We start from the raw sequence: 237,981 nt of genomic DNA, 5'->3' as shown, positions 1-237,981 counted from the left end.
TCCCTTCCCATCCACCATTGCGCATGTTCAGCCACAGTTCAGTGTTGAACGTCGGGCCGTGAGCATTGTGAGCGGCTTTGCATTCGAACCCAATGGTGATTTTTCGCTGAAATAAGAAGATCGGCACAGAATTAATCTCAAGATTTAAAAGTCACAAGTATTTGTGTATAATCTGTCACTTCCATTAGCGGAAAAGTAAGTAACTTAATTCGAAGAATTATCGAAAAAAGCTGTCGGGCTGAAACAATTGGGATGCTTTGTGTTGGAAATGAGATATTATAAACGACACTGGCTCGTAAAATGGTCAATGTTGTACTGTGTGTGTTGCTTCTGGGATCTAATTTCTGGACACATTCGCTATTCAATTCCTGAAGAACTGCAACTGGGCGCCTTTGTTGGGAATATCGCAGACGATTTGGGTTTAGACCTGAAGGAGCTGAAAGCTCGCAGTTTTCGGATTGTGCCTGGTACCACGAAGCAGTATTTCGACATAAATTTGAACAATGGAAATTTATTTCTAAAGGAAAAAATTGACAGGGAACAGCTGTGTGGATCGAGCGCGACGTGTGTGCTATCGTTAGAAACAGTGATCGAAGAGCCTTTCAGGCTGTACGATGCTGAAGTGGAGATCCTGGATGTAAACGATAATGCACCTATTTTTCCACAAAGCCAGTTCCGCCTTGATATCTCCGAGATGGCCGCACCAGGAACGCGCTATGCCCTTCAGCGCGCCCGTGACCCAGACGTAGGAATCAATTCCCTTCAATCATACCAGCTAGTTGCAAACGAATACTTCGATTTAAAAGTTGAGAGCAGAAATGGGAATTCGGACATGCCGGTCTTAGTTTTGGAAAGGCCACTGGACAGAGAAAAGCTATCTACTCACAGGTTAGTGCTGATTGCCAAAGACGGCGGGGTCCCTGAGCGGTCTGGAACTGCTCAGATAATAATCACAGTACAGGATGCCAATGATAACGCGCCTGTGTTCCCCCAGTCAATTTATAGGGTCAGTCTGCTGGAAAATATACCCAAAGGAACATTGGTGATCAAAGTAAATGCCACTGATTTGGATTATGGTACCAATGGGGAGATTGTTTACTCTTTTAGTAGCCATGCCTCTGTTAGAGTCCGCGAGCTGTTTGACTTGGATTCAAAAACTGGTGAAATCAGAGTCAAGGGAAATTTAAACTATGAAGAGGACACTGCTTTTGAGATCAATGTACAAGCAATGGACAGGGGACCTCACGCAATTCCTGCTTATTGTGATGTGCTGGTTCAGATTGTGGATATCAATGATAATGCCCCTGAGGTGACTATTTCTACCCTGTTCAGTCCAGTTCCTGAAGGCTCGGTGCCCGGGACAGTTGTAGCTCTAATCAGTGCAACAGACAAAGATTCAGGAGAAAATAGGCGGGTAGAATGTCAAGTAATAGAAAACCTTCCTTTTCAACTGGACTCATCCTCCAAGAGATACTTAACATTGCGCACACAACAGGTGCTTGATCGTGAAAATACCTCGAGGTACGAAGTCACTGTACAGTGCAGTGATTCAGGGTCTCCTCCCCTCACATCCAAGAAAGTCATCCTGGTGGAGGTTTCGGATATAAATGATAACGCGCCCCGCTTTGCACAGCCTTTATATACAGCTTACGTGATGGAGAACAATGTTGTTGGAGCGTCTATCTTTTCACTGACTGCTTTTGATCCAGATTTAAACCAGAACTCTCGGCTAAACTATTCCATCAGTGCGATTCGGGTTCAAGGCGAGTCTGTGTTCAATTTCGTCTACATCCAATCAGAAAAGGGAGTCATATTTTCTCAAAGGTCTTTTGACTACGAGAAACTCAAACATTTCCAGATCCAAGTTCAGGTTACGGACTCTGGAGTCCCAGCACTCTCCAGCAACGCCTCAGTGGAGGTAATTATCCTTGATCAGAATGACAATGCTCCGGTGATCGTGCACCCATTACCCGAGTATGGATCTACAGTAACAGAGACAGTATCTCGATTCGCAGAACCTGGCTATCTAGTTGCCAAGGTGTCGGCCACTGATGCCGACTCTGGCCAGAATGCTCGCCTCTCTTACCAGATTCTCCAGACGACTGACCCTGGACTTTTTACCATTTCGCCGGATACAGGCGAAATCTGGACAATCCGTGGCATTATGAGCAAAGACGGCACAAAGCAAAGGTTGGTCATCGGTGCAAAAGACAATGGTTCACCGCCGCTTTCAGCTTCATTGACAATCATCTTATTACTGACAGACGGTGATACGGAAATGCTTTCCGACGCGAGTCTGTCTGAGGATCCTGGGTCCTTTGGTGACATCAGCCTTTTCGTAGTCATGTCGTTAGGAATAACCTCATCTATTTTTCTCGTGGTTTTAATTATTCTCGCCATTAAGGTTCATAAAAACAGAAACCGGTTTGGTGCCCATTATGGTTGCCTGGACACCTGTTGTTGCTTCGAAGCACGAAATTCGTTGAATGGAATTCAAAAAGCCAGCAGAAATCTTGAAATAGTTCCGAACTATGTCGAGGTGTTTGGGGGCGATCCACTTTCTCAAAGCTTCCGCTATGACACGTGTTCCATTTCAGGTACGGCCAAGAGAGATGCCATGTTCCCAAACATCTACAGGTCATCTACAGGCAAGAATAACGCCACGATTGTGAATGAAGAAGTTCTCCGGAATTTAAACTGCAAGAACTCTGTAAACAGTGAGGTGAGGTGCTTCTGAAAACTAAAACACTCTAAAGTTTGATTTGGATGTAAAGACATCCGCTGAAGTATTGGGGCACAACGTTCTGTCTTTTAGTTGATGGCAGAAAAATGGCAGATATGAGTAATGGTCACACATCCGAACGTATTTTGCAATTTCTGTTGATAATAGTTGCGCCTAAACAAATCACTATTCGTATTTTAAACTGAGAATTCGAGGTTAAGCTTCAAGGGCCATAGTGTAGAACAGCAAAAAAATAAAAAGTATAGGCGAAAATATGAGAAAAGTCAAATATTGGCTATATTGGCCAAGGTTGGGTCGAGTAGATTGGGACTCTACTCATTGGAGTTCAGAAGAATGAGAGGCGATCTTATTGAAACATATAAGATTGTGAAGGGGTTGGATCGGGTGGATGCGGGGAGGATGTTCCCGATGATGGGTGAAACTAGAACTAGGGGGCATAGTCTTAGAATAAGGGGCTGCTCTTTCAAAACTGAGATGAGGAGGAACCACTTCACTCAGAGGGTGGTAGGTCAATGGAATATGCTGCCCCAAAAAGCTGTAGAAGCTACATCATTACATAAATTTAAAACAGAAATAGACAGTTTCCTAGAAGTAAAGGGAATTAAGGGTTACGGGGAGCGGGCAGGAATTTGGACATGAGTCTAGGTTCGGATCGGTTATGGCCCTATGGGTAGCGGAGCGGGCCCAGGGGCCATGTAGCCTGATCCTGCTCCTATTTTGTGTGTCTAATTCTGTTAGATTCAGGAGATGGTTCTGTGATAGTAGATTGGCGGTTAGGATCAGATCAGCCATGATCTTATTGAATGGCGGAGCAGGCTCAAGGGGCCGATTGGCCTACTCCTGCTCCTATTTCTTATGTTCTTATGTTCTTATCGTAGTTTGCAATAGCAAAGACCTTGAAAGAATCAAGACATTTCTGATGATCTGCATGAGAATGAGTTCGAATCGGAGTGATGCAACTGATCTGAATTCGGGAAGAAGAAGAAGTGGCCGTTAGATGCTTGAATTTTAGGAGAAGCAAGAAAAATATCAAAGCACTATAATAAGCACAGCACTATGTATAAAGTTGATAGAAAAGGTGTGATGAACATAGGAGCAGGAGGAGGCACCTCGGCCTGTACCGCCATCCAATTGGAACATGTCTATTCTATATCTTAGCTCCATTTACCCACAGTGGTTCCGTAACTCTCATAAAAACAAAGAAACATAGAAGATAGGAGCAGGAGTAGGCCATTCAGCCCCTCGAGCCTGCTCCGCCATTCAATGAGATCATGGCTGATCATCCAAATTCAGTACCCTGTCCCTGCCTTCTCCCCATATCCTTTGATCTCTTTAGCCTTAAGAAATATATCCAACTCCTTCTTGAATATATTTAATGAACTGGCCTCCACCGCCCTCTGTGGCAGAGAATTCCACAGGTTCACCACTTTCTGGGTGAAGAAATTCCTCCTCATTTCTGTCCTAAATGGATTACCCCTTATCCTTAGACTATGACCCCTGGTCCTGGACTCCCCGGCCATCGGGAACATCCTTCCTGCATCTAGTCTGTTCAGGCCTGACATAATTTTATAGGTTTCGAAGAGATCCCCTCTCAATCTTCTAAACTCCAGTGAGTATAAGCCCAATCGACACAATCTCTCCTCATACATCATTCCTGCCATCCCAGGTATCAGCCTAGTGAATCTTCGCTGCATTCCTTCCATGGCAAGAACATCCTTCCTCAGATAAGGCGACCAAAACTGCACACAATACTCAAGGTGCGGCCTCACCAAGGCCCTGTACAACTGCAGCAAGACATCCTTGTTCCTGTACTCGAACCCTCTTGCTACGAAGGCCAATATACCATTAGTCTTCTTAACCGCCTGCTGCACTTGCATGCTTACCTTCAGCGACTGGTGCACAAGAACACCCAGGTCTCTTTGCACTTCCCCTTCTTCCAATCTATTGCCATTCAAATAATAATCTGCCTTCTTGGTTTTGCCACAAAAGTGGATAACCTCACATTTATCCAAATTAGAGTGCATTTGCCATGTTTTTGCCCAATCACGCAACCTGTCCAAATCTTACTGGAGTTTCACGACATCCTCCTCACAGCATACCCTCCCACCCAGCTTTGTGTCGTCTGCAAATTTGGAGATATTTCATCCAATTCCGTCGTCCAGATCATTAATATATATTGCGAACAGCTGGGGTCCTCGGACTGATCCTTGCGGTACCCCACTAGTCACTGCCTGCCACGTGGAAAACAACCCGTTTATTCCAACTCTTTGCTTTTTATCTGCCAACCAGTTCTCTATCCAAGTCAATACCTTGCCCCCAATGCCATGTGCCTTAATTTTGCATGCTAATCTCTTATGCGGGACCTTATCGAAAGACTTCTGAAAGTCCAAATACACCACATGCACTGGTTCTCCCTTATCTATTTTACAACTAACATCCTCAAAAAACTCCAGTAGATTAGTCAAGCACGATTTACCTTTTGTAAATCCATGTTGACTTTGTCCGATCCTGTCACTGCTTTCCAAGTGCTCTGCTATTACATCTTTTATAATGGACACTAGCATTTTCCCCACTACCGATGTCAGGCTTACTGGTCTATAATTCCCCGCTTTTTATCTACCATCTTTTTTGAATAGTGGGGTAACATTAGCTACCCTCCAATCCATGGATACTGTTCCAGAGTCTATCGAGTTCTGGAAGATGACCAGCAATGCATCTATTACCTCCAGGGCCATTTCCTTAAGTACCCTAGGATGTAGATTATCAGGCCCTGGGGATTTATCGGCCTTCAATCCCGTCAACTTCCCCAACACCATTTCCCTACAAATACTGATTTCTTTCAGTTCCTCCCTCTCATTAGTCCCTCTGTTCCCCAACATCTCTGGGAGGTTATTTGTGTCCTCCTTTGTGAAGACAGAACCAAAATATGTATTTAATTGTTAACCATTTCTTTGTTCCCCATTATAAATTCCCCTGATTCTGACTGTAAGGGACCTCCGCTTGACTTCACCAATCTTTTTCTCTTCACTTATCTATAAAAGCTTTTACAGTCAGTTTTTATGTTTCCTGCAAGCTTACTTTCATAATCTATTTTCCCCCTCTGAATTAATCCCTTTGTCCTCCTTTGCTGAATCCTAAACTGCTCTCTATTCATTTGAATAAACTACATCAATCTCAGTTTTGAAATTTTCAAAAGCTTTTTGGCGAGGGAGTTCCAGATTTCCTATAGTCTTTGTGTTCGGAAGTGCTTTCTGGCTTCACATAGAAACATAGAAGATAGGAGCAGGAGTAGGCCATTCGGCCCCTCGAGCCTGCTCCGCCATTCAATGAGATCATGGCTGATCATACAAATTCAGTACCCTGTCCCTGCTTTCTCCCCATATCCTTTGATCCCTTTAGCCTTAAGCAATATATCCAACTCCTTCTTGAATATATTTAATGGATTGGCCTCTACTGCCTTCTGTGGTAGAGAATTCCACAGGTTCACCACTCTCTGGGTGAAGAAATTCCTCCTCATCTCTGTCCTAAATGGCTTAACCCTTATCCTTAGATTGTGACCCCTGGTTCTGCACTCCCCGACCATCGGGAACATCTTTCCTGCATCACCCTTGAATAGCCTAACTCTAATTTTTCAAGTTATGCCCCTTGTTCTGGACTCTCCCACCAGAGTAAATTGTCTCCAGCTATCTACTCTATCAAACACTTGAACCATCTTAAACAATTCAATTAGATCACACCTTAATCTTCTATATTCAATTGAATACAAGACTAGTTTATGCAATTTGTCCTCATAACTTAACCCTTTTAGACCCAATATATTCTGGTCAATCTGCGCTGTACCCACGCCAGGGACAGAACTCAAGGCAGCACTGCAGATGTGGTCTAACCAGAGATCTGTACAGCTGTAATGTAACTTCGCCCCCTTTGTATTCCAGCCCTCTTCAGATAAAGGCCAACATTCCATTAGCCTTTAATTTAATGTTTGTAGCTGTACTAGCTTTTAATGATTCCTGTACTGGGACCCCTAAATTTTTATGCTCATCCACATTTCCTAAGTTCCAGCCGTTTAGAAAATACATTGATCTATTTTTCGTATGTCCACAGTAGATCGCCTCACAGTTTAACACATTGGAGTCCATCTGCCACAGTTTTGCCCACTCACTTAATCTATCAATATCCGTTGAAAATTTCTGCTCCCATTTACACTATTTACTGTGCCACATAATTTAGTGTCTCTAGAGGACTACGGAGAGAGGAAGCAAGGTTTGAGGCCAGTAGTGAGAGAAGGACAACAGGCTTTTTTGGGATGAATATTCTGTTGTCCCAGAGGTGCGTTTGTATTCATACACAATTACTTTTACGAATTCTTTAAATGGCTTATCTGCACCATAGGATCGTGCCCTTACATGAGCTGGCTCTGTTTTGTTATACTACTGTGGTAAACCACTGTCATACCTGTCTGTGTCTATATGTGTATTCCACTAGGTACAGGTCTGGACATGCCTCGGCTGACTCCTCCCACTATTCCAGGTATACAAGTGACTACCTCCCAGTCCCTTAGTATTCTGGACGGGTCGACCACTCGAGACAAGACCTTCATTCTTTAGTTAATAAAAGCCTGGTTGTTACTCGCTCAACCTCAGTCTTTTGAGTAATTGATGGCGCATCAACTACTACATCAAAAAAGCCGGTAGTAGTAGGGAAAAATAGTGATTAAGAGCATTACTGCCATAGAGCACAGGTAAGGATGGATTTGCAAATGTTCGTAAATTGCTGATTATATTGGTGTATTGTGCAGTACTGGTATCATGTTTGATGTTGGCAGAAGTAGTAACAAATATATTTACTAACGTTTGGTATTGAATTCTGAAAGAAATACAAATAATAGTATTTAATTTGAACTTTATAGGTGATTTTGTGTGAAGGGTGCAGGGGAGTTATCATTGGAGAATTGAATAATTTCCATTTCAAGCAATTTCCCCTGTGAAGCAGTCCTAGGTCAGACATAGCAGAGTTTAAACAAAGCTCCTCTTGTTTGTTTCATTAGGAGACTTATCTCAACTTCAAAACACTTCTTAGGCAGTACCTTCAAACCGAGGATGACTTGTTTTTACATAAAAAATGAGTTCTCAGGTGACTGGTGAGTCCAATGCAGGGCCTACAGTCTCTGTCACAGCTGGGGCAGACAGTGGTTGAAGGGGCGGGTGGGTGGGGTGCTTGGGTTGAATTGCACTCCTTGTGCTGTTTGCGCTTGGCTTCCGCTTGTTCCCGGTGAAGGAACTCGAGCTCTTCGGCCAGTGATTCCTAGGTCTCGGTGGGGAGGTTGCACTTTTTCAAGGAGGCTTTGAGAGTGCCCTTGAAGTGTTTCCTCTGTCCAACTGGGGCTCGCTTGCCGTGTCGGAGCTCCGAGTAGAGCGCTTGTTTTGGGAGTCTCGTATCAAAGTACTTGCCGATCACACCATTGTGCTATTTTACATTAACACACTAGCCTTGGTCCCTCTGAGTGAGGTTATCAAATGAGTGCCAAATTAGTGGCAGCATTGTGCAGTAGGTTATCTAGAAGAGACGAAAGACATTCATCCCAACAATAACGGTTGGAGTAGCATGTATATCCAAATAGGCAATGCGCTAATTCACAGTGTCATCTCTTGCCTAACATTGGTATCATCCGCAGCAGGCAGTGTTCCAACTGTTCAGTGTCACAGAACAACTATGATGCCAAGCATAATTTTAAAATGATTTTAGATGTAACCAGCTAAGCACCAACGTAAAGAATTGGGTTGACTGATAAGTGCAGAATGAATTAAGATGTGTATTTATAAAATGTATGCTTGTAGTGGGTGCTTTAAAGGTGACTCTTGGAAAATTTCTGTAAGGCTACTCTTGACAAACAGCTTAGTACAGGAATGGAAAGTTCTAAAATAATCAAATCAAAGAATGCTTGAAATTTTCAAAAACGAGAATAAATTTGGATAAAGTTTTGCAAAGATGCTCTAGCTTCAATATATGTTAAGTATAGTAACCGGTTTAATTAAAGACAAGAAAGAAAAAAATGAAAGACTTGTATTAACATAGCGCCTTTAACGACCTCAGGACGTCTCAAAAGTACTTTTGAAGTGTAGTCACTGTTGTAATGTAGCAAATGCGGCAGCCAATTAGTGCACAGCAAGCTCCCACAAACAGCAATGTGATAATGATCAAATAATCTGTTTTTTGTGATGCATATTGAGGGATAAGTATTGACCAGGACACTGGGGAGAACTCCCCTGCTCTTCTTTGAAATAATGCAATGGGATCTTTTACATCCACCTTAGAGGGCAGACGGAGCCTCGGTTTAACGTCTCATCTGAAAGACAGCACCTCTGACAGTGCAGCACTCCCTCAGTACTGCACTGGGAGTGTCAGCCTGGATCTTCTGTGCTCAAGTCTGTGGAACGGGACTTGAACCCACAACCTTCTGACTCACAGGCTGAAATGTGACTGGAGATCGTGACAACGACCTTTTGACATTACACAATACATTCTAAAGCTACATGGCGAGTTGCACAATGTTACATTAGTCTTTTTGGGTACGAATCTTATGTAATGGAGAAAATGACAGAAATAATCATTTGAGCATTTAAAACTATAGGTATTAAAACTATGTAGTTCCTCGAGGCAAAATTCGGACATGAACTTTATTGCAAGGAATATCAGAACGTTATAACGGGCAGGAAGTGTGCATACAACCCTTGTTGGCGTGCAACTGAGAAGCACTATGAGATTTATCAGAACAACACGGACAATCTGGCTCCCTATCCTCGGACATATCTTGGCACCACCCCTCACAAGAGAAGTAGCAATAATCAGAGAATACAATTGGGCCCTGGAAAACTAATATCTACCCATTAATGAAGATCTCCAGAAGTCTCGAGGTGCCACCTTAAGCCCAAGAACCCCCTCTGGGGATCGGCTGAAACTCACAAAACCTCAGAACTGTCACCGAAATACAAGTGGTGAATGATGTGAGAAACCAGGGGGTTAAACATCAGGAGCTGATCATTATCCCTGTGGATCAACATCCTGGTTGCACAATGCCACGTAAAATATGGATCACTTCGAACTGCATGATACATCATATGGACACTTTAGCCACCTGCTACATAATTAGAAGATGAAGGATAGTTTGATATATGACTGTGGAGAGACTATCCAAAACATGGGAGCGTCTTTTGAACCATTGCTCACTAAGATCCTTATTCGGAGGAATGTATTTGTACCACCAGAGGTCACAGAGAGCATGGAGACCTTGAACGCCGACATTCAATGTTGCTTTGCAAGCTGAAATACGAAAGACGGACTGAATGGTGGTTACCGTACTGAAGCATTTGGAAGGCTTTTTATTGGAAATTGAATAGTTTAAAATAAATGCTTTACTAAAATGACAACTGCTATGGCTCATGCTGCTTTCCTGCTACTTAGTTTATGAACAGAATTGCTATTCGATTCCTGAAGAGCTACAACTGGATGCATTCGTTTGAAATATTGTGGTCGATTTAGGTTTAGATGCGTTACAACTCTAGGCTCGCATTTTTCGGATTGTGTCTGGTCCGGAAAAACATTATTTGGACATAAATTTAAACAATGGAATTTTGTTTGTGATTAATTGCTTTTGGTGCAGAACATCAATGGCATATTGCGGGTGTGAGACTAACGCCCCCACCCCCGCCCCCGCCCCCGTCACTACTGAACTGATGTGAATATACTAGATGTAAATAACAATAATCGGAGATTCCCAAAGGGTCCGTTCAATATGGAAATCTAACATGTAGTTACAGCAGAGGCACGCCTCACCCTTGAGTGTGTGGAAGTTCCGGACATGGGAAACAACTCCCTATGTGCTTAGAAATTAAGGCAGTACTGGATGCCAATAACATGGTATCTATATTTACCCAGTCTGTTTACAACGCTACTGACTTGAATGATTGTGCCAATGGAATTATAGTGTACTTTTTTAACAGCTATCCTTCTGATAAAGTATGTGAGCTAGGAACATAGGAATGGGAGTAGACCATTCAACCCTTCGAGCTTGCTCTGCCATTGATAATCTGCAACTCAACTCCATTTAACCGTCTGAGCTCCATATCCCTTAATATTAACAATATATATTAATGATCTAGACGAGTGAACTAGATGTAAAATCTCCAAGTTTGCAGACGACACAAAGCTGGGTGGGTGTGTGTGCTGTGAGGAGGGTGCAGTGAAACTCCAGTATGATTTGGACAGGTTGGGTGATTGGGCAGATGCATGACAGATGCAGTATAATGTGGATAAATGCGAGGTTATCCATTTTGGTGGCAGAAACAGGAAGAGAGATTATTATCTAAATGGCAATAGATTGGGAAAAGGGGAAGTGCAACGAGACCTGAGTGTCATTGTACACCAGTCGCTGAAGGTAAGCATGCAGGTGCTGCAGGCGGTTAAGAAGGCAATTGGTATGTTGGCCTTCATAGCGAGTGCATTCGAGTACAGGAGCAAGGATGTCTTGCTGCAGTTTTACAGGGCCTTGGTGAGACCACACCTTGAGTATTGTGTGCAGTTTTGGCCGCCTTATCTGAGGAAGGATGTTCTTGCCATGGAGGGAGTGCTGCGAAGATTCACCAGACTGATTCCTGGGATGGCAGGAATGACGTGTGAAGGGAGATTGGGTCGATTAGGCATATATTCGATAGAGTATAAACGAATGAGAGGGGATCTCATTGAAACTTATAAAATTCTAACAGGACTAGACAGACTAGATGCAGGAAGGATGTTCCCGATGGCGGGGGAGTCTAGAAGGATAAGGGGTAAGCCATTTAGGACTGAGATGAGGAGGAATTTCTTCACCCAGAGAGTGGTGAACCTATGGAATTCCCTACCACAGAAGGCAGTTGAGGCCAATTCACTAAATATATTCAAGAAGGAGTTATATATATTGCTTAAGGCTAAAGGGATCAAAGGATATGGGGAGAAAGCAGGGACAGGGTACTGAATTTGGATGATCAGCCATGATCTCATTAAATGGCAGAACAGGTCGAGCGGCCGAATGCCCTACTCCTGCTCCTATCTTCATTGTTTCTGTTTCTATGTTTCTATGCATTTAAGTCCAGAATTTATTAGCACTTGCGTGGAAAGGTGCTTCTTGCTTTCCCTCCTGAATGGCCTAGCTCTCATTTTAAGGTTTTGTATATGTAAGCATTAGTTGTGTTGGCTGTTCTTATTATTATTTGATAAACGGAGATCGTCATGATAATAACATTTCAGAAAAGTTGTTACATCAGAAATATTGATATCGGATCTCTTAAGCTGGCATTAAAACGAAGTGCACTGGTGTTGCCAACAAGAAGATTAAATTGGATTTGATATATTTGAATTTAGATTTCAGCAGCCCATTTGAAGTTATAACAACTCCTCAGTTATGATACACTAAAAGAGCTGTATTTAAAGATTTTACGGTTATATTAACCTAATTATATAGGCTATCTGCTGATATTAAAGGCTATATTAGCAGAGAAATGTAATCCATAAAACTTCCAGCAAACACTGTTTAGTTACATTTTTGGTTGAACAACCAAAAATGTCAAATCGGCGCCGTGGTTTACCGAGACATTCCAGCTTTAAGAAATGCTCGAAAGCCTGATTGGATGTATGTGATTATGTTCCACCCACCAATCAGAAGCTGCAATGTGACTGGAGATCCTGACTACCCCCTTCCCTTCCCATCCACCATTGCGCACGCTCAGCCACAGTTTAGTGAACATCGGACCGTGAGCATTGTGAGCGGCTTTGCATTCGAACCTCTGGTGATTATTCGCAGAAATAAGGAGATCGGCACGAAAGCAATCTCCAGATTTGTAAACTCACAGGTATTTTCGGTAAACTGCTACTCTCACCAGGAAAAATTAGTAAATTAATTCGAAGGAATTATCGAACCAAGCCGTCGCGCTGAAACAATTGGGATGCTTTGTGCTGGAAATGAGATATTATAAACGACACTGGCTCTTAAAATGGTCATTGTACTGTCTATGCTGCTTCTGGGACCTAATTTCTGGACAGATTCGCTATTCGATTCCTGAAGAATTAGAACTGGGCGCCTTTGTTGGGAATATCGCAAACAATTTGGGTTTAGACGTGAAGGAGCTGAAAGCTCGCAGTTTTCGGATTGTGCCGGGTTCCACGAAGCAGTACTTCGACATAAATTTCAACAATGGTAATTTATTTGTAAAGGAAAAGATTGACAGAGAACAGCAGTGTGGTCCGAGCGAGCCGTGTGTGTTATCTTTAGAAACAGTGATCGAAAACCCTTTCAGTCTGTACGATGTTGAAGTGGAGATTCTGGATGTAAATGATAACGCTCCGACTTTTCCACAAAGCCAGATCCGCCTTGAAATCTCAGAGATGGCCGCATCGGGAACCCGTTATCCCCTTGACAGCGCTCACGACCCAGACGTAGGAACTAACTCCCTGCAATCATACCAGCTGGGTGCCAACGAATACTTTGCTTTAAATGTTGAGAGCCGAAATGGGAATTCGGACATGCCAGTGTTAGTTTTGGAAAGGCCACTGGATAGAGAAAAGACATCTAGTCACAGGTTAATGCTGATTGCCAAAGACGGCGGGGTCCCTGAGCGTTCCGGAACTGCACAAATATTAATCAGTGTACAAGATGTGAACGACAACACGCCTGTGTTCCCGCAGTCAGTTTATAGAGTCAGTCTGTTGGAAAATACACCCAAAGGAACATTGGTGATCAAGCTAAATGCCACTGATTTAGATGACGGTTCCAATGGAGAGATTGTTTACTCTTTCAGTCGCCATACCTCAGTTAGAGTCCGTGAGCTGTTTGGTTTGGAATCCAAAACTGGTAAAATCAGAGTCAAGGGAATTTTAAATTATGAAGAGAAACGTGTTTTTGAGATCAATATACAAGCAATGGACAAGGGATCTCACGCAATTCCAGCTTATTGTGATGTGCTGGTTCAGATTGTGGATATCAATGATAATGCCCCTGAGGTGACTGTCTCTACCCTGTTCAGTCCAGTTCCTGAAGACTCGGTGCCCGGGACAGTTGTAGCTCTAATCAGTGCAACCGACAAAGATTCAGGAGAAAATGGGCGGGTAGAATGTCAAGTCACAAATAATCTTCCTTTTCAACTGGATTCATCCTCCAAGAAATACTTAACATTGCGCACACAACAGGTACTTGATCGTGAAAATACCTCGAGGTACGAAGTCACCGTCCGCTGCAGTGATTCAGGGTCTCCTCCCCTCACATCCAAGAAAGTCATCCTGGTGGAGATTTCGGATATAAATGATAACGCGCCACGCTTTGCAAAGCCTTTATATACAGCTTACGTGATGGAGAACAATGTTATTGGAGCGTCTATCTTTTCACTGACTGCTTTTGATCCAGATTTAAACCAGAACTCTCGGCTGAACTATTCCATCAGGGCGACTCAGGTTCAGGGTGAGTCTGTTTTCAATTACGTCTACATCCAATCAGAAAAGGGAGTCATATTTTCTCAAAGGTCTTTTGACTACGAGAAACTCAAACATTTCCAGATCCAAGTTCAGGTTACGGACTCTGGAGTCCCAGCACTCTCCAGCAACGCCTCAGTGGAGGTAATTATCCTTGATCAGAATGACAATGCTCCGGTGATCGTGCATCCATTACTCGAGTATGGATCTACAGTAACAGAGACAGTATCTCGATTCGCAGAACCTGGCTATCTAGTTGCCAAGGTGTCGGGCACTGATGCCGACTCTGGCCAGAATGCTCGCCTCTCTTACCAGATTCTCCAGACGACTGACCCTGGACTTTTTACCATTTCGCCGGATACAGGCGAAATCTGGACAATCCGTGGCATTATGAGCAAAGACGGCACAAAGCAAAGGTTGGTCATCGGTGCAAAAGACAATGGTTCACCGCCGCTTTCAGCTTCAATGACAATCATCTTATCACTGACAGAAGGTGATACGGAAATGTTTTCCGACGTGAGCAGTCTGTCTGAGGATCCTGGGTCCTTTGGTGACATCAGCCTTTTCTTAGTCATATCGTTAGGGATAACCTCATCTATTTTTCTCGTGGTTTTAATTATTCTCGCTATTAAGGTTCATAAAAACAGAAACCGGTTTGGTGCACATAATGTTTACCTGGAGTCGTGTTGTTGCTTCGAATCACGAAATTCGCTGAATGGAATTCAAAAAGCCAGCAGAAATCTTGAAATAGTTCCGAACTATGTCGAGGTATTTGGGGGCGATCCACTTTCTCAAAGCTTCCGCTATGACACGTGTTCGACTTCAGGTACGGCCAAGAGAGACGCCATGTTTCCTAACATGTACAGGTCCTCTACAGGCAAGAATAACGCCACGATTGTGAATGAAGATGTTCTCCGGAATTTAAACTGCAAGAACGCTGTAAACAGTGAGGTGAGGTGCTTCTGAAAACTAAAACACTGAAGTTTGATTTGGATGTAAAGACATCGCTCAAGTATTGTAGCAAAAGTTTCCGCCTTTTTCTAGTTGATGTCCCAGTAATGGCAGATATGAGTAATCGTCCCAACTCTGAACTTATTTTGCTAATTATATTCAAAATAGTTACAACTAAACAAGGCATCTTCGAGTTTTAAATTGAGCAGTCTAGGCGAAGTGTCAAGCGTCATAGTGTGCAATAGCAACAATGTGAACAGTATAGTTGAAAAGATGAGATGAATCAAATATTGGCGAAAAGCCACCAGGATTGGGTTATCGAGGATTGCAGTAGCAAAGAGACTGAAAGCATCAAGATATTTCAAACTTTTGAAGTTCTGCACGATAATAAGTTAGAATTGATGCAATTGATCTAAATTCAGGAAGAAGAACGAGTGGTGGCTATATACTTGAAGTTTAGGAGAAGCAAGAAAATAGAGCAGTACGATTAGCACAATAATATGGACAAAATTGAAAGAAATGTTGTGAGGGTCATGGTAAGAGAAGGAGGCCATTCAGCACCTCGAACCTGTTCCACCATTCAATTAGAACTTGGCGGATCTGTATCTTAACTCCATCTACCCACCTCGTTCGCTAACCCTTAATACCCTTGCATAAGTAAAATATATCAATCTCAGTTTTGACATTTTCAATTGACCCCTCAGCCTCAACAGGTTTTCGGGGAGCAGAGTTCCAGATTTCCACTACCATTTGTGCGAAGTAGTATTGTCTGACATCATCCCTTAACGATCTAGTTCTAATTTTCAGCTTATGCCCCTTGTTCTCCCATCAAAGATAACAGTTTATCTCTATGTACCTTATCAATTCCTTTAATCATCTTAAGCACTTCAATTAGCTCATCCCTTAATATTCCATATTCAGCTGAACAAAAGGCTAGTCTATCCAACCTGTTCTCATAATTTAACCGTGTTAGCCCCGGTATCATTCTGGTAAATCTGTGCTGCATCCTCTCCAAGGCCAATATATCCTTCCTGCGGTGTGGCGCCCAGAACTGAATTGAGCACTCCAGATGAGGGGCGGGGGCGGGAGCGGGGTTGGTCCAACCAGAGCGCTCTACAGATGGAACATAACTTCTGATCCACAGTTCCTAGTTCGCACCATTTAAAAAAGATTCTGTTCTTTCTTCCTTCAGTCCCAAGTGGATAACCTCAAACTTGCCCATATTGATCTGGATCTCCCTGAGTTTGGTCCACTCATGTAATCTATCAATGTCCCTTTGCAACTTTCTGCTCGCATCTAAACGATTTATTGTGCCACCTAACTTAATGTCTATATATAGAGATATAAAAGAGAGACGAAGATCAGTTTGAAGCCAATATTGAGAGAATGATCACCTATCAGACACTGGCTTTTGGGGTTGACTATTGTTTTGTTCCTAAGAATAGTTTGTATTCAGTCACAAATAATTTTTCAAACTCTTTAAGTGACCTATCTGCATCATAGGAGTATGCCCTCACAGAAGCTAGCTGTATTTTGTTAAACTACTGCATGTAAAAATTCAGGATGTAAGAGAGAAAAATAGTGATTAAAAGTGTAACTGCAACAAACGCATATGTAATGATGGATTTGCAAGTAGTAGTTCCTTGCTGATTCTGCTCGATGAAGATATTCTAAAATAACACCTTTGAGTTTGATTTGGACGTACAGACATCCTCTGAAGTACTGGAGCATAATGTTCCATTTTTATCTAGTTTATGGCAGAGAAATGGCAGATATGATTAAAGTTGCACATCTGAACTTCCTTTTAATTTCTGCCCCAAATATGTATCCCTAAACAAGGCATCATTTGACTTTTGCATTGAGAAGTCCAGTTGTAGTCTCAAGCGTTATAGTGTGGCGGAGCCACCAAGAGACACTGAACAATCTATAATCATTCCTTTAACCACTCTGTAGTGCAGTTGTGGGCTGCACCTTTAAGCTGTGTGTAGGTTCTTGTATTTCCACGTGATGACGTCATGACGCCGATCACGTGACCTCCAGTTGGCGCGGAAACGTGATGACGTCATGACGTCGGTTTCCAGTATTTAAGGGCAGTCTGAGAAAGGCTGGGGACCTGGACAGACCTGCTGACCTCTGCTCTTGTAGTTATCATTTAAAGTATTTTGTTTATTAAAGTTTAATTATTTCGTTTCCTTGCGTTGAACTTCGTTATTCGGATAGGAACATCCGTTCCTACATTGGTGACCCCGAGCTCGTTGGACAACTTTCTTCGAGATATTCATAATGAACACGAACGCCGTTGCCCTTAAATTGCCGCAGTTCTGGGAACAGCAACCAGAAGCATGGTTTTTCCAAGCAGAAGCCCAGTTTGCTACCCGGGACATTACAGCGGATTCAACCCGTTATTATTACGTGGTTTCCGCTCTGGACAGTGCCACGGCTTCACGGGTCGTCAGCATCCTGGGGAATCCACCGGCAGATGGCAAGTATTCAGCTTTATAAGATCGTTTACTACAAGTGTATGGTCTAACTAAGTCAGAGCGTGCACGTAAGCTTATCGCAATGCCGCGTCTTGGGGACTCAAAACCATCAGAATTGATGAGCCAAATGCTCACGCTTTTGGGTTCAGAGCCCCAATGTTTTTTATTTCGAGAGCTTTTCCTCTGCCAGTTACCCGAGCCAGTTCAGGCAGTCTTGGCCAGTTCTACGATTACGGACTGTGCCGAGCTGGCTGCGGAGGCAGATAAGTCTTTTATGGTCATACAGCAGAGTTGCGCAGCTACGAGACGTCTTTCCCCTACACGAGCAAAGTCCAGCCCTCCTCCATCAGGCTTGTGTATGTACCACACCCGTTTTGGTGCCAAGGCTCGACGCTGCCGTCCACCCTGCAGTTGGGTTGAAAAAAAGTCTCCAGCAGACTCACAAACTTCGAAGAAGACAGGGGCTGACAAAAACACCCAGTTCACCATGGCAGTCGGTTCAGCAGGAAAACTCCTCTATATTACTGATTCCATAACAGGGCGACGATTCTTGTGTGATACTGGTTCTCAGTGCAGTATTTTGCCAGTCTCAAAGCTGGATCTACAATCCGGCGGTCACGGCCCTTCCCTTGAGGCAGCCAATGGTGCGGCCATTCGCACGTTTGGTAAACGGACAGTTAATTTAACTTTTGGAGGTCAACGTTTTGTATGGGAATTTATAACGGCTAAAGTATCACAGGCCATCCTGGGGGCTGATTTTTTTTGTGCCTATGGTTTTCTGGTCGACGTCCAACATTGTCAACTCATTAATGCATCTACCTTCCATGCGGTGCCTTGTCACCGCAGTACTGCTGTCTCCTGGTCGGTTGCCTGTGCGGTTCCATCGCAGGAAGGGTTTAGGCGCCTACTTGGTGAATTCCCGGGGCTCACCAGGCCTACATTCTCAGCAGTAGTTGCGAAGCACGGTGTGGTGCATTATATTACCACAACGGGATCGCCTGTTTACGCCCGGGCACGAAGATTGGAACCCGGAAAGCTTATCGCTGCAAAGGCAGGGTTTCGGATTATGGAGCGCCTTGGGATTGTCTGACACTCCGACAGTCCTTGGTCTTCCCCATTACACATTGTACCCAAACCAGGTGGCGGATGGAGGCCTTGTGGGGATTACAGACGCCTTAACGAAGCCACTATGCCGGATAGGTATCCAATACCGCATATACAGGATTTTTTGGCTCATTTGGCCGGCAAAACAATATTTTCTAAAGTAGATCTCGTCCGTGGATATCATCAAGTTCCTGTGTACCCTCAAGACATCCCCAAAACGGTGGTCATCACACCGTTTGGCCTTTTTGAGTTCCTTCACATGCCGTTTGGGTTGAAAAATGCAGCTCAGGCTTTTCAGCGACTTATGGACTCTGTGTTACGGGACCTTCCTTTCATTTTCATTTACTTGGATGATATTCTCATTGCTAGTAAAGATAAGGAAGAGCATATGGCTCATTTACGTACACTCTTTGCCCGTCTCAGCCAACATGGCCTCATTATAAATCTAGCCAAATGCCAGTTTGGGTTAACCAGCATTGACTTTCTAGGGCATAGGATCACCTCAGAAGGCGCCGTCCCACTGGCCACTAGGGTAGAGGCAGTTAAGGCATTCCCGTGGCCGCATATACTTAAATCTCTTCAGGAGTTCCTGGGGATGGTGAATTTTTATCACCGTTTTATCCCCAAGGCAGCCCAATTAATGCAGCCGCTGTACGAAGCACTTAAAGGGAAGTCGGGTAAAGATGTTATCATTTGGACACCACAGATGGACCAAGCATTCCTGGACACCAAGGCGGCATTGGCAGATGCAACTATGCTTGCACACCCACTCCCGGGCGCGACCATCGCCCTTACTACCGACGCCTCCGATTACGCCATCGGGGCAGTGCAGGAACAATGGGTTGCCGGGACTTGGCAGCCATTGGCCTTTTTTAGCCGCCAACTGCGTATAAATGAGCGAAAATATAGCACTTTTGCTAGGGAGTTGCTGGCCTTGTTTTTGGCCATCCGGCATTTTCGTTTTCTTCAAGAAGGGCGCCCGTTTACTGCATTTGTGGACCATAAACCGCTCACTTTTGCAATGGCCAAAACGGCGGAGCCGTGGTCAGCCCGGCAACAGCGCCACCTTACGTTTATATCAGAATTTACAATGGATTTGCGACATGTCTGGCAAAGATAATCTTGTGGCTGATTGCCTGTCACGTGCCCCAGTCCAGACAATTCACCTGGGAATCGATTACGTTGCGTTGGCAAAAGAACAGCTGGCGGATCCTGAAGTTCAGGCATATCGGACTATGCCTTCTAGCTTGCAGGTAGCCGATGTTATGTTCCAATCAGCAGGAACCACGCTTTTGTGTGACATATCCATGGGAGTGCCCCGGCCCATTGTGCCAGTCGAATGGCGTAAGGAGATTTTTCAGATTATACATGGCTTATCACACCCGGGGATGCGAGCTTCACAATGACTTATGTCCCGTAAGTTTGTTTGGAAGGGAATGCATTTAGACGTTCGGGACTGGACAAACAATTGCGTGGACTGTCAAAAATCAAAGCTTCATCATCACGTGAAGGCTCCAATGGCCATCTTTCCAGTGCCTGAACGCCGGTTCGACCAAGTACATGTGGACTTAGTGGGCCCCCTCCCCATTTTGCGGAGTTTTATGCATCTCCTGACAATAGTGGACCGTACTACCAGGTGGCCAGAGGCGATTCCCTTGGTTGCTACTACCACAGCGGACGTATCCAGGGCATTTATTTCGTCGTGGGTGGCCCGGTTTGGAGTGCCATCTGATATCTCCTCTGACCGTGGTCCACAATTTACGTCAGAGTTGTGGAATGCAGTTGCACAGGGCTTGGGTACCAAGCTGCATCATACCACCGCTTACCATCCGCAAGCAAATGGCTTATGTGAAAGATTTCATCAGTCTTTAAAGGCGTCCCTCCGTGCCAGCTTGTGTGGTTCCAAGTGGGTGGATAGACTCCCTTGGGTGATGCTAGGCCTCTGTACAGCCCCCAAAGATGACCTCCAGGCTTCATCGGCTGAGTTAGTCTACGGTCAAGCGCTTCGAGCACCAGGGGATTTTCTCCCTCCACATACAGAATCATGGTCGCCTGCTCAGCAGCTTCTTCAGCATCAAGAGGTGGCAAAGAATTTCCTGCCTATTCCAACTTCGCATCACAATCTACAGAAGCCTCATGTTCCGGCAGAACTTATGAGTTCCGATTATGTTTTTATTCGGCAGGATGCTCATAGAGATACACTCAGACCACCTTATGATGGACCGTTTCATGTTATTGCAGTGGGAGAGAAATATTTTACGGTCGAAATGGGAGGTAAATCGGATACCATCTCCATCGACCGACTTAAACCAGCCCATCTGGATCGGAGTGAACCGGTGGTTGTTACTCAGCCACCTCGCCGTGGACGACCACCATTGGCTACTAGACCAATTATGCAGCAGTCTACTATTAAATTGCCTGCTTCAGCTTCATCCTCGTCTACACCTTCTGCTACGGTTTCCTCCACCCCAGATGTACCGCTTCAGACACAGCCAAATTTTGGCTCATCTTCTAACGATCCAGCGTCTGAAGTTCGTAGTCGTTCGGGCAGAATAATTAAACCTCCTGCACGTTTGATGCTGTCTGTTAAAGAGAATTCTGGGGGGGCGCCTGTGGCGGAGCCACCAAGAGACACTGAACAATCTATAATCATTCCTTTAACCACTCTGTGGTGCAGTTGTGGACTGCACCTTTAAGCTGTGTGTAGGTTCTTGTATTTCCACGTGATGACGTCATGACGCCGATCACGTGACCCCCAGTTGGCGCGGAAAACGCGATGACGTCATGACGTCGGTTTCCAGTATTTAAGGGCAGTCTGAGAAAGGCTGGGGACCTGGACAGACCTGTTGACCTCTGCTCTTGCAGTTATCAGTTAAAGTATTTTGTTCATTAAAGTTTAATTATTTCGTTTCCTTGCATTGGACTTCGTTATTCGGATAGGAACATCCGTTCCTACAATAGGGAAAATTAGGTGAAAATATGAGCTAAGCTAAATATTGGCTAGAAGACGCTAAATTTAAGATTTAGCAGATTGCAATAAAAAGGCAACTGAAAGAGTCAAGGCATTCCACACTTTTGAAGTCCTGCGTGAGACTGAGGTAGAATAGCTGATGGTGCTATTGACCTATGTTCTGGGAGAAGAACGAGTGGGTAGATATATATATTTGAAATTTAGGAGGAGGAAGGAAAGTATCAGAGCGCTAAAATAAGCAGAGTGCAATGGATAAGTTTGGCAGAGGGTTGAAAAATTGAGAGGAAGAACGGTTTGCGGATAATAGCGAAAGAAGGATCAACTCTCCGACAATAGTGTTTTGGGTTAAGCATAGTGTTAACCCTAATAACGAGTTTGTAATCATTAATTACTTCTAAATCTTCAAGTGGCTTATCAGCAACATAAGAACGTGTCCTCAAATGAGCTAGCTACACTTTATTAAATGACTACGTGTAAAACGTTAGGAACTTGCCAGAGAGAAAACAGTGTAGCTGAATGCACAACTGTGCAAAGGAATATGTAAGGATGGATTAGCAATTAATAGTTCATTGCTGATTCTGCTCGGTGCATGGTGCAGTGCTAGTTACATGTAAGATGTTGGCAGAAATTGTAGCAAATATTTATCCTGCCGTTTCGTACTGAATTCTGAAAGAAATACAACTAACACTATTTAATTTGAAATTTATTGGTGATTCTACTTTTTCGGTGCACAGTGACGTTAGCACTGGAGAATTGATCAGTTTTCCATATTAAGCAATTTCCATTTTGAAGCAGTGCCATGTCAAATATAGCACAGATTACATGCACAGTGATGCTCATCATGTTTGTTTGCATAGGTGCCTCAAACTCATCTTCAAAGCACTGGTCCACAGCACTAGTGTGATATTCCACATTAACCCACTAGCCTTGGTACCTCTGAGTGAGGGTTTCAAATGAGTGCCAAATTAGAGGCAGCATTGTGCAGTGGCATTGCGCCCACTGGTAACTGTGCTTAGTCTGCCCACACTCATTTCACATCAAACTCTTACATCCGGAAGAAGGAACAAAATCATCGCAACAATAATGGTTGAATTAGCATCTATATCCTAAAAGGCAATATGCTAATTCACTCTGCCATCTATTCCCGAAAACTAGTATCAGCAGCTGCAGGCAGTGGTCCAACTGTTCACTGTCACAGAACCACCATCATACGAAGCATAATATTTAAATTATTTTGGGTGTAATCAGCGCTAACGAAAAGAATTGGCTTGACGGATAAGTGTAGAATGAATTAAGATGTCTATTTTTTAAATGTATATTTGCTGTCGGCTCTTTTGTGACGACTTTTGGAAAATTTACTGTAAGGCTATTCTTGCAGAAGAGCTTAGTACAAGAATGGGAAACTCCAAAGTAATATAGTAGAAGAATGCTTGAATTTTTGAATGCACAGCAATGGATTTGTGCAAAGGATTACACAGATGCTCCAGCTTTAATGTTTGCTGAGTATAGCAATTCGTTAAATCTACGAGTTCTTTTTTTCACTAAAGCGAAGCTGAAATGTGACTGGAGATCATGATAACGCGCTTTTGTCATTACGCACTTAGATATATTGCAAAACTAAATGGGGAGATGCGCAATACGGCATAGAGTTTTTTTCGTGTATGAATCTAATATCTTGGAGAAAATGACAGAAATAATCAGTTCAGCATTTAAAACGTGCAGGTATTTGAAACGCTGTAATGGGCAGGGAGTAAAGCTTGTTGTTATGCAACTGAGCAGCGCTATGAGATTTATTACACCAGCACCGACAGTTTGTCTCCATATCGTCGGACATTTCTTGCCACCACATCTCAGAAGTGAAGCAGCAATAATCAGAGTATATAACCCCGCTCGAGCAAACTCAGGTCTACCTATTAATGATCGCCAGAAGCGCTCAAGATGCCTCCTTCAGTCCTAGAATCACACCTGGCCAGCGACCGAAACTCTGAAATTTTCAGAACGCTCACCTAAATGCAAGAGGCGGGTGATGTGGGGAACCAGCAGGGGCACGACTTAGGAGCGGATCGTGAAGCATGTGGATCACCCACCTGGCTTCAGAATGCCACGTAACATATGGATCACTCCGACATGCATCAGAACGTCATTCCATCTGCTACATTATTATAAGATGAAGGATAGCTTGTTGCGCCACTGTGGAGAGGCTATTCAAAATATGGGAGCATCTTGTGAACCATGGCTCACTATGATCCATCCTCGGAGGAATACAGTCCTATCACCTCAGGCCATTGAGTAAATGACAACTGAACGTCCACATTTAATTTTGCTTTGCAATCAGAAATACGAAAGAAAGAAGACTGAATGGGGGCTACCGTACCTAAACATTTCGAACACGGTTATTGTAAATGAATAGTTTAAAACAAGTGCATCACTAAAATGACAACAGCTGTGGTTTATGCTACCTTGCTGCCACTTAGATTATGTGTAAGTTTGTTACTGGATTACTGAAAATACTGGGTGGCTTAGTTAGGAACATTTTTCCCTGTCATTTTACACGGTCAGCCAGTTGGAAGGTTCACCCAATGGATCTCTGATAATCACACTAAATGCTAATGACTTCAATGATGTTTCCAATGGATAGATAGCATACATTTTCAGGAACCACCATTCTGCAAGAATGTGTCAGCTGGGAGTTTAGGAACAAGAGTAGGCCATTCTGCCCACTCGAGCCTGCTGCACCATTCAATTAGATCATGGATAATCTGTACCTCAATTCAATTTACCCGCCTTAAATCCATATCCCTTGCGTTATCTAATACAAATCAATCGATATCATTTTTAAAAGCTCAAATTTTCCCAGTAGCCACAGCCTTTTGGTGGAGATAATTCAGGTTTGTACTAACATTATTTCTGGAAAAAGTGCTTCTTGATTTCCCTCCGAAAAGGCCCAGCTCTAATGTTATGATGCTGTACACTAGTTGTACCAGTAATTACCAGTGCCGTTCCACCTCATTATTAGTATTTGGTAAAATACCTTCACGAAAATAACGTTTCTAAAAAGTTTCGTTTCTTCAGAAATATTAATATCAGTTCCAATAAGTCAGCGTTAAAACTTCGATTACTGTGGTTAGTGGGGAACAGCTGTTTTGTGGACTGGAGGAAGGTACACAGTGGTGTTCCCCCGGGGTCGGTTCTAGGACCACTGCTTTTCTTGATATATATTAATGACTAGGATGTGGGTGTACAGGGCACAATTTCAACATTTGTAGATGAAACAAAACTAGGAAGTATAGTGAAAAATGATGAGGATAGTGATAGACTTCAAGATGACATAGAAAGGCTGGTGGAATGGTTGGACACGTGGCAGATGAAATTTAATGGGGAAAAGTGCGAAGCTGTAGGACCACTGTTTTTCTTGATATATATTAATGACTTCGATGTGGGTGTACAGGGCCCACTTTCAAAATTTGCAGATGACACAAAACTAGGAAGTATAGTGAAAAGCGATGAGGGTAGTGTAGGACTTCAAGAGGACATGGGCAGGCTAATGGAATAGGCAGACAAGTGGCAGATGAAACTTAATGCAGAAAAGTGTGAAGTTATACATTTTGGTAGAAAGAATGAGGAGAGGAAATATAAACTAAAGGGTGCAATCCTAAAGGTTGTGCCTGAACAGAGAGACCGAGGGGTATGTGTGCACAAATCGTCGAAGTTCGCAGGGCAGGTTCAGAAAGTAGTTAAAGAGGCTTACGGGATCCTGGGCTTCATGAATAGAGGGATAGATTACAAAAGCGTGGAAATTATGACAAACCTGTAAAAACACTGGTTTGGCCTGAACTGGAGTATCGTGTCCAATTCTGGGCAATGCACTTTAGGAAGGATGTGAAGGCCTTACAGAGAGTACAGAAATGATTTATCAGAATGGTTCCAGGGATGAGGGACTTCAGTTACGTGGATAGACTGGAGAAGCTGGGGTTTTTCTCCCTGGAGCAGAGAAGATTGAGAGGAGATTTGATAGAGGTGTTCAAAATCATGAGGGGTCTGGACAGAGTAGATAGAGAGAAACCGTTCCCATTGGTAGAAGGGTCGAGAACCAGAGGACACAGATTTAAGGTGATTGGCAGAAGAAACAAAGGCGACATGAGGAAAACCTTCTGCACTCAGCGAGTTGTTAGGATCTGGAATGCAATGCCTGAAAGGATGGTGGAGGCAGACTCAATCACGGCTTTCAAAAGGGTGTTGGATAAGTACCTGAAGGAAAATAATTGGCAGGGCTGTGGGGAAAGGGCAGAGGAGTGGGACTAGCTGAAGTGCACTTGTTGAGAGCCGGCACGGGCTCGACGGGGCGAATGGCCTTCTTCGGTGCTGTAACCATTCTGTAATTCTATTCTATGAAGTGGAGTGTAGCTGCCAACAGCAAGATTAAATTGGATTTGATGTATTTGAATTTACTGCCACATTTAAGGTTTTAACAACTCCTCAGCTATGATACACTAAAAGTGTATTTAAGGATTTTCTGCTAACCTAACCAAATTATATAGGCTATATACTAATGTTAAACGATGTATTAGCAGCGAAATGTAATTCACAAAACGTTTTATAAACACTTTAGTTGCATTTTTGATTGAACAACCATAAATGTGAAACCGACGCAGAGATTTTCTGAGACATTCCAGCTTTAAGAAATGCTCGAAAGCCTGATTGGATCTATGTGATTATGTTCCATCCACCAATCAGAAGCTGCAATGTGACTGGAGATCCTGCCTGCCCCCTTCCCTTCCCATCCACCATTGCGCACGTTCAGCCACAGTTCAGTGTTGAACATCGGGCCGTGAGCATTGTGAGCGGCTTTGCATTCAAACCCAATGGTGATTTTTCGCTGAAATAAGAAGATCGGCACAGAAGCAATCTCCAGATTTGTAAACCCACAGGTATTTTTACTAATCCGCTACTTTCACTCGGGGAAAAATAAGTAAATTAATTCGAAGGAATTATCGAAGCAAGCTGTCGGGCTGAAACAATTGGGATGCTTTGTGCTGGAAATGAGATATTATAAACGACACTGGCACTTAAAATGGTCACTGTTGTGCTGTGTATGCTCCTTCTGGGATCTAATTTCTGCACAGATTCGTTACTCAATTCCTGAAGAACTGCAACTGGGCGCCTTTGTTGGGAATATCGCAGACGATTTGGGTTTAGTCCTGAAGGAGCTCAAAGCTCGCAGTTTTCGGATTGTGCCTGGTCACACGAAGCAGTATTTCGACATAAATTTGAACAATGGTAATTTATTTGTAAAGGAAACTATTGACAGAGAACAGCTCTGTGGGCCGAGCGAGACGTGTGTGTTATCTTTAGAAACAGTGATCGAAAATCCTTTCAGTTTGTACGATGTTGAAGTGAATATTCTGGATATAAACGATAATGCTCCGACTTTTCCAAAAAGCCAGTTCCGCCTTGAAATCTCCGAGCTGGCCGCACCGGGAACGCGATATCCCCTTGAATGCGCTCAAGACCCAGACGTAGGAATCAACTCCCTGCAATCGTACGAGTTAGTTGCCAGCGAATACTTCGCTTTAAACATTGAAAAACGAAATGGGAATGAAGATGAGCCAGTGTTAGTTTTGGAAAGGCCACTGGATAGAGAAAAGACATCTAGTCACAGGTTAGTGCTGATTGCCAAAGACGGCGGGGTCCCTGAGCGTTCCGGAACTGCACAAATATTAATCAGTGTGCAAGATCTGAACGACAACACGCCTCTGTTTACCCAGTCAGTTTATAGGGTTAGTCTGTTGGAAAATACACCCAAAGGAACATTGGTGATCAAAGTAAATGCCACTGATTTGGATGATGGTTCCAATGGGGAGATAGTTTACTCTTTTAGTCGCCATTCCGCTATTAGAATCCGTGAGCTGTTTGGACTGGATTCCAAAACTGGTGAAATCAGAGTCAACGGAAATTTAAACTATGAAGACAACAGTGTTGTTGAGATCAATGTGCAAGCAATGGACAGGGGACCTCACGCAATTCCCGCTTATTGTCATGTATTGGTTGAGATTGTGGATATAAATGATAACGCCCCTGAGGTGACTGTCTCTACACTGTTCAGTCCAGTTCCTGAAGACTCGGTGCCCGGGACAGTTGTAGCTCTAATCATTGCAACAGACAAAGATTCAGCAGAAAATGGGCGGGTAGAATGTCAAGTAACAGATAATCTTCCTTTTCAACTGGATTCATCCTCCAAGAAATATTTAACATTGCGCACAAAACAGGTACTTGATCGTGAAAATACCTCGAGCTACGAAGTCACTGTACAGTGCAGTGATTCAGGGTCTCCTCCCCTCACATCCAACAAAGTCATCCTGGTGGAGGTTTCGGATATAAATGATAACGAGCCACGCTTTGCACAGCCTTTATATACAGCTTACGTGATGGAGAACAATGTTATTGGAGCGTCTATCTTTTCAGTGACTGCTTTTGATCCAGATTTAAACCAGAACTCTCGGCTGAACTATTCCATCAGGGCGACTCAGGTTCAGGGTGAGTCTGTTTTCAATTACGTCTACATCCAAACAGAAAAGGGAGTCATATTTTCTCAAAGATCTTTTGACTACGAGAGTCTCAAAAATTTTCAGATCCAAGTTCAGGTTACGGACTCTGGAGTCCCAGCACTCTCCAGCAACGCCTCAGTGGAGGTAATTATCCTTGATCAGAATGACAATGCTCCTGTGATCGTGCATCCATTACCCGAGTCTGGATCTACAGTAACAGAGACAGTATCTCGATTCGCAGAACCTGGCTATCTAGTTGCCAAGGTGTCGGCCACTGATGCCGACTCTGGCCAGAATGCTCGCCTCTCTTACCAGATTCTCCAGACGACTGACCCTGGACTTTTTACCATTTCGCCGGATACAGGCGAAATCTGGACAATCCGTGGCATTATGAGCAAAGATGGCACAAAGCAAAGGTTGGTCATCGGTGCAAAAGACAATGGTTCACCGCCGCTTTCAGCTTCATTGACAATCATCTTATCACTGACAGACGGTGATACGGAAATGCTTTCTGACGTGAGCAGTCTGTCTGAGGATCCTGGGTCCTTTGGTGACATCAGCCTTTTCTTAGTCATATCGTTGGGCATCACCTCATCTATTTTTCTCGTAATTTTAATTATCCTCGCAATTAAGGTTCATAAAAACAGAAACCGGTTTGGTGCCCATAATGGTTACCCGGACACGTGTTGTTGCTTTGAAGCACGAAATTCGTTGAATGGAATTCAAAAAGCCAGCAGAAATCTTGAAATAGTTCCGAACTATGTCGAAGTGTTTGGAGGCGATCCACTTTCACAAAGCTTCCGCTATGACACGTGTTCGACTTCAGGTACGGCCAAGAGAGACGCCATGTTTCCTAACATGTACAGGTCATCTACACGCAAAAAGAACGTCACGAGTGGGAATGAAGAAATTGTCCGGAATTTAAACTGCAAGAACACTGTAAACAGTGAGGTGAGACCCTTCTAAAAAAAACACTTTTGAGTTTGATTTGAATATACAGGCAACCGCTGAAGTATTGTAGCATTAGTTTCCATCTTTGTCTAATTGATGGCAGAGAAATGGCAGATATAATTAAAAGTTGCACATCTGAACTTATTTTGCTATATCTGTCCCTAATATTTTTCCCTAAAAATGACATCATTTGAGTTTCACATTGAGAAGTTCAGTTGTAGTGTCAAGGGTTATAGGGAAGAATAGGTTAAAATATGAGTTAAGTCAAATAGTGGCTAGAAGACGCCAACATTAGGGTTTAGCAGATTGCAATACGAAAGAGACTGAAAGAATCAAGACATGCCACACTTTTTAAGTCCTGCGTGAGAATAAGGTGGAATAGGAGATGGTGCACTTGGCCTAAATTCGGGGAGAAGAACGAGCAGGTAGATATATACTTGAAGTTTAGGGGAAGGACATAAATTTCAGCACACTAAAGTAAGCACAGTCGTGTGGGTTATGTTATTGATAAGTTGTGATGAACATAGAGAGAGTAAGCTAGATTTGAGGCCGGTAGAAAGAGAAGGATCACCTCTCATACAGCAGGCTTTTTGGGTTGAATATAGTGTTTTCCCGACGAATGTGTTCGTACTAATTTACAATTAATTATTTCTAAATCATTAAGTGGCTTATCTGCAACATAAGAACGTGCCCTCACATGAACTAGCTACCTTTCGCTACCTTACTACGTGTAAAATGTTCGGCACTTGTAAGACAATATTTTTTTGTAGGTGAAAGCACAACTGCAGCAAAAGCATATGTAAGGATGGATTTGCAAGTGTTATTCCATTGCTGATTCTACTCGGTGTATAGTGCAGTACTACATTCATATTTGCTGCTGTAACACATATTTCTCCTAATGATTTATACTGAATTCTGGAAGAAATACAAATATTACTATTTCATTTGAACTTTATTAGTGATTTTTTGTGCTGGGAGCAGAGTGATGTTAGCATTGGAGAATGGATCTGTTTTCCATTTCGAGCTACTTCCATTGAAAAGCACCCCCAGGTCAAATATAGCACAGTTTAAATGTCCAGTGATGCCCGCCTTCTTTCTTTGTATATATGCCTCAACATCATCTTCAAAGCATTTGAGTTTCACATTGAGAAGCTCAGTAGTAGTATCAAGGGTTATAGGGAAGAATTGTGACGTGTGACATTTCACATAAACACACTAGCCTTGGTCCCTCTGATTGAGCTTGTCAAATGAGTGCCACATTAGAGGCAGCATTGTGCAGTGGCATTACAATGCCCACTGGTAACTGTGCTTATTCTGCCCAAACTCATTTCACATGTAACTCTTACATCCGGACAGAAAATACATTCATCCGACAATTTCTGTTGGATTAGCATCTTTGTTCTAAAAGGCAATGTGTTAATCCATGGCCCCATCAATTCCCTAATATTGGTATCAGCAACAACAGGCAGAGTCCCAACCGTTCACTATCGCAGAACAACAATGAAACCAAGTGTAATATTAAAGTGCTTTTAGATGTATTCAGCAGAACACTGACTAAACGAATTGGGTTGGAATAACTGAATCATCAAATGACGGATAAATGTAGAACTCACTAAGACATACATTTCTAATAGGTCTGCAGTGCGTTGTTTCATAGTGAAGTTAAGAAAAGAAAAGGTTGCTTGAAAATGTAATTGCACCACGATAAATGTGGACAAAGTGTTGCAAAGACGCTCTAGCTTTAAGAGATACTGAGCATTGTCATTGGTTAAATCTGAGCGTTCTTCCTTTCATCAATGAGAAGCTGAAATGTGACTGGAGATTCTGACAGCCTGCTTTTGGCATTACGCACCAAATACACTGGAAAACTAAATGGAGAGCTGCATAACGTTACATTAGGTTTTGTGCATGAATCGAATTTCGCTTTGCGGAAAATGCTCGGAAAATTGTTTGGGCATTCAAAAGGTTTAGGTATTTTAAGCAACGTAACTCTGCTGAAAAGAATTCTGACATGACATTCAAAGAAAATGTTGAACGGTGTTTCCCACACTGAATCATTTGCGAGGTTATTGATGGAAGTGTAAATATTTTAAAATAAATGCAGTGCTAAATAGGCAACTGCTATGGTTTATGCTCCTTTGCTGGTACCTAGTTTGTGGACACATTCGCTACTAGATTACTGAAAACAACTGGGTGGCTTTGTTAGGAATGCTGGGGTCAATTTGGGTTTAGATGTAAGACAGCTCGCGGTTTCGGATTGTGTCTGGTTGGAGAAAACAAAATTTGAATGTAAATTTCATCAATGGGATGTTGCTTATGATGGGAAATATTTGGCTTTGTGAACAGAGTATCACTTGGATATTTTGCTAAAAGGGTGTGAATGAACAACCCCTCAGCCTCGACCAAATTAATGTGCAGGTTCTGGAAGTAAATGCCAATTCTCTGAGTTTTCCAAACACTTACCTGTTCCGTCTCAGAGAATGTTCCACCAAGGCCACGCTTCGCGCTTGCAAGCTCCCAAGTTCCGCACGTTGGAAGCAACTCCCTCCAAATCTGCTGGTGCCTTCTGAACGATTATTTCATTCTACGGTGAAACCCGGAGTGCCGATAGAAAGTTGCCTGTATTGATGCTAGAAAAGAGTCATTGGACAGTGAAAAACAATCAACCCACAAGTTAGCCCTTTCTGACAAAGATAGTAGATTCCCTAAAAGATCTGGAACTGTTTAGTTATCAATCCTACTGCAGGATGACAAGGCGCCTATCTTTCCCCAGTCACTTTATAAGATCATCCCGTTGGAAGGCTCACCCTAAGGATCTCTGGTAATCAAATTAAACGCTACTGACTTGGGCGCGTGTTCCAGTGGAGAGATAGTGTAATATTTCAGCAGTAATACATCTGATGGAGTTCGTGAGCCAAATCTGTACATGGCAAAGCAGGCGAAATCGGAATTAAAGATGATTTGGACGATGAAGAAAATAGTGGTTCTGTGATCAACGATAAGGGTTCTCAGTCTACACCGATGCACTGTGAAGTGCTCATGAATATTCACGAGGTGAATGGTAACGCATCTGACGTGACTTTGACTTCTTTACCCAGTTCAATTCGTGAAGACGTCCACCCTGGGACCCCGGTGTCTCTGGTCAATGCAGCAGAAAAGGATTCGGGAGAAAATGGACAAGTGAAATATAAAATCACAAACAATCTTCCTTTAAATTAGATTCTTCTTTAAAGACCTAGAATGGTTTGCTTGCCCAGCGCATGTTAGATCGCAATAATTTCATTAAGTATTCAGTTGTGACGATTTGGAAACCCCTCCTCGTACATCAATGTAAACAATCCTGGTGAAGAATTCGGACATAAATGACAACCCTCTACGTTTTGCACAGCCTTTATGAGTACCTTACGTGATAAAGAATAACCCTATCAGGACTTCTGCCTTCTCAGTGACAGCTTCTGATCCACATTTAAACCAGGATGCTCGACAATCCTGCCCGGTCTTGGAGATTCCAGACCAGGGGAGGTTAGTCTCCATACACGTCGATATTAATTCAGATAACTGAATCACATTTTCTCAGCGATCATTTGACTACGAGCAACTCAGAAACTTTGGGATCCATGCTCAAGCACCAGATTCTGGGATGCCACCTCTGTCAAGCAATGTTTCGGTGGATTATAATTATCCTTGAGCAGAACGATAATGTTCCAATGATCGTGCATCCATTACCTGAGTATGGGTCAACAGTAATAGCAACAATGGCCGCGATTTCGCCTTCGGAGGAGCGATCACGGCGGTGGAGTTCGTTGGCGGGTCCCGGACCCGCTCCCGGCTCCAGCCGTTCTGTGAAAAGGATTTCCCCTGATTGGGCTTGGAAAAGCCCGCCCGGCGAGGTTCCCGGTCAAATAAAAGGAAGCGGATCTGATGGCGTCACTTGATGACGCGTCATCAGCCGGTCTCCTTAAAGGGACCATGGCCATATTCACTTTGATAGTTGTTCTGTCAGTGTCCTGCAGCATTGAGGTGCTGCAAACACTGACACGCACTGCACAAAGGTGGACGGCTGCACCCAGGCTCTAGCTTGACTACCTCCATATGCTTATGGAGGGAGTCACAGCACGCAGGGAGAGTCTCTTTCCTTCCCAAGGGCAGAAGAGACCTCCCCAGGACATCAACACAGCCTGGTTGCACATTGCACAGGAGGGCAAAAGCAGGAGTACCTGACTGCAGTGGCACAAACCTTTCATTGTTCTCAGTAGATCACAAAACGTTTCTGCAAAACCACACTCAACCTCATCCTGCTGTGCCACTCGTCACATCCCCATAACTCTACCTTCCCTATCCTACTCCTTCACATCCTTACTCACACCAACTTACCTTGCACCTCCACCCATCCCTCTCTATCCATATTATCATATCCCCATCTCACTACCCCTCACAATCACCCTCATCCTAATCCAATCGTGCCAACTAACAACACACAAGGGTAGGCACTTGAGTGTCTTATGCAATGTTCATGTAACTTTTCTCCTTATGTGTTGGCAAACATTGAAATCTTCATTTTCAACACTTTGCCTCATTGGACAGATCTCTGCTCATCTTTGGAAATGTCTTTGTGCATTCCAGTGAATGTTGAGACAGAACGCCCCCCCCCCCCCCCCACAAATGTGAAGAATGTTAAAGGAATGGCTTGGACATTTTAGGATGCTTTATGGTGCTGGTGTGGGGTGGTGTCAACCTGATGCATCATGTGGCAGCCAGGGTGTGCAGTGTCAAGTGAAGTGAATCTGTCCATGGCGATGCCATCGCTGGCCTCCCGGGCAGCAATATGGTCGGTTGCTGATGGCCTGTGTCCTGTGCAGCATCAGTTGATTGTGAAGAAGGTTGATGTTGTTGTTGGTGATGTTGGTGTGCCTGGTGATGTTGCTGTTGGGGCTGATCGTGGAGGGATTTATAGGAGCATGGTGAGGTTTTTTCAGGGGCACCAATGTTGCTGGAATAGATGACAGCTGAAGTTGAGATGACAGAAGCGATCTGTCAATGGTGAGAGAGCTCGCTCCAAGGAGGTGAAAGTGGATAGAGAGTTTACTCCAACACTTCCAAACTGCACACAGCTCAAAAGTGTCTTCCAAGTTCTGAAGTCTCAAGTTCCTGACATTGGAAAGAGAACACCTGTGAAATGGGAGATTTCATACTACTTTTGCAGCTGCCACCTATTCACAGCAATGGGGAGACAGAGAACTCAACCTACTTAGTTCAGTTCAGTTCAGTTCAGCTTTATTTGCCATATGTAACCAGTACAAGTACAATGGAATGCTTATTCCCCGTAGGGACGCGTCAGCTATACATACAGCGCCGCATTCAGAGTCAATACAATGGCTTCCCGTGGCAGTGGGAGCACAATGTCCCTCAGCCGCTCTGTCCTCCTCTTCACCGCGTACTCCTCCTCACTGTTGCCGGCTCCACATGTGGTGGCCTGCTTCTCCCGCTCTGGCCACCATGCCCGGCTCCCCTCCTCCCAGCCGGATTGTGAGTTACCCGCCATGGAGCTGCCGGCCGACGTGCTGCAGCGTGTCGTCGAGTCTGCTGCTGCTGCTCGTTGCGCTGCGCTCCTCCGCCCGACTCGCCGAACACATTGTCGGGATGTGAATGCTCCAATCGCCGCGGCCTCCTCCTCACCGTTGCCGGCTCCATGCTCCACGGCCCAGGGCCTGCTTCTCCCTCTCACGGGTCGGCCTCTGGCCGCCATGCTCGGCTCCCGGCCGCCATGCTCGGCTCCCCTCCTCCCAGTCGGAATTCCTTCCCGCCGAGGAGCTGCCGGCCGATGTGCTCCAGCGGGTCGACGTGGCTGCTGCTGCTGCTCACCGCGCTGCGCTGCCTCTGCCCGACTCGCTGAGCACCTCGCTCCGGTTGCAGGAGCGAGCGGCGAGAGCTGGCCGCCCGAAGCAGGGAGAGTGCTCTCAGCACCGGACCATCACGGCCGCCATCTTGACTCGGTCACGTGATCTCCGAATGATGTGAACCTCATTAAAAAAGTGGTAAAATAGAAATAGGCTGGAGTAGTTAACAAGCATTTAGCTATCTTAAATGCCTCCCCACCGCTTGGTGCCGTGTCTGTTCTGAATTCGTAGACCTGACATTTTGGAAACTTATATTGAGCCGGGTTCGGAGCGGGTTCCCAACCCGTTGTCAATCGTTTCAATTTTGACAGCAGACCCACCTCCAAACCTGCACGCTGAGCACTGGTAAAATTCTGGCGAAGGGTCATCGACCTGAAACGTTAACTTTGTTTCTCTCTCCACAGATGCTGCCTGACCTGCTGAGTATTTCCAGCATTTTCTCATATTATAGCAAAATTCAGCCCAATGTCCCCATTCGCAGAACCAGGTTGCCATGTTCCCAAGGTGACAGCACATGATGAGGATTCTGGCTAAAATGTTCACTTTCTTACCACTTTCTCTGAGCTTTTTCACCTGACACAGATAAAAGGAGTATATTCAAGGCTGAGATAGATAGATTTTTGGACTCTAGGGAAATCAAGGGGTATGGAGATCAGGTTGGAAAGTGGAGTTGAGGTCGATGATTAGCCATGATCTCAATGAATGGCAGAGAAGGCTCGAGGGGCCATATGGCCTACCCCTGCTCTTAGTTCTTATGTTCTTATGTTCTTAAATCCATCGTGCATGTGCATCGGTCGTGTTGTAGCCAAAGTTTCCAATTAGCAAACTTAGCCATCATGGTAATAGATGCTTAACACAATGTGACCAGCTATGAAGACTATCGACTGTATCGTAACAGAAATCTTCTCTGAGTAAGCAATTATTTGTATGCAGGCATTCAAATGAAGATTACATTTTAATAGAAAGGAGTAAAATTACATTTATGAAGCTTGCTTTCAATTGATTGTTGTGCAGCTTTTTCTACACCTAAACAGGTCATGGTCGCACACCACTTGCCTGAATTCACATCCTACGTCTTCACCTCTGAGTCGTGCCACATATTTTACATTCATGCAAAACTAAAAGTACTTGGCATTAATGTAAGTTATGTGAGGTCGTGATCTTACCGATGATAAGAAAAGTTTAAAAACTTCCCTGTAATTTATGCAACTTCACTATGAATATGTTAACCATAGCGGAGAGAGAGGGAAGGGGAAGAGCGAGAGAGAGAGATAGAGAGATACTCCAGTCAACTCTTGCCCAATATTACAATTTCTGTAACAATGGAGGGGAGTTACTGGTACAGAGATAGACAATCATTGGGTGAGATTGAGACAACAGTTGGCACTATAACTCGAGTCAGCTGCCCCTCATGACAACCTACAAGTGCTGGCCTGCTATATAACTATTTTCGTGCAGCCAAATGTGAAAGGAGCCTTTCCTCTCAGAGAGCACATGGGATTGGGGGCAATGTATTGACTTGGATAGAGAACTGGTTGGCAGACAGAAAGCAAAGAGTTGGAATAAACGGGTCTTTTTCCGAGTGGCGGGCAGTGACTAGTGGGATACCACAGGGATCGGGCCTTGGACCCAGCTATTCACAATATATATTAATGATCTGGACGAGGGAACTAGATGTAATATCTCCAAGTTTGCAGACGAAACAAAGCTGGGTGGTCGTGTGTGCTGTGAGGAGGATGCCAAGAAACTCCAGTATGAATTGGACAGGTTGAGTGATTGGGCAAAAGCATGGCAGATGCAATAAAACGTGGATAAATGCGAGGTTATCCACTTTGGTGTCAAAAACAGGAAGGCAGATTATTATCTTAATGGCAATAGATTGGGAGAAGGGGAAGTGCAACGAGACCTGGGCATCCTTGTGCACCAGTCGCTGAAAGTAAGCATGCAGGTGCAGCAGGCAGTTAAGAAGGCAAATGGTATGTTGGCATTCATAGCGCGAGGGTTTGAGTACAGAAACAAGGATGTCGTTGTACAGGGCCTTGGTGAGACCACATCTTGAGTATTGTGTGCAGTTTTGGTCGCCTTATCTGAGGAAGGATGTTCTTGCCATGGAAGGAGTGCAACGAAGATTCACCAGGCTGATACCTGGGATGGCAGGAATGACGTATGAGGAGAGATTGGGTCAATTGCGCTTATACTCGCTGGAGTTTAGAAGAATGAGAGGGGATCTCATTGAAACTTATAAAATTCTAACAGGACTAGACAGACTAGATGCTGGAAGGATGTCCCCAGAACCAGGGGTCACAGTCTAAGGATAAGGGGTAAGCCATTTAGGAGAGATGAGGAGGAATTTCTTCACCCAGAAAGTGGTTAACCTGTGGAATTCTCTGCCAAAGAAGGCAGTAGAGGCCAATTCATTAAATATATTCAAGAAGGAGTTGGATATATTTCTTAAGGCTAAAGGGATCAAGGGATATGGGGAGAAAGCAGGGACAGGGTACTGAGTTTGGATGATCAGCCATGATCTCATTGAATGGCGGAGCAGGCTCGAGGGGCCGAATGGCCTACTCCTGCTCCTATCTTCTATGTTTCTATGAGAGGAAAAGACAATGTGTTAACCCTTTTCACTACTGAATCTCTACAATATTTTAATTTGTATTGGTAGACTTTGTCACATGGTTCGTTGTAAGAAAAATGCCAGCAGAATATAGTTAAAGTGAATTGCATTAATTCAGTATAGAGGAATAGCAAACTTGCCAAAATGTCCCACAAATAAAGCCTGCATTCAGACTTGCATTTTGCCAGCAGGTTCTGAATAACTGTCTCTTCACATGCCTATTATAAACTCGTTGTATAGAAGTAAATTTCCAGAAAGAACAATATATCGAAAATAGAGAAAGAAAGGCTTCCTTCTATTTTTAATTGCGCACCAATAAATGTAACAAGAAAATCACGACGCTTTAAGAAGACATTCTCGCTTTAAGAAATCAGGAGTATTCGGATTGGTTGAATATGAGTGTGCCTTTGTTCGCCAATCAGAAGCTGAGGTGTGACTGGTGATCTTGACTGCCCCTTTCCCATCCACCCCATCGCGTACGATCAGACACAGCGTAAAACTGGATAGCGAGTTGCGTTTTGTACATGCATCCATTGGTGGTTTTTAAAATATACGGAGATTTTTCTTATTTTTAGTAAGTAAAGGTATTTTGTGCAATTAAGCTCAACTACTTAAGAAATGATATCTAAACAACTTTATTCCAATGAATTGTTGAACAGTACCGCGTCGCGCTGAAACAATTGGAATGCTTTGTGCTGGTCATGAGATATAAAATATATTGTTTGATAAAATGGCAACTGTTGTAAGGTATTTTCACCTCGTGGGACATGGTTTCGGGACTGCTTCATTATTCGATTCCTGAAGAGCTGCAACCGGGCGCCTTTGTTGGCAATATCGCAGCCGATTTGGGTTTAGATGTGAAACAGCTCGCAGCTCGCAGCTCTCGGATTGTATCTGGCTCAAGGAAGCAGTATTTCGACGTACATTTAGACAATGGAATTACAATGTTTGTAAGGGAAGAAATTGACAGGGAAGAGTTCTGTGGGTCCAGCCTCGGTTGTACGGTATCTCTGGAGGCCGTGCTTGCCAACCCCCTGAACCTGTACCACGCCGAAGTGGAGATTTTGGATGTAAATGATAACGCACCCGGGTTCTCAAAGAGCCAGTTCCGCCTGGAAATCTCAGAGCTTTCCATACCGGGAGCGCGCTTCCTCCTCGAACGCGCGCATGATGCAGACGTCGGAACAAACGCCCTTCGAACCTCCGAGCTCATTGCCAACGATTATTTCGCTCTCGAAGTACAGACGAGCAGCGGAGATGAAAAGCTGCCATTCTTGGTGCTGCAAAGACCCTTGGACAGAGAAAAGGGATCGGTCCACAGGTGAGTGCTAATTGCCAAGGACGGAGGGGTTCCTGAACGGTCAGGCACTGCGCAAGTACTGATTATAATTGGAGATGCAAGTGACAACGAACCAGTTTTCGATTAGTCAGTTTATAGGGTCAGTCTGTTAGAAAATACACCTAAAGGTAACCTGGTAATTAAATTAAATGCTGCTGACTTGGATGATGGTTCAAATGGAGACATAGTATACTCTTTTAGCAGTCATACGTCTGCAGGAGTACCCGAGCTATTTGCCGTGGATTCCAAAACTGGTGAAATCAGAGTGAAGGGGCGTGTGGATTATGAAGAAAACAGCGCTTTTGAGATCAAGGTACAAGCAATGGATAAGGGTCCTTACCCCAAGCCCGTGTACTGCGATGTTCTGGTGGACATTATTGATGTCAATGATAACGCACCTAAATTGACTTTGACTTCCTTGTCCAGTCCAGTAAGTGAAGATGCTCCGCCGGGCACCGTAGTTGCTCTGATCAGCGCAGCAGACAAAGATTCAGGCGAAAATGGAAAGATGGAATGCCAAGTCGCAGATAACTTCTCTTTCGTCCTAGATTTATCTTTAAAGAACTATTATAGATTGTTTACCCACCATCCACTAGACCGCGAAAATATGCCCAAGTACGATGTTACCATCACATGCAGAGATGCGGGAATCCCTCCTCTAACATCCAACAAAACCATCCGGGTGCAGGTTTCAGACATAAATGACAACTCGCCGCAGTTTGCACAGCCTTTATATACAGCTTACGTGATGGAAAACAATATTATGAGGGCTTCTATCTTCCAACTAACTGCATTTGATCCGGATTTAAGGCAGAATTCTCGACTATCCTATTCTATCTTGGAGACTCGGCTTCAGGAGGAGCTAGTGTTTGATTACGTCGATATTAATGCAAACAGTGGCATCATATTTTCTCGGAGAACTTTTGACTATGAACAACTAAAGCATTTTCAGATCCGTGTTCAAGCACAGGACTCTGGAGTCCCCGCATTTACTGGTAACGCCTCAGTAAATGTAATTATCCTTGACCAGAATGACAATGCCCCAGTCATCCTGCATCCAATATCGGGGTTTGGGTCAACAGTATTGGAAACAGTGTCTCGTTTCGCCGAACCAGGGTGCTTAGTCGCCAAGGTATCGGCCACTGATGCTGACGCTGGTGAAAATGGACAACTTTCTTATCAGATTAGGCAAAGTACAGACCCTGGCCTCTTTACTATTTCATCCGACACTGGCGAAATCTGGACAATACGTCGTCTTGTGAACAAAGACTCCAAGAAGCAAAGGTTGCTTATTGTGGTAGCAGACAATGGGACGCCTTCCCTTTCAGCTACAATGACGATAATGTTCTCTGTAGAGGAGGCCAATTATGAGGTGCTTCCTGGTGCCAGTAACCTGTCCGAAGATCCTGGCTTTATTTCTGACATAAGCCATTACTTAGTTATATCTTTAGGGATAATCTCATCGATTTTTCTACTGGTTTTAATTATCCTCGCCTTCACGGTCCATAAAAACAGAACTGGATTTGCTGTCGATTCCTGTGCCATGGACACGTGTTGCTGCATCCAACCAAGGAATTCGTTAAATGGAATTCAAAAAGCCAGCCGAAGCATTCACATAGCTCCAAACTATGTTGAAGTATTTGGGGGCGATCCACTTTCCCAAAGTTACCGCTACGAGACTTGTTCAACTTTGCATTCCAACAAGAGAGACTTGATGTTTCCCAACACGTGCAATTCATCTACAGATAAGATTAAGGCCTGGAGAGAAATTATTGGGAATGAAGAGAATCCGCTGACATCAAGTTCTTCAAAGTATATTAACACTGAAAGTAGTGAAGTGAGGTGATTTTTAAAAAATTACTTTGTGATTTGAATCAACAGGTAAACTTTCCAAATGAGATTGTTTGTTTCTTTGTGGCGATGTGCAGTTGTAAGAGTTAATTGAACACAAATTGAGCTCAAATTACCTTCCACTTTGGTTACTGATCATTTTGCCCAGACCAGTCTCTATACAAAGTATTAATGTCTCTTAGAATGTGTTCGATATTCTCGTGCTATCAAATTATTGCAACTCTTCAAGTGTTTTATCCTCAGTGATAAGAAGTTGCACAAGATGATTGATGTAGCGTTCATTCTTAGAAGTAGTACTATGATTAAACTGTATAGGAAGAGTAAGGCAGGATATATTTCCATGCACCTACTAATTGCTGATTCTGCTCGAATTAACTGTCATACACAGAGCAGCGCCAGCTTCACAATTATCCTACAATAATCCATAAATGTCAGTTTCATAATATTGTATTTCTCTAGAAGTTACCAGCTAATAATTATTTTAATTTTTTATCCGTGTCTGTGGTCCTCAGGGCGATTTATGTTAGCTCTATTCACTCATTCATTTGAGGTAACAGTTATAATCAGGCATTCTCAACCGAGTCTCTGCACAGAGAGCAGCAGAGTAAAGAAAGATGCAGGTATATCATAGGCACCGGTTAGAGACTGCTACCTGCTTCTAGGGAGGTAGAGCCAACAGGTGTAAGCTTTTCTTCCAGCTCAGCGTTGTTCTGTCCACAGAAAAAAATAATCTCGGTGCATGTTTGCTATTATACATACAAATCTCCCACGGTGCCTGGTAAGACTTTTGTGCTGCCTTGGCGCAGTTTAATATAGTGGCTTCTGATACCGAAGCACTGTGAGACCATCTCCTCGAACAAAATCCAGGGTGATGGAAAAAAAATTAACAGAATTTTAGGACGTACCATCTGAGAAAGTGCTGATTAGCTTATACAAAGCACTGGTCTACCGCACTTTATTATTCTATATAGTTAGAAAGACTTAAAAGAAAGACTTCCATTTATATAGCGCCTTTCACGACCACCAGATGCCTCAAAGCGCTTAATAGCCAATGAAGTACTTTTGAAGTGGAGTCACTGTTGTAATGTGGGAAACGTGGCAGCCAATTTGCACACAGCAAGCTCCCACAAACAGCAGTGTGATAATGATCAGATAATCTGTTTTTGTTATGTTGGTTGAGGGATAAATATTGGCCAGGGCACCGGGGATAACTCCCCTGCTCTTCTTCCAAATAGTGCCATGGGATCTTTCATGTCCACCTGAGAGAGCAGACGGGGCCTCGGTTTAACGTCTCATCCTAAAGACAGCACCTCCGACAGTACAGCAGTCCCTCATGCACTGTACTGGAGTTGTGAAACAATCCCTTGCGGTGGGGAGGAGCAATCCATTCTGGCTGTCTGAGTTGCTAAATGTGATTTGACTACGGGTTCTAAAGATGCTTACATCGGGTAGAAGTAGCTTACCACAATCATATTGAGGTTCGTAATATCTTACAGCGAATAAAGAAACTGGATGCAGAAAGATACTCAATATTATCGCAAGCTGCAGGATAAAAGGACATAGATTCAAGTTTAGACTGGAAAAGGCGAATTGCAGTTAAGCTTTAATTTCTTCGTGCTGTGCAGAAAATAGGACTCAGAAGTACAGGATCTTGCTAATTTCAAAGCGGTGATGGATACATTTTTGACAGACTATTGAAGAGCATGTGAGGTAAAATAGGGCATGAAATCTGTGACCTGGGATGGGTGAGGGTGCGTTTTACTGGCTCCTGGTCTTGTGTTCCAATGTTCCTAAGGACATTGGGACATAAATGGGAAGGGGTAGTCATGTTCGGTTTATGATGTATCAGCCTTGCCCACTGAGAGCTTTAGGGAGTCGGGGTCAATTTTCTAAAAGCAAAATTTATGTGGATGCTGGAAATCAGAAATAAAAATAGAAAATGCTGGGAGCAGTCAGCAGGTCAGGAAGTGTTTATGGAGAGAGAAACAGAGTTAAAGTTTCAGGTCAATGACCGTTCATTAGTACTGCAGGATGTTCTTTTTAAAGCTTTTTAGTTTTAAATTAGTCACAAGATTCTGTCTCTGTTTTTGATTCCCCTGAGTCAGCATTGCTAACGATTGAGAAGGATGGCGCACGAGTTTGTATCATGTTGAACACTGTTCTGCCTGATGATCTTTTTCCACCCTTTTCATATGTAGGTATGTAACCTCGGAAGATCACAGTGCAGAATTGTCTGTGGGTTCACTAATACTGGGCTGAAAGTGCCCACATTTATCTCAGGTAGGCCTATCAACAACAACAACAACAAAACTTGTATTTATATAGCGCCTTTAACGTAGTAAAACGTCCCAAGGCACTGCACAGGAGTATTTTAAGACAAAAAAATTGACACCAATCCACAAGGATAAATTAGGGCAGGTGACCAAAAGCTTAGTCAAAGAGGTAAGTTTTAATGAGTGTCTTAAAGGAGGAAAGTGAGGTAGCAAGGCGGACAGGTTTAGGCAGGGAATTCCAGGGCTTAGGGCCTAGGCAACAGAAGGCACGGCCAGGGTTTTAATGAGACGCAGCTTCAGGCGTACATGTACAGCAAACATCGAGTAAAACTCTGAAGTCAGCTGGACGAATTACTGCAAACCACACTAAAACAAAAAGGCAACCTTCGCCATTAAACTTCATTTAGACTGCTGAAAAACTACTTTCCAGTATCAAGTCAAATTTCAAATGTAATTTTGAATCATTTTATTAACAATAATAGTGTCCTCATGGGCCCTAACGTCCAAGTCAACAAGTATGTAGAGGTCAATGAGTGGGAATCGACCCATATGTGCATTCAGAAATACACAGAACTCGGTTAATGTTGGACCAGAGCAACAAAGGAGGCAGCAATGCAATTATGATCTAAGTTTTCCCCTCCCATTGTATTCTAAAAGTATGGCATAATTCTGATAACTTTCGTATGACTGGTGCCTTACATCTAATCAGCATATGCTGGACTCATTTCCTTAGCCAGAAACCGAAAGACTGTGTGCTAACCCGTTGCACCCCCCAGTCTCCCTAGAATTTAAATTTTATTAATCATGTGTTGAGTCAAAAAATAAGTTATCATAAACAAAATTACAGTGAAATTATTGAATTTAATGAACGATTAAGCAGGCAATTGGGGGCGTGGCGCAACCCAGCACAGTCCCACAATAACACAATCATTGCAACGTGAATTTTATCGGTAGTTCTGGTCAGCAGACATTTAAGATCGGCTGTGAAACTGTAGTATAGATCAGGCTTTAGCAAAGACGGTAAAAACTGGCCAAACTACCAAATTAAACACGTCTTTTAATTTTTAATTGTACAACAATAAATGTTAACAAGCTGCGAGGGAATAAGAAGACATCGTCGCTTTAAGAAATGAGCTGTATTCTGATTGGTTGAATACCACGGTTCGTCTGCTGGCCAATCAGAAGCTTAACTATGATTGGCGATCCGGACTGCCCCCGTTCCCTTCCCATCCTCCATCACGTAACAGCAGACCAGTGTAAGACTGGGTGGCGAGCTGCAGCGCAATCTATCCCCGGCAATTTTAGACGAAATGAGACGATTTAAATGAAATAATCTCGGCGATTCTCAAAACAAGCACCGGTACTGTTGCACAAAACGTCTTTCGAGTTAAGAAACGATAGTTAAATAACTGTTACAGGAATTATGTACGGAGCCGTCTGGTGCTGAAACCATTGGAATGATTCAGTGTGGAAATGAGATATAAAATAATTTGGTTGCTAAAATGGAAACTATTGTTCTACATATTGTCTTCATGGGATCTAGTTTCTGGGCAGATTCGTTATTCGATTCCTGAAGAGCTGCAACTGGGGGCCTTTGTTGGGAATATCGCCGCCGATTTGGCTTTAGATGTAAAGCAGCTCTCGGCTCGCAGTTTGCGGATTGTGGCCGGTGCCAGCAAACAGTATTTGGACGTAAACTTAAACAATGGGATTCTCTTTGTGAGGGAAAAAATAGACAGAGAAGAGCTTTGTGGGCCGAGCCTCACTTGCGTGCTATCCTTGGAGGCTGTGATTCAAAACCCCCTCAATCTGTACCACGTTGAAGTGGAGATTCTCGATGTAAATGACAACGCTCCCAGATTTCCAAAGAGCCAGTTCCGCCTTGAAATCTCAGAAGTGGCTGCGCCGGGAGCGCGCTTCCCCCTCGAGTCCGCGCACGATCCGGACGTAGGAATCAACTCCGTACAAACCTACCAGCTCCTCCCGAACGATTATTTCACTCTGGATGTACAGACGCGCAGTGGAGTGGGGGTGTTGCCAGTTCTGGTATTGGAACGATCCCTGGATAGAGAAAAGCAATCAGCCCACAGGTTAGTGCTAATTGCCGAGGACGGCGGATCTCCGGAAAGGTCAGGTACTGCTCAGGTCACCGTGGTGGCTCAGGACGCAAACGACAACGCGCCTGTGTTCCCCCAGTCGGTTTATAGGGTCACGCTGTTAGAAAATGCACCTAAAGGAACTCTGATAATCAGGTTAAATGCTACGGATTTGGATGCTGGTTCCAACGGAGAAATAGAATACGCCTTCAGCAGCCGAACAGCGGTTCGAGTGCCTCAGCTGTTTAGTGTGGATTCGAAAACTGGTGAAATCCTAGTTGAAGGAACTCTGGACTATGAAGAAAGCAATGCATTCACCATTAGCGTGCAAGCCGTCGATAAAGGTCCTAACGCAATCCCCGTCTATTGTGACGTTGTGGTGGATATTATTGACGTGAATGATAACGCCCCTGAAGTGACCCTGACTTCTTTGTCTAGCCCAGTCAGTGAAGATGCTGCCCCTGGAACTGTAGTTGCCTTGATCAGCGCAGCGGACAAAGATTCTGGAGAAAATGGGCAAGTGCAATGTGAAATCGCAAATAGCCTCCCCTTCAAGCTAGACTTATCTTTAAAGAGCTATTATAGGCTGCTGACGCAGCGGCTTCTGGACCGTGAAAATATCTCAAAGTACGATGTTACTGTCACATGCAGCGACGCAGGAAAACCTCCGCTAACATCCAAAAAAACAATTCTGGTGGAGGTTTCCGATATCAATGACAACTCGCCACGCTTTACGCAGCCTTCCTATACCGCTTACGTGATGGAGAACAATATTATTGGGACTTCTATTTTCCAAGTGACAGCCTTTGATCCTGATTTAAACCAGAATGCTCGACTTTCCTACTCTATCCTGGGGACTCAGATTCAGGGCGCACTGCCGTCCTCTTATGTCAATATTAACGCAGAGAGTGGTGTCATATTTTCTCAGCGATCTTTTGACTACGAGCGCTTGAAACAATTTCAGATCCAAGTTCAAGTCCAGGACTCTGGAGTCCCACCGCTCACCAGCAAAGTTTCGGTGGATTTTTTCATCCTTGATCAGAATGACAATGCCCCAGTGATCGTCCATCCGTTGCCCGAGATTGGTTCAGCGGTAACGGAGACAATGTCCCGCTTCGCTGAACCTGGATACCTGGTTGCTAAGGTCTCGGCCACCGACGCGGACACTGGCCGAAACGCGCAGCTTTCCTATCAGATTCGGCAGGCTACTGATCCTGACCTTTTTACTATTTCAACCGACACTGGCGAAATCTGGACAACCCGTCGTATGGTGAACAAGGATGGCAGAAAGCAAAGGCTGCTGATCTTGGTCAAGGATAACGGAACACCATCCCTATCCGCCACAGTGACTATCGTCTTATCAGTCGCGGAGGGCGATGCAGAAATGTTATCTGATGCAAGTACTTTGTCTGATAGTCCTGGGTTAACTTCTGACATAAGTCTTTACTTAGTCGTATCTTTAGGGATAGTCTCGTCGATTTTTCTAGTGGTTTTAATTATGCTGGCTGTCAAGGTTCATAAGCGCAGACATGGTTTTGACGATCGCAGTTGTTATGTGGAGATGTGCCGCTGTTTTCAAGCAAGGAATTCGCTGAATGGGATTCAAAAAGCCAGCCGCAACATTCAGATCCCTCCTAACTACGTTGAGGTATTTGGAGGAGATCCACTTTCCCAAAGTTTCCGCTACGAGACGGGTTCGACTTTAAATTCGTCCAAGAGGGAAGTCCTGTTTCCCGAACTGTGCCCTTCATCCTCAGGGAAGAATTACTTCAACAGCGAAGCAACGGGAAAAGAAGAAACCCCACTGAAAACAAAGTCTGCAGACAATAGGAGCACTGTAAATAGTGAGGTGAGGTATTGGCAAAGAACAACGCACGGGTTTGGCTTTGGGTCCACGGGTAGCCAGTCAAACATAGCAGCACAAGATTGGGTGCTCCCTATGGATTTCTAAGACATTTTATTTTTCATTTTTTACAGTTAACATGCCCAATCCAGCCTCAAGGCAGTGTTTCAGAATGCGCTAAGTGTGTTGTAGAGCTAGTAATTGCAGCTTTTTAGATTCGTAATTCGGCCCCTCTCTACAACCCCCTCCTTCCTCCTCCAGCTCATTTGAATGCACACAGTGCGTGCTACTGTTACGTGCAATGACATCATTACGTCGTTAAGCGTAACAGCGAACCATAAATCGTATCTCAGAGAATGTAGCAGTCAGGATAGATTCCCAGCTGCCACCTACTTATTTGATCCTACTCGAACTGGGCTCAAGTCGAACTCGATTAAAGATAAGGTGAAGTGTCCAAAATTAATGCGGGAGGATTCGCAAATGCCTGCTTGATTAAGAGTACCGCGATGAACAGTAATGAGTGATGGGGGTGATAGGAGGGAAATTAAAAACTGCAGCTGTTTTAAGTTATTTTAGTTCACTTTTTGTGGTCATCAAGGCGAGGAATGGGTGCCCTATATTTTAGGAACCTAATACCATAATTATGCATCGCCAGCTCAAGTGTAGCTCCGCGAAATGGAGCGCAAGGGTGCAGTTAGACGGCAGGAACTGATTTATAACAGTCGCCAACTTATAGTGATGAGTAATCAGCTGATGTAATGCCAGTTCCATATTGTTGTCCTTTCAGGGAAAGTGTGGGGGTTTACACCCATATACGCTGCTCAATGACTTGTGGCTAACATTTTGGTTCAATAATGTTAGCAGAGAGCATAAGGAACAGCCTGCCCTCCGGCTAACAGTAAAAAAAAATAAGATGTGTAATGAAATTGGGTGGGCACCTATTGCAGTTGCTATGTCACACCTCTAAAGCCGTAGTGGTGTGAGATCACTCCTTATTCAGCAAGTCCAAAGATGTGCGGGTTAGGTTGATTGGCTATGATAAATTGACCCTTAGTGTTAGGGGGATTAAATACGTGGGGTTACGGGGATAGGGTGGGATATGTGTTGGTGTAGGGGTTACAGGGATCGGGTGGGATATGTGTCGGTGCAGGCTCGATGGGCCGAAATGGCCTCTATCTGCACTGTGGGGTTTCTGTGATTCTGTGTGATTCTGTGAAGGATTGATTGGGCCGAATGGCCTGTTGCCGTTTTGTAATTTTTTATGCAATTCAATGCAATTTCAACGTTTAAAATCCAAAACGTGCGATATACAAGGTTCCAATCTGCGCCTGCTGATCGTTAGCTCAGCCTCGCAGCAGAACGGGTCAGTTGTGCCTGTGGGACCACAATAGCCCACCAAGAAACGGCGCTGAGAGAACTCTATGAACGATTTTAACTACTATTTTGGTTGTGAGCAACAGCTGTTTTGGCTATGCGTCAACTGAAATCTAACAATAAAACGCCGAGTATCGGTGGGCGAGCTGATTCCAGAGCGCGCTAAATTGATCAGGGCGTCTTGTATCATTGAGCTTCACACAAATTGCAGATAAACCGAGTTGCGGTGTCATGTCAATTTCAAAAAAGTATTTATTTTGAAACATTTTAATGTCAACAGAGAATCGGCGGCTTCGTCTGATCTCTTCTGACTGGCGTTTAGAAACTATTGAATGGAGTTCTCTCCAAGTGCGTAAATAGGTGTAAAAATCTCGCCGATTCTGCAGCGAGTGCAAAGGAGACCACAGTCCAACTCCAACCAGTTCCCCAGCGCTCTAGCGATACAGTAGAAGACTGGTACCTGTAATATCTGGCCCCTGACAGCAAACAAAATGGTAATTCCATCCAATTAGTCGGGGCTCCATTCAAACCCATGACCAAGGTCAAAAGAATAGTGTGCCAATGCAGTGTGCCAACCTTCTCTCCGGGATTTGAATTTTATTCAGCACATGTTGACTCGACGGTCGAACGTTTACCTAAATAACATCGAAGTGCACAATTTCACCAGGAGAGTGGGAGGTTTAGCTGAACCATCATAATGTGTCACAATGAAATACTCATTGAGACCTGTTAATATTTTTCAGAGTTCGATAGAGCACCTATAATTAGAGCACCTAGGGAGGAACAAGATATGCAGTTTTAATATTCAAAAAGGAAGTAAAGCGTCGCACTGGTAACAACACACCAGTTGGCCTAACATCCAATGTTGGAAAATACTCGAGAAGCTTTTGCAGGATTCTACAGCTGACAATTGGGGATCACAGGTATTCTAAGAAGGTTTTAGAAATGATAGGCTGCACCCTACGAATGTCATGGAATTATTTGAGAGGCAACTAAACTAAGGTAAATCAGTAGATGTCTTTTATTTACAGTTTCAACAGTCAGCAACATTTACCAACAGTCCAGAAGTGAGATTGATAGGAGCGTTTAAGGCTCCTGGAATAAGCTGCACATTATCTAGATGAATGAGAACTGGCTTACTGCCATAAGACAGAGGTCGGTGCCAACTGTTTGCAGGTATATTGTACAAGGATCTATTCTTCGATCTCCACTGTACACTGTTTGTAAATCACGTGGACAAGGTTTAGTAGTGTTATCAATGTTCCCAGTGTCACAACGGTGTGTGGGCAGGTCGTGAGTTGAAAGAAACTTGATTATTTTTAGAGTGACATCTACCAATTGCTAAAGTTGCGTTGAGCTTTGAAGTATGCTTGTTAATGTGAATTTAAAACATGGGATTAAAGTATGAAAGATGTGGAACAAAGTGCATATATGAACCGTATCAGTAAGCCTAAGTACCAGAAAAAGAAAGAAAGACTTACATTTATATAGCGCCTTTCACGACCACTGAACGTCTCAAAGCACTTTAGAGCCAATGAAGTACTTCTGGGGTGTAGTCACTGTTGTAATGTTGGAAAAGCGGCAGCCAATTTGCACACAGCAAGCTCCCACAAACAGCAATGTGATGATGACCAGATAATCTGTTTTTGTTATGTTGATTGAGGGATAAATATTCGCCAAGACACCAGGGAAAACTCCGCTGCTCTTCTTTGAAATAGTGCCATGGGATCTTTTACATCCAGCTGAGAGGGCAGACGGGGCCTCGGTTTAACGTCTCATCTGAAAGACGGCACCTCCGACAGTGCAACACTCCCTCAGCACTGCACTGGAGTGTCAGCCTAGATTTTTGTGCTCAAGTCAATGGAGTGGGACTTTGAACCCACAACCTTCTGACTCAGAGTTGAGAGTGCTGCCAACTGAACCATAGCTGACACTCTAAACAAGAAAAACATAGATATAGGAGTGATCATTGATCCTAACCTGAAAGCATCTAGTCAGAGTGTAGTAAAAGCATGTAGTAAAAGAGTGAGGCATAAGACAAATGGAGCATGCAGAAGTGGTTTTGAAGTCATAACAAATTATGCTGAAATTGTACAAATTAACCATATGACTAGTTCTGGAGTATGGTCTGCAGTTATGATCACCCTACCTCTAAAAGATCATGCCTGCATTAAAAAAAGAGTTTAAACTGTGACCATGGTGATTTTAGAAGTTCGGGGATTAAGTTTTGCCCAAAGGGTTAAGGAAATGCATTGAGGGGTAATGCACGGAAGCCTTTAAAATATTGAACATAATAAGCTAATTTGAAGATGACCAGCCACTTAATTGGACCGGAGTTTAAGACGAGAAGATGTAAGAATAAAATTCTCAAGATTCAAGCAAGATTAGAGATTAGAAAACAACATTTGTTTCACAAGTTAGTGGATGGGTGGGGCAGAGAAAGTTGATTTGAGGTCAAAAAGCACAATTATAAGGTGGTTGGATGGTTAGCCATTTGGATGAGAGAAGAACGGATGAAGTAAATCTTAATGGTAAGCCTGCCATTGGTAGTGGGGAAAATGCTAGAGTCCATTATAAAAGGTGTAATAGCAGAGCACTTGGAAAACAGTGACAGGATCGGACAAAGTCAACATGGATTTACAAAAGGTAAATCGTGCTTGACTAATCTACTGGAAATTTTTGAGGATGTAACTGGTAGAATAGATAAGGGAGAACCAGTGGATGTGGTGTATTTGGACTTTCAGAAGGCTTTCGATAAGGTCCCGCATAAGAGATTAGCGTGTAAAGTTAAGGCACATGGGATTGGGGGCAAGGTACTAACTTGGATAGAGAACTGGTTGGCAGACAGGAAGCAAAGAGTTGGAATAAACGGGTCTTTTTCCGAGTGGCAGGCAGTGACTAGTGGGGTACCGCAGGGATTGGTCCTAGGACTCCAGCTATTCACAATATATATTAATGATCTGGATGAGGGAACTAGATGTAATATCTCCAAATTTGCAGACGACACAAAGCTGGGTGGGCGTGTGTGCTGTGAGGAGGATGTTGAGAAACTCCAGGATGATTTGGACAGGTTGGGAGATTGGGCAGATGCATGGCAGATGCAGTATAATGTGGTTAATGCGAGGTTATCCACTTTGGTGTCAAAAACAGGAAGGCAGATTATTATCTGAATGGCAATAGATTGGGAGAAGGGGAAGTGCAACGAGACCTGGGTGTCCTTGTGCACCAGTCGTTGAAGGTAAGCATGCAGGTGCAGCAGGCGGTTAAGAAGGCAAATGGTATGTTGGCCTTTGTAGCGAGAGTGTTTGAGTACAGGAACAAGGATGTCTTGCTGCAGTTGCACAGGGCCTTGGTGAGACCACACCTTGAGTATTGTGTGCAGTTTTGGTCGCCTTATCTGAGGAAGGATGTTCATGCCATGGAGCGAGTGCAGCGAAGATTCACCAGACTGATACCTGGGATGGCAGGAATGACGTATGCGGAGAGATTGGGTCGATTGGGCTTATACTCGCTGGAGTTTAGAAGAATGAGAGGGGATCTCATTGAAACTTATAAAATTCTAACAGGACTAGACAGGCTAGATGCAGGAAGGATGTTCCCGATGGCGGGGGAGTCCAGAACCAGGGCTCACAGATTAAGGATAAGGGGTAAGCCATTTAGGACAGAAATTAGGAGGAATTTCCTCACCCAGAGAGTGGTGAACCTGTGGAATTCTCTATCACAGAAGGCAGTTGAGGCCAATTCTTTAAATATATTCAAGACGGAGTTAGATATATTTCTTAAAGTTGAAGGGATTAAGGGATATGGGGAGAAAGCAGGGACAGGGTACTGAGTTTGGATGATTAGCCATGATCTCATTGAATGGCGGAGCAGGCTCGAGGGGCCGAATGGCCTACTCCTGCTCCTATCTTCTATGTTTCTATGTACCTATTAATATGTTTTATGGGAGTATGGGGAAATAATTAAGTCTTCCTGAAGTATGAATTAGCAGGTGGTAAAGGTTGGAAAAGCATGGTTCAATAGTCAGACATGGGCTATGAATGGAATTGAATTAATGTGCCCGAAGATTTAAGCTTTTATTTTTCTATGGCAGATTCTCAATTGCTGTTCTGTTAGATATTCCTTGGAGTTACAATCTCGAGCTAAGTTTTCGCAATAGACAGAAATGTCCACAATAGTAAAATAAAACTTATTTCCATTTATAATTGTGCAACAATAAATATAAATATTCTGCGCCTGTTTGAGACCTTCCAGCTTTAAGAAATGAAGAGTATTCTGACTGGTTGAATTTCAATGTGCCTCTGTTCACCAATCAGAAGCTGAGATGTGACTGGTGATCCGGCCTGCCCCCTTCACAACCCAGACACCGTCACGTAAGATCAGACGCACTGTAACATTGGATAGCGAGCAGCTCCGAAGGATTTGTGCAAGAATCCAGTGACAATTTTAGTCAAAATGAGGAGATTTAAGTGAAATAAGCCGAGCGATTCGCAAAATGTGCAGGTATTTGGTGCATCGTAGTCATTCGAGATAAATAAATCCAAGTAACTGTTACAAGAATAATGAAAGGTGCGGTCTCGTACTGAGAAAATTGGAATGTTTTACGCTGGAAATGAGATTTAAAATATATTGGTTGCTAAAATGCCAAATATTGCTCTGGGTATTCTTGTGGAACCTAGTTTCTGGGAAGATTCGCTATTCGATTCCTGAAGAGCTGCAACTGGGCGCCTTTGTTGGGAATATCGCCGCCGATTTGGGTTTAGATGTGAAGCAGCTCTCGGCTCGCAGTTTGCGGATTGTGGCCGGGCCCAGCGAACAGTATGTGGACGTAAATTTAGACAATGGAATTTTGTTTATCAAGGATAAAATTGACAGAGAACAGATTTGCGGGCCGAGCCTCACTTGTGTGTTAACTTTGGATGTTGTGCTTGAAAATCCCCTCAATCTGTATCAGGTTGAAGTGGAGATTCTCGATGTAAATGACAATGCTCCCAGTTTTCCAAAGGACGAGCACCGCCTTGAAATCTCCGAGCTTGCTGCGCCGGGAGCGCGCTTCCCCCTCGAGTCCGCGCACGATCCGGACATTGGAAACAACTCAGTACAAACCTACCAGCTCCTCCCGAACGATTATTTTATTCTCGATGTAAAAATGCGTAGTGGGAAAGGAAAGTATCCAGTATTGGTGTTACAGAGTTCCTTGGACAGAGAAACGGAATCCACCCACAGGTTAACGCTAATAGCCAAGGACGGCGGGATCCCTGTAAGATCGGGCACTGTTCAGGTTACAATCATAGTAAAGGATACTAATGACAACGCTGCGGTTTTCCCCCAGTCGGTTTATAGGCTCAGCCTGTTGGAAACTGCACCCACAGGAACTCTTGTAATCACATTAAACGCCACTGACTTAGACGATGGTCTAAATGGGGAGATAATATACTCGCTCAGTAGCCATAATTCCGCTAAAGTCCGTGAACTATTTAACGTGGATTCTAAAACTGGTGAAATCAGAGTAAAAGGGAATTTGGACTATGAAGAAATCAGTGCCTTTGAGATTAACATACAAGCAACGGACAAGGGCTCTGACGCAGTTGCTGAACACTGTGATGTTTTGGTGGACATTATTGATGTGAATGACAACGCACCTGAGGTGATTTTGACGTCTTTGTCAAGTACAGTTTCAGAAGATGCTCCGCTTGAGACTGTAGTGGCTCTGTTCAGCGCAGCAGACAAAGATTCGACACTAAACGGGCAGGTACAATGTCAGATAACAAATAAACTACCCTTTAAGTTAGATTCATCTATGAAGAACTATTATAGACTGCTCATTCAGCATCTACTGGACCGCGAACATACCTCCAGGTATGACGTTACTATAACATGCCGGGATGCGGGAAATCCTCCTCTCACATCCAAGAAAACCATTCGGGTAGAGGTTTCGGATATAAATGACAACGCACCAAGGTTTACGCAGCATTTATACACGGCAAACGTGATGGAGAACAACGTCATTGGGACTTCCATATTCTCAGTGACAGCCGTCGATCCAGATGTAGGACAGAACGCTCGACTGAACTACTCTATCCTGGAGACTCAAGTTCAGGGCGCCTCAGTAGACGGTTATGTCGCCATAAACTCAGAGAGTGGCGTCATATTTGCTCAGAGATCTTTTGACTACGAGCAATTGAAAAACTTTCAGATCCAACTTCAGGTCCAGGATTCTGGAGTCCCACCACTTGCCAGCAACGTTTCAGTGGATGTTGTTATCCTTGATCAGAATGACAATGTTCCAGTGATCGTGCACCCATTACCCGAGTATGGGTGGACAGCAACAGAGACAATATCCAGGCTTGCAGAACCAGGCTACTTGGTTGCCAAGGTATCAGCCACTGATGCTGACGCCGGTCAGAATGCTCGTCTTTCTTATCAGATTTTTCAGGCCACCCATCATAACCTTTTTACTATTTCACCAGACACTGGAGAAATTTGGACTATCCGTCGTATTGCGAATAAAGATGCCTCTAAGCAAAGATTGGTGATTGTGGTAAGAGACAATGGAACACCATCCCTTTCTGCCACTGTGACTATCATCCTATCTGTGGTGGGAAGCAATACTGAAATGTTTTCTAATGTGAGTGGTTTACCTGAAGACCCTGGATTCAATCCTGATATGAGCCTTTACTTGGTCATCGCCTTAGGGATAATTTCTATCATTTTTCTAGTGATTTTGATTATCCTGGCTGTTAAGATTCATAAAAGCAGAAATGGTTTAGGAGGACATCAGTGTTCCCTAGGTGTTTGTTGCTGCTTTGAAACAAGAAATTCTCTGAATGGAATTCAGAAGGCCAGTAGAAACCTTCAGATACCACCGAATTACGTTGAGGTATTCGGGGGTGATCCACTTTCTCAGAGTTTCCGCTACGAATCATGTTCAACATTGCATTCGATGAAGAGAGACATCATCAACCCCAACACCTGCAGATTATCTACAGACATGCGTTATGTCCGGAATGAATCTATCGGGAAAGAAAATCCAGGAATGATGAATTCTGTAAATTACAGCAACACTGTAAACAATGAGGTGAGGCGCTTCTAAAAAGAGGTGAAAATCCTCAAAAGTTTGATTCACTTGTACAGGTTTTTGGGTTACATTGAAGCGAGGGTAAGGGACTGGTGTCTTAAATGCACCATTCGCAGTTTTCTGCATTATTTCACTTCCAGTCAGCATGCCAGCATCACTGCTCTTTAGTCGTATCTCCCAGGATGTGTTTACGTTCCTTTGCGAATATAGGTAACTCCAATGCATTGTTCATTTGGGTTTAACAAGTGTCCTGGAAGCCCACAGGATTCTGTGGACACTTTTAAACCCAATGGAGTTTCTTTAGATGTATAGCAAGTGTTGACATTGCCCCCCAGCCTCTAAACGGTTGAATTTTAACTATCTGGAGAGCAACTCTACATACATGTATATTCATGCCAGTACAGGACACTTTCCTTGGCAGCAGAATATAAGTGCATCCACGTACTGCAAACAGGTTGCTTACTTCTAAGTTGTTTTGGTCTCAGATAGATCGATTTAATTAATTAATATCAGGAGGTTTCTGCGTTCCAGAATAACCTAACTGATCAGGTTGTTTTGTATCGGTAGCCTTCAGAGAATTTGCAGAATTACTGAGTTCTTGTCAGTTCACTATTTAAAACTATTCACTTTGAATCATATTAGTGTCAACAGAGAATTAGCACCTACATCGGATCACTTTTAACTGATCTTTAAATACCAGTGAATGGACTTCTGTACATATGTGTAAAAATGTGCAAAATATCTCGCCCTTTCTGGAGAGACGGCACCTTCCAACTCCAGCCACTCGCTCACACCCCATCACACTCTAAAGATATGGTAGGTGACAGGGACCAGTAATATCTGGCGCTTGACAGCAAAAGGAGAGATGATAAATTCAGCCAATTAGTCTGGTCGGAATTGAAGCTCATGCACGAGAGCAAAAAGGGCAGTGTGCTAATGTAATATGCCATCCTTCTCTCCTGGATTTGAATTTTAATCAGCACATCCTGGATCTACGGATGAACGTTGGCACAACTAAAATCAATGTGGTGAATTACAACAGGAAATTGTAGGTTTGGCTGAATCACCAAAACATGTCGTAATGTAACATTAATTGAGACCTGTTAATACTTTCTGAGTTCTATAAGTACAGCACCTAGGAACCTAAGGGCAACGTGCAGTTTCAATATTCAAAAAAAGGGTGAAGCACTGTACTGGTAATAACACAACAGTATACCCAACATCCAAAGAGAGAAAGCACTTGCTAACCATTTGTATGAAGCTACAAATGATTGCTGGGAAGCACAGGTATCCTAAAAAAGGCTATAAAAATGAAAGGCTGCAACTTACCAATAGATTGGATTTATTTGAGAGGTAACTAATTAAGTTAAATCATTAGATGTAGTTTACTTAGATTTTCAATGGACATTTGACAACAGTCCACAAGTAAGACTGGTTCTGGAGTTTAAAACTCATGGAATAGATGGCACATGGTCTAGGTGGAATGAGAATTGGCTCAGTGCTGGAAGCATTGGTTACTATTTCCAGCCGTTATTTTTGCAAGGAGTCTTTTGTATTCCCACCGTTCACAAAGTATACAAATCATAAGGACACGGTGTTGTAGTGTTATTACTTTTTCTAGTGAGACGGAGGTATGTGGGCAGGTAGTGAGGTGGAAGAAACATGATTATTCTCAGAGTGGTATGTACCAATTACAAAATTTGCCTTGAGGTATGAAATGTGCATGTTAATGTGGATTAAAAATAAGATAATACATATATTAACAGGTATCAGTAAGCCTGTATAAAATAAACATATAAAGTTCTCCACTGGCCTAGGCTGTAAAAGTAAATATAAATAGTTAATGGAGTGATCATATATTATACACTGCAAGCATGTAGTGAATGTAAAAGTGTTAGTAATAAGGCAAATTGAGACTGGAGATGAGCCCAGAAGTACTGGTTTTCAAGTCATAACAATATATACTGACATTAAACAAACTATTTAGAGTACTGGAGTATGGTCAATAGGGTTATACCGGAATTAGAAAGAGTTTGAAGGTTGAACATGAAGACTTTAGATCATCTAGTACGTTTTGATTAAAGGGAGCTGCATTAATGTTCACTTTAGAAAAGAAGATAGAGGGATATATGTAAGCAAGTCTTTAAAAAACTGAAAACTACCGATAAAATTGAATATAACAAGTGACTTAACTTGAACACTAATTGTAAGACTAGGCGAAGTAAGCAGAAAGTTCTCAATAATTGAGCAAGATTACAGATTAGAAAAACAGTTATTTCACAGGTTAGTGGATGCGTGGCACCGGGACATGAGTGGATTCGAGGTCAAAGAACAATTTAATAAGCAGGCTGAATGGATCGCTGTTTGGAAGAGAGGCGGAGAATTATAGAAATCTTAATGGCACCGATTGTTTGTTTTATGGCAAGTAATCATCAGGTGGTGGAGGTTTGGAAAGCCATGATGGAATAATCATAGATGGAGTATAAATTGATTTATGCCGGCACTTTACGTTCATCTGCCTTTCTTTCTTCTAAGCAAATTATTTATATCCGATCTTAAACTATTCATTGTAATTCTGTTCTAGAGACAATTTTCTCGCAACAGCCTGAAATACCCACAATGCTGTAATAAACCGTAGTACAATTTTAATTGTACAACGATAAATGTAAGTGTTCTGCTGCGGTTTATGACCTTCCAGCTTTAAGAAACGAATCCTATTCTGATTGGTTGAATTTCAATGTGCCTGTGTTCACCAATCAGAAGCTGAGATATGACTGGTGATCCGGCCTGCCCCCTTCACTACCCAGCCACCATCACGTAAGATCAGACGCAGTGTAACATTGGATAGCGAGCAGCTCCGAACGATTTGTGCAAGAATCCAGTGGCAATTTTCGACAAAATGAGAAGATTTAAATGAAATAAGCCGAGCGATTCACAAAACGTGCAGGTATTTGGTACATCGTAGTTCTTCGAGTTTTAAAATATATATCCAAAGAACTGCTCAAGGATAATGAACGGTGCGATCTCGTACTGAAAAATTTGGGATGTTTTACGTTGGAAATGAGATTTAAAATATATTTCTTGCTGAAATGCCAACTATTGTTCTGTGTGTTCTCCTCGTGGAATCTCGTTTCTGGGAGGATTCATTATTCGATTCCTGAAGAACTGCAACTGGGCGCCTTTGTTGGGAATATCGCCGCCGATTTGGGTTTAGATGTAAAGCAGCTCTCGGCTCGCAGTTTACGGATTGTGCCCGGCTCCAGCAAACAGAATTTGGACGTAAATTTAGACAATGGAATTTTGTTTGTTAAGGAGAAGATTGACCGAGAAAATGTATGCGGGCCGAGCCTCACTTGTGTGTTAACCTTGGATGTTGTGCTTGAAAATCCCCTCAATCTGTATCAGGTTGAAGTGGAGATTCTGGATGTAAATGACAATGCTCCCAGTTTTCCAAAGGACGAGCTCCGCCTTGAAATCTCCGAGCTTGCTGCGCCGGGAACGCGCTTCCCCTTCGAGTCCGCGCACGATCCGGACATTGGAAACAACTCAGTACAAACCTACCAGCTCCCCCTGAACGATTGTTTTATTCTCGATGTACAGATGGGCAGAGGGGGAAGAAAGTTGCCAGTGTTGGTGTTGCAGAGATCCTTGGACAGAGAAACAGAATCCACCCACAGGCTAAAGCTAATAGCCAAGGACGGCGGGGTCCCTGTAAGATCGGGTACTGTTCAGGTTACAATCATAGTAAAGGATATTAACGACAACGCGCCTATTTTCTCCCAGTCGGTTTATAGGATCAGCCTATTGGAAAGTGCACCCACAGGAACCCTGATAATCACATTAAATGCCACTGACTTGGACGATGGTCCCAATGGGGAGATAATGTACTCGCTCAGTAGCCATACGGCCGCTAAAGTCCGTGAACTATTTGACGTGGATTCTAAAACTGGTGAAATCAGAGTGAAAGGGAATTTAGACTATGAAGAAAGCAGTGTCTTTGAGATTAGTATACAAGCAATGGACAAGGGTACTGGCGCAGTACCGGAGCACTGTGATGTGTTGGTGGACATCATTGATGTGAATGATAACGCACCTGAGGTGACTTTGACGTCTTTGTCAAGTACAGTTTCAGAAGATGCTCCGCTTGAGACTGTAGTGGCTCTGTTCAGCGTAGCAGACAAAGATTCGGGACTAAACGGGCAGGTACAATGTCAGATAACAAATAAACTACCCTTTAAGTTAGATTCATCTCTGAAGAACTATTATAGACTGCTGATTCAGCAACTACTGGACCGCGAACAAATCTCCAGGTATGACGTTATTATAACATGCCGGGATGCAGGAAACCCCCCTCTCACATCTAAGAAAACCATTCGGGTAGAGGTTTCGGATATAAATGACAACGCACCAAGGTTTACGCAGCATTTATACACGGCAAACGTGATGGAGAACAACGTCATTGGGACTTCCATATTCTCAGTGACAGCCGTCGATCCAGATGTAGGACACAACGCTCGACTGAACTACTCTATCCTGGAGACGCAAGTTCAGGGCGCCTCGGCAGCCAGTTACGTCGCTATAAACTCAGAGAGTGGCGTCATATTTGCTCAGAGATCTTTTGACTACGAGCAATTGAAAAACTTTCAGTTCCAAGTTCAGGTCCAGGATTCTGGAGTCCCAACACTCGCCAGCAACGTTTCAGTGGATGTTGTTATCCTTGATCAGAATGACAATGTTCCAGTGATCGTGCACCCATTACCCGAATATGGGTGGTCAGCAACAGAGACAATATCCAGGCTTGCAGAACCAGGCTACTTGGTTGCCAAGGTATCGGGCACTGATGCTGACGCCGGTCAGAATGCTCGTCTTTCTTATCAGATTTTTCAGGCTACCCATCATAACCTTTTTACTATTTCACCAGACACTGGAGAAATTTGGACTATCCGTCGTATTGCGAATAAAGATGCCTCTAAGCAAAGATTGGTGATTGTGGTAAGAGACAATGGAACACCATCCCTTTCTGCCACTGTGACTATTATCCTATCTGTGGTGGGAAGCGCTACTGAAATGTTTTCTAATGTGAGTGGTTTACCTGAAGACCCTGGATTCAATCCTGATATGAGCCTTTCCTTGGTCATCGCCTTAGGGATAATTTCTATCATTTTTCTAGTGATTTTGATTATCTTGGCTGTTAAGATTCTTAAAAGCAGAAATGGTTTAGGAGGACAGCAGTGTTCCCTGGGTGTTTGTTGCTGCTTTGAAACAAGAAATTCTCTGAATGGAATTCAGAAGGCCAGTAGAAACCTTCAGATACCACCGAACTACGTTGAGGTATTCGGGGGTGATCCACTTTCTCAGAGTTTCCGTTACGAATCATGTTCAACATTGCAGTCGACGAAGAGAGACATCATCAATCCCAACACATGCAGGACTTCTACAGACACTCGTTATGTCCAGAATGAATCTATCGGGAATGAAAATCCAGGAATGATGAGTTCTGTAAATTACAGCAACATTGTAAACAATGAGGTGAGGTGCTTCTAAAAAGAGGTGAAAATCCTCAAAATTTTGATTCAGATGTACAGGTGTTTGGGGTAAATACAGCACATTGAAGCGAGGGTAAGGGATTGATGTCTTAAATGCATTATTCGCAGTTTTCTGCACTATTTCACTTCCAGTCAACATGCCAGCATCACTGCTATGTAGTCGTATCTCCCAGGATGTATTTCCGTTCATTTGCGAATATAGGTAACTCAAATGCGTTGTTCAATTGGGTTTAACAAGTGTCCTGGAAGCCCATTAGATTCTGTGGACACTTTTAAACGCACTGGAGTTTCTTTAGATGTATAGCAAGTGTTGACATTGCCCCCCACTCTCGAAGCGGTTGAATTTTAACTATCTGGAGAGGACCTCAACATACATGTATATTCATGCCAGTACAGGACACCTTCCTTGGCAGCAGAATATTAGTGCAGTCACGTACTGCAAACAAGTTGCTTACTTCTAAGTTGTTGTGGTCTCAGATAGATAGATGTAAGTAATTAATATCAGGAGGTTTCTGCGTTCCAGAATAACCTAACTGGTCAGGTTGACTTGTATCGGTGGCCTTCAAAGAATTTGCAGAATCACTGAGTTCATGTCAGTCAAAATTTAAAACTATTCGCTCTGAATCAAATTGGTGTCAACAGTGAATCAGCACCTACACCAGATCAGTTTTAACTGATATTTAGATACCAGTGAATGGACTTCTGTGCATATGTGTAAAAATGTGCAAAAAATCTCGATCTTTCTGGAGAGACTGTACCGTCCAACTCCAGCCATTCCCTCACACCCCATCACACTCTAAAGATAAGGTAGGTGACTGGGACCTGTAACATCTGGCCCTTGACAGCAAAAGGAGAGATGATAATTTCAGCCAATTAGACTGGTCGGAATTGAAGCTCATGCACGGGAGCAAAAAGGGCAGTGTGCGAATGAAATGCGCCATCCTTCTCTCCTGGATTTGAATTTTAATCAGCACATCCTGAATCTACGGATGAATGTTGGCACTACTAAAATCAATGTGAAGAATTATAACAGGAAATTGTAGGATTGGCCGAATCACCACAACGTGTCGTAATGAAATATTAATTGAGACCTGTTAATACTTTCTGAGTTCTATAAATACAGCACCTAAGGACCTAAGGACCTAAGGACAACGTGCAGTTTCAATATTCAAAAAAAGGGTGAAGCACTGTACTGGTAATAACACAACAGTTCACCCAACATCCAATGAGAAAAAGCATTGGATAACCATCTGATAGGACTAGACAGACTAGATGCAGGAAGGATGTTCCCGATGGTCGGGGAGTCCAGAACCAGGGGTCACAGTGTAAGGATAAGGGGTAGGCCATTTAGGACAGAGATGAGGAGGAATTTCTTCACCCAGAGAGTGGTGAACCTGTGGAATTCTCTACCACAGAGGGCAGTAGAGGCCAATTCATTAAATATATTCAAGAAGGAGTTGGATATATTTCTTAAGGCTAAAGGGATCAAGGGATATGGGGAGAAAGCAGGGACAGGGTACTGAATTTGGATGATCAGCCATGATCTCATTGAATGGCGGAGCAGGCTCGAGGGGCCGGATGCCCTACTCCTGCTCCTATCTTCTATGTTTCTATGTTTCTAGGAAGCTACAAATGATTGCTGGGGAGCACAGGTATCCTAAAAAGGTTTTAGAAACGAAAGGCTGCACCTTACCAATATATTGGAATTATTTGAGAGGTAACTAAGTTAAGTTAAATCGTTAGATGTAGTTTACTTAGATTTTCATTGGACATTTGACGACAGCCCACAAGTGAGACTGGTTCTGGAGTTTAAGACTCATGGAATTGATGGCACATGGTCTAGGTGGAATGAGAATTGGCTCAGTGCTCGAAGCATTGGTTAGTATTTCCACCCGTTATTTTTTCAAGGATGCTTTTGTAGTCCCACCGTTCACAAAGTTTATAAATCATAAGGACACGGTGCTGTAGTGTTGTTAGTTTCTCTAGTGACACAGAGGTATGTGGGCAGGTGGTGAGGTGGAAGAAAGATGATTATTATCTGAGTGGCATGTACCAATTACAAAAGTTGCATTGAGGTATGAAATATGCATGTTAATGTGGATTAAAAATAAGATAATACGTATATTAACAGGTATCAGTAAGCCTGTATAAAAGAAACAAATGAAGTTCTCCACAGGCCTAGGCTGTAAAAGTAAATAAAAATAGTTATGAGATTAATCATATACTATACCCTGAAAGCATCTAGTGAATGTAAAAGTGTTAGTAGTAAGGCAAATTGAGAATGGAGATGAGCCTGGAAGTACTGGTTTTCAAGTCATGACAATTTATACTGACATTAAACAAACTATGGAGATTGCTGGAGTATGGTCAATAGGGTTATACCTGAATTAGAAAGAGGTTGAAGGGTGAACATGATGATTCTAGGTGGCATAGTGGTTAGCACTGTTGCCTCACAGTGGCATGGGACCCAGGTTCAAATCCGGCCTCGGGTGACTGTCTGTGTGGAGTTTGCACATTCTCCCCGTGTTTGCGTGGGTTTTCTCCGAGTGCTCCGGTTTCCTCCCACAGTCCAAAGATGTGTGGGTTAGGTTGATTGGCCATGATAAAAAAAAATTGACCCTTAGTGTTAGGGGGGATTAAATACGTGGGGTTACAGGGTTACGGGGATAGGGCTCGGGTGGGATGGCTGTCGGTGTAGGGACCGGGTGCTAGGGTTTGGATGATCAGCCATGATCTCGTTGAATGGCGGAGCAGGCTCGAAGGGCCGAATGGCCTACTCCTGCTTCTATGTTTCTATGTTATCTAGTACGTTTTGAGTAAAGGGAGTTGCATTAATTTTCACTTTAGAAAAGAAGATAGAGGGATATATGTATGCAAGTCTTTAAAATATTGAAAGCTGCCGATAAAATTGAATATAACAAGTGACATAACTTGAACACTAATTGTAATATTAGGTGAAGTAAGCAGAAAGTTCTCAATAATCGAGCAAGATTACAGATTAGAAAAACAATTATTTCACAGGTTAGTGAATGCGTGGCACAGGGACTGGAGTTGATTCGAGGTCAAAGAACAATTTTATAATGGAGCTGACTGGATCGCTGTTTGGAAGAGAGGCCGAGAATTATAGAAATCTTAATGTCACCGATTGTTTGTTTTATGGCAAGTAATCATCTGATGGTGGACGTTTCTAAAGCCATGATGGAATAATCATAGATGGAGTATAAATGTAATCGAATTGCTCAACCCAACGATTTATGCTGGCTCTTTACGTTCAAATGCCTTTATTTCTTCTAAGCAAATTCTTTATATCCGATCTTAAACTATTCATTGTAATTCTGTTCTAGAGACAATTTTTCGCAACAGTCAGAAATATCCACAAGGCTGTAATAAACTGTAGTACAATTTTAATTGTACAACGATAAATGTAAGTGTTCTGCTGCGGTTTATGACCTTGCAGCTTTAAGAAACGAATAGTATTCTGATTGGTTGACTTTCAATGTGCCTGTGTTCACCAATCAGAAGCTGAGCTGTGACTGGTGATCCGGCCTGCCCCCTTCACTACCCAGCCACCATCACGTAAGATCAGACGCAGTGTAACATTGGATAGCGAGCAGCTCCGAACGAGTTGTGCAAGAATCCAGTGGCAATTTTCGACAAAATGAGAAGATTTAAATGAAATAAGCCGAGCGATTCACAAAACGTGCAGGTATTTGGTACATCGTAGTTCTTCGAGTTTTAAAAATATATATCCACATAACTGCTCAAGGGTAATGAATGGTGCGGTCTCGTACTGAAAAATTTGGGATGTTTCACGCTGGAAATGAGATTTAAAATATATTGTTTGCTGAAATGCCAACTATTGTTCTGTGTATTCTCCTCGTGGAATCTTGTTTCTGGGAGGATTCATTATTCGATTCCTGAAGAACTGCAACTGGGCGCCTTTGTTGGGAATATCGCCGCCGATTTGGGTTTAGATGTGAAGCAGCTCTCGGCTCGCAGTTTACGGATTGTACCCGGCTCCAGCAAACAGTATTTGGACGTAAATTTAGATAATGGAATTTTGTTTGTTAAGGAGAAGATTGATAGAGAAAATCTATGCGGGCCGAGCCTCACTTGTGTGTTAACCTTGGATGTTGTGCTTGAAAATCCCCTCAATCTGTATCAGGTTGAAGTGGAGATTCTGGATGTAAATGACAATGCTCCCAGTTTTCCAAAGGACGAGCTGCGCCTTGAAATCTTAGAGCTTGCTGCGCCGGGAGCGCGCTTCCCTCTCGTGTCCGCGCACGATCCGGACATTGGAAACAACTCAGTACAAACCTACCAGCTCCTCCCGAACGATTATTTTATTCTCGATGTACAGATGGGCAGAGGGCAAAGAAAGTTGCCAGTGTTGGTGTTGCAGAGGTCCTTGGATAGAGAAGCGGAATCCACCCACAGGCTAAAGCTAATAGCCAAGGACGGCGGGGTGCCTGTAAGATCGGGCACTGTTCAGGTTACAATCATAGTAAAGGATATTAACGACAACGTACCTGTTTTCCCCCAGTCGGTTTATAGGGTCAGCCTGTTGGAAAGTGCGCCCACAGGAACCCTGGTAATCACAGTAAACGCCACTGACTTGGACGATGGTCCCAATGGGGAGATAATGTACTCGCTCAGTAGCCATACTTCCGCTAAAGTCCATGAATTTTTTGAGGTTGATTCTAAAACTGGTGAAGTCAGAGTGAAAGGGAATTTGGACTATGAAGAAAGCATTGCCTTTGAGATTAACATACAAGCAATGGACAAGGGTACTGGTGCAATACCGGAGCACTGTAATGTTTTGGTGGACATTATTGATGTGAATGATAACGCACCTGAGGTCATATTAACGTCTTTGTCAAGTACCGTTTCCGAGGACGCTCCGCTTGGGACGGTAGTCGCTCTGTTCAGTGCAGCAGACAAAGATTCGGGTCTAAACGGGCAGGTACAATGTAAAATTTCAGATAAACTGCCCTTTAAACTAGATTCATCTATGAAGAACTATTATAGACTGCTGATTCAGCATCTACTGGACCGCGAACATACCTCCAGGTATGACGTTATTATAACATGCCGGGATGCAGGAAACCCTCCTCTCACTTCCAAGAAAACCATTCGGGTAGAGGTTTCGGATATAAATGACAACGCACCAAGGTTTACGCAGCATTTATACACGGCAAACGTGATGGAGAACAACGTCATTGGGACTTCCATATTCTCAGTGACAGCCTTCGATCCAGATGTAGGACAGAACGCTCGACTGAACTACTCTATCCTGGAGACTCAAGTTCAGGGCGCCTCAGCAGCCAGTTATGTCGCCATAAACTCAGAGAGTGGCGTCATATTTGCTCAGAGATCTTTTGACTACGAGCAATTGAAAAACTTTCACATTCGAGTTCAGGTCCAGGATTCTGGAGTCCCAACACTTGCCAGCAACGTTTCAGTGGATGTTGTTATCCTTGATCAGAATGACAATGTTCCAGTGATCGTGCACCCATTACCCGAGTATGGGTCAACAGCAACAGAGACAATATCCAGGCGTGCAGAACCAGGCTACTTGGTTGCCAAGGTATCGGCCACTGATGCTGACGCCGGTCAGAATGCTCGTCTTTCTTATCAGATTTTTCAGGCCACCCATCATAACCTTTTTACTATTTCACCAGACACTGGAGAAATTTGGACTATCCGTCGTATTGCGAATAAAGATGCCTCTAAGCAAAGATTGGTGATTGTGGTAAGAGACAATGGAACACCATCCCTTTCTGCCACTGTGACTATCATCCTATCTGTGGTGGGAAGCGATATTGAAATGTTTTCTAATGTGAGTGGTTTACCTGAAGACCCTGGATTCAATCCTGATATGAGTCTTTCCTTGGTCATCGCCTTAGGGATCATTTCTATCATTTTTCTAGTGATTTTGATTATCCTGGCTGTTAAGCTTCATGAAAGCAGAAATGGTTTGGGAGGACAGCAGTGTTCCCTGGGTGTTTGTTGCTGCTTTGAAACCAGAAATTCTCTGAATGGAATTCAAAAGGCCAGTAGAAACCTTCAGATACCACCGAACTATGTTGAGGTATTTGGGGGTGATCCACTTTCTCAGAGTTTCCGCTACGAATCATGTTCAACACTGCAATCGACGAAGAGAGACTTCATCAACCCCAACACCTGCAGGGCTTCTACAGACAAGCATTATGTCCAGAATGAATCTACCGGGAAAGAAAATCCAGGAATGATGAATTCTATAAATTACAGCAACACAATAAACAATGAGGTGAGGTGCTTTCAAAAAGAGGGGAAAATCCTCGCATGTTTGATTCGGATGTACAGATTTCTTTGGGGAAATCCAGCACATTGAAAGGAGGGCAAAGGACTGATATCTTAAATGCAAAATTTACAGTTTTCTGCACTATTTCAATTCCAGTCAACATGCCAGCACCTTGCCCCTACACTTGCTTAAAAACCTGCTACATCTCCAACATTTTTCAGTTCTGATGAAGGGTCCTCGACCTTAAACGTTAACTCTGTTTATCTCTCCACAGATGCTGCCTGACCTGCTGAGTATTTCCAGCATTTTCTCTTTTTATGCCAGCATCATTACTCTTTCGTGGTATCTCCCAGGATATGTTTACGTTCCTTTGCGAATGTAGGTAACTCCAATGCATTGTTCAATTGGATTTAACAAGTGTCCTGGGAGCCCACATCATTCTGTGCACACTTTTAAACCCACTGGATTTTATTTAGATATATAGCAATGTTGACAATGGTCCATAAATTAGGGTCAGAGGCTTCCAGCAGGTGCAAGCCTCCGACGTGCAGTTAACTAGCGCGCCGGCCGTTGTGCTGTGGGCCCACGTGGGATTCCGATCCTGGGCCTCCTCCAACTGCCGGCGCGCAGTGCTTACATATCCCAGGGGCGCAGTTAGTTCGATGCGTCCACTGGGATCACGTGGGTCATAGAGAGCCAATGGTGGCAGGGAATGCCCATTCATAACATTGACAGGAAGAGCTGTCAAAACCATAAATACTATAAGCCCCAAAACATCACTAAAACTTAAAAAATTATTTTTAAAAAATCACATTTTTAAAATAACTATAAATTATATAAAATAACTATTTTAAACAATAATTTAATTTTTTGAAAAAATTAATTGCATTATCTAACGGGGCTAAAGATAAAGTATTTAAAAATAATAAACCTGTGGAAAAAATGTTTTAATTTTAATTAATTCACCACTTACCTTGTTAAAAGCAGGCCTTGTGCCTGCTTTTTATATGTGTAACTCCTGGAGACTTACCCTCCTGGAAAAACCTGGAAAAAAATGTAAGTTCGATGCGCATGCACTGCCTCTGCGGCACACGCGTTCCACCTCTCAACCCCTTCTTTCAGGGGAATGGAAGTTCCGGTTTCCCGTGCATACGCAATGCATGCAGGAAACCGGCACTTCCATTGGGCCTACGGGTGAGTACCCCGTGCGTACTCACTCGTGGAGACCCTAATTTCTGGGTCGTTGTCTCGTACTCTCTAAACGGTTGCATTTTACCTATCTGGAGTGGAACTGAACATACATTTATATCCATGCAAGTACAGGACACTTTCATTGGCAGCAGAATTTTACTGCTGCCAGGTACTGTAAACAGTTTGTTTACTTCTAAGTTGTTCTGGTTCAGATGGATAGTTGTAATTATTTAATATCAGGAGGTTTCTGAGTTCCAGAATAACCTAACTGATCAGGTTGTCTTGTATCAGTGGCCTTTAGACAATTTGCAGAACTACTGAGTTCATGTCAGTTCAACATTTAAACTAATCATTTTCAAATACATTAGTGTCAACAGTGAATTGGTACCTACACCGGATCTCTTTTAACTGATGTTTAGATACCAGTGAATGGACTTCTGTGCATATGCGTAAAATATGCAAAAAATCTCGCCCTCTCTGGAGAGACGGCACCTTCCAACTCCAGCCATTCCCTCACACCCCATCACACTCTAAAGATATGGTAGGTGACAGGGACCAGTAATATTTGGCCCTTGACAGCAAAAGGAGAGATGATCATTTCAGCCAATTAGTCTGGTTGGAATTGAAGCTCATGCACGAGAGCGAAAAGGGCAGTGTGCTAATGCAATGTGCCAACCTTCTCTCCTGGATTTGAATTATAATCAGCACATCCTGAATCTACGGATGATAGTTGGCACAACTAAAATCAAAGTGGCGAATTACCGCAGGAGATTGTAGGTTTGGCTGAATCACCACAACATGTCACAATGAAACATTAATTGAGACCTGTTAATACTTTCTGAGTTCTATAAATACAGCACCTAGGGACCTAAGGACAATGTGCAGTTTCAATATTCCAGAAAAGGGTAAAGAACTGTACGGGTAATAACACAACAGTTCACCCAACATCCAATGAGAGAAAGCATTTGATAACTATTTGTAGGATGCTTCAAATGATTGCCGGGGAGCACAGGTATCCTAAAAAGGTTTTAGAAATGAAAGGCAGCACCTGACCAATATATTGGAATTATTTGAGAGGTAACTAAGTTCAGTTAAAACATTAGATATAGTTTACTTAAGATTTTCAATGGACATTTGACAACAGTCCACAAGTGAGACTGGTTCTGGAGTTTAAGACTCATGGAATGGATGGCACATGGTCTAAGTGGAATGAGAATTGGCTCAGTGCTAGAAGCATTGGTTACTATTTCCAGCCGTTACTTTTTCAAGGATCCATTTGTATTCCCACCGTTCACAAAGTTTATAAATCATACAGACACGATGTAGTAGTGTTACTGCTTTTTCTATTAACACGGAGGTATGTGGGCAGGTAGCAAGGTGGAAGAAATATAATTATTCTCTGAATGACATGTACCAATTACAAACGTTGCATTCCGGTATGAAATATGCATGTTAATATGGATTAAAAAATAAGATAATAGATATATTAGCAGGTATCAGTAAGCCAGTATAAAATAAACAAATAAAGTTCTCCACTGGCCTTGGCTGAAAAAGTAAATATAAATAGTTATGGAAGTGATCATATATTATACCCTGAAAGCATGTAGTGAATGTAAAAGTGTTAGTAATAAGGCAAGTTGAGAATGGAGAAGAGCCTGGAAGTATTGGTTTTCAAATCATGACAAGTTATACTGACATTATACAAATTAATCCTATGGCGAGCTCTGGAGTATGGTCAGTAGGGTTATACCTGAATTAGAAAGAGTTTGAAGGGTGAACAGGATGCCTTTAGGCCATCTAGTATGTTTTGATTAAAGGGACCTGCATTCATTTTCACTTTAGAAAGGAAGATAGAGAGATATATGCATGCAAGTCTTTACACTATTGAAAGCTACGTATGAAATTCAAGATAACAAGTGACTTAGCTTGGACACTAATTGTAAGACTAGGCGAAGTAAGCAGAAAGTTCTCAATAATTGAGCAAGATTACAGATTAGAAAAAAAGTTATTTAACAGGTTAGTGGATGTGTGGCACAGGGACATGAGTTGATTCGAGGTCGAAGAACAATTTAATAAGGGGGCTGAATGGATCGCTGTTTGGAAGAGAGGCGAAGAATTATTGAAATCTTAATGGCACCGATTGTTTGTTTTATGGTAAGACGGGGTAATAAGTTAGTGTTAGAGTCATAGAGTCATAGAGTTATACAGCACGGATAGAGGCCCTTCGGCCCATCGTGTCCGTGCCGGCCATCAAGCCCTGTCTAATCTAATCCCATATTCCAGCATTTGGTCCGTAGCCTTGTATGCTATGGCATTTCAAGTGCTCATCCAAATGCTTCTTAAATGTTGTGAGGGTTCCTGCCTCCACAACCCTTTCAGGCAGTGAGTTCCAGACTCCAACCACCCTCTGGGTGAAAAAGTTCTTTCTCAAATCCCCTCTAAACCTCCCGCCCTTTACCTTGAATCTATGCCCCCTAGTTATTGACCCTTCTACTAAGGGAAAAAGCTCCTCAGCATCCATCCTATCTATGCCCCTCATAATTTTGTACACCTCAATCATGTCCCCCCTCAGCCTCCTCTGCTCCAAGGAAACAAACCCAATCTGCCCAGTCTCTCTTCATAGCTGAAGCGCTCCTGCCCTGGTAACATCCTGGTGAACCTCCTCTGCACCCTCTCCAACGCGATCACATCCTTCCTGTAGTGTGGCGACCAGAACTGCACACAGTATTCCAGCTGTGGCCTAACCAGTGTTTTATACAGCTCCATCATAACCTCCTTGCTCTTATATTCCCCATATGCCTTTTTTACCACCTTATCCACCTGTTCCGCCGCCTTCAGGGATCTGCGTACTTGCACACCCAGATCCCTCTGACCCTCCATCTTGCCTAGGGTCTTACCATTCATTGTGTATTCCCTTGCCTTGTTAGTCCCCCCAAAGTGCATCACCTCGCACTTTTCCAGGTTAAATTCCATTTGCCACTGTTCCGCCCATCTGACCAACCCATCTATATCGTCCTGCAGACTGAGGCTACCCTCCTCGCTATTTACCACCCTACCAATTTTTGTATCATCCGCGAACTTACTGATCATACCTTTTACATTCATATCCAAGTCATTAATGTAGACCACAAACAGCAAGGGACCCAGCACCGATCCCTGTGGTACCCCACTGGCCACAGGCTTCCAGTCACAAAAACAACCTTCGACCATTACCCTCTGCCTTCTGCCACTAAGCCAGTTTTGTATCCAATGTGCCAAGGCACCCTGGATTCCATGGGCTCTTACCTTCTTGACCAGCCTCCTGTGCGGGACTTTATCGAAGGCCTTACTGAAATCCATGTATACCACATCCACTGCGTTACCCTCATCCACACACCTAGTCACCCCCTCAAAAAATTCAATCAAATTAGTCAGACATGATCTTCCCTTGACAAAGCCATGTTGACTATCCCTGATTAATCCTTGCCTCTCCAAGTGGAGACAAATTTTGTCCCTCAGAATTTTTTCCAATAATTTTCCCACCACTGATGTTAGGCTCACTGACCTGTAGTTCCCCGGTTTTTCCCTACTTCCCTTCTTGAATAATGGTACTACATTAGCGGTTCTCCAGTCCTCTGGCACATCCCCTGTGGCCAGAGAGGTCCTGAATATATGTGTTAGAGCCCCCACAATCTCTTCCTTTGCCTCACACAGCAGCCTGGGATACATTTCATCCGGGCCTGGGGATTTATCCATTTTTAGGCCAGCTAAAACCGCCAATACCTCCTCCCTCTCGATGTTAATATGTTCGAGCATATCACAGTTCCCCCGCCCTATTTCTATGTCTACATCGTCCTTCTCCATAGTGAAAACAGATGCAAAAAATTCATTTAGAACCCCTCCTACATCTTCCGGCTCCACACACAGATTGCCACTTTTGTCCCTAATGGGCCCTATTTTTTCCCTAGTTATCCTCTTACCCTTAATATACTTATAAAACATCTTAGGATTTTCCTTTATTTTGCTCACCAGTGTTATTTCATGGCCCCTCCTTGATCTCCTAATTTCTTTTTTAAGTATCCCCCTGCACTTTTTGTACTCCTCTAGGGCTTCCTCCGTCTTTAGCCTTTTGTATCTGCCAAAAGCCCTCCTTTTTTTCCTAATCCATTCTCGTATATCCCCTGACATCCAAGGTTCCCTGTGGTTTTTGGAACCACCCTTGACCTTTACGGGAACATGTTGCCATTGTATGATCTCAATCTCCCTTCTGAAAGCCTCCCATTGCTCCGATGCGGATTTTCCTACAAGTAGCTGATCCCAGTCCATTTTGGCCAGATCCTGCCTTATCCTATTAAAATCGGCCTTCCCCCAATTTAGAACCTTTATTTCCGGCCCATCCCTGTCCTTTTCCATGACCACCTTAAATCTCACCATATTATGGTCACTGTCACCAAAGTGCTCACCTACTAGCACTTTTTCCACTTGGCCGGCCACATTCCCTAGAATTAGGTCCAGTACCGCCCCCTCTCTTGTAGGACTTTCTACATGCTGGCTCAAAAAGCTCTCCTGGATGCACTTTAAGAATTCTACACCCTCTGAGCCTTTCACACTCTGACTATCCCACTTAATATTGGAGAAGTTGAAATCCCCCATTATTATTACCCTATTATTTGCACATTTCTCTGAGATTTGCCTACATATCTGTTCCTCTATCTCCCCCTGACTGTTTGGAGGCCTATAGTACACTCCCAGCAAAGGGCTTGCCCCTTTTTTGTTTTTAAGCTCCACCCATATGGCCTCATTCGAGGAACCTGCTAATATATCATCCCTCCTTACTGCAGTAATTGACTACTTAATTAATATTGCGACACCCCCTCCTCTTATACCTCCCCCTCTGTCTCGCCTGAAGATTCTGTACCCCGGAATATTAAGCTGCCAGTCTTGCCCCTCCCTCAACCATGTCTCCGTGATAGCAACAATATCATACTCCCATGTGTTTATCAAAACCTTCAGTTCATCCACCTTATTTGCAAGACTCCTTGCATTAAAATAGATGCCATCCAGCATTGCCCTTATATGTTTGCCCTGTCTACCAAGCTGACTTGTTTTTTTCTCTATAATTGGCAGCACATCACCCCCTATTTCAGCTCCCCTCTGTATCCCATCCCCCTGCCAAGTTAGTTTAAACCCCCCCCCAACCGTGCTAGCAAACCTCCCCGTAAGGATATTTGTCCCGCTCTGGTTCAGGTGCAACCCGTCCGACTTGTACAAGTCCCACCTTTCCCAGAAGCAGGCCCAGTGATCCAGGAAAGTAAAACCCTCCCCCCTACACCAACTCTTTAGCCACGCATTCATCTGCTCTATCCTCCCATTCCTATACTCACTAGCACGTGGCACTGGGAGTAATCCAGAGATTACAACCTTTGAGGTCCTGCTCTTTAATCTGTTACCTAGCTCCCTAAATTCTTGATGCAGGACCTCATCCCCCCTTCCTACCTATGTCGTTGGTCCCAATGTGGACCACGACCTCTACCTGCTCACCCTCCCCCTTAAGAATGCCCTGTACCCGCACAGTGACATCCATGACCCTGGCCCCAGGGAGGCAACAAACCATCCTGGAGTCACGTTTGCGGCCACAGAAACGCCTATCTGTTCCCCTTACGATAGAAGTTCCTTAAGTAGTAATCAGCAGGTGGTGGGGATTTGGAAAGCCATGATGGAATGATCATAGATGGAATATAAATGGAATTTCATTGATAGGCCCAAAGATTTATGCTGGCTCCTTACGTTCATATGCCTTTATTTCTTCTAAGCAGATTCTTTATATCTGATCTTAAACTATTCATTGTAATTCTGTTCTAGAGAAAATTTGTTCGCAACAATCAGAAATATCAACAAGACTGTAATAAACCGTAGTACAATTTCAATTGTACAACGATAAATGTAAGTGTTCTGCTGAGATTTATGACCTTCCAGCTTTAAGAAACGAATAGTATTCTGATTGGTTGAATTTCAATGTGCCTATGTTCACCAATCAGAAGCTGAGATGTGATTGGTGATCCGGCCTGCCCCCTTCACTACCCAGCCACCATCACGTAAGATCAGACGCAGTGTAACATTGGATAGCGAGCAGCTCCGAACGAGTTGTGCAAGAATCCAGTGGCAATTTTCGACAAAATGAGAAGATTTAAATGAAAAAAGCCGAGCGATTCACAAAACGTGGAGGTATTTGGTGCATCGTAGTTCTTCGAGTTTTTAAAATATATATCCAAAGAACTGCTCAAGGATAATGAATGGTGCGGTCTCGTACTGAAAAAATTGGGATGTTTTACGCTGGAAATGAGATTTAAAATATATTTCTTGCTGAAATGCCAACTATTGTTCTGTGTGTTCTCCTCGTGGAATCTCGTTTCTGGACAGATTCGTTATTCGACTCCTGAAGAACTGCAACTGGGCGCCTTTGTTGGGAATATCGCCGCCGATTTGGGTTTAGAAGTAAAGCAGCTCTCGGCTCGCAGTTTGCGGATTGTGCCCGGCTCCAGCAAACAGTATGTGGACGTAAATTTAGACAATGGAATTTTGTTTGTCAAGGAAAAGATTGACCGAGAAAACCTATGCGGGCCGAGCCTCACTTGTGTGTTAACCTTGGATGTTGTGCTTGAAAATCCCCTCAATCTGTATCAGGTTGAAGTGGAGATTCTCGATGTAAATGACAATGCTCCCAGTTTTCCAAAGGATGAGCTCCGCCTTGAAATCTTAGAGCTTGCAGCGGCGGGAGCGCGCTTCCCCCTCGAGTCCGCGCACGATCCGGACATTGGAACCAACTCAGTACAAACCTACCAGCTCCTCCCGAACGATTATTTTATTCTCGATGTACAGATGGGCAGAGGGGAAAGAAAGTTGCCAGTGTTGGTGTTGCAGAGGTCCTTGGATAGAGAAACGGAATCCACCCACAGGTTAACGCTAATAGCCAAGGACGGCGGGGTCCCTGTAAGATCGGGCACTGTTCAGGTTACAATCATAGTAAAGGATGCTAACGACAACGCGCCGGTTTTTCCCCAGTCGGTGTATAGGGTCAGCCTGTTGGAAACTGCACCCAAGGGAACCCTGATAATCACATTAAACGCCACTGACTTGGACGATGGTCCCAATGGGGAGATAATGTACTCTCTTAGTAGCCACACTGCCGCTAAGGCCCGTGAACTATTTGACGTAGATTCTAAAACTGGTGAAATCAGATTGAAAGGGAATTTGGACTATGAGGAAAACAGTGCCTTTGAGATTAACATACAAGCAATGGACAAAGGTACTGGCGCAATACCGGTGCACTGTGATGTGTTGGTGGACATTATTGATGTGAATGATAACGCACCTGAGGTCATGTTGAGGTCTTTGTCGAGTACCGTTTCCGAGGACGCTCCGCTTGAGACTGTAGTGGCTCTGTTCAGTGCAGCAGACAAAGATTCGGGACAAAACGGGCAGGTACAATGTCAAGTGTCAGATAAACTGCCCTTTAAACTAGATTCCTCTTTGAAGAATTATTATAGACTGCTGACTCAGCATCTACTGGACCGCGAACAAATCTCCAGGTATGACGTTATTATAACATGCCGGGATGCGGGAAACCTTCCTCTCACATCCAAGAAAACCATTCGGGTAGAGGTTTCGGATATAAATGACAACGCACCAAGGTTTACGCAGCATTTATACACGGCAAACGTGATGGAGAACAACGTCATTGGGACTTCCATATTCTCAGTGACAGCCGTCGATCCAGATGTAGGACAGAACGCTCGACTGAACTACTCTATCCTGGAGACTCAAGTTCAGGGCGCCTCTGCAGCCAGTTATGTCGCCATAAACTCAGAGAGTGGCGTCATATTTGCTCAGAGATCTTTTGACTACGAGCAATTGAAAAACTTTCAGATCCAAGTTCAGGTCCAGGATTCTGGAGTCCCAACACTCGCCAGTAACGTTTCAGTCGATGTTGTTATCCTTGATCAGAATGACAATGTTCCAGTGATCGTGCAGCCATTACCCGAGTATGGGTCGACAGCAACAGAGACAATATCCAGGCTTGCAGAACCAGGCTACTTGGTTGCCAAGGTATCGGCCACTGATGCTGACGCCGGTCAGAATGCTCGTCTTTCTTATCAGATTTTTCAGGCCACCCATCATAACCTTTATACTATTTCACCAGACACTGGAGAAATTTGGGCTATCCGTCGTATTGCGAATAAAGATGCCTCTAAGCAAAGATTGGTGATTGTGGTAAGAGACAATGGAACACCATCCCTTTCTGCCACTGTGACTATCATCCTATCTGTGGTGGGAAGCGCTACTGAAATGTTTTCTAATGTGAGTGATTTACCTGAAGACCCTGGATTCAATCCTGATATGAGCTTTTCCTTGGTCATCGCCTTAGGGATAATTTCTATCATTTTTCTAGTGATTTTGATTATCCTGGCTGTTAAGGTTCATAAAAGCAGAAATGGTTTGGGAGGACAGCAGTGTTCCCTGGGTGTTTGTTGCTGCTTTGAAACAAGAAATTCTCTGAATGGAATTCAAAAGGCCAGTAGAAACCTTCAGATACCACCGAACTATGTTGAGGTATTCGGGGGTGATCCACTTTCTCAGAGTTTCCGCTATGAGTCGTGTTCAACATTGCAGTCGACGAAGAGGGACATCATCAACCCCAACACATGCAGGACTTCTACAGACACGCCTTATGTCCAGAATGAATCTTTCGGGAAAGAAAATCCAGGAATGATTAATTCTATAAATCACAGCAACACTGGAAACAATGAGGTGAGGCGCTTCTAAAAAGAGGTGAAAATCCTCAAAGGTTTTATTCGGACGTACAGATTTTTGGGGGAAACCCAGCACATCGAAATGAGGGGAATGGACTGATGTCTTAAATGCATCATTCGCGGTTTTCTGCACTATTTCACTTCCTGTCAACATGCCAGCATAATTGCGATTTAGTGGTATCTCCCAGCATGTGTTTACGTTCATTTGCGAATATAGGTAACTCCAATGCATTGTTCAATTGGGCTTAACAATTGTCCTGGAAGCCCACTGGATTCTGTGGACACTTTTAAACCCAATGGAGTTTATATAGATTTATGGCAAGTGTTGACATTGTCCCGCACTCTCTAAACGGTTATATTTTAACTATCTGGAGAGGAACTGAACACACAGGTATATCCATGCCAGTACAGGACACATTCTTTGGCAGCAGAATATTGCTACAGCCAGGTACTGCAAACAGGTTGCTTACTTCTAAGTCGTTGTGGTCTCAGATAGAACGATGTAATTATTTAATATCAGGAGGTTTCTGAGGAGGTTAGAATAATCTAACTGATCAGGTTGTCTTGTATCGGTGGCTTTCAGAGAATTTACAGAATTACTAAGATCATATCAGTTCATTATTTGAAACTATTCACTTTGAATCATATTAGTGGCAACAGAGAATCGGTACCTACACCGAATGACCTTTAACTGATATGTAGATACCAATGAATGGACTTCTGTGCATATGCCTAAAAATTTGCAAACAATCTCGCCCTTTCTGGAGAGACTGCACATTTCAACTCCAGCCACTCCCTCACACCCCATTACACTCTAAAGATATGGTAGGTGACTGGGACCAGTAACATCTGGCCCTTGACAGCAAAAGGACCGATGATAATTTCAGCCATTTGGTCTGGTCGGAATTGAAGCTCATGCACGAGAACAAAAAGAGCAGTGTGCTAATGCAATGTGCCAACCTTCTCTCCTGGATTTGAATTTTAATCAGCACATCCTGAATCTATGGATGAACGTTGGCACAACTAAAATCAAGGTGGAGAATTACAACAGGAGATTGTAGGTTTGGCTGAATCGCCACAACATGTCGTAATGAAACATTAATTGAGACCTGTTAATATTTTCCGAGTCTATAAATCCAGTACCTAGGGACCTAAGGACAACGTGCAGTTTCAACATTCAAAAAAAGGGTACTGGTAATAACACAACAGTTCACCCAACATCCAAAGAGAGAAAGCATTTGCTAACCATTTGTAGGATGCTACAAATGATTGCTGGGGAGCACAGGTATCCTAAAAAGGTTTTAGTAATGAAAGGCTGCACCTTACCAATATATTGGAATTTTTTGAGAGGTAACTACGTTAAGGTAAATCATTAGATATAGTTTACTTAGATTTTCAATGGACATTTGACAACAGTCCACAAGTGAACTTGCTCTGGGGTTTAAGACTCATGGAATAGATGGTACATGGTCTAAGTGGAATGAGAATTGGCTCAGTGCAAGAAGCATTGGTTACTATTTCCAGCTGTTCTTTTTTCAAGGATCCTTTCCTATTCCCACCGTTCAAAAATTTTATATATCACATGGACACGGTGTAATACTGTCATTACTTTTTCTAGTGACACAGAGGTATCTGGACAGGGCGTGAGGTGGAAGAAATATGATTATTCTCAGTGTGACATGTCCCAATTACAAAAGTAGCATTGAGATATGAAATATGTATGTTAATGTGGATTAAAAAATAAGATAATAGACATATTAACAGGTATCAGTACGCCTGTATAAAATAAACAAATAAACTTTTCCACTGGCCTATGCTGAAAATGTAACTAAAAAAAGTTATGGGAGTGATCATATATTATATTCTGAAAGCATCTAGTGAATGTAAACGTGTTAGAAATAAGGCAAATTGAGAATGGAGAAGAGCCCAGAAGTACTGCTTTTCAAGTCATGACAGGTTATACTGACATTATACAAATTAATCCTATGGTCAGTTCTGGAGTATGGCCAATAGGGTTATACCTGAATTAGAAAGAGTTTGAAGGGTGAACAGGATGATTTTAGGCCATCGAGTATGTTTTCATTAAAGGGACCTGCATTAATTTTCACTTTAGAAAGGAAAATCGAGGAATATATGTATACAAGTCTTTAAAATATCAAAAGATACTGCTAAAATTGAATATAACAAGTGACTTAACTTGAACACTAACTGTAAGACTAGGCGAAGTAAGCAAAAAGTTCTCAACAATCGAGCAAGATTACAGATTATAAAAAAAATTATTTCACAGGTTAGTGGATGCGTGGCACAGGGACATGAGTTGATTCGAGATCAAAGAACAATTTTATAAGGGGGCTGAATGGATCGCTGTTTGAAAGAGAGGCGGAGAATTAGAGAAATCTTAATGGCACCGATTGTTTGTTTTATGGCAAGACAGGGTAATAATTTAGTGTTCATTAAGTAATAATCATCAGCTGGTGGATGTTTGGAAAGCCATGATGGAATGATCATAGATGGAGTAGAATCATAGAAAGTTACAGCATGGGAGGAAGCCATTTCAGCCCATCGTGTCCGCGCCGGCCAAAAAGTTGCTAAGTCATACCTAGCACAAAGGAAGATGGTTGTGGGGGTTGAAGGTCAATCATCACAGCCCCAGGACATCGCTGCAGGAGTTCCTCAGGGCAGTGTCCTAGGCCCAACCATCTTCAGCTGCTTCATCAATGACCTTCCCTCCAACAAAAGGTCAGAAATCGGAATGTTCGCTGATTACTGCACAGTATTCAGCGCCATTTGCAACAACTCAGATAATGAAGCAGTCTATGCCCGCATGCAACAAGACCTGGACGACATTCAGGCTTGGGCTGATACATGGCAGGTAATATTCGCGCCACATAAGTGCCAGGCAATGACTATCGAATAATAGAATCATAGAAAGTTACAGCATGGGAGGAGGCCATTTCAGGCCATCATGTCCGCGCCGGCCAACAACGAGCTATCCAGCTTAATCCCACTTCCCAGCTCTTGGTCCATAGGCCTGCAGGTTAGAGCAACTCAAGTGCACATCCAAGTTCTTTTTAAATGTGGGTAGGGTTCATGCCTCTACCACCCTTTCAGGAAGTGAGATCAAGACGCCCACAACCCTCTGGGTGAAGACATTTCCCCTCAAATCCCCTCGAAACCTTTCCCCAATTACTTTAAATCTGTGCCCCCTGGTTGTTGGCCCCTCTGCTAAGGGAAATAGGTCCTTTCTATCCACTTTATCTATGCCCATCATAATTTTATACACCTCAATAAGGTCCACCCTCTATTCCAAGGAAAACCGACCCAGCCTATCCAGTCTTTCCTCATAGCTAAGTTCCTCTACACCAGGTAACATCCTTGTAAACCTCCTCTGTACCCTCTCTAGTGCAATCACGCAGTTCCTGTAATGTGGTGAACAGAACTGCACGCAGTACTCTAGCTGAGGCCTAACTAGTGTTTTATACAGTTGAGGCATGACCCCCCTGCTCTTGTATTCTATGTCACGGCAAATAAATGGAATTTAATTGATGGGCCCAACGATTTATGCTGGCTCCTTACGTTCATAGGCCTTTGTTTCTTCTAAGCAGATTCTTTATATCCGATCATAAACTATTCATTGTAATTCTGCTCTAGAGACAATTTTTTCGCAGTAGTCAGAAATATCCACAACGCTGTAATAAACCGTAGTACAATTTTAATTGTACAACGATAAATGTAAGTGTTATGCTGTCGTTTTTAACCTTCTAGCTTTAAGAAACGAATGGTATTCTGATTAGTTGAATTTCAATGTGCCTGTGTTCACCAATCAGAAGCTGAGATGTGACTGGTGATCCGGCCTGCCCCCTTCACTACCCAGCCACCATCACGTAAGATCAGACGCAGTGTAACATTGGATCGCGAGCAGCTCCGAACGATTTGTGCAAGAATCCAATGGCAATTTTCGACAAAATGAGAAGATTTAAATGAAATAAGCCGAGCGATTCACAAAACGTGCAGGTATTTTGTACATCGAAGTTCTTCGAGTTTTTGAAATATATATCCAAATAACTGCTCAAGGAGAATGAATGGTGCGGTCTCGTACTGAAAAATTTGGGATGTTTTACGCTGGAAATGAGATTTAAGATATATTTTTTGCTGAACTGCCAACTATTGTTCTGTGTGTTCTCCTCGTGGAATCTAGTTTCTGGACAGATTCGTTATTCGATTCCTGAAGAGCTGCAACTGGGCGCCTTTGTTGGGAATATCGCAGCCGATTTAAGTTTAGATGTAAAGCAGCTCTCGGCTCGCAGTTTGCGGATTGTGACCGGCTCCAAGAAACAGTATGTGGACGTAAATTTAGATAATGGAATTTTATTTCTTAAGGGAAAGATTGACAGAGAAAATCTATGCGGGCCGAGCCTCACTTGTGTGTTAACCTTGGATGTTGTGCTTGAAAATCCCCTCAATCTGTATCAGGTTGAAGTGGAGATTCTCGATGTAAATGACAATGCTCCCAGTTTTCCAAAGGACGAGCTCCGCCTTGAAATCCCCGAGCTTGCTGCGCCGGGAGCGCGCTTCCCCCTCGAGTCCGCGCACGATCCGGACATTGGAACCAACTCAGTACAAACCTACCAGCTCCTCCCGAACGATTATTTTATTCTCGATGTACAGATGGGCAGAGGGGAAAGAAAGCTGCCAGTATTGCTGTTGCAGGGATCCTTGGACAGAGAAACACAATCAACCCACAGGTTAACGCTAATAGCCAAGGACGGTGGGGTCCCTGTAAGATCGGGCACTGTTCAGGTTACAATCATAGTAAAGGATATTAACGACAACGCGCCTGTTTTCTCCCAGTCGGTTTATAGGGTCAGCCTGTTGGAAACTGCACCCACAGGAACCCTGATAATCACATTAAACGCCACTGACTTGGACGATGGTCCCAATGGGGAGATAATGTACTCGCTCAGTAGACATACTGGCGCTAAAGTCCGTGAACTATTTGACGTGGATTCTAAAACTGGTGAAATCAGAGTGAAAGGGAATTTGGACTATGAGGAAAACAGTGCCTTTGAGATTAACATACAAGCAATTGACAAGGGTACTGGCGCAATACCGGAGCACTGTGATGTTTTGGTGGACATTATTGATGTGAATGATAACGCACCTGAGATCATGTTGAGGTCTTTGTCAAGTACAGTTTCCGAAGATGCTCCGCTTGGGACTGTAGTGGCTCTGTTCAGTGCAGCAGACAAAGATTCGGGACAAAACGGGCAGGTACAATGTCAAATTTCAGATAAACTGCCCTTTAAATTAGATTCATCTTTGAAGAACTATTATAGACTGCTGATTCATCATCTACTGGACCGCGAACAAACCTCCAGGTATGACGTTATTATAACATGCCGGGATGCAGGAAACCCTCCTCTCATTTCCAAGAAAACCATTCGGGTTGAGGTTTCGGATATAAATGACAACGCACCAAGGTTTACGCAGCATTTATACACGGCAAACGTGATGGAGAACAACGTCATTGGGACTTCCATATTCTCAGTGACAGCCGTCGATCCAGATGTAGGACACAACGCTCGACTGAACTACTCTATCCTGGAGACTGAAGTTCAGGGCGCCTCAGCAGCCAGTTATGTCGCCATAAACTCAGAGAGTGGCGTCATATTTGCTCAGAGATCTTTTGACTACGAGCAATTGAAAAACTTTCAGATCCAAGTTCAGGTCCATGATTCCGGAGTCCCACCACTCGCAAGTAACGTTTCAGTCGATGTTATTATCCTTGATCAGAATGACAATGTTCCAGTGATCGTGCACCCATTACCCGAGTATGGGTCGACAGCAACAGAGACAATATCCAGGCTTGCAGAACCAGGCTACTTGGTTGCCAAGGTATCGGCCACTGATGCTGACGCCGGTCAGAATGCTCGTCTCTCTTATCAGATTTTTCAGGCCACCCATCATAACCTTTTTACTATTTCACCAGATACTGGAGAAATTTGGACTATCCGTCGTATTGCGAATAAAGATGCCTCTAAGCAAAGATTGGTGATTGTGGTAAGAGACAATGGAACACCATCCCTTTCGGCCACTGTGACTATCATCCTATCTGTGGTGGGAAGCGCTACTGAAATGTTTTCTAATGTGAGTGATTTTCCTGAAGACCCTGGATTCAATCCTGATATGAGCCTTTACTTGGTCATCGCCTTAGGGATAATTTCTATCATTTTTCTGGTGATTTTGATTATCCTGGCTGTTAAAGTTCATAAAAGCAGAAATGGACATCACTGTTCCCTGGGTGTTTGTTGCTGCTTTGAAACAAGAAATTCTCTGCATGGAATTCAAAAGGCCAGTAGAAACCTTCAGATACCACCGAACTATGTTGAGGTATTCGGGGGTGATCCACTCTCTCAGAGTTTCCGCTACGAGTCATGTTCAACATTGCAGTCGACGAAGAGAGACATCATCAACCCCAACACCCGCAGGTCATCTACAGACATGCGTTATGTCCAGAATGAATCTAACGGGAAAGAAAATCCAGGAATGATGAGATCTGTAAATTACAACAACACTGCAAACAATGAGGTGAGGCGCTTCTAAAAAGAGGGGGTAATCCTCACAGGTTTGATTCGGATGTACAGTTATCTTTGGGGAAATCCAGCAGAGTGAAATGAGGGAAAGTGACTGATATCTTAAACACATAATTGGCCGATTTCTGCCATATTTCTATTTCCAGCCAACATCCCTGCGTCATTGCTATCTAGTGTAGTCCCCGGCTGTGTTTACGTTCCTTTGCGATGCATTGTTCAATTGAGGTTAACAAGTGTCCTGGAGGCCCAGAGAATTCTGTGGACACTTTTTAAACTCACTGGAGTTTAGTTAAATAAATAGCAAGTGTTGACATTGTCCCCCACTCTCCCTAAACGTTTACATTTTAACAATCTGGAGAGGAACTCTGAGCAAACATGTATATCCGTGGAATTATATAGCACTTTCCTTGGTAGCAAAATAGGACTTCCGCCTGGTTGCTGTAAACAGGTTGGTTGCTTCTCAGTTATTCCGATATCAGCCCGTTCGCTGCAATTAATTTATTAATGAGCTCCAGATCAAACTAAATTCAGCAGGTCGTCTTGTATCTTTGGGCATCACACAAGTTGCAGAATTACTTACTTCAGGTCAGTTCAATATTTAAAACTATTCGTTTTGAATCATTTTAGTGACAACAGAGAATCCGTACCTACATCGGATCTCTTTTGACTGATATTTAGATACCCGTCAATGGGCTTCTGTGCATGTGCGTAAAAGTGTGCAAAAAATCTCCATCTTTCTGGAGAGACTGCACCGTCCAACTCCAGTCACTCCCGCACAAGCCAGCACGCTCTATAGATACGGTAGGAGCCTGGTACCTGTACTATCTGACCATTGACAGCAAAAAGAGAAACAATAATGTCTACTAACAAGTCTGGTCGGAACTGAAGCCCATACACACGGGCAAAAAGGGCAGTGTGCAAATGCAATGTGTCAACCTTCTCTCCTGGATTTGAATTTAATCAGCACATCTTGAATCTCCGAATGAACGATGGCACAACTAAAATCAAATTGGCAATTAGAACAGGAGATTGTAGGTTTGGCTGAGTCACCACAAAATGTCGTAATGAAATATAAAATCTGACCTGTTAACACCTTTCCGAGTTCTATAAATATAGCATCTAGGGACCTAAAGGCAATTAATTCAGTTTCAATATTCAAAAAAGAGCTAAAGCATCATACTGGTAAAACAACAGTTCACCTAAAGCCCTAAGTGAGAATACACTTGAGAACCATTTGCAGGATGCTCCAAAGGACAGCCAGGGAGCACAGGTATCCTAAGATTGTTTTAGAAATTAAAGGCTAAGCCTTACCAATATAATGTTATTCTGTGAGAGGTAACTAAGCTGGGGTAAATCAATAGATGTAGTGTACTTAGATCTTTAATGGACTTTTGACAACAGTCCACAAGTGAGACGGGTTTGGAAGTTTAAGGCTCATGGAATAGATGCCACTTTATCTAGATGGAATCATAATTGACTTGGTGCCAGAAGACAGAGGAAGTTGGTTACTATTTCCAGGCGTATTTTTCAAGGATCTTTTTTGGATCCTTACCGTTCCCAAAGTTTTTAAATCATATTGACACGGTGTAGTAGTGTTATTACTTTTTCTAGTGACACAAAGGTATGTGGGCAGATGGTGAAGTGGAAGTAACGTGATTATTTTCAGAGTGACATGTACCAATTACAGAAGTTGTGATGAGGTATGAAATATGCATGTTAATGTGGATTAAAAGTAAGATAATACATGTATTAACAGGTATCAGTAAGCCAGTATACAACAAAAGATAAAGTTCTCCAATGGCCTAGGCTGAAAAAGCAAACAACAATAGTCATAGAAGTGATCATATATTATACCCTGAAAGCACCTAGTCATTACGAAAGCGTTAGTAGTAAGGTAAATTGGGAATGCAGAAGTACTTGGAAGGTACTTTTTTAAGTCATGACAAGTTGTACTGACATTGTACAAATTAATCCTATGGCCAGCTCTGGAGAACGGCCTGCAGATTTCATCAAAAGCTATACTTGCATTAGAAAGAGTTTGAAGACTGAACATGATTTCAGGCCTTCTGGAGTACGTTTTTGATTAAAGACACCAGAATAATTTTTTATACATGCATGTACGTCTTTAAAATATTGAAAGCTCGAGATAAAATTAAATATAACAACCTCATTAACTTGGACACTGATTGTAAGATTAGGTGAGGTAAGTATAAAGTTCTCAATAATTGGGCAAGATTACAGATTTAAAAAAGCTATTTCACAGGTTACTGGATGCGCGGCACAGAGACAGGAGTTGAATCGAGGTCAAAGAACAATTTTATAAGGCGACTGAACGGACCTCTGAATAGAGGCGGAGAATTATAGAAATCTTAATAGTACCAATTGATTGTTTTATGGCAAGATGGGGAAATAATTTAATCTTCCTTAAGTAGTAATCAGCAGGTGGTGATGATTTGGAAAGCGATGATGGAATGATCATAGCTGGAGTATAAATGGAATTGAACTGATGTGCCCAACGATTTATGTTGGCTCCTTAAGTTCTTGTGTCTTTATTTCTTCTAAGCAGATTCTTTGGCCGTGATATCCCCTACCTCAGCGTGTCCAAGTGCGGCCGGAGTCGGTGGCAGGGTGCGACCTCGCTGTTATCTCCAGCCCTCCGTCCAAAGTGATCTTACGTTAATTGGGCTTGTTAAGCCCACCCAGCGCTTTTCCCAGCCAACTGAACAAAGCGGATCTGATGACGTCACTTGATGATGCGTCATCAGCCATTTTGCTTAAACGGACCATGTGCAAATTTTTTTGACACCTTTACTGCCAGTGTTCTACAGCATTGAGGTGCTGCAAGCACTGACAAGCACGGAACAACGTTGCAGCCCTACACCCAGGCTCTCCCATGACTCCCTCCATATGCTTATGGAGGGGGTCACAGCAAGCAGGGAGGTCCTCTTCCCTTCACATGGGCGGAAGAGACCTCCCCAGGTGATCAGCGCAGCCTGGTTGCACATTGCACTGGAGGACACCAGCAGGGATATCGTTAGGAGGATCAGGCTGAAGTGGCACAAACCTTTCAATGATCTCAGTAGATCACGAAACGTTACTGCAAAGTCAAACTCAACCTCATCCTGCTGTGCCACTCATCACATCCCCATCACTCTGCCTTCCCTACACTACTCCTGCACATCCTTACTCATATCATACCTCCTACCACCAAACACATCTTGCCCTCCCCCCCTTCAGCATTCCGAAGGGACCGCACCCTCTGCGACAGCCGGGTCCACTCCTCTCTCACCCCCAACAACCCTTCCCCTTTGCCCAGCACCTTCCCATGCAAGCGCAGGAGATGCAACACCTGCCCTTTTACCTGCTCCCTTCCCACCGCCCACGGCCCCAAACACCCCTTCCAGGTGAAACAGCGATTTACTTGTACTTCTTACAATCTAGTATACTGTATTCGCTGCTCACGATGTGGTCTCGCTACATTGGGGAGACCAAAACGCAGATCGGGTGACCACTTTGCAGAACACCTCCGTTCAGTCCGCCAGCATGACCCCGAGCTTCTGGTCACTGTCACTTTAATTCTCCCCTCCACTCCGACTCTGATCTTTCCATCCTCAGACTCTTACACTGTTCCAATGAAGCTCAGCGTAAGCTCGAGGAACAGCACCTCATCTTTCTATTAGGCACTTTACAGCCCTCTGGACTCAACATCGAGTTCAACCATTTCAGCCTATAAATTAACCCCTGCAGTTCTTTCTATTTTTTTCTCGGTTCCTCACATGGTAGCTGTTAATGATGCTGCCATCATCATCCACACATCATCTAGAGCCAGCTTTTGCTTCTTAACTTGTCCCATTACCTCTCCTTTTGCCTTACACTATCATCCCTTTTGTCATTCAATCTCTCCTGCCTTCCATCTCATCACAGATCATCCCATTGTTCTTTCCTCCCCTCCTCCCTGCCCCTGCTTAAAAATCTCTCCTCTCTAACCTTTTCCAGTTCTGATGAAGGGTTCGACCCCAAACGTTGACTCTGTTTCTCCTCTCTTCAGTGCTGCCTGGCCTGCTGAGTGTTCCCAGCACTTTCTGTTGTTATTTCAAATTTCCAGCATCCGCAGTATTTTGCTATTGTCTTAATCATATCAACTTAACCTTGCACCGCCACCTATCCCTCTATATCTACATTATCAGTTCCCCATCTCACGAGACTCCCCTCACACTCATTCTCATCCTAGTCCAATCATACCAACTAATAAGACATAACGGTAGGCAGTTGGGTGTTTAGCCAATGTTCATGTGTGGATTTTTGTTAACGTGCTGTCAAAATTGAAATATCTATTTTCAACACTTTGCGTTCTTGGACAGATTTGTGTGCACTTTTGGATGCGGCTTAGTGAGCTGCAATGAATGGTGAGACATAACGGTACCCCGCAATGGTGATGAGTGTGGAAAGAATGCCTTGGGGATTGTAGGGATGCTTTATGGTGTTGGTGTGGCATGGTGCCAACCTGACGCATCATGTGGTAGCTAGGGTGTACAGAGTCAAGTGAAGTAAATGTGGCCATGGTAAGGGCGTCCCTGGCCTCCCGGGCAGAAATGTGATCAGGTACTGATGCCCTGTGTCCTGTGCAGCGTCAGTTAATTGCAGAGAAGTTTGGTGTTGTTGTTGGTGCTGCTGGTGTGCTTGGTGCTGCTGGTGTTGGGACTGATCGTGGTGGGATCCTGAGGACCAATGTCAGATAGTTTCAAAGGCACCGATGCTGATGTAATTGATGGCAGGTGAAGTTGAAATGACAGAAGTGATCTGTCAATGGTGAGAGAGGTTGTTCCAATGAGGTGACACTGGATAGAGAGTTTGATCCAAACACTTGCAACCTGCATAAAGTTCAATCTGTCTTCCAAATGCAGTAAGCAACAGTTTCTCAGCTTATGAAAGTGAACAACTATGGGATGGGGGCTTTTGTAGCACATTTGCAGCTGTCAAGTACTGAAATGGTATCATGGTGACATAACTCCCAGCCTGCTTACCTGACGTGATCCCCAAGCAGCAGGGAAGCCGTGGGCGACCTGGTAAAATTTAAATGTGAGCTCAAAATAGATTTTAAGTGCCTGTTAACGAGCTCATACTCATCTAAATTGCCTCCCCCACCGCTTGGTGTCGGGTCTGTTCAGCGATGACAGACCCAACATTTGGGAAACTAAAGTGGCGGTGGGTTGACAGCAGGTTCCCAACCGACCCCGCCACCAAACACGCCCGCTGACCCCCCGAAATATTCCCTCCTTTTTATCTGATCTTAAACTATTCATTGTAATCCTGCTCTAGAGATACATTTTTCCCAACAGGCAGAAATATCCATAAAGCTGTAAAAAGGCTTAATACAATTTTAATTGTGCAACAATAAATGAGTCTTCTGCTCAGGATTATGACTTTCCAGCTTTAAGAAATGAACGGTATTCTGATTGGCTGAATTTCAATGTGCCTCTGTTCACCAATCAGAAGCTGAGATGTGACTGGTGATCCGGCCTGCCCCCTTCACTACCCAGCCACCATCACGTAAGATCAGACGCAGTGTAACATTGGATAGCGGGCAGCAGGTTTTGTTCACGATTACACTGGCAATCTTCGGCGAAATGAGCAGATTTAAATGAAACCATTCGAGCGATTCGCAAAGCATACAGGTATTTGGTACATCGTCGCTAACCGATTGTTTTTAAATATCCAATTAACTTTTAAAAGGAACATCAATGGTGCGGTCTCGTACTGAGCAAATTGGAATGTTTTACGCTGGAAATGAGATTTAAAATATATTGGTTGCTGAAGTGCCAACTGGTGTTCTGTGTGTTCTCCTCGTGGAATCTAGTTTCTGGGAAGATTCATTATTCGATTCCTGAAGAATTGCAACTGGGCGCCTTTGTTGGGAATATCGCCGCTGATTTGGGTTTAGATGTAAATCAAATCTCGGCTCGCAGTTTGCAGATTGTGCCCGGCTCCAGCAAACAGTATGTGGACGTAAATTTAGACGATGGAATTTTGTTTGTTAAGGGAAAAATTGACAGAGAACAGATTTGCGGGCCGAGCCTCACTTGTGTGTTAACCTTGGATGCTGTGCTTGAAAATCCCCTCAATCTGTATCAGGTTGAAGTGGAGATTCTCGATGTAAATGACAATGCTCCCAGTTTTCCAAAGGACGAGCTCCGCCTTGAAATCTCCGAGCTTGCTGCGCCGGGAGCGCGCTTCCCTCTCGAGTCCGCGCACGATCCGGACATTGGAAACAACTCAGTACAAACCTACCAGGTCCTCCCGAACGATTATTTTATTCTCGATGTACAAATGCGGAGCGGGGAAAGAAAGTTGCCAGTGTTAGTGTTACAGAGAACCTTGGACAGAGAAACGGAATCTACCCACAGGCTAACGCTAATAGCCAAGGACGGCGGTGTCCCTGTAAGATCCGGCACTGTTCAGGTTACAATCATAGTAAAGGATGAAAATGACAACGCGCCTGTTTTCTCCCAGTCGATTTATAGGGTCAGCCTGTTGGAAACTGCACCCACAGGAACCCTGGTAATCGCATTAAACGCCACTGACTTGGACGATGGTTCCAATGGGGAGATAATGTACTCGCTCAGTAGCCATACTGCCGCTAGAGCCCGTCAAATGTTTGCAGTTGATTCCAAAAATGGTGAAATCAGAGTGAAAGGGAATTTGGACTATGAAGAAAGCAGTGTCTTTGAGATTAACATACAAGCAATGGACAAAGGTTCAGGCGCAATACCCCAGCACTGTGATGTGTTGGTGGATATTATTGATGTGAATGATAATTCACCTGAGGTGATGTTGAGGTCTTCATCAATTACAGTTTCCGAAGATGCCTCGCTTGAGACTGTAGTGGCTCTGTTCAGTGCAGCAGACAAAGATTCGGGACAAAACGGGCAGGTGCAATGTCAAATTTCAGATAAACTGCCCTTTAAACTCGAATCATCTTTGAAGAACTATTATAGACTGCTGATTCAGCATCTACTGGACCGCGAACATACCTCCAGGTATGACGTTACTATAACATGCCGCGATGCGGGAAACCCTCCTCTCACATCCAAGAAAACCATTCGGGTAGAGGTTTCGGATATAAATGACAACGCACCAAGGTTTACGCAGCATTTATATACGGCAAACGTGATGGAGAACAACGTCATTGGGACTTCCATATTCTCAGTGACAGCCGTCGATCCAGATGTAGGACAGAACGCTCGACTGAACTACTCTATCCTGGAGGCTCAAGTTCAGGGCGCCTCAGCAGCCAGTTATGTCGCTATAAACTCAGACAGTGGCGTCATATTTGCTCAGAGATCTTTTGACTACGAGCAATTGAAAATCTTTCAGATCCAAGTTCAGGTCCAGGACTCTGGAGTCCCACCACTCGCCAGTAACGTTTCAGTGGATGTTATTATCCTTGATCAGAATGACAATGTTCCAGTGATCGTGCAGCCATTACCCGAGTATGGGTCGACAGCAACAGAGAAAATATCCAGGCTTGCAGAACCAGGCTACTTGGTTGCCAAGGTATCGGCCACTGATGCTGACGCCGGTCAGAATGCTCGTCTTTCTTATCAGATTTTTCAGGCTACCCATCATAACCTTTTTACTATTTCAACAGACACTGGTGAAATTTGGACTATCCGTCGTATTGCGAAAAAAGATGCCTCTAAGCAAAGATTGGTGATTGTGGTAAGAGACAATGGAACACCAGCCCTTTCTGCCACTGTGACTATAGTATTATCTGTGGTAGACAGTAACACTGAAACCTTCTCCAGTGTAAGTAGTTTGACCGAAGACCCTGGATTCAATCTTGATATGAGCTTTTCCTTGGTCATCGCCTTAGGGATCATTTCTATAACTTTTCTAGTAATTTTAATTATCCTGGCTGTTAAGGTTCATAAAAGCAGAAATGGGTTAGGAGGACAGCACTGTTCCCTGGGTGTTTGTTGCTGCTTTGAAACCAGACATTCTCTGAATGGAATTCAAAAGGCCAGTAGAAACCTTCAGATACCACCGAACTATGTTGAGGTATTCGGGGGTGATCCACTTTCTCAGAGTTTCCGCTATGAGTCATGTTCAACATTGCAGCCATCAAAGAGAGACATCATCAACCCCAACACCTGCAGGTCCTCTACAGACATGCGCTATGTCCAGAATGAATCAATCGGGAAAGAAAACCCAGGCATGATGAAATCTGAAAATTACAGCAACACTGTGAGCAATGAGGTGAGGTTCTAAAATTGGAAGAAGATCCCAACAGGTTTGATTTGGGTGTACAGGTACATTTCGGAAAAGCCAGCTCATTCAAATGAATAGGATGCAAGTAATATCTTAAGGACAAAATTCTCAGTTTTCTGCACTATTTCTATTTCTAGTCAACATGGCTGTCGCTTCGCTATATAATGGTATCTCCTCGGATGTATTTATGTTTCTTTTTGATTATATGTAACTCGAAATGGAGTTTATTTAAGCATATAGGAAGTTTGACATTATCCCACACTCTCTAAACGTTTAAATTTAACTAACTTGAGAGAAACTCTGAGCATACACGTAACTGTGCAAGCCCTTTCATTGAGAGTAGAATAAGAGTTCTAGCCAGGTACTGTAACTGTTGGTTACATCCTAGTTGCCATGGTGTGAGTGTGTTAGTTCCAACTAATTAATATAAGTTGGTTTCTCAGTTTCAGATCATCCTAAGTTAATCAGCTCCTCTTGTATTCTTGGGCTTCACACAAATTGCAGAAAAACTTACTTTAGATCTGTTAAATATCTTTAAAATATTCATTTTGAATCTTGTAGTATCAACAGGGAATCGGTGTGTTCGTCAGTTCTCTTCAAAGTAATATTTAGATGCCAGTGAATGCAGTTCTGTCCAGATGTGTAACCACATGGAAAATATATCCCTGTGTCTGGAAAGACTGCAGGGGAGACCACTATCCAACTCCAGTCATTCCCTCACACCCCATCGCGCTCTATAGATATGGTAGGTGATTGGTTACTTTATATTTCTGGCCACTAACAGCAAAAAGAGAGATGATAAAATGTCAGCCACTTAGTCTGGGCGGAATTGAAGCATACGCACGATAGCAAAAAGGCCTGTGCGTTAATGCAATGTGCCAATCTTCTCTCCTGGATTTGAGTTTAAGTAAGCAAACATTGAAACTACCATCCAATGTGTTTGCATGGCTAACTTCAAAGTGGGTAATTAGCACAGGAGATTGAAGGTTTGGCTGAATCACCACAACATGGTCCCAATGAAATATTCATTGTAATGTTGTAATGCAATTTCAACATTACAAAAAGAAGCAAGACACTATACTGGTAATAACACAACAGTTTACCTAACATCCAAAGTTGAAAGACACTTGAGAACCATTTGCGGGATGCTCCAAATGAGAGCCAGGGAGCACAGGTATCCTTAAAATCCTTGTAGAAATGAAAGGCTGCACCTTTCCACTATAGTGAAGTTCTTTGAGAGATAACTAAGCTAGATTATATCAATAGATGTAGTTTACTTAGATTTGAAATGGACAAGTGACAACAGTCCAAACGTTAGACTGGTAGAGGAGTTTAAGGCTTATGGAATAGATGACATATTATCTAGATGGAATGAGAATTGACTTAGTGCCAGAAGACAGAAGTCAGTGGTTACTATTTCCTGGCATATTCTTCAAGGATTCTTTCCTGGATCTCTACCTTTAACGATGTTTGTAAATCATATGGGCATGGTGTAGTCGTGTTATTACTTTTCCTGGTGACACAAAGGTCTGTGAATGCAGGTAGTGAGGTGGAAGAAACATGATCTTTTGCAGAATGACATTTACAAATGATGAAAACTGAAATATGTTTTTAATGTGGATAAAAGTAAGATCATCTATATATCAACAATTATCAGCAAGCATGTGCAAAAGAAGAAAAAATCTCCACTGGCATAGGCTGGAAACTATTTTTAAAGGATATGGGTGTGATCGTGGATTATACACTGAAAGCATCTAATTAATGGGAAAGAGGTTGTAATATGACAAATTGAGAATGGAGCATTAACTGAAAAGTACTGGTTTTCAAGTCCTGACAACTTCTGCTGAAATTGCACAAATAAGTTTACGGCCAGTTCCGGAGTATGGCCTGCAGTGTTGGTCAAAAATATCATACCTGCATTAGAAAGAGTTTGAAGGGTGACCAGGATGATGGCATTAAGTTTTGACAAACGGCTTAGATAACTTCATTTATTTGAACTTTAGAAAAGGAGATAGTGGGGTTTACGCATGCAAGCCTTTAAAATATTGAAAGCTATAGATAAAATTGAAGATAACAAAGTACTTAACTTGGACCTGATCGTAAGAATAGGGGAGTTAAGCATGAAATTCGCAATGACGAAGCACTCTTAGAGATCAGAAAACATCTTTTTCACAGGTTAGTGGTTGTGTGGCGCCGAGTATGGTGTTTATTATTGGTGACATAATACTTTACTAAGATGGCTAGCTGGATTTCCGTTTGGAAGAGAGGTGGAGGATTACAAAAATCTGAATTTTGTTGATTGATCTTGATGGAAGGATGCAGAAAAGATTTAGTCTTTCCTAATTAGGAATCAACAGCAGTTTGGAGTTGGAAAACCATGAAGGAATAACCGTATATGGATCATAAATGGAACTGTGTTGATGTCCCAAAGTGTTATGCTGGCTCCTTCCGTTCTTATGTTTTTATTTATTGTATACAGGTTCCTCATAGCTTACCATTAACATATTCGTTGTATTTTAGTTCTAGAGCTAACTTTTCGCAACAGACAGAAAGCTACAGACTGAAGGAAATGCTTCATTCAATTTTTAATTCTGCAACAAAAAATATAAATATCTGCGCTGGTTTGAGACCTTCCAGCTTTAAGAAATGAACGGTATTCTGATTGGTTGAATTTCAATGTGCCTCTGTTCACCAATCAGAAGCTGAGATGTGACGGGCGATCCGGCCTGCCCCCTTCACTACCCAGCCACCAACACGTAAGATCAGACGCAGTGTAACATTGGATAGCGAGCAGCTCCGAACGAGTTGTGCAAGAATCCAGTGGCAATTTCAGACAAAATGGGAAGATTTAATCGAAATAATCCGAGCGATTCGCAAAATGTGCAGGTATTTGGTACATCGTAGTACGTCGAGTTAAAAAATCAAAATAACTGTACAAAGCATAATTAATGGTGAAGACACATACTGAAACAATTGGGATGTTTCACGCTTGAAATGAGATTTAAAATATATTGGTTGCTGAAATGCCAACTGTTGTTCTGTGTGTTTTCCTCGTGGGATCTCGTTTCTGGGAGGATTCATTATTCGATTCCTGAAGAACTGCAACTGGGCGCCTTTGTTGGGAATATCGCTGCCGATTTGGGTTTAGATGTGAAGCAGCTCTCGGCTCGCAGTTTGCGGATTGTGGCCGGGCCCAGCAAACAGTATGTGGACGTAAATTTAGACAATGGAATTTTATTTGTCAAGGATAAAATTGACAGAGAACAGATTTGCGGACCGACCCTCACTTGTGTGTTAACCTTGGATGTTGTGCTTGAAAATCCCCTCAATCTGTACCAGGTCGAAGTGGAGATTCTCGATGTAAATGACAATGCTCCCAGTTTTCCAAAGGACGAGCTCCGCCTTGAAATCTCCGAGCTTGCTGCGCCGGGAGCGCGCTTCCCCCTCGAGTCCGCGCACGATCCGGACATTGGAAACAACTCAGTACAAACCTACCAGCTCCTCCCGAACGATTATTGTATTCTCGATGTACAAATGCGCAGTGGGAAAGGAAAGCTGCCAGTGTTGGTGTTGCAGAGGTCTTTGGATAGAGAAACGGAATCTACCCACAGGTTAACGCTAATAGCCAAGGACGGCGGGGTCCCTGTAAGATCGGGCACTGTTCAGGTTACAATCATAGTAAAGGATGAAAATGACAACGCGCCTCTTTTCCCACAGTCGGTTTATAGGGTCAGCCTGTTGGAAACTGCACCCACAGGAACCCTGATAATCATGGTAAACGCCACTGACTTGGACGATGGTCCCAATGGGGAGATAATATACGCGCTCAGTAGCTATACTTCTGCTACAGCCCGTGAACTAGTTGATGTAGATTCTATAACTGGAGAAATCAGAGTGAAAGGGAATTTGGACTATGAAGACAGCAATATTTTTGAGATTAACATACAAGCAATCGATAAGGGTTTAAACGCAATGTCTGGGCACTGTGATGTGTTGGTGAACATTATTGACGTGAATGATAACGCACCTGAGGTGACGTTGACGTCTTTGGCAAGTATTGTGTCAGAAGATGCTGCAACTGGGACTGTAGTGGCTCTGTTCAGTGCAGCAGACAAAGATTCGGGACAAAACGGGCAGGTACAATGTCAAATATCAAATAATCGGCCCTTTAAATTAGATTCCTCTTTGAAGAACTATTATAGACTGCTGATTCAGCATCTACTGGACCGCGAACATACCGCCAGGTATGACGTTATTATAACATGCCGGGATGCGGGAAACCCTCCTCTCACATCCAAGAAAACCATTCGGGTACAGGTTTCGGATGTAAATGACAACGCACCAAGGTTTACGCAGCATTTATACACGGCAAACGTGATGGAGAACAACGTCATTGGGACTTCCATATTCTCAGTGACAGCCTTCGATCCAGATGTAGGACAGAACGCTCGACTGAACTACTCTATCCTGGAGACTCAAGTTCAGGGCGCCTCAGTAGACGGGTATGTCGCTATAAACTCAGAGAGTGGCGTCATATTTGCTCAGAGATCTTTTGACTACGAGCAATTGAAAAACTTTCAGATCCAAGTTCAGGTCCAGGATTCTGGAGTCCCAACACTCGCCAGCAACGTTTCAGTGGATGTTGTTATCCTTGATCAGAATGACAATGTTCCAGTGATCGTGCACCCATTACCCGAGTATGGGTCGACAGCAACAGAGACAATATCCAGGCTTGCAGAACCAGGCTACTTGGTTGCCAAGGTATCGGCCACTGATGCTGACGCCGGTCAGAATGCTCGTCTTTCTTATCAGATTTTTCAGGCTACCCATCATAACCTTTACACTATTTCACCAGACACTGGAGAAATTTGGACTATCCGTCGTATTGCGAATAAAGATGCCTCTAAGCAAAGATTGGTGATTGTGGTAAGAGACAATGGAACACCATCCCTTTCGGCCACTGTGACTATCATCCTATCTGTGGTGGGAAGCGCTACTGAAATGTTTTCTAATGTGAGTGATTTTCCTGAAGACCCTGGATTCAATCCTGATATGAGCCTTTCCTTGGTCATCGCCTTAGGGATCATTTCTATCATTTTTCTAGTGATTGTGATTATCCTGGCTGTTAAGATTCAAAAAAGCAGAAATGATTTGGGAGGACAGCCCTGTTCCCTGGGTATTTGGCGCTGCTGTGAAGGCAGAAATTCTCTAAATGGAATTCAGAAGGCCAGCAGAAACCTTCAGATACCACCGAACTATGTTGAGGTATTCGGGGGTGATCCACTTTCTCAGAGTTTCCGCTATGAATCATGTTCAACATTGCAGTCAACAAAGAGAGACTTTATCACCCCCTACACCTGCAGATCATCTACAGGCAAGAACAATGTCCGGAATGTATCTATCGGGAAAGAAAACCCAGGCATGATGAATTCTGAAAATTACAGCAACAATGTGAGCAATGAGGTGAGGTGCTTCTAAAATTGGAAGAAAATGCCCACAGGTTTGATTTGCGTGTACAGATACATTTAGGAAAAGCCAGCTCATTCAAATGAATAGGATGCAAGTAATATCTTAAGGGCAGAATTCTCAGTTTCCTGCACTATTTCTATTTCTAGGCAACACGCCTGTCGCGTTGCTATATAATGGTATCTCCTAAGTTGTGTTTATGTTCCTTTTTGCTTTTATGTAACTCCAATGCATTGTCAACCCGGGTTTCACAAGTACGCTGGAGCCCCATATGATACTGTTGGCACTTTCCAATCCAAATGGTGTTTATTTAAACTTATAGGAAGTTTGAAATTGTCCCACATTCTCTAAACGTTTAAATTTAACTATCTTGCGAGAAACTGTGCAAGCCCTTTCCTTGGCAATAGAATAAGAGTTCTAGCCAGGTACTGTAACTGTTGGTTACATACTAGTTGCCATGGTGTCAGCGTGTTCATTCCAATTAATTAATATCAGTAGGTTTCTGAGTTTCAGGTCATCCTAACTTAATCAGGTCGTGTTGTATTGTTGGGCATCACACAAATTGCAGAAAAACTTACATTAGATCTGTTAAATACCTTTAAAACATTAATTTTGAATCTTTTTAGTGTCAACAGGGAATCGGTGTGCACGTCAGATATCTTCTAAGTAATATTTCGATACCAGTGAATGGAGTTCTGTCCAGATGTGTACCCACATGGAAAATATATCCCTGTGTCTGGAAAGACTGCAGGGGAGACCACCGTTCAACTCCAGTCACTCCCTCACACCCCATCGCGCTCTATAGATATGGTAGGAGATTGATACCTATATATTTCTGGCCAGTGACAGCAAAAAGAGAGATGATAATGTCAGCCACTGGGCGGAACTGAAGCCCATGCACGAGAGCAAATAGGCCAGTGTGTTCATGCAATGTGCCAATCTTCTCTCCTGGATTTGAATTTTACTAAGCAAACATTGAAACTACCATCCAACGTTTGCACAGCTAAATTCAAAGTGGGTAATTAGAACAGGAGATTGAAGGTTTGGCTGATTCACCACAACATGGTCCCAATGAAATATTCATTGAGACCTGTTGATACTTTTCCGAATTCTATAAATACAGCACCTAGGGGCCTAATGATAAGTAATGCAATTTCAACATTACAAAAAGAAGTAAGGCACTATACTGGTAATAACACAACAGCTCCAGAGGATGTGGTGTATTTGGACTTTAAGAAAGCTTTTGATAAGGACCCGCACAAGAGATTAGCGTGTAAAGTTAAGGCACATGGGATTGGGGGCAAGGTATTGACTTGGATAGAGAACTGGTTGGCAGACAGGAAGCAAAGAGTTGGAATAAATGGGTCTTTTTCCGAGTGGCAGGCAGTGACTAGTGGGGTACCGCAGGGATCGGTGCTTGGACCCCAGCTATTCACAATATATATTAATGATCTAGATGAGGGAACTAAATGTAATATCTCCAAGTTTGCAGACGACACAAAGCTGGGTGGGCTGGTGTGCTGTGAGGAGGATGCCGAGAAACTCCAGTATGATTTGGACAGGTTGGGTGATTGGGCAGAAGCATGGCAGATGCAATATAATGTAGATAAATGCGTGGTTACCCACTTTGGTAGCAAAAACAGGAAGGCAGATTATTATCTGAACGGAAATAAATTGGGAGAAGGGGAAGTGCAACGAGACCTGGGTGTCCTTGTGCACCAGTTGCTGAAAATAAGCATGCAGGTTCAGTAGGCGGTTAAGAAGGCAAATGGTATGTTGGCCTTTGTAGCGAGAGGGTTCGAGTACAGGAACAAGGATGTCTTGCTGCAATTGTACAGGGCCTTGGTGAGACCACATCTTGAGTATTGTGTGCAGTTTTGGTCGCCTTATCTGAGGAAGGATGTTCTTGCCATGGAGGAAGTGCAGCGAAGATTCACCAGACTGATACCTGGGATGGCAGGAATGACGTATGAGGAGAGATTGGGTCGATTGGGCTTATACTCGCTGGAGTTTAGAAGAATGAGAGGGGATCTCATTGAAACTTATAAAATTCTAACAGGACTAGACAGATTAGATGCTGGTAGGATGTTCCCGATTGCCGGGGAGTCCAGAACCAGGGGTTACAGTCTAAGGATAAGGGGTAAGCCATTTAGGACAGAAATTAGGAGGAATTTCTTCACCCAGAGAGTGGTGAACCTATGGAATTCTCTACCACAGAAGGCAGTGTAGGGCAATTCATTAAATATATTCAAGAAGGAGTTAGATATATTTCTTAAGGCTAACGGGATCAAGGGATATGGGGAGAAGGCAGGGACAGGGTACTGAATTTGGATGATCAGCCATGATCTCATTGAATGGCGGAGCAGGCTCGAGGGGCTGAATGGCCTACTCCTGCTCCTATCTTCTATGTTTCTATGTTTCTATACCCTGAATGCGTCTTGTCAATGGGAAAAAGGTTGTAACATGACAAATTGAGAATGGAACATTAACTGAAAAGCACTGGTTTTCAAGACATGACAAATTATGCTGAAATTGTACAAATAACTTTACGGCCAATTCCGGAGTATGGCCTGCAGTGTTCGTCAAAAATATTGTACCTGCATTAGAAAGAAACATAGAAACATAGAAGATAGGAGCAGGAGTAGGCCATTCGACCCCTCGAGCCTGTTCTGCCATTTAATGAGATCATGGCTGATCATCCAAATTCAGTACCCTCTCTCTGCTTTCTCCCCATATCCCTTGCTCGCTTTAGCCTTAAGAAATATATCTAACTCTTTCTTGAATATATTTAATGAATTGGCCTCAACTGCCTTGTGTGGTAGTGAATTCCACAGGTTCACCATTCTCTGGGTGAAGAAATTCCTCCTCATCTCTGTCCTAAATTGTTTACCCCTTATCCTTAGACTGTGACCCCTGGTTCTGGGCTCCCCCAACGGGAACATCCTTCCTGCATCTAGTCTGTCCAGTCCTGTTAGAATTTTATAAGTTTCAATGAGATCCCCTCTCATTCTTCTAAACTCTAGCAAATATAAGCCTAATCGACCCAATCTCTCCTCATACATCATTCCTGCCATCCCAGGTATCAGTCTGGTGAATCTTCGCTGCACTCCCTCCATGGCAAGAACATCTTTCCTCAGATAAGGTGACCAAAAAGAGTTTGAAGGGTGACCAAGATGACCTTATGCCTTTGGCATTAAGTTTTGACTGACAGCTTAGATAACTGCATATCTTTGCACTTTAGTAAAGATGATCGAGGGGTTTACGCATGTAAGCCTTTAAAATATTGAAAGCTATTTATAAAACTGAAACTGCTTAATTAGACCTGAGTGTAAGAATAGGGGAGATAAGCATAAAATTCGCAATGACCAAGCATCCTTAGAGATTAGAAAATGCCCTTTTCTCAGGTTAGTGACCGTGTGGCGCAGAGAATACAGTTTATTCTAGGTGACATAACATCATAATACGACGGCTAGCTTCCGTTTAAAAGAGAGGGGGAGCATTATAGTAATCTGAATAGTGTCGATTGATCTTTATGGGAGGATGCGGATAAAATTTAGTCTTCCTTCAGTAGGAATCAGCAGCTGTTTGGAGTTGGAAAACCATGAAGGAATAATCATACATGGATCATAAATGGAATTGTGTTGATGTCCCAAAGTGTTATGCTGGCTCCTTCCGTTCTTAAGTTTTTATTTATTGTATGCAGATTCCTCATAGCTGACCATTAAGATATTCATTGTAATTCAGTTCTAAGATCTAACTTTTCGCAACAGACAGAAATACACAGACTGAAGGAAAAGCTTCATTCAATTTTTCATTGTGCAACAATAAATATAAATATTCTGCGCTGGTCTGAGACCTTCCAGCTTTAAGAAATGAACGGTATTCTGATTGGTTGAATTTCAATGTGCCTCTGTTCACCAATCAGAAGCTGAGATGTGACTGGCGATCCGGCCTGCCCCCTTCACTACCCAGCCACCAACACGTAAGATCAGACGCAGTGTAACATTGGATAGCGAGCAGCTCCGAAGGATTTGTGTAAGAATGCACTGGCAATTTTAGACAAAATGGGAAGATTTAAATGAAATAAGCCGAGCGACTCGCAAAATGTGCAGGTATTTGTTACAACGTAGTACGTCGAGTTAAAAAAAATTCAAATCACTGTAAAAAGCATAATTAATGGTGCAGAAACGTACTCAAGCAATTGGGATGTTTCAAGCTGGAAATGAGATTTAAAATATATTGGTTGCTGAAATGCCAACTGTTGTTCTGTGTGTTCTCCTCGTGGGATCTCGTTTCTGGGAAGATTCATTATTCGATTCCTGAAGAACTGCAACTGGGCGCCTTTGTTGGGAATATCGCCGCCGATTTGGGTTTAGATGTGAAGCAGCTCTCGGCTCGCAGTTTGCGGATTGTGGCCGGGCCCAGCGAACAGTATGTGGACGTAAATTTAGACAATGGAATTTTGTTTATCAAGGATAAAATTGACAGAGAAGGGATTTGCGGGCCGAGCCTCACATGTGTGTTAACCTTGGATGCTGTGCTTGAAAATCCCCTCAACCTGTACCAGGTCGAAGTGGAGATTCTCGATGTAAATGACAATGCTCCCAGTTTTCCAAAGGACGAGTTCCGCCTTGAAATCTCCGAGCTTGCTGCGCCGGGAACGCGCTTCCCCCTCGAGTCCGCGCACGATCCGGACATTGGAACCAACTCAGTGCAAACCTACCAGCTCCTCCCGAACGATTATTTTATTCTCGATGTGCAAATGCGCAGTGGGAAAGGAAAGTTGCCAGTGTTGGTGTTGCAGAGTTCCTTGGATAGAGAAACGGAATCTACCCACAGGTTAACGCTAATAGCCAAGGACGGCGGGGTCCCTGTAAGATCGGGCACTGTTCAGGTTACAATCATAGTAAAGGATGAAAATGACAACGCGCCTGTTTTCCCACAGTCGGTTTATAGGGTCAGCCTGTTGGAAACTGCACCCACAGGAACCCTGATAATCACGGTAAACGCCACTGACTTGGACGATGGTCCCAATGCGGAGTTAAAGTACTCGCTCACTAGCTATAGTTCTGCTAGAGCCCGTGAAATAGTTGATGTAGATTCTATAACTGGAGAAATCAGAGTAAAAGGGAATTTGGACTATGAAGACAGCAATATTTTTGAGATTAACATACAAGCAATTGACAAGGGTTTGAACGCAATGTCTGGGCACTGTGATGTTTTGGTGGACATTGTTGACGTGAATGATAACGCACCTGTGGTGATGTTGAGGTCTTTGTCAAGTATAGTTTCAGAAGATGCTCCGCTTGGGACTGTAGTGGCTCTGTTCAGTGCAGCAGACAAAGATTCGGGACAAAACGGGCAGGTACAATGTCAAATATCAAATAAACAGCTATTTAAATTAGATTCCTCTATGAAGAACTATTATAGACTGTTGATTCAGCATCTACTGGACCGCGAACATGCCTCAAGGTATGACGTTATTATAACATGCCGGGATGCGGGAAACCCTCCTCTCACTTCCAAGAAAACCATTCGGGTAGAGGTTTCGGATATCAATGACAACGCACCAAGGTTTACGCAGCATTTATACACGGCAAACGTGATGGAGAACAACGTCATTGGGACTTCCATATTCTCAGTGACAGCCTTCGATCCAGATGTAGGACAGAACGCTCGACTGAACTACTCTATCCTGGAGACTCAAGTTCAGGGCGCCTCAGCAGCCAGTTATGTCGCCATAAACTCAGAGAGTGGCGTCATATATGCTCAGAGATCTTTTGACTACGAGCAATTGAAAAACTTTCAGATCCAAGTTCAGGTCCAGGATTCTGGAGTCCCACAACTCGACAGTAACGTTTCAGTCGATGTTATTATCCTTGATCAGAATGACAATGTTCCAGTGATCGTGCACCCATTACCCGAGTATGGGTCGACAGCAACAGAGACAATATCCAGGCTTGCAGAACCAGGCTACTTGGTTGCCAAGGTATCGGCCACTGATGCTGACGCCGGTCAGAATGCTCGTCTTTCTTATCAGATTTTTCAAGCCACCCATCATAACCTTTTTACTATTTCACCAGACACTGGAGAAATTTGGACTATCCGTCGTATTGCGAATAAAGATGCCTCTAAGCAAAGATTAGTGATTGTGGTAAGAGACAATGGAACACCATCCCTTTCTGCCACTGTGACTATCATCCTATCTGTGGTGGGAAGCGCTACTGAAATGTTTTCTAATGTGAGTGCTTTACCTGAAGACCCTGGATTCAATCCTGATTTGAGCCTTTCCTTGGTCATCGCCTTAGGGATCATTTCTATCATTTTTCTAGTGATTTTGATTATCCTGGCTGTTAAGGTTCATAAAAGCAGAAATGGTTTGGGGGGACAGCACTGTTCCCTGGGTATTTGTCGCTGCTTTGAAAGCAGAAATTCTCTGAATGGAATTCAAAAGGCCAGTAGAAACCTTCAGATACCACCAAACTATGTTGAGGTATTCGGGGGTGATCCACTTTCTCAGAGTTTCCGCTACGAATCATGTTCAACATTGCAGTCAACAAAGAGAGACTTTGTCACCTCCAACGCCTGCAGATCATCTAGAGGCAAGAACTATGTCCAGAATAACTCAATCGGGAAAGAAAACCCAGGCATGATGAATTCTGAAAATTACAGCAATACTGTGAGCAATGAGGTGAGGTGCTTGTAAAATTGGAAGAAGATCCCCACAGGTTTGATTTGGGTGTACAGATACATTTAGGAAAAGCCAGCTCATTCAAATGAATAGGATGCAAGTAATATCTTAAGGGCAAAATTCTCAGTTTCCTGCACTATTTCTATTCAACATGCCTGTCGCGTTTCTATATAATGGTATCTCCTAGGATGTGTTTATCTTTCTTTTTGATTTTATGCAACTCCAATGCATTGTCAACCCGGGTTTAACAAGTGTGCTGGAGCCCCATATGATACTGTTGGCACTTTCCAAACCAAATGGAGTTTATTTAAACGTATACGAAGTTTGACATTGTCCCACATTCTCTAAACGTTTGCATTGAACTATCTTGCGAGAAATTGTGCAAGTCCTTTCCTTGGCAGTAGGACAAGAGTTATAGTCAGGTACTGTAACTGTTGGTTACATCCTAATTGTCATGGTGTCAGCGTGTTAGTTGCAACTAATTAATATCAGTACGTTTCTGAGTTTCAGATCATCCTAAATTAATCAGGTCGTGTTGTATTGTTGAGCATCACACAAATTGCAGAAAAACTTCCTTTAGATCTGTTAAATATCTTTAAAATATTAATTTTGAATCTTTTTAGTGTCTACAGGGAATCAGTGTGTACGTCAGATCTCTTCTAAGTAATATTTCGATACCAGTGAATGGAGCTCTGTCCAGATGCATAACCACATGGAAAATATATCCCTGTGTCTGGAAAGATGGCAGGGGAGACCACCGTTCAACTCCAGTCACTCCCTCACACCCCATCGCGCTCTATAGATATGGTAGGAGATTTGTACCTATATATTTCTGGACAGTGACAGGTTAGTGTGTTAATGCAATGTGCCAATCTTCTCTCCTGGATTTGTATTTTAGTGAGCAAACATTGAAACTACCATCCAACGGTTGCACAGTTAAATTCAAAGTGGGTAATTAGAACATGAGATTGTAGGTTTGGCTGAATCACCATAACAAGGTCCCAATGAAATATTCATTGAGACCTGTTGATACTTTTCCGAATTCTATAAATACAGCACCTAGGGACCTAAGGATATGTAATGCAATTTCAACATTAGAAAAAGAAGTAAGGCACTATACTGGTAATAACACAACAGTTCACCTAACGTCCAAAGTGGGAAGACACTTGAGAACCATTTGCAGGATGCTCCAACTGAGAGGCAGTGAGCACAAGTATCCTTAAAATTGTTTTAGAAATGAAAGGTTGCAACTTACCACTATAATGGAATTCTTTGAGAGATAACTAAGCTAGATTATATCAATAGATGTAGTTTACTTAGACTTACAATGGGCAAGTGACAACAGTCCAAACATTAGACTGGTAGATGAGTTTAAGGCTCATGGAACAGATTGCATATTATCTAGATGGAATGAGAATTGACTTAGTGGCAGAAGACAGAAGTCGGTGGTTACTATTTCCTGGCATATTCTTCAAGGATCCTTTCTTGGATCTCTACCTTTAACAATGTTTGTAAATCATATGGGCATGGTGTAGTCGTGTTATTACTTTTCCTGGTGACACAAAGATGTGTATATGCAGGTAATGAGGTGGAAGAAACATGATTATTTGCAGAATGACATTTGCCAATGAAGTAAATGGAAATATGTCTTTAATGTGGATAAAAGTAATATCATCTATATATCATCAAATATCAGCAAGCATGTGTACAATAAAAAAATCTCCACCGGCATAGGCTGAAAAAGTTTTTAAAAGATATGGGAGTGATCGTGGATTACACCCTGAATGCTTCTAGTCAATGGAAAAGAGGTTGTAATATGACAAATTGAGAATGGAGCATTAACAGAAAAGTACTGGTTTTTAAGTCCTGACAACTTCTGCTGAATTTGCACAAATAAGTTTACGGCCAATTCCGGAGTATGGCCTGCAGTGTTGGTCAAAAATATCATACCTGCATTAGAAAGAGTTTGAAGGCTGACCAGGATGATCTTAGGCCGTTGGCATTAAGTGTTGACTAACGGCTTAGATAACTGTATTTCTTTGCACTTTAGAAAAGAAGATAGGGGGTTTACGCATGCAAGCCTTTAACATATTGACAGCTATATATAAAACTGAAGATAACAAACTGCTTAACTTGGACCTGAGTGTAAAAATAGGGGAGTTAAGCATAAAATTCGCAATGACCAAGCACTGTTAGAGATTAGAAAATGCCTTTTTAACAGGTTATAGATCGTGTGGCGCAGAGAATGCATTTTATTCTATGTGCTATAACAGCTTAATAAGACGGTTGGCTTCCATTTGGAAGAGAGGAGGAGCATTATAGAAATCTGAATAGTGCCAATTGATCTTTATGGGAGGATGCGGATAAAGTTGAGTCTTCCTTAATTAGGAATCAACAGCTAGAGTCATAGAGTCATAAAGTTATACAGCACAGAAAGAGGCCCTTCGGCCCATCGTGTCCATGCCGGCCATCAAGCCCTTCCAATTCTAATCCCATGTTCCAGCACTTGGTCCATAGCCTTGTATGCTATGGCGTTTCAAGTGCTCAACTAAAGACGGAAGAAGCCCTAGAGGAGTATAAAAAGTGCAGGGGCATACTTAAAAAAGAAATTAGGAGGGCGAGGAGGGGCCATGAAATAACACTGGCGAGCAAAATAAAGGAAAATCCTAAGATGTTTTATAAGTATATTAAGGGCAAGAGGATAACCAGGGAAAGGGTAGGGCCCATTAGGGACCAAAGTGGCAATCTGTGTGTAGAGCCAGATGATGTAGGCGGGGTTTTAAATGAATTTTTTGCATCTGTGTTCACTATGGAGAAAGACGATGCGGACATAGAAATCGGGCAAGGGGACTGTGACATACTTGAACATATTAGCATCGAGAGGGAGGAGGTGCTAGCGGTTTTAGCAGGCCAAAAAGTGGATAAATCCCCAGGCCCGGACGAGATGTATCCCAGGCTGCTGTGGGAGGCAAAGGAGGAGATTGCAGGGGCACTGACACAAATTTTCAGAACCTCTCTGGCCACAGGGGATGTACCAGAGGACTGGAGAACAGCTAATGTAGTACCATTACACAAGAAGGGTAGCAGGGATAAACCAGGGAACTACAGGCCAGTGAGCCTAACATCTGTGGTAGGGAAATTATTGGAAAAAATTCTGAGGGACAAAATTAGTCTCCACTTGGAGAGGCAAGGATTAATCGGGGATAGTCAGCATGGCTTTGTCAAGGGTAAATCATGTCTGACAAATCTGATTGAATTTTTCGAGGGGGTGACTAGGGGGGTGGATGAGGGAAATGCTGTGGATGTGGTTTACATGGACTTCAGTAAAGCTTTTGACAAAGTCCCGCATAGGAGACTGGTCAAGAAGGTAAGAGCCCATGGGATCCAGGGTGCCTTGGCGCGTTGGATCCTAAACTGGCTGAGTGGCAGGAGGCAGAGGGTGATGGTCGAAGGTTGCTTTTGTGACTGGAAGCCTGTGTCCAGTGGGGTACCTCAGGGATCGGTGCTGGGTCCCTTGTTGTTTGTGATCTACATAAATGATTTGGATGAGAATGTAAAAGGTATGATCAGCAAGTTCGCAGATGACACGAAAATTGGTGGGGTGGTAAATTGCGAGGAGGAAAGCCTCAGGCTACAGGACGATATAAACGGGTTGGTCAGATGGGCGGAAAAGTGGCAAATGGAATTTAACCCTGAAAAGTGCGAGGTGATGCATTTTGGATGGACAAATAAGGCAAGGGAATACACAATGAGTGGTAGGACCCTAGGAAGTACAGAGGGTCAGAGGGACCTTGGTGTACATGTACATAGATCCCTGAAGGCAGCGGAACAGGTAGATAAGGTGGTTAAAAAGGCATATGGGATACTTGCCTTCATTAGCCGAGGCATAGAATATAAGAGCAGGGAGGTTATGATGGAGCTGTACAAAACGCTGGTGAGGCCACAGCTGGAGTACTGTGTGCAGTTCTGGTCACCTCACTATAGGAAGGATGTGATTGCTTTGGAGAGGGTGCAGAGAAGATTCACCAGGATGTTACCTGGAATGGAGCGCCTCAGCTATGAAGAAAGACTACACAGGCTGGGGTTGTTTTCCTTGGAGCAAAGAAGGCTGAGGGGGGACCTGATTGAGGTGTACAAAATGATGAGGGGCATAGATAGGGTAGACAAAGAGGAACTTTTCCCCTTAGTAGGGGGGTCAATAACAAGGGGGCATAGATTCAGGGTAAGGGGCAGGAGATTTAGAGGGGATTTGAGGAGGAACCTTTTCACCCAGAGGGTGGTTGGAATCTGGAACTCACTGCCTGAAAGGGTGGTAGAGGCAGGAACCCTCACAACATTCAAGAAGCATTTGGATGAGCACTTGAAATGCCATTGCATACAAGGCTATGGACCAAATGCTGGAAAATGGGATTAGACTGGACAGGGATGGATGGGCGGCGCAGACACGATGGGCCGAAGGGCCTCTTTCTGTGCTGTAAAACTCTATGACTCTATGACTCTATGAATGTTGTTAGGGTTCCTCCCTCTACCACCCTTTCAGGCAGTGATATCCAGATTCCAACCACCCTCTGGATGAATTTTTTTTTCCTCAAATCCCCTCTAAACCTCCTGCCCCTTACCTTGAAACTATGCCCCCTGGTTATTGACCCCTCTACTAAGGGGAAAAGTTCCTTTCTATCTACCCTATCTACGCCCCTCATAATTGTGTACACCTCAATCAGGTCCCCCCTCAGCCTTCTCTGCTCTAAGGAAAACAACCCCAGCTTGTCCAGTCTCTCTTCATAGCTGAAGCACTCCAGCCCAGGTAACATCATGGTGAATCTCCTCTGCGCCCTCTCCAAAGCAATCACATCCTTCCTATAGTGTGGCGACCAGAACTACACACAGTATTCCAGCTATGGCCTAACTAGCATTTTGTACAGCTCCATCATAACCTCCCTGCTCTTATATTCTATGCCTCGGCTAATGAAGGCAAGTATCCCATATGCCGTTTTAACCACATCATCTACCTGTCCTGCTGCCTTCAGGGGTCTATGTACATGCACACCAAGTTCCCTCTGATCCTCTGACCTTCCTAGAGTCCTACCATACATTGCGTATTCCCCTGCCTTGTTAGTCCCCCAAAATGCATCACCTCACACTTTTCAGGGTTAAATTCCATTTGCCACTGTTCTGTACATCTGACCAACCTGTCTATATCGTCCTGTAGCCTGAGGCTTCCCTCCTCGCTATTTACCACTCCACCAATTTTCGTGTCATCTGCGAACTTACTGATCACACCTCCTACATTCATATCTAAATCATTAATGTACACTACAAACAGCAAAGGACCCAGCACCGATTCCTGCGGTACACCACTGGAAATAGCTGTTTGGAGTTGGAATACCTTGAAGGAATAATCATAAATGGATTATAAAAGGAGTTGTATTGATGGGCCCAAAGTGTTATGCTGGCTCCATCCGTTCTTGTGCATTTATTTCTTGTATGCAGATCCCTCATAGCTGACCATTAAGATATTCGTTGCAATTCAGTTCTAGAGCTAACTTTTCGCAAAAGACAGAAACCTACAGACTGAAGGAAAGGCTTAATTCAATTTTTCATTGTGCAACAAAAAATATAAATATCTGCGCTGGTTTGAAACCTTCCAGCTTTAAGAAATGAACGGTATTCTGATTGGTGAACAGAGGCACATTGAAATTCAACCAATCAGAAGCTGAGATGTGACTGGCGATCCGGCCTGCCCCCTTCACTGCCCAGCCACCAACACGTAAGATCAGACGCAGTGTAAGATTGGATAGCGAGCAGCTCCGAACGATTTGTGCAAGCATCCAGTGACAATTTGAGACAAAATGGGAAGATTTAAATGAACCAAAGCCGAGCGATTCGCAAAATGTGCAGGTATTTGTTACATCGTAGTACGTCGAGTTAAAAAATGTCAAATTACTGTAAAAAGCATAATTAGTGGTGCAGACACATACTGAAACAATTGGGATGTTTTACGCTGGAAATGAGATTTAAAATATATTGGTTGCTGAAATGCCAACTATTGTTCTGTGTGTTCTCCTCGTGGGATCTCGTTTCTGGGAGGATTCATTATTCGATTCCTGAAGAATTGCAACTGGGCGCCTTTGTTGGGAATATCGCCGCCGATTTGGGTTTAGATGTGAGGCAGCTCTCGGCTCGCAGTTTGCGGGTTGTCGCCGGGCCCAGCGAACAGTATTTGGAGGTAAATTTAGACAATGGAAATTTATTTGTCAAGGATAAAATTGACAGAGAACAGATTTGCGGGCCGAGCCTCGCTTGTGTGTTAACCTTGGATGTTGTGCTTGAAAATCCCCTCAATCTGTATCAGGTTGAAGTGGAGATTCTCGATGTAAATGACAATGCTCCCAGTTTTCCAAAGGACGAGATCCGCCTTGAAATCTCCGAGCTTGCTGCGCCGGGAGCGCGCTTCCCCCTCGAGTCCGCGCACGATCCGGACATTGGAAACAACTCAGTACAAACCTACCAGCTCCTCCCGAACGATTATTTTATTCTCGATGTACAAATTCACAGCGGGGAAAGAAAGTTGCCAGTGTTAGTGTTGCAGAGGTCCTTGGATAGAGAAACGGAATCCACCCACAGGTTAACGCTAATAGCCAAGGACGGCGGGGTCCCTGTAAGATCGGGCACTGTTCAGGTTACAATCATAGTAAAGGATGCTAACGACAACGCGCCGGTTTTTCCCCAGTCGGTTTATAGGGTCAGCCTGTTGGAAACTGCACCCACGGGAACCCTGATAATCACATTAAACGCCACTGACTTGGACGATGGTTCCAATGGGGAGATAATGTACTCGCTCAGTGGCCATACTGCCGCTATAGCCCATGAACTGTTTGGCGTAGATTCCAAAACTGGCGAAATCAGAGTGAAAGGGAATTTGGACTATGAAGAAAGCAATATTTTTGAGATTAACATACAAGCAATGGACAAGGGTTCTGACGCAATGTCTGGGCACTGTGATGTGTTGCTGAACATTATTGACGTGAATGATAATGCACCTGAGGTGACGTTGACGTCTTTGGCAAGTACAGTGTCAGAAGATGCTGCAACTGGGACTGTAGTGGCTCTGTTCAGTGCAGCAGACAAAGATTCGGGACAAAACGGGCAGATACAATGTCAAATTTCAAATATACTGCCCTTTAAATTAGATTCATCTCTGAAGAACTATTATAGACTGCTGATTCAGCATCTACTGGACCGCGAACATACCTCCAGGTATGACGTTACTATAACATGCCGGGATGCGGGAAACCCTCCTCTCACATCCAAGAAAACCATTCGGGTAGAGGTTTCGGATATCAATGACAACGCACCAAGGTTTACGCAGCATTTATACACGGCAAACGTGATGGAGAACAACGTCATTGGGACTTCCATATTCTCAGTGACAGCCTTCGATCCAGATGTAGGACAGAACGCTCGACTGAACTACTCTATCCTGGAGACTCAAGTTCAGGGCGCCTCGGCAGCCAGTTATGTCGCCATAAACTCAGAGAGTGGCGTCATATTTGCTCAGAGATCTTTTGACTACGAGCAATTGAAAAACTTTCAGATCCAAGTTCAGGTCCAGGATTCTGGAGTCCCAACACTCGCCAGCCACGTTTCAGTCGATGTTGTTATCCTTGATCAGAATGACAATGTTCCAGTGATCGTGCACCCATTACCCGAGTATGGGTCGACAGCAACAGAAACAATATCCAGGCTTGCAGAACCAGGCTACTTGGTTGCCAAGGTATCGGCCACTGATGCTGACGCCGGTCAGAATGCTCGTCTTTCTTATCAGATATTTCAGGCCACCCATCATAACCTTTTTACTATTTCACCAGACACTGGAGAAATTTGGACTATCCGTCGTATTGCGAATAAAGATGCCTCTAAGCAAAGATTGGTGATTGTGGTAAGAGACAATGGAACACCATCCCTTTCTGCCACTGTGACTATCATCCTATCTGTGGTGGGAAGCAATACTGAAATGTTTTCTAATGTGAGTGATTTTCCTGAAGACCCTGGATTCAATCCTGATATGAGCCTTTCCTTGGTCATCGCCTTAGGGATAATTTCTATCATTTTTCTAGTGATTTTGATTATCCTGGCTGTTAAGGTTCATAAAAGCAGAAATGGTTTGGGGGGACAGCACACTTCCCTAGGTATTTGTCGCTGCTTTGAAAGCAGAAATTCTCTGAATGGAATTCAAAAGGCCAGTAGAAACCTTCAGATACCACCAAACTATGTTGAGGTATTCGGGGGTGATCCACTTTCTCAGAGTTTCCGCTACGAATCATGTTCAACATTGCAGTCAACAAAGAGAGACTTTATCACCCCCAACACCTGCAGATCATCTACAGGCAAGAACTATGTCCAGAATGAATCTATCAGGAAAGGAAACCCAGGCATGATGAATTCTGAAAATTACAGCAACAATGTGAGCAATGAGGTGAGGTGCTTCTAAAATTGGAAGAAGATCCCCACAGGTTTGATTTGGGTGTACAGATACATTTAGGAAAAGCCAGCTCATTCAAATGAATAGGATGCAAGTAATATCTTAAGGGCAAAATTCTCAGTTTCCTGCACTATTTCTATTGCTAGTCAACATGCCTGTCGCGTTGCTATATAATGGTATCTCATAGGATGTGTTTATGTTTCTTTTTGATTTTATGTAACTCCAATGCATTGTCAACCCGGGTTTAACAAGTGTGCTGGAGCCCCATATGATACTGTGGGCACTTTCCAAACCAAATGGAGTTTATTTAAATGTATACGAAGTTTGACATTGTCCCACATTCTCTAAACGTTTACATTTAACTATCTTGCGAGAAACTGTGCAAGTCCTTTCCTTGGCAGTAGAATAAGAATTATAGTCAGGTACTGTAACTGTTGGTTACACCCTAATTGTCATGGTGTCAGCATGTTAGTTGCAACTAATTAATATCAGTATGTTTCTGCGTTTCAGATCATCCTAAATTAATCAGGTCGTGTTGTATTGTTGGACATCACACAAATTGCAGAAAAACTTCCTTTAGATCTGTTAAATATCTTAAAATATTAATTTTGAATCTTTTTAGTGTCAACAGGGAATCAGTGTGTACGTCAGATCTCTTCAAAGTAATATTTCGATACTAGTGAATGGAGTTCTGTCCAGATGCATAACCACATGGAAAATATATCATTGTGTCTGGAAAGACTGCAGTGGAGACCACCGTTCAACTCCAGTCACTCCCTCACACCCCATCGCGCTCTATAGATATGGTAGGAGATTTGTACCTACATATTTCTGGACAGTGACCGCAGAAAGAGAGATGATAATGTCAGCCACTTAGTCTGAGCGGAATTGAAGCCCATGCACGAGAGCAAAAAGGTTAGTGTGTTAATGCAAAGTGCCAATCTTCTCTCCTGGATGTGAATTTTAGTGAGCAAACATTGAAATTACCATCCAACGGTTGCACAGCCAATTTCAAAGTGGGCAATTAGAACATGAGATTGTAGGTTTGGCTGAATCACCACAACAAGGTCCCAATGAAATATTCATTGAGACCTGTTGATACTTTTCCAAATTCTATAAATACAGCACCTCGGGTCCTAAGGATATGTAATGCAATTTCAACATTACAAAAAGAAGTAAGGCACTATACCGGTAATAACACAACAGTTCACCTAAGGTCCAAAGTGGGAAGACACTTGAGAACCATTTGCAGGTTGCTCCAAATGAGAGCCAGGGAGCACAGGTATCCTTAAAATTGTTTTAGAAATGAAAGGTTGCACCTTACCACTATAATGGAATTCTTTGAGAGATAACTAAGCTAGATTATATCAATAGATGTAGTTTACTTAGATTTACAATGGACAAGTGACAACAGTCCAAACGTTAGACTGGTAGATGAGATTAAGGCTCATGGAATAGATTGCATATTATCTAAATGGAATGAAAATTGACTTAGTGGCAGAAGACAGAAGTCGGTGGTTACTATTTCCTGGCATATTCTTCAAGGATCCTTTCTTGGATCTCTACCATTAACAATATTTGCAAATCATATGGGCATGGTGTAGTTGTATTATTACTTTACCTAGTGACACAAAGATATGCGGGTAATGAGGTGGAAGAAATATGATTATTTGCAGAATGACATTTGCCAATTAAGTAAATGGAAATATGTCTTTAATGTGGATAAAAGTAATATCATCTATATATCATCAAGTATCAGCAAGCATGTATACAAGAAAAAATCTCCACCGGCATAGGCTGAAAAAGTTTTTTAAAAGATATGGGAGTGATCGTGGATTATACACTGAACGTGTCTAGTCAATGGGAAAGAGGTTGTAATATGACAACTTGAGAATGGAGCATTAACTGAAAAGTACTGGTTTTCAAGTCCTGACAACTTATGCTGAAATTGCACAAATAAGATTACGGCCAATTCCGGAGTATGGCTTGCAGTGTTGGTCAAAAATATCATACCTGCATTAGAAAGAGTTTGAAGGGTGACCAGGATGATCTTAGGCCTTTGGCATTAAGTTTTGACTAACGGCTTAGATAACTGCATTTCTTTGCACTTTAGAAACGAAGATAGGGGGTTTACGCATGCAAGCCTTTAAAATATTGAAAGCTATATATAAAACTGAAGATATCAAACTGCTTAACTTGGACCTGAGTGTAAAAATAGGGGAGTTAAGCAGAAAATTCGCAATGACCAAGTACTCTTAGAGATTAGAAAATGCCTTTTTAACAGGTTAGTGATCGTGTGGCGCAGAGAATGCATTTTATTCTATGTGCTATAACAGCTTAATAAGACAGCTAGCTTCCATTTGGAAGAGAGGAAGAGCATTATAGAAATCTGAATAGTGCCAATTGATCTTTATGGGAGGATGCGGATAAAGTTGAGTCTTCCTTAACTAGGAATCAACTGCTAGAGTCATAGAGTCATAGAGTAATACAGCACAGAAAAAGGCCCGTCGGCCCATTGTGTCCATGCCGGCCATCAAGCCCTTCCAATTCTAATCCCATTTTCCAGCACTTGGTCCATAGCCTTGTATGCTATGGCGTTTCAAGTGCTCATCTAAATGCTTCTTGAATGTTGTGAGGGTTCCTGCCTCTACCACCCTTTCAGGCAGTGATTTCCAGATTCCAACCACCCTCTGGATGAAAAGGTTTTTCCTCAAATCCCCTCTAAACCTCCTGCCCCTTACCTTGAAACTTAGCCCCCTGGTTATTGACCCCTCTACTAAGGGGGAAAGTTATTTTCTATCTACCCTATCTATACACCTCATAATTGTGTACACCTCAATCAGGTCCCCCCTCAGCCTTCTCTGTTGTAAGGAAAACAACCACAGCCTGTCCAGGCTCTCTTCATAGCTGAAGCGCTCCCGCCCAGGTAATATCCTAGTGAATCTCCTTTGCACCCTCTCCAATGCAATCACATCCTTCCTATAGTGTGGCGACCAGAACTACACACAGTATTCCAGCTGTGGCCTAACTAGCATTTTCTCCAGCTCCATCATAACCTCCCTGCTCTTATATTCTATGCCTCGGCTAATGAAGGCAAGTATCCCATATGCCGTTTTAACCACATCATCTACCTGTCCTGCTGCCTTCAGGGGTCTATGTACATGCACACCAAGTTTCCTCTGATCCTCTATCCTCCCTAGGGTCCTACCATTCATTGTGTATTCCCTTGCCTTGTTAGGCCTCCCAAAATGCATCACCTCAAACTTTTCAGGGTTTAATTCCATTTGCCAATGTTCTGTCCATCTGACGAACATGTCTATATCGTCCTGTAGCCTCCTCGCTATTTACCACTCCACCAATTTTCGTGTCATCTGCGAACTTACTGACCATACCTCCTACATTCATATCTAAATCATTAATGTGCACTACAAACAGCAAAGGACCCAGCACCGATCCCTGCGGTACACCACTGGAAATAGTTGTTTGCAGTTGGAAAACCTTCAAGGAATAATCATAAATGGATTTTAAAAGGAATTGTATTGATGGGCTCAAAGTGTTATGCTGGCTCCTTCCGTTCTTATGCATTTATTTCTTGTATGCAGATCCCTCATAGCTGACCATTAAGATATTCGTTGTAATTCAGATCTAGAGCTAACTTTTCGCAACAGACAGAAATATACAGAATGAAAGAAAAACTTAATTCAATTTTTAATTGTGCAACAATAAATATAAATATCTGCGTCTGTTTGAGACCTTCCAGCTTTAAGAAATGAACGGTATTCTGATTGGTTGAATTTCAATGTGCCTCTGTTCACCAATCAGAAGCTGAGATGTGACTGGCGATCCGGCCTGCCCCCTTCACTGCCCAGCCACCAACACGTTAGATCAGACGCAGTGTAAGATTGGATAGCGAGCAGCTCCGAACGATTTGTGCAAGAATCCAGTGACAAATTGAGACAAAATGAGAAGATTTAAATGAACCAAAGCCGAGCGATTCGCAAAATGTGCAGGTATTTGTTACATCGTAGTACGTTGAATTAAAAAAATTCAAATTACTGTAAAAAGCATAATTAATGGTACAGAAACGTACGCAAACAATTGGGATGTTTCACGCTGGAAATGAGATTTAAAATATATTGGTTGCTGAAATGCCAACTATTGTTCTGTGTGTTCTCCTCGTGGGATCTCGTTTCTGGGAGGATTCATTATTCGATTCCTGAAGAATTACAACTGGGCGCCTTTGTTGGGAATATCGCCGCCGATTTGGGTTTAGATGTGAGGCAGCTCTCGGCTCGCAGTTTGCGGATTGTGGCCGGGCCCAGCGAACAGTATTTGGACGTAAATTTAGGTAATGGAAATTTGTTTGTCAAGGATAAAATTGACAGAGAACGGATTTGCGGTCCGAGCCTCACTTGTGTGTTAACCTTCGATGCTGTGCTTGAAAATCCCCTCAAACTGTATCAGGTTGAAGTGGAGATTCTCGATGTAAATGACAATGCTCCCAGTTTTCCAAAGGACGAGATCCGCCTTGAAATCTCCGAGCTTGCTGCGCCGGGAGCGCGCTTCCCCCTCGAGTCCGCGCACGATCCGGACATTGGAAACAACTCAATACAAACCTACCAGCTCCTCCCGAACGATTATTTTATTCTCGATGTACAAATTCACAGCGGGGAAAGAAAGTTGCCAGTGTTAGTGTTGCAGAGGTCCTTGGATAGAGAAACGGAATCCACCCACAGGTTAACGCTAATAGCCAAGGACGGCGGGATCCCTGTAAGATCGGGCACTGTTCAGGTTACAATCATCGTAAAGGATGCTAACGACAACGCGCCGGTTTTTCCCCAGTCGGTTTATAGGGTCAGCCTGTTGGAAACTGCACCCACAGGAACCCTGGTAATCACATTAAACGCCACTGACTTGGACGATGGCTCCAATGGGGAGATAATGTACTCGCTCAGTAGCCATACTGCCGCTAGAGCCCGTGAACTGTTTGGCGTAGATTCCAAAACTGGCGAAATCAAAGTGAAAAGGAATTTGGACTATGAAGAAAGCAATATTTTTGAGATTAACATACAAGCAATGGACAAGGGTTCTGAAGCAATGTCTGGGCACTGTAATGTACTGGTGCATATTATTGACGTGAATGATAACGCACCTGAAGTGATGTTGAGGTCTTTGTCAAGTACAGTGTCAGAAGATGCTGCAACTGGGACGGTAGTGGCTCTGTTCAGCGCAGCAGACAAAGATTCGGGTCTAAACGGACAAGTACAATGTCAAATTTCAGATAAACTGCCCTTTAAACTAGATTCATCTTTGAAGAACTATTATAGACTGCTGATTCAGCATCTACTGGACCGCGAACAAATCTCCAGGTATGACGTTATTATAACATGCCGGGATGCGGGAAATCCTCCTCTCACATCCAAGAAAACCATTCGGGTAGAGGTTTCGGATATAAATGACAACGCACCAAGGTTTACGCAGCATTTATACACGGCAAACGTGATGGAGAACAACGTCATTGGGACTTCCATATTCTCAGTGACAGCCTTCGATCCAGATGTAGGACAGAACGCTCAACTGAACTACTCTATCCTGGAGACTCAAGTTCAGGGCGCCTCAGCAGCCAGTTATGTCGCTATAAACTCAGAGAGTGGCGTCATATTTGCTCAGAGATCTTTTGACTACGAGCAATTGAAAAACTTTCAGATCCAAGTTCAGGTCCAGGATTCTGGAGTCCCAACACTCGCCAGTAACGTTTCAGTCGATGTTATTATCCTTGATCAGAATGACAATGTTCCAGTGATCGTGCACCCATTACCCGAGTATGGGTCGACAGCAACAGAGACAATATCCAGGCTTGCAGAACCAGGCTACTTGGTTGCCAAGGTATCGGCCACTGATGCTGACGCCGGTCAGAATGCTCGTCTTTCTTATCAGATTTTTCAGGCCACCCATCATAACCTTTTTACTATTTCACCAGACACTGGAGAAATTTGGACTATCCGTCGTATTGCGAATAAAGATGCCTCTAAGCAAAGATTAGTGATTGTGGTAAGAGACAATGGAACACCATCCCTTTCGGCCACTGTGACTATCATCCTATCTGTGGTGGGAAGCGCTACTGAAATGTTTTCTAATGTGAGTGATTTACCTGAAGACCCTGGATTCAATCCTGATATGAGCCTTTCCTTGGTAATCGCCTTAGGGATCATTTCTATCATTTTTCTAGTGATTTTGATTATCCTGGCTGTTAAGATTCGTAAAAGCAGAAATGGTTCAGGAGGACAGCACTGTTCCCTGGGTGTTTGTTGCTGCTTTGAAACAAGAAATTCTCTGCATGGAATTCAAAAGGCCAGTAGAAACCTTCAGATACCACCGAACTACGTTGAGGTATTCGGGGGTGATCCGCTTTCTCAGAGTTTCCGCTATGAGTCATGTTCAACATTGCAGTCGACGAAGAGAGACTTTATCACCCCCAACACCTGCAGATCTTCTACAGACAAGCATTATGTCCAGAATGAATCTACCGGGAAAGAAAATCCTGGAATGATGAATTCTGTAAATTACAACAACACTGTAAACAATGAGGTGAGGCGCTTCTAAAAAGAGGTGAAAATCCTCAGGTTTGTTTTGGATGTGCAGTTATATTTAGGACAATCTAGCACTTGTAAACGAGGGATGGGAGTGATACCTTAAATGCACAATTTTCAGTTTTCTGTGCTTTTTCCATTTCGAGTCTTTGCTATGTACTGGTATCTCCCTGTATATGTTTACAATCCTTTGCAGTTACGTGTAACTCCAATGCATTGTGAAATCAGGTTTAACAAGTGTTCAGCAGGTCCACATGAATCCTTGGATACTATTCAAACCCACTGAATTTTATTTCCAGCACATACACAATGTGCTGCATTGCCCTCTTCTGTTCCGTAAATTTGTATGATGTTTCTATTTAAATGTATAGAAAGTGTAGGCATTGTCCCACACTCTAAACATTTACATTTTAATTACTTAATGAGGAACTTTGAGCATGCATGCTACCAAGCAAGTGTAGAGAATTTCCCCTGGCAGCAGAATTGCAGTTCCAAGCAGGGTTTATAATTAGCCTACTTAATAGCTGGATCTGGTGTAGAACCAATAAAAGACAATCTGGAAGTTTTAGAGGAACCTGACTAAAATTCCGCTCCCCGCCATTAGTACCGCAAAAATAATAACTTATCATATTCATGTGGGATCCTCTTATGCATAAATAGGTTACCGTTTTGCCTCCATAAATGAAGTCACTACACCTGGGAGCGAATGTAGTACTTTGAGACTTTCCTAAAAAACTTGATTTTTTTCTATTGGGATGTGGGCATCAATGGCAAGACCAGCGTTTATTGCCCACCCCTAATTGCCCTTCAGAAGGTGCTGGGCCAACTTCTTGAACCAAGGAAAGGCTCATATCAAGATGTTAAGTTAGACCACTCACATTAGGTTTTCTTCCCTAAAGGACATTAGTGAACCAGATGGGTATTATGACAAACCATTACTTATTTATTTAGTTACCTGAATTTAAATTCCCCAGTGGCCGTGGTGGGATTTGAACTCATGTCTCACAGATCATTACTCCAGGCCTCTACTGGAATTTTTTCAGGGTGTAACTGGTAAAATAGATAAGGGAGAACCAGTGGATCTGGTGTATTTGAACTTTCAGAAGGCTTTCGATAAGGTCCCGCATAAGAGATTAGCGTGTAAAGTTAAGGCACATGGGATTGGGGGCAAGGTATTGACTTGGATAGAGAACTGGTTGGCAGACAGAAAGCAAAGATTTGGAATAAACGGCTCTTTTTCCGAGTGGCAGGCAGTGACTAGTGGGGTACCACAGGGATCGGTCCTTGGACCCCAGCTATTCACAATATATATAGCAGCACGGTGGCATAGTGGTTAGCACTGTTGCCTCACAGCGCCAGGGACCCGGGTTCGAATCCGGCCTCAGGTGACTGTCTGTGTGGAGTTTGCACATTCTCCCCGTGTTTGCGTGGGTTTCCTCCGGGTGCTCCGGTTTCCTCCCACAGTCCAAAGATGTGCGGGTTAGGATGATTGGCTATGATAAATTGACCCTTAGTGTTAGGGGGATTAAATACGTGGGGTTATGGGGATAGGGTGGGATATGTGTTGGTGTAGGGGTTACGGGGATCGGGTGGGATATGTGTCGGTGCAGGCTCGATGGGCCGAAATGGCCTCTATCTGCACTGTGGGGTTTCTGTGATTTCTGTGATCTGTGATATTGATGATCTAGACAAGGGAACTAGATGTAATATCTCCAAATTTGCAGACGACACAAAGCTGGGTGGGCGTGTGTGCTGTGAGGAGGGTGCAGAGAAACTCTAGGATGATTTGGACAGGTTGGGTGATTGGGCAGAAGCATGGCAGATGCAATATAACGTGGATAAATGTGAGGTTATCCACTTTGGTGGCAAAAACAGGAAGGCAGATTATTATCGGAATGGCAATAGATTGGGAGAAGGGAAAGTGCAACGAGACCTGGGTGACCTTGTGCACCAGTCGCTGATGGTAAGCATGCAGATGCAGCAGGTGGTTAAGAAGGCAAATGGTATGTTGGCCTTCATAGCGAGAGGGTTTGAGTACATGAACAAGGATGTCTTGCTGCAGTTGTACAGGGCCTTGGTAAGACCACATCTTGAATATTGTGTGCAGTTTTGGTCGCCTTATCTGAGGAAGGATGTTCTTGCCATGGAAGGAGTTCAGCGAAGATTCACCAGGCTGATACCTGGGATGGCAGGAATGACGTATGAGGAGAGATTGGGTCGATTGGGTTTATACTCGCTGGAGTTTAGAAGAATGAGAGGGGATCTCATTGAAACTTATAAAATTCTGACAGGACTGGACAGACTAGATGCAGGAAGGATGTTCCCGATGGTCGGGGAGTCCAGAACCAGGGGTCACAGTCTAAGGATAAAGGGTAAGCCATGTAGGACAGAAATGAGGAACAATTTCTTCACCCAGAGAGTGGTGAACCTGTGGAATTCTCTACCACAGAAGGCAGTGGAGGCCAATTCAGTAAATATATTCAAGAAGGAGTTGGATATATTTCTTAAAGCTAAAGGGATCAAGGGGTATGGGGAGAAAGCAGGGATCAGTTACTGAATTTGAGTGATCAGCCATGATCGCATTGAATGGCGGAGCAGGCTCGAGGGGCCAAATGGCCTACTCCTGCTCCTATCTTCTATGTTTCTATGTTTCTTTTTCTAGGATTACTAGTCCAGTAACATATCCACTATGGTACCAGACCCACATGATGGGGTTTTATATAAATGCAGGTCCTTTTGGTGGCATTGTATCCATCTATTTCATATTTGCCAAATAATAACAAGAACGATAGAGGAGTTACACCATGTGCTCACAAACGATGTACTCTACATTTTCTAACTGGCCCATCGCTCCTTCCGTAGCGTATACAATGCCACCCAAGATCCACCTTGGTCTGGGATCAGTCACTGAAATCATACTCCTCAACCTTTCCTCTTTTCGAAGCAATCCCATTATTAAGTCATAAAATTCTACCACTCTGGTTGAGCATACACTAAATATTATGTGTTACCCTGTGTAAGGTTAAATTGAATTAACTGCATTTAATGGAGAATAAAGCAGAAAAATTAAGGGTTCACATAACAGGTAAAGTGTCCAAAAAAATGTGTTTTGTAGATAGAGATGGAATTGTTCCTTGGGATATTCACTGCAAAACATTTCACAAGGAACACTTTAGCAGAGAGAATTTAAATTATGAAGGAAAAGGATGACCAGATTTTTAATTGCACAACTATAAATGTTAATTTTAACCAAAAGATTTGCCAAGACATTCTAGCTTTAAGAAATACTCAGTACAGTGATTGGTTGAACGTGCGAGGGCTCCGTTAACCAATCAGAAGCTGAAATGTGACCAGAGATCTTGACTGCCCCCTTCCCTCCCCATCCACCATCACACACCATCAGATACAGTGTAAAACTGAATGGCGAGCGGCGTAACATATGTTAGGTCTATGCTACTGCTGAGAATTTTCAGAGAAATAAGGAGGATTGTCGAAAATAATCTCAGCGAGGCGCAAAGCGTGCGGGTGTTTTAATGCATCGAAGCTCCTCTTCCGCAAGAAAATGGCATATAAAGAACTTAATTTTCAGGATTGAATCAACGGCGCCGTACAGCGCTGAGGCAATTGGAATGCTTTGTGCTGGCGATGGGATATTATCAAATACATTGGCAACTGTTGTATTGTACGTTCTTCCTCTGGGTTGTGGTTTCTGGACAGATTCGCTATTCGATTCCTGAAGAGCTGCAACTAGGCGCCTTTGTTGGAAATATCGCAGACGATCTGGGATTACGAGCAAAACAGCTCTCGGCTCGCAATTTTCGGATTGTGCCCGGTCCCCGGAAGCAGTATTTGGAGGTAAATTTGGACAATGGGATTTTGTTTGTGAAAGAAAAAATTGACAGGGAACAGCTCTGTGGGTCGAGCCTCGCATGCATGTTGTCTTTGGAGGCCGTGGTCGAAAATCCCTTGACCGTCTATCACATTGAAGTGGAGATTCTCGATGTAAACGACAATGCTCCCAGTTTTCCGAACCGTCAGTTTCGCCTTAAAATCTCGGAGCTTGCTGCGCCGGGAGCGCGCTTCGCCCTGGAGTGCGCGCACGATCCGGACGTTGGAACCAACTCGCTGCAAACCTACCAGCTGGTTGCTAACGAATATTTCGCTTTAAATATTGATTCGCGCGGGGGGGACGGGAAGTTACCAGTATTAGTGCTGGAACGGCCCTTGGACAGAGAAAAGCAAGCGACCCACAGGTTAGGACTAATTGCCAAGGACGGCGGGATTCCTGCAAAGTCGGGCACTGCTGAAATAATAATTGGAGTGCAGGATGCAAACGACAACGCGCCCGTCTTCCCAAATTCAGTTTACCGAATTAGTCTGTTAGAAAACGCACCCAAAGGAACATTGCTTATCAAATTAAATGCCACCGATTTAGATGATGGCCCCAATGGAGAGATATTGTACTCTTTCAGTAGTCATACCTCTGCTAGAGTCCGTGAGTTGTTCAGTGTGGATTCTAAAACTGGTGAAATCAGAGTTAAAGGAAATTTGGACTATGAACAAGACAGTGTTTTTGAGATTAACATAGAAGCAATGGATCAGGGCCCGAATCCAATTCCAGGATACTGTCACATTCTGATTAACATTATCGATGTCAATGATAACGCACCTGAGCTGACACTAACTTCTTTGTTCAGTCCTGTCAGTGAAGACGCCAAGCCCGGGACTGTGGTTGCTCTGGTCAGTGTATCGGACAAAGATTCGGGGCAGAATGGGCTGGTAGAATGTGAAATCGCAAACAACCTGCCTTTCAGCCTAGATTCTTCGTTAAGGAACTATTACAGATTGCTCACTAACCAGCTGCTGGATCGAGAAAATATCTCAAAGTATGACATTTCTATCATCTGCACTGATTCAGGGTCTGTTCCTCTCGTATCCAGGAAAACCATCCCAGTGGAAATTTCGGATATAAATGACAACGCGCCACGCTTTACGCAGACTTCCTATACAGCTTACGTGATGGAGAACAACGTGATTGGGACTTCAATTTTCGCAGCGACGGCTCTTGATCCAGATTTAAACCAGAACTCCCGATTATTCTACTCTATCCTCGAGAGCCAGGTTCAGAGCGAGCCGGTGTCCACCTACGTCAACATCAATTCCAAAAATGGTGTCATATTTTCGCAGAGAACATTTGATTACGAGCAGCTCAAAAGCTTTCAGATCCAGGTCCAGGCCCGGGACTCTGGAGTCCCGCCACTCAGCAGCAACGTTTCGGTGGATGTGGTTGTCCTGGATCAGAATGACCATGCCCCGGTGATCGTGCATCCTTTCACCGAGTACGGCTCGACAGCGTTGGAGACAGTATCCAGGTTTGCCGAGCCGGGCTACCTGGTTACTAAGGTAACGGCCACCGATGCTGACTCGGGCCAGAATGCTCGGCTCTCTTACCAGATTATCCAGTCGACTGACCCTGGACTGTTCACCATCTCGTCTGATACAGGAGAGATCTGGACAATCCGTGGCTTCGCGGGCAGAGATGCGAATAAGCAGAGGCTGGTTGTCGTGGTCAACGACAATGGGGCACCGGCGCTTTCTGCTACAGTGACACTCCTCTTCTCAGTGGTGGAGGGCGATACAGACATGCTCTCCGATGTGAGCAATTTATCTGAAGATCCTGGGTTGACTCATGATATAAGCTTTTACTTAGTTATATCTTTAGGGATAATCTCGTCCATTTTTCTTGTCGTTTTAATTGTTCTTGCTATTACCGTCCACAAAAACAGGAGTGGTTATGGTGGCTCTACCTGTGCCCTGGATATGTGCTGTTGCTTTCGAGCTAGGAACTCGCTGAATGGGATTCAGAAAGCCAGTAGGAATATCCAGATCCCTCCGAACTACGTTGAAGTATTTGGGGGCGATCCACTTTCCCAAAGTTTCCGCTACGGGACCTGTTCGACTTCAGATTCGACCAAAGGAGAGTTCTTGTACTCCAACAGGTGCCGTTCATCTACCGGCAAGAATGTCGGCAACGCAACTACATGGAATAAAAAGCCACAAGCATCACATTCTCCCAATTGTAGGAACATTAGTGAGGTGAGACAGTTGTAATATAGCTTGATCGGTTATACCTGAGTCCGCAAATATCTACTGTAAACTTCGTCGAAGTGTACTGTCTGTTTCTGTGGGAGCGCTGAATTGTAATAGATAAGTAAGCTTCTTAAATCTCACTTTTCTCTTCTGGTTTGTAATGCGGAGAACAAACTCCATACTTTGTGTGGCATCCGTCAGAAAGCTTCCGTATTACCGTAAGGTGAAATAATTGTGGCTCTTTATCTGCTTTGCCCCAGCGTTACAGCCCCCATTAATTGGTTACTGTGCATTGTACTTGACATCAATTCGTTGTACAAGATAAAGCTGCACTGCTCTCAGACAGAGGGTAGATGTCCACCCAGCGGCTACTTACTGGTCAGAATTGAACTTGATATCAAAATATTACTGATCTATATTTGATGTAGGACAAAAACAATTCACAGCTTGATAATATGTGCTATATTAAGGAATGCTGTTTAGTTTTGATTAGTTTAAATTCCTTTTGGTGTAGGCGTGTTGGTATAACAGCAGTACTATAGATAGATAGATAGATAGATAGAGAGAGAGAGAGAGAGAGAGAGAGAGATAGATAGATAGATAGATAGATAGAGACACACATATAGATAGGTAGCTAAATAGATAGATAGCTAGATAGATAGATAGATAGATAGATAGATAGGTAGATAGGTAGATCGATAGATCGATAGATCGATAGATAGATAGATAGATAGATAGATAGATAGATAGATAGATAGATAGATAGATAGAGCGAGAGATAGATAGATAGATAGAAAAAGAGATAGAGAGATAGATAGATAGGTAGATCGATAGATAGATAGATAGATAGATAGATAGATAGATAGATAGAGAGATAGAGAGATAGAGAGATAGAAAAAGAGATAGATAGATAGATAGATCGATAGATAGATAGAAAAAGAGATAGAGAGATAGGTAGATCGATAGATAGATAGATAGATAGATAGATAGATAGATAGATAGATAGATAGATAGATAGATAGATAGATAGATAGATAGATAGATAGATAGATAGAAAAATAAATAGATAGATAGATAGATAGTTAGAGAGATAGATAGATAGTTAGAGAGATAGATAGATAGATAGAAAGTGTAGTGTCCGTGTGTAGATAAAGACACTGAAGACAGGAGTTGGTTCATAGGTATTTACTAAGCAAGTCTGGGGGGGGGGGGGTTCTAAAGGATATACACAATACACAATACACAGGCTTATATAGCCCAAGTGGCAATTACCGGCATTACGCACACCTGGAGCTTTTAAAGGCACATACACCATAATTGCTCTTAAAGGCACATACACCACAATTCCTCCCCTTCTAGCTAACTAGTACATCATATTTTAAGTAATTATTAATTACCTGTTATATGCAAAATAATATACATTGCTGTATTAATTAATTATAAGTTAGCCTCTCAGGAGGCTTCCTGACTCGGTCCGGATAACGTCTCGGGGGTGTAGTAGTTTCTGGTGGTGTAGTAGGTACTTCTGGCAAGGCTGATTCGGCTTGAAGGCCAGTGTCGGGTTCATCGGGCTCCAGTATCACCGGATCGGAGGTAGATATGGGTATCTCTACTTCATCGTTAGATGTATAGAGTGGTGGTGTAGGTTGTCCCTTTTCGGATGACTTGATGATTTGGTCAGCATGGCACCTTATTATGCTGTCTCCGATGTCCACAGTATACATCAGTGGTCCTAATCGTGTGCAGATAGTTCCAGGCTGCCATTTCTCGGTACGGTAGTCCCGGGCCAAAACCGGTTGGCCTATCTGGAAGGCCCTAGTTGGCCTTTCATTCATGCCCTGAAACTGCCGGTTCTCCACGTCCCTTCGGATGTTGGGCTTGACCAAATCCAGCCGGCATCTTAGGTTTCTATTGTAGAACATCATGGCGGGAGTTTGGTTAGTAACCATATGCGTTGCATTCCTATATGCAAATAAGAAGTTATCCACCTTGTGCTGAAGTTTTATATCTTCATTACCCATGGCCTTGATGGCCTTCTTGAAGGTCTGGACAAACCTTTCAGCCAATCCATTGGTGGCGGGATGGTATGGGGCGGACGTGTAGTGCTTTACCCCATTGTTCTTTAAGAACTTTCTGAATTCTTTGGACACAAATTGCGGTCCATTATCAGAACATATCTGCTCCGGCAGCCCATTCCTGGCAAATATGGTCCTTAATACTGTGATGGTTTTTTCCGTGGTGGTGGAGGACATCTTTATTACCTCCGGCCACTTGGAGTGTGCATCAACTGCGATTAAGAACATTGAGTCCAAAAATGGACCAGCAAAGTCGATGTGCACCCTTTGCCAGGGAGATGAGGGCCACTCCCATGGATGTAGAGGGGCCTGTGGCAGAGCATTTTGGACCTTCTGGCATCCTAGGCAGCTCTTGGTCATGTCTTCGATGTCTCCATCGATACCTGGCCACCATACAAACGCCCTAGCTAGGTTCTTCATTTTCACTCCACCCAGATGCCCCTCGTGAAGCTCCTTTAGCACTTTATCCTGGAGTTTGGGTGGAATCACCACTCTGGATCCACACATCAAGGTTCCTCGGCACACTGACAGCTGTTCTCTTCTTTGCGAGAATGCTGGCAACAGTGGTTCGCCATGTGCTGGCCATCCCTTCACTGTTAAATCGTAGACCCGTGAGAGAGTAGGGTCATTTCTTGTCTCCCTTTCAATGGCAGAATTTGTCACCGGTAGACATTCCACTATGGTAGAGTGGAATATCTCTACTGGGTCTACTGTAGGTGCCTCTTCTATCGTTGGCAACAGTAGGTGTGATAAACCATCAGCATTCCCATGCTGTTTTGACCCTTTGTATTCAATGTTGTATTGGTGTGCCCCTAGAAAAAGGGACCACCTCTGTAGTCTTTGTGCTGTCATAATGGGGACACCTTTTTTAGGGTTGAATATGGAGATGAGGGGTTGATGGTCAGTCAGCAAGGTAAATTTTTGTCCGTGTAGGTAATGGTTGAATTTCTTCACTCCCCATACCAGGCTGAGTGCTTCCCTGTCTATCTGGGCATAGTTACGCTCAGCTGAGTTCAATGAGCGTGACGCAAAAGCTATCGGCCGTTCCGAGCCATCAGGGAATCTATGGGACAATACCACTCCTATGCCGTAAGGGGATGCATCGCACGCCAGTCTGATTGGTAGTGATGGGTTGTAATGAGCCAAAATTTTCTCGGATGTGATTAAGTCTTTACATTTATGGAAGGCACGTTTACAGTCTTCGTTCCATTTCCAAATCACTCCTGTCTGTAGAAGATCATTAAGAGGGTGTAGAATAGTTGATAAGTTCGGTAAAAATTTATGATAGTAATTTATTAATCCCAGGAATGGCCTTAATTGTGAAACATTTTCAGGTGCTGGGGCTTTTATAACTGCTTCAATTTTTTCAGGTGACTTATGCAACCCTTCCTTATTAATTATGTGGCCACAATATGATATCTGATTTTGGAAAAATTCGCACTTGGGGCGATTTGCTCGTAGGCCCCGTTCTTTCAGCCTAGTGAGCACCTGCTCCAAATTGGCAAGGTGCTCGTTGTCGTTTTCTCCTGTTATAAGGATGTCGTCTAGGTAGCATTGAGTCCCCGGAATCCCTTGCAGGACTTGCTCCATAGCTCTTTGCCAGATAGCTGGAGCTGATGCTATTCCAAAAACCAGTCGATTGTACTGGTACAGGCCTTTGTGTGTGTTTATTGTGAGATACTTTTTAGAGGTCTCCTCAACCTCCATCTGTAGATATGCCTGTGCCAAGTCAATTTTTGTGAAACGTTTCCCTCCGGATAGTGAGGCGAAAATATCTTCTATCCTCGGAAGAGGATACTGTACCGTGTGAAGGACCGGGTTTACAGTCACCTTAAAGTCTCCACAGATGCGAATTTTTCTCTGTTCCTCAGAGTTATTTTTCAATGTTTTTTTCATGACTGGAACGATGGGTGTTGCCCATTCGCTCCAATTTATTTTGGATAATACGCCTGCCTTTTCCAAATTCTTCAGCTCTGCCTCGACTGCCGGACGTATTGCGTATGGCACCGGTCTTGCCTTAAAAAAATTTGGAATTGCTGTATCTTCCACTTTTATTGAGGCGGTGATGCCTTTCAAGGTTCCTAGTTTCTCTTGAAACACTTCTTTGGCGTTGGCCAAGATGTCTTTTAATCGTTCAGGTATGATGTCATCATTGTTTTTTTTCTTACTGGTCACCGTCAGTGCCTGAATGGAGTGCCAGTCTAAACGTATCTTCCTTATCCATTCACGTCCCAACAACGGTGGACCACCATCTTGTAGAATGTATAAATACAACTTTTGTATTTCTTTGCCGTTGTATACCACAGGCACCCTTATTTTTCCTTTGGGGTAGACTTTCTGCCCCGTATATGTTTTTAAGATAATGGATGTGTCTTTTAGAGGTATATGCGAAAATAGCCTCTCGTAATCTCGTCGATTTACTACGGTTAGAGCTGATCCTGTATCTAGCTCCATTTTAACTGGGGACCCTGCTATTGTGAGGGTAACCCAAATGGTTTGGTAATCCTCTTTGGCAAGTACATTATGTAATTTGAGACAGCTTAGTCTCTTGTTTCCGGAGTCGCTATCGCTATTCTGGTCTTCGGAGCTATTGTCCGTCATCATTTGTACCTTCCTGTACTTTTCTTTATTGATTTTTTGTTTTCTGTCAGTGGATTTATTTTGTCCAGATTGGCATACCCGTGCAATGTGTCCAATCTTACCACATTGCCTGCATGCTTTGCCCTTGAACCAGCAGTCCCTCTGGTTATGGGTGGATCTGCCGCAGCGATAACATCTTCCGAACTCCTGTGTCATTTTATGGGTGCCGAAGTCCTGTGTCTCTTGTTGTATCTCTGCAGCTCCTTTTGCTGCTGCTTCGTATGATACAGCCACACTGAAAGCTTTGTCCAATGTTAAATCTTTTTCAGAAAGCAGTCTTTTTTGTGTTCCTTCACTTAAGAGACCGCAAACAAATTTGTCTCGAAGATAATCCGATAGTCCTGCTCCGAATTGGCAGTACATTGATTGCTTTCTTAATTCGGTTAGGTAATCAGCGTTACTTTCATTCTTGTGTTGATTTCTCTTGAAGAACTTGAATCGTTCCGCTATCAGCAGCGGTGTTGGGTTTAAATGCTCCTGCAGGGTATCAACAATTTCTTTAAAAGTCTTGTCCTTTGGTTTGGCTGGAGTGATTAAATTTCGTAACAGCCCGTATGCCTTCACGCCCATTAAGTTCAGAAGTACTGAAGCTTTTTTTTCATCTGTTATTCCATTTGCAGTGCAATAAACCTCTACTCTTTCCACGTATGTGGTCCAATCTTCTATTTCGCCATCAAAAGCCTCAATATTACCAGATTTAGGCATTTCAGAAAAGATATGGCGCTTCCCGTGCTTTTTTTTTCTCTCTGTAGCAACGATATGGCGCTTCCCGCGCTTTCCCGCCGCTGCTACCGATAACAACACTGTTTTACTGTGGTTTCAGTTTATTCACTGTTGGAGACTCGTTCCCGACGGAGGTCTAAATGCTGACCTGCTTGCCGCGCCAGCCGTCTCTCGAGTGCACCCTCCCAGTCCGTTATTGCTTGCCTCCGATTTTGCTGCCTGTCTCAGCTGTAGAGCTCGCCGCTGGAGCTCCAGCCTGATGCCCAGGAAGGATTAGCGCAGTACCTGTCACCAGCTTGGCCAGCTGGTGAAACCACAGTTTCTCTTACTTCCCTGAGTCTTCTGGACGCTGGAGGAATCGATGTCCTTGAGGTGCTGCCGAATTGCAGGTAAGTCCGTTTCCACTTCGTCGCCACTGTAGTGTCCGTGTGTAGATAAAGACACTGAAGACAGGACTTGGTTCATAGGTATTTACTAAGCAAGTCTGGGGGGGGGGGTTTCTAAAGGATATACACAATACACAGGCTTATATAGCCCAAGTGGCAATTACCGGCATTACGCACACCTGGGGCTCTTAAAGGCACATACACCATAATTGCTCTTAAAGGCACATACACCACAGAAAGATAGATAGATAGATAGATAGATAGAAAAATAAATAGATAGATAGATAGAAAATTAGATAGATAGATAGATAGATAGATAGACAGATAGATACTCATATAGATAGAGAGATAGATAGATAGATAGATAGATGGATAGATAGCTGGATAGATACACAGTTAGATAGATAGATAGATAGATAAATAGATAGATAGATAGATACACATATAGATAGATAGATAGATAGATAGATAGATAGATAGATAGATAGATAGGTAGATAGATAGATAAATAGAGAGATATATGTGTGTGTGCGCATGTGCGATCACGTGATGCCTAAATAGAAGGCAAGGCAAATAACGAACAGCATTATAGCATGTATTCAGATGGATTGAAATATATTTTGTTAACTGAAGCTACAGGTGGCAGGTGCAGTTCAATGTTAATAAGTGTAAAATAATTGTAATAGGAGAAAGATGATGAGAGGAGTGCATGCTGATTGAAACTGTGGAACAATGTGCTGATCAGAAAAAAGTATCTCGGTGTAATGATGAATAAAATCTATAAGCGGACAGTCTGGTGTTTAGCTTCAGTTTAACCATGCAAAAACGTATTGGGTTGGATAGTCAGAGAAATATATTAGAAAGGAAAATATTGTGCGTAAAGTGTATTGGCTATATTCTCTCCGGAACGCCGTGTGTAGTTGTGGGCACCTGATCACAGGAAGGATACTATTGCCTTTAGAATAGTGCAGAGTCATCATACAAGAAGATTTGGGGCAACGGGAGTTGAAGTTATAAGGAAAGGCTAATAAACTTAAGCGCGTTACTTTTGGAAATAAAAGGATTTTGAGCTGATTTAACTGAAGTCTTCGCAATTGTGAAGGAGCTTGACAAACATAATCCAGGTAAATTGTTTATTATGAAGATAGCTTCAAATACCAGGACAGTCATGTTAAAAATTTAGGGCTAGATTTTCAGTTGCTTGCGCCAGCAGTTAGCGCCTTAAGAGAAGTGATTTTCGGGCGCTATGCGTGTAGCGCCCGGGCGCAGCGCAGTTTGCGCCCCGCCCCAAATTAAGTTTCCCGTTAGCGCCGGCGCAAAGTTTAGCGGCCGCCCGGATGCGCGCGCAGAAAATGACGTCACATCCTCGTGCAACGCCCTTTAGCCGCCCCGAATCCAAACTTCAGTCGGACCGCCCCATTGTGCGGCTGGCATCCAGAGCGTTTGTAAAATGGAATGCAACACACCCTGGGGAGCGCAAATTAAAGGGCACTCCCCCTGCACTATAAACGGCAGTCTGCATGTGTTGTGTGGAAGGATCCAGTGTGTTGTGAATGGTGTATTTATGTTTCCTCCTCCTCCTCCTCCTCCTCCTGTTTTCCCCCCCAGACTCTGCCTTTGAAAAAAACACATGCACCCTTCCCCTTTAAGAGCTCACTGGCACCAGAGTGTCTGCCGTGCGCTGCGCCCGAGCTCGGGTGTTGCGCTCTGCACCGCCGGCTTAGCGCCTAAAGATAGTAGTGGAACGCCTCTTTTAGCGCTCCACCAACCTCTTAGGGCGAAGCCACTGAATTTCCGGCAACGGAGCGCTACTTTGGGGCGGGCGCTAACTTCGGGCAGGCGCTAAGGTTAGCGCCCCAAAACTGTCTATACTGAAAATCTAGCCCTTAGTGTTAAAAGAAAAGAAAGACAGACTTACATTTGTATAACGCCTTTCACGACCACCGAATTTCCCAATGTGCTTTACAGCCAATGAAGTACTTTTTGAAGCTGTTGTAATGAAGGAAATGTGGCAGCGAATCTTTGCACAGCAAGCTCCCACAAATAGCAATGTGATATTGACCAGATAATCTATATTTTTTAGTGAAGTTGATTGAGGGATAAATATTGGCCAGGACACTGAGGATAACCCCCCCTACTCTTCTTTGAAATAGTGCCATGAGGTCTTTTACTTCCACCTGAAAGAAAAGACAGGGCCTCGGTTTAACATCTCATCTGAAAGACAGCACCCCTGGCAGTGCAGCACTCCCTCTAGTACTCTGCTGGAGTGTCAGCCTATATTTTTGTGCTCAGGTCCCTGGAGTGGGACTATGAAGGCACCATATCCTGGGTCAGAGGCGAGAGTGCTACCAACTGAGCCACAGCTGACACTTGTTGAAAGTCAAAAAGAAAGTCAGGCAAATGGTAAAGGAATTGGGGGTGTACTTCCGCGTGGATGGACAATAAAGTAGATTCAAGAGGCAATACAGTGCATAAAGAGAAGACATTGAAAGATATAGTGACAAAGCGGTAGGTGGTGTTGATATATGAAGATGAACAACCCTATTATGTTAAGTAGCCATTTTATGTTCCTAAAATGTCTTAACTTCCTCTGAGTGCCTTGAGTGCTAGGGATTAGATCAACGTTCCATTTAAACGATTCAGTGTTAGTATCAAGTACTCTTACGTTAGGTATTGCACAGCCACCTGTACACTACAGCTGGAGTTGGGAAAAAGAACCAGGGGGAAGATGAGTTTTTTTATGCAGCGAGTTGTTATGATCTGGAATGCAGTGCCTGAAAGTGTGGTGGAAGCAGTTTTGATAGTGAATTTCAAAGAAGAATTGGAAATATACTTGAAAAGGAATCATTTGCAGGGCTGTGGGGAAAGAGCAGGGGAGTGGGACTAACTGGAGAGTTCTTTCAAATAGGCGGCACAGGCACAATGGGCCAAATTACTTCCTTCTGTGCTGTACGATTCTGTGATGTTTTCTCCCAAGTTGCATGAGCCTTAGCTCCATTAGTGCACCTATTAGGAACTGGGTTCACTCTGCTTAAACGGATTGCACGTCGTTCCCAAACAGTGAGGGTTCCACATGCTATCAGTCTAGACAGGACTCGGATCCATGTCTCAAATGTTAAAAAAAAGTTAGTGCTAAACCGGTGATGTGTTCTTTCCCTCCAGAATCTCAAATGTGTATCTTATTAAATGGCCCAGTATCCAGATGGACAGGTACGTTTCAGTTATTGTGACACTACATGTTCTTTGTATTTGGAGAGCTTCCTTGGATCATTGTTTTATCATATTTGTTTCTGTTCTGTCTCAAAACAATTGGAGGGAATTTTAATTTTGATCAAAATGTTATTAATCATGCAAGCAATAGTCAGTTTTGCTATTTTATCTCTCAATGTAAAGAAGATGTACTGTTATAATGACTGAAATGGGGTTTTTTTCTGGGGGGATTGCAAGTCAATGTCCCAGAAATTCTGGTCGGGGGCTTCCCATGGGTGTAAGCCCCCGACCTGCACTTAACTAGCATGCCAGCCGTTGAGCTGTGGGCCCACGTGGGATTCCGATCCTGGGCCTCCTCCAATGGCCGGTGTACAGTGCTTGCGTATCCCAGGGGTGCAGTTAGTATGATGCGTCCCCTGGGATCACGTGGGCCATGGAGAGCCAGTGGTAGCAGGGAATGCTTCATTCATAAGTTTGACAGGAAGAGCTGTCAAACCTATAAATACCATAAGCCCCAAAACATCACTAAAACCTCAAATATTTTTTTTAAACATCACATTTTTAAAATAACTATAAATTATATAAAATAACTATTTTAAACAATAATTTAAATTTTTGAAAAAATTAGTTACATTTTCTAACGGGGCTAAAAGTAAACTTACCTTTCTTTAAAGTATTTAAAAATAATAAACCTGTGGAAAAAATGTTTTAATTAATTCACCACTTACCTTGTTAAAAGCAGGCCTTGCGACTGCTTTTTACATGTGACTTACCCTCCCGGAGAAACCTGCAAAAAAAATGTAAGTCCCATGTGCACGCGCTGCCTCTCCGGCGTACGCGTTCGACCTCTGAACCCTTTCCTTTAAGGGAACGGAAGTTCTGGTTTCCCGCGCATGCACAGTGCATGCATGAAACCAGCACTTCCATTGGGCTTACGGGTGAGTACCCCATGCGTACTCACCTGTGGAGACCCGAATTTCTGGGCCAATATCTTCTGATAACTCAGCCCATTTATAAATAATAATTGAGTAGACTAAAAAGGAAAAGAAAGACTTGCATTTATATAACAACTTTCACGACCATCGGACATCTCAAAGTAGTTTACAGCCAATGAAGTAATTCTGAAGTGTAGTCACTGTTGTAATGTAGGAAACGCAGCAGCCAATTTGCGCACAGCAAGCTCCCACAAAAAGCAACATGATAAAGACCAGATAATCTGGGTTTTTTTTAGTGATGTTGGTTGAGGGATAAATATTGCCCTAGGACAGCAGGGCTAACTCATCTGCTCTTCTTCAAAATAGTGCCACGGGATTGTTTACATCCACCTGAGAGAGCAGACGAGGCCTCGGTTTAACATCTCATCTGAAAGACGGCACCTCCAACTGTGCAGCACTCCTTCAGTACTGCACTGGAGTGTCAGCCTAGATTTTTGTCAATTAAATCTATTTAGCGAACAATAACATCAGAGAGATTGGGGTTTAGCTGAGTGCCCTCGGTGTCTCAAAAATTAAGTACCTTAGAAAATGTGTTTCTTACCTCAGTCTATGAACAGGGTGACTTTTAAGATATCATTGGAAAGCAGCTCTATAAAAATAGTTTTGCAGAGAGAAAAAAAAATTCAAAACATTAAAAAAAAGTTATTTACATTTTTGGTTGCACAACAATAAATGCAAATAATAACGCTTTAGCAGGATATGCTAGCTTTAAGAAATGAACAGTATTCTGATTGGCTGAACATGGGTTCGCCAATCAGAAGCTGGTATGTGACTGGAGATCCTGACTGCCCCTTCCCTTCCCATCCACCATCACATACGACCCGAAACAATGTGAAATTGGAATAGTGAGCTATGCAGGGTAGCAGCAGCTTTTGCGGTTGCATCTATTGGGGATTTTAGCCACAAAACAGAGACTTTTCTGAAACAATCTCGACGATTTCTTAAAAGGCAAAGGTATTTTTCTATACTGCAGCCTTTCTGGTGAAGAAATTAGGCGTCAATAATTTTAATCTAAGGTTAAACCGAACGCCATGGAGCCGCGCTGAAGCAATTGGAATGTTTAACACTGGCAATGAGATGTTATAACATATTTTGTTTTTTTAAATGGGAACTGCTATATTGCATGTTTATCTCCTGGAAACTACTTTCAGGAGAGATTCGTTATTCGATTCCCAACTGGGCGCCTTTATTGGGAACATTGCGGACGATTTGGGATTAAATGTAAAGCAGCTCTCGGCTCGGAATTTTTGGCTTGTGTCAGGTCCAAAAAAGCAGTATTTGGAAGTAAATTTCGACAATGGGATTCTGTTCGTGAAGGAAAAAATTGACCTAGAAGAGCTCTGTGGGCCGAGCCTCACTTGCATCTTGTCTTTGGAGGCCGTGCTTGAAAATCCTCTTAACCTGTACCAAATCGAAGTGGATATTCTGGATATAAATGACAATGCACCCAGTTTTCCAAAGAGCCAGTACTGCCTTGAAATCTCTGAGTTTGCTGCGCTGGGAGCCCGCTTCACCTTCGAGTGCATGCACGATCCGGATGTTGAGACCAACTCCGTGCAAACCTACCAGCTGGTTGCAAATGAATACTTCGTGCTTAATGTTGAGGCGGGTATTAGAGATGGGAAGTTGCCAGTGTTAGGGCTGGAAAAGCCTCTGGACAGAGAGAAGCAATCGACCCACCGATTACTGTTATTGGCCAAAGATGGCAGGGTCCCCAAAAGGTCTGGCACTGCTCAGATCAACATCGTACTGGAAGATGCCAATGACAACGCGCCGGTTTTCCCTCAATCAGTTTACAGGTTTGACCTACCTGAAAACGTGACCAAAGGGACCATGGTACTGCAGGTAAATGCCACTGATTTGGATGATGGTTCGAATAGAGAGATTGTGTATTATTTCAGTAGCCATACATCTGCTAGAGTCTGTGAACTGTTTAGTTTGGATTCCAAAAGTTGTGAAATAAGAGTTAAAGCGAATTTGGACTATGAGGATAATATTGTTTTGAGATTATTATACAAGCAAAGGACAAGGGACCCAACGCCAACCCAGTGTACTGTCACGTTTTATTGAACATTATTGATGTAAATGTTAATGCACCTGAGGTGACACTGACTTCGTTATCTAGCCCAGTGCCTGAAGACTTGCTGCCTGGGTCTGTCGTGGCTCTGATCAGTGCATCAGACAGAGATTCCGGTGAAAATGGGCAGCTGCAATGTCAAATCGGACATAATCTTCCTTTCACGTTGGACTCGTCCTCCAAGAAGTACTTACGATTGCTCACACATGACCTGCTGGACTGCGAACACGCCTCCACATATGATGTTACTGTCACCTGCAGTGATGGAGGAACCCCGCCTCTCACAGCCACCAAACCATCCTGGTTGAGGTTTCAGACAGAAATGACAACGCACTACAATTTCCGCAACCTGTCCTTACAGCATTCGTGATGGAGAACAATAATATTGGTGCCTCCATTTTCTCAGTGACAGCAGTTGATGCGGACATTGACAAGAATGCTCGGCTATCCTGTGCTATCCTGGACAGTCAGGTTCAGGGTGAATCAGTAAGCAATTACATCTATATTAATTCAGAGAATGGCATTATATGTTCCTATAGATCTTTTGACTATGAACAATTAAAAAACTTTCGGATCCAAGTTCAGGCACATGATCTTGGAGTCCCACCACTCGCTAGCAACGTTGCCGTGGACATCATTATCCTTGACCAGAATGATAATGCCCCAGTGATCGTGCATCCATTAATCGAGCATGGGACAACAATGACAGAGACGGTATTGCGGTTCGCGGAACCAGGTTATCTGGTGGCCAAGGTGACAGCCACTGATGCCGACTCTGACAAAATGCTCGCCTCTCTTACTGGATCCTCCATGCTACTAACTCGGGACTTTTTACCATTTCACTGGATACAGGCGAAATATGGACAACCCGTGGTATTGCAAAGACAGATGCAACCAAGCAGAGGTTGGTCATCCTGGTAAATGACCATGGAGCACCGGCACTTTCCGCTACAGTGACTATCACATTGTCAGTGATAGAGGGCGATGCAGAAATGCTGTCCGACAGAAACAGTTTGTCTGAAAACCCTGACTTCGCTTCTGATACAAGCCTTTACTTAGTTATATCTTTAGGAATAATCTCGTCCATTTTTCTGGTGGTTTTAATCATTCTAGCTGTTAAAGTTCATAAAAGCAGAAATGCCTTTGGCGGCCACAACTGTGCTTTGGGTCCGTGTGGCTGCTTTGAATCAAGGCATTCACTGAATGGAATTCAGAAAGCCAGCTGGAACCTTCGGATCCCTCCCAACTATGTTGAAGTATTTGGAGGCAATCCGCTTTCCCAAAGTTTCCGCTATGAGACATGTTCAACGTCACGTTCGATGAAGGGAGACTTCTTGTTCCCCAACACGTGCAGTTCGTCGACAGGGAAGAATCACGCCAAGAGTGAAAGCATTGCAAATGGAGGAATAGCATCATTCTCAATTTCTGAGAATTCTGCACATAGTGAGGTGAGGCGCCTGACTGGAAAGACAAGTCAATCTTAATCGAACAAATGCAGATAGAACAGTATCAGGGAGTTAGAACTCTTGTTTTACTTATTGTGTAATACTTTATCATCATTTACAGACCGGCCCAGATGTGCAGTGTCAAATAGTTACTTTAACATTCGTTAACAGTTAAATAGCTGTTGCAGCTGCCACTGTACTGCATGCCCATTACAACACAGTGGACCATAAGCTAGTTTAGGTGCATCACTATTGTAGCTAAAACATCTGTAGGTTATAAGACTAAATATAAAAGATTGCAATTGCCTCGATAATTGTCTTTAACAGCATTTTTTCATTCCTGTTCCCATTTTTCAGTTGAGAATCCAAAGTCCATAATATGGGGTACTAGCACAATTGCAAAGATCCCGTTGCAACACGTTGAAATGTTTTTTTCTTTTCAGGGAGAGTTCATTAAAATTCACACTTCCTATTTTTCTCTCGATTGTATTTTAGCCATCAGATAGCCACATCATGTAGCATTGCCGGATATAATTACAGGCAATGTGCAAGTGAATTAGACATGTTTAATGGAGAAATGAATCAGAAAACCTGAGCTTTGTGAATCAAACAAATGGGTCATCAATGACGCTTTCAGTGTAGTGTATCGTTTGATCAGTGCTCTGATAAAGTGTCAATGAAGTCTCAAATCTACTTCAAAATGTAATCATCAGTTGTCACAGAGTGAAAGCAACTCCAACATAGTGAAAGAAAGGGCCGGTTACATTTTACATTGCACAACAATAAATGTAAATGTTGCGCAAAGGCTTAGGAAGGCAGTCCAGCTTTAAGAAATGCTCAGTGCAGTGATTGGCTGAATGAAAGTCAGCCTCTTTTCACCAATGAGAAGCTGTAATGCGACTGGAGATCCTTACTGCCTTACCCTCCCCTTCCGCCATTAGATACGACCAGATACCGTGTAACATTGGGTCGAGCTGCGTGTCGCTACATTAGCTTCTCTACATTCAGCCAAGGCGATTTTAGAAGAAATAAGAAGGTTTGTCAGAAATAATTACGCCGATTTTTTTAAAAGTGCGTTTGTTTTTTTAGGCAATCTAGCCGTTTTAGTTAAAATGGAAACATAATGGACTCTTTTTCCCAGGAATTATTCAACGACGCCGCGTTGTGCTCAATCACTTGAAATGCTTTGTGCTGGAAATGGAGTGTTGTAAAATATATTGGTTATTGAAATGGCAACTTTTATATTGTATCATCTCTTCCTGGGAACCAGTTTCTGGACAGATACGATATTCGATTCCTGAAGAACTGAATGTGGGTGCCTTTGTTGGGAATATCGCAGAGGATTTGGGCTTGGATATAAAAGAGCTCTCGGCTCGCGGCTTTCAGATTGTGTCTGGTCCCAGTAAGCAGTATATGGACGTAAATTTAGACAATGGGATTCTGTTTTTGAAGGAAAAAATGGACAGAGAACTGTTCTGTGGGCCGAGCCTCACTTGCACGTTGTCCCTGGAAGCCGTGATCGAAAATCCCTTGAATGTGTACCATTGTCAGGTGGAGATTCTGGATGTGAATGACAACGCTCCGAGTTTCCCAGAGAGCCAGTTTCGTCTGGAAATCTCGGAGGTGGCTGCCCCGGGAACGCGCTTTGCTCTGGAGTGCGCGCACGACCCGGACGTTGGCAGCAACTCCGTGCAAAGCTACCAGCTAGTGGCCAACGACTATTTCGCCCTGGATGTCGAGACGCGCGGCGGGGACGGAAAGCTGCCGGTCTTGGTTTTGGAAAGACCTCTGGACAGAGAAAAGGAAAACAGCCACAGGTTAGTGTTAATTGCAAGGGACGGAGGGATCCCGGAGCGATCTGGCACTGCTCAGATATTGATTGCAGTGGAGGACGCCAACGACAACGCGCCTGTTTTCCCCCAGTCGGTCTACAGGGTCAGCTTGCGGGAGAATGTACCCACAGGAACCTTGGTGATCAAAGTAGACGCCTCTGATTTGGATGTTGGTCTCAATGGGCAGGTAGTGTATTCGTTTAGCAGTCATACCTCGAATCGAGTCCGTGAACTGTTTGGGCTGGACTCAAAAACTGGTGAAATCAGAATTAAAAAGAATTTGGACTATGAAGAAAACAGTGTTTTTGAGATTAATGTACAAGCAAAGGACAAGGGTCCCTACGCAACCCCTGTGTATTGTCATGTGGTGGTTGACATAGTTGATGTGAATGACAACGCACCTGAGGTGACACTAACATCTTTATTCAGTCCTATCGGCGAAGACTCCCTCCCCGGGACTGTGGTGGCGCTGATCAGCTCAACAGACAAAGACTCGGGGGGAAACGGACACGTGCATTGTCAAATCCCAAATGAACTTCCTTTTAAACTAGATTCATCCTCAAATAACTATTACAGGCTCGTTACCCGGGAGGCGCTGGATCGCGAGCGTGTGTCAAACTACAGCGTCGCTGTCGTATGCACTGATGGCGGAATCCCTCCTCTCACATCCAACAAAACCATCCGCGTGGAGGTTTCAGACATAAATGACCACTCGCCACACTTTACGCAGCCTTTATATACAGCTTACGTGATGGAGAACAACGCTGTCGGCGCGTCCATATTCTCGGTGACTGCTTTCGATCCAGATTTAAGTCAGAACGCTCGCCTGTCCTACTTCATCTTAGAGACTTCGATTCAGGGCAAGTCCGTGTCCACTTACGCCTCTATTAACTCGCGCAGCGGGGTCATATATTCTCAGAGAACTTTCGACTACGAGCAACTCAAAAACTTTCAGATCCAAGTTCAGGCCCGGGACTCTGGCGTCGCACCACTTTCTGGTAACACTTCAGTGGATGTAATTATCCTGGATCAGAATGACAACGCCCCCGTGATCGTGCACCCATTGCCCGAGTTCGGCTCCACGGTGTCAGAGTCCTTATCCCGGTTCGCAGAGCCAGGCTACCTGGTTGCCAAAGTCTCTGCTACTGATGGCGACACAGGCCAGAATGCTCGGCTTACCTACCAGATTCTCCAAGCTACTGACGCTGGCCTCTTCACTATTTCCCCAGACACGGGCGAAATCTGGACAATCCGCAGCATTGTGAATAATGACGCCGCTAAGCAAAGGTTGGTAATCGGTGTTAAAGACAACGGATCGCCGCCACTTACAGCCACAGCCACATTCATCTTGTCTGTGGCGGGAACCGATAAACAAATGCTCTCCGATGTAAGCAGTTTGTCTGAAGACCCCGGGTTCGTTTCGGATACCAGCTTTTACGTGGTCATAACTTTAGGGGTCATCTCGTCCATTTTCCTGGTGATTTTGATTATCCTCGCTATTACGGTCCACAGAAGCTCTTCTCTAGACACGTGTGGCTGTTTTACAGCGAGAAACTCGCTGCATGGAATTCAAAGAGGCGGCAGAAACCTGCAGATACCACCCAACTATGTTGAAGTGTTTGGGGGTGATCCTCTTTCTCAGAGTTTCCGCTACGATACCTGCTCAACTTCACATTCCACCAAGAGAGAATTCACCTTTTCCCACAAGTGCAATACCTCTACCCGTAAGAATAACGTCCCGAGTGGCACTTTGGGGAATGGAGATACCCCACGAACGCCAAACTCTGCGCAGTACAAGATCACTGTAAATAATGAGGTGAGGTTCTTATTCGAGGGCGAAAAGAACACCTCATGGGTTTGATTTGGATGTACAAATGTTCACTGAAAGCCTATCGATTATGGAGATCGGATTTAGGAGATGCCAAAGAGTCAGTCCTGTCAATTCCTTTGCTATCTGAATTCCCAGTCGCTATTCCTGGACCAGCTCCTGTGCTATTCAATATTTTGTGCTTCGGTGCGTTCATATTGTTTTACCATTAAGTTGATTGTGGCAGTTAGAGAAGTATGTGTGGATAAATCACAATCACACAAACCTAACGCACCGCCTTCAATATGCTATTATCTATACTTTATTAGAAGTAAAAAACGAAATATTGCTTATAATGGTATTTCACCAGGGTCTGTGAGGTTATAACTATTAAGTATCAGTGCTCTGTTGACAGTACTCCATATTGTTGCCATGAGCTCTAGTGTTGGATTTACATTTCTATGGACAATAATAAAATCACATTTTTCTCAGGGAAAGACTCAAATCAGAAATCAGTCAACAGAATATGTAATTACATGGAATCAGTGGAGAGTTTTTTTATTCGTTCATGGGATGCGGGCATCGCTGGCAAGGCCAGCATTTATCGCCCATCTCTAATTGCCTTTGAGAAGGTGGTGGTGAGGCACCTTCTTGAACCGCTGCGGTCCGTGTGGTGAAGGTACCAACCTAGTGCTGTTAGGTAGGGAGTTCCAGGATAATGGCCCAGAAGTTTGGTTCAGGGGCTTCCCGTGGGTGCAAGCCCCCGACCTGCACTTACCTTGCGCGCCGGCCGTTGAGCTGTGGGCCCCCGTGGAATTCCGATCCTGGGCCTGCTCCAGCTGCCGACATGCAGTGCTTGCATATCCCAGGGGCGCAGTTAGTTCGATGCGTCCCCTGGGATCATGTGGGCCATGGGGAGCCAATCAGAGCAGGGAATGCTCCATTCATAAGTTTGACAGGAAGAGCTGTCAAAACTTAGAAATACTACGGGCCACAAAACACCACTAAATCTTCAAATAATTTTTTTTTAAATCACATTTTTTAAATAAACTATAAATTACATGAAATAACTATTTTGAACAATAATTTAAATTTTTGAAAAAAATAATTTTATTATCTAACGGGGCTAAAAATAAACTTACCCTTGTTTAAAGTATTTAAAAATAATAAACCTGTGGAAAAAATGTTTTAATTTTAATTAATTCACCACTTACCTTGCCTGCTTTTTAAAAGTGTAACTCCTGGAGACGTACCCTCCTGGGAAAACCTGCAATAAAAACGTAAGTTCAATGCGCACGCGCAGCCTCTCCCGCGCACGCATTCGACCTCTGAACCCCTTCGTTCAGGGGAATGGAAGTGCCGGTTTCCAGCGCATGCGCAGTGCATGCAGGAAACCGGCACTTCCATTGGGCCTACGGGTGAGTACCCCGTGCGTACTCACCCGTGGAGACCCGAATTTCTGGGCCAGTGGCCCAGTGACGATGAAGGAACAGTGATATACTTCCAAGTCAGAGTGGTGTGTGACTTGGAGGTGGTGGCGTTCCCATGCGTCTGCTGCCCTTGCCCTTCTAGGTGGTAGAGGTCGTGGACTTGGGAGGTGCTGTTGAAGAAGCCTTGCTGCAGTGCATCTTGTAGATGGTACACACTACAGCCAGTGTGCCAGTGTGGGAGGGAGTGAATGTTTAAGGTGGTGGATCGGGTGCCAATCAAGTGGACTGCTTTGTCCTGGATGGTGTCGAGCTACTTGAGTGTTGTTGGAGCTGCACTCATCCAGGCAAGTGGAAAGTATTCCATCACACTCTTTACTTGTGCCTTGTAGATGGTGGAAAGGCTTTGGTGAGACAGGAGGTGAGACACTCGTCGCAGAATACCCAGCCTCTGACCTGCTCTTTTAGCCACAGTATTTATGTGGCTGGTCCAGTTAAGCTTCTGGTCAATGGTGACCCCCAGGATGTTGAGGGTGGGGGATTTGGCGATGGTAATTAAATGTTACAAGTTTCCAAAATAAGATCCTGGTAATTTGTATTGAAAGGGAGCATGAAGCAGGGTCTTCTGAGGCTTGAGTCAAGTAACGTAATGCCTCATAAGTAAAGCGGTAACATAAGTTAATCTTTTTTAAATGGGATCCGAAGAAGTGATCCTTAGAAAATCTACTAAAGTTTGGCAGAGGAAAGGAAATTTCCAAAATAATGCAGGAAAAGATGGGAGAAATTTAGATTGCACAATGATAAATGTAACTATCACACAGAGGCTTACAGAGACAGTCCAGCTTTAAGAAATGTTCTGTATGGTGATTGGTTGAGCGCCAGTTCACCAATGAGAGGCTGAAATGTGTCTGGAGATCTTGACTGCCCCCTTCCCTCCCCATCCACCATTACGTACGAACAGATGCAGTGTAAAACCCGCATAGCGAGCTGCGTAGCGCTGTATCGGGTTTTGTATTCGCATACATTGGTCATTTTAAAAGAAATAAGAAGATTCGAACGAAATCTCAGTGATTTTTGGAAAAATACAGGTATCTTTATGCAATGTTGTCCCTTTTTCTCGTTAAGAAATGGTTTATAAGGCATCTTATTCCAAGGAATTACTGAATGGCGTGTCGCGCTGAAGTAATTGGAATGCTTTGTGCGGGAAATGGGATATTCTAAAATATATTGGCTGTTAAAATGGTCATTTTTGTACTGTGTGCTATCCTCCTGGGTGCTGGTTTCGGGACAGATTCGCTATTCAATTCCTGAAGAATTGCAACTGGGCGCCTTTGTTGGGAATATCGCAGACGATTTGGGTTTAGACGTGAAATCGCTCAAAGCTCGCAGTTTTCGCATTGTGTCTGGTCCCAGGAAGCAGTATCTGGATGTAAATTTGGACAATGGGATTTTGTTTGTGAAGGAGAAAATTGACCGGGAACAGCTCTGTGGCTCGAGCCCCACATGCAAACTGTCCTTAGAGGCCGTGATCGAAAATCCCCTGAACGTGTATCATTTTCAAGTAGAGATTTCGGATGTAAATGACAACGCTCCCAGTTTCCCCAAAAGCCAATTTCGCTTGGAAATCTCAGAGGTGGCCGTGCAAGGAGCGCGTTTTGCCCTGGAGTCGGCGCAGGATCTGGACGTTGGAATCAACTCCGTACAAACCTACCAGCTGGTCGCGAACGAACACTTCACAATAGACATTCAGTCGCGCAGTGGAGATGGCAAGTTGCCAGTGTTAGTGCTGCAAAGGCCCCTGGACAGAGAAAAGCAGACGATCCACAGGTTAGTGCTAATTGCCAAGGACGGGGGGATCCCTGAAAAATCTGGAACGGCTCAGATACTTATTATAGTGCAGGATGCTAACGACAACGCGCCCGTGTTCCCACAGTCAGTCTATAGGGTGAGGCTGTCGGAAGATGCACCCAAAGGAACTCTGGTAATCAAACTAAACGCTATTGACTTAGACGATGGTCCCAATGGAGAGATTGTGTACTCGTTCAGTAGCCATGCCGCTGCCAGAGTCCGCGAACTGTTTAGTGTGGATTCCAGAACTGGGGAAATTAGGATCAAAGGAGATTTGGACTATGAAGAAAGTAGCATTTTTGAGATTAACGTCCAGGCGATGGACAGGGGTTCACATGCAATCCCTGTGTACTGTGATGTGCTGGTGAACGTTACTGATGTCAATGATAACGCGCCTGAGGTGACTTTGACTTCTATGTTCAGCCCTGTTAGTGAAGACTCCCTGCCTGGGACCGTGGTGGCCCTGTTCAATGTGGAAGACAAAGACTCGGGCGATAATGGGCAGGTCCAATGCCAAATTGCAAGTGGCTCTCCTTTCAAACTAGATTCTTCTTTGAAGAACTATTACAGATTGCTCACTCGGCAGCCGCTCGATCGCGAAAATGTCTCAAAGTACGACGTTACAATCGTATGTAGTGATAGAGGAACCCCTCCTCTCACATCCAAGAAATCCATCCGGGTGGAGGTTTCCGATATCAATGATAACGCGCCCCGCTTTACGCAGCCTTCGTACACAGCCTACGTGATGGAGAACAACGTTATTGGGTCTTCCATCTTCTCGGTGACAGCTTTTGATCCAGATTTAAACCAGAACTCTCGACTGTCCTACTCCATCCTGGAAACCCGGGATCAGGACTTGCCAATATCCGCTTATGTGCATATTAATTCAGAAACTGGCGTCATATATTCTCGGAGAACTTTTGACTACGAACAGCTCAAAAACTTTCAGCTCCAGGTACGAGCACAGGACTCTGGGACTGTACCGCTGACGAGCAACGTTTCAGTAGACATTATTACCCTGGACCAAAATGACAATGCCCCAGTCATCGCACACCCATTACCAGAGTACGGGTCTACGGCGCTGGAGACTGTATCCAGGTTCGCCGAGCCAGGTTACCTGGTTGCTAAAGTAACCGCAACCGATGCGGACTCTGGCCAGAATGCTCGCCTCACTTACCAGATTTTTCTGGCCACCGACCCTGGACTTTTTACTATTTCATCGGACTCAGGGGAAATATGGACAATCCGTGGCATCGTGGACAAGGATCTCAGTAAGCAAAGGTTGGTCATTGTAGTAAAAGACAATGGGGCGCCATCGCTGTCAGCTACAATGACCATCATTATATCAGTGGAAGAAAGTAAAAGAGAAATGTTATCCGAGGTGGACAGTTTATCTGAAGGGCCTGCTATTGCTTCGGGTACAAGCTTTTACTTAGTCATATCTTTGGGGTTAATTTCGGTCATTTTTCTAGTGATTTTAGTCATCCTCGCCGTTAAGGTTCACAGAAACAGACTCGGCTTTGATGAGGGTACCTCTTGCCAGGGCACGTGTTGCTGCTTAGAGGCAAGAACTCAAAAGGCCAGTCGGAGCCTTCAGATACCTCCGAACTACGTTGAAGTGTTCGGGGGCGACCCGCTTTCTCAGAGTTTCCGCTACGAGACGTGTTCAACTTCAGAGACGGTCAAGAGAGACTTCATGTTTCGCAACATGTACAGTTCACCTGCTGGCAAGAATAACACCAATGCCGGCCCTATTGGGAAGGAAGACTCGCCGCCGGCATCGAATTCTGCAAATTGTAGAAACACTGTTAATAGCGAGGTGAGACGCCCTTTTAAAGGCGGAAATCAAAATATGTTTGATTCGGATGTACACATGTCGACTTATGGATTTCAACACGTGGAGCATGAGAGAGATACCTACATAGGCTATCAATATTCCTCGCTATTTAAATTCTTGGTCAGCATCTCTGGGCCAGGCTCAAAGCCAGAGGCTCGGTTACCACTGCCTTTATAATTAATCCATGCTATTTATAGTGTTAATTGTTGTACTGCATAAACTTATTTTTAAGATGCATTGCAAAATAACAACAACAATGTGTATTCATATAGCGCCTTTAACGTAGTAAAACGCCCCAGGGCGCTGCACAGGAGTATTTTAAGACAAGAAATTTGACACCGAACCACATAAGGAGAAACTGGGCAGGTGACCAAAAGCTTGGTCAAAGAGGTAGGTTTTAAGGAGTGTCTTAAAGGAGGAAAGAGAGGTAACAAGGTGGAAAGGTTTAGGCAGGAAATTCCAGAGCTTAGGGCCCAGGTAACAGAAGGCACGGCCGCCAAAAGTTGAGCGATTATAATCAGGGATGCTCAAGAGGGTAAAATTAGAGGAGCGCAGATATCTCGGGGGGTTTGTGGGGCTGAAGGAGATTACAGAGCTAGGGAGGGGCGAGGCCATGGAGGGATTTGAAAACAAGGATAAGAATTTTGAAATCGAGGCGCTGCTTAACCAGGAGCCAGTGTAGGTCAGCGAGCACAGGGGAGATGGGTGAACGAGACTTGGTGTGAGTTAGGATAGGTTACAATGAAATCCATTATTACAGACACAAACATCAATACCTTATGACAGTAGAAATGATAAATCGCTGTTTGAATCACTCTACCTAACACACAATCTCCAGAAGTGTGTTTTGTATGGTGTCCTCCAAAAGTGGCGTATGGTTAACACATCCACATTAAACTGCTCCTCGCCAGAAATTGCTGTACCATTTACCCATAAATAACGTCGCGCGCCATTAGCCGTGCCGTTATTTTGACAGCAAATTCTGCCCCATAGTTTAAAAAAAATGTTTAATAGGGAAAATAATTTAAAATATTGAAGGAAAGGGCTGGAAATATTTTTGATTGCACAACCATAAATATTGCTTTTTACGCAGAAGTTCACAAGGCCGTTCTAGCTTTAAGCAATGCTTCGGGCAGCGATTGGTCGAATGTGAACATGCATACGTTCACCAATCAGAAGCTCGAAGTTGTCTGGAGATCCCCCTTTCCCTCCCCATCCACCATCACGTAAGATCAGCTACAGTGTAAAAATGGACAGCAAGCGGCGTAACGCTATATTAGGATTTGAACCTGCATCTATGGATGATTTTAGAAGAAATAAGAACATTTGGGACAAATAATGTCAGGCTTTTCAGACAGTGCAGGTATTTTTGCAAATTATAGCTCTGTTAAAATGATATATAAAGAAGTATAGTGAGACGAATTAGCGAACGGAGCAGTGCTGCGCTGAAGCATTTGAAATGTTTTTCGCTGGAAATGGGATATAATAGAATATATTGCTTAATGAAATGGCAACTGTTGTACTGTGTATTCCGCTTCTGTGCACTGGTTTCGGGACAGATCCGTTACTCGATTCCTGAAGAATTGCAACTGGGCGCCTTTGTTGGGAATATCGCCGCCGATTTGGGTTTAAATGTGAAAGAGCTCGCAGCTCGGAATTTTCGGATTGTGCCCGGTCCCAGGAAAAAGTATTTGGCCGTAAATCTGGACAATGGGATTTTGTTAGTGAAGGAAAAAATTGACAGGGAACAGCTTTGTGGGTCGAGCCTCACTTGCATATTGCCTATGGAGGCCCTGATCGAAAATCCTTTGAACGTCTACCGAGTTGAAGTGGAGATTCGGGATGTAAATGACAACGCTCCCAGTTTTCCAAAGAGCCAGATCCGCCTTGAAATCTCTGAAGTGGCGGCGACGGGTGCGCGCTTCCCCCTCGAGTGCGCGCACGACCCGGACGTTGGAACCAACTCGCTGCAAAACTATCGGCTGGTTGGAAACCAGTACTTCGCCCTCGACATTGAGACCCGCAGTGGGGACGAGAAGCTGCCAGTGTTGATGCTGGAAAGGCCGCTGGATAGAGAGGAAAAGTCAACCCACAGGTTAGAGCTAATTGCCAAGGACGGCGGGGTCCCTCCCAGGTCCAGCACTGCTCAAATAATAATCGTCGTGCAGGACGCCAATGACAACTCTCCTGTGTTCTCCCAGTCGGTTTATAGGGTCAGCCTGAATGAAAACGTGCCCAAAGGAACATTGGTGACCAAACTTAATGCAACCGATTTGGACGATGGATCTAATGGGGAGATAGAGTATTCTTTTACGAGTCATACCTCAGCGACAGTGCGTGAACTGTTTGACCTGGATTCCAAAACTGGGGAAATCCGAGTGAAAGGGAACTTGGATTATGAAGAGAACAGTGCTTTTGAGATCAATGTTCAAGCAATGGATAAGGGTGCTACCGCAGTACCTGTGTACTGCCATGTACACGTGGAGATTACTGATGTGAATGATAACTCACCCGAGGTGATAGTGACTTCTTTGTTCAGTCCAGTTCGCGAAGACGCGGTGCCCGGGACTGTGATAGCTCTGATTAGTACAACAGACGAAGACTCGGGAGAAAATGGACAGGTTCATTGTCAAATCCCAAGTAACCTTCCCTTCGAATTGAATTCTCCCCTAAAGAACTATTACAAATTGCTAACCCGGGAACAACTGGATCGCGAAAACATCCCCAAGCACGAGGTCACTATAACCTGTAGCGATTCAGGGTCGACTCCTCTCACTTCCAAGAAAACCATGCAGGTGGAGATCTCAGATGTAAATGACAATGCGCCACGCTTTATACAGTCTTCATACACAGCCTATGTGATGGAGAACAATGTTATCGGAGCCTCTATCTTCTCAGTGACAGCTTCTGATACCGATTTTAACGAGAACGCTCGACTATCTTATTCCATTCCGAGGCAGCAGATCCAGGGCGAGTCGGTGACCAACTATCTGTCTGTTAATTCAGAGAAGGGAATCATATTTTCTCAGAGGACTTTTGATTACGAGGAACTCAAAAGCTTTCAGATCCAGGTTCAGGCGCAGGACTCCGGAGTCCCACCACTCACCAGCAACGTTTCGTTGGATGTAGTTATCCTTGACCAGAACGATAATGCCCCTGTGATTGTGCATCCACAACCTGAGTATGGGTCAACAGTAACAGAGACAATATCCCGCTTCGCAGAACCAGGCTACCTGGTTACCAAGGTATCTGCCATCGACGCCGACTCTGGCCAGAACGCTCGTCTCTCTTACCAGATTCTCCAGGCTACTGACCCTGGACTGTTCACGATATCACCGGACACAGGCGAAATCTGGACAATCCGTGGCATGGCGGACAAAGACGCGAGGAAGCAAAGGTTGACAATAGTGGTAAAAGACAACGGAACACCGCCGCTTTCAGCTTCCCTGACTATCAGTTTGTCGGTGGTCGATGGAGACTCACAGCTGCTTTCTGATGTCAGCGATGTGACTGAAGATTCCGGGTTCGCTTCCGGTTTGAGCTATTACTTGGTGATATCTTTAGGGGTAACTTCGTTCATTTTTCTGATGGTTTTGATTATCCTCGCTGTGAAGGTCCATAAAAGCAGAAATGGGGTTGGTGTTTACAGCTGTGCTCTGGACGCCTGTTGCTGTTGCAAATCAAGAAATTCGCTCAATGGGATTCAAAAAGCCAGCAGAAACATTCAGATACCTCCGAATTACGTGGAGGTATTCGGAGGCGACCCACTTTCTCAAAGTTTCCGCTACGAGACATATTCAACTTTAGATTCGACCAAGAGAGACTCCGCCTCTCCCAACATGTGCAATTCATCTGCGTTGAAATATCACGTCAGGGGTGAATATATTGAGAAAGAAAAAATTCCACAAACGTCGCCTTCTGCAAATTATAGAAACACTGTAAATAGTGAGGTGAGGTGCTCCTTAAAAAGGGAAAAATAGATACCTCACAAGTTTGATTTGGTTGGACTTAAAATGCAATGGAGAATTCCAGCACGTGGCTGACTATTTCTGTGTGGTAATGTGAAGTTGAATGTGGTGCCTAAAAGTCACAAACTCAGTGCCTTTGTTATTTCCTTGTGTCTTTGGCACGAGCAAAGTATTCTGTAGTGATACCTCCTGGGGGGCGTTCAACATTATTTACGATTAAGGCATTGTAATCGTTGAAGGACGCTCCTCCCAATTGAAAACATTGCACAATGTGGTTACAATGTGTAACACAGAAAACTGATAACGGTGTAAGAGAAATAAAATGAAAAATCGGTTACATCTTTAACCGAGTAACTAGACAACAGCTGCCAAATACTATCCCCTTATCAGCATTACACCAAGTGGATCTTGCGTATAATGTTGTACTGAATTTAAATTTGATGGGGCATAAGTTGTAACAGTCGTGTTTCCTGATGTTGTATTTGTTAACGGAATGCTAACTCCAGACTGATACCTGGGATGGCAGGAATGACGTATGAGGAGAGATTGGGTCGAATGGGCTTATACTCGCTGGAGTTTAGAAGAATGAGAGGGGATCTCATTGAAACTTATAAAATTCTAACAGGACTGGACAGACTAGATGCAGGAAGGCTGTTCCCGATGGCGGGGGAGTCCAGAACCAGGGGTCACAGTCTAAGGATAAGGGGTAAGCCATTTAGGACAGAGATGAGGAGGAATTTCTTCACCCAGAGAGTGGTGAACCTGTGGAATTCTCTACCACAGAAGGCAGTTGAGGACAATTCATTAAATATATTCAAGAAGGAGTTAGATATATTTCTTAAGGCTAAAGGGATCAAGGGATATGGAAAGAAGGCAGGGACAGGGTACTGAGTTTGGATGATCAGCCATGATCTCATTGAATGGTGGAGCAGGCTCGAGGGGCCGAATGGCCTACTCCTGCTCCTATCTTCTATGTTTCTATTTTTCTTTCACCAATATTGACTTCACGGTTCAGAGGTCAAAGAGAGTATCAAAGCTACATGCAAGAATAAGACAAGTGAATCTGATGTATTTAGCATAGGGTTGAAATAGCTCAATTAGGGGTTCTGGCTAAAGCATCACCGTATCTAGTTAAGGAAGTATGCGTCGAGGCGTGTGTTGCACAGGGAATACATAGATAGGTGGTCCTTAAGTTCTCCTTCTTGAGACTGCTCATAAGAATAGTTTAGCAGGGAGAATGAAATCTCTAAAATAATGATAAGGGTTAAAATTTTGATTGCACAGCCGTAAATGTTCATTTTCTGAGGCTGACGCAAGCGTGCCAGCTTTAAGAAATGATGTCTATTGTGATTGGTTGAAGACAAATGTGGCTCCATTCACCAATCAGAAGCTGAATGGTGACTGGAGATCCCGACTGCCCTTTTCCCTTCCTATCTGCCATCACATCTGATCAGTTGCAGCGTGGACTTGGATAGCGAGCTCCGTGGCATTATATCAGGGTCTGTATGCCCAACTATTAGTGATTTTAGAAGAATTGAGAAGAGTCAGAAATAATCTCGGAGATTTATCACAACTACAGGTATTTCTGGTACAATGTGGCTCTTTATTTTGGATTTTTTAAATATGATTACATAATCACTTTATTCCAAGGAATAATTGAGCAGCGCTGTGACGTGCTGAAGCAGTTCGAATGCTTTGTGCTGGAAATGGGATTTTATGAAATATATTGTTTGTTAAAATGGCAACTGTTGTTCTCCTCCTGGAATCTGGTTTCTGGACAGATTCGGTATTCGATTCCTGAAGAGCTGCAACTGGGCGCCTTTGTTGGGAATATCGCCGCCGATTTGGGTTTAGATGTAAAGCAGCTCTCGGCTCGCAATTTTCGGATTGTGCCCAGACCCAGGAAACAACACTTCGATGTCAATTTAGACAATGGGATTTTACTTGTAAAAGAGAAAATTGACAGAGAACTGCTCTGTGGATCAAGCCTCGGTTGCGGGTTGACTTTGGAGACTGTGATTGACGAGCCTCTGAATGTGTACCATGTCGAGGTGGAGATTCAGGATATAAACGACAACGCTCCCCACTTCCCAAAGAGACAATTCCGCTTGGAAATATCCGAGATGGCGGCTCCGGGAGCGCGCTTCCCATTGGAGTCCGCGTACGATCCGGATGTCGGCACCAACTCCTTGCAAACCTACCAGTTGGCTTCGAACCAATATTTTGAGCTGGATGTACAGTCTCGCAGCGAGGACGGTAAACTCCCAGTTCTGGTCATGGAGAGGCCTCTCGACAGAGAACAGCAGCCCACCCTGCAGTTGTTGCTGACGGCCATTGACGGGGGCATTCCCGAGAGGTCGGGCACTGCACAGATTATCATCCGTGTACTGGATGCCAACGATAACATGCCCACGTTTAGCCAGTCGCTTTACAGTGTCAGTTTGTTAGAAAATGTGCCCATAGGAACTTTAGTGATCAAACTGAACGCCACGGATCTGGACGAAGGTTCCAATGGAGAAATAGTCTATTCTTTCGGTCGCCACGCTTCTGCTAAAGTGCGGGAACTGTTCAGTGTGGACCCCAAAACGGGAGAGATTAGAGTTAAAGAACAGCTGGATTTTGAAACAGCGAAAGAGTTGGAGGTTAGCGTGCAAGCTGTGGATAAGGGTTCCCTTTCTGTACCTGTGTATTGCGATGTACTAGTGGAAATCGTGGATGTGAATGATAATGCGCCGGAGGTAGCAGTGACATCTTTGTCCAGTTCAGTCCCTGAAGATGTCCTGCCCGGGACTGTGATAGCCTTAATCAGTGTAACCGATTCAGATGTGGGAGAGAATGGAAACACCCACTGCCAGATTCCAAATAACCTTCCTTTCAAACTAGATTCAACATTTAAGAACTACTATCGATTGCTCACCAAAGAGTTAATAGATCGAGAAATGGTATCTCAATATGGCATCACCATTACCTGCAGCGATGCAGGTTCACCCGCGCTCACCACGAGCAAAACCATTCAGCTAAAGATCTCAGATATAAACGACAGCCCCCCACGTTTCTCCCAGACTTTATACACCGCCTATGTGACAGAGAACAATGCCATTGGTAGTTCTATCTACTCGGTGTCAGCTTTTGATGCAGATTTAAATCAGAACTCTAGACTGTCCTATTCTGTTCTAAAGACTCGTGCCGGCGACGTTCCTGTATCTGATTACGTCTCTATAAATTCAGACAGTGGCATAATATCTGCTGAGCGTTCTTTTGACTACGAGGAACTGAAGAAGTTTCAGATCCAGATCCTAGCAGTGGACGCTGGGGTTCCACCGATGAGCAGTCATGTGTCGTTGGATGTGGTCATCTTAGATCAGAATGACAACGCCCCGGTCATCGTGTCCCCCAGACCAGAGTCTGACTCGACAGCAGTGGAGACATTGTCTAGATCAGCAGAGCCGGGTTACCTGGTGACCAAGGTGTCAGCTGTTGATGCTGATTCCGGCCCGAATGCAAGGCTTTCTTATCAACTGGCCCAGGCTACCAACCCTGGTCTCTTCACTATTGCGCCAGACACGGGAGAGATCTGGACAATCCGTGGCGTCGTGGACAAAGACGCAACGAAACAACGCTTGGTTATCCTGGTAAAAGACAATGGGGTCCCACCACTTACGGCCACAATTAATATCATCTTAACATTTGCAGACAGTGATACAGAAATTCTCTCTGCAGTCAGTAGTCTGTCTGAAGATCTCGGATTCCCTTCAGATGTAAGCCTTTACTTAGTCATGGCTTTAGGAGCAATTTCCACCATTTTCCTGGTGATTTTGGTTGTCCTAGCTGTTAAGGTCCACAGAAGTAGGAACGTTTTTAACCGCCGCAGCTGCTCTCTGGCCACGTGTTGCTGCTTGGGATCATCACATCAACACGGAATACAAAAAGCCAGCGTAAACCTTCAGATCCCCCCGAATTATGTTGAAGTGTTTGGCCGTGATCCGCTGTCTCAGAACTTTTGTTACGAGGTATGTTCCACGTCGGATAAAAATAGTGGCAACACATTTGATTCCAAGTCCAAACGCAACGGGCAACCGCGTCCCAAATGACATTACTAATGTGACAAGAAGATATTTTCAGCCTTCAAATGTTGTAAACAATAGGACCATTTTATCCAATGAGGTGAGATGGTGAATCGCCAGCCCCGTCATTTGATCTGTGCATGTCCTCTGATCCTCTCAATGTCAACAATTAAGTGACAGAATATCTATATATTGGTCTTCTGTGTATAGCAGTGTTAAAATACATGCCCTCAAGGAAAGTTTCCCTCGCTTCGATTCTGGCTGTTCCCCAAGTGCAAGTTACTTTGTAATCTTTAATTTGGCAAAAACGTAAACAGAATTGATCTCCCTAAGCAGAGAGGTCAATAACCAGGGGGCATAGATTTAAAGTAATTGGTAGAAGGATTAAAGGGGAGTTGAGGCGAGGTTTTTTTCACCCACAGGGTGGTGGGGGTCTGGAACGCACTGCCTGAAAGGGTGGTAGAGGCAGAGACCCTCATCGCATTTAAAAAGTACTTGGATATGCACTTGAAGTGCTTAAAGGTTAAGACCAAGAGCTAGAAAGTGGGATTAAGCTGGATAGCACTTTTTCGGCTGGCACAGATACAATGGGCCTGAATGACCTCCTTCTCTGTCGTAAATTTCTGTGATTCTATGTGCAGATTGTTTTGTATCGTATCTTAATCGTATAAAATATTTTAAAAGCACTGGAGGAACATTGGAACTTAGCTTCTTAGCCCTACCCAAGACTACCAAATAATGTCAAACACTTGCATTTACAAAAAAGTTTTTGGAGTTTATTTTAATTTAAAAGTTTTCATTGGTTGAGCGAGTAAGGTTGCTCAAGTAACAAATCAAGCCAAGGATATTTGTTTCTTTTCGAGAAAACTGGATTAGACAGCCAATACATAATCGTAATATAACCAAGTTTAATCGGATAGACGTCAATGGATGGATTTGAAGTGTAATTAAATATGTTTATAATAGACTTTGCTGAAATAAAAACTGCAGGACAATAAGCAACAATAGGCAAGAGTTGGATTGAAGGGAATCGTGGAACTGCGGCATGTATAAACCGCGGTTAGAATGCGTTTTTGCGCAGATTATAATTCTCCTACAAATTTATGGAATGATGGGCATTTGGACGTCAAAGCATACGCTATTTTTAACCAACTCCTCACAGGTTATGATATTCATCAGTCTTATTGTATTGGCTGAAGAATGTCCTAAATAAAGTTGGAGGAATATGGGGTTCTCTTTGTCCCTATCTTGGGATGACATTTATTGTAAATATATCTGAAGTTTCAGAAGGACTAAGTCAGAATACTTTGTTTCGAATTGTTATGAACAGTCCGGTTCCACATGTTAGAAAATTGGCCGCTCAGGGTAGCCTGGTCACCTCTGGCACCAAGAAGTCCTACTTGGCGACCAGTTTGGAGGCTAGAGTTCTGTTTGTGAATAAAAGGATAGAAACCCCTTCAGCAGCACGAACTCTGTATTTATTCTAGAAACCAAGCTTGACATTCAATGAGAATACATTCAACTGAAGAAGGCGACTTGGATGTAAGTGATAAATTATCCTAGTCTTCCAGAAGATGAAGTACCTCTGAGACTGCTGACATTTTCTGCTCGACTACATCTGACCAGCGACCCAACTGTAAAAACAATGGACTGAGATCCTGGTGAACCTGGCAATTTAATCACCATAAAACTCCTCTTGGAATTGAACTGGTCTTTTACATACCGGCTGCCAAATGGATTTTGGGCTGTGAAACCTTCACAGTAGAATATCCTTCTCAGTATCAAAAAGAAAAAAGACTTGCATTTATATAGCGTCTTTCCGGACCACCGGACGTCTTAAAGCACTTTACAGCCAATGAAGTACTTTTGAAGTGGAGTCACTGTTGTAATGTGGGAGACGTGGCAGCCAATTTGTGCACAGCAAGCTCCCACAGACAGCAATGTGAAAATGACCTGATAATCTGTTTTTGTTATGTTGGTTGAGGGTTAAATATTGACCAGGACACCGGGGATAACTCCCCTGCTCTTCTTCGAAATAGTGCCATGGGATCTTTTGCATCCACTTGAGAGAGCAGACGGGGCTTCAGTTTAACATCTCATCTGAAAGACGGCACATTCCGACAGTGCAGCACTCCCTCAGCACTGCACTGGAGTGTCAGCCTAGCTTTATATGCGCAAGTCCCTGGAATAGGACTATGAACCCATAACCTTCTGACTCAGAGGCGAGTGTACAAGAAATAGAATGGATTGTTTGCTCTACTTATTTAACCAGCCTGTTGCAGATTTCAGGTGCGAATGGCAACATACTACATTTTAAGTGTTTTTTTATTAATAATCTATATGCTGGAGAATAATGTCAGCATTTATATTCTCCATGACGTTTCTAGCAGAATATATGTTCTACTGCTCCACTCTGTAGAGCTACACAGTGGAGGCACCTTTACATATTCCTGTCTCTTGGCCAACTCATACGATGGGAACACCTACCCGCTTCCTTCTTTTGATTATGAAAAATTCAACTGTATTCAGATCCAAACTGAAGCCCAGGATGCTGGAATCTCACCATTAGCAGTAATATAAACACATAGGCTGATGTGTGTTGCAAGGCCCTGATACATCTCAGGTCTGATTGTGGTTTGAGATGTGTGTGCAAGAGAGCAACTTCTCAATTCTACGATGAGTTCCAGGCTACCCCTCTTACCTTATTCCATTTAATGCATTCAGATAGATGTCTTGGATGGAGTTGCCCTTGGTAGATTGTCCTTAGTTGCTTTTTTTGTCTTTTGTTCTATTTTGCTATACATTGAAAAATTAAGTTACATATCTAATTTAATTTAGTTCAACTCAGCTCTTTATTGAATATATTTAATAAAGTGGGTGAATAACATTAAAATGTCAAAAGTGATATAAATTAAACAGACATTTAATTCTTTAGCCACTGACCTCAACCATTATAGTCATAAATTTAAATTGCACATCAACGTTTGGTCTGTATTAGGAGATTTATTATTTTTTGAAGGCTGAGATTTTTATCAACTGTGCCCCACAGTAACTTATAGGCTGATTTCCCTCACTCAGAAGATTGCTTTTTTTGTCTCTATTATAATGAATGTCATGTCATAATCCCTAGAATTGTACAGGTTGTAACTGATATAGATATATTGGAAGTCTGTTGTTCTGGTTAGAGAAAGGATGTTCCTATACTACAGGTACCTGTCCAAGACCATTAACTATGCTAAGAATCCAGAAGACCCAAGTTATATGTTCAATTCCGCATTGCTTTTTGGTTGAGGGAAAATGGAGCTCTGCATATGGTGCTTGCAGACATCCACTCACTGGCATCTGAATTCTGGTTAAATTTTAATGTTAGGAGACAGCTGTCCAATTGGCCAAGTGTTAAGATTAAATCATGAAATGTTAAGTTTGATTACTTTCCAGGCCATATTAGCAGTCATATTGCAACTGATATGAAGCTAAAATGATGTGAGGCTACCCCCTGGAGAGGCACTTACAACACATACTTTAATCTGCAGTGAAACAGCCAGTTTAGCATCAAGGCAAAGAGGCAATATAATTTACGAGACAGGTCTGGATCTGACTCTTAAATGCACTAAATAAGGGGAGGCTGTCCCGCGCTACTTTTGAGTCACAGAAATCACAGAATCACAGAAACCCCACAGTGCAGATAGAGGCCATTTCGGCCCATCGAGCCTGCACCAACACATATCCCACCCGATCCCTGTAACCCCTACACCAACACATATCCCACCCTATCCCCGTAACCCCACGTATTTAATCCCCCTAACACTAAGGGTCAATTTATCATAGCCAATCAACCTAACCCGCACATCTTTGGACTGTGGGAGGAAACCGGAGCACCCGGAGGAAACCCACGCAAACACGGGGAGAATGTGAAAACTCCACACAGACAGTCACCCGAGGCCGGATTCGAACCCGGGTCCCTGGCGCTGTGAGGCGACAGTGCTAACCACTATGCCACCGTGCTGCCCCTCACTAAGCAGGGTATAACACCGGTCCAGCCAGAAGCCAGTTTAAAAAGTGCTCAGGCAATCTGTTGATACAATTAATGTTGTGTCTTTTTAATAATATGAGAATACAGACCGTGCCACTAACTCTACCCAAACAGTAGCTGCAGAAAGCAGGGAATTTTCTGTGGTGTGCAGAGTATGCATCATTCCCGCAGTAATAACTTGGGTCTTCCTGGCTGGACTACACATTCTAACTGTGCATTGGGTTAATTCACAGCTCAATTGCACTATATATAATGTGTATAAATCCAAAGCCCAAACCATTTCCGAATAATGCAAACTGTGTAGGATCAATAAGGGAAACAGTAAGTAAGAAAAGATATCTTTAGAGATTTGAGGAGCTTTCTGCATTAGATTAAATATTCAATTTCATACCATTTAATCTAATGCTGTGTCATTCTTTCACAATATTTTTTTTTAATTGCATCCTCTTTGCTCTTATAACATTTATGACTTATCTGCATAATGATGTAGTATTTAAAAAAACGTTTTGCCTGTAAACTGAATCTATAAAGGAATGGGTTCTCAATCCTGCAGAAAGTAATTGCACAGAGTAATTGAATGATAGATTAGCTAAATCATTAGAATTAGGGTTAGTGATTAAAAAAAAGTTCAGGTAACATGCTGCACAAAGCTGTTCCTAAGCAACAGGTGTGTTTAGAGGGTCCAAAGTACACCAGAAAATCACAAATGTAACTTTTTTCGCAGAAATGTTTAAACTGAACACATTGTGAGAATAGTTTTAGCATATTTAGGATGTGCTTTTATTTCATATTGTTCGAGTAGTGCTGAGATTTGTTTCTTTGACATGATATATTGGGTACAGTTAGTTCCCTAAACAGTGTCATCTTTGTATTTTATAGAGCAGTTATACTACATATTTTTCCTTTTTTTGCATTAGTGTAAAACATGTAGAATAACTCTGGCGTGAAGTTGCCTTAATTGAGTTTAGGCAGGAATGTTGCAGCCCTTCCCAGAGAGAGTCACAGTGTGCTTCTATACTACAGCTGTAGCACTATCGTGCAGCAATTTTTTTGCACTGCTGCTACAGATATAATGGCCCAGAAATTCGGGTCGGAGTCTTCCCGCGGATGCAAGCCCCCGACCTGCACTTACCTAGCGCACCGGCCATTGAGCTGTGGGCCCGCATGGGATTCCAATCTTGAGCCTGCTCCAACTGCCGGCGCGCAGTGCTTGCGTATCCCAGGGGCGCAGTTAGTTCAATGCGTCCCCTGGGATCACGTGGGCCATGGAGAGCCAATGGTAGCAGGGAAATGCCCATTCATAAAATTGACTGGAAGAGCTGTCAAAACCATAAATACTATAAGCCCAAAAACATCACTAAAACTTCAAATAATTTTTTTTTTAAACATCACATTTTTAAAATAACTATAAATTATATAAAATAACTATTTTAAACAATAATTTAAATTTTTGAAAAAATTAATCACATTTTCTAATGGGGCTAAAAATAAACTTACCTTTCTTTAAAGTATTTAAAAATACTAAACCTGTGGAAAAAATGTTTTAATTTTAATTAATACACCACTTACCTTGTTAAAAGCAGGCCTTGCACCTGCTTTTTATATGTGTAACGCCTGGAGACTTACCCTCCCGGAAAAACCTGGAAAAAAACCGTAAGTTTGATGCACACGCGCTGCCTCTCCAGCGCACGCGTTCCACCTCTGAACCCCTTCTTTCAAGGGAATGGAAGTTCTGGTTTCCCACGCATGCGCAGTGCATGCACGAAACCGGCACTTCCATTGGGCCTACGGGTGAGTACCCAGTGCGTACTCACCCGTGGAGACCCGAATTTCTGGGCCAATGTCAATGCTGTCTAAATCCTGTGTCTGTGCCTCATCTGACACTGTATTGAAGCAGAGTGAGAGTCTGTGGAAGGATTCTCACTCTGTTTCAAGTCGCAGTCAAATCAGGCATTCAAACCTGATTTACAGTCAAAGGTTTAGCATCGGGGCAAAGTGTTTTGGCTTCACACCTACATTAAAAGTGTGGGGTGTCAATGCGCCATGAGGATGCATATACACAGCACCCTTGCTGTGACACTAAAGATGGACAGAGAGTGGATCACACTGCGGCAGCCAGCGCCCGAACTACAGATCTCAGACTATAATGTGAGAATGACCTTCTGTAGTTTGACTTTCAAAGCGCACAGTTGAGAGAGGGAACGTCTGGTACATTGTGGTGTGATAACGTCAACCAATCATTGATCTCTTCCCACCTAATGCTGGAAGCTGCTTATTTTTAATCAGAGCTCTGCAGCTTCCCATCAACTGGGATATTTCTGGCTGATAGACAATTCCTCAACCCTTTGCTCTAGCAATGATCAAGCACTTTTACAGAACTGATTTCCTATTTTGTTGTTATTTTAAGTGCTTCTGATGATACTTAGTGTAAATGAAGAAAATGCATCTTCTGTCTCAATAACAGTGTCAACAGCCTATTTAAATACTGCAGGCCACTGTCAACATTACATTGTCCTTAATAACTCCACTTAAATTTGGGCTGTTTTGTTTTCTTAGGCAGCATAATTAGTGATTTGTTTGAAAGAGTGTCTGCTATAAAACAACTCAACTACATTATTAATTATCATCCTCTGCCATTAGGGAATAATAGAAGCTTTAGCTTATTGTATCTCACACACAGCTGTCTCACAGCCACTACCAATGGTGATCTAAATCTAGACACTGGGATGTGTAAACTGCCCTACTTAATTTTATCTCCTTCTCAAAATTGAAAAGCCATTCCACAGAGGAACTGGCTGTAACCATAAATACAACAACAACAACTTGTATTTAGATAGCACCTTTAACATAGTAAAACGTCCCAAGGCGCTGCACAGGAGTATTTTAAGACAAAAAGTTTGATGCCGAGCCACATAAGGATAAATTGGGGCAGGTGACCAAAAGGTAGGTCAAAGAGGTAGGTTTTAAGGAGCGTCTTAAAGGAGGGGAGAGAGGTAGAGAGGCGGAAAGGTTTAGGCAGGGAATTCCAGAGCTTAGGGCCTTGGCAACAGAAGGCACGGCCACCAAAGGTTGAGCGATTATAATCAGGGATGCTCAAAAGGGCAGAATTAGAGGAGCGCAGATATCTCAGGGGGTTGTGAAACTCAGTTTGCTAGTGGACATTCCAATTATGATATTTTTGATAGAGACGTTGTTCCAAAAATAATTATCTCTACTCCATTAAGTAGAAACCATCTGCAAAATCAAAACTTCCTAGTTCACAAAAAATATGAATTCTTTGAGGTATAAAATATAAAAGCCAAGAGGTAATGATGAGCCTATATAATAACTTAATACGTCCTCAGTTAGAGTACTGTGTGCAGTATCGGGCTCCACACTGTCCGCAGGATAGTGAGGCTTTCGAAAGGGTAAAACACCGGTGACTCGGATTCTGCCTGCTAAGAGGAAATATAAAGAAAGACTTGAAAAATAAGGGCTTTTGTTGGAACAATGCAGATTATGGGGCAATATGACAGAAGTATTTAGAACTATGAAAGAATGTGACAGGGTAGATAGAAGATGTTGAGGGGTCAAGAATGAAGGGCTTTGGATAGAAGATTTAATGATAGAGATTTAGAACAGAGAGTTAGAGAAACTTATCTACACAGTGAGTTGAGAGGTGGTGGAATCCACTGCCAGGGTTAGTGGTTGAGGCAGAAACGATGTCAACATTCAAGATCAGATTGGATAGGCGAATAATGGAAAAAGGGTAGTAGTGATATGGGAACAGGGTGGGTAAATGTGATTAAGACTATTTTCTCACATAGAAGGTAAACACTGCTGGTTGGGTCAAGTGGCCTGTTTCTGTGTTGTAACCTCTATATATTTCTATGTATTTTTTAAGAAGGTGTATTTGCAGAATTTATTTTCATATAAGCATTTGTTAAGTGCTTTGAACAGAAAGAACAATCCTCTCTTTTAGAGAAGCTCTCTTAATGGGGTCAAAGCGATAGAGATGACATTTAAAGCTGAAGTAAAATATTATTCATTTTAACCGGTGTCTTCATTTTTTCGTAGGTGAAACAACCGAATACTGACTGGCGTTTCTCACAGACTCATAGAGCTGAACTAAACAGGTACTTGTTAATCTTTCTTTTTGATTCTCTGGCATCTGCTTTGTGTACATTCCGTCCAATCTTCATGTTTGTGGATATTGTTCGGACATTCTCATTGGCAAACGGACCACATCAAACATTCCGCATGATCTTGTCTTCAATGTTTTTGTAAACCCTGGTGTTTTCTTCAGGACATCTGGCTGCTATCTTAAAACATCAACAACTCGCTCTCTCCCACCTCCCACCCAGTGGTGTCATGTGTAAAAGCAGCGTGCAACGTGGTATTCAGCCATTGAAGTATTCAGTCTTGAAGGACCAGGGGCTGATTCCCCACTTGTGCAAAGTGGGTTGATCACAGCTAGGGTAGCAGCAGGGATACTACAATAGGTCTTAGCAGCCCTAAGCTAGAGAGAAGAAAGGAATCCCACTTGTGATTGCTATCCAGCAGCTCCTGCTGGGAAGTGTGTGTGTGTGGGTGTCATGTGAGAACAGCACTGGGCTTGGTGTTGATGCATCCCATAGCCAAATAGTCTGTTGACACTTGCTGTCTAGGTTTCCACATGAAGTGATGTACCAGGGAAGAGGAATATTTTGGAGAGGGTACAAAGAGGGTATTTTCCGATCAGAGGCTTCCTGCGTGTGGAGGCCTCCGATCTGGAAAAAATCTACAGACTTACCTGAGGGCTCCCGAGATCCGGACACCTCCGCTCCTGGGCCTCTCCAACTCGAAATGCGCAGGACCCACGTATCCCACGGGTGCAGGTGGTTTGCAAGCATCCCTGGGATCATATGGGCCATGGGGAGCCAATCAAAGAAGGGAATCTCCCTTCATACACTTGGCAGATAGACCTGTCAAATATATGAATGGAGATCACTCCCAAAAACACTGTAAAACATTAAATAATTTTTTTTTATCACATTTTTAAAATTGAAATTACAATAAATTATATATTTTAAACAAAAATTTAATTTGCAGGGCTAAAAATAAACGTACCTTTTTTAAAGTATTTTTAAATGATAAATGAGTGAAAACATTTTTGTTTTACTTTTTTCAACTCTTATGCTGGTAAAAGCAAACCTTACGCCTGCTTTTATCAGGCGTAAGATTTCTAAGGCTTTTCTGTGGGCGGAGGTTCTCCAGAAAGCGGAACTATCCGCCCACAGAGGCCCTTCTCCAGGGCGGGTGTCCGATCTGTCAAGAGCATGCTTGACAGATCGGAAATGCGGGTTTTCAGTGCATGCACTTGGCATGCCAGAAACCGGCATTTCCGCTGCCGCTACCGGTGTGTACACAGCGCGTACACACCCGTAGGGATCGGAATATCCGGCCACTGTTTTTAAAAAAAAAAATTGCAACATAGAGCTCAGAAGATGTACCTCGCATCTGAAGGAATTCACATAACATGTGAGAAAAAAATAATAAACTGAGAAAATGGGAGAGAAGATCTCCCCGCACACAAAGAACCTGTTACAGGAAGCAAGTCATAAACCTGAGAATGTGTAGCAAACACCACATGCCAAATGTGAGACTGCAGCACAGGGAAATGTGCCAAATGCAAATTAATACTGCACATGAGATCCAAGACACAACATAAGACATCAAACCACCAACTATGTAAGCATTCGCATCTCGGTGAGAGCGCAGACATCAATAAACCCAACTGCCACAGGGGTGATCACTAGTGTCGGGGGTTGAAGGTGCAAGAAAAGGCTGGGGAAAAATGGGCTTATCAACCTGGCATGCAGGAATCTGAGAGGGGATAGAATCATACAGCACAGAAGAGGGCCATTTGGTCCATAATGCCTATGCTGGCCCCTTGAGAGAGCTATCTCACTCCCCTGCACTTTCCTCTCGTAGCCCTGCATATTTTTCCTTTTCAAATATTTATCAAATTCCCTTTTGCAAGTTACTATTGAATCTGCTTCCACTGCCCTTTCAGGCAGTGCGTTCCAGATCATAACAAGCAGCTGCATGAAAAAACATTCTCCTCATCTGCCCTGTGGTTCTTTTGCCAATTATTTTAAATCTGTGTCTTCTGGTTACTGATCCTCCTGCCAGTGGAAACAGCATCTCCTTATTTACTCCACCAAAACCCTTCATGATTTTGAAGACCTCTATTAAATCTCCTCTTAACCTGCTCTGTTCTAAGGAGAACAATCCCAGCTTCTCCACATAACTGAAGTCCCTCATTTGTGATGTTATTCAGGTACGTAAGATAGCTAAGTGAATGGAAAAGTATAACCCAAATACTAATTTAAATTAAATTGCAAAAGCAGGACAAAGTACAAACTAGTATCAGGAAATTTTAGAACTGAAGATTTTTATAGGAAGAGCAGACAATGCATGGAATGAACTCCTGGATAGAGTGGTGGAGGAGAAAACTTTGGCGATAATTTAAGATTTGGGGGGCGGGGTGATGTAAGGTCTTTCTGGATGGAGGACTTAAGATGTGCTAAATAGGTTTCCTAGTCCATAATAATCCTGCAATCCTTTGCATTAAATGAGAGCCTACAAAAAACAGCACCGAGCAAAGTGTCCCCACAGTAACAAAGTGAGAATTACAAATCGGCTTCCTTTTATGCATTGTCAATGTGACTAAAAAATATTGCACTCGAGCAGGATTGAATACAAGCTGCTTTGTAAATGAGTTGATTAAAGTGTTGCTGGTTGTTACTCATGTTGTTTTGCACAACAGTACCCCAAAGCATCCTATAGGCCAGTTTAACCTACACTAAGGAGTATATGTAAGCATTGTTTCCCAATTTGAATAGCTAATTCTGTATGGTGTTACTTTCTTTTCCAATTTCTCCATGGAAGTCCGAAATTCCTTTCCCCTCTTCATATTGATACACAAAGTACTATATAACTGTCATTAATCTGAGGGTGCTTTCAATCTTATTTTTGAAGTCTAATAAGATCCCATGTTCTTTACTAAGTGAAAAATGGTAGAAAGCGGATGTTTCCGCTTACCTTATCCTTACCTTATTCGTGGGACACATGCAACATAAAGAACTAACACCTCATCACTGACCCAACAGCAGAGGTCCCTGGCTTCGACCTCCCTCAAAGACAGTGGACGGCGCTCAACCCAATCCACACAGGGCGTGGAGGATGCTGCCGCCCGCTCCACAAGTGGAAGATGAGGGATGACCCGAAGTGCGACTGTGGCCATGAGTCCCAGACCATGGAACACATCACATCAGCCTGCCCACTGAGATCTGTTGCGGGAGGCTCCTCATTTCTCCACTCGGCATCTCAGGAGGCCATCGAATGGACAGCCAAACTAGACATCCTATTGTAAACTTTTCCCATCACACGAAACAACAACAAACTGATCCTTTAATAGAAACTGACCGAGAGGTGGGGTGGGGGGATGATGGGGAATTCCTGGTCATAAAGGCACAGTAATAAAGTGGTATTGTTTCAAATAGCGACCACATACTTACAACCTAAACATTTTTGAGCTGTAGGCAGATGGCATAGATATAGCAAGGTGCCGTAACTGCAGAATGGCACTAAAACACACACGTTAATCTTCATCATATAAATATTTACCTTTATTCATCCTGAATGGCATCTCTAGACAAGTTAAACAGAAAATGCCAGAAATACACAGCAAGGCAGTCAGCATCTGTGGAGAAAAGATGAGTTATGACCTTTCGGGGTGTGTGATGTTGACTGACGTGCCATGTATTCCCAGCATTTTCTGTTACAATTTTCAATATCCACAGTCTTTTATTTTTCTTCAAATGAGTTACTTCACAGGTGACCCTGGACAATTCAGGGACTCTTTTTATACATAATGTCCGTGACATTGAATGAATATTTTATAAGCTATACCATTTACAGAGAAGCTTTTCTTGCCAGCATTCATTGTCTAGGCTTACACCTGAAGATGAGCCACTTACTCAAGTCACCGCAGGGCGCCTCAGATCCGTGGAACCGTACTCCAGCCAGACTCATTACTGGTAGAAGAGCAGATGGGGAGGAAGAGGGGAGAAAATTTTCCCCAAAGGTGCTGATCATGCTGAGGTGCAGGGTGCACAGACCCCTGGGATTATGCCCAATTGACCATTCCCTCACATATGAGCTTTCCAGTGCATTTTGAGAGCTTATTTAATCAAATCGTAAAATCATACAGCACAGAAGGAGGCCATTCAGCCCATCGTGCCTGTGCCAGCTCTTTGAAAGAGCTACTAGTCAGTACCATTCCCCTGCTCTTTCCCCATAGCCCTGCAATTTTTTATTTTCAAATACAAATCCAATTCCCTTTTGAGCGATACTATTGAATCTACTTTCAGGCAGTGCATTCCAGATCATAAAAACTCATTGCATTAAAAAAAATTCTCCTCCGCTTCCCTCTAGTTCTTTTGACAATTATCTTCTATCTGTACCCTCTGGATACTGACCCTTCAGATACTGGAAACAGTTTCTCCTTATTTACTCTATCAACACCCCTCATAATTTAGAGCATCTCTATTAAATCTCTCCTTATCCTTCTCTGCTCTAAGGAGAATATTCCCAGCCACTGTAATCTCGCCACATAACTGAAGTCCCTCATCCCTGGTATCATTCTGGTAAATCTGCTCTGCATCCTCTGTGAGGCATTGACATCCTTCCTAAAGTGTGGTGCCCAGATCTGAACCTAAAACTCCAGCTGAGGCCTAACCAGTGATTTATAAAGGTTTAGCATTACTTCCTGGCTTTTGTACTCCAAGGGCTGGATTTTGCCAATGGGGAGCTTTTGGAGGCGGGACTCCCACTTGTCGGGTTTCAGTCCCGCCTCCATCGACTTCTGGCCAATCCACGCTATTTTCCCTTGATTGACCTTGTTAAGCCCACCCAGTGGGCTTAGCAGGCCAAATAAGGGATAGCCGGTTACAGAGAATGTCAAAAAAAAATTTGACAGATGAATTGTCATCATTTGACAGCTCTGTGAAGCTGTCAAACACTGACGTTCTCTGTTGCTTGATGAGTTCTGGTATTCAAGACTAATCAAACCTCTTTTGTGAGCAGAAATTAGATGGTTGTTGCATTGGAGAATGCAGCAGCCATCTGTCATCTCTGCTGGTGCGAAGTGAGACTCCCCGCATCCCCAACGTCTGAAGCCTGCAGGAAGAAACAGAGGTAAGTAAACATTTTCTATCACTTTCCACTCACCTCACATGCTCACCTCTCCACACTTGCACCCATCACTTAACTCACAGCGCACTTTTGGACCCCTCCGACCCCCGCAGACCCACTGCTCGCCTCATCCTGGTGGGGTACGCAGCCTTCGGGAAGCCCACACCTGTGTGGGTAAAATGGGGATAATCTTCTTACCTGCCTGTTAACTACCTGTTGACGGGCAGTTAAGTGGCTGTAATCCCCTTCCCGCTTTCAGGAGACGGGACCCGGGACCCGGCGCGGGTCAGCTACCCACCTCCCAGGACGATGACACGGAGGCGGGTTGGGGGCGGGATGGGTGCCTGCCCCCAGATTCTGCCATTTTCCCGGCAGTCCTGCCTCCCCAGTGCTGGCAAGATCGCCCCCCATGTCTCTATTTATAAAGCCCACAACTTCATATATTTTTATTTAACAACTTTATCAACTTGACCTGCAAATTTGAGGGTATTACAACCACTCTCAATTTTCCTGTTATTAAACATCTGAGGTTATCTGTTGTATGTTGCCCCATCCTAACAAAAACAACTTGCAGTTATACAGCACCTTTAATGTAATAAAACGTCCCAAGGCACTTCACAGGAGTGTTATCAAACAAAAATTTGACACTGAGCCACACAAGGTGATAGTAGGACCGGTGATCAATAGCTTGGTCAAACAAATAGTTTTTAAGGAGCATCTCAAATGAGGAGAGGTAGGGAGGTGGAGAGGTTTAGGGAGGGAATTCCAGTAAGGGCCTAGACAGCTGAAGGCACGGGTGTCAATAGTGGGGCGATGGAAAGCCAGCACCTTCGGGAAAGGAGACAAGAGAATTTGGGGAACCTTGGAAAAAAATTGCTTGATTTGAACGGATAGTGTAAGCAGAATTCGTCTTAGAAAGTGAAACTCACGTTATAGGTCAGCTCAGATGCTGCTTCTCGCACCTCTAATTTTCATTCATTTCTTGGCATGTCCAGTGACCGTGTATCTGTTGTTTCTGCAGTTCCCAGTATCAGGAGGAGGAAGGTGTGCAGCGTGATATACAGCGCGAAGTCCAGCGCGAAGTCCAGCGCGAAGTCCAGCGCGAAGTCCAGCGCGACTTACAGCGTGACGTACCGCACGAGGTGCAGTGTGACGTGTCACGTAACATTCAGCGCGACGTTCAGCATGACGTGCAGTGCGACGTGCAGCATGCTGTCGAAAAAGACCCTGGCGGACCGAGGAAACCGATGTGTGCGAGGCCCGTACCCATCCCTGGTCAGTGCTGGACAAATGGCAACATACGTGTTGGAAACTAACTTTCAGATAGGTCTAAAAAAAAATAACCTTTCTCAGTCCTGTTCCTTTTTACAGTCATGACAGAAAGACGAGGTTATTGCAAGACATGCCATGAGTGTGTAGAATGTAGAGTAGTGAGAAATTGGTCAACCAAAGCTGGACATAACCAGCCCAGAAATGATGCTGTGCAAACATTAGCATAAAAACGCATGCATGAAACTCTTTTCTCCACCATCTTAACAGAGATATTAAAACATTTAAAATAAACCATTAGCATTTCTGTTAACATAGTAGACAGAGGAATTTTGTACACATACATAAGTAGCATAATTTCAAGGCTCTCACTGCATAAGGAAATGTCAGTTCATGTGGCTTGTGAAGAAACTCCAGCAAACATAAGAAAAAGTTGGGAAAGAGAAAGGAAATTGCGAACATCTGGAGTATATTGTGCCATGCTTAGTAAAAGAATAATTGTGCGGCGACCCATTTACTGACGTCAGGCCTCGTAACCTAGAAGCAATACAGGCACTTGCAAGATCTGTATGTAGAGTGTGCACCAGTTTAAAGTGCATCTCTCTGTTCAACTAGCCTAAAGTCCCATTGCCATGTTAGTATTACAGCCCACAAAATGTGGCAGTCAGTGACTACTTAACTTTGGAACAAGGAGAGTGAAATCGCTGTCAGCAATATTTGTAACAAAAGCATTACTCTGTCATGGACGAAACTCCTGTGTATTACTTTAATGCATTTGTTAACTCATTCAACATCGACAGATTAAAAAATGCATTATAAATTTCACTGACAGCAAAATTACCACCAAAATACTGGAAATATACAGTGTTAATGAGCATCAGAAAAGTAAAGGATGGCACCCTCTAACCAAAACACAAAATGAACTTTGTTATTCTGGAATTAGTGAGATACTGAAGTACAAATACTTAATGGCTTCATCTCAAATTCCTCTCTCTGCTCTTTGAGTGGAGGCAGTACAGTACCGTTTACATTAAACAGGTTATTGCCTTCACTAAAACGGTATTAAATGTGTTAGTATCTCACTGCAGGGGCCTTTGTAACTGGCCTGTTCCTACAAAGAATAAACAGGATGTAAGTGGAGTCTGGCTTCATTCCAAATGCTCTTCCTCCTCGATAAATAAGAGGCAAACATAGATCCAATGACACCTTGTTAGCAACTTAAGAAAAAGTAGGTGAACGCAAGGGACTGGCAAATCACTTTGTCTTCAGCTCTGTAAAGTTACACTCGCTCAATATTTTCCAAATAGGGCAGCGATTAAATCCATCAACCTTTGTGTGTGTGCTATTTTTGGAAATAACTGAGAACACAATGAACTCCAGAGTAAGTTAGGATTACAGGATCCTGCAAGGACAAAATAGAAACACATGCTGCATTTCCACATCTGGAGATGATCTGAATCTCAGATGGAACCATTTAGGGGCCAGAGTAAGGGTGCTCCCACTGTATAGTAAGTCGTACAAATGGTAACAATTTTGTTACTGAAATCCCTGTCAGACCCACTTCTCTCCTTGGAAGGAGAGAGCAGGGACACAAGCAGACATTGCTGGAAATATAAGTTTCCATGTCTGAGGTACATGTCACATTGTAGGGCTAACCCAGCACTTGCATACTCTGAATTAGAAGACCTCCAGCAATTTTTCTTAACCAGAATCGGAAAAGGCTTTTTGGTCCGTCTAGTGATGTCCTTTTACAATCTCTGTACAATCAACCCAATCCAGCACACCTATTTAATCTCCTGTGGGAAAAGTGCTACAGAAATACTCCCTGATTCCGCAAAGGTTAAGAAGCAAAACCATGCTATCCTAGAAGTGAGGTGGTATAGAAATCAGCAAAATCAAGAACTAACCCGTAGCAATGTCATAATGCATAGAAAACGACTTGTGGCAAAATGGACTCTAGAAGTGAGTTTGATTGATGGCATATTTGTCTGAAAATGACAAGGAAAATGGTGCAGTGAGTTATAGCACTGTTCCGTACTAAGAATGAGGCAAGATTGATGTGATGAGTATTTCTTTGTTGCTTGTCATGCTTGGAGCTTCACACCAAAATTATGCTTATATGGAGCTCAGTGGTGCACTAGGTTATGTCCAGTTTAAAAGTAGAAGATGAGATGGTATCATCTGTCACAATATGATTGTGTGCATTGAAACCAACCTAGTTACTGGCATTAATCCAACCCCTACACTGCTCCCTTCCTTGAGTTGATAGACTCAAGATGATAGGTCAATCTAACACGGATCTGGCAAAAATGGTCCCATATACAACTGGTTTCCTTTAAATGTATGAGTGTACATTAGCATGTTGCAGCACTAATATCCTGTGCCATAGAATGCTGCTAAATACCCTGTGATACAGTATGTTGCTAGATGAATTTGTGGCCATAGTCTCCCCAATGATGATATTATCAATGTCAGTCATGCCACTGAGTAAAGGGAATGATAGAGGCTAAACATCACACCCGCAGGGAGTCGGGCAGAGAGGAAGGAACCTGGAGGTAGAGTCAAACACTGAGTGGGGGGGGGGGGTTCTCAAGCATTTTCTAGTGGGTAGTTTCAAGGCAGAAGTGTTGGAGGCCAGGGAGCAAGTTACCTGCCGTCTTGGTCATGAGTGACACATGCCACTCACGGCCCAGCCATACAACCATTAAGCTGTCGTTTATGCAAAACTGTGAGTAATACTCAAGAGTCAGGTCAGTGGATCTGACTGCATGAAAGGCATTGTGCAAGTTTCACACAGATTAGGTTTCACAGGCTGCAGTATAACTAGCATCTACAGGCAAATTTCCAAAGTTCCCAAACAGTTCACTAGACTTCCCGGGAATGACCAAAACTTGATTTTTGAACCTAATTAATATTAGGATATAAGTGTGTCAGCTCAGTCCTTGCACTAAAGATTAACTGGTATCTGAATGCTGACGAGTAGAACTCTTCACAAATGGGCAAACAGGCAGGTGCAGAGTTCCACGGTCACTGGGCAATAGCAACATGGGAGCTGGCAGCTTAATTTAGGATTTGCAGCTCTGTGTGATACTCCACATGTACTGTGTCGGAGATTGTCAACTGTAACATAACCAGCTTCGCAGCGTGCATTCACACCACAGCAGCAGTGCTGTTGCAAAGCGCTTTCACTTTTTAAAATTGTTTTTTTTATTCATTCATGGGATGTGGGTGTCACTGGCAAGGCCGGCATTTATTGCCCATCGCTAATTGCCCCTTGAGAAGGTGGTGGTGAGCCGCCTTCTTGAACCGCTGCAGTCCGTGTGGTGAAGGTACTCCCACAGTGCTGTTAGGGAGGGAGCTCCAGGATTTTGACCCAGCGACGATGAAGGATCGACCCATTTTCGGGCCGCTACCACACTGGCTGGAAGGGAGTTAAAATCGGGCCTCACAAGTCTTGCGTCGGCACACAGTTGAAATCACTTCGCACCGACATTAAATTTGTAGGATAAGCGCACTGTTGGAGATAAAGGGAAGGTGAGGGGGAAAAGTTACCTCAGGATAAAAGAGACTCTAAACCTATAAATAAATAACAGGGCAGGTCAAACTCTCTTTTATTCTCAGGTGTCCCCCTTCTTCCCATCCCTATTGATAAACACACTCATCTCTCCAGAACCTACGAGCTGCTTGCATCTTGCTGGATTCTGTCCCAGTTAAGCTCCAGTCAGTTAGTCGCTCCATCAATTGCCGTGACAGACCTTCCATTTGGCTTTAGATTTTATATTATGACAATGAAACAGAACTGCATTAAAATTCACAGAAGACGAGAGGCCCACAGCAGGGAATAAAGCCTGCGCAAGAGTTGCAGCGTCTCATAAAAATAATAATTTTATAACGAAAGTAAATTGCTTTCGTGTATGGTCGGGCGAGGCGGTATTCTTTTCTACCTCGCATTTTAAGCAGCCTGTGCCTTAACGTGTTGTTTCAGCTGACAAGTCTTCAGAAATGAGAAGCTGGAATCTGTGTGAATGGTTGAAACCATCTGCAGCTGCTTCAGGGAGCGGCGCGACGGGTGTTTTCCCTCATCCCCGAGTGGGGGATGGGTGAGGCTGCAGGGGGCATGGTGTAAGTGTATCAGACATGGCTGCTAAACTCTAAACCCGTCCATCAGCATTGCAGGATCATTTCATAAGGTATTTGTGAAGGCACTCAGGTTACCTTCTTTAATGTAACGTGGCCATGGCAGAGTTTAGGATTTTAAACTAACCAATAATCTCTGATAAGATCACTGGTCTCTTAATGTGACATTTTGAGCCCATTCTGTTGAATGCAATTTTATGTTGAACATGATTGGTGTCATATGAAGATGAGCTCTTCATTCAAAAGAAGTAAGTTAATTAATCTGATACATCAATGAACGGCCCTCAGTATTTTCGATTCAAAAGGGGCCCATTAACTGCTTCAGCTGTCTTCTTTGTGCTAGTGCTGATTGTAATTTGCTATGGTTATCAACAGTAACCTCTTTATAGCCCACATGTCTATAACATTGACAACTGTTCTTTTAACTGGCGTTGCTGAAGCATCCCTAGGGAGGAGGGGAACACAGATGACTCATGCAAGCTTTAGGTCCTGGGTTTCTTCTTTAGGCGTCAGCCGCGGCTCAGTGGGTAGCACTCACGCCTCTGAGTCAGAAGGTTGTCGATTCACAGTCCCACTACAGAGGCTTGGGCCCATAATCTAGGCTGACACTGCAGTGCAGTGCTGAGGGAGCGCTGCGCTGTCGGAGGTGCCGTCTTTCAGGTGAGGCAGACGAGGTGCTATAGAAATGCAGGTTCTTTCTTTTCTTTATGAATTGCCTCACTTTCTTTTATTTTTGGGTGTGTTGGAATCTTTGGTTAGCCATCTTCCCTCTCAGGTGGACGTAAAAGATCCCACGGCACTATTTCGAAGAGGAGCAGGGGAGTTCTCCCCGGTGTCCTGGCCAATATTTATCCCTCAATCAACATCACTAAAAACAGATTATCTGGTCATTATCACATTGCTGTTTGAGGGAGCTTGCTGTGCGCAAATTGTTTGCCGTGTTTCCTACATTACAACAGTGACTGCACTTCAAAAGTATTTCATTGTCTGTAAAGTGCTTTGGGATGTCCTGAGGTTGTGAAAGGTGCTATAGAAATGCAAGTTCTTTCTTTTCTTTATGAATTGCCTCACCTACTTTTATTTTTGGGTGTGTTGGATTCTCTGGTTAACCAGTATGAAGATTTGTACAAGTCAGTGTCAAGAAAGATGGGCAATATGGTCAGTTGAGTAGTTGCATTACATTGTGTAGTACTGAGTTAGCAGAGCTTAGAAAGGCCAGTGATAAGGACAATAAAATATAAGATGGTCAGCAAGAAACCCAACAGGGTATTCAGAAGAAACTTCTTTACCCAAAGAGTGGTGAGAATGTGGAACTCGCTACCACAGGGAGTGGTTGAAGCAAATAGTACAGATGCATTTAAGGGGAGGCTAGACAAGCATATGAGGGAGAAGGGAGTAGAGGGTTATGCTGATAGATTTAGATGAGGAAAGACGGGAGGAGGCTCGAGTGGAGCATAAATACCAGCATGGACTGGTTGGGCCAAATGGCCTGTTTCTGTGCTGTATATCCTATGTAATCCTGTGTAAAATTGGCCTCAGGATCTGTGCTGTGGAGAAGCAAAAGACACCCATGATACTATCTCTTATTCGGAGTGTTGGAAAGTGAGTGTGTTTGTGGACGTTGAATGAGGACAGTTTCAGATTTAGCTGTGATGCCCTACACAGTTGAATAGTCTGGGGGGGTTTTTAGGCATTGTTCAAGTTTATGCAGGATGAATGGCCACTTAGATCAGGTACCATTGGAATGTCATACCCATAGAACCGTCCACAGCATCAGTCAGTGCCTTCAAAAGAGATTAGAAAAATGGAAAAACTGGCACCAAATCATAAGCATCAACTTTCAAAAGCCTAATTACAACTTTATATTTTTTTAAAAGTGCATCCTACAGGACAAGACCCCACAATTTCTCCAATATTACTTTAGTAGAAAATTATAATAAAATGAAAAAATATATATTGAGAAAGTACTTTTATTTAGCTTATTTCCTCTCATTTTGTTTTTCATTTTACCCCCCATGTTCTCTAAAAGGTGCTCATTCTCATTGTGGTATAAATCCACAGCAAGAAGCAGCCCACCCTACCCAATCCACCCCCAACCCACCCCTGGCACAGTACCTTGTCTAAGTAGTCATTCGCCATGTCTTACTGCAATTATATAGGGCCCTGGTGAGACCGCACCTGGAGTATTGTGTACAGTTTTGGTCTCTTTACCTAAGGAAGGATATACTTGCCACAGAGGGAGTGCAACGAAGGTTCACCAGTCTGGTTCCTGGGATGGGGGGATTGTCCTATGAGGAGAGATTGAGTAGGCTAGGCCTATATTCTCTAGGGTTTAGAAGAATGAGAGGTGATCTCATTGAAACATACAAAATTCTTACAGGGCTTGACAGGGTAGATGCTGGGAGGATGTTTCCCCTGGCTGGGGAGTCTAGAACCAGGGGTCACAGTCTCAGAATAAGGGATCTGCCATTCAGGACTGAGATGAGGAGAAATTTCTTCACTCAGAGGGCGGTGAATCTTTGGAATTCTCTACCCCAGAGGGCTGTGGAGGCTCAGTCGTTTAGTATATTCAAGACAGAGATCGATAGATTTTTGGATACTAAGAGAATCAAGGGATATGGGGATTGGACAGGAGGTGAAGTTGAGGTCGAAGATGAGTCATGATCTTTTTGAATGGTGGAGCAGGCTCAAGGGACCGTATGGCCGACTCCTGCTCCTAATTCTTATGTTGGAGTTAGAACAGTGTCAGAAGGATCGTCATGCATGGGGAGCATCAAAACCAAACCTAACCCTAATCCTCACCCAACACCAAGGTACATGCACTTTCCACCAGGGGTCACTGCATAGAGAGCTGGAGCGAAGGTCTGGGGTGGTTTTTTACCCATCCCTAGCCCCAAATGCTGAGTTTGGCTAACCCAACACAGCCCAGAAATCAAGCCTGGGGCTTTCCTGATCTTTACTGCTCTAAGCCGCAACTCACACTTACTAAGCCATCAACAGGACTAGCAATTGTAGAAACCACCTTTAACATTCTAAACAGTTGGCGTTCCCAAGCACAGAATTTAAATTAGCACCTTCAGCACAAATAGTTACTGTAGGTAAAGTTTAATTTGCACGAGGAATTAAATGACGAGGAATTAAATTCTGTGTGAACAGAATATCTACGTAACCAGTTCAACAATTCTGCCAAACACCAAATTGAATCGAAAAATGTCTAATTCGCTTGTCGCTTCTAACAAGGTAGCATTCATTGTAATGTAAAGTTACAATTGCCACATAACTTGTTAGAGAATTAAAACTAAAATCTATTGGCAAATTGTGGGACGATAAACTACTACTAACCCCCTGTTTAATAGAGATACACTTGAATTGTATTAGTGTCCTGTTTAAATGCTATAGTTATACCACAGGTATAATTTTGAGCGTGGAATCAGTTCAAACTGACATAGGAATTACCTTTCCCTGAGGAATCATAACTCAGCACAGTTAGGAACATTGGAACAGGGGTAGGCCATTCAGCCCCTCGAGCCTGCTCTGCCATTCAATTAGATCACAGCTGATCTGTACCTCAATTCCATTTACCCACCTTTAAGCCACATCCCTTGATACACTTACCTAATATAAATCTGTCGCTATCAGTCTTGAAAATTTCAATTGACCCCCGGCATCTACAGCCTTTTTTTTTGGTGTGGGGGGGGGAGGTGGCGGAGGTGGGGAGAGAGTCTCAGATTTCCAAGTGAAAAAGTGTTGCCTGGTTTCTCCCCTGAGTGGCCTGTCTCTAATTTTAAGATCATGCTCCCTTGTTCTGAATTCCCCCACCAGAGGAAATAGCAGAGGCAAGTTATACTGCTAGCTGCGCCCCACGCTCAAATTGGTGAAAATCAGAGCACTCCGCACATGTTCCTGTGCATATGTTTGACCACACGTGACCAGTGTCGGATTCTTGGTGAAATTTTTAACGTGAGTGAAGAGTGAACAGTCCTGTTAGCTTTTTATTAAAATTAAAATTGTAACAGTGCATCCATGCTGGCGATATATTAAACTTTAATTTTATACTGTTTATAAAGTTACGCTGTAGTCAGTGCAAAGATTGGAGGTGAAAGCTGAAACCAGGACCCCGATTTTAAAGTTGGGGGGAGGGGGGCGAGTACATTGCGCGCAGGCCTCAAAGTGGGCAGCACACCCGGGTAGTCGGGGGAAATGGAGGCCCATTCGATCTTAATGGCCGGACCTCCTTCCCATATATTTTCTCAGTGACCCACCTGAACCTAGCCAGATCCACGACCAGGGCGGGAACAGGAATTTAATGGCAGGAGGCCGCAGCCAGTGACCTGTGGGATTGGTCTCTGACAGTCAAATATATAGAAACATAGAAGAGAGGAGCAGGAGTAGGCGATTCGTCCCCTCGAGCTTGCTCCGCCATTCAATGCGATCATGGCTGATCATCCAAATTCAGTACCCGGTCCCTGCTTTCTCCCCATATCCCTTGATAGAAACATAGAAGATAGGAGCAGGAGTAGGCCATTCGGCCCCTTGAACCTGCTCCGCCATTCAATGCGATCATGGCTGATCATCCAAATTCAGTACCCTGTCCATGCTTTCTCCCCATACCCCTTGAGAATGCAAATAGCAGAGAATGGTTTCGATCCATCGACCTCTGGGTTATGGGCCCAGCATGCTTCCACTGCACCACTCTGTGGTTGGAGAGGGCGGGGTGGGGAGAGGGTTTGGGGGCCTCTGGACATGATCAGGGGGAGAGGGAGCCCGTGGCAAAGGACGCCCAAGTCATCCTTTTGGGCCCAGAGGAACACTCCTACCCTTCCTAGTCCACAAGTACACCTAAAAAAAAATTAAAGGTCTTACTTTCCTGGGCCTCTTCTCGCCCACGATCTCCCTCCCGGACAGGGAATCTGTCACTGCCTCCCCCCACCCCAACTCAGGCCTCCGACTAAAGCTGCAGCTCGAGTCCCGTTGACATAATTGGGCCCCAATCTGTATATTTAAACAAGACCCCACCAGCTTTGGGCGGGTGTCCCTCTTGTCTGCTTCAAAGAGCAGGTTAACATCGGGACCCAGCAGGTAGGCAGCAGGATCAGAGGAGGGGGGTTAGCCACTGCCTTCATTGTAATTGCCCCCTCCAGCCCGGCGAGGGTAGTTGAAATCGGGGCCCTGAACTCACAACCGGTTACATCGCACATTTGCCTCACGGCAAACCAGAATGCTTTTCATAGCGACACAATATCTGCAGTAAAACTGCCGGCAAGAGCAAGCCGAGGCAGTGTGCCTCTAAGGTTTCATCTGCTGAATAACTAATAGTCGTATGTTATGTCAAGTGCAATTTCATCTTTGTTTTAATGGAAGCAATTTTCTTCACTTTGTTAATAATTAGCAGTTAAAGGCCACACACAGGGACGCTACAAGCCATATTGCATTTTATCGTATGCAACATCTTGGCACACCCGGAGGCATTAAAGAGACACTGTCTTCATAAAAACTGCTTGGCACATCTTTTATAGTTTCCAAACACACACGATGACTTAAATTCCCTTGGAATATATCACTGCTTAGTTTGCACATTGAATCATCTTGAAGAATTAGTCAAGAATTGCATCATGCGACTACCAGGATGTTAGATGGTGAACTCGATGGACCTTGGTCTGTTTTTATTGGCTATCAATTCCTATGTTCCAGAGAAAGTTATACACAATCCCCTGGTTGTTCTCCTATTTGAAGCACAACATCTTCCCCGACATTATTTTTCACGAAACCGGTGTCCCTTTAACATTTGAATACAACTTTCCTTTTCACGATTGTGAAAGAAAGTACCAGAGTTGATTCAGGGGAAGTTTTCATATGCCAGAGGACATTAAAGGACCAATTTTCCACGCTACCAACAGGTATCAGCTACACATATCGGGGAATCCCAGGTGCGCTCTCCAACCATTTTCTGCCCACCTGCCCATGGTCTCACGATAAACGATAAATGATTCTAATCATGGTCAGGGAGAGAGAGAGAAGAATTTGAGGGATTCTGTAAATTCTGTCAAAAAGAAATCGCCTTGTTAAGGTTAATGGCTTTTTCCAATACTTAAAAAAATTCTTATGTTCCCCTAATAATTGACCTTGGATTCCTATACGTAAACGAGGTTTCTCTGCTGAACTATTCAAACTTCTTTTGAATCATAACTAATCACATTGAAATGGAAGAGACCGAGTCAAAGCTATCGTTGGATGGGTCAGGTTGAAAGAAAGAACGAACTTGCATTTATACAGCGGCTTTCTCAACCTCAGGATGTGCCAAAGTGCTTTACAGCCAATGAAGTACTTTTGAAGTAGAGTCATTGTTGTAATGGAAGAAATAATTTGTGCACAGCAAGGTGCCATAAACATAGTTATGTTGGTTGAGGGGGATAACTATTGACCAGAATACCAGGGAAAACTCCCCTACTTTTTCTTCAAAATAGTGCCTCGGTTTTTTTTTCATTCGTTTTTTTTTATGGGATGTGGGCATCACTGGCAAGGCCAACATTTATTGTCCATTCCTAATTGCCCTTGAGAAGGTGGTGGTGAACTGCCTTCTTGAACCGCTGCAGTCCGTGTGGTGAAGGTGCTCCCACAGTGCTGTTAGGGAGGGAGTTCCAGGATTTTGACCCAGCGACGATGAAGGATCGGCCGATATACTTCCAAGTCAGGATGGTGTGTGTGATTTGGAGAGGAACTTGGGGAACATCTGAAAGACAGCACCTCTGATAATATAACACTCCCTCAGTACTGCACTGGAGTGTCAGCCTAGATTTTGTGCTCAAGTCTCTGCTGTGGGACTTGAACCCACAACCTTCTGACTCAGACGCACGAGCGCTACCAACTGAGTCACATATACATTCATTAAGATTGTTAGAGAGGGAAACTGGGCAGTGATGTAGCTGCTTGTTTATTTGGGTATCTTGTAGCTGATGACCCATTCAATAGTTAAGCATTACCTCCCAAGCTTAGTTGTGCTATCTGACTATAACAAGTTAAAATCCCAATATTTCACTTGCACAACCTAGATGAAGCACTGCAATGTCATGGAGAACTGCATCTCAGAGAGAAGAAACACTTCACCAGTCTTATCTCACAGAAGGGCCCATCTTGTTGACCAGTCTGTCCGTAGCAGGGTTGCCAGTCCTTCAGGATTGCCCTGAAGTCTCCAGGAATTAAGGACTAATCTCCAGGACCCTGCTGCGAGCAACCCAGGATAAAAATCATAGGGGCAATAAAAAATTGTCTTTTACATTTTCTTTGAACACTTTGGTTTATTAGTTATAAAAATATTGGAAACGGGATAAAAGGCTGTTTGACTTTTGGGGTGAGGTAATTGAAAATAATAAGACTGCACTTGTACAATTCTGGTCGCCATATTATAAAAAGGATATAGAGGCACCAGAGAGGGTGCAAAAAAGATTTACAAGGACAATACCAGAAATGCGAGGTTATACCTATCAGGAAAGGATGAACAGGCTGGGTTAATTTTCTCTTGAAAAGAGAAGGCCGAGGGGTGACCTAATAGAGGTCTTTAAAATTATGAAAGGTTTTGCTTGGGTCGACACAGAGAGAGTGTTTCCACTTGTGGGGAAGAGCAAAACTAGGAGCCATCAATATAAGATAGTCACCAAGAAATCCAATAGGGAATTCAGAAGAAACTTCTTTACCCAGAGAGTGGTGAGAATGTGGAACTCGCTACCACAGGGAGTGGTTGAAGTGAATAGTATGGATGCATTTAAGGGGAGTCTAGACAAGCATATGAGGGAGAAGGGAATAGAGGGTTCTGCTGATAGAGTTAGATGAGGAAAGACGGGAGGAGGCTCGAGTGGAGCATAAACGCCGGCATGGACTGGTTGGGCCGAATGGCCTGTTTCTGTGCCGTATATCTTATGTAATCCTATGTAAACTGACAGTCAAGAATAGTCGAATTGGGTAACGAAGTGTCGATTCGCTTTCCAATTGGCGTGGGAAGGTGGGGCAGCGCGGGGATGGACGTGTTGGGTGCCAGTGTTGGGTGCCAGTGTTGCTGAAGGAGGAGATATCGCAGCAGGAGGGCTGTAGCCCAGAACCTAATTATAAACCGTGCAGCTGAATGTGGGCTGGCATGAAAGGGAAAAAAGAAAGGGATTCAGTTTCCTTCCTGTTTCCTTGGCCTCCAAGGATCACTCAGCAGCTCTGACTGCAGGATGTGAACCAGTCTGGAGTTCATCAGTGGTTCGTTAGAAACTGACAGCTTGTGTAGGAATGCTTTCACTCAGTGCCTAGACGCGTTAAATCAAGGCAGAATTGACAGTTTGCGAGAGGCAGTTTTAATCTGGGACTTGCATGTGCTGCGACATCCGAGATAAATTAGCTGCACTTTGCTTATTACAATCCATGTGTTGTTGCTGATTTGAAAAATTTATTTTCACTGTAAGTGACTTTGCCAATTATAATAAAACACAAACATCAACTTCCCTGAAAATGTTAAACCTTAAAGCAGCAAATGCAGCATTTCTTGTGTTACTGTATCTGCAGAATTCATGTTTATTTTGCAGATTAAGGGTTAAAATGTCTTTTGGCTGCCCATCCCCCAAGTATATAGCAGCACTGCTGCATATGAGGTTGTGATGGGTTGATTCCAATAGTTAAGCTCATCCAAAGCTCTGCTGCCCATGTCCTAACTCGCACCAAGTCCCTTTCACCCATCACCCCCTGTGCTCGCTGACCTACATAGGCTCCCGGTTAAGCAACGCCTCGATTTTAAAGCTCATCCTTATTTTCAAATCCCGCCAGGACCTCGCCACTCCCAATCTCTGTAACCTCCTCCAGCCTTACAACCCTCTGAGATATCTGCGCTCCTCCAATTCTGACCTCTTGAGCATCCCCGATTTTAAATGCTCCACTACAGACGGCCGTGCCTTCAGCTGCCGAGGCCCTGAGCTCTGGAATTCCCTCCCTAAACCTCTCCACCTCTCTACCTCTCTTTCCTCCTTTAAGACGCTCCTTAAAACCTACCTCTTTGACCAAGCTTTTGGTCATCTGCCCTAATATCTCCTTATGTGGCTGGGTGTCAAATTGTTTTTGATAACGCTCCTGTGAAGCACCTTGGAACATTTTACTATGTTAAAGTCGCTATATAAATACAGGTGGTTGTTGTTGCTTTGTCCACACTCTCTGTAAGCTAATTTCTATACGATATACAACTCCAGAATATAAAATTCATCAAAACAAAAACAGCACAATGTTCTCCCAGCTGCACATCATGCTGATGTCATGCGCTGACCTGGGTTCCATAAAATTGTTGACATATCTTGTTTGCGGTTTGATTGACCTCTTAAAAATCTTCGTTATTATCATATTCATGAGCTTGTCTATGATAGTTGGGACAAAGTAAACCACTTCGATATAAAATATGATTCATTGTATGAAAAGTTGCCAAAGCTTAATCAACTTGGAAAAGGATAAAAGGCCATTTTAAAGGGCAGTTATTGGGAATGACAAAGCTTTTCCATTAGGCAAGTCAGAGGCTGCCATTTACGGTCTGTTTCAATTGTGAGGCCATTTCAGTTCTACAATCATGAATAGTTCTTTTTCTGCCTTGCTGAAGACATTGGGGGTGTTTACTTAGAGTTACTGGCACTGGCATGAGACACTGAGCTCACTGAATGTTCCGGAAGCCAGGCCAGCCTTTCTGGAAAGTTGCATTTAGGAGGGAGTTAAGATATGGCGTTCAACTACATTGAAAAATGACTTGCATTTATATAGCACCTTTACAACAACAACAACTTGTATTTATATAGTGCCTTTAACAACAACAACTTGTATTTATATAGTGCCTTTAACAACAACAACGACTTGTATTTATATAGTGCCTTTAACAACAACAACTTGTATTTATATAGAGCCTTTAACAACAACAACTTGTATTTATATAGTGCCTTTAACGTAGTAAAACGTCCCAAGGCGCTGCACAGGAGTATTTTAAGACAACAACAAAAATTTGACACCGAGCCACATAAGGATAACTAGGGCAGATGAGGTAGGTTCTAAGGAGCATCTTCAAGGAGGAAAGAGAGGTAGCGAGGCGGAGAGGTTTAGGCAGGGAATTCCAGAGCTTAGGGCCCCGGGCAGCAGAAGGTACAGCCACCAAAGGTGGAGCGATTATAATCAGGGAATGCTCACAGAAAAATGGATAATGTAGAAAAACGTCCCAGCAGGCTTCATAGAGGGATGAGGAAAAACTTACGCCAAGCCAAGGGACAATCAATTAGGAGGGGTGACCAAAGGCAGCTTGGTCAGAAAGTTGGGTTTTAAGTGGGGTTTTAAAGCAGGAGGAGGGGGGGGGTGGGAAAGAGGTGGAGGTTAAGGCAGTGAATCAGAGAGAGTGAGAACTAGGTGGCTGAGGGCATGGCCACCAATAGCAGGTGACGGGAGTCTGGAGTCAGACAAATTAAATATGGCGCTATTGAAATAAACCAAATCAACTTTGTGATTGTTTGTCATCTCCACAGTTCTCCCCTCCTCACCTGAAGGCACAAATTCATGGTGGGATGTGGTTCCGCAGGCAACAACTGCCCCCATACCTCGCCCAGGTGGCCCTTTTGCATAGGCGGATGTCAAGGATCAGATTTTGAATGATGCCATCTGCAGTTGGATAGCCTGCTGGCACTCCTGCCTAGAATCACAGGTAGAAAATTAACACTTGGGCGAGGCATCGGAGCACTGACAGTACTAATGGGGGGCGTGGGGGGGATGAAATTGGTCCACACCAATAGCGCAAAATGAGCCGATAACAAATCGACAGCCCGTTTCACAGTGCGTTGATTGAAGTCAGCAGAGAAGAAGTACGGACACGGTGTAAAGCGGGCGGCCATTTCCCTAAGAGCCCGTTTCTGCACTGCTGGTGGTGACCAATTTCACGGCCATAGAGCAAGAGAGGAGATTTTCCATTTCAGCGCTCGCAGGCAGAAAATCGCGGGCTAGTGTTGCACAATGTCTTGGTGTATGTCAGGAGCGCTGAAGCGGAAAGTCTCCCCTCATACCCCAGCACGAGTCAATGCCCCCTGGAGAGGAGGGGAGAAAAGGGAAGAATCCCTGGGGCAAGTAAAAGAAAAGGAAAAGGCCAGTGCGATACATTAATTTACAAGATACATGTGCCAAACTGTAGAGGGCATTATGCCATAAAATGTGAGACTCTGGGGGTGAAATTGCTCTTGGCGGTGGACAAAAGAAGCAATAGCCAATCGGCAATGGAAAAGAAAATGGGGCGCAGTGTACCGATTCGCTAGCGCTCGCTTTGCGCTACCGCCATAGACCAATTACACTCCCCCTTTTTTCTGAAATTAGCTTTGCCAACTTTAGATAAAGGGGCACCTCAGAGCTGTGATAGCAGGAGTGGGCCCTGCTCTCCAGTGACTAGTCCCAGTAAGTATAGACTGGGCCGGAAAAAAATTTAAAGGTCTTTGATTGTTTTGTGGCATCTCAGACCACAACTGGATGAAGCAGAAGTTTGCCTTTCTGGTCACTGCCTGTCCAGCAGTCATCGTTTAGCGAGAGGTCGAATTTCATTCAATCGTAGAATCATACAGCACAGAAGGAGGCCATTCAGCCCATCGTACCTGTGCCGGCTCTTTGAAAGAGCTCTCCAATCCCTGCCACTCCCCCACTCTATCCCCACAGCCTTGCAAATTTTTCCTTTTTAAGCAGAGGTCCTATTCCCTTTTGAAAGTTCCTATGGAATCTGCATCCCACATCCTTTCAGGTAGTGCATTCCAGATAATGGCCCAGAAATTCGGGTCGGGGGCTTCCCGCGCCGGCAGTTGAGCTCTGGGCCTGCGTAGAATTCCTCTCCGGGGCCTGGCCCAGAGGCCGGCGCGCTGTGCTGGCGTGTCCCAGGGGCGTAGTTAGTGCGATGCGTCCCCTGGGATCACGTGAGCCATGGGCAGCCAATCGGAGGAGGGAAAAGCCCATTCATTAGATTGACAGAAAGACCTGTCAAAGCGTATGAATGCTGAGGGCCCAAAACAGTAGTTAACCTTCAAATAAATTTTAAAAAACATCACACTTTTAAAATAAACTATAAATTACATTAAATAACTATTTTAAACAATAATTTAAATTTTTGAAAAAAATAATTTTATAAAAAAACAGGGCTAAAAATAAACTTACCTTGCTTTAAAGTATTTAAAAATAACAAACCTGTGGAAAAAAATGTTTTAATTTTAATTAATTGACCACTTACCTTTTAAAATGCAGTCCTTACACCTGGTCTTTACATTTCTAAAATCTAAAGACTTACCCTCACGAAAAAACCTGTAAAATAAAACGTAAGTTCAAATCGCACGCGCAGACTCCCGCGCGCACGCGTTCGACCTCTGAACCCCTTCGTTCAGAGGATCGGAAGTGCCGGTTTCCCACGCATGCGTAGCGCATGCAAGGAACCGGCACTTCCATCGGGTCCACGCGTGAGTACCCCGTGCGTACACATGCGTTGGGACCCGAATTTCTGGGCCAAAAACAACTCGCTGTTTCCACTGGCGACCTTCCCGCCAGTGGGAACAGATTCTTGCTATTTACTCTATCAAAACCCTTCATAATTAAATCTCCCCTTAACCTTCTCTGCTCTAAAGGGAACAATGCCAGCTTCTCCAGTCACTCCACTTTGTAGAGCTTATGTATACAGGTTCAATATGTTCTACGACTTTCACATATCTCGCTGCGTGTGATAGTTGAGAAGGTTTGTTTTTATGTCTCTTGCCATATCATCCTTCATTATCTAGTGATCTAGATCTTGTTGTCAGGCCCTTTCAAATTTTCGGTTGTCAGTTGTCATTGAGGTGAACTTAATGCACACGCTGGGAACGTATTTGATGGAAAACACCAGCAAGTGAGGGAGAGCTGTGATCAAGCGAATGGAACGCTGGAGGAGCTTTGGAAGTGGTAGCATGTGTTACGGCGCTGAGTTAGAATTTCTCAGCTGACAGTTGTAAGGATATAATCTGTCTCTCTGCAGTGGTGCCTTTCTCATGGCAAGCTCTGAAACCACTTGAGACTTATATTCCTTGGGGCACCCCATTGTGCCAGAGAGAGAGAGAGAGCAGGGCCAACAGTCCCAGGGTAGAGGCCATTCCCCAGACTGAGATCGATAGTGTACCTGTGACGTCTTGAGAGACATATTTTGAACTAATGTGGAATCTATCAAGTCGGGGAAAGGGAGACTGTTAAGGAGACTCCAGTTTGCGTATCCCCCGTCAAAACCAGCTATACAATATTGTTGAAGAGGTTATGCAAACCAAATGATTTATAACAGGGCTGACACGTAAGAGACAGCACCAGGCAGCTAGACAGTGTGATACGTCAATGCAATAGAACCAACACTCTTTAGTACTCTCCCTGAAACATAGAAACATAGAAGATAGGAGCAGGAGTAGGCCATTCGGCCCCTCGAGCCTGCTCCTCATTTCAATGCGATCATGGCTGATCATCCAAATTCAGTACCCTGTCCCTGCTTTCTCCCCATATCCCTTGATCCCTTTAGCCTTAAGAAATATATCCAACTCCTTCTTGAATATATTTGATGAATTGGCCTCTACTGCCTTCTGTGGTAGAGAATTCCACAGGTTCACCACTCTCTGGGTGAAGAAATTCCTCCTCATCTCAGTCCTAAATGGCTTACCCCTTATCTTTAGACTGTGACCCCTGGTTCTGGACTCCCCGACCATCAGGAACATCCTTCCTGCATCTAGTCTGTCCAGTCCTGTCAGAATTTTATAAGTTTCAATGAGATCCCCTCTCATTCTTCCCTGGATGCAAGAAAAGCATTTGACCTTGTCATTAGGGGATTCCTTCTCAACATAAGGTAGCTGATGACCTTCAAATGCAGTTCTCATATCTTACAGCTGCAGTGTGGTGTAGCTGCCTCAGTTCCCCTATATTACCCCCGTATTAAGATAGCCTCCCCTCCCTTCTCCTCTTTGATCATAGAATCCCTGGGAACATTCAAGCAAGCACTGACATCCATAGAATACAGGCTGCAGGGACTAACAAAAGGTCACCCTTTGCCACCTCAATCCCCAACAACTTCCAAAACATCAGGGAACTCTGTAAAGTCCCAGAGTACAAGCTCAGTTATTACAAAATGAAGGCCGGCCTTCTCACACTGCAGAGGCTGAAAACAAAAACCTGAATTTATATAGCGCCTTTCATGACCTCAGGACATTCCAAAGCGCTTTACAGCCCAAAGGACTTTTGAAGTGCAGTCACTGTTGTAATGTAGGAAACACAGCAGACAATTTGCGCACAGCAAGCTCCCACAAACAGCACTGAGATAATGACTAGATAATCGATTTTAGTGATGTTGGTTGGGGGACAAATATTAGCCAAGACACCAGGGAGAACTCCCCATCTTTACTTTAAATAGTGCCATGGGATTTAAGAAGCATTTGGATGAGCACTTGAAATGCCATAGCATACAAGGCTACTGACCAAATGCTGGAAAATCACAGAATCACAGAATCACAGAATCTACAGTGCAGATAGAGGCCATTTCGGCCCATCGAGCCTGCACCGACGCATATCCCACCCTATCCCCGTAACCCCACGTATTTAATCCCCTAACACTAAGGGTCAATTTATCATAGCCAAATCAACCTAACCTGCACATCTTTGGACTGTGGGAGGAAACCGGAGCACCCGGAGGAAACCCACGCAGACACAGGGAGAATGTGCAAACTCCACACAGACAGTCGCCCGAGGCCAGATTTGAACCCGGGTCCCTGGTGCTGTGAGGCAACAGTGCTAACCACTATGCCACCGATTAGATTAGACAGGGCTTGATGGCCGGCGCGGACACGATGGGCCGAAGGGCCTCTTTCTGTGCTGTATAACTCTGTGACTCTATGACTTTATTGCCACCTGATGGGGCCTCGGTTTTACATCTCATCTGATAGACAGCACCTCCGACAGTGCAGAGATCCCTCAGTACTGCACTGGAGTGCAAGCCTCGAATTTGTGTTCAAGTCTCTGGAGTGGGAGGATGAACCCACAACCTTCAGGCAAGCGAGTGCTACCCACTGAGCCACGACTGACACACGCATTTGCAAATCGCAGCTCATCACACAGAACAGATTCATTTAGATTCATCAGCATATCAGCAATGCTGAAACTCTCAAGCCTACAGATAGGAAACATCCTGCCTTTCTACCAGCATATCTGCTGACCTAGATAGATGGAAACGTCCAGTCACATCATTTCTCAGATGGGTGAGCACAGTAAAAGTCGAACACACTCCCTCGTTCGTCCTCCTACTCCTTACGCTGCCTGTCAAGGTCCCAGCTCCGCAGGTGCAGGTCTAAAAATAAACCCTTGCTTCCAATCAGCACAATCACATGGGATTCAATGCCACTCAGCAGGTGCTCTCTGTAAAGAATCCCCCTCCAACCACCTCCCCCCAACCCACCATCTGACTTCGGCAGAACCCATCCATTTTATATTTTACTGTTCTTACATGATTATCTCCCGAACTGTTTATTTTTTAAATGACAAGCATTTGCTCAAAGCGAATGTTGCATGCTGAGGACGTTCCTCACATTTTCAGTAAAAAAAACAGACATTCCCTGTGCTGAGAAAAAACAAGATAAAGGCACACAGTAGGTTACTCAGTGTCTGCACACAGCTGTGGAGCAGTGGGAACCTTCATCAGTTGGATTCAGATGAAGCGTTCCGCCCAAAGCATTAATCCATGTTCCTCTTTCAGCTATTGACCAAACTATTATGGATTTCTATTTTTCTTTAATCCATATGTGTGCATCCCTTTTGATCATTTCAAAGGAGGCAAGAGTGACAATTCTATGTGGGCATGTTGCCTTCAAATGAGTGTTATATGGGATCCGAATGGTTTGGTTGTTAAATGCACCGTACAATATGCTACCAAGCTATACAGAGCAGTGTTGTCCTATGAGGAGAGATTGAATAGAATGGGCCTACATTCTCTGGAGTTTAGAATGAGAGATGATCTCATTGAAACATGTAAAATTCTGAAGAGGCTGGACAGGGTAGATTCTGAGAGGTTGTTTCCCCTGGCTGGAGAGTCTAGAACTAGGGGGCATAGTCTCAGGGTAAGGGGTCGGCCATTTAGGACTGAGATGAGGAGGAATTTCTTCACTCAGAGGGTTGTGAATCTTTGGAATTCTCTACCCCAGAGGGCTGTGGATGCTCAGTCGTTGAGTATATTCAAGGCTGAAATCGATAGATTTTGGACTCTAGGGGAATCAAGGGATATGGAGATCGGGCAGGAAAGCGGAATTGAGGTCAAAGATCAGCTGTGATCTTATTGAATGGCAGAGCAGGCTCAAGGGGCCCTATGGTCTAATCCTGCTCCTAATTCTTATGTTCTTATGTAGGAAGATCTTGGGCTCGATTCCGGGTCTAAGCGGAGTTGGTAATGTTCACCTTGATGGTCATAGAGTCATAGAGTTTTACAGCACAGAAAGCGGCCCTTCGGCCCATCGTGTCTGCACCGTCCATCAATCCCTGTCCAGTCTAATCCCATTTTCCAGCATTTGGTCCATAGCCTTGTATGCAATGGCATTTCAAGTGCTCATCCAAATGCTTCTTGAATGTTGTGAGGGTTCCTGCCTCTACCACCCTTTCAGGCAGTGAGTTCCAGATTCCAACCACCCTCTGGGTGAAAAAGTTCCTCCTCAAGTCCCCTCTAAATCTCCTGCCCCTTACCCTGAATCTATGCCCCCTTGTTATTGACCCCCTACTAAGGGGAAAAGTTCCTCTTTACCCTATCTATGCTCCTCATCATTTTGTACACCTCAATCAGGTCCCCCCTCAGCCTTCTTTGCTCCAAGGAAAACAACCCCAGCCTGTTTAGTCTTTCTTCATAGCTGAGGCGCTCCATCCCAGGTAACATCCTGGTGAATCTTCTCTGCACCCTCTCCAAAGCAATCACATCCTTCCTATAGTGAGGCGACCAGAACTGCACACAGTACTCCAGCTGTGGCCTCACCAGCGTTTTGTACAGCTCCATCATAACCTCCCTGCTCTTATATTCTATGCCTCGGCTAATGAAGGCAAGTATCCCATATGCCTTTTTAACCACCTTATCTACCTGTTCCGCTGCCTTCAGGGATCTATGTACATGTACACCAAGGTCCCTCTGACCCTCTGTACTTCCTAGGGTTCTACCACTCATTGTGTATTCCCTTGCCTTATTTGTCCGTCCAAAATGCATCACCTCGCACTTTTCAGGGTTAAATTCCATTTGCCACTTTTCCGCCCATCTGACCAACCCGTTTATATCGTCCTGTAGCCTGAGGCTTTCCTCCTCGCAATTTACCACCCCACCAATTTTCGTGTCATCTGCGAACTTACTGATCATACCTTTTACATTCTCATCCAAATCATTTATGTATATCACAAACAGCAAGGGACCCAGCACCGATCCCTGAGGTACCCCACAGGACACAGGCTTCCAGTCACAGAAATAACCTTTGACCATTACCCTCTGCCTCCTGCCACTCAGCCAGTTTAGGATCCAACGCTCCAAGGCACCCTGGATCCCATGGGCTCTTACCTTCTTGACCAGTCTCCTATGCGGGACCTTGTCAAAAGCTTTACTGAAGTCCATGTAAGCCACATCCACAGCATTTCCCTCATCCACCCCCCTAGTCACCCCCTCGAAAAATTCAATCAGATTGGTCAGACATGATTTACCCTTGACAAAGCCATGCTGACTATCCCCGATTAATCCTTGCCTCTCCAAGTGGAGACTAATTTTGTCCCTCAGAATTTTTTCCAATAATTTCCCTACCACAGATGTTAGGCTCACTGGCCTGTAATTCCCTGGTTTATCCCTGCTACCCTTCTTGAATAATGGTACTACGTTAGCTGTTCTCCAGTGCTCTGGTACATCCCCTGTGGCCAGAGAGGTTCTGAAAATTTGTGTCAGAGCCCCTGCAATCTCCTCCTTTGCCTCACACAACAGCCTGGGATACATCTCGTCCGGGCCTGGGGATTTATCCACTTTTTGGCCTGCTAAAACCGCTAGTACCTCCTCCCTCTCGATGCTAATATGTTCAAGTATGTCACAGTCCCCTTGCCCAATTTCTATGTCTACATCGTCTTTCTCCATAGTGAACACAGATGCAAAAAATTCATTTAAGACCCCGCCTACATCATCTGGCTCTACACACAGATTGCCACTTTGGTCCCTAATGGGCCCTACCGTTTCCCTGGTTATCCTCTTGCCCTTAATATACTTATAAAACATCTTAGGATTTTCCTTTATTTTGCTCGCCAGTGTTATTTCATGGCCCCTCCTCGCCCTCCTAATTTCTTTTTTAAGTATGCCCCTGCACTTTTTATACTCCTCTAGGGCTTCCTCCGTCTTTAGTCTTTTGTAACTGCCAAAAGCCCCCCTTTTTTTCCTAATGCATTTTTGTATATCCTTTGTCATCCAAGGTTCCCTTTGCTTGTTGGTCCCGCCCTTGACCTTTACAGGAACATGTTGGTGTTGTACTCTCTCTATTTCCCTTCTGAAAGTCTCCCACTGTTTTGATGTGGATTTTCCTATAAGTAGCTGCCCCCAGTCCACTTTGGCCAGATCCTGCCTTATCATATTAAAATCGGCCTTCCCCCAATTTAGAACCCTTATTTCCGGGCCGTCTTTGTCTTTTTCCATGACCACCTTAAATCTCACCGAATTATGGTCACTGTCGCCAAAATGCTCTCCTACTGACACTTCCACCACTTGCCCAGCTACATTCCCTAGAATTAGGTCCAGTACCGCCCTCTCTCTTGTAGGACTTTCTACATGTTGGCTCAAAAAGCTCTCCTGGATGCACTTTAAGAATTCTGCACCCTCTAAGCCTTTCACACTCTGACTATCCCAATTTATATTGGGGAAGTTGAAATCCCCCACTATTATTACCCTATTATTTTCGCACTTCTCTGAGATTTGCCTACATATCTGTTCCTCTATCTCCCCCTGACTGTTTGGGGGCCTATAGTACACTCCCAGCAAAGTGCTTGCCCCCTTTTTGTTTTTAAGTTCTACCCATATGGCCTCATTAGAGGAACCCGCTAATATATTGTCCCTCCTTACAGCAGTAATTGACTCCTTAATTAATATTGCAACACCCCCTCCCCTTTTACACCCCCCTCTGTCTCGCCTGAAGATTCTATACCCCGGAATATTGAGCTGCCAGTCCTGACCCTCCCTCAACCATGTCTCCGTGATAGCAACAATATCGTACTCCCATGTGTTCAACAACAACTTCAGTTCATCCACCTTATTTGCAAGACTCCTTGCATTAAAATAAATGCCTTCCAGCCCTGCCATATTCCCTTTTGCCTGGTCCTGCAATTGACCTCATTGCCACTGGGTTAGGGAGGGGATTGTAAAGATTGCGAACCTTGCTGGAATCTGCATGTGGATCAGGTAAGGGCAGAGTTGGGTGCAACGGTGATGCCCTCCCTGCTCAAATAGCTTGCCAAATCTCACGGCCAATGTTTGCACAAGAATGGCCATTTAAGCAAGGAAAGCCGGTGCCTGTGAGACTGTACCCGGTACGGATCAATACCTTCATGAGAAGAAGCCAGGGAAAGAAAACGGTTTCGATCAACAGTTACTTTAACAGTTATTTCACCACACGGACTGCAGCGGTTCAAGAAGGCGGCTCACCACCACCTTCTTGAGGGCAACTAGGGATGGGCAATAAATGCTGGCTTTGCCAGCGACACCCAAATCCCATGAACGAATAAAAAATCTGATTTTCTAGAACTTTCCTTGCTCACTTCTCCACCGCCCCCACCTCCCCCCCCATATTCCAAAAATGGCCCAGTAATCAATCTTTAAAGAAGTTTCCTACGCCATGGTACCTTGAGGAAATGTAAAACGAGTCACCAGGGAGACAATGTCATCATTATAGAGTATCTGACTAACTCTGTACTGTAGATTGATTCACTGGCTTTCTGGGAGCATTGCAGTACAAGCCAACAATCCATACCTTTCGGGAGCAAAGGAAACTGAATGTACTGTCATGAGCTTATTCTCCTTCCAGTGTAGCTAGTTGGCCCAGAAACTTATACATAGGTCAAATATTTCCTAAAAGAAAATTACTCTCCAGTGATTTTTTTTTCCCTGTAGCATAACCTGCATTTCTAATTACAGTTATATTGAAGGTACTTTCTTCAAAAGGCCAGTGTAGAATAGCATCAAAAATTTAACACTGCTCATTACTGAATCGAACTTCAGAAAACGCCTGGGGTGCATTTGTACTGGGGTCCCACAAATGGAGCAACATTATTTCACTCATTACTTCAGTGTCTTTCTAAAGCTCTGGTGCCAATATTTGAAATGGAATATATGTGCTTGCTTTAAGGGCAATATTCAGCTCTAGGTGTATGGCTTCATAGAATCATAGAATGGTTACAGCACGGAAGGAGGCCATTCAGCCTGTCGAGCCCGTGCCGGCTCTCTGCAAAAGTACTTCAGCCAGTCCCACTCCCCCGCCCTTTCCCCGTAACCCTGCAATTTTTTTTCCTTCAGGTACTTAGCCAACTCCCTTTTGAAAGCCGTGATTGAATCTGTCTCCGCGGCCCCTTCAGGCAGTGGATTCCAGATCCTAACCACTCGCTGAGTAAAAAAATGTTTTATGTTGCCTTTGGTTCTTCTGCCAATCACCTTAAATCTGTGTCCTCTGGTTCTCGACCTTTCTGCCAATGGGAACAGTTTCTCTCTATCTACTCTGTCCAGACCCCTCGTGATTTTGAACATTGAGCAGTGCATTTAACCGTTGAGCCACCAGGGGAACGATAAGAAAGCATCTTGTAATCTTTTAAAGCAGTGATACCGTCGGCAGTATCTGTTCTTACTGGAAACATAAAGCACGCGTCTAAGCGTAAACCCTGTGAATTTGCGCTCACAATCCTCTGCAGGGTATGGATTGTGTCCTTAAATCCATGTCCATGAAATGGCACTGATCTCAATCAAAATCTGTCCCCCAAGTCAATCCAGAATATAGAAAGAAAGAAAGAGAGAAAGAAAGAAAGACTTGCACTTATATAACTTTTGAAGTGTAGTCATTGTTTTAATGTAGGAAACACGGCAGCCAATTTACACATAGCATGGCCCCACAAACAGCAATGTGATAATGAGCAGATCATCTGGTTTTAGTGATAAATATCAGCCAGGATACCAGTACAACTCCCCTGCTCTTCTTTGAAATAGTGCCGTGGGATATTGTATGTCCACCTCAAAGTGCAGATGGGGCCTTGGTTTAACATCTCATCTGAAAGACAACACTTTCCAATAGTGCAACATTCCTTCAGTCTAGATTTTGTGCTCAAGTCTCTGGAGGGGGTCTTGAACTCATGATTTTCTGATGGTGAGAGTGAGAGAGCACCCGCTGAGCCACCGCTGACACCAGGAGGTGCTTAGGAACAAATCTACTACTTATTCTCATGTTCAGGGAAAGATGCATGGATACATGAGGTGCTGCTAAGCCATAGAGGTCAGCACGATCTAGAGGGTCAATCTCCAGCCTGTGTTGAGTTAGCCGATTTCAGGCACATAAACAGTAGGGATGCCCCTGGATTGGGAAAGGGACAATTACCCAGACTTCGCTCTGCTAATCGTAACTAATGATTCAACCTGGAAAATGCACACGTGTGGACGTTGCGTGAGAGTAATAGTGAACTTGGCTGTGATGGCTTCCATGGTCAAACAGCCGACCGACACCAAGTATCTAGGCTCACACATGAAGAATGAACACTTGAGTGAAGGATTAAAGGGTGAGGTGTAGTCCCTTGGACTCTCTGTTCAATTGTTTGATGCGGACACCATATTGGTAGTAATTATGACTTTATTTGGCGTAAGCAACAATTAATAGATTACAGAATTTAAGGAGAAGTACAATTGAGAATTATATTACCCCGTGGTCCTTTGGGTAGAAGGCTGTGACTTCGTTCCACACACCCTCTACAATTATGTCCTCATTCACCCGCCTGGTGTCCTCTGTTCAATCCACTACCCTGAGTTAATTTTGAGTTGCCCATTTATTCCCTGAACATTCCTGCCCACCCATTGTCGGCCCATTATCGTTATTACAGCCTATCAGATTTCTCCTTCCCGCTTTTCCTAAAGCCAGTAAGAATTAAGAACAGCTTGTGATGGAAAGCTCCACACCTGGTTGCGACATCTTAGCGCACATGCCTATGGCTAAGACGTATTTAACGAAAATATCGTTATTGACAGTTGCATGTCCTCCAAGTTCCCCTCCAGTTCACACACCATCCTGACTTGGAAATATATTAGCCATTCCTTCATCATCGCTGGGTCAAACTCCTGGAACTCCCTCCCTGACAGCACTGTGGGAGTATCTTCACCACAAGGGACTGCAGCGGTTCAAGAAGGCGGCTCACCACCACCTTCTCAAGGGCAATTTAGGGATGGGCAATAAATGTTGGCCTTGCCAGCGATGCCCACATCCCATGAATGAATAAAAAAAGAATGTCCCAACCAATGTTCCCTCTAATTTTAAATTTGGGTGCGCGGTCCCTTTAATGGCTGTGCAACTCATTCAAAGTTTCGCGCATGCACGAAATATCAGATTGAAAAGGCAGACAACTGCACGGGTCTTAACGTGTTCCTCTTTCTGGTCTGCAGCACCTGCCATGACAGGCTACACCTTAATACGGAAACAATCATTCTTCCCTAATTCTGGGGTGTACAGAGACTCGTTCAAATGTGTCTGTTTGGGCAGGTTCATCCTGTAGACTTTGAAACTAATTGTAAGGAAATCGTAGCCTAAAACGTCATTCTCTTTACCTATTTTAGTAAAGGAATAATGAGACTATAGTCTAACAAAACTTAATACTAAAATGCATTCTAGCGAACTTAATATTGGAAATTAGTAAAAGGGAATTATAATTTCACAAATAACAAGAGTTCTTCACTACACATGATCACCACTAGAGGAGTGGATAACAAGGTAACAAGTTTCATATCTCAATAACAGAAAATGCTCAGCCGGTCAGGCGGCATCTGTGGAGAGAGAAACAGAGTTAATGTTTCACCGTCCCATTGTCCAGGGCCCCAAACACTCCTTCCAGGTGAAACAGCGATTTACTTGTACTTCTTTCAATTTAGCATACTGTATTCACTGCTCACAATGCGGTCTCCTCTACACTGGGGAGACCAAACGCAGATTGGGTGATCGCTTAGCGGAACACTTCCGTTCAGTCCGCAAGCGTGCCCCCGAGCTTCCAGTTGCCTGCTATTTTAATTCACTGCCCCACTCCCACTCTGACCTCTCTGTCCTTGGCCTCCTATACTGTTCCAATGAAGCTCAACGTAAGCTCAAGGGACCGCACCTCATCTTTCGATTGGGCACTTTACAGCCTTCTGAACTCAACATCGAGTTCAACAATTTCAGACCATAACCTCTCCTGTTTCTGCTATTCCCATTTACACATTCTCTAGACCCATCTTTTGTTTCTTTACTTGTCCCATTACCATCCCCTTTTGCCTTGCACCATCATACCTTTTGTCATTTAATCTCTCCTGCCTTCCACCCTATCACAGACTTTCCCCTCCCCTCGTTCCCTGCCTCTGCACTTACTTAAAACCTGTAACATCTCTAACTTTTTCAAGTTCTGATGAAAGGTCTGTTTCTCTCTCTCCACAGATGCTGCCTGACCTGCTGAGTATTTCCAGCATTTTCTGTCTTTATTTCAGATTTGCAGCATCTGCAGTATTTTGCTTTCATTTCTCAATATTCCTTCTTTGGGTTGCAATGACAGAATACTCGTGTTCAATGTGTCACAGTTTTTCTTAGCTTTTAGCCATTAGCAAGCCTACACCTATTAATCTAAAAACAGTTTAAGCTGTTTGAGCAGTTTATTTTATGAAACAGTAGTTCCAGCCCAAGCTTTAGCTATTTAACCCTTTCGAGCCTAGCCTCTCTAAGTTCTCTTCTAAACCTCCAGGGGGCAAAATTCGGTTGATTTGCACCTCCCTTTAGCACCTTAAGAGGGCGCTAATGGGGCGCAAATCAATTGGCACCTGGGCGCGGCGCCACTAACGCCACCCGCAAAATTCAGCAGGAGGCTAGTGGCGGCGCTGTTAGCGCCACGTGGCGCTGTGCGCCGGCGATGACGTCATCGCTGTGCGGAGCGCCCCGCTCACGCCCCGGCTGTAATATTGGGTGGCGGCCCCCCGACTTACCGCCGGACGTTATGTCCGACGGGGTCAGGGAGGCCTACCTACGGTTGGGGCGGCACTAGTTAACGGGGTGGTGGCGGGAGGCCATTTTTGTTGCTGGCCGCCTGCCAGCACCTGCCTCCATTGCTGTCCCTGGCCCCCGTGAAGCCACCCCCCCCCCCCCCCCGCGGGGTGACGGCTGCTCCCCATGAGCCCAGCACTATTTTGAATGCCGGGCTCATTTGCCGGAACTCCCGATCCCTGGTGGCCCAGCTGGGCGCCGGGCCACACTGCACCAGGCCCCTCCCCTTTAATAAGGGAAGGAAGGCCTGAAGTACCACGGCACGTAACACCGTGATATTGGCTCGCAGCGCCTCAAGTGGAACGCAGGGTGCTTCCAGTAGCGCCTCTCCTCCCTCTCGGGGCGCTACCTGGGAAAATCGGCCGTGGGGGGCGCTAACTTTTTCAGGGCGCTACCCAATTTTTACCCAATATTTTCTTAGAGGGGCAGCTGTTGAATTGTGCCCAAGTATTCAGGAGAAGTGGGCAGAAACTGGAAGAGATGAAAAAGAACATGTACTCAGACTATACTGTGATTCAAGAAATGGCTCAGTCCATATTTATAATTCTGGTTTATAAAATTCAGTAATCAAGGTATACATAAAATTATTTTTTGCAGATGTTAATAGCGACATAGGAATGTGGGAGTTGGCCATTCAGTCCCTCTAGCCTGTTCTGCCATTCAGTTAGATCATGGCTGATCTGTACCTCAACCCCATTTACCCTTTTTGAGCCACATCACTTGATACCCTTACCTAACAAAAATCTGTCGATCTCAGTCTTGAAAGTTTCAATGAACCCCCAGCAATCCACAGCCTTTTGCGGAAGAGAGTTCCAGATTTCTACCACCCTTTGTGTGAAGAAGCGCTTCCTAATTTCGCCGCTGAATGGCCTGGCTCTAATTTTAAGATTATGTCTAATTAAGAAATACGTGTGCGAATTTGGGAAGCTGCAAGGAGCATTTGTATTCAGTACTTAAAGAGTTAATGCGGTTGAACGTGTCAAAGAAAGGATTAAAAAATAGAGATGTGGCACGCTGTCTCAGGAACCGTGTTAATAACAAGTTACAATAACTGCCCATAAAGGCCAGACAAAAAGGTATCAAAAGCAGAGATTAACAGAAAAGCACAGGGGAGATAGGAGCCAGATCCAGGATAGAGGAAAGCAGCTGAATAAGCAGGTTGCCATGGAAACACAGGAAAGGAGAACAGAACTGAATTAATGGTGCTAAAGGTTTAGTGCGACACAGCGGGAGGAGGGGTAGAAAACATTAAATATCTGTGTTATGAGTTATTATGTTAATTTTTCAGATATTGAGTTAAGATCCCCTTGCATTTGGATTCCATTATAATATCAAATCACTATCATATTTTAATTGTATTAACTGTGTCCCTCATTGGATGATATTAGGCAAAGGTAAAAGCTTGATCCATATGTTACGAGGAAAGTACTGAAGCTGTTAGTCTAAATAAGTTCAAGAGGTAATTTATGGAGAAAAAGGGATTGAAGGATAAGATAAAAAGACAGATAGATGCAATTATAATCCATCAAGAGGGGATGGGGCTGTTGGCCTTAATAATCTTTTCCTGTTTCTAAAAATTCTTACCCTCTTACATTCATAACAATCAGATTTCCGTCCCAAATTACTTGCCAATGTAACTCTTGCCTAAAATTTCGAATCTGATTTAGCAATTCTCAGTGAGCAGTGAAAATGACAAATATTAATATTATAGTAAGAAAGATTTGCAGTGTTATAATGCCTTGCGCCTCTCAGAAATGTTCTAAAACACTTCACGTAATAGAATTATTTTTTAAGTGCAGTGACAATTAGACAAGCACGGCAACCATCTTGCACACCGAATGCTCCCACAAACAGAAATGAGATGAATGGTGTTAAATGAGAGAAGAATCGTAGAATCATAGAATGATACAGCACAGAAGGCGGCCATTCGGCCCATTGTGCCTGTGCCGGCTCTTTGTTAGAGCTATCCGATTAATCCCATTCATAAGAACGTAAGAACATAAGAAATAGGAGCAGGAGTCGGCCTGTGCTGCCATTCAGTAAGATCATTTACCTCAAATCCACCTTCCTGCACTATCCCCATATCCCTTGATTCTCTTAGTATCCAAAAATCTATCGATCTCTGTCTTGAACATACTCAATGACTGAGCCTCCACAGCCCTCTGGGGTAGAGAATTCCAAAGATTCACCACCCTCGGAGTGAAGACATTTCTCCTCATCTCAGTCCTAAATGGCCGACCCCTTATCCCGAGACTCTGACCCCTAGCTCTAGAATCCCCAGCCGTTCCCCTGCTCTTTCCCCATGGCCCTGTAATTTTCTTCCCTGTAGGGTTGGTCACTGGAAAAACTCCTTCCTGTTCTTTGAATAGTGTCGTGGGACCTTTAATGTCTAATTGAACTACGGAAAAAAAGTCAAATCTTTGGTTTAACATCTCACCTGAAAATGCAGCAGGCTCGTGAGGAGCATAAACACCGACATGGACCTGCTGGGCTGAAGGGCCTGTTTGTGCTGTAAATACTATGTAACCAGCACATCCTCAGTACTGCACTGGAGCATCAGCCTAAATTGCTTCTGCAACTGGTGGGCACCGCAGGGACCAGAGTATACTGGACACTAGCAAAACATTATTAATTAAGTTTATAAGTTTACCTTCATATGGTTTAGTTCTTTATTAGTTGTGCCCCTCTAGAAAGGGGACACTTTTTAAGTTGGTAACACTGGGTTTATTTAGAAAAGGCATACTCAAGCCCATGAACTCACAACCTTCTGACTGAGAATTCTGCCAGTTGAGCCAACTGACACCCATATAGCAAACTTCTATTTTATTGATACATATATAGGACAGAACATAAGAATTAGGAGCAGGAGTCGGCCGTACGGCCCCTCGAGCCTGCTCCGTCATTCAATAAGATCATGGCTGATCTTCGACCTCAAATCCATTTTCCTGCCCGATCTCCATATCCCTCGATTCCCCTAGAGTCCAAAAATCTGTCGATCTCAGCCTTGAATATACTCAACGACTGAGCCTCCACAGCCCTCTGGGGTAGAGAGTTCCAAAGATTCACAACCCTCTGAGTGAAGAAATTCCTCCTCATCTCAGTCTTAAATGGCCAACCCCTTATCCTGAGACTATGCCCCCTAGTTCTAGACTCTCCAGCCACGGGAAACAACCTCTCAGCAACTACCCTGTCAATCCCTCTCAGAATCTTATATGTTTCAGCCAGATCATCTCTCATTCTTCTAAACTCCAGAGACTATGGGCCCAATCCCCAAAATTGGGCTGCAGCATGTTACAAGACATTAACACATCGTGAGGCTCCGATGATGTCACAAACTGTGACCACAAAGTTCCGATGATGCGTTGCATCCTTGAAGCATACTGCAGTCTGTCTAATTCATTAGAATACATACAACTGGAGTTTCTGGTCTGAAACTATTTCCCCCCGATTCCTTTCTCCCCTCCTGTCCTGAAGGCAGTGACTCGTGTTGGGATAGGTTTCTGCAGATAGCAGCAGCCTTGTTGAAGTAGTTAGTCTGCATTCGAAACCCCAGACAGTGCGTGTTAGCAGTGAGTGTTCGACTGTGCAGCACATGACAGCTGACACTGCCCCACCCCGACCCTGTTCTCATAGGAACAGGTGTAGGCCAATCATTCAGTTCAATCATGGGTGACCACCCAAAGTCCACGCTGGGTAGTGATCAGGACCTGGAAACCTAGCTAATGATTTCTTTGCCCAAGCTCAATTAATTATAGTTCCATCACTGATGAGGTCAGCTTACTCTGCACAGACTGGGGATCGGACGTGATGTCTCTGGTGTGCATGGCTGAGGACCATAGCACAGTGGCTCAGGATTGTACCACATGGTTGCAATTACACACTGGTCCATAGAACCATACAGCACAGAAGGAGGCCATTCACATTCGGCCCGCTCTTTGAAAGAGCTGTCCAATTTAGTCCCACACTCCTGCTTCCTCCCCGTAACCCTGCAAATTGGTCCTCTTCAAATACATGTCCAATTGCCTTGTGGAAGTTCCTGTGGAATCTGATTCCACCAGCCGTTCAGGTAGTGCGTTCCAGATCATAACAGCCCTCTGTGTGAAATCATTTCTCCTCATCTCCCCTCCAGTTCTTTTGCCAATTATCTTACATCTATGACCTCTGGTTATCACCCACTTTCCAGAGGAAACAGTTTCTCCCTACATGCTCCATCGAAACCCCTCATAATTTGGAATCCATCAGGACGCCTTTATTCCATTTATAAAGTCTTGCTTTTGAAGGCAGCAGATGTCGCAGCAAATAGCTGGAGGGCTTCTATGGCTGAGTCTGCAATTTGAACCGAAGTGCTTTTGCACCACATGATTTGAAATTTCAGTAAACTTGAGTTTCATTTCAATGCAATTTTACAGGAGAATAGCTTACCCGTACAACACACTCAAAATAAGCCTAATAATTACCATTAGTAGCATTAGAGCAAGAATGCCGAATGCATTGCTATGACCTTTCTTTCTCTGCTACTTTAATGGAGACATCGACCCCTGTGAAATAATGGGTTAATCCCGCCACTAAAGCAGCCGACACATTACTGTCATATGGCTGTTGAGGATTTGTGTACAGTCTTGCAGATCGATACAGCATTTTCACATTGAACAATGAGTTTCACTGTCACTGTTAAAAAAAAATAGCTGCTAAACATACATTTTGGGAGGAATAATAAGGAATGTGAATCAGGCAGAATATTTTTAATCAAAGCCTCGTAGAATACGTTATCAGGGAAGGTCATGGAAGCATCAACATTAACGTGATCAAGAGGCAGTCAGATCTGTATCTGGAGAGAGAGGAATTGAGGGATATAATGAAGAAGGTGAGGCTAAGATCTACCAAAAAAAGGCCTTTTTTTGACATTAAAAATTCCTATGTAAACATGTAAATCAGGGGCTTAGCATTGGCAGCGAAAGCCGCCTTCGGCTGTTAATGTATCTATTTACCTGCAGTAAGCTTTCAACACCCACAGGAAAGTGGCTGTGAAGAAGTCTAAGTCATTAACTGTCTTCATGGAGAATCATTCTGAATAATATTAAGTGTGCTAGAAAGTACTGTCGCTTCAAAATGAAAAATATAATACCACTCTGCTTCATTGTTATATTAGTTATACATTATTCAGTATTAAATAATGTGAATTTTCAAATAGTATAGTTGTCCACCTACATCCTTCTCCACCACCACCTTCTCAAGGGGCAATTAGGGATGGACAATAAATGCAGGCCTTGCCAGCGACGCCCACATCCCCTGAATGAATAAAAAAACAACCATTTCTCAGAAAGCCTCTCATCTCCTATAGAACATCATTTGCTGTATCGAGGCATTAACAAGTTTTTTGAAGGGCAAAATTTTGCGCAAAAAAAATCTATATTTTATGTCTCCACTGTTGACAGAAGTATAAATGAGATGGAAAGCAATTTACAACAACTTACATTTATATAGCGCCTTTAACATGGAAAAATATCCCAAGGTGCTTCACAGAGGTGTAATCAGACAAATATGGACACCGAAACAAAGAAGGAAATATTAAGAGCAGCTTGGTCAAGGAGGTGGATCTTGAAGGAGGAGAGGCAGGTGGAGAGGTGGAGGAGTTCAAGGAGGGGATTCCAGAGTGTCTGGTCCAGATGGCTTAAGGCACAGTGACTAATGGTGGGGAAAAGGGGTGGGGGGATGCTAAAAAAGGTCAGTCACAGGAACAAAGAGTTTGGTGGAGGGCTGGGGGATTGTTCGGCTGGAGGAGGTTATAGAGATAGGGAGGGGCAAGGGATTGAAAATGTTAAAATTAGGGCACGGAGGGACTGGGAGCCAATGTAGGTCAGCAAGGACAAGGTTATTGGGCGAGTGGGACTTGGCACGGGTTTGGATACAGGCAGGAGTTTTGGATAGCTCAAGTTTATGCAGGATGGAAGATGGGAGGCTGTCCTGGAGAGTATTGGAATAGTCGTGTCTGGGAGGTGACGAAGCCTTGGATGAGGGTTTCAGCAGCAGATGGGCTTAGGTGGGACTGAGGCGGGCGATGTTACAGAGGTGGAAGTAGGCGGTCTTGGTGGTGGAGAGGATATGGAGTCAGAAGCTCAGCTCAGGGTGAAATGGAACTCTGAGATTGCAAACAGTCTAGTCCAGCCTGAGACAATGGCCGGGGAGGGGAAGGGAAGGGAAATGGTGACTAAGATGGAACATTGAGTAATCTCTTTCAAAATGAGGTGAAAATAAAACAACCTTTGTTGATGGTAGAAAACAATGTTTCTTCATTGCAAAACGTGATTATAACCTAGAAATTACATTGTTCATTTTCATATGAACACTTAATTGGTTAACAACTCTGTTAAAAGTACTTGACAGAGGAATTTAATACAAGTACAGTACTCATTCATATGACAATATGGTAATTACTGCAATTATATAGGGCCCTGGTGAGACTACACCTGGAGTATTGTGTATAGTTTTGGTCTCCTTACCCAAGGAAGGATTTACTTGCCATAGAGGGAGTGCAACGAAGGTTCACTAGACTGGTTCCTGGGATGGGGGGATTGTCCTATGAGGAGAGATTGAGTAGACTAGGTCTATATTCTGTAGAGTTTAGAAGAATGAGAGGTGATCTCATTGAAACATACAAAATTCTTACAGGGCTTGACAGGGTAGATGCAGGGAGGATGTTTCCCCTGGCTGGGGAGTCTAGAACCAGGGGTCACAGTCTCAGAAAAAGAGGTCGGCCATTTAGGACTGAGATCAGGAGAAATTTCTTCACTCAAAGGGTGGTGAATCTTTGGCATTCTCTATCCCAGAGGGCTGTGGAGGCTCAGTCATTGAGTATATTCAAGACAGAGATCGATAGATTTTTGAATATTAAGGGAATCAAGGGATATGGCGATAGTGCAGGAAAGTGGAGATGAGGTAGAAGATCAGCCATGAACTTATTGAATGGCAGAGTAGGCTCGAAGGGCCAAATGGCCTACTCCTGCTCTTATTTCTTACGTTCTTATTAGTGTTCAGGTTTATGCATCATCCTTATTGAATCTTCTTCAGGCGAATACTTAAGAAAATGCTGTTGACATATTAGGACGTGTAACTGTTTTAGTTATGTAGATACCAAATAAAGTGTAAAATTAAATCATCTGCATGTTATTGTAGATTACATTTTCTCAACCAAATGTTGTGGTGCTTATGGGTGTCAGTACCGATGGTATAGAGAACCTGGGTGAGGAAGAGATAAATCAAAGGCTGCTGCAATATCCAGATTACTTTTCTGTCCAATTGAATTAACTGGCAAGGTCAGGGCAACGTGCCAGCAAACCTGATTGAATTGACGTAGCAGTGATTTGCTGATTATTTAGGACAGGCATAGCATGTCTGTGTAGCCCAATATAATCACTGGCAGAATATAAACAGGCTCAGTATCTTGTAGCAAAGGACACGCTGCAGCAGCTCGCGAAATACATTTTAATGCTACTCTGTCCTTTGTTAAGCTCCAGATAAGACAATTAGCTTCACTCCCTATCTCCAGGCTCCACAGTCTGAGATTAGTCAGTGTGAACATCCTTACAGCCCACATATTGCACATGAATTGGCATTTGTTCCCTTCATTTTGTTTTCAAATTCCTCCATAGCCTCGCCCCCCTCCCCTCCCTATCTCTATGACCTCTTCCAGCCCTACAAACCTCCGAGATCTCTGCACTCCTCAATTCTGGCCTCTTGCGCATCTTTGATTTCCTCAGCTCCACCATTGGCCGGCCGTGCTTTCAGCTGCCTGGGTCCTAAGCTCTGGAACTCCCTCCCTAAACCTCTCCGCCTCTCTCTACCTCTCTTTCCTCCTTTAAGTTGCTCCTTAAAACCTACCTCTTTGACCAAGCACTTGGCCACCTGTCCTAATATCTCCTTTTGTGGCTCGGTGTCAATTTTTTTTTCTTATTAGGCTCTTGTGAAGTGCCTTGGGATGTTTTACTGCGTTAAAGGTGCTAAATAAATGCTGGTTGTTGTTGCTGTTCATTTAGGCCAAGAGCCAAAAGCCAGCCCAAGTTCTTAAATTTGATTTGGACAACTTTCTTTGCATTTTGTGATCTCATTGGTTATTAAGACACTGAGTGGAACAGTGGCAGCCAATATTAACTAAGGCTGTTTGTGCACTACATTTTGCTTACGCATTTAAAAACATCTGAGTAAATGCACTCTGTGGTGTGCGTGACTGAGCCATACAAACCAGTGAAGCCCCAGGTCCAATTGCTGGTCCGTGCTGCATTAGCTGATGTCAGTTAGGACATGCTGAAGTGGTTACAAATGGCCACATTCAGCTAATTCAGCACAAACCCAGGACCGGACCTGGGAGTGTCAGCCTTGACTCGGTTGGTAACATTCTCGCCTCTGAGTCAGAAGGTTGAGGGTTCATAGTCCCACACCAGAGACTTGAGCACCAAATCTAGGCTGACACTCCCAGTGCGGTACTGATGGGAGCGCTGCACTGTTGGAGGTGCCATCTTTCGGATGAGACGTTAAACCGAGGCCCTGTGTGCCTTGACAAGTGGATGTAAAAGAGCATATATAGCAAAGACAGCAAAAGACTATTTTGGAGAAATGAAAAGGGGAGACCTGGCCAATATTTATTCCTCATCCAATATCACTAAAAGAGATTGGCCCATATTTTCCGATCGCAGGCCTCCCGCAGGCGGAGGCCTGCGATCTGGAAAAATCTGCGCCCTTACCTGAGGGCTCCCGGGAGGCGCACAGTTCCGATGCTGGGCCTCACCAAACTGCCGGTGCGCAGGGCCCACGTATCCCAGAGGCGCAGGTAGTTTGCAGCGTCCCTGGGATCACGTAGGCCATAGGGAGCCAATCAAAGGAGGGAGTCTCCCTTCATACATATGAATGGAGATCACCCCCAAAACATAGTAAAATTTAAATACATTTTTAAAAAAACATCACATTTTTTAAATGACTTGAAAGTACAATAAATTAACTATTTTAAACAAAACTTTAACTTTTTCAAAAAAAAGAATTAAAGTTTTTTACGGGGCTAAAAATAAATGTATCTTTTTTTAAAGTATTTTTAAATGATAAATCAGTGGGGAAAAAATTTTTCAACTTTTTTCAAATCTTATCCTGGAAAAAGCAGGCCTTATGCTGCTTTTACCAGGCGCAAGAATTGTAAGGGTTTTCTGTGGGCGGAGGGTCTCCAAAAAGCGGAACTCTCCCCCTGCAGAGGCACTTCTCCCAGGCAGCCGGAGGATCTGTCAAGAGCTTTCTTGACAAATCGGAAATGCCGGTTTCCAGTGCATGCGCAGTGCATGCCTGAAACCGGCATTTCCAATGTCCCTACAGGTAGGCACACAACGCGTACCCACCCGTAGGGATTGGAATATCCGGCCCATTATCTGGTCATTATCGCAGTGTTGTTTGTGGGAACTTGCTGTGTGCAAATTGGCTGCTGCATCTCCTACATGGCATAAGAAATAGGAACATAAGAAATAGGAGCAGGAATAGGCCATTTGACCCTTTGAGCCTGCTCCACAACAATGACCACATTTCAAAAGTACTTCATTGGCTGTAAAGTGGTTTAACATAAGAACATAAGAAATAGGAGCAGGAGTAGGCCAATCGGCCCCTCGAGCCTGCTCCGCCATTCAATAAGATCATGGCTGATCTGATCCTAACCGCCAATCCACTATCACAGAACCATCTCCTGAATCTAACAGAATTAGACACACAAAATAGGAGCAGGATCAGGCTACACGGCCCCTGGGCCCGCTCCGCTACCCACAGGGCCATGACCGATCCGAACCTAGACTCATGTCCAAATTCCTGCCCGCTCCCCGTAACCCTTAATTCCCTTTACTTCTAGGAAACTGTCTATTTCTGTTTTAAATTTGTGTAATGATGTAGCTTCTACAGCTTTTGGGGGCAGCATATTCCATGGACCTACCACCCTCTGAGTGAAGTAGTTCCTCCTCATCTCAGCTTTGAAAGAGCAGCCCCTTATTCTAAGACTATGCCCCCTAGTTCTAGTTTCACCCATCATCGGGAACATCTTCCCGCATCCACCCGATCCAACCCCTTCACAATCTTATATGTTTCAATAAGATCGCCTCTCATTCTTCTGAACGCCAATGAGTAGAGTCCCAATCTACTCAACCTCTCCTCATATGTCCATCCCCTCATCCCCGGGATTAACCGAGTGAACCTTCTTTGTACTGACTCGAGAGCAAGTATGTCCTTGCTTAAGTATGGACACCAAAACTGTACGCAGTATTCCAGGTGCGGTCTCACCAATACCTTGTACAACTGAAGCAATACCTCCCTATTTTTATATTCTATCCCCCTAGCAATGAAAGCCAACATTCCATTGGCCTTCTTAATCACTTGCTGCACCTGCATACTAACCTTTTGAGTTTCATGCACCAGGACCCCCAGATCCCTTTGTACTTCAGTACTTTCCAGTTTCTTGCCATTAAGATAATAACTTGCTCTACGATTTTGCCTGCCAAAGTGCATAACCTCACACTTTCCAGTATTGTATTCCATCTGCCAAATCTCTTCCCACTTATTAGCCTGTCTATGTCCCCTTGCAGGTTTTTTATGTCCTCCTCACTCACTACTTTCCCTCCCATCTTAGTATCATCTGCAAACTTTGATATGTTACACTCGGTCCCCTCCTCCAAATCGTTAATATAGATTGTAAAGAGTTGGGGACCCAGCACTGACCCCAGCGGAACACCACTAGTTACTGATTGCCAGTCTGAGAATGAACCATTTATCCCAACTCTCTGCCTTCTGTTAGATAGCCAATCCTCTATCCATGCCAGAATATTACCCCCAATCCCGTGATTTTTTATCTTAAGCAATAATCTTTTGTGTGGCACCTTGTCAAATGCCTTTTGGAAGTCTAAATACACTACGTCCACTGGTTCCCCTTTATCCACCCTATATGTTACTTCCTCAAAGAACTCCAGCAAATTTGTCAAACATGACTTCCCCTTCATAAAACCATGCTGACTTTGTCATATTAAATTATGATGATCCAAATGTCCTGTTACTGTCGCCTTAATAATGGACACCAAAATTTTACCTACCACAGATGTTAGGCTAACCGGTCTATAGTTTCCACCCTTCTGTCTACTGCCCTTTTTAAATAAGGGTGTTACATTAGCAGTTTTCCAGTCTGCCGGGAACTTTGCCGAGTCCAGGGAGTTTTGGAAAATTATTGCCAATGCATCCACAATCCCTACCGCCACTTCCCTCAAGACCCTTGGATGTAAGCCATCAGGTCCAGGTGATTTATCCGCCTTGAGTCCCATTATTTTACCGAGTACCACTTCCTTAGTGATTTTGATCATGTTTAGCTCCTCCCCCCCTTTAGCCCCCTGTTTGTCCAGTGTTGGGATATTCTTAGTGTCTTCTACTGTAAAGACTGATATAAAATATTCATTCAGTGTTTTTGCCATCTCCATATTTCCCACCATTAATTTCCTGGTCTCATCCTCTAAGGGACCAACATTTACTTTAGCCACCCTTTTTCTTTTTATATAACTATAAAAACTCTTACTATCTGTTTTTATATTTTTTGCTCATTTACTTTCATAATCTATCTTCCCTTTCTTAATCAATCTTTTTGTTATTTTTTGCTGTCTTTTAAAGTTTTCCCAATCCTCTATCCTCCCACTAGATTTGGCTACCTTATATGCCCTTGTTTTTAGTCGAATACTATCCTTAATTTCTTTACTTAGCCACGGATGGCTGTCTTTTCTTTTACACCCTTTTCTTCTCAGTGGAATATATATTTTTTGGAAGTTGTAAAATAACTCCTTAAATGTACACCACTGATCATGTACCGTCTTACCCTTTAATCTATTTTCCCAATCCACTCTACTCAATTCCGCTCTCATACCTTCATAGTCTCCTTTATTCAAGCTTAGCATGCTTGTTTGAGATCCAACCTTCTCACCCTCTAATTGAATATGGAATTCAACCATGTTATGGTCACTCATTCCAAGGGGATCCTTTACTAGGACATTTTTAATTAATCCTGTCTCGTTACACAGGACCAGATCTAAGGTTGCTTGCCCCCTGGTTGGTTCAGTTACACACTGTTCAAGAAACCCATCCCTAATACACTCAATGAACTCATCCTCAAGGCAGCCCTGCCCAATTTGATTTGTCCAATTAATATGATAGTTAAAATCTCCCATAATTATAGATGTTCCCTTATTACAAGCCTCAACTATTTCCTGATTGATACTCCGTCCAACAGAGTTGCCACTGTTCGGAGGCCTATAGACTACGCCCACTAGTGTTTTTTCCCCCTTATTATTCCTTACCTCCACCCAAACTGTTTCATTATCCTGATCTTTTGACCCAATATCATTTCTCTGTATTACAGTGATTCCTTCCTTTATTAACATAGCCACCCCACCTCCCCTTCCTTCCTGCCTGTCCTTCCTGATCGTGCGGGTTAGGTTGTTTGGCCATGATAAAAATTGACCCTTAGTGTTAGGGGGGATTAAATACGTGGGGTTACAGGGTTACAGGGATAGGGCTTGGGTGGGTTGGCTATCGGTGTAGGGACCGGGTGCTAGGGTTTGGATGATCAGCCATGATCTCGTTGAATGGCGGAGCAGGCTCGAAGGGCCGAATGGCCTACTCCTGCTCCTATCTTCTATGTTTCTATGTTCCTATGTAAATAACCTGGTATGTTTAATTCCCAGGCATTGTCACCCTGCAGCCATGTTTCTGTAATGGCCACAAGATCATACCCATATGTAGTTATTTGTGCCATTAACTCGTCTATTTTGTTACGAATGCTACGTGCATTCAGATAGAGAACTTTCAAAGATGTTTTGTGACACTTAGTTCCTGCTTTTGCCCTTTTTATTACTTTAAGACATCCTGAGGTTGTGAAAGGTATTATATAAGTGCAAGTTCTATCTTTCTTTTTTTTATATTCGTTTATGGGATGTGGGCGTTGCTGGCATTTATTGCCCATCCCTAATTGCCCTCGAGATGGTGGCGGTGAGCCGCCTTCTTGAACCGCTGCAGTCCGTGTGGTGAAGGTACTGTATCGCTCATCTCCACATTACCAGTGAATATCCCCACAGTTTGTTCAATTTGAACATTGCGGTGTGCGTGCTTTTTTAAACAGTGTGCCGGCGTGTTTAAACTATTTTCATCCACTCCCCCTCCCTGATGGCTCAGTTGGTAAAAGCAGTCTGCAGCTGAGCCGCACTAAAGCAGGAAGGTCCCAGATCGACGCCAAGCTGTGCTGAGTTCAGTGCTCTCAGTCAGAGCAGCAGTCAGCGTTCTAATGTTAGCATCGATGGACATGGGAAGGAAAAGGGAAGGAGTACGACAGGTCTCCCAGCTGCTGATTGTCACCCAGTGACCTCTGCTGGAAAAATGCATGCATGTGCACATGAGTTGAGGCGGGATCAGGCTTGACTGTCGTGCCCTCTGTGGTTGAGTAGCTTGAGCTGGCAGAGCTCACCGTCTCAGCTCATAGATAAGCAATGGCCATTTTGGACGTGGTCCATCGCTTGTAGAATTGCGTCCCAATACGAGTGAACGCCTTCGGGAGAAGACGGGACAAATCTGGAAGTGGCGAGGGTGGGGGCATGGTATTTTTAAAAAGCATTTGGGTCATTATGGTATGGCTGAGTTGTGAACGTGCTTGCTGGCACAGACCCACATTCTGAAGCATTCTGCTTCCAAGATAGCATCGTGCTGTATTTTTAGGCCTACACACACAGCTGACTTCCTTTCATCAAGAAGCCAACAAAGGCATCACACAACTGAAATATTCCATGAATGAATTTGACAAAATTAGTTTTAATTCAGCAAGGACTTGTGATAAATAACAATCGTAGGCAGAGTGTTGATACCATGTCTCCAACACCATGCTACGGTTAACGTCAGTGTAAATTCCCACTTGCACCATGTAAAAGAAAAGTATTCAATTCTGTTATGTACGCCAAATAAAGGCCCTGTAAAAACGCTGAAGCATAAAGCTGCCAGTACTAACATTTTTAATAAAATGTATTGCCTTATACTGCAGGCATTGGCTTGACACCAGCTCTTGCTCTTTGATTGGTGTGAACTGACAGCACCAAGCTATACTGCCTACCTCGCACTGCCCACGAGAGCTCTGCACACGAGCGGACCTTAAAACCAGAGTATAAAAAAAGTTGCCTTTGCAATGGCCGAGGGCACTGGGCTACATATAGAGCCAGTGGTAGTTGTAGTGTGGGATTTATCAGGTGGGAAATTTGTCTTCCACCACTAAGTCAGCGGAGTAGCCAAAGGAAGCCTGAACTATATTTAGGGTGGACAAATGTAAGAAGTCACACAACACCAGGCTATAGTCCAACAGCTTTATTTGAAATCACAAGCTTTCGGAGCCCTGCTCCTTCGTCAGGTGAAGTGGAGAAATGCATAAAGACACAGCTTATATAGTCAGAGAATAATGTCAGATGTTTACAGGTAATCTTTCCAACTGCCATTTATCACACCTTCGGTGGGTCGACCTTCGTTTAAATGCCGCTGGCGAGCTGCGGGCGCCAAGCAGGCAGTTGCGGGATGGCGGGCAATCGGCCGGGTCCCACGCTGAGCTACCTGGCCATTCAGGGTGAGGCAAAGTGCAAGCAATCCCGCAGCAAGGGGGGGCCTCAGATTGTGTGTTTTTTCAGGGCCCCACGAGCAGCACTCCTGCTCCGCCTGGCCCCCCCGCATAAATAAAGTAATAATTTCCTGGGTCATTTTTGGAGCAGTATCATCGGAACGTAGAAACAGGTGTAGGCCATTTAGCACCTCGAGCCTGTTCCGCCATTCAATGAGATCTCAAGCCCTGCTAAGGAAGTCTTGTTAGGCCACTCCATGCCTGGTACAAAATGGGCAATTTATCTGTTTCATCTTAGATTGGCACTGCATCTTGGGACGTTTTACCCTGTTAAAGGCTCTATATAAATGCAAGTTGTTGTTGCAACCAGATAAAGAACGTGAACCATGCATCGCTCCTATATTAATACAGCTGCTTTATATGTATATAAGTAACACCAGTTTGATACTTATGTGATAGAGAAAGTAAACCTGGGACAAAGATTTAAAATATGCCAAGATTAAGCAGGGCAAACATACTACAGGTTCATGTTTGGTTTGGACAGATGCCAGGAAGTTACTCTTTACAGTGAAAGTGATCAGCTGCTTAAACAGGTTGGTCAGGCCAGGATGGACTCATTTAAGGGACAGCTAGATGCCGTAAATGAGAAGATGGTGGAGCTGGTGTCCTGGGAGGATGTGATCAAATGGGCCAAAGAACCATCTTCATCCGAACCTAGCTCGTGATATATGTGATGCGATAGAATCATAGAATCAAACAGCACAGAAGGAGGCCATTCAGCCCATCATGCCTGTGCCGGCTGTTTGAAAGAGCTCTCCAATTAGTCCCGCTCCCCCCTGCTCTTTCCCCAGAGCCCTGCAAATTTCTCCTTTTCAAGTATTTATCCAATTCCCTTTTGCAAGTTGCTAGTGAATCTGCTTCCGCCACCCTTTCCGGCAGCGCGTTCCAGATCGTAACAACTCAGAGCGTAAAAAAAAATGTCGCCTCATTTTCCCCCCTGGAATTTTTGCCAATTATCTTAAATCAGTTACTGACCTTCCTGCCAGTGGAAACCGTTACGCTAAGATTCATTTGATTCAACATTGTATTTTTGCAATGACCATTAATGAGACCCTGTGATTAGTTGGCCAGAGGAGCGGTTCAAGTGGGGGTAGAGTGGCCAAGGTCTGCCTACCTTGTTGTGGTGCGCATCCAGGATATGGTCAAGGATTGATCAGACAGAGGTAGGCTGATTCGACTCTCTGAACGTCACCGAGTGGGTTTACTTATTATCATGTGCATTATGTTCACTTTATTGCTTAAACCTTTCCACCTTTTTTTCTGTTACAATGCACTTTTCTCCCCCCCTCCCCCCCCCCCCTGTAAAACTTGCTATGCTCATTCAAGGTTATTTTTTATTTAATTATCATGATCCCGTTCTGCAGCAGGTGCTATAATTTCTGCCAAATCGCACGAGTTACTTATTTTTGCATTTATTTCCCTGATTTTTGTTTTATATTTCTCCTCACAACGTTTCCCGCCTCCTTGCACCTTCCATCAGCCGGTAGAGACGGGTGGACAATACCACGGACAGCTCCGCGAATGCATCTGCAGATGACGCTGGGCGCTCAAGTACCAGGAACCTTGCGAAGTCAGTATCTCCTCCCCCGAGGTGAGCCCCTCCGCCGAGACTTGGTGACGCTCATCACCAGGGACTTCCCCTCCGCTTTGCATTTCCAAGTTATGACCTTACTCGGCGGGTCTCGAAAGTTGTTACTGATGGTTACTAACGCTGGCTTTTTGCACCTGGCCTCCTCGTCCGTTTTTCATTAGGTCTGCAGTCATTTGCTCTGCCACGGAGAACCTAACCGTCAATGTGTTCAATGTTCGAGGCTGCTCTTGCTGACTACAGAGCTTGGTATGGCTGCTGCTGCACAAACATGTCTCGGTTTTATTATTTGCCAAGTTTTCTTCGTTCTCCCCGCCCTCGTGAAGATGCCATCCCTTGATGGTGGCCCTCCTCAGCCTCGCCCAAGTGGCTACTCTTCATTTATGAGCTTCAACAATGAGAGTCAGTAGGCTATCCGACTTTAGTGGACACCCATGTCTCATCCCTATTGGTTATTGTCCTCATCTGGTGACCACGCTCAGGCACTTTCCAACAGAAATGACCAGAGAGCAATCGGGGATAGTAACCCTGACTGATTTTTTTTCTCCCTTACTTGTCCAACGACACTGAGGGCGATTGTAGCATCCCTACAACCACCCCAGCTGAGATCAGCTTACTCAACACAAACTGGTGACTGAACCTGGGACTTTTGTGTTCTCGATGGCTCAGTGTGACACTGAGCCATCGAGGAGCTTCCTTAATTTTTACTTGCAATCGTGTGGCGTTTTCCGCCTCTTTGTGTCTTTGTCCTGTGCCTTTCCATTGTCTCACTGTGCTGCTCCAGCCGAACAACAACACAGTCCAGACCACAGACTTCTGCATAATTCTACCTGTAGAACGTCATAACGCAAGATATGCCTTCCAGGAAGAGTAGGTTCTCTGGTCCCTTGGTGACTTTCTGCAACCCTTGCCCGATGATGAGACTCTGCTGCAATGAAGTGTTTAACCCAGCCCCCCAGCTGTGACCCACTGAAGTGAGCCCACGGGGAACTGCTGAGGTTGTACATCGGTCGAGGATGCGATTCAAAACTAGGGCAGCGAGCACTCAGGGTTTGGGAGTTGACCACACAGTAAGTTTGGAAGCTGGACAGTAAGGGGGTGAAATTGGACAACGGCAATAGCGGAAACGGGCTGATAGCAAATCAACATATTAATTATTTATAGCATTCAATTTTTCCTTACATTTGACCCTCCCTCACAGTTCAATATTCTATCATTAGAACTACCAGACTGACTCAGGTTAGTTTGTCTTTTTTGTTAAACTCGCAAGCATACTAATTGGCAGGTAGCATTCAAAAACATCATGCTCGAATTATAACTGACAGGAAATTGATAAGCAATGGGAACAGTACATCCCATGTGTTGCTATCACATTTACATTTCAGGCAGCTCATTGACTCAGGCTAGGTGCCTCCAAATATGTTGTTTCTAAATGTTTATGTATATTACAATAATGTTAATAGTCCTGGACTGATTAATTTACGAAGTCTAAGCGCATTCATTCATCTCATGCAGTTAAGTCTTTTATCACAAATTTGACAACTTCACTCACACTTAAAGAGCATCGTGTCACTTTTCCAAAACTTTCTGATTAGTGAACACAAAAGCTGTATCTGGAGACAGTGAAGCGCAGTCAGGTTTTTTATTGTTGCTTTTACAGAGAGGCCAAGGCTAAGATGATGAACGTAAGGATAGGCATGTATAGATTATTAAATAGAATAAGCTAGTTGGCATTATATAGAATTAAATAAATAGTTGAGCTAGAGTACTGTAGGGTTATGTTAGGTTAAAACACACTACAGACACACAGATTTACCAAGCAGGCTCTTCAGCCCAGTAGGGTTGAGGGTGAGAATGGAGTGCCAATTATTGAATGGGCTCCAGAGTGGCTAGAGATTGTCCCTTCTGCAAAAAAAAAGATTGGAAGAGGGAAGGGATTAAAGGCTACAGACAATTGTAATGGCCACGCATGCTTGGGGAACATCCAAAGTGTAATAAACCTAAAAGACATATGGACTGAATGATAGCACCTGACTTAACCACTAAAGAAACTAGCATATTAACAGCATGTACACAGAAGTAAATGACATGTTGGACCCAGCAATTAACCAAACAACTACAGGCTACACTGTTGTACTTTAGGGACTAGGTTGAGCAAAGTAAGAAAAAAGACAAGGTAAATCAGCAATAGAACTTGAGCGACTCCAATACTCAGATTTTAAAAACCTGCAATTTGTCGGAGCAGAGAGATATTGAGTGAAATAATAACGCGGAGGTCCTGAAAAGGAACAGGTTAGAGTAGGAAGAGGGTGTGATGAGTTTTGGTTCCAATATAGGAAGGGCGCAGGCAGAAAGAACAGGGTGTAGAATAGGGTACTCGGAAGAACAAGAGTTGAGTGTTCAGAGGATCAATGGACAGAGCAGTATTGAGGGACAAGAGAAGTTAAAACTTTTGTCCTTTCACTTTTTGGACCAGATTTACATCGAGTACAGACAAATGGGCTGTTTCATCTCTGGCAGATGTTCAGGGTGCTCAGAAAATAACTTTGGCAGGCCTCAGGCCAGTATTCAGTGCACTGAATTTCCCACAGGATTACAACAGGAGTATAATAAATAAATAGTCAATTAGCTGTGCATTAACATTTTGAAAAACACATCACGAGCAAAAATACAGTCAGTGCCAAGTTAACTTAACTCGTTGAGTATTGGTACAGTGCAGAACACAACCCTGCCTTACATTATACAACATAGGCGATAAAGATATGCAGTAAAAAAAAAACGCTTTCAGAAACAACCAGGCATCATAGGTCAAGAAAGTTCTGCCAAAGGGTCATTGACCTAAAACTTTAACCCTACCTTCCCCTCTCCTCAGATGCTGCCTCACCTGTTGAGTATTTCCAGTATTTACTGGGTTTTTTTTCAGTATCATAGATGTTGCTTTATGGATAATAATCTTTCACTGAACCAAAAATTTGAACCTTGATCATTTTTTTTTAATTGCGTAAAGGGACGACAATAATGCCCCAATGATAGAACAAGGAGATTAAATAAAAACCAAACAATATTCCCCACAAAAATAGAACACTCTGGCAATGCACTGCAGGTCAGTCAATATTTGAAAGGGAAAATCTTCTTCACACAAAGGATGGTAGAAGTGTGAAATTCTCCTACAAAAAGCAGTAGATGCTGGGGCTCAATTAATAATGTTAAATCTGAGATCGATAGATTTTTTGCTAGACGATGGTACAAAAGTGTATGGAGCCAAGGCGGGTGGATGGAGTTAGGATACAGATCAGTCATGATCTCATTGAATGGCGGAACAGGCTCGAGAGGCTGAATGGCCTCCTCCTGTTCTTATGTTCCTAAGATAGGGCATGACCCTTCAACGCAACTGTGAGGTCATTGTGGAGAAGCCCCTTTTATAGGACTGCCTAGGACAAGCCAGGACATGCACAAGAAACCAAAGAGGGACAAGAGAGAGTAGAACAGAATGCTATCTACTCCTTTGGCACATGGAGTTTTGACAACTTTCCAACAAAGGAGGAAGCTCGGAACTAAGTTGCAGTGACAATTGATCTGATTCAGTGAAAGGTTATCAGTTACAACTCAGTAAATATTCTTTCTAAGTATGGTTCAAAAATTCAGTTGTTTGCGCCTCCTGTTAGTGCTGTAAGAGGGCACTAATGAGACGCAAAGCAACTAGCGCCCGGGCGCGGTGATGTTTGCGCCGCTTGTGAAATTAACTAGACATTTTGCGGCGGCGCTAAACACTACCGTCACGATCTCCTGCGCCAGCAGATTGTGATGTCAGTCGAGTGCGCAACGCCCCGTTAGCGCCCCGCACCGGATATTGAGTGGCGCCCCCTGCCTTACCACCTGCCGCTAGTAATGACAGGTTGAGGGGAGCGTTTTGCAGTCAGAAAGGGACTAGGGGAGTGCTATTTAAAGGCGACCGCTTCCTGCCTTTTTCTGTCGGTGAAATTTTTGCACCACGCATTCTGAAAGAGAGAGAGCGAGAGAGAGAGAGACCTCTGGAGAGATTCAACACTGTGTGAAGGAGGTTTGGGTACTGAGCAGCACTTTGCAGTTTTATTTTGATTTGCCCTTCCTTGCTTCGCCAGCGCTCTGAGGTAGCGCCTCGTTCCTCGGCCTTTGCGCCTTAAGACAGGTGTGAAGCGCCTGATTTAGCGCTCCAATCACCTCCAGGGGCGATAAAAGCCAAGTTTGCTGTCGGAGGCGATAATTAGCGCCAGGCGCTAAACTCTGCGCACGGCCGATAATGGTGCCCCAAATGGGGCGATACCGAATTTTTCCCCCAATGTCGCCTCTCAATGTTCACATAGATGGTGCATTTTCCAAAAGTGGTCGAGGGTAGCGATCAGTAGAGGGATCCATGATTGGCATTTCACCTCTCTCAGGCTCCTCTGATTCAGAGGCAAGTGTCAGCTTGACTCAGTGGGTATCACGCTTACCTCTGAGTCAGAAGGTTTTGAGGTTCAAGCCCCACTCCAGGAACTGAGCACACAATTTAGGTTAACAATGCAGTGCAGTGCAGTGCTGAGGGAGTACTACTTTGCTGGAGGTGCTGTTCTTCACATGAGGTCTGGCCTAGTGCTTCAGGTAGACACTAAAGATTATGTGGCTCTATTTGAAGAAAGGCAGAGCGTTCTCCAGGTGTCTTCGCCAAACATTGCTCCCTCAACCACCACCACACAGAAATATAGATTACCTGGTCTTTCATCTCATTGCTATTTGTGGGACATTGCTGTGTGCAAAATGGCTGCCCCATTTGCCTACATAACAACAGTGGTTGTAATTCAATGTTTGCTTTGCAATGCTTGTGAGAGATGTGATACGGTACTTTATAACTGGAAGTTCTTGTTTTTTCTTTCCCTAGCACAGGAACGCTGAGGCAAATTGTAGAACCTCAACTGCTGCTCTGGTTGAAATCATCTAATTCAGCAGAGCCCAGGGACCTTCTGCTCTGAATGGTTCATTGCGCATTTGGCAGTACATTTACCCACTAACCTATTGGGGAAAACTATGGCGTACACATACTCCCATTCTGGCAAATGCCTAGGCTCATGGATGGTGTCCAAAGACAACCCACCATCTGATCAGACATGTACACAGCAATAAAGGGTAAAGGAATGGTTTGCCGTGGTGCATGCATCTGTTAGAACATAAGAACATAAGAAATCGGAACAGGATTAGGCCACTTGGCCCCTTGAGCCTGCTCCACCATTCAATAAGATCATGGCTGATCTTGGGCTCAAAGCCACCTGCCTGCCTGCTCATCATAACCCTTCACTCCCTTATGTTGCAAAGATCTGTCTATCTCCACCTTAAATGTATTTAATGACCCAGCCTCCACGGCTCTCTGGGGCAGAGAATTGCACAGATTTATGACCCTCTGAGAGAAGAAATTCCTCCTCATCTCAGTTCTAAAAGGGCGACCCTTTATTCTGAAACTATGCCCCCGAGTTCTACATTTCCCCACGAGGGGAAACATCCTCTCTGCATCTACGTTGTCGAGCACCCTCAGTATCTTATATGTTTCAATAAGATCACCTCTCATTCTTCTAAACTCCAATGAGTATAGGCCCAATCTGCTCAACCTTTTTCCATAAGTCAACCCCCTCATCTCTGGAATTAATCTAGTGAATCGTCTCTGAACTGCCTCCAATGCAAGTATATCTTTCCTTAAATAAGGAGACCAAAACTGTACGCAGTACTCAAGGTGTGGTCTCACCAATACCCTATACAGTTGTAGCAGGACTTCCCTGCTTTTATACTCCAACCCCCTTGCAATAAAGGCCAACATTCCATTTGCCTTTTTGATTACTTGCTGTATCTGCATGCTAACTTTTTGTGTTTCATGCACAAGGACCCCCAGGTCCCTCTGAACTGTAGCATTTTGTAATCTCTTTCCATTTAAATAATAATTTGCTTTTTTATTTTTCCTGCCAAAGTGGATAGCCTCACACTTTTCCACATTATACTCCATCTGTCAAATGTTTGCCCGCTCACTTAGCCTTTCTATATCCCTTTGCAGATTCTTTGAGTCCTCTGCACAACTTGCTTTCCCACCCATCTTTGTATCATCCGCAAACTTGGCTACATTACACTCGGTCCCTTCATCCAAGTCATTAATGTAGATTGTAAATAGTTGGAGCCCCAGCACTGATCCCTGTGGCACCCGACTAGTTACCGTTTGCCAACCAGAAAATGACCCATTTATCCTGACACTCTGCTTTCTGTTAGTTAGCCAATTCTCTATCCATGCTAATATATTCCCCCCCAAATCCATGAGCTCTTATCTTATGCAGTAACCTTTTATGTGGCACCTATTGAATGCCTTCTGGAAATCCAAATACACCACATCCACTGGCACACATTTGTCCACCTTGCTCGTTACATCCTCAAAGAACTCCAACAAATTTGTTAAACATGATTTCCTTTTCATAAAACCATGCAGACTCTGCTTGACTGCATTATGATTTTCTAAATGCCCTGCTACTGCTTCCTTAATGAAGGACTCCAGCATTTTCCCAATGACAGATGTTAGGCTAACTGGTCTATAGTTTCCTGCTTTCTGTTTCCTTCCTTTCTTATATAGAGGTGTTACATTTGCGGTTTTCCAATCCACTGGGACATCTCCAGAGTCCAGGGAATTTTGATATATTGCAACCAATGCATCCACTATCTCTGCAACCACTTCTTTTAAGACCCTGGGATGCAGACCATCTGGTCCAGGGGACTTGTCATCTTTTAGTCCCATTATTTTACCGAGTACTATTTCCTCAGTGATAGTGATTGTCTTTAGTTCCCCCCTCCCTGTGGCCCCTTGATTATCCATTATTGGGATGTTGTTAGTGTCTTCTACCGTGAAGACAGAATATTTGTTCAGTCTCCGCCATTTCCCCGTTCCCCATTATTAATTCCCCAGTCTCATCCTCTAAGGGACCAACATTTACTTTAGCTACTCTCTTCCTTTTTACATACCTGTAGAAGCTCTTACTATCTGTTTTAATATTTCTTGCCAGTTTACTCTCATAATTCATCTCTCTCTTTATTTTTTTTTAGTCATCCTTTGCTGGTTTAAAAAAAATTCCCAATCCTCTGGCCTCCCACCAATCTTAGCAACATTGTATGTCTTCGTTTTGAATTTGATATCATCCTTTACTTCCTTAGTTAGCCACGGATGGTGCTCCCTTCTCTTAAAATCTTTCTTTCTCACTGGAATATATTTTTGTTGAGTTATGAAATATCTCCTTAAGTATCCACCACTGCATTTCAACTGTCTTACCCTTTAATTTATTTTTCCAGTCCACTTTAGCCAGTTCTGCCCTCATGCCACTGTAATTGCCTTTGTTTAAGATCAGGACATTGGTTTGAGATGCAACTTTCTCACCCTCCAACTGAATTTGAAATTCAACCATGCTATAATCACTCTTTCCTAGAGGATCCTTTACTATGAGATCATTTATTAATTCTGTCTCATTACGTTTGTGTTTCGATGAGTTAAATTAGTTCGACACAATCGGCCATTCTCGCATCAGCTTTCGGTAGAGGCGGCTACCTGATTCCTGCTCTCCGAGCTGATCCTCCGCCATGTTGCATGTGCAATCACAAGATTTATCCTCACTATGGCATGGGCACCATTAGTATGCATAGGTGACCTGTACACTTCAGCTGCTTGTCATAGATGATGTTACTAATGGCTTCGGCCTTAATCTAACTTTGATGGATTGCTTTACTGGGTGCCTTTCCAGCACTGAGATGCCGAGAAGTGTGCTCAGGCAATATCTGAAGATGCTGCTATTCATTATTTGAGAGCACTTGACAGTGGCGGCCTATATAAAACATCCCAAATTACATCAGCATCTCCAGTGCGTCTCAGCTGCCAAGATTTCATGTCTCTGCAACCATGTTGTGCAATTAATTTGTGTGAAAGGAATTTTCTTTTTGTTTTGATTTCCATTATTCATTGTTTTTTTTCTGGTCTCCCCTTAAGGGTCTACAGGAGTTCGAATTCCTGAAGTTGCTGTGTGTAGCAATGTTATAAATGTGTTTGCGAAGATTTCCTCTCTTTAGTATTTCTGGTGCAGTTACATCACATTGCAATAAAATGGGCTAAATTATCTGACTGGCGCTGTTCTCCTACTAAAGCTTAATGCATTCATACTAAATCTGCCTGTACAATTTTGTTAATGCAGGCATTAACCATTGATAAAAGAACAGAAAATATACCCCAACATAGTTTGGATTTCATTAGAAATACCAGAGTAAATCCTCACAAATGCATTTATAATGTCACTACACCCAAGCAGAGCAATTCTTATGTCAGGGGTGGAGGGGAAAAATTCAAAGGAGGAAAAAAAAATTAGAAAAATTATCAAATGTGTCATTGTTTATATTCGTCGCACAGAGCCACATCTCAATAAATGCATCAGGTCTATGTGTTGTGAATTATGTATATATATATAAAAAGAAATCATTGTCATTCTTGATCGATATCCAGCCTTGGATGAGTCACAGATTCTTCCAGCACAACATCGGGAATACTAAATCCAATGTCTTCAGCGCGCCTCCACCCTCCCCGCCGCCAGAAACTCTGATGTCTTGCCACTAACTCCTCCCCCACCACCCCACCCACTGTCTCAGACTGCATATGATCACTTACACCCTTGGCATTTCATTCAACCTTGAGTTTAGCTTCAGACCCCATCACAAAAAAAACATTGACTTCCACCTCTACAACATTGGCTGCCTCTCCTTCCACTTCTGCTCTTCGCCACTGAGACCTTCCAACATGCTTTGTCACCTCCAGACTTGACTACTCCGACACTCTCATTGCTGGTCTCTCTTCCTTCAGCCTCAATCAACTCCAATGTGTGCAAAAAAAAATCTGCCGCATGTATCCTATCACACACACAAGTCCTGGGCGTTTTACTACGTTAAAGGGCGCTATATAAATGCAAGTTGTTGTTGTAGTTGCTCACGCACCACCCCTGTCTTCACTGAGCCTCTTTCGACTCCTCGTCCTCTAACACATTGGCCATGAATTTCCAACCCCGAAGGGTGGGTACGAGGTGTGTACACGCCCGTAGGGGGCCGTGCAAGTTCCGGGTTTGGGCGTGCGAAGCGTATGCGCTGAAACCCGGAACTTATGATTGGTCAAGAATTCTCTTGACAGATCATCCGCCTGCCCAAGAAAAGTGCCTCTGCGGGTGGAGAATTGCACTAATTGCTCAACTTCCGCCCGCTGAAAGGCCTGCTTTTACCAGCATAAGAGTTTTAAAAAATGGAAAAATAAGATTTTATCACTCACTTATAAATTAAAACCCTGTCCAATAAGGTAAGGTTATATTAAGCCTCGTTAAAACATATTAAAAAAAAATTCAAAAAGTAAACTTGTTTAACATATTTAATTAAAAGCCATTTTAATTAATTTTATATATGTAATGGTTTTTCTTTATTTATTTCAGTGTGTTGGCGCATTTTTGCAGTCATCCCCATTCATACTTTTGACAGTTCCATGCATACGGAACTGTCAAAAGTATGAATGGAGATTCTCTTCTTCCATTGGTTGAGCTGGCCCACGTGCTCCCAGGGGTGCTTGCGAACCGCATGCACCCCTGGGATACCTGAGCCTCTGCGCATTTCCAAGAGGAGAGGCCCAGGATCGGAAGCCTCGGGATCTATGGAACCAGCAGGTAGGTTGGTAGAATTTTTTCTGTTTCGGAGGCATCTGCCCGCAGGTAGCCTCCCATCGGAAAATCAGGGCCATTAACATTTAAATCCTCATCTTCATGTTTAAATCTCTCCATTGTCTAACCTCACCTTATCTCTCCTTTCTTCTCCAGCCTTGCATCTCCTCCCACCGAACACTTCATTCCTCTGACTCTGGTCTTTTGTGAGACCCTTTTTCCTTCGTCCCACCATTGGCTGCAGAGCCTTGGTCCCATTTGCTGGAATTCCCTCCCTAAACTTCTCCATCGCTTCACCGCCTTTAAAAAACTTTTGAAAGCCCATCTCTTTTGATGTAAGTAAACTGCTAGGCACTCGATCTAAGCATTAAACAAAGCTTTAATCAATTGTTTTACAACATGGAGGTCTAGTTGTGTCCTTCACTAGTTCCTGTTAATGTCCTGCGCAAGCTGGGTCCGTGCCCGAGTATTTATACTCTCCATGGACAGCGCCACCCGCAGGCCGCTCAGTTGATGCATGTCGTCTTTAACCTCTCTTTTCGCTCGACATCCATTGTCCTTATTGCAATCTGTGAAGCACCTTGAGGCGTTCGTTGTGCAAGGTGCACCATAGAAATGCAAGTTTTTTTGTTGTTACCCTTGTTCTTATCCCCATGGCCTTGCCCTATCTAATCTCAAGCACTTTATCCCCTCCCACGCCCTCTACTCCTCAGACTCTGGCCTCGTGTGACCCCCACCCCTTCCCTCCACCCCCATTTGCCCATCATTGGTGGCAGAGCCTTCAGATACCTTCTCCCTCCTCTCTAGAACTCTCTCCCTAAACCCCTTGACATGAAGCTTGTCATTCATGTGGAAATGACTTATGAAATAATACTGAGTGGCCTACGGGTGGCGCTGTCCAGGGAGAGTATAAATACTCGGGCATGGGCCCAGCTTGCGCAGGACATTCTTAACAGGAACTAGTGAAGGACACAACTAGATCTCCATGTTGTAAAACAGTTGATTAAAGCTTTGTTTAACGCTTAGACCAAGTGCCTAGTAGTTTTCTTATGTCACCCCTCTGCCTCTCCACTTCTCACTTTATCCTCAAGAAGGTTCTCCAAACCCTTTTCAGCCCAGCTTTCGGTCATTCCACCTATTCCTGTTGCGGCTGAGCATTCAGTCCCTTAACGACCTACCTCTACTGTGAAGTGTTGTGGGACATTTTCTTTGTGTTAAAATGTTATATTAAATTAAGTAGCTGTTGGTGTTGTTGTTGTCACTGCTGGTGGCGTTGTGTCATAAGCCCTGTCGCTAAAGTTTGAATTGCTCAGTGTGTCGAACATACTCCCAGACACACATTTGTAACGCAAGTGGAACTTTAACTTTGCATATCTTCTGTTACCTTCTTTACAGAGCTTCATACAACAGGAGCACGTATCAGTAATTCAAGAGTGGAGTTCAGTGGGCCCCATGTTGGCAGCCTGCATGGTCCCCGGGCTGCAAATCAGACACGGTAACCACTACACTTGAATTCCTGATATGCGCTTCCATCTGTGCTGGGAGCACAAAATTTATTGCACTAACCCCCTATGCACAATGGCTTTCAAATGATTCTATGTGTATATCGGCGTGTTACTGCTTAACCTGTTCCTCTGTCTTTTAACAGAGACATTAATTATATTCTTATTAATGATTTTCTTATGTTCTTATTAATCCATTTGAAATAAATAAGCTAATTAAAATAGTGCAATTTCATTAAGTGTTCATACATGCAACACAATTTCAAGGCCGTAGAGTATTTAAAGACTTTAGATAGGGACCAATTGTACCCATTATCACTTTTTGATCCCCATGTGCTTGGGAAGGTGCCACCACAGGCAGGAATAGTGAAGAGTATTCTTCCTATAGTCGTCTGTGTTAAATATTCATTTACTACTCCTTCTGAGGTTATTCACTGAAGTCTAGGGATTCATTGAGGTAAGGAGCCAGACCAAAGGTCCTTTTGCCAGGATGGGACTAAACCCCATTGGCTCTGTTGGGAAATGTATTATCCGGTGTGCCATTGAGTGACACGGACAAGAAAGGTCCCCGATCCAATCCCTGGTCTGTACTGGGTCACCTGAGGTGGCAGGGAGAGATGCTCTACTTCATTGGCAATGAGCTGTAGAGGAGCAAATCAACCGGGGTTCCCATTCCTGAGGGTTGTCCTGTTTGAAATGAATCATAGAAATTTATGTCACAGAAGGGGGCCATTCGGCCCATCGTGTCCATGCCAGCCGATAAAGAACAATCCAGCCTAATCCCGCTTTCCAGCTCTTGGTCCGTAGCCTTGAAGGTTACTTCAAGTGCATATCCAAGTACTTTTTAAATGCGATGACGGTTTCTGCCTCTACCACCCTTTCAGGCAGTGAGTTCCAGACCCCCACCACCCTCTGGGTGAAAAAAATTCTCAACTCCCCTCTAATCCTTCTACCAATTACTTTAAATCTATGCCCCCTGGTTATTGACCTCTCTGCTAAGGGAAATAGGTCCTTCCTGTCCAGTCTAGCTAGGCCCCTCATAACTTTATACACCTCAATTAAATCTCCCCTCAACCTCCTCTGTTCCAAAGAAAACAACCCCAGCCTCTCCAATGTGCTTACCTGTGCATGTCAGATGAATGGCCTCTTTGGTGATGCTCCCACAGGTAAATAGCCTGCCCGCACTCACTGACCAGATTCACACATGGCAGTTTTTGAGGAGGCACTAAAGGGCAGCCATCACCTAGGGAGCACATGTCAGTGCCTTCAGGAGAGGAAGATGAAGAGGGCAGAAAGTTGAAGGGACAAAAACGATTGCAAAACATAAGTATCGGGTAGAATACAGCTCCACATCCTTTGGAAATGGTTTTAAATGCTTTATATATCCTGCTGTTTATCTACAGTTTTAAATTAATCAAAAATCCTCACCAACTTATTTCGGACAACATTAAATGCAGTGTTTAATTGCTGCTTGACCAAAAGGAATGATAAGGAATGGAAACTCACCTTAAAATGCAGGGGCTGCAAAACATCCCTTGAAGTTTATAAGAAGTTGCAACTTTGTTCATGAGAACATAAGAATTAGGAGCAGGAGGCGGCCGTACGGCCTCCTCACGCCTGCCCCGCCATTCAGTGAGATCATGGCTGATCTTCGACCTCAACTCCACTTTCCCGCCCGATCCCCCTTATCCCTTGATTCCCTTAGTGCCCAAAATTCTATCGATCTCAGCCTTGAAGATATTCAACGGCTCAAAACCCACAGCCCTCAGGGCTAGAGAACACCAAAGGTTCACAACCCTCCGAGTGAAGAAATTGCTCCTCATCTCACTCCTAAATGACTCCCCAGCCAGGGGAAACAGCCTCGCAGCACCTACCCTGTCAAGCCCTCTAAGAATTTTATAAGTTTCAATAAGAACCTCTCATTCTTTTAAAACTCCAGAGAGTATCGGCCCATTCTACTCAATCTCTCCTCATGGGACAGCCCTCTCATCCCAGGAATCAATCTTGTGCATTCCATCAGAACCACTTAATAATTGAAGGATTGGGGTGCTGGTATACAGTTCCTTGCCATTTTTAAAAATTAATTCATGGGATGTGGGCGTCGCTGGCAAGGCCAGCATTTATTGCCCATCCCGCATTGCCCTTGAGAAGGTGGTGGTGAGCCGCCTTCTTGAACCGCTGCAGTCCATGTGGTGAAGGTGCTCCCACAGTGCTGTTATGGAGGGAGTTCCAGGATTTTGACCCAGCAACGATGAAGGAATGGCCATATATTTCCAAGTCAGGATGGTGTATGCCTTGGAGAGGAACTTGCAGGTGGTGGTGTTCCCTTGTCCTTCTAGGTGGTAAAGGTCGCGGGTTTGGGAGGTGCTGCCGAAGAAGCCTTGGCGAGTTGCTGCAGTGCACCTTGTAGATGGTACACACTGCAGCCACGGTGCGCTGGTGGTGGAGGGAGTGAATGTTTAAGGTGGTGGACAAGTTGCCGATCAAGTGGGCTGCTTTGTCCTGGATTGTGTCCAGCTTCTTGAGTGTTCAGAAACCTATTCCTCCCAATGTCCTACCATATGACCCACTGTATATTTTTTTATGAATCTCCAATTTACTAGCCCCCTCTGCTGTTGAGGCACTGACTCTTGTTGGTGTTTGGTTTGAGCTGTCCTTGGTATCTCACCCAAATGACCATTATTCATGCACAAGTCTTGACCAGGAGTGTTGGCAGGCTATTCGCCCATCGCACATATCATATCTGAGCCCGATCCTGTCTTTGCTGCATCAATGTGAATGCACTTTCCAGTAGGGCTCACTACATAGTGATCAGGAGCAGAGGCTCTGGTTGATTTCCCCCTCCCCCTCCCCCCACCTCGCTTACACAGGGTCACGAGCACCTCTGTTGCTACCTCATAGAAACATAGAAGATAGGAGCAGGACGGTGGCATAGTGGGCAGCACGGTGGCATAGTGGTTAGCACTGTTGCCTCACAGCGCCAGGGACCCGGGTTCGAATCCGGCCTCGGGCGACTGTGTGGAGTTTGCACATTCTCCCCGTGTTTGCGTGGGTTTCCTCCGGGTGCTCCGGTTTCCTCCCACAGTCCAAAGATGTGCTGGGTAGGTTGATTGGCTATGATAAATTGACCCTTAGTGTTAGGGGGATTAAATACGTGGGGTTACGGGGATAGGGTGGGATATGTGTTGGTGTAGGGGTTACGGGGATCGGGTGGTATATGTGTCGGTGCAGGCTCGATGGGCCGAAATGGCCTCTATCTGCACTGTGGGGTTTCTGTGATTCTGTGAGTAGGCCATTCGGCCCCTCGAGCCTGCTCCGCCATTTAATGAGATCATGGCTGATCATCCAAATTCGGCACCCTGCCCCTGCTTTCTCCCCATATCCCTTGATCCCTTTAGCCTTAAGAAATATATCTAACTCCTTCTTGAATATATTTAATGAATTGGCCTCAACTGCCTTCTGTGGTAGAGAATTCCACAGGTTCACCACTCTCTGGGTGAAGAAATTCCTCCTCATCACTGTCCTAAATGGCTTACCCCTTATCCTTAGACTGTGACCCCTGGTTCTGGACTCCCCGACCATCGGGAACATCCTTCCTGTGTCTAGTCCTGTTAGAATTTTATAAGTTTCAATGAAATCCGCTCTCATTCTTCTAAACTCCAGCGAGTACAAGCCCAATCGACCCAATCGCTCCTCATACGTCATTCCTGCCATCCCAGGTATCAGCCTGGTGAATCTTCGCTGCACTCCCTCCATGGCAAGAATATCCTTCCTCAGATAAGGTGACCAAAATTGCACACAATACTCAAGGTGTGGTCTCACCAAGGCCCTGTACAACTGCAGCAAGACATCCTTGCTCCTGTACTCGAATCCTCTCACTATGAAGGCCAACATACCATTTGCCTTCTTAACCGCCTGCTGCACCTGCATGCTTACCTTCAGCGAATGGTGCACAAGGACACCCAGGTCTCGTTGCACTTCCCCTTCTCCCAATCTATTCCCGTTCAGATAATAATCTGCCTTCCTGTTTTTGTCACCAAAGTGGATAACCTCGCATTTATCCACATTATACTGCATCTGCCATATCACCCCCAACCTGTCCAAATCATACTGGAGTTTCTCGGCATCCTCCTCACAGCACACATGCCCACCCAGCTTTGTGTCGTCTGCAAACTTGGAGATATTACATCTAGTTCCCTCGTCTAGATCATTAATATATATTGTGAATAACTGGGGTCCTAGCACCGATCCCTGCAATACCCCACTAGTCACTGCCTGCCACCCAAATCGCCATTATTCATGCACAAGTCTTGACCAGGAGTGTTGGCAGGCTATTCGCACATCGTACATATCATATCTGAGCCCAATCCTGTCTTTGTTGCATCAATGCGAACGCACTTTCCAGTAGGGCTCACTACATAGTGATCAGGAGCAGAGGCTCTGGTTGATTTCCCCCCCCGTCCCCCCACCTCGCTTACACGAGGGTCACGAGCACCTCTGTCACTACCTCGGTTGACTTCAGCGTAAAAGCAGGGATCCAAGCCTGGGGCCTTCCTTGTCTGTATGCCAGATGCATTGTTTCATAAAACATTTCTTCTCTATGCTGCTGAAGACCACGCAACAGATGAAGAACCCTGACTCTTCCTGCCAAGTCCACTCAACAAGAACTAACCAGAAAACCCTTATGTGTAACTTTTTCCTTTATTTCTGCATGTGGCTTCCATTTGACAAAAGAGTGCTCATTAATGAACAGCTGCCGTGCTGCGAATAAATATCTAGTGGCAGTACGCTGCTTCACAACCTGTTCCTGTTGAGCCAAATCTTTCACATAATCCAAACTTGCAGAGAAATATGTTTTACACTTTAATTTACTGTGGGGACGAGGTGTTAATCTAGGAGAGTGTAATGCTCTATTAAACTGAGTAGGTTAATATTTAACAAAGCTATCTCTGCTCCCCTGCAAAATTGATGAGATATTAATCCTTTCATTTAAGAAATATCATCTGGAATATTTGTGTTACCAATTCACGAGCATTAGAGTATCAAACAATCCAGTTCCCATACACACACCTGCTGGAGACATCCATATGATTTTCTTATTTGTAAATAAAAAGTTTGATTGAAGCAAAACCAAGCTTGACTTTAATCTTGGCTCTTAGCTGCTAGGACCCCAAGATTAAGACAGATGATGAAGGCCATTTTGGCCACTCCAAGCTCATCCGTCCACAAAAAACCTACAGTTGCCCCCACCATCCGCCCCCCCCCCTCACCCCACCATCACGGCATCCAGCTGTTTCTGAAATGATTCAGAAGTCTTGCCTCCACTACCTTAACTCGAAGTCAAGTTCCTGGACCCTCTGCTGCTCCGTCGCCAGAACTTCACCGGGAGTCACAGTGGAAACCCTGTTTGCGCCTGCAAGTGGGGTAACCACCACACGCCCGGCGAATGTTACGGTGGCATGGCGGGATTGGCGCTGAGGAAATTCCCAGACATCGGACCCAAGTTTTCTTTCAACAGCTGGAACATACCTCCTAGATTTAGCTCGGGAAACTGTTTCCATGGTTAAAATGGTTAGGCTGATATTTACCAAATTTTTTGAAAGCTTTGGCAAATCAGTACAGAATGTCTGGTGGAATCAGGAATATTTTGTGCTGTGCACTGCTGCTTTAGAGAATGCTTTCCGACTGCGATAGAAAGAACAGTGCTTAATACTTTTAAGTACATCCTTGAACCTGTGTACCATCTTGACGTCATGGTGAGTGTAGCTCTACATTATGACCTGAGCAGGGTTGCCTGAACAGCTTGGGGCTTCACTGACCCTTTACGGGAATCTCCTTTCTTTCAATTGCTTCAGATTTGAAGAATAGGTATTGTCACTAACAAGGCATTACTTTGCAATATTCATAGCCATCTTCAGGATGGGATGTTAAACCGAGGCCCCGGCTGTTCTCTCAGGAGGATGTAAAAGAGCCCATGGCACTATTCGAAGAAGAGCAGAGGAGTTATCCCGGGTAACAACAGAAAATGCTGGAAAAACTCAACAGGTCAGGCAACACCGTGGAGAGAAATTTGAGTTGACGTTTCGGGTCGCCCGAAACGTCAACTCAAATTTCTCTCCACGGATGTTGCCTGACCTGCTGAGTTTTTCCAGCATTTTCTGTTGTTATTTCGGATTTCCAACATCTGCAGTATTTTGCTATCGAGTTATCCCGGGGGCCTGGCCAACATTTGTCCCTCGACCAACATCACTAAAAGAGATTATCTAGTCATTATCACAGTACCGTTTGTGGGAGCTTGCTGTGCACAAAATTGGCAGTAACGTTTCCTACAACAGTGACTGCACTTAAAAAGATTTTGATTGCTTCTAAAATACTTTGGGAGGTCCTGAGGTCATCAAAGGCGCTGTATAAATACAAGCCTTTCTTTTCTTTCGTACACATTTTTTTGTCAGGAGAGAAAAACATCTACTTATAAAATAAACAATATACAAAAAGACATTTTGGTAAGCTAATTCTGGCCTCAAAAAGTACTCGATGAAAAGATAAAGAGATGACCAAGATGGTTCCAGGTATCAAGGCCACGAGTGATAAGGGAATATTAAGGAAGTCAGGCTTATGCTGAGGCAGCTTACAGGGGACACTAGTGGCGGTGATGTCCCCACCACCCCTCAGCTGTAAGGTGCTGACTTTGGTTGATGGGAAAAAAGGGAAGTAGAATGACACACAAAAAGGGGCAGATTTACCTGCAAAACTCCACTCCTGCAAGAATGTAAAAAATAAATTGCATAACTAAAGGGCACCGTAGTGATGGGAATGAACTTGTGTTTCCAAACGCCCAGACATTGGCTCTCTAACCATAGGTTAACGTAGCGAGGACTGAACACTTCCCCACTGAGGCAAATTGAAGAGCAACAAAAAAAAAAAGAACCTTGGGCAGCTCTCTTGTGACCAGGCGTGGGGGCGAAAGCAATCGTCCGTTATTATTTAGCGCCGGCCGGGGATAATTACTGATGATTTTTTTTTTACTCAAAATCTCCTTTTCAGAGATCATAGAGGCATCGCCGGTTCGGGAGGTGGGAGGCCAGAGCTGGACGCCCAGGCTGGCGGTGAAATTCCCTGCTCACCGCCAGGCCACCGACTACCTGCACAACGTCTACATTCCCGGGACCACGACCACGCTCTCCGGGAAGTCAACAACTGAGCGCGAAGGGAAGAAGTCCTTCATTACTTTCGGGAAGAAGAAAAAAAGCGGTAAATAAAGCGGAGAGGAAGCTGAATGGAATTGAATATAAGAGTGAAAATTATTAAAAAAATGGAGCTGCATGACTGAAGCACGTTTTTCAAAAAAAATAAATTACTAAATGTCACTTAAAAAAAAAAATCACTGGGCCAAAGCAGGTCCTTTGCTGCACTAAGTATTAGTTTGAAAGGGAATGGAGTTTTTCTTTTTGCATTTCCAATGAGCATGTTCAAAATGCTTCAGTTCGCCTCACGTTGAACGAGTAATACAAAGAAAGAATGGCAAACTGTACCAACTGGACATGCTCAGTTGTTTAACATGGTCTATCTGCCTAAAGGTGTTCAACAGTTATTCCCCCCCCCGCAACCCAGAGATTAAGGCAACTTGCTCCAGACTAGGCGGTTGTGGTTCTGAGTATCATTGCTGCATGGAACCTGTCAGGAATTGTATCTCTTCCCAAAAATGCCAGGGAAGAAATAAAATTGGCATTAGGCCAGTGTTATTCACAAACGTTTTTATCAATGGGGGTACAGTCCCAAGCACTGGCTTGATCAAGGGCCCCTTTCAGGAATGCTCCAACATGGTGATACTGTGGACTGATGGGACTTGAGTCTCTCCCCCTGACCATCATGATTCCTCGCAGTAAGCTTCTAATTTCAGTTTTGCTGTAGTAACTGCTGGGCCTTTGGCTGGCACTGCCTCCAAGTAGCTGTCTCTGTCTGAAGAGCAAGGGGGGGGGGGGGGACGGGGGGGGGGGGAACGGGCTGAATCCCATCAGCATCTGGCATGGCTGTAAATAGCAGTCTAGAGATGGGTGGGAGAAGCAAGTTTTCTGAGGTTCTCGGGCGAGGAGGAGATAGGCTTCAAATGGCCCTTGGGCCATACTAGGAGGACCACTGGCATAGACCGTCCTGCTCCATCACAAATGGATTGTCAGCTGAGAAGAGAGAACTATTCCAATTTAAGTCAGCGAGAAATCGTGCCTTTCCTGGAGAAAGGTCCCATGAGAGTTTGATCCCCCAACCCCCAACCATGATGGAGGGAAACTAAGGGAAACATTTAAAGAAAACCCATTCCCTTCTTCAAACAGCTGTTACACAAATGCTAGCAGCCACAATTTAAATTCAGTCAACCATTCATTGTATCTTGTCTCCATTTATTCAGTCCAAAATGTCACGCAGCCTTAATATAGATTAAGGAACACTTTAAGAGTCGATTTTCTCATTGTGCATGTTGGTCACACTGAGGGTTATCGCTTGCATTATATTTTCTGTAATTTATTCACTGTTTAACACCCCGTATTTAGCTTTAGGAGGGGTGGGACAGATCAGAAAAGAGGAAAAAGAAACAAGCAATTGAGAAAAATAATTGAGGCCTCCTTTCCTCCGTTAGTTGATTTGTATCAGCTTTCAGCCAGACAGAGCACTAACTAGAAAACAGTATCTGGCCAAGAAACAAAAGAACCCTGACACTGTCCGCCTCACTCCCTTGGAGTTGTGTCTCATGCCGGCTGATCCGAGGATGGTAGTGATGATGACTGTGGGCATTCACAAGGTCATGGCTTCGAGTGCCCTGCTATCCTGCCTGAAGTAGAACACATGATGGCACAAGGTCTCTTAGAGGGAAAGAATGGAGCAATAAGGAAGGAGGAAAGACGAGTACAATAAAATACCAAAAAAAAAGGGTTATAAGTGGGGCTAGGGTTGCCACCTTCTGACGGACCCAAAACTGGACGGGAGGGTGGGATCAGACAGCGCACAGAGGGGGATCTTGGCCTGAGTTCTGCGGTGTCCTTTGCTGAAAATTAAAATTAATCGAAAACCTAATGCCTCCACCTGATGAGACATGGAAGTAAGCGGAGAAAAAAACAACAGGCTTTTAGTGTCTGGTCTAAAGTTTAGAAATTTCCAGTCTGACTCCTTGGGTAGATCTCGACTTTGTGCGATACTGTAAAACGGGTGATACCGAGTCGTGTGATTCCGTTGAAGTCAATCGAAATAAAATTCGGGGGAGATATAAAATGGGCTGCCGACTCGCTTTCACCGGTTTTACACTGTCGCGCACAGTCGAGATCTACACCCTGGACTTTACTGTTGGCTGACCTCGACACGCACCTCCCAAACCCGCGACCTCTACCACCTAGAAGGACAGGGGCAGCAGTCGCCTGGAAACACCACCACCTCCAAGTCGCACACACCATCCTGACTTGGAAATATATCAGCCGTTCCTTCATCGTCGCTGGGTCAAAATCCTGGAACTCGCTACCCAGTAGCACTGTGGGGTGCAGCTTCACCGCACGGACTCCAAGCGGTTCAAGGCGGCGGCTCACCACCCCCTTCTCAGGAGCAGTTAGGGGACGGGCAATAAATGCTGGCCTTGCCAGCAATGCCCACGTCTCACGAATGAATTAAAAAAAAATAGGGAGTTACAACTAGCCTCGGTGCCCTGCACTCTGTAGGGAACAGTACCCTAGACTTCCTGCTCCTGACTGCGATCCAGCAACCAACACTAGAAGGTTCCACGTGAAGAGTAGTCACTGGGGCAAGGTACGGGAGGGCTGCCTGTGCCCATGGACCCGCGCAGTCGGAGTTAGTGCCTTCAGGAGAGGAGAAAATAAAGGGGCAAAAAAAGTTGGGTGGGGGGGGGGAAATGGATCGTCCAGTTCAATCACAGACAGGTGGCAACCATGAATGGGGCTAAAGTTTTGTGGAACAGGGACTTCAGCTATTTAGAGACTTTATTTAAATACTAGCGATAACCCTATAACGTAGTTTCTCTAAGACTGGACCAATCAGCCATAGCTTTGGGAATAAAACCTTGGCAGCCAGTGCAATAGAGTGAGTAGTCTGTAGCTGTTTTAATATTTAGGCATGCTGAATGTGTCCTGTGAGTAATGAATATGAATATAAACATATACAAGTATCTGTCCTATTTCTTAGAAAAATAAAAAGACTGAATTAGACCTGGAGACATTGTGAATTACTTTGTAGTTTCTTGGATGTTTTTTGCTAAAACTTGTTTTATTACAGTTATACTGTGTGGTGTTGTAGACTTCTTATACACTACTTTTTATGTACAATAATCCTACATTAGTCGAACATGAAGGTGGTAGATCCTTCCTTATGATGTACATGTCTATTTCTGAGGTTTGCTTGCAATTGCCGACATCAGTATAATAGCCTGTATGACACTGAGTGAGTACATTGTGCCCCGTATTTTTCTTCTGAACTGAATTGCTGTAATCCTAGTGCAAGCATCTTGCTTTACTTTAATTGCATTAGATTATATTAGTAATGTTTTGCTCTAACTTCAGTCTTTCCAGTAAAATTATTCCTTTAATCCAATCACTGTGTCTGTGTTTTAATATCCAGCGGTTACTCTTCAGTAGAAGTGACACATTCAGTTTTGTATTATGTTACGAGGGCATGTAAAATAAGACAAGGAGAATCAGGGTGAGGAAAGGCTATTCATCCTGTTTAAACTCTTCCCTCTGGTACACAAGTTTTCCTATCAAAACATCCAACTGTATCTTGAATAACCCCAGTGTTGTGTCTCTACTACCTTATCTGAAAGATCATTCCAAACATTTCTCACTCTTTCAGTGAAGAAGTTCTTCCTGATACCCATTTTAAATTCACTTATCACTAGTTTCCATTCATGTCCTCTTGGTCCTAATTTCTTGTCTTAGAATCATAGAACAGCACAGCACAGAAGGAGGCCATTCGGCCCATCGTGTCTGCACCGGCTCCTTCGAAGAGCAACCCAGTTAGTCCCACACTCCCGCTCTTTCTCCATATCCCTACAATTTTTTTCTTTTTCAAGTATTTATGCAATTCCCTTTTGAAGGCTACTATTGAATCTGTTTCCACCACCCTATCAGGCAGCTCATTCCAAATTCTAACCACTCGTTGCGTGGAAAAGTTTTCCCTCATGTCGCCACTGGTTCTTTTGCCAATCACCTTGAATCTGTGGCCTCTGGTTATCGACCCTTCAGCCATTGGAAACAGTTTCTCTTTATTTACTCCATCTAAACCCTTCATGATTTTAAAAACTTCTGTAAAAATCTCCTCTTAGCCTTCTCTGCTCTAAGGAGAACAACCCCAGCTTCTCCAGTCTCTCCAAGTCACTGTAATCCCTCATCCCTGGAACCATTCTATTAAATCTCTTCCATACCCTCTCTAAAGCCTTCACGTCCTTCCTAGAGTGTGGTACCCAGAATTGTGAACTAAATTCAGTTAAGCTTTCTTAAGAAGAATGATACATGTAGCAAGGTTTTTATATAAGGAGCTCACGGTCCAGTGAATTTTATATTTCTGGAGGCATTGACTCCTGGGTGGGGTGAGTTGTATGG

General features: G+C 43.8%; 1 protein-coding gene and 6 pseudogenes across 1 annotated transcript; all 7 read left to right on the top strand.

The window, feature by feature from the left end:
* Positions 1–12,526: 12,526 nt before the first annotated feature.
* LOC147114278 (protocadherin-10 pseudogene) lies at positions 12,527–16,054 on the top strand (annotated as a pseudogene).
* A 22,384-nt stretch (positions 16,055–38,438) lies between these two features.
* LOC147114277 (protocadherin gamma-C3 pseudogene) lies at positions 38,439–41,016 on the top strand (annotated as a pseudogene).
* A 15,665-nt stretch (positions 41,017–56,681) lies between these two features.
* Positions 56,682–236,974, top strand: LOC147114272 (uncharacterized). The gene is made up of 7 exons (XM_085996101.1): positions 56,682–61,138; positions 64,922–67,444; positions 164,022–164,080; positions 170,206–170,459; positions 215,068–215,178; positions 226,284–226,383; positions 233,435–236,974. The coding sequence occupies exons 1-7, from the start codon at positions 58,670–58,672 to the stop codon at positions 233,589–233,591; spliced, it is 5,673 nt and encodes a 1,890-aa protein (XP_085852227.1). The 5' UTR covers positions 56,682–58,669; the 3' UTR covers positions 233,592–236,974.
* On the top strand, positions 92,274–99,717 carry LOC147114276 (protocadherin-10 pseudogene; annotated as a pseudogene).
* Positions 136,721–137,700, top strand: LOC147114275 (protocadherin-10 pseudogene; annotated as a pseudogene).
* On the top strand, positions 140,192–145,799 carry LOC147114274 (protocadherin-10-like; annotated as a pseudogene).
* On the top strand, positions 151,860–164,021 carry LOC147114273 (protocadherin gamma-A1 pseudogene; annotated as a pseudogene).
* Positions 236,975–237,981: the final 1,007 nt, after the last annotated feature.

The sequence above is a fragment of the Somniosus microcephalus genome, chromosome 8 (assembly GCF_052327205.1).
Source record: "Somniosus microcephalus isolate GS21.2 chromosome 8, FLI_Smic_1.0, whole genome shotgun sequence".
NCBI lineage: Eukaryota > Metazoa > Chordata > Chondrichthyes > Squaliformes > Somniosidae > Somniosus > Somniosus microcephalus.
Note: the sequence above shows the minus strand (reverse complement) of the source record. Positions and strands in the feature narration are given on the sequence as shown.

Excerpts from the sequence above, each read along its gene's own strand:
- LOC147114272 (XM_085996101.1), top strand. The coding sequence starts at position 58,670 with ATGAGATTTAAAATATATTTCTTGCTGAAATGCCAACTATTGTTCTGT. Across the intron at positions 61,139-64,921 it reads GCAACATTGTAAACAATGAG|GGTAATGAATGGTGCGGTCT; the intron begins GTGAGGTGCTTC and ends TAACTGCTCAAG. Across the intron at positions 164,081-170,205 it reads CATAGAGCTGAACTAAACAG|TTCCCAGTATCAGGAGGAGG; the intron begins GTACTTGTTAAT and ends TTGTTTCTGCAG.